We start from the raw sequence: 212644 nt of genomic DNA, 5'->3' as shown, positions 1-212644 counted from the left end.
TGTGTCACATTATAACGGGAGTTAGATCGGAAAGTTGGCAATAGAAAAGCAAAGACAAAAAGTCACAAACTTGAATTATTTATTCAAAAAATGGAACTAAGCGACATATATTACTTAATAAATTAAATTTAGCACCTGTTTATAAAGAGCATATAATTACATTTTGACAATCATGCATAGATTTCTTGTTTGAGAAATATTAAATGATTGAACTGATCCAGGATGCGTTGCTTAACTCATACTCAACCGTTGTTAGTTTTTCGAGCCACATTATCAAGTAGATGCCCTGTGAGTTTATGTGTTTTACTGGGTCACGTCGGTTTCATTATTAACCGGTTCGCAGGCTGTACTGCTCACTCAGCCTGTCCTCTTTTCTTCCGGCTTTGTGCCGTGATGGAGGTGAAGATATCGTCTCTCCGTGCCTCCCCTACGGCTCTTGTGTTTTTGCAGAAATTATTGATAATAGTTGTTATTTCACATGCGGCGGCTGGTGAGAGGACTCGGGTGTTTGTCACCGTGGTAAGCCCATCTTATATCCGCGGTTTCGCTTCTTGTGTCACCGCATTTTGGATGAACCCGGACGACAGCTGAGCTCCTGGTTACTATGCGTCGCTAACAGGCTAAATTAAACGGAGCTGTGTGCTTACTGTGTGTTCCCTGTACTGGTAATACATCTCCCCCTACCTAAATTACACAAATATTTGTTTGGTATCTTACTGAATTTGGTGGGGAAACATCGCCGTGTTGCAATGTATCTCTGTTTATTCCGGCTTGCTGCAGACCGGTCTGCTAAGTTTGTTACTCATGCCGCGTAGTTGACTAGTTAAACGTTCAGTAACGCTGTGTGGGTTGTTTTCTAGCCGTTTGCCGATGGTAGCTAAGCTAATGATTCGGAACCCGCGCTGAGCATTAGCTAGCTTGGGTATGTTTGCGTTAGCCAGTCGCCGAGGTACAGTAATGCAGGTCCGCTAAATGTAGCTATAGCTCGTTATCCTCGCTAGTTACTCTTGCCATTCCTCCGGTTCTGTCCATAAGAGGCGGCGGAAACTCTCCAGTTTATCCAATTTTAGCTGACTCGCCAGCTAATAAGGTTTCAGTTCTCTAAAACTTCTGTCTTGCGAATGTTGTAATTTCTAAAGTGCAGTTTGTTTGCGTTTGTTTTTCTATATAGTTTGTAGTGTAAATTGCCAATGAACATATAGTGCAGAGTTAACATTACGGTATCAAATCCCGTTTAGGAAAATCGCGCATATGAAAACAGTTTAATATTTACTGTCATAGCCTATATGAAGTACAGGATGTGCTAAAATTAAATGAAATTCTTACTCCCATAATGCAAAAAGTCATATACCGTTTGAAAGGCCAAATCCAACGCAACTTACAGGCAAAATTTGGTCAACTCTCTATTGTACCATTTTCAAATGCACTTTGAAATCCGTAATTGCTTGAGTCAAGTTAGACAGGCCATTTTTCTGAATTTTTCAGTAATGTATAAACAAGTCTTATGCCTTATGAATGGCAAGATATTTCCAGATAAAATTTAACTTTTACCATTTTGAAGTAAATGCACTTTGAAATCCATGTTTTTTAAGCCAAGTTTGATAGTTCTTAACTCGATTTTCCCATAATGCATCAACAAACATTATCGTGATAACATGATTTTTTTTTGTGTAGAAATCAATAATAATCAAGACATAGGTGAAATATATCTTTAATCCTGAGCAAATATAAATGAGACAAGGTTTCCAGAGCTATTGATGTTTATTGTTTTGAAATAAACAAATTGAAATGGCAACATTTATGTACAGTGTAATATTGAAATGATATTATGACCCCGGTTGAACAGAAATTCAAAGCATATACACACCACAAGAAGCGCCACGTTCCACTGAATGTGCCTTGCAAATGTGTTCTCTCTGGATTTGAGGTCTTATCAATTCTGTGCCCAGTTTTTGGAGAAAGTAATCTCTGAAGCTTTCCTCTGTTACAATTTGGATTCAGTGCCATCCAGATGACAAATGGAGATGTCCAAGATATTGAACAATATTACCAGTAACCGGTGTAGGATTATTTTTAAAACCATGGATAAAAAAGTGGATAAAACCATACAATTCAAAGTGCATTTTATTGTACAGGTTGACCAAATTTTGTGTGGAAGTGTCCTAGGACTTTGCCTTTCAGACCCCGACTTGCTTTTTGCATTATGGGAAAGTAATTTTATTTTAGTAAATTCTGTACTTTATACATAAGACAATATATCTTGAACCATTTTCTTAACTGAGTGTCATTCTACTAAACGCGATCTGATACCGTAATGTTATGTTTATGCGTGCACCACACATTTTAAGCGCCGATGCTTTGACGGGGCAAAGGGTGGATAGGTTGACCGCTGTCGGTCTACAGGGGGTTAGTGCTTCTGCTGCTAACGTGGTACTTTACAGACCTGGTGACTATGCCTGATCTGTAGTTTTATAAGTTGTTCTTGACGTTTGTCCATTTTGTCAGGTAAGGGAGAGTAATCACTTAAAGTGTAAAACCACAGCTCTTGATGTTGCACTCATATATATGACTGAAAGTCTCTCTTGGAATGACAGCATCATTTTTTTAAATGCGGGGTTGGAGGGGATTTTGGTGTCACAGGGCTGTGTTTGAAAGGGACAATAAAGTGTCATTTAAATGACCTGCCCATGGGATCTGTGTTTTCTCTAGTTGTATCGGCATGGCGATCGCTCACCAGTCAGAGCCTTCCCCACTGACCCCCACCAGGAGAGCGCCTGGCCTCAAGGCTTCGGACAACTAACGCAGGTATTTTAGGTTGCTGTAAAGTAGCTGTGAATTGGTTTAAGATTTATATTTTTGGCATTATAAAAGTGTCATCTTTTGGTAACATTTCTTGTGCCCGCAGGAAGGAATGAGGCAGCACTATCAGTTGGGACAGAGGCTCAGACGGCGCTACGATGGTTTTCTAAATGCTACATACAATCGGCATGAGGTCATACTTTTTCTTTTTACTTTAATTAAACAAAACTGTGAATAGGTAATTCTATAAGGATGAAGTCAAGCAAGCATGAACTGCTCCTTAAATTAGCAATGACATTCATTTTAATGAAAGGATACTTGAAACTTCAAACAATGAAACAAATTAAGCTATTTTAGATCTATGCTGTACCGCCTCAGTTGACTGACAAAAAGGCCCAGAGGAGACAAACTGGTTTTGCATGAGCAATGTTGCATTGATTGGGAAGCCTTAGAAGTTGTTCTCATTTAACAAACAATAACATATTGGCCATCTTCGAACTTTTTAGTTAAGTGCATTTGAAAGCTATTAGTGTCACTTTGGTAATTCATTTGAAACAAAAAAGTGATTTGGTCATCATAAACCACTGCCCATGCAAATTAGTGCTTGTCGTCCCATGTAATAATCAGCTACAGCATGGTAATTTGAAAATCACCAGTTTACGTCTTCAGCTGACTGAATAAGCACTTTCCAAATCATCAGAGAAACTACCAGAACAGGCACTGAGACTAACACACAGAAGAGCTTCTCCAGTGCTTTTTAATAATGAATTGTAGGTAATCTTGTATTTTCAGTTACAACAAGGATTAATTATGACCCTTATCTGCTTACCTGGACCAGGTACTTATTTTTCTCTGCGTTTGTGCTGTAGATCATGGTGCGGAGTACAGATTATGACCGGACTCTGATGAGTGCAGAGGCACACCTGGCCGGCCTGTACCCACCTAAGGGGGCTCAAATCTTCAACGCCAGTCTTGCCTGGCAGCCCATCCCTGTCCATACAGTACCACAAGGAGAAGAGAGGGTTTGTATGTCTCTCAGGGGTTCGGACGGCTTATTAGGTATGTAGCAATTTCCCTCAGGAGGGATTTTGCTTCATGCCGTGCTGTTGTATCTGTTGACAAGAGCTTTGACAGTTTGTGGGTAAACTGAATACTGTATATTGCCCTGGATGACAGCAGGAGGTGAAAATCGTAGTCTGCTGCTTTTGTGTCCACAAACAATGTTGACTTCATGAGCTTCAGAAGATGTTTCTGCATTAATGAGAGGAATTCTGGTGGAAAGTTTAGTTGATGCTGAGCAACAATGATAAAGGGTCTGTTCAATAACGTTTAGCCTTGTAATGCGTAATGGTTGCCTCTCAACTTCCTATAATAGGTTATGTTGTCTAGCGCTCTGTGGGAAGGCTGGTTAGACTGAGGCGCAGATTATGGTGACACAGGCAACAGTGTCCCTTCTCGGCAAAAAAAGGAGAACGGGGGGAAGTGGAAACGAGCAACACAAACACAAAGCGAAATTATTCTCATAAGGCACATGTTGCCAATTTGGATGGAGACTGGTGAGGAATTTGTGAAAGTGCAGGTGGTCAGTAGTGTTAAAATCCACATGGATGTGAGCCTATGGAGGACGGGGAGGCAGACATTTATAAATAACTCTTGTGAGAGAACTCGCGGTCACTTGATTCATGACACATGCACACTCTGTCAGGAACCGACATGCAAGCAGGAAACATTTTATGGGGTAAATTCAAACAGTATTTTAGATCAAAATGCAGTGATCTGTTGTACAATAAACTATGTTTGATGTTGAGCTTAGAGTAGTTTGCAGTTTCTTAGCACTTTGTATAACTTTTACCATCATGAGAGAAATCTTATTAACCAGATAGGCTGGTCATAAGTACTGTGGTGAGAATTCTGCTTTAATGTAAAAAAAAAATCAACTATAGAGCAATTCGGGTTTGCTGTTCTTGTCATCCTGTTGATGTCCTATTGACAGAAGCCTCCCGTGACAATGGTCTTTATATACAGAATAATCAGCATTGCAACTACACACCTGATGGTGTTTGCGCTCTGAAATGTTCTTCATGTTTTCTCACAGCTGCTCTCATTCCCCCTGCATGACTGCCAGAAGTATGAGCGCTTAATGAATGAAACCAAGAAAACGGATGTCTTTATCAATATGACCAATACCTATAGAGTAGGTGCCCCATCTCATTGTACTGCAGTTCATCATGAACACATGTTACCTGGAATCCTGTCATGAACTACATGGGTCTTACACCTTGAACTCTGTCTGGGTCAGGATTTTTTGGCAATGGTGCGGAACAAGACTGGCTTGGAGCAGGCCACCATAGAATCTGTGTGGGGTGTCCATGACACATTGTTCTGTGAGGTGAGTAATGAGGCCTTTAAAGGCTTTCTATCATATGGCCTTCATAACATTTAATTTCCTTTTCTGTCTGAGCTCCATCTGTAATTTTTTTTTTCGTCCCAGAGGTACATTGCATGGGTTACTTGTTTTTATTTTCAGGCTAAACACAACCTCACACTTCCTCCATGGGTAACACCAGAGGTCATGGACAAACTTGGTGAACTCAAAGACTTTGGCTTCAGGATCCTGTTTGAACTCTATAAGAGGGAGGAGAAGTGTCGGCTTCAAGGAGGTAATCACGTGAGAGGAAGTCTACACTGTAGCTGCTAAGAGAAATGCAATAGATGTTTAACTTTTCTAAAAATGCTGTTTTGTGCAATGGATGATGTTCCTCAAGAACTTGACCACAAACCACACTATCATATTAGCAACATAAAAAAATCTGAGTATTTGTGCTGATTGAGGAGGGAATGAATAAACAGGAATGTTTAAACATTGGACTTGGAATCCTGAAACAAGAACAATCAGGCTCCCACAAAGATTTAGTAGTCAAACAGGCCATCTTACTAGCTCTTGAACAGCCCAATCCTATCAAGTCCTATCTTGTTTTAATAGGCATGGTCAGTAAAATTAGATTTTTCTGTAAATTGGAATAAAATTAGATTTTCCTACTAATTTGGCAATTTACTAATGACTAATTAGTCCATCAAAAAAGTTACTGCTTCACATGGCATTATGCTGATTCCAGTAATCCTTCAGTTTGTTTCTACATAAAAATGTCGAATTGCCTTGATGTGCAAATGTGGATTCTTGCCCTCTTTGTCACTTGTTGCTTCCTAGGTGTCCTGCTTGATCAAATTTTGAAGAATATTTCAGCAGTTGCAGCCAATGCGTCCCATCAGCCACTAAAGATGATAATGTACTCAGCGGTAAGGCAGCTCATTCGGTGGAAACCTTCATCACATCTTTTTTTTTGTTTTTTAAAAGAACAGTAAAATGGCCCAGTCCATCTTATTACTTCCAGATCTTTTCCTCAGTCCCCTACACCCCCGCCTGAGGTTTATTAAAGAGGTTCATGCGAGGAGGTCTGTTAGTCTTCTGAATTTATTACAACTTCCTGTATCAAGCCCAAGAACCTCTGACGGAAGTGTAATCAAACATCATTTACCACCATAACACATTGGAAATGACACATAGCACGAAGAAAGCATATGTCACACAAATGACACACACTGCTTACCTCAGAAACCTATCTTGGTTTGTTAGTGGTACCAAGAATCAACTCAACTGGACTTGAGACAAAGCAAATGATGTGAGCACATAGATTTTTTTTAATGGGTTCAGTCCCATTTTACCTGTCTGCTTTATACACTTAAAACTGAGCTCCCTCCTTGTTTGTTAATAGGATTGTGCAGGTACAGTCTTGGGTGAATTAACTATATTTTTCCACTTATTGTGCCAGTAAAGGTCTAGAAGGTTGAGTCAAGGCAAGTCTGGTAGTTCAGAACCGGGCTGGAAAACCTGTTGCGTTCAACTGTCCAAGATCATGAATAATTATTAGCATTTGTATCAGTACTGGACTGGACTGGGATTAAAAATTGGCCCTGTACTTCTGGGTCCCTCATGAATTTTTTTGAGGGGCTTCCTCCCCCATGGAAAAATTTGCCGATTCACGAACTGATGGTATCTCCTAGAAGAATGTCTAGTACGTCAGACAGCTAGTCCAGCTCTGCTTGGTATACAGAGCAGTTGCATATAGCAGTGGACGCTTCTCCCCTCTCCCTCTGTCTTTAAATCTGAATCAGAAAACTTATTACCCCAAAAGGGGTAAGTGGACTGTATATTTACACTGGAAATACATGCTTGTTTCCTGTACACATTTTTTTCTGCAACTAATTTTCCCATGATATACTGTCTGGAATGCAAGAGTTACACTGTTCACTGTCATCTAGTTAATTTGTCACATAACAGCATCGCAGATTCATAAAAAAAGTGACCTGAAGATGACCTTGTCTTTTAAAGTGGAATTAAAATGACAAAAGTGGAATTAGCTATGTTGTATGTGTATCACAGCATTTGAAAACATTAAAATGTGGAAGAACATAATTCCTCACAGATTTCTCTTTGCAAAAACAAACCTTATTTCTGTTAAATTCCCATTCCCATGAGCAAAAGTTATTCGACCTCTGTGTTTATTCATAGAGTAGTTAAGTGTTAACTGTGACACTTGTACAAACTAATACAGGTGTTTCTTTATTGTGTTTTTTTCAGCACGATACAACCATTGTAGCACTACAGTCGGCCTTAAACGTCTTCAGTGGAAAACAGCCACCCTACGCTTCCTGCCACATTTTTGAGTTGTTTCAAGAAGACAATGGGTGGGTAGGACAGTCCCATTATTCCCAATAGAATTTTCTTAAATTCAAGTAGTTCCATGAAGCTTTAGTTATATGAGCCAGAAATTGGTTCTTTAATGTTTTCTCTTATTTCAAATGTCTGTTACAGTAAACCTTGCATAAATATTCTGGTGAATTCAAATACCCTTCAAATACTGAGAGCGTATTGTACATACCTAGCATTGCGGGAGTAACGAGTAAAGGAGTAATGAAACAAATAGCAAAGTAATATGACATTCTGTGTTAGTCTTATTAGTCTGTTTAGCCTTAGAAATGTCATAAAATCTAGGGTTTCATTAGAATTAATGACTGTCACCAAGTGTAGCTATTCTGAAATGTCCATCATTGAGAAGTTCATTTAGGTGTCTTCTGTGACTATTGAAACCAGCTGTGTATTTTTGTGCCTTCAGGTCTTTCTCCATTGCCATGTTCTTCTGGAATGACACCAACAAAGAGCCTTACCCTCTGGTCCTGCCGGGATGTGACCAGTACTGCCCCCTGGAGGACTTTGTCCGCCTCACTAAACCTGTCATCCCTGTGAATTGGAAGGTGGAGTGCCAGGTGCCCTTTGACCTGAAGGACACAGGTACATTTGAATACTTATTTTTTTTATCCTAAACTCTACATTATCCAAGAACACATTGTCTTAGTTTGTTTTCTATTCTCTTCATGCTGCTTTTGTCCCAAAATGCCCCACACTTAAACTACAACTACTGCAAATGTAATTACCAACTGTAATCTTACAGAAAACTAGCAGTTAATAATAGTAAAACATTGGGTATCAATTTATTACTACTTGAAATGAAATTATAGCTCTAAAGAGGTGTTTTGAGTTAAGTTCATTGACAAGCAGTCTCATTGAGTGTTTTTTTTTAATTAGTAACACCTTTGCAATTAATAGCAAAATGGCCAGAATATAACTGAAAGAGCTTTATAAAATGTCAATATTAAAGAAAATGTCTGTGCAGATGACGTGTGCAGATATGTTAAGAATTGCTCGTCAACGTACTTTTGTTACGAATCCAATAAATTTGCAACATGTATAGTGAATTGAGCAAGCATCTGAAGACTTTGTGTTTCACTGTATATTGCGATTTTATCGTTATGGTGTTGTATGGGAATGGGAGCTAGACCGTACGGTCTAGCCGTTAATTTGTCCCCTGGCGGCCTGGTAACGTTAGTGGTGTCTGCCTGACACAGCTTCAGTGTGAATGCGAAATTGTAACACATTACCACGTTTGATAAGGGGGGGGACTTTATTTACTACACTGATATCAGTTGTGAGTACACAACACCCGTTACTTTACTTATGGAAGACTGTGTAGGAATGAAAATGTATCTATCCCATGTTGTTTTCCCCTGATACTTTAACGAGCATCGTATGTGAAACGGGATTACACATCGGGAGAGACTCGCTTCCTACAACAAACACGCTAAGTTCGACTGAGTCAGACACACAGTTGGGCTGTGCAGTTAGACTGTGTACGTGACTCAGCCTAACTGCACTGCACACAGCCTGTTATGCTGTTCAGTGAAGCACTGGGGATGAGGAAACTGTCTGACTTAAATTAACAACCAATAAATGTAGTTATATCTGTCACTCAAATTCTGTATTGGCCTATATTAATTTATACAATTATCTGCTTTTTTTCTCAGTAGTAACCCCCCCCCCCCCACACACACACACACACACACGCACACACACACACACACACTGCCTCCATGTCAGACCTCTATTTCTTGATCCACAGGAAACACTGTGAGTGTTTCCATAAACACATTTAAAAAGATAATGGTGATATTTTCTTAATCTCCACTGCTTCTCTTGGCCCAGAGATGATCATCGGGCTGACTGTGTGTGGATGCCTGCTCCTCCTTCTCTTCGCCCTGCTCCTCACTGTCCTGTGCCGGCAGAAGGGCCAGTCCAGTGGCTACAGCAGCGTCACCAATGAGGGGGACGACCACTCCTGACAGTCAATTGAGCTGCTAGGGAAGTTGGACCCTTGGGACAGTGATGCAGATTTCTGAACTTCCTTGACTTTCACGGTTGGTTTCTGGGATCAAAAACATAAAAACCATGCTAGTTTACTCACTTTTTTTTTCTTTTATTATTTTGTTTTATTAACAGGGATTTTTACTTCCATGTTCCTAAGCATGCAGATGATGGTCTAGACCAGGGGTCTCCAACTCCGGTCCTGGAGAGCTACCGTCCAGTAGGTTTTCTCTCATACCCAGCTTCTGATGAGCCACACCTGTTCTCAGGTAAATACCAGGAACAGGTGTGTCTCATCAGAAGCCAAGTAGGATAGAAAACCTACTGGATAGTAGCTCTCCAGGACCGGAGTTGGAGACCCCTGGTCTAGAGTCTGCTCTCTGTTGTTAGCCAAGTTTACTGGGACAATGAATTAATTGCACATGTCCTTAATGTTTTACAGTTTTAATACTTATTTTAAGGCAATATGTACCTGTGCGGTTTTCCCATTAAGAGTTTACAAGTATCCCTTGGTGTGTAAATGTTTCTCTTACGGATGTTGGCTTTAATGAACTGTACCAACCATTTTGACGGTCAAAAGATCAGTTGGAGCAGTTTGAGACTGCATGTAAAGTAGAGGTGGCATCACAGAATGCAAAGGCAACAGCCTTAAAACAATGAGCAGCTTCTGTTGTTTGTTTTAGGTTACATGCACTATATTGATACCAGAAGGAAATTCTTGAATTTGACCGTAGCAGATTGTCATGTCCCTAAGGCATGCGATTAGTAACTGTAAAATAACCCAACAAGCCTCAATTCAAGATGACAATGAATACCTCTGAATTGTTTGTGTTTCATGAATTACTGGGCAGTCAGACGTGACCGCAAAATCCATCATATTTTCAAAGTTTCTCATCTGTACCCATGTAGACCAATTATTATATGTTTTCCCTGCCCCCATTATTGCTGGACGTACATTAATTACAAGGAGGGTAATATTAAAATACTTCTATGTTTAAGAATAGTATGGCATCATTTTATGGTTTGTTGGTAGTAATTTTAAATTTATGATTTGACATGTATGAAGCTCAGGAATAAGTCACTTATTTTTTTTGATTTGACCTTCCTTTATGAAGTTTTTGAGAAATTAATTTTATATTCTATACCAAGGGGGGTGTCTACTTTAAATCAGAATTGGCGGTATTGTAAAGGGATACTTCCATCAGATTCTCATAATTAATATTAAGGGACTGACTGTAGGATGAGGTTGGTGTAAAATTGCATCAAAAACATTGGTAACGCTTCACATTAATTGCACCTTCATAATGCATTCATAGAACATTCATAAGCAGCATCTAAATATACCTTAACATCTAAACGTACCCTAAAAGCTTTAATATACATAAACAATCTTATAACTGTTATTAATCATACGTTTATTGATGTATATTAAAGCTGTTAAAGTACATTAGGATGTTATGAATGTTCTATGAATGCATTATGAAGGTGCACTGAATGTTCTGTGAATGCATTTTAAGGGCATTATGAAGGTGCAGTTAATGTAAAGTGTTACCAGCCTGGAACAACCAGTGTTTTAATGTACAGTGGTACCTCAGTTCTCGAACTTAATTCATTCTGGGCTCTGGATCGAATCCTAAGAAGTTCGAGTTCTGATCGAATTTTTCCCATAAGAAATAATAATCCTACCTCGATAGTCCGCTCCTTCCGTGTGCCACGCCCCCTCGTTAACCTCGTGTGGGATCCCAATGTGATCAGCTGTTTCTGGTTGTTGTCATTAGTCCTCTGTATTAAGTCCGCGTTTCAGTTTGTTTCCCTAGTCCGTCCATTGGGTGCGTTCGACTTGCTTATAGCGCTGGCTTAAAGCAATGCATTCTGATCCTGACACAATGCATTACGGTTAGATGCATTGCGACCTCTCACCCGGCTGCACAAACTGGAACTGCCTCCGTGACGACACACCTTTGCCCTTATTGGCTGAAGAGTTTAGTTACACGCATGACGTTTGTATCCCAGGCAGTTCCGATGCGTAATCTGCTATTTCTCCCGAATATCACGTAAAGCAGTGAGAAATGGTTTTCAGTTAATTTACCTGGTAAAATAAAATGTAAAGAAATGACATAAATGCTCTAATAGTACACGTAAGTTAGTGGTTTATTTATTGTTAGTTACTGTAATGTTGCGCTGCTTTATTTGGTTAATCGTCCAGTCTGTGAAGAAGGCATTCAAGTAAGAATTGCATCGTAGTATGACTCATTTCCTGGCGCGTACAATTTATATTAGGTCAGCGTTCACAGTTCGACTTCTGATATTAAGATTGAGTTCTAGGTCAAACTGGTTTGTTCGACTTTCAAGAAATTCGAGTTCTAGTGAGTTTTGAGAATCGAGGTACCACTGTATTTGAAGCAATATTTTTACATTTTCATTCAGGCAATTTGCAGGTATGTCTGGCATATTCAAACTTTTACTTGAACTAGATTTTAAGCAAGGAAGTTGCCTATGGTTCCGTCCTTTTAAATCAGAGCAGGTTCCATTGACTGGATTATCTCTGGATTTTCTTCCCTTTGCTTCTTAGAACTGGTTTGTTCTGCATACTAGTTGCTAACTGCAAGCCACAGGAAAATGGTCAGATAAGATGGTTTTCATTCATAACGTCCTGTTCACTACAAATTGACAACTCTATTACTTGGTGGATTAAATGTATTGTGCACTGATGTGATTGTATGTTGCCATTGTAAAGCAGCCAGTTGGGATTACTAAATGCAGTTGTCTATTGCTGATCTCAATAATGCCTTATCACTCATACGTAAATGTGATAGCTAATGGTCATACTTGTTATAAACTTGTTTACCACTTTGATTCATTCTTGCGCAGGTGCACAGGACTATATTGACCAGGGTCCACCAGGTTTTAGCAACAATTAGAAGACTGCTGTTTTTTTCCACTCAACGTTTACTAATTATACTTTTTAAGGGTGGGGAAAATTGTATTCTTCAGTAGAGTGGGGGAGGGGTTGTGAATTGAAATACCTGTAATGGTAACCATGAGAACTGCAATAATACCTTAGCAGTATATTGAAATACTCCTCTCTTAAAAAAATCCTTAAAATGCCTTATTTGGTATGGGAAAACGTAATTCCAAGCATACAGCTAAAGACTTTTTGACCTAGCTACATCTTCCTTTGAGTTGTAAGACTGAATACTGTATAAAACAATTTTGTGAATCTAAAGGGAAATGTTTAGCCCACCGGCAGGCCAAGCGGCTGATTGGCTGCACTCTTTCGGCATTGCTTTTTGTTTAAAGGCCCTTGTGAAATAAAGTCTCAGATAGTAGTTTCTCAAAGCCAAGTATTTACCCATAGAATGCTACGGTCCAAAATATGTGGGGAAAGTTATTTTCAATGTTAAATGTTTAAGTGATTTTTTAAATTATAAGGCTGTTCTGTAAGGGAAAGTAAAAGTTGCAATAAAATGTCTGTTCTGAAACCGTAGTAGTTTCTTCTGCAAGGCTCCACCTGACCAAGTTACAGTATATTCCAACTCAGGTGGGAATATAACTTGTGTGCTATGCATCTGAGTGTGTGCCTGTGGTGGTAACTAAAGGTGACCTGAGGTCATGCTAGAGATTTTCCTTAGTCACTCTGCAGCTTTCCCTCTGCAAAATCTCCAGGTAGCCTTTCTAATAAGCATCCTATAGAGCAGTCTTTCCCCAGACAGTCCATGTTTTTGCTTCCTCTGTTGGGAGCTGGGAGGGAACAAAAATGGGGACTATCGGGGGGTCCCTGCAGACAGGGGGGGCATACAGTATCATCAAATAACCTCATACCTTACTCAAGCATATTGTGGTCCTCTTCTGAGATTGAGGACTTTTTTGTGCCAAAAATTGCAGTCGAGTCAGACAATACTCTCAAACATTCAATTTCTTGGGAAAAAAATTTATATACAAAACTTGCTGTTCAATTTGTCAAACAAAATATTCTTAACATTTAGGTAATACAAAATGTGGAAAAATGTAAACTTAACATACTTGAAACATTGCATGCTGCCCACATTAATGGTCTGCAGATAGCGTTTGAGTAGCCTAAAGCTCCGTGGCTGTATGAAACAGAAGTATTAAACAGGCACCGTTAATCTCATTTCTTCCTTGCTTTCTGATGGCATCTATCTTTAGCTGTGGTTTTACTCTTGGACCCCTGTGACTCCAGTTTTTTCTCCATCTTAGCTTTGTCTGCCTTTCCAAATGAATCCCTACTATGCCGCTGCCGATTCCCAGACCGGGTCCTTGAATGGCTGTCACCTGGGCTGGGGTCATCACCTGGGCCGGGGTCGTCACCTGTGTTCGCGCATCTGTTTTCCTCACAGCTCATCTCCTCCTCCCAGATAAGGATATGAAAGCCTAGGATTCAGCAAGGACATGCAACCAGTTCAGGAACAAATCAAATATGATTTAAATACTGAAACTTTCAACTTTTAACTAATAATTTGGCAGTATATGCATGAGCACACGTTACCCATTCCTGATCCCAGCACGTTGCCCATGGAGTTGAATTTGTTAATCTGTTAAAAAAAAAAATAAAAATTTTTATAAAACACTACACCAATTTCAAACAAAGAAACAGGGATGTAAATCCCAACCATTTCACTCTCCTCTTCTGATGATTCCATGTAGGGAAATCTATTGATTTTACGCTTCAAAAGTGCTACTTTAGTCTACCAAATTATTATTCCATCCATTCATTCATTCCCTGAAACCACTTGTCTTACTCAGGGTCACAGGCGGTCGGGAGCCTATCCTGGAGGCTACAGGCACAACCCAGAATGGGGTCCCAACCCATCACAGGACATGCTCACAGGACATGCTCACAAGCCATTCCAACCTATGGATCATTTGGTAATTCCAATTCACCTTAGCATATTTTTGGATTCTACGGGGAAACCGGAGTACCATATATGTCCATATTGCTTAAGGCTTGTTTTAACTGATAGTTATTGAACATCAGTGTTCTGGAAAAGCAGATTAGGTTAGATAATCCTTTATTAGTCCCACAAGTGGGAAATTTGCATTGTCATGGCACAAAAGTGGACAGTACAAGATAAGAGCAGCAAAATTAAAAAACAACAGAATAAAAACTGTACCAACAGTACAGATAATATTCACTTTATCCCAACCTACTGTGTATTACATCTATAGGCTAGGATTTTTACTGACATACAGTAAACCACATTCAAATTGCGACCATCTAAGAATTAATGCCGTTTGATCTGTACTGGTGCACACAAACTGAAGAAGAACTGCACTCACAGATATGATACCAGGTGCACTGGGGTCGTTCAGTTGGCAGACCAGCGTCCCTGAGCTGGGAGTGAAGATATCAATGGTCCTCAGCTCGCCAGGACAGACGCGCTTGTCCGGGTATCGCCCAGCCACGATAAGATCATAGAGGGGGTGCCAGGTGGCCTAAAGGAAAGTGTGAATGGAGCGTTGACAAAGCTTGAAAATGTGGGGTGTGAGGATCTAACTCATTTCTTTTTTGAGTTGTAGCAGGAGCCCTTGAGATAAGTAATTAACCTGATATTCTCCAGTGAAATAATCTAGTCTCACTGTTTTAGTCTCAAGACCCGCATTTCAAGGTGGAAAATGACTGGAAAAGTTGTCGACCCACTTTATGATCCAACAGTTGAGACTGATCTGGATGTATAAATGTGCAAAATACTTTGGATGATAGTGCCTACTAAGTAACAATATCATAATTCAAAGACAACATGACAGACAAGCAGACAAAATCTAGACTTACAAATGTCCTCCATTTTGGTTCACACCCCCTTTTCCAGGAAGTCATGGTAAAGCCGGTATATTGACCCAGTGTGCTCCCCTCCCATATGTCCTCTGTTAAAGGCCTTCTAGAGTGCCACTGACCTTGATGGGCGTGAGGTGCTGAAACTGTCTGTGTGGGTGGGTGATGACAGTCTGCGGTTCGGACCAGTTACATGAGTCGTAGACCCGAATCTGGTCGTACTGATCGGTGGTGAGCAGCTTGGAGCCATCAGAGGGGTTGAAACAGGCTGTTTCAGATGGAATGTGCAAAAAGGTAGGGCAGATAGTAAAGACTGTAAGAGACTGTGAGGCTGATTAAACTGACAAAATTCCAGAGGTGGAAATTTCAGGTTCAGAAAATACAAATCCAGACCAGGATTTTGTTTCAACTAACCAGTTGAGCATAAAGAGTCACACTCAAAGTACTCAAAAATCTTGGTCTGGATTTTTTACTTTCTGGATCTGAAATTTCCTCCTCTGCTTGCATCTAGCATTTTATTTGCCATTATCACACCCAGTTTTTTTTTTTTTTTATATATTATTTGTATATTTTACTTGAAACCTACAGCATTACCAGTGATTCTACAGTGTTGTCCATGACAATAGTAACGGCTTGTTTTTGCTTTTTCCAACTAAATAATGGTTTGTGTGTGGAGCTTAATGAATGTCAGTAATGGGGGGGAAAGAAGCAAAAACCTGTAAGGTGGCTCTAATTTTAACCCAAACCTTTTGTTTACCAGCATGTTTTGACTTTTGCAGAAGCAACTCTTAGTAAATCCATTGTGAAGCAAGGAAGCATAATAAGCATTTTGACAGGACACGACTTAATTAAAAACTTCTGTTATAAAAAGTAGAGCAGTACCTAAAAGCACTCAATGCATAAACTGAACTTGTGCATGCCATTAACAGACAGCTGAAACTTTCCAGCTTACCGGAATTGACAGCCTTGTTATGGGGCATGTTATACAGGAAGCTGCTCTTGTCCTTGATGTTCCTTAGATCCCAGAGTTTAACTGTGTGGTCCACAGATGCTGTGGCCAACAGCCAGTCACAGCATGGGCTGAATTCCACATGAGTTACTTTGGCTTTATGAAGCTTCTGGTTCCACAGCTACAAAAAGCAGTGTAAGAACCAGTGAGTGAAGTCTGTATGTGCTGCCTGAGTAAAGACAGGATTTGACTGGGCCATACAGTTATTACCATCATTGCTAGGCAGACCGCAGTGCTGCACTGCAATTCCAATTACCTCTTGGCCATTGATATCGAGAAGTAAAATTCGTCCTACGTTGTCGCCAGTTGCTACCACCTGTCGGCTGTGGGACACATCCACACTACAGTACCAGCAGCTGTAGAGGACACCAGATAGAAAGCCATTCATAAATAATATGGAAACAAAAGTTCACAAAATGTCAGGTTGTGTTTTGATAGCTTAGTCTTTGAGTCGTTCAAAGACTATTTCTCCGTTTAATCACACTTCAGTGTCACATGACTGAAGTAACATTTTTTTTCATTTATACAGATTTAAGCTTTTGTGAAATCAGTGCAGATTTTTTATATTGCAACTACATTTCAAAGTGTCTTCTCAGGGATTAAACTGAATATTTTTGCTAACTAACCATACTAATTCATGCATTATTTTATGGTGCTTGTTAATGCCCGTAATTTACTTAGGAGAATCATCAGTTCTACAATCGCCCAGTTTGTGATTCAATCATCAATGTTGCTCACTCCCAGTATACTGATAAATTAAGTGAAAACCTAACCTATTTTATATACATAGCTGAGAACAAGTAAAATACTTTTCCTTAATAAAATAATTATGCCTAAATAGCACCTTCGATCAAGTGATTCCTACAATGCCTAATGGTTGTAATAATTGTTTTCCTGAACAGTTTGGCTAATAATCGTATGACATGAATTGTGTGAGCGACACACTGCAGCTTCCTCTTACTCCCATGTTTCAGTGCTGGTATATACTCTGATGGTACTCCCACTTAGATCCTGAAGGGAGGTGGTTCCCGCAACAGTTGAAGTAAACAGTTGGTTGGGATTAAAAGGGTTGAACTTCATGTCTGTAATGGAACCCCCAGCTCCCATCTAAACAAAGACCAAGCAGGATAGGTCTTCAGTTTCACATCTGGATGAACAACATAAAACATTGCCAGATAGTAAACCATTTTCAAACATTTTTTTAAAGCAATTCTTGTTGTTAATGAGGCGCCTATGATATCAGATCTGTGGTGCATTTATTCTGTTCAGTGCACCACATAAAATTATAGGAGTAGACATGCAGCTTGTGAACGGGAAACAGGATTATTGAAAAGATCTGAGGTCCAAACAATTATATGTTGACCAAATCTAACTCATTACATTAGACTTTATTTTTAAATTATTCAGTTATCATCAACCATAATTCATATCAATGACTTAGGGCGTTTTTCCACCGCACTAGGTACCGTACTTTCGGTACTTTCATAAAGTGCCGAAAGTTTGGTACTTCTTTCATGTTGGTTTTCCACTGGCGTAAAAAATGGTACCGGGGCCAAATTACGTCATCAGTGACCGCCCCTGACTGACAGCCCAAAATTAAAACTAACAGTTGAGGCTGGAAAATGCGGTTTATTGTTATGTCAGCTTCTATCACAGTATAAGATTCCGTAAAATCCAAATCATGCTGCCATCAATTACATTTACATAGGTACACTTATTCTGGCTAAGCCGATCAAAGCAGTAAGAATTAGCTTAATCACTACCAATTCAGTCATTTGAAAGTAAACAAATTATTTATGTTTTTTGATTTTCAAGCGGCATTGTTCGGTGTTTCGCGTGTGCCACATTTCTTAGATGCGGCTTGGTACTACGGTGTTCCGGGCAATTCAGGTTCCCTATGTTTCTCCTGTCTATCAGGAAATAATGTTTCCCCTAATATTAAAGCAAAGAGGTATGTGAAATGTCTGAAAATAACTCAGGTACATTATTACACGTGAATACAGTACATCGTCACGCATAATATAGTCTTATAAGCAATACTATACCATTTTCATCAAGAAATATCTCTATCCAGCGAATTAAGTAATTTCATTTATTATCTGTAACAACAAAAAACATAGAAAAGGCATGGCTTGTTTACCTCAAGAGCTTCGTAAAAAGACATGAAAACAACAGCGAATCCGTGTACAAATTAGCTCGCGACAGGGGAAACTGAATTGCCCGGAACGGGAAAAACTTTATTTTGAGTCGTGCCATCCAAATCCCACTGGATATGTTCATCCGACCATATAGCGATTAAAGCCCGTGTTTCCTCGTTTGTCCATCCTTCCATTTTACTTGTTTATATTTTGTTTCTCGCTGTAATCGCTCTGTTCGCTGTGTGTTTCAAAAGATGGCGGTATTTTGTGTTTCAGCGGCAGGCTATTTGCATAACCAATCGACAGCAAATACGTTTGCAAGTCCCACCCCAAAGTACCGAAGTAGTACCCCAAAGTACCCTGGTTTGGCACTTTCGGTACTCGAGATTTCGGTACTGGTACTCGGCCGGAAGTCAATGGAAAAGCGAAAGTACCGTACCGAAAGTACCGTACTTTGTGCGGTGGAAAAGCGCCCTAATTGATTTCAAATCAAAATCGCAATTAGAAACAACGCGATTAGCAAATGGTAAAGGGCTCGATTTAGGATATGCATTATACAGCACGTCTGACCCAGGGCATAAAACTGTTGTGAGAATAGTTTTATAGTTTAATGCCAACCTCCCTGTGTGACAGAGGTGCCATGCTCCTCATATGCCATTCTCACAAAAATGTTAAAATATTGATTCTGTTGCTATATTTTTTTTTTTATTATATCATGTCAAATTGCAATATGTCAGAAAAATTATATATTTTCCCTAAATCGTTCAGCCCTACTAATGACTCTATCATGTTTTTCCCTACAAATCTGCTGCTCTTCTTCACACTGCATTATGCTAGAGGGCATAATGCAAGCAGCAGGAGTGGTGCAACTCCTACCACTGACTATGAGCAGCTAGTAGTCACTAGTAGGAAGACTATCACTTGTTGGGTAGCAAAGATGTCAAATTTGAACCCACGCTAAGACTGAAGCCAAGTGGTGAATGATGCAGCGCAGGAGAAGGTTTAATCTTAACTACCATCTGGATTATGTGTCTCTAGAATAAGTCGCCAACCCACTAAAATAGTATCAAATTTAAATGTTTGCACACTTTATTTTGCACACTGCAATCTAGTATTATTGTATTGTGTCTTTTGTATTGTGCTTTGTCTCTTTTGCATATGAACACTGATGTCACTTTTTGTGTGTGCTGCAGTAACTTTCTGAATTTCCTTCGGGATCAATAAAGTACTACTACTACTACTCTAAACCAAAACAGAAATCAGCCTGAAGTCAGACATTTTAATATTGTCTTCACAAGAGAAGTGCACACTATAGGTTACTTGCCCCTTCAATAATGCAAGACATCTTCTGAAATCTATAATCCCCCAAGATGATGTCTCCTCCCTTGGAGGCCACAACTAAGGTGCTGGGTTGCTTGGGGTGCCATTCCAGACAGGTGATTCTTCGGTCGAAGGGGCTTGCTGTTTGGACGATGTGATAAGAGCTTAGAGAGTGTAAGAAAGGTTCCTGGAGACACTTGGAGAGAAAGGGGGAAAATATTACCTAAATACTGTCCGATGCAAATATATATGCATATAAGTATATAAAATACTAAATACTGCTCTCCAGTTCAATCCAAAGGTTTGAAAAACTAAGTCCCCCCCCCCCGTAAAGAATCTACAGTTCATCATCACCCTTGAGTAAACTTGCCTTAACTCAAAATAAAATAGACTGAAGTTTAACACTTATATAAGGACTTTACCAATTTTGTAATCTATTGAAGATCGGAATTCCTAGCATCTTACAATCATTCTTGCATGTGAAGTCAAATTTACGCACTTTAGGCTGGGTGGGCATACAAGCATTGCGTCTTACAATTACCTGTCGCATTTGTGGGTAGATATTCTGTCCCAGAGTACTCCTGTATATATAATGCACAATACTGGAATGCTTGTATTTTTTAATCCCCGAGCTGTTCTCTTCTTGTAGGTTGCGTTCTGAAACCGATTACAAAACATGCAACGTTGATGGTTTTCTTTATTTCGTTACTATAGAGCCCATTTGCCTTGCAAAATGTTTACCTGCCCTCGTGACCCAAAAGGCATTTGTGGAGAAACGTGAATGTTTTGTCAGGGAATGGAAAGACGGAAGGAACGCGAAACCATTTAAAAATATCTCCCAAACCTTTATGGGCTGCGTATGTTTCAGCTTCGTACAAATTGGTTTTTACTTGGACTGCAGAGATATATCATGGCGACTCCTCTCCACTGTTAAACTACTTCGACTACATATACAAAACAGATATTAGTTCTCACCTGTTTTCCCTGAGGCAGTCCCCTCTTTCTTCCTTCTCGACTTTTTAGAAAGTGTTACCTCCGTTGCTTCTTCTTTTCGTTTTCTACCATTATGAACGACTGAACGATTTCCATCACGTAAAGTGGCACCATTCATACAATTCTTCGCCATTTTCACACTGCTTACATTCACTTTGCTTTACTAAATGACAACATAATACATAAATTACAAAAAAATAAAAACATACTGCGCAATACCTTTTTAATTTCAAATGTTCACCCGTAACGTGTATAATTCACAGCGCACGTAACTATGATGCATGAGACTATACGAAAGTCAAACTTAAAATACATAAAACAAAAATCTTGCTTCTGATGAGTGAAACTCTGATTTTACTTAAAGTGGTGTTTCAGGCCACTTTCTGTCTCAACCTGTAATGCACGCTCACTATTTTTAAGCAACAAAAACGTCATACATTACCTAAACATCTGTAGCCCATAACAAAATGTTGCATAAATACCTCTTACCCGTACTTGACCGTACTTGTGTTCTTCTGTTTTTACGTCATCTTCTATTGCCGAAAATCAGTTCCAATACTCAAGAACAGATGTACAGAGGACGGTAAAAATCCCCGGATGTCGTTCTTTCCCCGCCCGAAATGTCAAGGATGCACCGGTTTCAATCCCATAATTCATTGCGCCCCAAGTACGATGTTTGCTTTCTTGGTATTGAGAAAACACTCACTCGCGTGTCATTTTGGGCAATTTCTAATGACGTCACATTACGGAAGTTTCGTTCTGCCCCATCTTTTCATTACACGTAAGAGAATATCATATTTATGCTGTGTCATTGCAATGTGACTGCAAAATATCAGAATGTTAAAATTACGAACTACTCATCTCGAAGCTCCATGCGTACTTATTAATTGAACATGCGCAGTAGTAGAACGGATAGTATCGCTTTGTAGGCTTTAGCAAGATACACTGGTAAGATTTTCAGAAAGTCAATAGAGCGTACTTAATTCTGATATAAAAAATATGTGACAGTTTTGTTTATTTTATTCCCGTATATTTTTCGAGCCTCTGCACCACGATTTGCAGGGTTAATTCTGTGTTTTACTTTAACTGATATTACTGTCGTATCATCTCGCATATTGTAGGAATGAACTATGTCTTTGTAAAATTATGCCATCGTATACTTTCCCCGTGATGAAAAAGCTTTCTAATCATTGAATGCAGACTTGCAGACCCAACAACTGGGTTTTTAGGCCTGACATTTGTCTACACTATAATTAGATGTCTAGGGTGTTTTCTAAAATGCAAATTTAAGCACAGTAAATTGCAGATTTTCCGGCATTAAAGTACTACTTTTGAAAAGATCAGCAGAACGTTCACCCCCATCCAATTCACTTTTTTAGAAGCTCAATTATGTATTCACTTTAAATTAACTTAATTCCCGAACTTTATAGCTTTATCCACAGCCTTATACCAAAATGTTTTGAATCATGGATGCATTCGCTAAAAATAAAATTACCTGCAGGCATATTTTCACTCTATCCGGTACGAATTTACGGTTTGTGAAGCTAACCACTTAGGTCAAGTTTACTATAACTTCTGAAGGCGCACATTAACTCATTAATGCAGTGATGATATTATTAAACTTAACTCGTTTGTATGAAAGGTGCTGTATATGTAAGGATGGTTATATACGTTTTTATTAACTTTTGTTTGATATTTCACATCTAACCGCCATTTTCACATTGCACGAATGTGTATGTACACAGCTTGTACATGTTTCAGTCAACACAAATGTTTAACATAACATATGTTACATCTATCACATTAATTTTACTGTTACGAAAGATATCAGTAACCTTATTCATTCTTATACACAATCTCAGTCACGTTATCTTCTTAGAGTTTTGCTCTTTTAGTATTACAATAAGGGGGGGGGGTAACTTCTCTGGGGCCCTATGTTGACATGGGTATAGGGCCCCAGCGGACAGATCAGGGTTGGGCCGGGAATGCTGTCCATAAATTTGTGTGGAAGGGAGTACCGAGCCGGCAAAAATTGACATATTACATTATAATAGATTATAATAATTTAACCAAAATTATTATATAAGTGGTTTGTACTGAACATTTGATCAATGTGTTTTGTTGCAAAAATGTCGGAGTGCGGTGCCCGGAGTGGTTAACCCCCTCTCTTCCAAATTCCATCCCGGATTACAATAATATTATAGTATAGCCTGTCTGCATGGTCATGCATGCGCCTAATAACTTTTTTCCCCGTTTTCTTTACTAGTGCCTTTTAAGTACAGGATTTTAGATTACACTATGATTGAAGTGAGGGAAAGTATAAACGCTGGGGAAATCGGTTGCAAAAGGATCATTAGAAGTCTGCAGATTTCTTTGGGGTCCATTTGGGACAGGTTCATTAGAGCTAACAACGTACAAAAATTCATATTTCAGTGTTGTTCATGGGCGGGGGGGTATTGCATTAATGGTGTACAAAGCCTTTGAGTTTTCCTGTTTGGGAAGCGGTTGAGTGTACGACTGACCGACGTATGAATAATCTGTCAGTTTTACTGCAACCACGCACATTCAAAATTGTCTGAATTTAGTTAATTGATGGTGTGTATGATCTCTTTGTGGACATCCAATCGCCTAAAGACGAAAGAGGCATCAGCACGACTATATCTACATATCATTGGCATCTCTACGTTTTCAAAGTTTTGAAAACTGGAAGGCTTTCTCATATCATTCATACTGCATAAAAATAGTTATTAAGCATACAGAGGAGGTAAATTATGCATGCAGAATATTGCACATAACGGTTCAGGGGTAAAAAAAATTGTATTTATGTGAAATAAATTTTGTTTAAGTTTTATATCAAATTCTTGCATTCTCAATCACGTTGTGTGCAAAGAACAATAGAATACAAAAAAAGAAACAAAAAACAAGAATTCATTAGCTGCTCCTCAGATATTACGAAACAGGACTCAGCAAAACAAAGTATCTTGAGTTGCAAAGGTACTATTTTAAGTCCTCGAAGGGTTAATTTTACTAATTGGATCAATGTATAGTGTGCAGAACCACAGCATCAGCTTACAACGTTAAAGACCTGTCCAGGAGCAACAAGGGTTGCCTGTTAAAGTGCCTGCGGGAAAATATATTTTTTTGATAGTTTAATTTGATTTATTATTTATTATTATTTGACGTTCAAGAAAGTTGTATTCCAACCAGTTTTGAAAACCAGGAAACAGTTACGTTTCTTAGTAATGTCTAGGAAGTGTTTGTTCGCACAAACGACAACGGCATACTAAACAGTGGTGATTGCACCGTTTTCCCTGTGGAATACGGCTGTTTAGAACTCGGAATGAAATAAGATTAAATATACAAATATTTTTTAAAAAACGTGGCATATATTGACTGGTGGGATAAAAGAGACGTTCCGGACACTTTCTTTCTGCTGCTATCGTGTGAAAAAGTAATTTCTGGCGAATTCGGGAACTTCAGCAGGTAAGTGAGCAGACGCAGGCAAGCGCCGCTACAACTTAGTGCAAGCGCTACATTTGTAATCGATTAAAACGTGTTTGTTATAAATGGATAATTGGGTATTAAGTGTCACAACCCATAAAACAACATGCACGTTGTTAAGTAATGTGAGTATACAATATCCTTCACACTGGCGCAGGACTGTCGCTTTTCTTTGTTTCACCGTCTCTATGCTGTCTATTAATGCTTTATACTCTCTATATACATGTCAGCTATGTTCCCTATCGACGCTTGAAACAAAGGTGTCACTTTGAATTAAAGGATTTTATTTTTTTATCTTCTGTTACTCTACCGCAGGAGTTTTGGTAAACAAGCAGGCGGCGTATATAAATTGAATTTAAAATATTTGTTCCCGAATTTTAATTACTCTTGTATGATAGGATGTAATTAGTTTAATTAGTTAACCTGCATCAGCGTTATCCTTACATTTTTTTCGGATAGGGTACGGACATCAGTAATAATTTAAATGAGCATTTATTTATTTATTCCACACAGTCTTAAGGGTTGGATATAGGTTTATGGAAGGGACGCGTAACTTTATAGGGCACGTTTTTTCGGCATCGAGAACGGTCTAAAATTAAAATTGGCAAGTTACCTTTCGAGTGTTTAAGAGACAAGCTGACATCTGTCCGACTTTCGTCAGCAAGGTAGCGCAAATGTCCTGTATGAACAAAATGAACGAGCCTGGAAATTCCCTTTAAATATCATCGGTAGTTTTTTAATATCGTGTAATCTGCTTGTTGGGATATTCGTTTTATTACTCGTTGATAAACTAGGAAAAGTAATCCTGCTGAGATTTAGCGGAGTATTAATGTGCGATAAGTAAACACACAGGTCTATGGATGTAACGTTTGTAGCAGTTGAACATTAACCTGAATAGTCACGTGGACCCGAACGGTAACGCCGTAGGCCTACAAACGGCACAGAATTACGCGGATGACAGCAGTTTTAAACTCTAATAATATTAATTCTAAATTAGAGGCAACTGGAAAAAAAAAACTTTTGATGGTTAAAGGAGGGAAATAGATCTACTGTCAGTCACCATCAGATTTGACCCACTTGTTGATTTGTGTCTTTGGGTCAAACTAGATATGAATTGGCAGCCCACAATAATCTCACCCACTGTGGGTTTAAGGACTCTTTTTTTTTTTAAAATCTGTCTACCTAGCTAGCTGAGAACAAGTGTACGCTTTCGCAACAAAGTGGCATAAAATGCTTAATATAGTGCGCTTAAATTACCGAAGGTATTTCCTTTTTAATACTTATGTGAGTGAAGGACGTTCGGTGCATAGAACGGAGGCCTCGTGCTTAGTTTATGCTTTGGCGCATGCGCTGCGCTGCTGCTCCCGGCATTGCATCAGTGTTCTATTTGACTTCACCTGCTTATGTCAGTAACCTGAACGCGGTGCATTTCATTTCGTGGAAGTAAGGAGACAGACTAAATTACAATATCCGGTAAACTAAGCAAAGAAAAAGCTGTTAAAAAAGCAGAAAACAGCAGAAAAACTACCATGACACCTATAGAAGGAAAAGGAGACTTTAGGGGTCTGAGGATAACTGGCTGTCTGGTGTTGTCTGGCATCCTGTCCCATTAAAAGGTGGAAATTGATTGTAGTTGTAACAGTTAAACGAAACAATGGGCTTCTGTTTGGCCCTATATTATGGCAACAAGTGATGCTCAACAGATGAGCCTGTTGCTCGTTTATGGTGTGAGTCAAGGTCTGCTCTTCCTCTTGCAGGTCATGCCTGGATGACCTTTGCCCCAAGTATAAAGGTCAACCAGGGTAATGGGAGAGAAGACAAAAAAAATATGCACTAAGTTGTAAATGATGTATGGGAATGCATGAGTATGACGATATATTCATTAGATGAAGTTGCTTCATTTTCATGCTCTGTGTCTGTTGCCAAATTTCCACTGACCTTCATGATTTGGGGAGTAAAAAGATCAAATCACCTGGCAAATGAATAAAAATTAAATGTACAATAAAATTAACAAAAGTTAAAATAAAACAAGCACAATAGTCTTCCTCTGGCGGGAGCTTCTGTAGTGTGAGAGCTCTATAGCTGAAAGCTTTACTACCCAAGCGTCTTGTATTCTAGGAATTACTTGCATCCTAGCATCTGAGAATGCGTACCTCATTGCACACATTAATCAGTTAGATTATAAGCAGGGATCTGACCTTTCCATACCTTAAATGAGGTAATGTTTAGTTAAGTTAATTAAAAATCTCTCCTGAACTTAATGTGAATCCACTGAGGAAGCAATGGCACTGGTATAATGTGTCCTCAGGTAGGACAAGGTTCCTGTGAAGAAATGCATTTGTAATGGATCCCTTCGTAATCCAGTTCTCTTGTTCTTGCATTAGAACATTAAAAATGTTACAGTATCACAAGGCCACGGAATCATTTTCAAAATGCAGGTATTGCTATGTCCGCTTCCTGCTTAAGTGCTGTGCCTGTTTTAACAGTCTCATCTACCTTTTGTGTAAAGAGAGATTTTCTTTTATATATTTCTGTTGAAGAGGGTTTTATTTATCCTGGGGGAAATTCTTTTGTATATTGCAGCAAGGTATACAAAGTGCAGACAAACAAACATATAGTGCAAAATAAAACAAAGTGCAAAGACAGTAAACATAGTACTGACAAGTAAACAATGCAAACTAAACAAATACACAGTACAGAAACAGAACATCCTGAAAAAGAATATTAAGGAAATTATTTTTTTATTCGTATTTAACAGAAGGTATGTGTGGAATTCAAATATGCTGATCTAATCTTGTGCTTAGCTACACTATTAGAAAAAAAGTTCAAATTTGTACCTTTTGAGGGTACAATTACTTGTCACTGGGACTGTACCCTCAAGGGTCTGCCATTTGAACTCTTAGCTGTAGGTAAATGTACCTTTGAAGGTACAGAAATGGACTATGAGGAACGTTTTTGTCCCATTGGGGGTACAGTAATGTTGCTTGTACCTTGCGGTACAAAACTGTACCAGGGATATACCCTTTTTCCAGACAGTATACTTTCTACCTGTACATAAACAAATGTAACCAATTCATTAAATTTAAGCTGTTATATTTTTAACATACTTTAGAGAGAGTACTGGTCTTCACAGAAAGCTTATTGTCCTCGCCCAATTGGAACACATTTTGTTTCCTGTTTCACAAGCAGCTTTTGTATTGATGCAATACATCTTAAGTTTGTTTGCTTTGTAATTTGATCCCTTTGTAAAGTCTCCTTAAATAAAATCATAAGGTTTGCCATCAGCCTTTGTCACACACTCAAAGCAATGTAATCTGCCTTTCTCAAATCATAATGACTATCCCGAATGTTTTCTTTTAAAGTCACATTCTAATTTGAAATGAAGAACAGCCTACTATTTAACTATTTGCAGTTAAAAGTAAAGCTAATTAGTGTAAAATCATCTGGGGAATGTAGCTATGTCCCTAAGATGTGGTTAAATCTCTGTTTATTATTTTGAGATTAAATATGTGTTTAGTATTTTTGACAGTTCTTGTATATTCTCTTCTAAGTGCCTCAGAAATAATGATGATGATGATACAGTAAGTAACCCAAGTGGCAAATAGCACTGTAATGCAACACTTACAACTTCATGAGGATCAGCCCCATTGTCACCCCACATCAAAATAATACAAAACGAAATATGGATTATTTTCTAAGCAGAACCATAGAAGAGACACGGTGCAGTGCAGCCACCCCCATAAATATAACTGGCCCTTGATGGCCAACCCAGTCAGATTTTATTGCAGGCACCACTGTAACAGAGGAATGATTCAGGTGCCTCTGTGCATTGTAAAGACCATTGTATGCAATGTTTATGCTTGTTGATATGTTCAGCAGTGTGCAAACGGCGCTAAAATATAATGCTGGTGATTTATGTTCACTTTTAAGGTATATTTACTGAAATTTAGTCTCCTGGTGTCCTGTCAAGGGTGTTCTCTGCCTTGTGTTTTATGGAGAAAGTTTCAAGATCACCATAGCTATGCTGGATAAGGGGTTATGGGAAGTGGATGAGTGAATTGGGAGAAATAACTCTTTGAATTTTCAGCAGTTTAGCATGTACTTTGTTAATTCCTCAGTGAAGAGCGCATATTGAAGACGGTCCCTTGTCTGTCACTTGTAACTCCAGAGAGTCCCACTTACTATATATTCAAGGGCTGGGGTTTGAGATGAACATCTGCCTCTAGGTCTGTGGTTCCCAGCAGGTCTTTGATATTAAAGCAGGATTTTCCGTTCTACTCTCTGTCATCCAAGTTCTCTGGCTACATTTGGCTGCATTCATGTTTGGACTATGGTTTATCTAAATTAAACCTCAGAACTTCCTTAATGGAACTTATTCAGCAGAAAATTATATGTGTTTCTTTGTTATTGCACAAAAAATATTGCTATGTAGATATTCAACTTGATTTTGGAATGAGTTAATGAGCTGGAAGATGAGACTGAAGAAACATTGTGTACTTTTTTGCTACACTTTTGGAAGAAAGACTGAGTTGAACAAAGCATCCCTTTGTATCGCCAATGACCCAGAGATTTCAGATACGCAGGACAGAACAGTAGCTCTATTTACACACTGAGGTGGCAGCATCATGGACACTTCACTACAAAACCGGTGTGGGGGCGACATAGGTCCTTGGTGTCCCACTACAGACCATGAATGTGGTCCATATTTTTCAGTTTACATTTGTGTTGTGACTCTAACTTGTATATGAGAACTATAGAGGGAGATTACTTTCTTTTGTATAAATTGGAGTTTTTGCTTCTTTTCCGGCCCTAGATATCTTAATCACAATACCATGATATACACCTACCGTCAGAAATTCTCCTAAACTGCATGTCTCTGATCAATGGGATGAGAGAGTTTGAAGATATTGCATCTGGAACAAGGAAAACATGCAACCTCCACATGAACAACACTTGTGATATATAACATAAGATACAGCCTGTAGTCTTTCTGGCTGTTACAGTGTTTTATTAGTTATATCAGTATATGTAAATGTAGTACCGAATGAATTTATACTATACTATACTATACTATACTGTATGATTCATCAGGTATTCTGTTATTTTACCTTCATTTTCTGTTCAGTACTTTTAAAATGTAAAATTTTTATTATTATTATTATTTTTTTTACCTTTTTTGGAAAATTTTCTGCTCAATATATGTGCAAGATAAATGGCATAGATTGCTTTGTAATTTATGAAAACATATTTGGTGTCATTAATATCCTGTTCTGTAGCCAGCAGTGAGTATGATACATGAATGACATGGTAAGGTATATAAAAAAAAAAAACCCTGTTTCACATATGGTGAACATAGAGAGGTTATTGATGTCAGAGCAACTGCCATTATCACCTATCTGAGATTGTCAGTCCCCTTAAGGACAGATTTAACTTCCAGGGGGTATTGGGGGGCTCCCTTGGGACTCCCTTCCTGTTTGGGAGAGAACAGTGTTGATCTCCTCTAATATTAAATGCAGATTTGTAATTTTTCTAATAGAAATGATTTAGAATAAAAGAACAATCGGTCTATTCAAAATCTGCTATTGTATCTTCCTTTTGTCCTGTATATTTTTGAAGGATCCTGGCTGCTCACATTTTGAATCTGTTATGCCCTATTATGTTTCATCTTTTTTTTGCTATGGTGACTTATGCTTTATGAGTTGAGGCACCAGTGAGGTTTTCGTCCCATTCTTCCTGTGCCTCGGTTTTAGCGCACTTTTATTTCTGAGGAGCAGTCACTCTCACCTAAGCAGGACTGCTCTCAGGAGGCTCTGGCATAGTTTCACCAGCAGCCTTCTGATGGGCTTCCCAACGCTTCTGCATGTGGTATTTCAGCTTTCAGCTCAAAATCTCCCACCTCTTAGCTGTTGTGGGTACATTAACCTGGAGTCTGTGCCATGCTCTGATCTCAAGGGGGAACTGGACTGCTGGTCTGTTTCTTCTGTTTATTGTGTTCCTGCTTTCTCCATCTGAACCAGGGAAACACAGCAACAATCCCAGGAGTCTCAGGAGGAAGCTTAACAATTTCTTTACTTTGGCTTGGGTAAGTTTTATTTTTTTAACCCTAAGTTGCCTGAATTATGAAATTAAGCTAAATAACTTGTTCTGTTCTCAGTGCTGCTACAGCCAACCATCCAGTTGTTTGCACGTTTGGCTGAGAAAATTGATGTCTAAGTGTTTTTGGGTCTATTTTTGATTTTCATCTTGTATAAGTATCTGCTGGCTTCCTTACTGGAAATATTTGGTTTTATGTCCTTTGCCAAAGGTTATAGTAACTGCAAAAAAAATCACATGGTATAAGTAGCTGTCATTAGTTTTGCTGTCAACTATTATATTGTCTTCTGTATTCTGGACACTTAAACATCATTTTGTTCAAAATTAAGTAGCTGTTACATAAATTTCATTTTTCAGCATCAGAGAACATGGATGCCATTTCTGTCAGTGTCCCCTTTAAGCATTACTGGAGCTTTATTCTAGCCAAAGTGAAACTTAAAAGTTAAATCATAGGTTTAATTTTTAATCGCTTGTTTTAAGGGAAATAATTTTTTCAAGGACATTGCAAAAATAAGGAGATATGAAAGCTATGTACCACATCCATTCTCGGATTAAAATGAATTTGCATACCACTGCATTCTCAGGGGGGGGGGGGGTCTGCAGTGCCCATTAGAAGATACAGCAAGTGGTTGTCAGCCACTTAAGGTTAATAGCAGCTTCGCATATGGACAACAGCAATTTACTGTTATGTGTCAGGTGAAGGAAAACTGCTGAGGCAGTGATGGGAAGGACGGGAGGCAGCATTATGTCAGACAGCTAAATGCTTCGCAGTGATGCAGATTTGGTCCTTATTATAGTCATGAGAAGGGGCACCACTAGAAATGTTGAGCCATATGTAAACATATTATATTAGGTCTGCAACCCAGACAAATCCCCTGCCCCCCCCCCTCCTTTATGGCACTACTCATGCGTCTATGAGGCTTGTTTAGAGTAGAAATACTGAGTTCCTTGGGATTCTGTGGTGTTTGTCATGTATCCTATAGCAAATATAGACTGGTTCCCCCTCTTAAAGCATAGTCTGTCCAATATGCTAATTAAACCGGGAATTAAGATTTTATTTTGCCCATTGCATAACAATTGCACAATATATATACTTTCTGTCAGTGTTTGGGGCACATAATCAGAATGAACTCCTAAGTTTCACATTAAAAATCCCATTCCCTGTTTGGCTGTGCTGCACCTAGGTTCATTATGCTGTTGGCCATCTGCTCTGTCAAACATAAGGACAGATCACAGTAGTGTGGACTGAAAGCAGGGACCTATTTTTACCTTTGACACTGAATTTTCCTGTTGGGGAAACATAAAATGTCGTTTGCTCATTCCCTGCTCCAAACCTGTCCATTCCACTGTATGGTTAACTGAAAATGTTCACTCCTTAATTAGCAATACCTTCTCAAGTGAACCTCTTTTAAATCCACCCCTTTCACCACGACTGTGGGAAATGCCTCTCTCACCACCACACTTTCCAGCCATCCAGCTGCAACCTCCTGTTTGTTTCTGGAAAGAACTCTCTGCTTGAGGCCTGCAGTGTGGCTCATACAATGGAGAAGGTTGTTTATAGGATAGTATCAAGGGATTTTAATGTGCTAATGTCACACAAGGATACATCATGAGGGAGACGGAATTAAAGCTCTCACAGTAATATCCTGCAGACACACTGGATTTTGATAAGTAATGTCTTAAAGTGCTTACTTAGTATTCTTGGTTCTAAAAACAATCCAGGTGTTGCTGAATGGTCCCATTTCATTTATTTATTTATGGGGGGAGGAGGGGGGAATAGTTTTTATTAAATTAAACAATTGAGTGATACTGAAACAAAGGTTGATGAAAAATGCATTAGCATCAGCCATAACAGCAGCAGAAATTACCCTCAAATATTCACAACTTTGTAGTGCGTTTTGTATTTAATCAGTAAAGACAGAATCAAGAAGTCCTTCCTTGTACTGTTTTGTAGTGTAAAATAAATAAAATGACTAACAGCCACTAAGCTTTTAAGGTTCTAAATGTAAACGGCAAAACACATCTGGTTTTTCAGTGCATATTTCTCAAGTCACAAACCAATAGCACAAAGAAAGTATTTATCCAACAGCGTTTATGAATAACAGACACGACTACATTCTAAACCTGTGTGAAGTTGTTACATGGAGAATTTTTAGAAGAAGAAAACAGAAAAAGGTAGCTGAGGCCAGAACTAACCATCTTAGTGGTGGAGTACTGACATTAATACTGTCAGTAGTTTTATAAATTTGAGATTCCTGGTAGAGGCCTGTCTTGATGATTCTTCCTGCCCCTGCTGGTGTTAGGTAAACTATATGCTAAGGGTGTGCGATTTGATGACGTTAGATCATGAGTGATTAAAATGTTTCCATGTTCTGCCTTTACAGAAAGGTCGTTAGAATGTGCACCGTTGCAGGCTACTATCAGTGGTAGTTCTATGGCTCATACACACATCTAAAGCTGTTTTGTCAGCCAGATCCGTTTCAACACACCAATAAACCAGTAATAGCAAGCAGTAGGCAGTGCCTTGGATTTCTTCCTCTATCCATTTCATGCCCTCATCCCAACATGCAATGCGCAACATGCAGCACAATTCCCTATTTGGTAATGTAATGGCATGGACGATATCGAGGAGCTGGTCCCTAAAAAGAATTTGATATCAGTAATATGGAACTTGTCTAGATTTTCCGAAACCGACACGGCACAAACAAGTTATTTGCCAAATTTGCTACATAAAGTTTGCACATCTGATGGCAACACAATGAACCGTTTCAACCACCTCAAAACAGTATGCTGGTATGTTTTTATTTTTGGTTTTATTATCATATAGCGCTGTATGTTTTAAAGTAAGAGAACTATTTTCATTTACAGTAACTTGCAAAATACAAATGCTCCCTGGGTTACGATGGTCCGTATTATGGTATTCCAATTCCACTCTTTTTAATTTTCAGTATATTATTCAATTAATTTCTTGGGATATTCAACACTTTTTTATAAAATAGGCTTTGTGATAATGATTTTGCCCAACTGTAGGCTAATGTAAGTAAGTGTTCTAAGCATGTTTAAGGTAGGCTAGGCTAGGCTGTGATGTTTGTTAGGTTAGGTGTACTGTATTAACATTTTTGCCTTATGGTATTTTCGTCTTATGATAGGTTTATCGGAACGTGACCCCCATCGTAACCCGTGGAGGGTCTGTAGTCTCATAAACCGACATGAAAAGGAATCGATCCTGTCTGAAGACAAAACCGCGATATGTTATGTCTATCCCATATCGCCCAAGCCTGCTATACGCATTACGTTTGACTGTGTCATTGACCATGTCGACGTCTGCTTGGGTTTAACAGAAATCCACCAAAATTCCGTGCTGCAAGGGCAGGCCCGCCATGTCTTCCAGCGAAGACCTGAGAGACATGGGGAGCTATGACAGTTTCTGGGAGGTAAGGAGCCACATGCTTGTCTGTGCAGGTTCGATGGCCAGCGTGGCAGTGTACTTGCATGGTCCAGCGTGGCAGTGTACTCGCATGGTCCAGCGTGGCAGTGTACTCGCATGGTGGCTGCCTTGGCCAGAATAATAATTTGCAAAGCAAGAGCGGCTGTAGTTCCCAGATGCAGGCCAGCCATTGGGTACTTTTCTTGTAGCTTTTAGCCTCCCCTATCCAGCAACCAGAATCCAGTAGCCGGGGATGCTAATCAATGCTTCCTTGTAATGGTTTGAGCACAAGGTGGCCGTCTCCCCTTCCTTGCACTTTCAAGAATGCTTTTGACAGGACTGTTTTGTTTTTTTAACTTGCAGAGCTGGAATGCCTTTGGTGTACTGTGACATTACTGACATCCTTTATATTAATCAACATTACTGACCTATTTTGTTGCCTCAAATAGACAGTATATAGAATTTCAGTGTAGACTGGGGCTTGGTGCAAAGGCAATTTCAGAAAGACAATATCTAATATACAGATAGATAGAGATGCACCTAACTGGTATGCAAGTATGCATTCACCTTTAAAAGCGATATGTGTGGCAGTCGATTGTTGGAACAGCGCAAATGCATATGTGCTATGACACAGCTATGACAAGAAATCACCATGCATTTTAACCTTTATACTGCAAATGGAAGTATGAATTAGCATATAAAGGTTAAAATGCACAATAATTTCTTGTCATAGCACAAATGCACATAAAACAAGTACACATTTGTGCTGTTACAACAATCGATTGCCGCATGTATCACTTTTAAAGGTGAATGCGTACTGGCATACCAGTTGTGCATCCCTGTATATAGACACATAATGCTGTGCAAAATTCTGAGGTAACGCTTCTTAAACAATCAACATGTTGTTGTAAAACTATTATATTATGACTTTCAGTGTGTCAGCTAAGTCATTTCAAAACTTCAATAAAGTTGCCGTAGTATTTGCAGCAATCATCCAATATACCCATGTAATTTTTGAATATTTGGAAAATCAATATGTCGTCAAATTAATTAATTGATTGGTTGATGAAATACTTAATAAATCAAATAATTAATTAATTTAGCTGGCCTTGAAATTTAACACACGGAATGGCTGCGGTCCCACTAAGCAGAGGTTTGGAAACAAAAACGGAGTTTATCTAGCTGTCCAACAAGATGTCAGTAACTTACTGGGAAACCGAAGAAATGTTCAGGAAAATGTTTTTCTTTTCACTGCTCATTTGCATATGTTCTAATGTTAAATTGTGTTTCTTTTTCTGAGGTAATATACACTTACTACCCAGATAAATAGCCTTAAACATTTTCTTTGACCGCATAAGATTTGCACAGTGTTGAATATTTATTTGCTATGTAAATCAATGTTAATATTGTCATATTCATCACATCATATGTTCTGTTCCTCACTAAACCAATTCCACCACAGCCAGGGAACTATAAGCGTACAGTGAAACGAATAGACGACGGCCACAAGCTGTGCAATGAGCTGGTCAGCTGCTTCCAGGAACGGGCCAGGATTGAGAAGAGTTATGCCCAGCAGCTGACGGACTGGGCTAAGAAATGGAGGAGCGTAGTTGAGAAAGGTGAGGAATGACTGGTTTCCAGAAGCAGTAATTCCAGGTCTGAGATTATTTACACTCTAATGAATCTGCAAATAGTGGTAGAAACTTCTCAGGAGATAAAACAAGAAACAACGTTTTTTTTTTCTTTTACATTTTACCAATGATAACATCATCTTATCTGCATACCATACAACAAGATTAATAGAGTTCCACTGCAATGGTATTATTTAAAAATGCATGTATATCTTTTTGAAACACATTCTAAATGAAGAATCAGTGTGATACTGTTAATAATATAAAGCTAGAAACAATAGTGGTCACTGCATTTCATTTTCCATACCCTCCAATAGTGGTCACTGCATTTCATTTTCCATACCCTCCAATAGTGGTCACTGCATTTCATTTTCCATACCCTCCAATCCAATACAGGTTAGCAGTGAAATTGCAGCCTTTAAACACAAGTTGACCCATTTTTAGTTGAAACTTGAATGGGTGTAATGTTCTGACAAGTTACTGTTCCACAGCTGCCCTTCATGTGCATGCCAAGATCTTAGATCTGATACGGACCAGTAGGCAGAGGAACGAGACCAGGCGGCCAGAAACATTAACATTTTTGGCAGGTTAAACATTTGAGAATGTTATGGATGATTTTGAGTAGCCCGATGGTGCAAGCAGGCCGGCCAGCTAAGAGGGAGTTAATATGCATGTGTCTGGTGTAGCTGTGGTGTAGCTGTGGTGTAGCTGTTTTAGACACTAGCCATTCATCTACGTGGAGGCATCGATAGCAAGGAATCAATGCAGGAGGAAACCTTTAAGTGTATAATTTGAGTAATTTTGACATGAGTTTAAGTGAATGTTATAGTAAAATAATAGAAGAACCCAGCACTGGTTACTGTCGGATGCCTGGAGAGACTTTCTAAGCTCATGTTGGGTTATTTGTTCTGCTTGAAAAGGAATGATTTACCGAACATGACAACAAGGATGTTTGAGAGAAATGAAAAGTTCTCTATCTTTTATATATTGTTACAATGTAGACCTTGAGTAAAGGTTTGAAAAGGTTTGGCATATTGACATCTGCTTGTTGTAGGCATTTGGATGGTCTGATGTGTGAAGTGACATTGGTGTGCTCTTTGAAGGTCCCCAGTATGGCACTCTAGAGAAGGCCTGGCACGCCTTCATGAATGCGGCTGACCAGCTGAGCGAGATGCACCTTGAGCTCAAGGAGCATCTAATGGTGGAAGACAGCGAGAAGGTGAGGAACTGGCAGAAGGACGCATTCCACAAGCAGATGATTGGCGGCTTCAAGGAGACGAAGGAGGCTGAAGAGGGCTTCCGGAAGGCGCAGAAACCATGGGTCAGGAAATTCAAGGAGGTGAGACCTCTGGACAACTATGAAATATTATATTATACTATATTTTGGTGCTTTGATTCTGTTGGGGCTGATCCATGATCGTATCATTTGAAACTCCTTCATGTTGTCTCCCTTACTAATGTGTCCTCTGCGCAAGGTGGAGGCATCCAAGAAGGGCTATCACCAAACACGGAAGGAGGAACGTACCGCTGTGAGTCGGGAGACCCACGCCAAGGCCGACCCCTCCAAGTCTCAAGAAGAAGTCCGCAAGCTGCAGGACCGGGTGGAGAAATGCAACCAGGAAGCTGAGAAAGTGAGTTGGACATCAGCAGCTCCAAGCCATGGAGCAGTGATTTCAGCTTAAGAAGATAATGTAAATCCTTCAAGTCTGAAATAATTTTTAAAAATCACTCTCCACAAGCTTTAAAAACATAATCCTCAAACCCCTTCAGTTTCTAACACTGACTCATGAACCAATATGGCATATATTTTAGTAAAAAAAAAAAAAAAGAAAGTTAAAGGGTTTTATTTTATCTCGCTATTCTAAAAATAGTTTTGTACTGAATATTCTGATTCATGCACACTGCTGGGTGGTGCTCAGTCAACAATGTTTAATCCTTTACTTGGTTCACTTATCAGCCTAGTTATCTTTGAGCACTGGCATTCCTGCAAATAATTCTAATAAGATAAGGAGACGTGCGCAGTCATACTTCACTACGTATCACCCTCATTTCAGCTTTTCAAGGTCCATTAGGAACTCATTTAAGCACCGTGAAAATAAAGCCCCAAGTAGTTTGCTTGTTGCTGTGACTGCATGGGGAAGTCAGGCCCAATATATCTGGCTTCTACATCTCTGCCACCAGTTGCGGTTCGTATCCTGCCAGTGAGGCGGCTCATGTTACCAGTGTGGACGCCATGTTTGGGATTTTAGGCTTGATTCCCAGCTGTGTCCTGGAGGCCCTACCAGAAATACTATACCAATGTCAAATAAAATAAACGGCAAGTCTCCCTAAGGGGGTTTTGGCATTTAAAAATTGAATACACGTTACTGAAAACATTTTAGTTATAAAGAAGCTCGTCCAGTAGTCCTGCTGCATTATTTTTATTCTGCAAACATTTTCTTTTATTCTGAACAAAAATCAATGCTATAAAATAAATGTTCATCCAGTATAAATGTACAAATTCAGTCATGTTTGAATTCCTGTCATTCTTTACAGCTAACCACTAATACATACCTAATAAGTAATGCATAATTAAGTGCAATAATTCATAGATAATGCTGGGACGGAATAGTGAAACAGCTTCTCAGCCTACCTGAGTACAGCCTCAGTGAACTTCCTGGAGTGTTCAGTGTTGGACCAGGTCGCTGTGCTCCACAGGCCAAAGACCGCTACGAGAAGGCCTTGGATGAGCTGAGCCGCTACAACCCTCGCTACATGGAGGACATGGAGCAGGTGTTCGAAACCACACAGGAGGCCGAGCAGAAGAGGCTGTGCTTCTTTAAGGACGTCCTGCTGGACATCCACAAGCACCTGGACCTCTCCAGCGTTGATAGGTACAGGATTCTGACTCCTTTGTGGGGAAAATGATAAAAACGTACGTGTGTATATTTCCTGCATGCTGATGTGACCCTGTACTCCAGCTAGTTTTTCCACCTGCTTTTGAAGCGGATCTGTACTTCTGTCATTTTTTGGTTAAGTTAGATAATATTGTACATGCCACTCTTACTGGGTAAGACCTTATTAACACTTTCTAAAGCCTTAACGCACATCTTGGATTTTACAGGAGCTCCTTTAAAAATATTTATACGTCGGCCACATATTGCCTGTAGTGCACATTCCATCATCCCAGATATTATCAAGCATCTTGTATTTTATCTAGCATCTGTCCTAATTTTACCTTCATCAACATCGAACAAAATCCTCTCTTACTGAGTATGGTCACATATCTGTAGCGATAAATACCTCTATAGCCATAATTATTGTTAAAGCCCTGCCTGAATTTTCTGGCAAAAGCGCCTTAGAAAAGGCAAATACACTAATTGGGGATTCGGAGCATCCTGTCCTTAGCTGTGTTTGTTTAAAGTGGCTGTACTGAAGCTGACCTGAAATGTGCACAAGCATGAGAACAGGCAACATGTGATCCTGGAATGGGCCCCTCTTCTAGCTTCCGGTCCCTTCACCGAGACCTGGGCCAGGCAATAGTCGCAGCCAATGACACGGAGGACCTGAGATGGTGGAGGAATACACACGGACCGGGAATGAGCATGAACTGGCCGCAGTTCGAGGTGAATAGCGTGTAACGTTCTTTGCATAAATAAGGCTGTGTGCAACGTACGGAGAAAGGTTAAGCAGAATTGCAGTACACTTTTCAGTCAGTTATTATTATACGTGTTATGTACCGTATTAATGTATGTAAATATATATTTTTATTATATACAGTGTTACGTGCCGTAAGTTTTGGTTACGTGCCGTAAGGGATATGTGCCGTAAGTTTCGGGTACGTGCCGTAAGTGTTACGTGCCGTAAGTTTAGGAGGATGCCTGCAGGTCCTCCGGACGTCCTGCCCACTCGCCGATTGGTCGCCCGCCCCCTCGACACCGCCCTCAGGACCTGACCCCGCCTCCCTTGCCCTCGGAGCCGTTTCCGGTTCACCGGCTGAAGAGTTCGCCGCTTCGTCCCTTCGTTGCCCGCTACTTGCTTCTCGCCTGCTAGCTCGCTCTCTGTTCGCTTTTGCTTTGTTTGATTGATCGTGTATGACTGTTTTGCCCTTGACTTCCGATTCTCGCCTCGCCCTTATTTGTACTTTCGCCTTTGTTTCTGATTGCTTGATTGGTTTTGGACTTTCGCCTGTGTTTCGACTTCGCCTCTCGGTTTTCCCTTTTGATACCTTTGCCTCGGCTTGGTGTTTCGTGTTTCACTAGGTGTGTAGGGAGTGTCTGCCTTTTTTGGTTTATTCGTTAACGTGGGGATTATTGTTTGTTTGGTCAGGGAGATAGATTTAGGCATTGTTGTTTCGTTTCACCATTTTCTTTGTGTTCACTTAGGTAGCTCAGCTTGGGTTACTCGGTAGATGTGTTTTTGTTTGTTTCTTTGGCCTTTGTCACTCCTGACGTTCGTTACACCTAGTGTTTGTATTGTGTTTGTGAAAAACTATAAAAAAAACTATAAAAAAAGACTCCCTCTGTGTCCCGTGTTCCCTTCTCCTAGCCCTAGTTGTCCTGTCCTCCCCAATCCCTCCTTCCCTTTCACTTTGTTGCGGTCCAACCCTAGACTGGATCGTAACAAAATTGGGGGCTCGTCCTTTCCTTCTTTCCCTTTCGTGCTTGTCTGGCGGATTTTTTTTGTGTGGGGGGTGTTGTGGTGATTGCAGTAATCGTGATGGCCCAATTCGACCTTGTTGCGTTCACCCTTTACCCCACACTCGAACAATTTGATGTGTGCCGCAAGGATGATCTGCTACAGATAGCAGACTTCTTTAACATTTTGGTTCCCGCTGAGGCTTCCAAGCGGGTTGTTAAGCAAATTCTGCTCGATGAATTGGTTCAGCAAGGTATACTGCCTGAGTTGGGTGGATCCCCTAGTGTTGCTGCCACCCCGGTTCGGATGTCTGCTGTAGCGGAGGCCAGCAGCGACGATCCAGGGAGTGGACACCGCATGGATCTTGGGGATCCCCGCTCAACCAGGGAGGACCTACTGCTGACGATTAAGTTACGGGAGCTCGAGCTTGAGATTAAGAGACAGGAGTACCAGGCTCAGCTACTCCGTGTCCGGGCTATGGAGATGGAGGCTGAGAAGGAGCTGGAGTTACGTCGGATGAGCATGGGCGACCAAAAACCAATGCCTCTTCCGCGTAAGGTACCCACACCAGGTACACCTCCACCCGCAGCTCGCTCCGCCCGAGACCAGGCTGACGCCCAAGACGCTCCTAGACCCCGTCCCCGGTCTCCCTTGAGCTCGCCTGTCTCCCCGGAAATTGGTAGATCGAGCTTTGATGTGAGCCGACACATCGGTCTTGTTCCTGTGTTTCGGGAAAATGAGGTAGACGCCTACTTTTCCATTTTTGAGCGCATTGCTATGACATTGAACTGGCCCAAACACCTTTGGTCACTGTTACTGCAATGTAAGCTTGTGGGTAAGGCACAGGAAGTTTGTTCGGCTCTTGCGTTAGAGCAGAGCCTGGATTACGACATTGTGAAGGCTACTGTGCTTCGCGCTTATGAGTTAGTGCCGGAAGCTTATCGGCAGAACTTTCGAAATCTTCCCAAATCCGCCAGCCAAACATACGTGGAGTTCGCACGCGAGAAAGCCGTCTTGTTTGATAAGTGGTGCGGCGCTAGTGGTGTGTTTACCTTCGACCAGCTTAAGGAACTGGTCCTGTTAGAAGAATTTAAGAACTGTGTTCCTGATCGAGTGGTAGTGTACCTGAATGAGCAAAAGGTCACTTCGCTAACTGAAGCTGCCACCCTCGCTGACGAGTTCGTTTTGACCCACAAAACTGTGTTTACTCCGATTCCTTTGCCACGTAAAACTCGTCCAGTCGTATCCTCCCCCTCGTCAGCATCGTCTCCACCACCCGTGGAGAAACGCGAGTGTTTCTATTGCCACGAAGTGGGCCATATTATATCTGTTTGTCCTGTGTTAAAGCGCAAGGAAGCTCGTTCAGCAGCTAGGAAAGTAAATGTTGCTGCCTGCCCCGACAGTTCTTCGTCCTCCTCCTCTCGCGTTGATGCTGCTTTCGAACCATTTGTATTTACTGGTTCGGTTTCGCTCAGTGAGATGGATGCTCGGCACCCTGTGACCATCCTGCGGGATACGGGAGCCGCTCAGTCCTTCTTGGTGGAAGGGGTTATTCCCCTGTCTGTCAATACGTACTGTGGTACGGATGTGTTAGTGCAGGGAATTGATTTGTGTGTGGCTGGAGTTCCCCTGCACACCGTTTATTTGTGTACTCCCAATTTCTCGGGATACGTGCGAGTAGCTGTCCAGCCCCAGTTACCTGTCCCAGGCATTACGTTTATTCTTGGGAATGACATAGCGGGGAAGAGAATCGTTCCTCTACCCGAAGTCGTTCTGGACCCTGTGCTGTGTGAAAATGATGTAGCGGTGGAACACCCGACGGTGTTTCCTGCGTGTGTGCTTACTCGTGCACAGCGGCGCCAGCTTGCCGACATTGACCTCGAGGACACGTTCATGTCTGTGCCGTTGCTGGATAAACCTTCGAAGGTTGAGTCTGTGACCCCGGATCCTCATAACTCTGTTACCTCCCCTGAAGTTCCGTTCTGTTTGTTTTCTTATGTTTATTTTGTGGTTTTTGTTGTTTTTTGTTTGGGATCTGTGTATTTTGGTGACCCGTGTGGGTTCACTCTTGTGTGGGGGGGTGTTACGTGCCGTAAGTTTTGGTTACGTGCCGTAAGGGATATGTGCCGTAAGTTTCGGGTACGTGCCGTAAGTGTTACGTGCCGTAAGTTTAGGAGGATGCCTGCAGGTCCTCCGGACGTCCTGCCCACTCGCCGATTGGTCGCCCGCCCCCTCGACACCGCCCTCAGGACCTGACCCCGCCTCCCTTGCCCTCGGAGCCGTTTCCGGTTCACCGGCTGAAGAGTTCGCCGCTTCGTCCCTTCGTTGCCCGCTACTTGCTTCTCGCCTGCTAGCTCGCTCTCTGTTCGCTTTTGCTTTGTTTGATTGATCGTGTATGACTGTTTTGCCCTTGACTTCCGATTCTCGCCTCGCCCTTATTTGTACTTTCGCCTTTGTTTCTGATTGCTTGATTGGTTTTGGACTTTCGCCTGTGTTTCGACTTCGCCTCTCGGTTTTCCCTTTTGATACCTTTGCCTCGGCTTGGTGTTTCGTGTTTCACTAGGTGTGTAGGGAGTGTCTGCCTTTTTTGGTTTATTCGTTAACGTGGGGATTATTGTTTGTTTGGTCAGGGAGATAGATTTAGGCATTGTTGTTTCGTTTCACCATTTTCTTTGTGTTCACTTAGGTAGCTCAGCTTGGGTTACTCGGTAGATGTGTTTTTGTTTGTTTCTTTGGCCTTTGTCACTCCTGACGTTCGTTACACCTAGTGTTTGTATTGTGTTTGTGAAAAACTATAAAAAAAACTATAAAAAAAGACTCCCTCTGTGTCCCGTGTTCCCTTCTCCTAGCCCTAGTTGTCCTGTCCTCCCCAATCCCTCCTTCCCTTTCACTTTGTTGCGGTCCAACCCTAGACTGGATCGTAACAACAGAACATTTTTATGTACAGAAAATTTAAATTCTATAGAATTATCAACAAATTTGGAGGTTTTCCTTATTGGACTGTATACAGTTGGCCTTGTCTGTGTAACTGAAGACCACCTTATTTTCACTGCTGGCGGCTGGCTTTCGGAATCCAAGCATCGCCCAGAGTCTGCCTCCCAAAGTGGAACCAGAAACCGGCCTGTGGGCTAAGACTGCCTGTAGACCACAAGCAGCCAAGGAAGGCCGTCCACATGCCACTGCCTGTTTGTCATTCAGCTTTCTTTGGCCATCTCTGTAGTCACAGTGCTGTAGTGTCTATATTTGTGTCAAATATTACTTACAATATCCCGGTTATTTTGAGAGCACCGTAGCAAGTTTTAAGTGAATCATTTATATGGCTCATTTTAGACAGCTAAAATCATAATGCAACAAACTCTTCAGGATAATTTTTGATTATATATTCGGGGTACAGTTGCACCATCTACTCTTCACTGGTTTAACATTGTCGAACAGTCCCAGCTCATGAAGAAGATAACGTCAAGTCATCGGCCTGTGTGATTTAACTGGATGTACCCCCCAGGAATGGTCACCGGAGACCAGCCAGGCAATCAGCAGAAAGGAGAGGAACAGCCAAGCTGCAGACACGGTCACCCTGACCAATGTGGTTTCAGCAGAGGAGGAGACGCTCCACACCCCCCCGCAGAGCACCAGGTAACTGCACACCACACCCTCATTCTGTAAACACGCGGTCATTCCTCACTCAGGTTTCTTTGGGGAAAATTCTGATAGGTGATCTCCACCATTGGGCCTCCAGTAAGCTGGCCTGTTGATCAGAGGGGGATGAATTATGACCTTTTCTGTTTTAATCAGGGCTGGTAAAGACTACTCCTCTGACTGGTCTGATGAGGAGAGCCCCCAGAAGTGCGTTGCGGCAAACGGGGTGAAGGATGAGGCTGAGAAGGTAGCAGGAGTGCAAGTGAAAGCATTGTACGATTACATGGGGCAGGAGGCTGATGAGCTGAGCTTTAAAGCAGGTATTAATGCCTACTAATGCTGATTAATGGCACCCAGACACAACACGCATGACGGCCACCTGTTCACCTGGTGTATTTCGACCGCAGATGACGTGCTGGCGACCAGAAGCAAAATCAAGGTTCATTGATTATAAATGCAGAAATGCTTCCGTCTGCATGCATTTATATAGTTATTAGAAGAGAATGACTAATTTTGCAATATTTTGGGATGAAATTATGCATCCAAATAAATTCCATTGTGTTCTTTAGTAACCCTTTACTTACATAATTGCTCATAACATTGACCTGCCAGTATGTTATAACAGGGCATGAAAGCTTATATCAGCTGCCATAGCCTGTCACAACATACAAATGACTATTCACTATGTCATGCATTAATATGAATGACATGACAGTGTGTATAATGTCTTTTATGCTTGTTAAGTGGTTCAAGAATATTTCTTGCTTGCTGTGAAGTACTTGGTTTCTGTTCTATTTGTCTTAATCCAAGATCAGTGATTAAGTGTGTATGCTTTAATCCATTTTAAATGTGGCGCGAAGTGTAACATTTTAAAATTCTTTTTCTTTGTCTCAGTGGATTTCTGTTATTAATCCAGAGGCCGACTGTTTTAATTTTGGTGTAGTATGTTTATGTATGATTTTTATCATAAAAAAGGAGGTAAGTTATGGAGATACCGTAGTTTATTCGTTTCAAAATTGTGAGTTTTGTGTTCTGTTGCAATGTTTAGATTGGATACCCCACGGATGTAATGGATTCATACCTAAGGTCTCACAACATTCTTTGCACTCCTCAGGAGATGAGCTTCTGAAGCTGGGGGAGGAGGACGAGCAGGGCTGGTGTAAAGGGCAGCTACAAAATGGACAAGTCGGCCTTTACCCTGCTAATTATGTCCAGGTCCTCGGGTCCTGACAAGACTCCTACAGCTTAAAATGTTGAGGTCATGTGACTCTGCCTAGCCAGCTGTGAGGCTGAGATACATCAGCTGGTGGTTGGAATATCCTTTAATGCAAAGTAGATGCAAAATTCTGGCTGGACGGTAATTTCTTCTTTATTCAAAGTAGAAAAAATATCAGCAAGGGTGGTATAAGTCTTCCAAAGGATTTAAGCCGTTCGGGTGATACCATAACTGTGGAGCGTGACACTGGCTTGTGTACGCGCATGGAGCACCCGGTGGATGTGACAGGGAAATTCTAAACTAGCAGTCAGGCGTGATATTGGCTTGATATTCTGCTATGACCTGGACACTAGCTTAGTCAATAGAACACTTATATAAAACTACGATTTGAAAAAGATTCTTTTGCTGTCTTATCTTTTGATTGCGTAACATTAGATATGCGTGCGCTTTATTTTTAATTGCTTGCTTCACCTCCTGTTTAACAGCGGTGATATGATTCATTTCAAGCAGAACCGGGCTGAAGTTTTGTTTACATGCTTATTAGAAGTATAAGTAGATTTTGGATGAAGAATTTGTAGTTTTTTTTTTCTTCCCAGTAATTCTGTTGCCAGTGGGCTAAGAGAGTTGATCAGTCAAAGTGAAACTAAGCTACGTGAGAATGATTTTAAGGCCGAGTGTGTCTTAGGCGATCTCTTTTACACATATCTTGTATGTGGCGCTGGGTGTGTCTCTCTCCAGCTGAGTTTTTTTTTTTTTTTTTTTGAAAACCGATTCATTTACAGAGTGATTAAAATAAATGACAGGAGGAAAAAAAACTTGGGGCTTGTTCAATAATTCTGCTGTGTTAGCGCTGCTGGATTGTGGGTAAAAAAAAGGTCTAGAGTAAAAATGCCTGGAATAAAGTCAGAGGAATGAGAAAACACAGCACTCGTGTAATCATTAGCCCAGTCTTGGTGTTAACTCTTCTGACTCTTTCTGTATATTTTAGATTGAGAATCACTACATACACCCAACAATACATCACCAGCCAATCCTTGGGTGTAGCAACTCCTTTCAAACAACAGTGCTGCTACAGTAACACACAGTATCACTATTTTCTTAGGAGATGTGGAGTTTTCCTGGTGTAAATACCAAAGCTAAAGGCCTAGAATATTTTCCTCAACATGCCACGATCACATTCAGCACCGAATAATACTCATATCTGCCTGCAGCATGTTGCTAAATACAACTAAACAAACCAATATTGGTGGGAAGCATCACTCCAAATTGCATATGTAGACAACTGCTTGCCCTTAAGAGTATAGGTCATTTAAAAAATTATATATGTGGCTTTTGCTATGTTTAAATTTAGTTGTGGGGGGGAGACTGAATTAGTTTGGTTATTTACTATACTTTCAGATCATTTAAGTTAATTTATTCTTTAAAAGACCGCACAATGTCACCCTGATCCCTCGTCTCTATATCACACTTTAAAGTACACTGCACACTAAGGTTTGTAAATATCTATGTATATATGCTTAAAGTTTCTTATTTTGAATATACAGGGTGGGCCAAAAGTAGATATACAGTTTTTATTTTACAGCACCGATTGGATCACTTTTAGTCTCTTAGGTGTTCAAAATGTCCTCCATCAACATTGTCCCCGTTAGCCTCAATGTCCTTCCTCTCTAAAACCTTCTCCTTTACAATGTCACATGGGTGTCATGCTGCCACATTGCGCAATCAAACACTGTGGATAGATGTTACCAGTACTGTAAAATAAGTGTATACCTACTTTTAAAAATAACTCTGTAAAATAAACTTTACTTTATAAAACAGAACCTTTACTTTGTAAAATAAAAACTATACTTACTTTTAGCCCACCCAGTATTTAATCTAATACTGCCTCCGATATAAAGTAGCTCAAACTATCTAGGAGTTGCTACTGTTTCTTTTTCTTGTAAAAATATTGTATACAGTACACAATGTATTGAAAGATTAACTAAAACTATGGCACTGGTTAAATGTGGATTTAATTATTATTAATTTAAGTAATACAGTGGTGCCTGCGGGTCAGGAATGCTGTGGTCTGCGAACAATTTGGTTCACGACCAAAAATTTAGTGACAAAAATGCATTGGTTCGCATGCAAAATTTGGTTGACAAACAGATTCCTTGACCAGATTCTTTTTTTTTTGTTTGTTTTTACTAGTGTAGCACCGGCGGAGCCCATGTCCCAGCATGCCCCAGCATGTCCCAGCATGCCCCACATGCAATTGTAAATAGAAGGACCACAACAGGCACCCAACGAGCACCGAACCCACATACACAGACGGGAAACAAGGTTGTAAGACACTGAACAGCAAGACGCACACAAGGTGGAAGATTTACACACGCTAAATACACGCAAGGATCGGACTGAGTACACACAAGACACGGGCAAACACACGTGTGACAATAGGGAAACGCAACTATTAACATTAACAACAATACAAAGGCTTTAATGACTTTAAAGAGCGTGATTTCCCCGGCATGCAAGTCTCCATGTCTCTCTCTGCTCCCGCGATGCCTCGGTCCGCCCGTCGCCACACTATATTGTGTTTTTCTTTAAAGCTTTTACTTTAAAAACCAAAAAAAATCATTATTTGACAGATTTGTGAACGAATTAATCGAATTTCAATGCTTTCTTATGGGAAAAATTGCTTCGGTGTGCGTACAAATAGGTTCACGACCACTTTCCTGGAACGGATTGTGTTCCCGATCCACAGGCACCACTGTATTATCAAATCAAGCACCATCCATACTGAGCAAGTGGATCAGACACGGGAATAAGACCTGCTGTAGCAAATAGCCAGCATGACGAGAACCGCCGGCTACTTGATGTAAACGTATCAGGGGTAAGAACAAGAATCCTGTGTTCTGTTGATTAAGCACAAGTACGCTGCATGGAAGGGATAATGAGGCCGCCTTTACTCAATGTTTTTCGTACAGGTGTTTCATGAAATGGAATACTTACTCACATTGTAGATATTTTGCCACCTTCTCACAATCACTTTCTTCAACCCATGGGCTCATAATTTACAAAAAAAACATGGCATTGTTAGTGAGAATCTGGTATGGAAGGTAGATCAGCATGATTTTGGGAATGAACGTTCACAAACCCCACATAACACTTTCTACTATTCCCATCATGTCTCTGGTCTGGTAATGGAAAGATGGTTCCCTGCCTATCAAATGGTACAACCTTGACAATACTATCTGGCAATTTAAACAAAACCACATTACCACGGGTCACAACGAGTTACAAACCCTCAAATTTGCTCTGTGCATCACTTACACAGAAACATGTCAATTAGAAACTCAGTGTTTGCCACACCAGAGCCAACGGAAGTCCTTTCATGCAGAGCATACTTGAGTGTTAACTTGAAACATTCTGAGCTTTAAAATCCTTTAATGCACTTATACAGGTATCCCCACTTCATGTACGTTTGCTTTACCCCGTTTATCTTTGTCAAAAGACCTGTATTAGCCCTACATCTGTTTTCCCTATAGCTGAAAGAAACTCAAAGCGAGCCAATCAGTGAGCCGATTACTGACACACAGGCCTGTGCAGCATAAGAACGTTTCGGTCGATGACGGACCACATATACGACGGTAGTCCCATAAGATTATAATGGAGCTGAGAAATTCCTTTCGCCTAGCGACATCGTAGCACAACACAGTACTCGTGTTTGTGGTGATGCTGGTGTAAACAAACCTATTGCGTTACCAGTCATATAAAAGTATAACAAATACAATTATGTACAATACATATTACTTGATAATGATATTGATAATGGTTCAACTATGTTGCTCATTTATATATTTACTATACTGGACATTTTAAATCATTATTTAGGCTATACCATATAGCCTAAGTGTGTAGTAGGTGATACCATCTAGGTTTTACCATTATCATTCCTGCTTTTACTATATGTTAATGTTATTAGGTATGATTTGATAGGTTATTTTTTGGGTCTGGAAATTCTTTAAAAATTTTACTATATAAATTACAGCGGTACCTCAGAACTCGAACTTAATCCGTTCAGAATTCCAGATCGAATCCTAAAAAGTGATAGAATAATGGAAAACTAATTAATTGGTTCCCAGCCCCCAAAAAACACACCTAAATGTTTTTTTTTTTGCATTTAAACACAAAATGAACTGGATAAAACAAGAGGGGCATATACTGTACTAAACACATCTAAGCGCATTTATCAAAAGAGTAATTCGTAAAGTAAGAAAATAAATCTATCCAAACAATGTGTAAAGTAAAAAAAAATGTGTCCTGCCCCGATCTTCCGCTCCTTCCATGTGCCACGCCCCCTCGTTAACCCCGTGTGGAATCCTCGTTTGATCAGCTGTTTCTGGTTGTTGTCATTAGTCCTCTGTATTTCGTCCGCGTTTCAGTTGGTTTCCCCAGTCCGGTCATTGTATTGTCCATCTGCGTTTTGCCTGCCTTACCTGTAATTAAACCCCGTATTCCCCAATACCTTGACGTCTGCGCCTTTGTCTCCGTTCTATTTATTATAATTAAATGTATTAATGGTTTATTATTAATATTAAAATAATGAATAAGAAATCTTTATTTTTAAATGTATTTTATTATATAATTACTGTTACTGTCTATCATTGTCTAAATGAATTTTTACTGTCTAAATATATGTATTCAGCTAGCGTAAACATGCAAGAAGTGTTACCCTTTGTTTCCGCTGAGAGACGTGCCACGTGACTCATTTCCCCGCGCGTACAAATAGTTCACGGTTTGAGTTCTGAGATTCAGATCGAGCTCTAGGTAATTTTTTTTCGAACTGGTTGGTTCTACTTTTAAGAAATTCAAGTTCTAATGAGTTTGAGAACTGAGGTACCACTGTAATGGTCATTGCTTCTTCGCTTTACACCATTTTAGCTTATGAAAGGTTTCATAGGAATGCTCCACTTTTGTGAGATACCGGTCTTAGCATTATGATTTTAGTCCAGTACAGCAAACATTTTGTTTCTTAAAACTTATGTAGTCAGTTGGTAAGCATTAAAGGATTAAATTAATCTAAACATATGTAACAGTCTATGCTATGTCCTACAATGTTACGTTTCTATGCCTTGTAGTTTTTCAAGTGACAAAACTCCACAAAACATATTCCCCTAAAGTACTTTATGCATAAACTGTGCCAATTAGCTGAAATAACGGATGGTTTTGAAAAATACTGGGTGATACAAATGAAAAATATCGAGATATGTAATATACACATGAACGTTTGAAAAAACACGGCAGATCAGCAACAGAACTGTTTTCCATAACGATAAGAGTGGATGTATTTTTAACTAAGCAAAAAAAAATTATAATTAAAAACATGTTGGAAACACGATTCTGCACATTGGACCCCGGAGTCTGATCTGAGGCCTTTAATTTGTGGTTAGTGGCTATGTGTGGATGTCCTGCAGCCTTTCGGGGAATGTGTCCTTGATTATCTAACACCAGAAGCAACCTCTTCCATCTGAGAGGGACGGTAATATAATTCATTCTGCTTTTTTTTCTGGTGAAAGAGCCCTCACAATGACAAAACACATATCTCCGGACATAAGCTGAGGTGGAAAATAAACTGAACAGATAGATAATAAATGAATATTCTGATAAAATGAACTACTATGACTCATGCTGCAAAAAGACCAAACGGAGCAAAAAGCCACTTATATACATGAGAAATGTGCCATCTGCTGAGATAGGCTAATTTGGGTGGATATGTGGGTGGGTGGAAAGCCCTGCGCGGAGACCCCCGCAATGTCTGGAGAGCAAATACCAAGTTGGCAAAAAAGACAGAAAAAGAGAGGGAAAAAAACAGGAAAGATAGAGGCATTAAGCCAAGACAAACTGCCAGTTCGTGAGCAAGATCTTGATCCCCTTGATGACGGACACCACGGAGGTGGCTGGGTTCAGCTTCAGCGTGTTGGCATCGCCCTTCTTGCACTTGTCCCGGAAGACGTAAATGCAGCCGTTGCAGCTGGCCACCTTCCAGAGCGACGGCACGCAGCTCCAGGCGTCGGGGAAGCGGAGACGCGTGAAGCTCTCCAGCAGCGGGTTGTAGCACACCAGGGAGTCGCCCTCGGCCACCACGAAGATCAGGTCCTTGTGCGCGGTGGCGTGCATGCACCCGGCGAACGGCAACACGTACGGCTTGATGTGGCACTTCTGTGCCGCCGTGTCAAAGCACTGGATGAGCCGTGAGGGCTTGGTGAAGAAGTCCATGTCGTTCTCCTCGCCCCCGAGCAAGTAGATGGTGCCACCCAGGTTGACCCCGGCCGCCCCCGACACGGCCGTGTCCAGCTGGCTCGTCTCGGTCCACATGTTGTCCTGCACCGTGTAGTAAATGACAGCATTGGAAAGCGTGTCCTGCAGGGTCTTGCCACCCAAAGAGTAGATGGCGTCCTCACTGGGCACCGACACCAGCGTGTGCTGCAGACGGTCGCGTGGTAGCGGGGCACAGCGCTCCCAGTCCATGGTGTGCATGTTGCACTTCCACATGCGACGGGGGATGGACCCTCCCACCACATAGAGGTCACCCCCGTGCTTGCAGGCGGCCGTGATCTGGTGGCACAGACTGTTCTGGCCGCTGACGCTGATGGCATCATCTTCGTCACAGTGCAGGGACACAGCCAGTGAGTGCGTGCGCGTTTCTTCTTTGCCGATCAGGTAGATGTGCACGTTCTCGCCAATCTCCTGGGGGGGAAGGGGCAGGATAAATAGGTACAGAACATTCTGGAAGCGTTTTAAGGCTGACATCCCACAGGATCCCAAGCCCTAAGTAAACATCAAGTTGACATTTTGTTTTTATATATTCCAGAAGCTTGCATAATGAAATGTCCTGATTTAATGATTTAATGGATTTGGGCAGATTGAACTGAAGGACTCGCAATTCTAGTGATCCAGAAGCACAGAAGCTTCTACTCAGCTTCCAAGCAACGCTTACAGGTGTGAGTAAGCTGCCTGCTGTTTCAGGTCATTTTTTCCACAGTATTATCCAACACACAAAAACCAAATCCAAGTTCTCTGTGAAACAGCAATGATCACATGATCTTCCATTATTCTCATGCACTGAATCGAAAGCTATGAAGCAAACAGTTTATGAGAGAGGACTAACCTGAACAAATTACTGGGCAAAAAAAAAAAAAAAACCCTGGAAAGTTTTAGTTTTGAGATGAAACATCCCAAATTCAGCTACAAAAATGTAAACAATTATGTCATACACACTTAAATCATGTAGGTGTTTTGCCTTCCTCATGATTTAGGTCATTTCATGCAAAAGCACCTTAAAGGTGGCCGTATACTTCAAACAATGTCCGGACAGAACAAAACCTAGAACGTCTGTGAGAACAATCTGTCTCGTATTTAATGCAATGCTGCCACCTTGTTTGTTCTATGTCATGCCACAATCCTAGAGAACGCAGAACGTTTTCGATGCAGCAGATAATAATATTGTGGTGAGTGCGTGAGTAATTTTAATAAAGATGATGACAGCTCTTTTAAAATAGAAGTTGCTCTTTAGTTACAGCCACTACTGTTTGAATACTAGAAGCGGTAGAGACAGGGAAGCTAAAAATATACATTATGTTGCATGCTAACAAAGACGTGCATTACACGGCAAACAGTACACAGTTATGACATTTACTATTAACCGAAATACACATTAATTTACACTTTTTAAATTGTGGCGTGGCGTAAAGCATGCTGGGAGATGCATAATTTGTCCTGCTTACCAACACTGCAGCCAATCATGGACAGGGGGTGGGAACAGAACAAACGAAAAAGTTGGCCTCGGGACCCTGCATAGGCAGAGCGCCGAAACGATGATCACCGCAGCGTTTAAGTCTCCCACACTGTCATATTGGTAAAAAGACGTCAATTTCGCAAATTCCGTCTGAAGTATATGGCCACCCTAACAGTAACAGTGCTTCATGAGTCCGGGCCCACAAAATAGCAGACGGCAAAAGGCAGTGATTCAATGCTTCCCAGGGGATTTCCCTAACTAAAAGCACACTAAGAACATACGCCCAATCACCTGTCAAGAAGCAGGGGTGATGCCAGTCTCTTCACTACAGGATTAGCAACGGGGATGTTCTGAACAAAAGGACCTCTGACGACTGAGGGGTACGCGTTAAGCAGAGAAGCGGGTTATTGTGGAGATTTACATTTTGTGACAGAGCTATACTTAAAGCTGTCAGGGGCCACTATGGTATTCCATATTCTCTATGGGAAGCCATCACAGATTTATACAGTATAAGGCTGGACACCAATAGAAATAGAGTAAAATGCTGGAATCAAAGGCATAAAACATCTATCCGCAGAACCAAAGTTACTGAAAACATGCAGATTGAAAGCTTAATCGAAACATTGACAGTTCTACTGTCCCCTTTCATAATTCCCAAATTCACATTAAGTAGTACATTTTCAACAAAAGGAAGATGCATGAACCACTTCCAGATACCACGTCACCAACGTGTAACGTTTCCAAGGCTACAGCAAGACACTTGTGTGTGTGTGTGTGTGATGCTACTCACTTGTGATCAAATCACAATAAAGTGGAACTAGACCACTTCTGTTTTGTTTTTCCAGAAGAGCATACCTTCAAGCTGTCCAGCAACATGTTGGAGAACTCCTGTCTTTCCACCCTGTTATGGTTTATCCAGGAATCAATAGCTCCAGTAGGATTCTGGGAAGTTGGTACCCCATCTACATCATTAACATAGTAGAGAAGTAGCACAATTACACGGACAGGATAATTCCTTTCGCTGCTAAACCATGAAGCTTCTACAATTCCATACGCCCTCATATTAATGACACACAAGACAATCTTTGCAGTTTAAAATATTAGTTGAAGAAAGCTTGATTATAAAAACCCCCAGTAATGTCTACAAAATTTTCGATACTGGAAGTTAAGCTGTCTTGCACTCATAATGTGAGCAGCCATATTGGTAAAGATGGTCGTAGCGCAAGACTGACCTTTGATGATGTCCATGAGGAGACGCAGGGGCAGATTGAGAAACTCCTCTGTTTGGTGGAGCTGAACCAGGTGGATCTTGGCACAGTGCTTAGCAGCCGTGTAGAGCTCCAGGTCGCTGTGCCTATCAGCCAACCACATCACCTGCAGGAAGAAAACTGGACCGAATATAAAAGCTAGTATGGCATTCTCAGACCAATCAAGTTTTAACCCAAAACCCGTTGTGTTTCTTATGTTAGATGAAGATTTAATGTCTGCTCTTATTATAAATGTCATCAGTAGGGATGTCCGGATCCACTTTTGTGGACCCTAACCCTAACCCTTCAATATTTATATCTGCCAGTTCCAAGTCCAGATCTGATCCTTAAATTAACATTTAAATATGCATAAACATACAGAAGGAGTTGGTGCATTCTTTGTCTGACTACGCCTAGCAGTTTCACAGTATTCTTCTGCAAGTGCCTAATTAGATTTGTTGTATTAAGCGATGCTCTTTTGCTGCTTCCACTCGAAAGGATGAATTTGCAAACACTGCAGGTAGCTGTTGGGCTACTTTGGGTTTCCGATTTAAAGAATTTCCACACGGCTGACGATCGCAGTTTCAAGCCACGTGCTTCAGGCTTACTGCTGTGTGACAGAATCTTACAATTTGCGCAAATGACATGAATTAGATGGCAGTGGGAATTTAAATAGCTTGGGCTTTGAATCAGGCTGTGGTTCGGATACCGATTAATTAAAAAATGCCTGCATCGGCCCCCAGTCAGATCGTCAATATTGCCTCGGGACATCACTGGTCATCTGTAAATACTACAAGAAACCAGGGCACTCGAAGAGGCAGATTGCTCCACTAGTGAAAATCTCAACGAATCACCTGCAGGCAATTCTTGACCTCCGTGGTGCGTGACAGGAAACGGGAGCACTCCTCAAAAAGTGCCATCAGCTGGTACATGTCGGCCATCTCGTAGGTGTCCTGGAGGTCCTCCACCCGCAGCTTTATGGTGCCGTGGTAGATGTAGTCGACCAGAAGCTGAAAGACGGGGGCGCTGACCCCCTTCAGCTCGATGCTGCGGTTCTGCGCCTCCTTCAGGTTCGACGTGAACATTGAGCGGAAGAAGAGGCTCTGGGCCGACAGCACTAGGCGGTGCAGGAGGAACTCCCGGCCGTCCACCATGACGGTGACGTCGGCAAAGAGGCCGTCTTCCAAGCAGAGATCCATGATGCTCTTCACCACGCGGCTGGAGTGTGACCGGTCAGTGAATGTGTAGCCCAGGAAGTAATTCTCCTCACTAGAGGAGCCTCCAACACTGAGTGGACATTCATCTTCACTGGATTCCATATGACCTGCTAAGTATTGATACATCATATCACAATTATATTACACCACATCTTACAAACTGTGATAGCAAAAAAAAGAGCTAATGCCATAAAAACCAACCAAGAGCTTTAAGGTACTTTTAAAAATTAACATGTTTCCTTAAATATATTTCTCTATCATAATGTTAATGCCATTATTCCATTTATTTGACTGCATATCAAATATCATAAGCCGACACGTCATTGTTGGATGTTTTTTTGCCTGCATTTAAGGAGTCTAAGGTTAATATTTCAATACTATATTTCAGTTACACTGACTTTATAAAACATACAATAACAGCGTATGCGATTATAAGTTACTGAATATTTATATATTCAGAGACTCGGGTGTTCAGAAATAGCCAGACACCGAACTGAGAAGCGGTCATTAACTGCCTATCCACGCAGGGTTTTAAGGACGGGGTAACACCCACGACAGGACGCCATTTCCACCGTGATTCACTGCCTGCACACTTATTAGACACCCAACAGGAGCCGGTTTGGGAGGGCAAAGAGCTCAAAGTAGCGGAGGAGCCGGGAAAACAGGGGGTTAATGACACATTCAGACAGGAGGTACCAGGCAAAGTGCAGCTGGGAAGCTAACAGCCCATACCCAGCTAAAGCAAGAGCTCCTAATATCGCACAAAGCAGTTTTTGTACTAAATCAGCGACGTTATCAGAAGCACAAAAACATCACAAACACAACATGAACAGCTGGAAACTAACTGATACAGAACTAACCAGCTAATGGTTTCAGCTAGCACGTTTGCCCAAGTCGGACGGCAAAACCCATGCTTGATGCTTAAAAATGAAATTATTTAGTTAAATGACAAGAGAGTGTCCGAAACCGAGCATCAAACCCGGTGTGAAAATGCCGATGACACACAAAAGGTGTGTTAATCTGTTAGCTAGCACGCTCGGCTCGCAGGCTACTCTGCCGTCCCGGGTAATTAAAATAACTTTTATGCTGTTTACCAGTGTTTCCAGACTTAAGGGCTTCCGTCTGAGAGTTCCCCCGGAGGATTATCTTTAGTATGCAGAGAGAAAGCAGCGGAGGATGGGAGGCGAACGGCCAGCAGTGCGAAACCCAGGCAGAGTTTGTGTGCAGCGCTGAAAAGGGTCCGGCTAGAAACGCAGCCGAGCATCTCATTCAAAAGTCATATTTCATATTTAATTAAGTTACACTTTATATAAAGCCAAATCGCCCTATTGCTGATCATACATAACACGCAATACACTCTGTTGAGCTAAATCCATGCACTGAGCTCATGGATGTGTTTAGATCCACAAATACACGTCAGCCAGCTCAATCGCTTTCAAGCCTCCGATTTGCGTTTTTGCAGTGTGATCCAGTGCAGGGTCACGGAGAAACGGAAACTTATCCCAAGAATAGCAAGGCGCAAGCCATGGGAACTCCGGGACCTGATGCCAGTTCATCTGATTTACTCATCTCGTCATCCGATTTCCGGAGGTACAAAATATGGACAATTTATGGAGAAAAAAAACTTTGCAATCATTTCTAAACTAGCGCAGTTTGTAATCTTAAAGCAAAACTACTATTCACGTAACGTTTAGCTGTATCGTACATATTGTTTGACTATAAAATATTGTCTTGCTATAAGCTACATATTCTACAATTTGTGTACAATCGCATCACTCGCATGTCAATCGCATGTCAAGCCCATCGCATCACTCACCCGTGCGGGATGTTTCCGAAATTCCGCCCTTGCACAGCTGGGGGCGTGAAGCTGTACTGGTACCGATCGAGCGAGACACTTTACCTTAAAATGATAAATTGACATTGCATTGACCAACGGGCATTGAAATAGATCAATTATAACCTAGTATACTGGTTAGGGTCAAGGGGTGTATAAAAACGATTAATGAAAATCACTCACGTTACTTTACCTCGATTCCTTTAAGTTCCTTATCGATCTCCAATCTTGGTGAAAAAATGCGAAATTCTCCAGAAATCTTCCTATTTGGAGATGAACGTAGTTTGTTTATTGGGTATAAATGCACAGCTTTGCCTTTTGTAGAAATAAAATACCTTTTGAGCAGTAGAACGCTGTTATTGTTCCTGGTTGGTTCCGCTGATCTGGCTCGCGTCGTCTGCACTGGCGTCCCCAGGACCTGAACACTGCACCTACATCTGCTCCGGCCAGCTTATGACAGTGCCGAAGTAGAGGGATTCCCTCACGCTGTTTGTGGCGCTCTTGCCGCCGGCTTGTCCTCCGTACGGAGGCCGGAGAACCAGCATTGATAGTGGACGGTGTCTCTCTTACCAATAGCTAATAGGTTCATAATGCTGCTGGAGTGCATAATATACACAATGCCTTTCCACAACACAAGTCATGAAGGGAAAAATAACATGAAATTAATACATAACAGTTGCTTTATATACATTTACTTTTTTTGCAGAAGGCAAGTCTCTGGAGCAACTTGAGTCAAGGGCCTAATGATGAAATCACTCTGCTAGCAGTGGGATTTAAGCCAGTGACCTACCCATCATCCTAACATGCAGAATCACACACAGCCTTAATGTATTGTACATTTTAAAACGACTATATCCCAGCACAAAATAGAGGTTCAATTTCAGGGATAGGTCAATGTTTCGTAACTTGTGCATTGTCTTTAGTGTACGGATTCCATCGGTATCCTATTGTGAAGGATAAGGTTAGGCTTCATTTAGGATTGCTCCAGGGTTTTGACGATTGCATATCAGATATTCAAAGCTTAAGTGACCTTTTTAACTTAATGAAACCACTCAAAAATGGTTCTAGCATTAGCCTGCAGTTGTGAATCAGGTAGAAAAGCAAATTCACTGACAACCTAAACAGGGCAGGACTGGGACTGAGTTTCAGTGGTTTCTCCTGATTAGTCACTCTGGCACTGAACCAAAACCACCTGTCCACAAACCACAAAGGCTACATAAAAGGATGCATATGACGTCTCAGAGAAGATGCAGTACAGTACTATTTCTATTTCCTGAGGGTCCTGAAATGGAACAGGCTGCAGACCAATCTGCTGGTGTCCTTCTATCGAGCCACAATCGAGAGTGTGCTGGCTCATGCCATCCCCGTGTGGTACGCTGGCTGTACAGCTGCCGATAAGAAGAGACTCCAGGGGGTCACTAGAACAGCAGAGAAGGTGATCGGCTGTCCACTCCCCTCCCTGGACTCCATTGCCACCTCTAGGTGTCTCTCCAGAGCCAGGGCGATCATAAAAGACCACCTCTGTCCTAACCACCACCTATTCAACATACTGCCCTCTGGTAAAAGGTTCAGATCCATCAGGTGCAAAACCAACAGAGTAAAGAATAGCTTCTACCCGTGGGCAGTCAGAACTCTTAATGCACCAGAACACTAACATCACTCCTTCAATCCTCCCCTCACTGCTATCTTTTTAAGCTTATGGTGACCATAAGTATGTATGTGTGTGTGTGTGTGTATGTGTGTGTGTGTGTGTGTGTGTGTGTGTGTGTGTATGTGTGTGCCGATTTCTTCCATACAGCCATCTCACTGCTGCTACTGACTATGGCTCTGTGCAATATCTTGGCAAATGTGCAATTACCAACCTACCCAATAGTGTCACTTATCTATCACTAAAGCCCCCCCCCCTTATTTATTATATTTATGACACCCTTGCATAAACCCCCCAATGTCTCTTGTACCTATACATTGTGTTTACTGTGTTTATTATTCTTATATCTTGTACTGACACTTTCTTGCATCTTTGTGGTCTTGCTAGCTAATTTCGTTGTCCAGGCAACTGTACAATGAAAATAAAAAGTCTGAAGTCTTGAAGAAGTCTTGAAGTCTATACTTTGAATGAATTCTCAAACTTGTAATTCCTATCTTGAACCACAAGATGGCAATACACATGGTTTTAATCACCCGCCAAACCCAGGGAAATCATTTTATGCATAAAAATATATAAAAATTGTACTTTCATTGCCACAATGTGATCTTTTCTTTTGTTACCTGGCCGAATTCCCGTCCCACATGTGCATTGGTATGCTCTGGGTAAAAAGTCTTTGATTCAAATCAAGATGTTTGGTAAATGTATGTTTAGGACATTCACATTTTTAACTTTTTTTGCTCAGTTGTAAAAGATATTTAAAGTTCTAATAAAGTCCTTATGTCATAAAAGTACCCATGATATTTAAAATAAGGTGAATCTGGTGTTATTCAAAAATTCTCCAGACACACTTATCCCATTGTTAACCCATATTTTTTCTATAGTTCTCTCTCCTCACATCCAACGTTAGCACCATTAAATGTCATGTCAATGTCAAATGTCATGGGTTCCTTTAAATCAGAGCTAGATAAGATTTTAACAACTCTGAGCTATTAGTTAAGTTCTCCCCAAACGAGCTTGATGGGCCGAATGGCCTCCTCTTGTTTGTAAATTTCTTATGTTCTTAATGTCTATGGTATTAAAATTTGTTAAACAGTTTTGGGGGAATTATATTATTTAAAGAGAAGTAAATATATAAATTCCCGTATGTATGTGTGTGTTTTGAGTAAAGCATTTGTGTGTGTCCCACACAGACACACTATGTTTGTTCATTCGTCTGTCCATTTATTTGGTTCCTTGTATGGTTACTTTGCAATGGATTTGGTGTCCAGTCCAGGACATTCCATAGCTTAGCCGTCCTGGGTACTTGGTAAACAATAACCATTTGATGGATAAACATTTTTTCTTTTTACAGGAAATAGACTGAGATACCCAAGATATGCTTCTCAGATTTATGATGGTGTAACATCATCTGTGCTCTCGGCCAGCAGGAAAGCTAAGCCTGGAATGAAGGTGTAGTGTGGTTTCCATTGCTGAGTATCACAACCCCCCAGGAACCTGACAGGTCCATAAAGGTAAGTGCTGCAGCTGTTAAAGGATCCCTGTCTGATTAAGCCATACTCTCCTCTGTGGGATTATGCCAGTTTTCACCAAGAGTTATGTTCCAATATGACTCCAGTTCAAAATGACTCAATGTATCCGGTGTGCACTATTCATAAATTTAAGCCTTTATCGCATGATAGAGAAATCATTTAATTAAAACCAACCCTTTAATAAAAGAGAACAAAAAAGTGAGATACATTTGGAATTTTTTATTTTATCAAATTTTTCATTTTCCAGTTACCAATGCATTCACAACAAAACATGTTGCAGTCAAATTATATCACTTCACTTTGTAGTACAATTTCCTTTTTAGTTTATGGGAAAGTGGTTTTGTATATTAAAATGATCAAAATCTCACAGAATCTCAGATTATCATCACTTCATCTTTTGCAGTGGGGGGCTGGTAATAATATATGTGACAAATAGGATTTTAGGGGATGCATTACAGCATTTTTTTTCCAAATATAGTAACAGTTGATTCTTGGGATTTTTAAGACTTTCCACTGAACGCCTTAAAAATATTCAAGCAAAAAGCTCAGAAAGTGGCAACACCGTCAAAAATAAACCAGATAAACTAATAAACTAAATGTAGTTTAATTCTAGAAATGGTAATGTATTATTTTAACTACAGGACATTAATTTAGTGATAGTTGACCTTAGCTTATTTCACAAGTTGATTAATAAAAAACAATAATGCGTCAACAACAGTGTGCTACTCTGAAGAGGCTTATGAATCAGAAAGTTTACATGGTTGAAGTTCACACTGTAGAAATGCTTAATAAACCTGACCATCAATAATTTACAAGCAACTACAGAGAGCATGATCAAATCTCAGAATATTCCAGTTATTGTTTTCTATGACCAAGACTGAAGTATTTTCCTAAACAATTGTTCTGCAGTGTGTATACTGCAACTGGCCCAAAATGAATTGCTCAGTTCATTTAACCAGATATTAAAAGTAAATGAATGTGTAAAAAAACATAGAACCAGAGATATTTTTAAGTCACAGTGATTATATATGGGCAACTCAAACAGTTTCCACATTTACCCTTCATTTTCCTATCAATCACAAACATGGTAAAATGCTGGTTATGTGGACATGTTTGTGAAGAATAAGATCCAAACTGACCAATCCCTCTCACATCTTAACAGGCACCTGTGCTCTTTAGACAGCATGTCTCTGTCTTGCCAGAAAAGAAACAGGAAAGTATCAATTGTGATTCATGAACTTTCTGTTTTACTTTTGTTTTGTTTGTTTTTCTTTAAGGAATACATAGAGACCAAAATGGTTTTTAGTAACCATAAAAGAGAGGGAATGTTGGCTGCAGCCCTCCCATCCGTAACTGTGCTTCCAGCAGGGAAGCTCTTACCAGTGGGCTTTAATTGGGGCTTGAGTTGCAAAACTCGGAAACATCTTCCTTCTCTGCCGCCACTGTATGACAACTGCATCCATTGAGCCCAAACAGGAGTTTGTGAAAGGTAGTCAATGCCCTGGAGGCACTGCTGAGTTTCTACGGTGCCGTGCGCCGTACAGCTGCCAGTCGGCTGGGTTCCTCACACAAAACCGGGCTTCATGGAAGATCTGCGGCATTTCGGACAGCCCTTAGTCCCATTTGACTGGAGGCACCTGTCAGGATTAAGACCATAAAGTCTTGTTGAACTCTGGTGGGGATCCAGGTAATTTTCCAGAAGACAGAGATAAGGTTGCGTCTAAAATGTCATCTAGAGAGAGCGATGCATTAAAATCAGCTTGCAATCAACAGACACAGCAGGACCATTAACTTGTTTAAATGTCATGTTATAACCAAGAGCAGGGCTCTGTTTTACGACTCATGTAAGAATACATGAAAGTCTTTCAAAGCTTTATTAATAAAGTGTGGCTTATTAAGACATATCCACTTGTCCCTTGTTTAATTGGTCATTCACTTACAGTATTTCCTTTTAAATTTATTTCCAAGTTGTCTGCTTGGTTTGTCATCAAATTCCATGCTACCTCTATTTTGAGAGAAACAGTTGGGGGAACAGTAAGAACAAAACACTGATCTAGCACAGGGTGACACATTTGACCAGAACAGTTGCTATCACAATCTTCTGTCTGTCTGTCTGTCTGTCTGTCTGTCTGTCTGTCTATCTATCTATCTATCTATCTATCTATCTATAAGCACGTCCAGCATCCGTGTGACTCTACACTTTGGTCTTATTTGTAGAGGTAAATGTTGAATATGAGCTACTGCAAAGTGCTTCACAATGAACAATACAGCACCAGCAGGATTTCGTGTTTTTTCCAATGAGGAATCAAATTAGATGGTGGCTGTTACATGCCTCCGTAAGGAATTCCACCTGTCGTTTTTGGTGTTTAGTTTAAGCAGCTGTCCTGATCCCTTTCGTTTGGTTGTCCCAGTAACCAGACCAAGGCGAATGCCAGGGAACTGAATGAAGCAGGTTCTGGCTGTTTATTTAAAACAATGTTACCGTTTTGTTTGACCTCTTCGTTATTTTTAAACCAAACTCCTCTGTCGCCAAACCCTCAGCCACTTGTGTTCATTCACCTGTGTAACACAAGGTAAACATGCAGATTCCACACTCACACAGAGCGCGGGGTCGGGGGGAGGGGGGGGGGAGATTCAAACCCAGGAGGTTTGAGGCAACAGCGCCACCCACTGGGCACTGTTCTTAATCTCTCTGTCTAGAAGATTTTGCATTATATTTTACTGAGAATCTACCAGTAGGTATTTACGAATTTTACTTTGATATGTTCATGAGGTGCTATAACTTACGCACAACTTATGAACAACTGTTAAAGATTGTAGTCAATATTATTGTCTTTAAATTTGTTGAAAATGTTAGACTTTTTCCGGCATTTAAAGCCTTGCCTTCAGCGTTTCATGCCTCGCTGGGGTATATGGGGGGGGGGGGCACCAGGGGAGAGTGCTTACTTGAGATGGAAGATATGGGAACATGGTAGGGCCTGGAGCTGCTGGTTCTTCTCCCCGATGGACTCGCCACACATGCCGCAGTAGAGCTCCAGCTCCTCCACACACTGCAGGAACTTCACCACCTGCTCTCGCAGCTCCTCCTGCTGCTCCTTCTTGCGGAAAATCCTCTCATTCAGGCAGTGCACCTTCAGAGAGCAGAGCTGCCATACAAAGGAGAGGACGGGGGGGGGAGATCACTCGGCATGTTTTGGCAGACGTGCCGGTAACGGAGATTAAAACCACTGATAATCAGGTTTCTGGAGGTCATTAATAAAAATCTGTCAGGGGAAAAAGCCCAGAAGACTTTTAACAAATGGAGTATCGGGGAAAAAAGTTTAGAAAAACTACAATTAAGGCAGGATTCATTTGCCATTAACCATAATAGAGGGATTATATGTGCATGTAGAACAATGCTGTGTTTTAACTAGAAATTAAGATCTTATTGGCATTGAAAATTCACAAGCCTGGCATTATTTTTAATAATGTTAATTACCATATTTATATATTTTTTTTTCACTGAATGTCTTTAATTAAAAAAAAATGTTTCTTAAAACATGCTTTAGAGCAATATTTTTGAATATTTGTGGACTATGATGTCTATCTTCCAAATACTTTTCATGGTCAGGGTTGAGTTGGACTGTGGCATTTTATTTCAAATATGCTACACAACATTACGTAAAAACAGGTGAAGAAGAGTCATACAATCATCTAAAACTCAAAATAACTCAAAAACACCCCTGTCGCACGGACCACGTTGCCACACATTCTATTAGATGTTCATTCCAGACTAAATAATCATTCCAGAACTGCACATCACATTTTGTAGACCCTTCATCCATCAAAGTACGTTCTGCCATTTTAAAAGCACACTCCACAGCACACATGCACAGTTTATAATTAAACTAGAACATCTGAACAGAGAAACAAACCATGAACTGACAAGACCAAACCTTCAGATCCATGCAGTTGCATGCATACATTGGAAATAACAGACATAAACTTTAAATCAACCTACAGAGATCAAATACCACATAAATCAACTCCATACCTGCAGAAGAACTGATCCACATGACAATGTTACACTGACTAACCACAAATGCATAGTCAATGCTATTAGACCCTCAAAACCAGTTATGACCCATAACATGAACTGGAATTACAGACAGACATTTAACAGACAGTGCTTATAAAACATACAATGTCATTATCAGCTGCAAAGCCATATTCTAAAATAAGACAGCCCATAATTACCCATCCAAATTTATAAACTTCAAAGCTATGGAATTTCATTCCAAAACGCCCCCAGAATTCCCAGTTACAGACCTGCACTCTGTAATTACACACCCAAAGTCCATAATCACAGATTCATAATCTTAAATTACCTTTGAGCCCATTGAATGAAAATGCAAGTTTTCAAATATATTACAAGCAATAATTTGGTCATAGGATGTATGTTTCTGTAGCTGGTGGTGAGTCAGTACAATGTTGCAAACAGAGAGACAAGTTACCTTATTTCCAACCCCCTCTGCCAGCTCTTCTGCCCTCTGCAGGGATTCTAGAGCCTACAAAATAGGAGAAAGTATTGTATCATCTATTTAAGTTTAGATTCAATTACCACATTAAACTCACGTACCTCCTGATAACATATAATAATAATCTGCGATTTACGTCATGCATAAATTTTCTGAAAAATTATACATTCAAAGACGTATTTTATATAATATGCATGAGTATGAAATAAGCTCAACTTGTTTAATTACAGAACAAAGAACAGACAGATATGCTTGCAACTTCACCATCACCGTGATGTCAGTAAACAGTCACTGACACTGTATCAAAGGGATTTCTAAAGGACAGCAGTCATTCGCAATAAATTTAAGATGCGAATATCTCAGACCTTGTCCAGCTCATTCCGCTGGAACCAACATTTTCCCACGCCCAGGAACACGGAGGCCTGTCCCAGGCGGTTGCCAATTTCAGTCATGATGCACATAGCCGACTCGTAGCGCGGGAATGCTTTCTGCACACCGGGACAAGATTAAATAAATAAATAAATACAACATCTTTTTCAGCTGATTCAGGAAAACCAAAGGAATAAACACAGCCTCTAAAGCAGGGGTCTCCAACTCCGTTCCTGGAGAGCTACTATCCAGTAGGTTTTCTATCCTACCTGGCTTCTGATGAGCCACACCTGTTCCTGGTATTTACCTGAGAACTAATGTGGCTCATCAGAAGCCGGGTATGATAGAAAACCTACTGGATAGTAGCTCTCCAGGACCGGAATTGGAGACCCCTGCTCTAAAGCAACATGTTACATTTGTTACAATAAAGCAACAAGCAGGATGCTCCATATTTAATAAATGAACAATGAAAAATGAGATACTATACATGCCTATAAATTCAGCAATTGTTTTACATGAAAGTATATCCATAATATTTATGGAGGAGCAACTTTTCATAAAAATGAGAGGAATTCGACACCTCACCTCAACGTCCTGACGGCAGCGATGGATGTCTGCGAAATTGAGCAGGCATAGCGCCTGCAGAGGGCGATCTTTATGTTGCATCGCGATCTTCATTGATTCCTGGGAAAGAGAAACAATACTGAACTTCATTTAAGACAATGATTTGCAGTGTTTTAATTTGCATCATTCAACAAACATTCTCATACTGTGGCCTTATGGATACATTTTGCATTTCCTTTTAATTGGTTATTATTTCACATAAGATTGTAGTTATGTTCTTTAATAATTTAATGGAAAATTTAAAGGTCACAACAAAACTATATTTTCTGCCTTCCAGCTTAACCTTCTATGTTACTCCAGTTATTTATTACAGTATAACTATGACTATACTCCCTTTCTAAAACCATAAAAACCTAGTTAGCCTTAGTAGACAGGTCTCCTGTTATTTCATGTCCTATCTTCAGAGCACTATCAGATTGTGAGAGTAAAATAATACCTTCAGTTACTCAGTGGTCACAAACAGAGTGCTGTGCTCTCCTCTCTACCTTCTGTTCTTCCCTCTATAATATAGGTTTTACTATGAGAACCGCTGTGCTACCAAATTTCAGTCTAGGTGCCACATCTGTATAAAAAATACGACCTGGAGCCTCATACAAGGGGTATTAGGGTATGTATGACATAGAAATCCCATTGAAGTCAGAGGTGATGTCATTAGTCCAGTAAGCCGCTCAGACATACTGTACATTTTCACACCACACGATACATCTAGACTACCCGTATCTAACCACTGAAATAGACAGATAGATAGATAAATAGATAGATACATAGATAGATAGATAGATAGATAGATAGATAGATATAGATAGATAGATGATAGATAGATAGATACATAGATAGATAGATAGATATAGATAGATAGATACATAGATAGATAGATAAATAGATAGATAGATACATAGATAGATAGATATAGATAGATAGATACATAGATAGATAGATAGATAGATAGATAGATAGATACTGTAGATAGCATTGCATTGCATTTGGCCGTCATACAGCATTTGACTAAGATTAGAAACATGTCTAGCACATTTCTGTCATTTTAAGAATACAGCCAAGAAGACGTGCCCCACATTCTACTGCATGTACTAATGACACTCGCTTTGAAACTTTCTTTGAAGTGCTTCCAGCTGCTAAAGTTGCAGGAACAAATTAGCCCTGTATGTGACTGTGTATCTTTCACAGTTTGAGCAATTTAAATGCTGGTTTTGGTTCCATCGGCCCAGCAGTACTGGAGGTCATTTTTCTGCCGTCAAACAGGACATCTTGAAATGTACCACAGAACAAACGGTTTCCTATATTGTGATGCAGTAAATGATGTAAGGTAATGGCGTGACACATGCTACCTTCCCCATTCACATTCTGGGTGACATCACTGTGTAAATCGGGATAGAGAGCCGTGCGACATTAATTTCACTAGATTTACACAGATATTTTGAATTCATAATCTCAGTATCACTAAATATAAGAAGCTACACCAATCATTTTAAAGCAATCGATTCTATCAGTATTAAATACACAAAATACATACATTTTTAAATATGTAGAGGAAAGCACATGGTTCTCTATCAGTATTTGCAATATCTTTGATACAGTCCAACTTTAATACTGTGGACTGCATTAAAATGTCTTTTACTGTCTTTATCTGATTGTAATGCCTTTGATTAACACGTTATAAGTTTCTAAATGAGCTGTACAGAGGGTTTTTATTTTGCTCTCTAATGCCCTTCCCAGGGCGGCCCGCTAAGCTCCCTGACGCCACGACTCTGCCCACCCTAGTTTAAAAATTCCTCAGCTATTCCAGGCATTCGCATCTCCCAGTCACTGGTGCCCCTCCGGTTCAGATATAACCCATCTGGCTTAAACAGGTCCCATCTGTTCCACACGGTCTTCAAGTCTCACAAACCTAAAACCCCTGTCCCCCAAAATTTAATTCACGCATATATTCTCGTTACATCTCAAAGGTTTCGTAGACTTGCATGTCTTTCTGGCTGAATTACGACCACCGTAGAAATTCTGTTTTTAAGCTTGTAGACTAGTTCCTTCTTATGCAAGATGACAAACACCCTACCCTTACCTATGTAAGCAGTATCAACGCTGGCCATTACATTTAGATCCCCTCTAGACTTGGCTAATAGATAGCCCACTTGCATAAAGAAGTCTCTGAAATGATCATCCAGATGGCAACATGCCATTAGAGAATACCTTTGGTAATAACAATATAACTGTCTACCCTATAGATGATGAGTTCTGTAAGAAAGATAAGGCATTTGAGAGATTCTGTCCCTATGCAGTGTGCAACTTTGGTGGCAACTTTGGCCAACAGCCATCTTATCCTCTGATCCAAGACACCCCCCCACCCCATCTGCTGCAGCATACACACAATCTGTTAAGAAACGTATTGTTTTGCTTCCTCCCAACTACCTGCCAGACAGTCTACATTTTTGCTCCCTCCCAGGAAGCAAAATCATGGAATATCTGGGGGTCCCTTATGACTGGTTTGGAAACATTGTGCTAAACGACAGATGCTCTTTAAGGTAAAGAATTCCTAGTTGCAGGTGGTCGGGATCAAATCTTATTAAATGAGAATTATAATTGAGAATTAATCTAGCACATATTGCTATTGCTGGAAAAAAATACTAATTGGCAGAAAAAAGAATGAATAAATAGTTAGATATGCTTCTATGAACAAAGGTCGTAAATGTCTTTTATTCATAGATGTCAGCATCTACTTTTTCAGACCACCTACCTAGTGCTAGTCTGTCAAATGAAGGAATATACTGATATGTGTATATATAACGTGTTATTACAAGACTGCTATTTTACAATCATGCAGACTGTTGCCAAGACCTGTACATCTCTCAGCTGCAGCTTTGTATCAAGTTATGCAAACTATATACATGCATAAATATTGCATGATGGATGTATTAATGATTAATAATTGCATTAATGATTAATGAATTATGTCAACAGTTACTATTCCTAACAGACTTGTTAATCAATTAGTTATGTGCATCGTATAATCAAACATCTATCAGAATAAGATTGCTAAATCAAAATACGCAATTAAAAGCTATCAGATCATAAACATGACAAATTCTTTACCCTTTCCTGGGGGTCTTTATTTTGAGATTCTTACAACTTGTCAGGTCGTCAAATAATCCATGTGCAGCATAAATTACCGATTAAGTGCAAAAAACCTAGAACTTTTTTTCCTGATCGGAGGACAACCTTCTAACATCTGTTAAGTTCATTAAGTCAAATCGATGCCTTTGGGGCAGATTCCCAGCTGGCAGGCAGACCAAGGATACTTCACATGAATATCATTCTGCGAGTTCATAAGTGATGCGTAAGAAAAGAAATAATAAGACATTTTTATTTTAACTTTATTTGATGCCCACAGGGGTAAAGCTTTTGTTATCTGGCAGCTTGTCAAAAATAACCAACTCCCAGCGCATTAATTCCATGCCAAATAAACAAACAGCAGGAAAGTGTATACTGTCGTGCAAGTGGTGCACATGAGGTAGAAACATGGCTGTAAACATGGAAGATGGATAAATTATTGTGGGTGAAACACTGCAGAGGAGTCAAAGTGAGTTTGCTTAAAAAAAAATCACATTTTTGTAAGAGCAATTTATTGTGAAACAAATACGGTTGTTAATAAAAATGTGGTTTCACAGTTGTTTTAAAACAAACTTTTTAAAATAGATCCAAGACCAGTCTGCCCCCATAGTAGAGAATTATGACACTGTCAACACCCCCTTCGTCCCACCATGGTCGACAACTTTTAACATTGCGATCCCCATGAGGAGGACACGTTCTGACACAGCTCGGATTAACCTGGATCATTATTAGATAAACCTTTCAAAATGTAAGCATATAATATGCAAAAAAGCAAGTTACTGTTATACGACATCTGTTTCTTGTTCATTTACACTTGCTAAAGAGCACAAGATTACCAACTGGATTCAGCCCAAATTGCTGCATAAAATTCGAAATAATTATGCACTTTGCAAAATGAATGTTTTAGCAACATCTTGAAATTCAAATATATAGTTTCCTATTAATTTAATTTGCTAAAGGACTCCAGAAAGATTTCACTAAAACCTTTTCACCTCTCATCACCTTATGAGTGCTATTTCTCCCTGAATATTCATAAGCACACACTGTGATTGACGTCAACGTGCCACGGACGTCCTTCAACAGAGCAGCTTCCGTGATGCTCCAGACACAAAATGTAACGTCTGGCCAGAATCTTTCATGATATACGTGCAATAACCACAAGAGCTACAGTAAGATGGTGAGCAATGTCAAATAGCTTTGGTCAAATGACCTGGTACATAACATGACTATGATGTGGTACATGTCTACGACACTTTTATACAAGCATCATGCCTGTCTGAGAAAACAGTGGGTTAAGGGGCCAAAGGTGAAATCACTCTGAACTCATATATTTATATCAAGGCACTGCCCATTTTCACGAAGACTCACACCCCTAAGCATTTCACTGCTTTATCCATCCAGCTACCATAAACAGTAAGTACTTTTTAAAAGATGAACCAGCTAATAAACACACTGCAATGACTGTCGATCCACTGACTAACTTCTGATTCTAGGCAGGGTTAAAAGCGGCCTGCATGGGGTGTTACAGTAAAGCAGGGTATATATAACACTCATAATCATTATTAATATACACACTATGGACAATGCAAATTGGTAACACTTTACTTGAGGGGGCACAAATAACCTTGTTACTCAGTTACTACTCAAGAACTAATCATGAACTAACAGTTCCTGCATGAAATACATGAGCCGTCATGATTGATTAACAAACATAGGATCAGTGTGTAACTAACACTTAGTTACTGGTTAATTAATACATTCAGTAAGAGTGTACTACTACATTATTCATGTCCCCTCAAATAAAGTGGTGCCTGTAAATCTAGCTGCATGTCTTTGGACAGCAGGGAGGAAACCATCATAGGAGGCCTGTATGACATAGGGGAACATGCTAAACTTACACACACATCGGAGGATGGATTTCTAGAAGAAAGCAGGGAGTTTGCAGAAGCATAACAAATTTCAACACTGGCAATACCAAGGCAAGATTGGTAGAAATGAAAAGGGAGTAAAGCAATGTTTGTGTTTGTGTGAGCAATCACATCAAGCAACTGCAAAAGAGATAAATGCAACGTAGAATGGGATCCCTGTATCCATGCTTTCAGTAACCGCAGTTTCAGTACTGCGGTCCCAAAAAAAACTGGAAAATTCCAGAAATTAACGATTCATAAGTTTCAAACCACATGCCAAATGAGTACAGGCTGTAACATGGTGATCTGCCAGCCCAGTCACGCCCAGTACGTGACACATCTCCCTTTGTCCCCAAACCCACGCTTCCCTGCAGAACTGTCATCCAGTCTGCCTCTACCATTCCCACCGATCGCATTCATTGCCACGCTACCGCAGTGTCTGTGTTACAAAAATGTATAACAAGCATGATGAGGCTGAAACATCAGAATCCTTTTCATCAGAATCCGCAGTTTCTAATATCTGCGGTATGAACGCAACTGGGGCTGGGGCTTGAATCCTTCCACTGTGAGTTTCCTCCACAATCCAATGACGTGCAGTTAGGCTAAGTGGCATCTATAAATTGCCCACAGTATAGGATCGTGTGTGAGGGTAGGACATCCCAGCCAGCGTGTGGCCCTGGCTTGTGTCCTTCACTGCCAGTGAAAGGTTCCAGTGGATGGATGACTGATAGCTGATACGACTTAAATAAGACAATAAGAAGCAATTTCTCCACGTTTTGATACACTTCCGAAGCTCTCGGCTCCTGCCTAGGACCATGCACCTCACCTCACAGCACTCCATCGAGTCCGGCAGGCGGTCCAGCTTCCTGTAGGCTACTGCCATGTGGTACTGACTCATAGCTCGGTACTTGAGACTCCAGCCCTTGCCGTAGTCATTGACCAGCTCCGCCGCCTTGCAGGGGAAGAACAAGGCCTTCTCATAATCCTGCCAAAGCCCAGATGAACAGGGTGTAAGGGTCACACGGCAACCAAGAAAGACCCAGAAAGTTCTACGGTGCAAAACATCATAAATTACAAACTTCTGAATGACTCATATCCTTTAAAATATTAAGCCACATACTGACTAAATAATGTTAATTTTAATAAGCTAAGGAAACTATAAAGTATTACAGTTAAATGACTTAAAAGCGTTAAAAGAACATTGGTTTAAATGTCTTAAGGTGATCACTGACATAGTGTGTCTGTCTGTAATGACAGACACACTATTTACTACTTTTCACTAGAGTGCACTGGAGTGTGTGTTGAGTTGTGGCTGCTTTCCAACACCAACAGAGCCCTAGAACTTTAAGGATACAAAGTGACACCCTACACTGTAATTCACTATAATGCTGTTTAACTTAACATTTCAAACTTGCCCCCACAACCTGTGCTCTGTCATCAAGGTGAATCAGTTAAAGATGCTCAAACATATCTGAAGGAACATATTTCAGGTCATCCTCACTTAAGGTTATTACAGTGAAATTACAGTGTCACAGTGAGGGAAGAACAACCAGAATGATGTTCTAAAAATCTGCTTAGAAAAAGTATTTTCTGGAGGCTACAACCGGTTATCTAGGTATATGATAAAGGTACCAATTGGGAGGAAAAAGACAAAATCTACTTTGTAATATTTCTTACAATCAAAAGTTGTTTTGTGCATTCAGCAGCCCCAATTCCCATACATCTATTTCACTGGAGCAGAAAGGACACCTTTGTAAGTAGCATAATACTGCTTCTGGGATTTGAACTAGCAACCCAGCCACTGGAAACACCCTAAAGCTGAATGCTTCAAACATCCTACTACATATGTCAAAAGCACAAGCAAAACTGACACTTAATCGCATATTATCGCCTTATACCGGATAAAATGTTTTCACAGCAAGCAAAATCTTTGTATGTTTTAACAAAAAAAAGCACATTTAGATACATTAGCCTATATAAATACACATTGGCCTACATACACTGCATAGCCCACAGGTATATTGAGTGTTTGTGAATAGCAAGTGATGCTATGTACCACAGCAGTGCAAATGTAACAGCAGGCCTCTAACTTACTCCAAACCTCTCACAATTTTCCTGCAGCCTTCGTGTTTTTGTACTTAGCATTAGTGTTAAAACATGTCATTTCATTTTCTATCCCCCGTAACACATATTCTTAGTTTCTGCGTAATACATGATTTTGCCTAATGCCGCCATAGCTGCCATTTTGTGCTGCCTTTTCTCAGTACTTCATAAGATCTTCCAGTTGGTATTGGGGGGCGGGGGGGGGGGGGGGCATTAGGCAAAATTGGAAGTCCGCCAGTGATTTCACTGCTGGGCCCCTGAATAAGGCCTTTAACCCCCAGTTGCTGCAAGCATTAGCTAACCATTTTTTTATTTGCCAGAAAAGATCATTACTTACTCACCAGGAACTACCCACAATTCATTTATAGAAATCAAGCTGCTCAGCAGACAGTGAAAGGTTTTAGGATTTTAATTTTTTTATATTAATATGTTGCTAATAGTAATGCGCAACACTGAGGTGTTTGATAGCTACTTCCACATCAAGAATGGTGAATGATCTAGTAAACATTTCTGTGTAGTTCCTGGTGCTGTCGGTACTCTCCGCTAAGGGGACAGTACTGTACCTTGAGCTGAACGTAGAAGTGGCCCAGGCTACAGCAGACGCGGCACTCCAGCATCTTGTCGTCATTGTTGTGGGCATAGCGGAGAGCCTTTTCGTAGCTCTCCAAGGCCTTCTGGAACACGCTGAGGCCGCAGAAGGCGTTGCCCATACTCAGGCACACCTGACCGTTCAGCTGCAGGCCGATGGTGGTCCCCTGCATGTTCAGGCAGGTTTTGCAGTAGGAGATGGTTTTCTGGAAGTCGCACAGCTTCTCGTTACTTCGTGCAAGGTTCAAGTAGCCTTCTGTCAGGTAGTCTGGATCCTCCATCTCCCGGGCTGTGTCGATCTGAGCTAGGGCGTACTGCCGAGGATGTAAGAAGCTCATGTGAAAACCTCAGAAGTTTAATGTTTCGGACACTTGCATTGGCCTTCTAGTCCAAAAAGGCTGTAGGAAGGTTGAGTCTGTCGTCACTGTGTTACGAAATTGCACTGAAATGCATTTTGGATGATATTTGCACGAGACAAATAAAGGAATGGGCCTCCGGTACTCAAGCCGGCCACTTTCAAGCACTTTCAAACATTTTTTGGAAACATGGTTTATCTGACATGTTAGAGATGAATAACATCTGGACTTTTGTCTGTTGGCTGCTTCTCCAGTACAGGGCTGCGGGACACATGGATTTTACTTTATTTTACTCAGTATTGTTCTAGCAGACTGGATGGGGATTCAATAAATCTGGTCAGTAGAAAATTTTGACTTTTTCAAGTGGCCATTTGACTTGAGTGCTGACAAACTGAAGTTTGACTTCAGTGCTGACAGAATACTCGCATGCACCCTTTGGCAAGTGATACAAGTAATACAAGATTTAATCGGCTGAAATTTATATAACTCATGGTATATAAGGATTTTGTGTATTTCAAAAAAATGACATGAAGTGAACGGCAGTGTGATTGAAAGACCACTGCTTTGTCTACTGGGGACAGGAAGAGCATGATAGGCAGCAGATGTATCTGTAGAGACAGGTATGGTGGTTATGTCACATGTCAGGTGTCTTTTTATGTTTTTCCTTCTGCCTCCCATATTTCCTTTAAACCCATAATGGCCAAAGCATGTTTTGAGACTTAGAGCAACAACTTTCTTCACCGTGACCATTAGTATTGGACGCCAGGGCTGAATTAAGTAGCAGCTGGGCCTGTGTGCCCCTTCGTACAAGTGTGAGGAAGTTCTCAGAAGAAAGAGAAAGACAGAGAAGATCCTCACAAATCACAAAGAAGAACCAAAAGCCTTCCAGAGGAAGATCTCCATTTAAGATAATCCATTGAGATATCACAAAAAAAGATTAAAAATATATTTAATAGTGCAAATTAGCAAAAGTGTAGATATTCATTTGAAAATGAGTCTGGTGCCACTTGGAACACTTAGGTCAAATGCGTATTTAGTCATGAAAGAATACATATGATTAAAAATATGTTGAAAATAAAGTTTCTGTCTCTCTTGCAGCTGGTGTTATTCGCAATGCTAACCTGGAACAGGGAGTGCTAAAAGACAGTCTGGGATCACAGGAGGGGACCTTACCTTCAACATCTCTTTGTACTTCCCCATCTCAGAGTGGGCAGTGATGAGGCACCCCAGTACCCGGAATTTGCCTTCAGGGTCTGACGTTTTCTCCAGCACGTTCATCCAAATGTTCAAGGCCTTTTCTGTCTGATTGGACTGGTAAAGGTGCAGGCCCTTTTCAATCTGCTGCTTGGTTTGGTCCTGGCCCATGTCTGTTATGAGATGCCTCATAAAAATCATCCGCTTTGGTGTCCCGTTCACTGGCGGACGGAGGAAAGGATCTCCTGCTTCCTGCAGGGGAGACCTGAAAAAGAAGCAACCCCAAAAGAAGGCACGCTGTCTAAAGCTTAGCCTGGAGAAGAACCAGTGGTCCAGTTTGTTAGATCCAAGAGCTAAGGGATGGGTGGCCGGAAATTCTGGTGGGCTGAAGAAAATTGGTTTGCTACATGGAAGAACCTAGAAGCTAGCAGTATATTGTCCTACATGCCTGAGAGAGTCAGAGAAGAATGCAAAAACTCCATCAATTAAGGTACCTGCTGGGGGCTATAGGAAGTCCCAGGCATAAGCTGGAATCCTTAGAAACGTTTACGGGACATGGCGGACCGCTGAAAGAAAAGGCACCCGTGCAGGACACATCTCCGAATGGCTGCGGTGCCCACAGCCGGCCCCCGTGCGTGTCATGCCACAGGCAGCTGGCGCTGTCACTCCACAACACGTGCCTCTGCAGGAATTTAGCGCAGCCCTGCCGGGTCTCAAGGTCGGGGCAAGATGTCCACCGATATCCTCGAGATATAAAACGCAACCACTCTCATAAAATGGTTTGCACTAAAAACCACTGAACGAGGCCCGCCGCCGGACGCGGGGATTTATGGGGTATCAGTCATGGCTAAGAGACAGACAGTCGGAGCTGAGCCGTTTTCACAACATCCAAGGAGCACATGTGAGGCAGTGGGATTTCAGCAGTGCATCGTGTCTCCCCTTAGTGTCAGCAGACAACTCTCAGAATAGTTCACAAAGATCACTACGCCGGTCTTGAGTTACAGCACCGGAGCTACGCTAATGAGACCAGAAGCTTTTTCTCCTGCTCCATCGTTCCACTGAGATACGAGTTTTTGTTTTTACCACTTACAATTCACACAAATGGCTACATCTGCCAAGATTAATCCGGAAGGTTTTGTAACGTGTTGTCGATGCTCAATATAGGTAAGTCGTACTCGAAAGGCTACATTTTCTGCTCTTTATTATTTAGAATTATTTATATGACAAATTGCTAATTAATTTTTTTTAATGAAAAATAGGCTTTCCGTAGAACACTTCTGAATGTAAAATTACTGAAGTGCAAGATTCCTGAAGCAAAACCCTGAGGAAGTAGGATGCAGGTGAATGACCAATCCCTAGTTCAAATGTACCAATGTAACTATCAACTTAAATACCTCTTAATCTACAAAAATGAAAACTATGCCTAGTATTTTGTCATAATTATGCATGCAGGTCTCTCAAACTTCAGAACTGGACACTAATTGCAAACAGAACGTCTCACAACGACTTCAGGAAGCAGCAGCTCCAATATAAGTGTTTAACACCTTTACTCTGTGGGTCCATCAGATATTAATGGTAGAGGACACTGCAATTTGTCTCCTTGATGAGCTGCAACAGGTTTTCGAAGAATGTCCCGCTGCCTTTAACAGGGATAGAGGGTGACCTTGTAGACTGCCGTTGGTCCGGTATATCATAAAAATGGCTGAATTTCCTCTTTTCAAAGTACTAGCTGACTATTAGAACGTAGAAGTCTGCAGTACACATCAGTTTTGTTTAATCGTTGTCCTGATACGTCTGTTAGAAGAACCACTAAAATCCCATCTACGACGAAGTCACATTATTCAAGCAACTATATTAAGTTACCAAAATATACACAGTAGGCATGTGACTGCATTAGCAGGGCTCAAGACTGCAACTAAAATAACCGCAGTGCTAAGAAATATTTCAGCCAACAGAATGTTTTCATTATGATTGCCAGCAGGATAGCAATTAAAATAGCTTGTATCTACAAAAACCTAAAGAAAGGGATGTGCAATCCAGATCCAGAGATAAAGTAAGTGAACTGATGTGGGACCCATTATTTGAAGTATTTTGGGCACAGAGAAGAGCTCTTATGATATTAATGTTTTAAGCTGGTGTGAATGAACAAGGTGGAAATACTGTATGCCAGAGGAACTTGCAGCTAACATGCTGAAGATCAACACTGTGTTTCAGTGATAAATGTGCTTCAGAATTTGAATGATGTATATAGTTAATTTTGTTCTCAGTTTGTGAATTGTACAGACTGATTTTGAAGTTGAACAATAATTAATATTAAGCAACAGTTAATGCTCAATTAATAGCTAAGTGAAAATTATATGCCAAAACAGTTTTTGGGGGTAGGTATCAAAATATTCATATTATTTTGCTACTTGGTTCATGAAATACCCCATCTTCGACTGAAAAAGCAGTAATTCTTCAAGGATTTCGGGTAAATGATATTAAATGGGTATTTGTCAATGTACTGTGCAATACCGACTTTTGTCACTAGAGGCCGCCACATCACAATCTTCTTCAACCACGTGCTGCAATCGAACCTACTTCTACGAGAGACTGAAGTGTACATCTCGGTACATAGCAACAGCTGGCACTGTGTAAAATAGTTGGGCTACGAAGAGGCAGCTTTTCCCCTTTCCCCTTTTGTGATACTGGCTCCCAAGAAACCCCTGTAAGTTTATAAAACAATGGCAGCACAGTATTAACAGGTAGTGGTGGCTTAATGGTTTGGGAAGCGCACTCGTGGTTGCAGGTTTGAATCCCTGATCAGCAGGGCGCCACTGAGGTACCCTGAGCAAGGTACTGCCCCCAAGCACTGCTCCCCAAGCACTGCTCCCTGAATTAGCAGCCCCCTGCTATGTCACATATGGGTTAAATACAGAGGACACACACACACACACACACACATATATATATATATATATATATATATATATATATATATAATGTTCTCTAGAAGGGGATCCATCTCCAAATTAACCCATTGTAAAGAGATTTAAAAGACAGAAGAAAAGATAATTGCTGTCATCTCTCACCTTTCCATCCACCCTTTCAATCACTCCCAGCTGATGGAAAGCTCAGGACACTAAAAACCAAACACTATCTGGCCTGTTTCTTCCTGCCTGGATCTGGTGTAAACAAGACAGACTGACTCAGTGTTGAATAATTATTGTTTCACACCTTGCATTCTACCTGCCTTCCGTCTCACACTCAAACACCTCTCTGTACATTGCTTACCTAACACATCCCTAATGATGTTATATTTGTTTTTAAATATGTCTCAGCAAGAGGATGTTACACCTCAAGTTACACTGATGATTCGGCAAGCTTGCAATCAGTCCCTCAATCATCAGTCACTGATGGTCCTTCTCACTCCATCAGAATCCAAAAGGACTCACAACAGGCAAAGGAGACAATTTGGATGCTGGCATCAGACGTGGATAGTTCAGGTCATGATTTTTATTTTTTTAGTTTGCATATTGTACTGGTGCAAAATATATGGGCCTATTGACTTGGGGACCCCTGGAAGAATGAGTTACAGTCAGAGGCCATGGAAAAGGAGAATCACAGAAGTAAAAATCCAGACCAAGATTTTGTTTCATCCAATCAGTTGAGTGACTGTGACACTTTATACTCAGTTGGCTGGTTGAAACAAAGTCTTAGTCTGGATTTATAGTTTTTGGACCTGAACTATCCACCTCTCATTTAATCAAAAGCAAGTATCACATAGTTACGGGCTAAATGCGGTCAGGTCCCCGAAACTGTTTCAAAAAGTGTTGTTTGGTGTCCATATTGAAACCATTTTGTGGTATTTAGTCATGAAAGACGATGTGGCCCTAACATACACCCTCGGACAGAAATTGTGCCTGTGTTGTTTTCGGACTGATCTCGTGGTCTTCTCAGCTTTTCCTGGTGAGGATTATGGTGAGAACATTCCAAACAGGTCAGATCAGGTCTCCTTTTCCACGGCCGCTGACTGTAACTCATTCTTCTAGGCGTCCCCAAGTCCCCCTGTAAAAGATATATCCATTGTGTGTTAACTTTAAATAAAACTGCTTCAGTTGTACATGTCTGCAGTTAGTATGTCTTGATGCATGTCTGTCCCAGCAGTAAGCTATTAAGGTTCTTTCATTCATGCTTGACTGTTGCGATGCAAGCTGCACATCCTGCAGCCATGTGCGGCACGCCACTCTCACCCCCTAAGTATTACAGACTGCCCTAGCAGTGGACTGAAGAGCAGGGGGATGGCTAACTCAGGGCAGGTCTATACCAGTCACCCTCTGGGAATGCTAGCTGAGTTATAACTTGAATGATTTATTCGTTTGTGCTCTCCTCCATCAGCTTCCAGCTTTTCCCCACAATCCCTCTTACCGTACGACACCAAATGAGTGAATGAGTGAATTTGTTAACTATTAACTGTTCTGTCAATCTATGCTGCCACTTGTAAATTCATGAAAAACGAATCAAGGCAAGATACAACAAATAAACAGTCAATAGGCAGACATAATCCATTAGTCACATGAACACATATTATTTCAAAGACAAGTACCCCCTCATTAAGGAAGGACACCTTTCTAAAGAGCATGGTAAAAAAAATCCTAATAAATGATGTCCCACAGCTATATTCATTAATTCTTAGACATTAAGGTAGGAGGTCATCATTCTGTAGAACATGGCATAAAATCCTTATAAATGGTGCCCAGTGGCCATATTCAAGAGCTCTTAAAGATATCAACAGGAGTACAATCACGGACATGCATCTGACTATGTGATATTTTAAAGGGCCAGTACTGAACTTAAAGTGAGCTTTGTTCAAGGTTGAACAGCTGGAGAAATTAAGACTTTAAATGTCTAGCCCCATCCTGGGCTATTCCCTGAGTTGCGCCCTCGGCTTCCGGGATAAGCCCCGCCCCCTCGCAGGACAAGGGAGAACAGAAAACGAATAAGTGAATGGAGGAAACACTATAATCACATGATGGCTGTCTTGCATGCACAGAAGCTGTAACCTGTGGGGATTCTGAAGTACAGTAACTCAGCCCATTCAACTTCCTGTTCTGCAGATAGATTTTATACAGATAGATATATTTTTCACACCACACAGTATATAAATAAAAAAAAACAGGAATACCTATTTGCTATGTAAATCCATGACTATTTTGAAACTGAGGAGTGTGTACTTTGCTTAGAGGATCACAGTGTTACATACCTTACTTGATGGATGGTATTATGATAGACTGCGAAGCAGTTCTTTAATCCACCTGCTGCTTTGCGTACGTAAAGCCAAGTTGCTCTATCTGAAACCAGCTTTATTTGTAGTGTTATTTATAGTGTTATATACCTAAGTATGCAGTGGGTTGAAGAAAATAATGTGGAAAGCAAGCAACATATTAATTTCAAGTGCATGATAAGTAGTAGGGGCTCTCTATTCCTTCAGAACAGCTTAAATCCTTTTTGGAATGCTGTCTCACACATTGTAAACTGTGTATAGAAGGCGATTGGGTGATTAATTAAGAGGAAAAGACTCCACTTCTCTGGGGGATGAAGGAGACACACACAGGACCTTGGTGTATTTGCACATGTGATGATGTTCACTGGCATGGAGATAATAGGAAAGGATCTGCCAAAGAGAATTTATCAGACTGAGGACAGGGAGAATTCAATTGACTTTTAAAGGCAGATTGAAAACTGTCACTCAGTAAACAGGTAATACATCTGATGTGAATTATGCCAATAACGTGGAAGATTTTTAAATACATTTATTTTAAGACTATAGTTGACCTTGCAGTAAACATTACAATCCTAGCACACATGTGCAGATTTAATAAAATTTAAAATAAAGATTCATGCTGTTAAAAAAAGTGCTCCTTCATATTAATAAAACCTTTGAGTTAATAGGATCAGTGCGGTGAGCTACAAACAAAATATCACAAACGAGGTGAATCAACAGCTAGAAAAATATTGCACTTTTGGTACTACAGTGGGCCAAACATTCAAATGAGCACCCAGTTTAAACACACAACCTCAACAAAACACCAAAACACATTTTCTTAAATATTTCAGTAAGCCTCTAAGTTTGGCTTCCCTGTTTAGAACCTGAGAGGAAAAGTTCTATATATTTACTACATACTGTACATACAGCTAATCGTAATAAAATAATAATAATTGATACCGTGGGGAAATTGTCATCACACCTCCCTCAGCTTGCTCTTTGTAGAGTAAGCCGTCTGCGAAGGGCAGCCACCTGTTGGGGCGCCCAGGGAGCTGGGGGTTAAGGGCCTTGCTCAAGGACCCACAGATGTGCTGAGGCTGGGTTTGAACCAGCAACCTTGTGATTACAGACACTCAGGCTTAGCCCACTGAGCAACACACAGCCCCAAGAGGAAAAGACTCCACTTCTCTGGGGGATGAAGGAGACACACGCAGGCCCTTGGTGTATTTGCACATGTGATGATCTCCAATGAGATCACAGGAAAGGATCATCTCCAATGAGATCACAGGAAAGGATCATCTCCAGTGAGATCACAGGAAAGGATCATCTCCAATGAGATCACAGGAAAGGATCATCTCCAATGAGATCACAGGAAAGGATCATCTCCAATGAGATCACAGGAAAGGATCATCTCCAATGAGATCACAGGAAAGGATCATCTCCAGTGAGATCACAGGAAAGGATCCGCCAAGGAGACATCAGACAGAAGTTGCAGGATGATAAGGTCACAGGGTATTACTTTACTCTAAAATATTTGGTCCCTTAATTTCAATGTTTTTTTTTTATTAATAACCTGGGTTCCTTGCAGAAATATACAAAAAATAGACATCTTCTAAACATTTGATATTCAAACCTAATAAGCAAAACAGTGTCTCAATTATCTTTGGACAGTGCCGAGTTTTCTCTTTTCCTTCAGTAAATGAAATAAATAGAATCCTGTTGTTCTCAAAGTGGGTTCTTCAGCAGAACTCCTACATTCCACTCAAAGAATTTTGTCCTGGGCTGACAGTCTTTCCTGTGGTTGGGTTCCCTACTTCGTTGTATCTGTTGCTGAAATATGTAAATATATTGACCATGAAGAACACGATCCCAAACAGGACCAGAAAAATCCAGATCTTTCGGTTCCTCTTAGAAATCTTCGGAAACAACCAATCAAGGATTTCCAAAGCCTCTTCATATTTGCTGCTAAATCAAAATCAAGGGAATAATAATTGAAATTATGCTGGCTAAATACAATGAAAAACTTTCATTGATACATCAGTGGAAAAGCTTAGTGGTTTAAGCTTGACCTTGCTTTACATCAGGTTTGACATTATGATGTAGCAAGCAAGAAGATCACCTTTTAAATTTTTTCTCCTGAGATACTTCCTGTTCCTTCTCCTCTTTCTGTTCCTGGATCTCATCTTTGACCACCTTCTCTTCAAGCTCCCTCATCTCCTGAAGCTCCTTACTTCGCTTCAGTCCTTCTTGATATCTGAGTCGTTGTAGTCATAAAATACATACTGTTTGCATTTACAAGAGTAAATAATAATTATATGAAAATGTAAAACATTCCAAGCCTAGTACTGTTTACCCTTTGTTGTAAGCATCTTCCTCAATCTTGGCTTTGATCTCTGAACTGATTTCATCAGTGCTGCTAGGAACAGCTGGCTTCACCAGAGCAGTTAGGTCACTTTCCTGTTCTGTCTTTCCACTTTGGAAAAATGGGGAAGAATGGGTTTTTTGGCCACTGCACAGTCATGACAAAAGCATTCCTCAAAGTATATTTGAAATTAGTGTTCCATTCCAGAGAAATATTAAGTGCTGCTTACCTATCATAACAAATAAACTTTCCAGCACTTTCTGTTTGGGTGTTTTAAGATGTGCACATTCAAAGAGATGTATTTTACTCAGCAAAATTTTACATAAATATGTAAGATGAACAACAGCCTGAATGTCTGTGTCTTTTCTTGTCAGTGAAGTCTTACGATTTAGACGTGTTGATCAAGTAAGTTCTGAAACTACATTGTCGCTCTTGCGTTACTGAAATATCGTGAAACTACACGCCATGTCTGGACTCTGTCAGACCCTGGATGTTGGATATTTATTGTATTTACATTATCTCCAAGTAGCACAAATCATCTGCAGCTGGGGTTTTATGGAGCGGCAGTAAAGTTATTTTTAAGCGCACTGATAATCTCACAGTTACATAAGTGAAGCCTGATGCAGCTTCATCCATCCTGTTCCCGCTGTGCAGCCAATTAGCCTAAATGAACCCGAGGCTCACTTCCTGGAGGTCACATGACCCGGCCTCATGCAAACGATTTCTCCTGATAAGGGCTATTGTTTTAAATAACAGGGCCCTTTTGCAGCACCATAAAAGGAGCAAGAAGTAATGCACTGCATTCACCTCTCAGTCTCAGCGTGCTGTGTGGAATCAGTAGGGCTGCTGCCTTTCCCACTGCTTGCCTCGCACTGCAAAAAACAATAAAACATAGTGTTGGGGTTAGAAAGGATCTTTGAGTCAAGAGACGAGGCTTCAGCACCCCATATTCAATTTATGACTATAGCGCTACAGTGGAGAAACTCATGGAGTGGAAATGTACCAGTGCAGGAAGCCCAGAGGTGGGAGGGTTCTGACCCGGAATGTTCAGTAGGTTGAATTTGGGAACCACAGCAACACTGACTCTCCTTCTTGGCAGGGACTGGAGCAGGGAATTTAAGGAGAAACATCTAGTCAGAAACCTGCAATGTTTGCTCTTCCGCTACCTCACTGCCATCCACTGTTATCCGGTACCTTCTGCATAATCTACAGCTGAGTGACATGGCATACCTTTCCAAGGGTCAGAGACAGGGATCTAGACGTCCGTGGAACTCCATCATCTTTATGAAACAAACAACACAACGTGAGGAACCACAGCCTCTACACACTGCGCTAGATTCCTCCCTCAAAGAGAACGCTAACACAGTACAATCGCTGCTACCTCCAGTGTCCACCGAGCCACTGTAGCAGCGGTTGGAGTTCTGGTTGGCCAGCTTCTTAAACTCCATCAGTTCAGCGTGATCCTTCTCATAGGTCCTCTTCAAGTTCTCCACATACTGCATCATCACCTCTGTGGCCTTGTTCATGCGCTTCTCCTGTCACGCCAGGTTCAAGCACACCATTACCGCCACGTAAAGCAGGAAATATAGCCATCGTACACCTGCGCTTTCTGGCTATTTGCATAGGCAATAACTTCTCATTCCGGATATGAATAAGTGCCTTTCTGTGTTATTCATTTTAGTTTTATTTATACATAAATAATAATACAGGTATAATGTTATGCTTAATAATGAAACCAAAATCTACTTTTGCACATGCCTTTTCATGCAATTCCATTGCCCATTTGTACATTTTTCTGTCTCATGTCCATGACTCAGTAATTCATGTTTAAATGTGTTATATATCTATATTCTATTTATTGGCCAATGAGAAATTATATCTTCTGTAAGACCCATGCATGATATATTCTAACTGAAGATGACTATAAATATACATTGACTTCAGAATTCCAACAAAATCCATTCAACATTTTGTATTAAATTTATACGTTTAATCTGTTTTTATATTTATACCATTTTGCCACCTTGTATCCAGAGTTATTATTCTTCATGAAAACTAAAGCTATAATAAAACATTTTTGTAAACTGAAATAACATATGAATTTAAATGGGGGGGAAAATGTAATTAAAATTATAAATATTGCTTCCGAAATACCTGAAATAAAATAAGAACAGACATAAAATAATTTCCATTACCATACAATTTAGCTAAAGTACTAACTTATCCTTAATTACCATTAATAATGCCTGGAACATTTTTTTGTGGAGATTAGCCCATAATGTGGACTGTGCATTCATGTAAGATCATCTAAAGAAAGGGCGGACAACTGTCCCCTAGAAATAAAATTTAGCTAAAATAAATAAAAACTAAACAGAACTATATCTTTAAAATAAAATAATATCACAACATTGAAAACTAACTAAACCTAACTGGATTTCAAATGAAAATTGAAAATAATCTAAAAATAAAAACTAAATTAAAAAAAACCAAAGCTACAATAACGCAGTTTGTAGCATTATTAGCTTGACGGTTAGTGGTGTCCTCTTACCTGCCGAACAGCCCCCACCATCTCTGCCCGACTGGAGAGCCGTGTGGCCAGGCTTTGTAATACTATCAGTGTCTCTAGGAGGCGCTGGAAGGCCTCCCGTTGCTCAGAGTTCTGCCACAGCGTTACGGAACCCTGCACCAAAAAAACCAGTATGATGCTGCAGGGACCCGTTTGGGAGGAGAGATTAGATTTTTCTCATTTTTTTTTTCTTTACTCAGCGCCAGGAAGCAGCTGGTCTGTAACTGCCGACCTTCAAGCAGCATTTAAATTCTTCCAGTTCTTTGTCTGTATTGTCCTCCGTCAGGTTCCGCTCTTTTTCCGCATGCTTCAGCCGCATCTCGAGGGTGTAGCTGTCGTTGCGGAACGCCAAGGACAGCTGCACAAATGCATTCTGTTGCGGGGAGAGAGCCACCGAATTAGGCTGTTTTTAAGAACATGCATAAAGCAAACCACTAACTAGACAAGACATCAGCTATACCCACATCAATATTCAGCTACAACTACAGACCCACAATGAACATCCGATATAATAAAATGGGAGGTAAAACAACATTCACTGATATATCCTTTCTGATACATAGCAGAAATGTCCCGGTGGAATTCAGAAATGCGGCATGCAGTGTTTAGGGCCTGAGGGGGAGCAGTACACCCCAGTCTCAGAACGGCAGGCTTTATCACGACCCCCCCATTCACTGTTTGCATTTCACAGGAAACCAGCTGCCAGAATATTGTCGGTTCCTAAGACCAGCTTAACTGGAATGAGGAGAGACTTCAATGCAAATTGCAAGGGACCTCTGACACATTCAGTTTTGGTTAACAGAGACTCCATTTACATACGCATCACATTTATTAACTGATTCACAGTTTCATGTGCCTATACACATGTGCCATTATGTTAATGATTTAAACTGTATTTAAGGAGAATATCGAACTAGCTTGTGACCTTGTACCCATGCGTTACACCCTGAGTTTCCTGGGATAGCCTCCAGGGTCCCTTACCACCCTGTGCTGTATAAGTTGTTAGAAGATGTATGGATGGATGGATGGATGGATGGATGGAATACTAAACTTCTGCTGTCTTTCTAAACTTCTATCTTTTAAATATGAGAAAACCTTCATTAGATACCAACCTCAACTTCTTTTTCCGTGAGTGACGGTGAGCTGCAAAGAAGATTAACATATATTTTACTAAAACATCAACTTACGGTACAGGCACAGCAGTATCTGAATATTTCACATTCTGGCAAGTTCTGGTAATGATGATAATCCCATTTCCAAAGTCCCAAGCACCCTAAGGCAGAGTGTCACTCTGGGATCCTACTCACCCTGAGGCAGAGTGTCACTCTGGGGCCCTACTCACCCTGAGGCAGAGTGTCACTCTGGGGCCCTACTCACCCTGAGGCAGAGTGTCACTCTGGGGCCCCATGCTCCCTGAGGCAGAGTGTCACTCTGGGCCCCTACACACCCTGAGGCAGAGTGTCACTCTGGGGCCCCATGTTCCCTGAGGCAGAGCGTCACTCTGGGCCCCTACACACCCTGAGGCAGAGTGTCACTCTGGGGTCCCAAGCACCCTGAGGCAGAGTGTCACTCTGGGATCCTAATCACCCTGAGGCAGAGTGTCACTCTGGGATCCTACGTACCCTGAGGCAGAGTGTCACTCTGGGCCCCTACACACCCTGAGGCAGAGTGTCACTCTGGGATCCTAATCACCCTGAAGCAGAGTGTCACTCTGGGATCCTACGTACCCTGAGGCAGAGTGTCACTCTGGGGCCCCATGCTCCCTGAGGCAGAGCGTCACTCTGGGCCCCTACACACCCTGAGGCAGAGTGTCACTCTGGGGTCCCAAGCACCCTGAGGCAGAGTGTCACTCTGGGATCCTAATCACCCTGAGGCAGAGTGTCACTCTGGGGCCCCAAGCACCCTGAAGCAGAGTGTCACTCTGGGATCCTACGTACCCTGAGGCAGAGTGTCACTCTGGGATCCTAATCACCCTGAGGCAGAGTGTCACTCTGGGATTCTACTCACCCACTTGGCAGAGTCCTGTGCAGTTTCAGCTTTCTCAACATCATGTCCGAAATGTTTGGCATCACATCAGACTTCTCTTTGGGTTCCTCCTCTGTTGAGGATGCTGAAAGGGAAAAAAGAGACACTGCCTAACTACAGAGTAAAAACAATATTATTCTGCTTCTCAGAAGATAAAAAAGCATAACGTATCGTAACAGATGTACATTGGCTCACCTCTGTCCTGTTCAGCAGTTTCATTTAAATCTGGTAGCTTACATCCCCCGATGGTCTGGGTTCGCATCAACATCTGCTCCTAAACAAGGATGCACCAATGAGAAGTCAAATGGAGAAAGCACGTTTTTCCATCCATCCATCCATTTTATATACCTACTTGTCCTATTCTGAATCTCGGGGGTATTAGCATTACTGAGAGGCCTAAAATGATAGATGATTGAGTGAAACAAGCCTTCCTCCAGCTGAGAGGTGCGGACTGACTCACCTCCCGCATTTTGGAGAACTTCTGGACCTTGCCGGGCTGCATGGGGAAGTCTTTGTATCTAGACGACTTGAGCAGGGAGTCTGCAGGCTGCTCGGAGACAAAGTGAGCCTCTTCGCCTTTAGGCGCTAAGCCAGGAAAGTCAGTCCTGGCGGAAATGGAGCCCACGGCATCCCAGGACATGGCCCTCATGAGGGGGGGGAAGATCCCCATGGTCTTGATCTCGGCCGTGCAGGGGGTCTGCAACGTCGCCGGCCGGAGGAGGGGCTTGGCTGCTGACAGGGAAGCCTTCCTTCCCGCCTCCGCCCCCAGGTCACAGTCCTCTTTAGGCAGCGCTGTGGTGTACCGGGGGCAGAGTGTACCCGAGGAAACCTTCCGCTTCTCAATGGGCTTCCAGTCCAAAAACTTCCTGGAATTCTGCAACAAAAATTAAAGATTAATTTGCCATTTTACTTAGTAAGGGCAGCATAAGGCTTAATTTAAAGATACGATAGGCCCAGCTTAAGAATAATGACACTGAAAAGCATGAAATCTATAGATTTGTGTTTATTGCACCAAGTATTTGTACCAAGATTTTTTTAAATGATAGCAGAACAGGAAGTAAAACCTCAAATAAGGGTTGTGGTGTGAGAGAATACGGACCTCTATATCTTGTCTGATGGAATCTCCATGTTCTCGGACACCTGGGACCTCCATGTTCTGCCAGACGTTCGGAAATTGTTAAGCACGACACATGGCTAGTTTTAATAGAGCCAATTTTTTATCAACGCAGTGTGACAAAAGACCGTACCTGAGTAGCCTGGCAGATGGTATAAGACATCTCACTTGTCTCTGTACCAATGAAAGTTACGATACTTTTCTCAGTTTTGATGTGTGTAATACTTTAAGACGGCAAATCACTTTGAAATACGGACCCTAGGTCATACATTGGGTTTGGAGACATACCAATCTGAGGGGGAGCAGAGAGAGAACTGCTTCTGGAAGGGACCGGAGAGGAGCGCGGTGTTGGACAGGGAGACAGTCCTACAACAGGAAAAAAGAATCACTAGATCGGCTATGTTCATTTTACTAAGCTATCGTGTGATCTTACTTGGGAAGTCCACCAAATCAGAGCATCATTCACTGAACATTAACATCTAAAGGGAGTTTAGACTAATATTAGCACAACCCATTTCAGTTCATGTTAGCTTAATGCTGTTAGCGATGTTATACAGACTGTAGGCGTGATGCTTTTCTCTTAAATATTTGTTAAGGGCCTTGGCACTTCAGTGTTGAGTAAGGTGTACTATAAACATAAAAGGAATGGAAGGTTCTGTCAGATTGATGGGAATTAAGATAGGGAAGCCAGGCAGCCCTTTGGAGTAAACAAAAACATTCTGGAATGTAAATGGCGACTTTGTGATGTACACTGTAGTTGCATTTGCACTATGAGGCCCTTCGAAGAGGAATTCTTCGTAAAAGCTATTGTGTCGTTTACATTATTTAACTGAAATTGAATTAAATTCAGCTGAACTGAATTGAGGAGTTTTGAATAGAATTTTATTTTATCTTCTAAATAATAAACCATGACAATGTGCGGTAAGAAATATATAATTCACATGTAATGCTGTTACAATTGCTATGTCAATGACACACAAACCTAGCTATCTCTCAAGGTGAAATGTCAATCAATGATTCAGAAAACTGCCTTAAATACAATTAGTGTTGCTGGTACACAACACAGCAGTATTAATCTTAGCTGAATATTCATAAACATATTAAAACTGTACGTTTCTCAACACTGGCTTCCTGGCAAATTGAGTGCTAAATGCAAAATATGACCACATGCCTGCAAAACCTTATAAATGCTGATTCACACAGATGGATCGTAGGTTTACTATGCACTTCTTTGGGTTACATCATTCACACGATGCTGGTCATCTGAGCAGCATAAGCTTCAGTGGTACAGTAACTCACATACGACTCATCTACCTTTTCATGTTTGGGGTTAAAACACTTTAAGTACTGAGAAATTAAGCTAAAAAAGTGACAGGTCCACGTCTTGGTGTGTCCAGACAATGAGTTCTGATCCTTAGATGCTGATATCAGTGATCAAGACTTTTTCATTTCATTTACAATATAAACTTTCTATTTATATTTTATACACACATTAGGTGACATTGATCACCCTGTTTGAAAGGGTCAGTCAGCCATTTTCAATTTTTGATTCTGCTGTTGGCATTCTTTCCATTTTAGATTCATTATGGAAAATTCACAGTGAATTACTTGAATGCACTTTGTGCATTACATAAAAATGTCACATACTACATATAATTTGATTAAAATCATATAAACTATCTGCGACCTTGTACCAGATAAATGGTTGGAAGACCAATGGAGGGGTGATAAAATGACAGAGTGCCTGACTCATCCGTGGTGTTATTATTATGTTGTTTTTTTTATACCCCTTCAGAAAAATTACTCATTGACTTGTAAATATGCTCCCTGAAACGTTATCATGGCAACCAGCTTATGCTTGCGTGCTCTGTCTGCCAGACGCCGTCGCTAGCTGGCTGTTAGCCGTTTCCAGCTCTGCTGCTATTTCAATCGATTTTGATGTCCAGCAAAAACATGCCTGTTATTTTTCTGACACCGACTCTGCAGTCAGAGAGAGAAGCTCCATTTACAGCTGGAGAACATGGGCCCCTGCAGTGAACGGTAATACTACTGACAGGCTAATGGAACAGAATGGCAGAACAGCTGCATTGTGACTCTATGCAGAACAGGAAGTCATAGCTGCAGTCCCAGATGTGCTAATAAAAAATCTGACAGTCACACAGACTTTAACACATCACACAGCAACACAATCCCCCGATTTCCCCTTTATATGAAAAGAGAGATTTGAAGGTTCATGCTTTACTTGAGGGGACAACAAATATATATTATTATGCTATTACTTATGTATCAATTAACCGCAAACTAAGTCTTAGTTACATACTGATCTCATGTTTGTTCATCATTAATGAATTGTCACACATCTTATTATCTAAAGCAAGTACTATGTTTGTTACTATATCGGTTAATTATGTAAACCTTTGTGAACTACTGAAGGAACAACAGAAGGAAGTACAGCAGGAACAAATAATGAATAACACATGTAACATAACTGATCTCATGCAAATTCATTATTAATGAATCGTGACACATCTTTAATCTTCACTATATTTGTTCATGATTTGTACTTTAGTGGTAGCTGAGTTAGTTATGTTCCCTCAAGTAAAGTGTTACCACTGGAGGTGTAGCGTGTGTGATATGGCTGGAAAGATGCAGACGAGGGAGGTCTTGCTACCTGTGGGTGGGTCTGAGAGGCTGCAGGTCGACCGTCTCCCTCTTCGCATGAGGAAGCGGTCACTGACCTTCTTGGCCTCCTCCAGAAGCTCGAAGTTCTTTCGTATCTCCTCCTCCGAGAGCTGCACGTTAGGCAGCTGGTCCTTCACCAGATCTATCAAGTGGCCCCTGCTGTCTGGGGACCACGAAGACACACACAGAGTCACACACACACAGAGTCACACACACACACACACAGAGTCACACACACACAGAGTCACACACACACACAGAGTCACACACACACAGAGTCACACACACACACAGAGTCACACACACACAGAGTCACACACACACACACACACACAGAGTCACACACACACACACACACACACAGAGTCACACACACACACAGAGTCACACACACACACACAGAGTCACACACACACAGAGTCACACACACACACACACAGAGTCACACACACACAGAGTCACACACACACACACACACAGTCACACACACACAGAGTCACACACACACACAGAGTCACACACACACACACAGAGTCACACACACACACAGAGTCACACACACACAGAGTCACACACACACACAGAGTCACACACACACACACAGAGTCACACACACACACAGAGTCACACACACGCTAAAATGTCTTATAGGAAAGATGGTGCCACCCTTCACTGTCTAGCATAAAACAATCTCATCCACTGCCAATGTCTCAGGGAGAGATCAAAGAAAATAAGTGAAAAGAAACAGCATTCATATTCGCTGCTGATCAGCATCGTACACTGTACAATAATAAAAAGCCTATTTGGAAAGCAAGTATGAATACTGTTATGGTAAGACATTTTTGTGTTATGAGACAGTCATGTGCTGAGTGGAGACCGTCAATGCAGTGGAGCTTTGAACTCACCGACTGTGGTTATGGGGTTTCCCAGCGAGGAGACATTCCGGGGCAGCCGCGGTCTGGGACTCTGCAGTCTGCAGCAAAACGTGTTTCAACACCGTCAGAAGAAGATCATGTAAATCTTAGTTATGCTATCATCGTACAAAAGCTCTACAAAAGCACAGTGAACTGATTATCAACAGAAATGTCTTGTGATTTCACAATTCTATGCATTTTAAAGCTTTAGGTACTTAAAAATAAGCTTTCATACTTTATTTAAGTGTTTAATTGAAAATATCCCATGGTTCATTAGTGAAGCTTTAAAAATACACAACTAACAAAATTTGGAGGTGCAGCAAAGCCACCTCAATGTCATGAAATAAAAAAAGGAATCCCCTTTTCATGTTTGATGCTGCTGTGTTTACCTATCCAGTTCAAGTGGTCTGGGATCTTGGCTGCCTGCATTAGCTTGTGCTGGGAAGATGATGGATGGGGGCTGTAAAACCATGGTAACCTCTCTGCTTTCCAGGGGTGGGCACTAAACACGAAAACAAACACGAGGTCACCGACACTGAAAACAATAAACACAGCACAACACGATCCTGTGGTATAACTGTTATCGCTCTTTACTGAAGCAGGAAAAAGACAGATTCTAGGTCACATACTTCATCTTGTAGTTGACACTATATTAAAGTGCAATTGATCCTGGTGTAACAGTAACAGTATTAATGCATACATGCTACACAGAAGGTGAAGTTCTGTAGATATAGATGTAGCTGTATCAACAACATACCAGGATCCACAAATGCTGAAATATCTGTAATATGTGGTGATCATAATTTAAAATGGGGGGGAGAACTTAACTAATAGAGTTGTTAAAATCTTATCTAGCTCTGATTTAAAGGAACCCAGGGTTTTAGCTTGCGCTACACTAACAGGAAGACTATTCCATGCTCTGAAACTACTTCTAATGACATGTATTGAAATTAAATATTGAAATAAAAAAATACTTATGGAGTTCATTAACTTGTAAGATATGTAAACGGGGAAAAAAAATAAAGAGTACATATTTCATGCAGTTCTTTTCCTTTTCTGATTAGTAGGTGGTCTTGAAACAGCCAAACACAATATTTGGCCAGGCCCTTTTGATGAGCATAATCCCCTGAGACAAAACAAGGCCCCCATTATCACATGTACTGAGTCACCCTGGCGTGAGTCAGAGCTATACCTCGTGTATTTTGCAAGCATAGCTGACATGCAATGCCTGCATTATTTCTAAACTGCTAGGTTTTCAGCACATTGTCCAATTAACTTCTCAATGAGAGCACAAACACAGGGGAAATTCTATGGTCAATGCTGACAGTTTTATAGACTTGTACAGTTTGTTTTCAAATTAGATCATGACCCCTTTATCCGTACCATGATTAATGACTGACAGTGGAAGATCGTGTGGTCACCTACCTAAGTTTCAGAATAGAGTATATACCTGCTCTCAGACTGTTAAAACTCCATTATCTGTGCCCAGGAAGACAAACAAGACCGAATGGGTGTAGACGTCTTAAAGAAATCCCATACATGTGGATCACAATGTACAAAGTCTTCTGCAAACATTTCAAGTGAAGTTTTCTCAGATAACAAACAGGAATTCAAGGTCTACACTGAAAAGCTTGTGCTCTTTGACTCTGTCTTTACAAATGAGACAGAGCTACCACCCATAAATGCTTAAAGTAAAAAAAAAAAAACACACAATAATCGAAGGCTTGACCAGCAATGGAAAAAAGGAAAACATCTGAGAACATTAATAAAGACTTATTGTAGGATATGCAAAGAGAAATCGCTGATGGTTCAGGTGCCATCAACAGGACAAACAGCCAAAGCCAAAGGTTCACACAAACAGTCACAATGTCACCCATACCTACAGGTTAATGTACCATCTAACCATTGATTTAGAAGGAGAGTGGAGTTTGAATAAGAAGAGGCACTTACTGAGGTTGGGGAGCTGGACGAGCTGTCGAGCTCCTCTGGTGAGTCCTCTTCTTCCTCTGGCAGAGTGGGCATGGCGGGGGGCAAGGGGACCCGGGTTCGAGGGCGAAGACGAGGAGTCGAGGACGTGCCAGAAGCTCCTTTGGCGTAATGATTTGGGAGGCCGTGGGGCTCCGGCAGAGGAGGGCAGTGTAAACTCCCGAGTGCTTCACCCTGTAAGCACAGCACACACAGTGTCTATGGACACCGCTTCAGTGAAGCACACAGAGAGCATCTTCACCACCAGCCGCTTCATTTGTTTTCCATTTGCATGTATCCAGCAGTCGTGATCTGCTTTGTCCTTTGAAAGGGGTGACTTTTAACCCATAACTTTATGATGCAGTGTTGCTGTAAATTGAACAACAATTCTTGCACTTAACCAGCACAAACAAAACACTGCTAATATCTTATTAAAATACAGAGCTTCACTGTTTGATGTATATAATTTAGATTATATAGTTTAACCATATTGGTAACACTTTTCTTAAAGTAGTCACATATAATGCCTTATAATGCATTCATAAAGTATTATAAACACAGCTATAACTACGTATAAGAAGGCATAACACATTACAGCCATGTTTATTATGCATTATCAAGCCGTCATCTATAATGCATATAAATATCTTCAAAATGAAGTACAAAGCATCCTTAATTCTTATACTGATCATTATAACGCATTAAGAAGGTATCTGTAGTCATAATCAACATGGCTGATATGCGTTATGCCTTTTAATAAACAGTTATAGCCGCATTTATAATACTTTGTGAATGCATTATCATGCATTATGAAGCAATCTATAATGATGGCTGTTACCAAAACATTATTTCATTGAAAACCTGATTGTTAAATATTTAAATGATAAATTATAGCCAGTAATTATATACCAGCAAAATGTATGTGCCCTGCCATGCCACCTGGAATACCCCCTGGCTTTGTGCCGTTTCCAGCCTTGCACTGGCTCTAGGATTAGCACTTTGAAGATGGATGGAATATACATCTTGATGTAGCCACTATAGCCACCTTTATTATATTTTTTATTACATTCAGTTCCAGTGCTGGGTTGGGTGAGTAATATGTTGCACTTGTCATGCATCAAACATAAACAGGCATTTACAGCAAAAAACGTGTTTCCTCTCTGACAGTCTGAATAAATTTGGTGGGATTTTTTTTTTTGCAGACGTCATATGGGCTGTCAGATAACTTCTTGTTAGTAAAGGCTTTGCTCTTTATATATTGCCCCCCCACCATGAACAAATCTGACAAATCTGTGAAGAAACTGTTTTTTTTTTCTTTTTTTATGGTAGTATATCATAATAAAGAAATAAACAGACTCACTTATAAGTAACTTCTATGAAAGAAAATTGAGACTCATATATTGCTATGCTATCAGCTTTGTGTTGCGTTGTACCTGTATCCAATACAGCAATGAAAAGACTTTTCCTGTGTCGCAAACCCACCTTGTCTGAAACCACCAAAGCTGGAAAACGTACCACCAAAGTCTTCCTTATCTCAACATCTGCTGCCTCTGACTGGAAGCTGTAACTGTTTTCTGTTGTCTCCTGTCTGCAAAAGGCACATTAAACATTTATACAAAAACAAATAAGCTTTTCTTGGTTTCATTGTTTTACAGGTATGTCGCATTTCAGCCAATTTCAGGTTCAGTAAAACTGGGGAACTGGGTGAAACTATGAACTTACACTGAAAGGAAGATTTTGTCTTGCCACATTCTTACAATAGCTCAGTAATGCTTTACTTGAGGGGACATGAACAGTGTAGTAGTACATGCTTACATAATGCATTAATTAACCAGTAACTAAGTGTTAATTATGTACTAATCCCATGCTTGTTCGTCATTAATCAATCCTGACAATTCATGTATTTCATGGGGTAAAAATCATGATCTGTTCATGAGTAGTAAATGAGTTAAGTAACTTTTGTCCCCTTAAGTGGTCGTACCATTATTAATTAATTAGTTAACTGTTAACGAATATAGTGCCTGAATGGAATAGATGAACTGTCATGATTGATTAATGATGAACAAGCATGGGATCAGTATATAACTGACACTTAGTTACTGCTTAATTACCATGTACTACTACATTATTCATGTCCCCTCAAGTAAAATGTGACCAATAACTCTCCCTAAATATCAGATTTGCTTTCAAGAAAAGGTGATTAGCTGTATAACTTTTCATTAACTTAATATTTACCCTTTAAAAATAGACTGAGGCAAAATGTAAAAATAAACACAGCACAAATTAACACAATAGTACATGAGAAGAATTACGTCATATTGTGCTCCAAGGTATGCTAATGTGTACAAATAATCACCTTCCTACATGCTCTTTGGTATCGCATTTGGGGACAGGCTGGGGGCATGTTTCTGGGTCAGGCCCTTGTGATTGTGGGGTGAACTGGGGGTGGCCACTCTCAGACAGAGGGGGTACAGAGTCTGAAGGGGTCTCCTCAGGTTCTGCGGAAGAAGTTTTAGCTGGAGGGAGGAACCAGATCAAACCAGGAAACTTGAACATTGACCACATATATATGTATAAGTACATATTTGACCATACTGTGAAAAAGTTACCTAAAGAGGAAGATCCAGCGCAATCATTGTCGTGCCAAGCATCCACGGGAAAGCAGGGATACCGAAGTTGTGAGCTTTTGTCTGCAGAGCAGGCAATCCCAGAATCCTCACTATTCTGCCAGACACAGAAAATTACACAGAGACAGTTCCAGGGGACTTCAAGCATACGGCCCAAAAATCACAGCGTTTCAACTCCAGGTTAAATAAATGTTTTATATCAATGCCTGTTAAATCAGGTAACAGGGAGAAGAGAAATTATATCATTCTTTTTTCACAATTTTACAATTGTCTTTAAAAAAAACACAGTGAGTGTTGGACTTGATCTAAGCCTTGAAAACGTGTATCTGGAATATTTTAAAGTTCAGAGTCTGCATACTATTCTGCTTCACCTGCTGTCAAAGCAATTAAAATTCAGGATTCCCAGATGTTTTACAGCTATATAAAAAGACTGAGCATCGGGGGGGGATCCAGTATATAAGACATTTTATTCTTGGAAAAAAAATGCCTTATGGTAAGCATATCAGAGTGACGTGTTTCTCAGTATGGAGGCGGGGCTAAGACACAATGTGAACATGTGATCATTAATTACGTCTAAATATGGCAGCAATTGGGCAACTGTGACATTCTAATACTTAGAATACTCAGGCATGGTAGGAGCCATTCAGAGACAAAAAAAATGACCCTTTATGTCACATTTATTATCGTGAGCTATTTTTAAAACAGCTTCCCTGTGATGCCAGATACACTGTTTGGGACAGAAAATAGCATGGCAACCATTAGGAGGCCCAAATATTTTGAGCACTCCAGGGAAATCTAGGCACTGGTCTCCCAGCAGACAGATAAGACTGGTGAGAATGAAAACGTATTATGAGAATGGATACGCTGCATGAAATTGGTCCGCAGCCAAAACAAGAACCCCTTCCTAGTCTAGCTATACATTGCAGTTGATCTGGAGTTTGGATCTTCATGACAACCATGTAAAGGACCATCCCACTGTGCACTGCTGCCTGCTGGCTCAGGATGTTTTGGTTTCGCAGCCCACAGACACTTATCAGTGCTGCGACTTCAGGACATTCCCAGCCCACTCATCCGTACTCCAGTTAAATACAAAATCAAATGTAAACCTCCACTGTTCATTTTTCCTGGTCTTTGTTCCTTGTCACAATCCACAGTAGCTGTCTGTCATCAAAGGTCAGGCCTAAATAAAGTTTGAGTTCTTGAGATCATCTATTCCTCTACCAAAATGGTATCAAGTGCCTTTTCTAATACTAACAGTGCAACACATGCAAATATCAAAAAGAACATAAAAACATTACAAAATATTTCCATGTTGTAACTGTCTATACAAATGAGTCCTCCTCTCCATCAGCATCAGAGGATTTTACTACATGTAATTCATTATATACTGTATACATATTTAAATACATAACATTTAATTACATTTTATTACACCATGAACCTTGTCCAGGATAATGATATATGAATGGGTCGATTGATATTTTATTAGTGTTGTTTCGAAAGATATAACATATTCATGGACCAATTGGACATTATTCAAATTTTCTATGAATTTATTGCTTTGTGGGAAACTCTTTTGCATGTTGGGCCCATCTGGAACACTCATCCTTGCTTTCCCTAAGGAGGTTTCTCTGTCCTTGTCCACATAGGTCACAGCTGTAAAGAAAACAAACTCGAAAAGAACACATAACATTTGTGCTCGCTTGGTCCCTAGGGCAAAGACCAGTCCACTGCATTGAGAAATAATCTAATATACGAAAAAGACAAGCCTAACAGGTCAGCTTAACTGGTATGGGGATGCATGCAGGAGAAAGATATTGGTTGTTGACTGTTGGTTGTAGGAATGTGTACAATGACAGATGTAGGTGCGAGAACTAAGAACATGGAGAGACAGGAATAGTAATATAGAAGTCTTATGCCAGAAATTGTATGAATTAGGAAATAAGTTTGTTTTCTAGAATTAAAGATCTAACAGACAATATCAACCACAACATGGAACATAAGAACATAAGAACATAAGAACATAAGAAATTTACAAACGAGAGGAGGCCATTCGGCCCATCAAGCTCGTTTGGGGAGAACTTAGCTAATATCTCAGAGTTGTTAAAATCTTATCTAGCTCTGATTTAAAGGAACCCATGGTTTTAGCTTCCACTACAATAGCAGGAAGACTATTCCATACTCTGACTACACGCTGTGTAAAGAAGTGCTTCCTCAAATTTGTTTTAAAATGTTCTCCCGCTAATTTCCACTTATGGCCACGAGTTCTAGTATTTAGACTAATATTGAAATAGTCATTTGGCTGAACAGCATCCAGACCCGTTAGAATCTTATAGACCTGAATCATATCCCCCCTTAGTCTCCTTTGCTCAAGGCTGAACAGATTCAGTTCCGCTAACCTCTCCTCGTAAGACATTCCTCTAAGACCAGGAATCATTCTCGTAGCTCTTCGTTGCACCTTTTCTAAGGCAGCAATGTCCTTCTTGAGGTATGGTGACCAAACCTGCACACAGTATTCTAGGTGGGGTCTTACCAAGGAATTATATAAGTGTAACATCACCTCCCTTGACTTAAACTCCACACATCTAGAGATATAACCCAACATTCTGTTCGCCTTTTTTATTGCTTCCCCACATTGGCGAGAGTGGGACATGGAAGCATCAACATACATACCGAGATCTTTCTCGTAATCAGCTACCTTTATTTCAGTGGAACCCATAAAATATCTGTACTGTATATTTCTGCTCCCTGCATGGATTACCTTACATTTATCTGTGTTAAATTTCATCTGCCAAGTATCAGCCCATTCGCTAATTAAATCCAGATCCCGTTGAAGCCTCTCTGCTGCTTGATTAGTATCTGCTACCCCGCCCACCTTAGTGTCGTCTGCAAATTTAACCAGTTTACTGTATGTATTCGTGTCAATATCATTAATGTAAATTAGGAACAATAGTGGTCCTAAAATTGAACCCTGCGGTACCCCACTATAAACGGAGGCCCACTGTGACATAGTGCCTCTAATAACTACTCGCTGCTTCCTATCAGTTAGCCAGTTTTTGATCCAAGCTGCCACAGTTCCTAAAATTCCTGCAGCTTTAAGCTTTAACAAGAGCCGTTTGTGGGGGACAACATCAAAGGCTTTCTGGAAATCTAAGTAAATCACATCATAGGCCTTTTTGTGATCAATTTCACTTGTAGCTTCCTCAAAGAACTCAAGCAGATTCGTTAAGCAGGATCTACCTCTCCTAAATCCATGTTGGCTATCCTTTATAATGTTATTTGCATCTAGGTAATCTACCATTTTCACTTGAATTATAGCTTCCATTATTTTTCCAGTAATGCTAGTTAAACTGATTGGCCTATAGTTTGCTGGATTACTTCTATCCCCTTTTTTGAATATGGGTGTTATATTAGCATGCTTCCAATCTGATGGTACCACACCCGCAGATAACGATTTCTGGAATATTAAAGTCAAAGGTTGGCTAATAATATCCCTCATCTCTTTCAAGACTAAAGGTAAGATGCCATCAGGCCCCTGCGATTTATTTATTTTGAGTTTAGCTAGGCTTAGTATCACATCAACCTCAGTTATACATATATTGGTCATAGACGATGCTGTATTCGTATTAATTGGTGGTAAATTACTTGTGTTCTCTATTGTGAACACCCTTGAAAAATAATCATTAAACTCGTTTACCATATCAATTTCGTTATCAATTATAAGGCCCTTACTATCCTGCAAATTAGTGATTTCAGCTTTTAGTGCTCTCTTAGAGTTAAAATATTGGAAGAAACCTTTACTGTCATGCTTAGCCTCCAATGCAATTTTTCTTTCTACATCCCTCTTTGATAGCCTAATGTCATTTTTTAACTCTGCCTGTAGACTTAGATACTCCTGCTTGATTTTGAAATCATTAGTTATTTTCCAGTTGTGGAACAGAGCCCTTTTCCTCCTGACTTTATTCTTAATTTCCTTAGTAAACCACCTTGGTTGTCGTTTCCTAGATTTAGTTTTGCTGGAAACAGGTATGAAGTCCTCTTGCACTTGCAACAATGTGCTTTTGAAAAATTCCCATGCCTCTTCAACTGTTTTGCTATTTAACTCTGTCCAGTTTACAGTTTCTAATTTCCGTCTCATACCATTAAAGTTAGCCTTCCTAACATTGTATACTTTTAATTTAGACTTTGCTCTTCGGACACTAAAATTAACCTCGAATTTAACCATGTTATGATCACTACCGTACAATGGGTCTAAAACCTCTAATTTTCCAATCCTATCCTGGTTATTACAAAAAACGAGATCAAGAAGGGCTTCTCCCCTGGTAGGAGTATTAACAAACTGAGTAAAAAAACAATCCTGTACTAATTCCACCATCTCAAGTTCATTTACAGAAGAGCCAGAGACTGTGTCCCACTGTATCCCAGGTAAATTAAAATCACCCATAACCACCACATCATTTTTATTACTCATAATCCTGATATCATCATATAATATTCTGCTTTCCTCTACAGCTACATTAGGTGCCCTATAACAAACCCCGACAATTAGGCCATTTGAATCTTTAGCATCAAGTTTGATCCATACAGCTTCTGAATTTTTATTTTTATCAGTGAGTTCCCTTGCCTGCAAGTTTTCTTTTACGTATACTGCAACACCACCTCCCTTCTTGCCTATCCGGTCTCTACGGAACAACGTATAACCATCCATATTATATTCATCACCATCATTGTCACTCATCCATGTTTCAGTTATTCCTATAATGTCGTAATTGTCTGAAGAAATTAAAGCCTCTAAGTCATTAATTTTGTTTCTAATACTCCTAGCATTCAAATACAGACCACTAATGGTAGGCCTTTTACATTGTCTACTTTTAATATTTATTTGGGCTTTCCGTCTCTCCCCACATAAATTCATAACTGACCTCCCTGCCCCCCCAGTCCCTAGTTTAAACATTCCTCAACTATTCTGCACATACGCCTCCCCAATACACTGGTTCCCCTATGGTTCAGATGCAACCCGTCCGGCTTGAACAGGTCCCACCTGTTCCAGAAGGTCTTCCAGTGCCCCATAAACCTGAACCCCTCTTTCCTACACCACCATTTTAGCCACGCATTTAATCCCCTTATCTCAGCTAATTTTGCCTGACTTGCACGTGGCACGGGAAGTATTCCAGAGAATACCACCGTGGATGTTCTGCTTCTAAGCTTATCCGCGACTTCTATAAATTTATCTTGCAGAACAGCCCTTCTGCCCTTTCCTATGTCATTGGTGCCAACATGCACCACGACCACTGGATCCACCCCGGCTGGGGCCAAAAGCCTGTCCACTCGATCTGGAAGGTCCCCTACCTGGGCACCAGGCAGGCAAGACACCGTACGGGACCCTCTATCACGGGTGCACACATAACTATCTACACCTCTTATAATTGAATCCCCAATGGACTTTGTATTCAGTCAGAAAATACAGCCAAAGCCATCATAATCAAATCTCACAATAGCTGTTAGCATGGTATAAGTATGGTACAGTGAAAGTACGGGCAAATATACTCATTATCCCAATAGTAACAGCACCATTTATCAACAATAAATCGCTGACTTAATCCAATTTGCAGCTGAAAACAGAAGCCTTAGACAGAATGACTTGTAGCCAAACATGCATCTGTCTAGGATATGATCAGCAGGTGAAAGGCACATTAATTCCCCACCTCTGCTGGTACCTGGGTCACTCCTGAAGGTCCAGTATCCACGTTTTCCAGCACAGCTTAGGGCCCTGTCACCAGTCTTCCTTTATTCCTCTGAACTGGAGATTTTTACCCCAAAGCCCAACAATCCTGAGCTCCTTTTTTCTCCTCCCCTTCTTTTTTTTTTTTTGCTCCAGCAGCCTCTCTTTCAGTTATGGAAGCTTTTACCATTTAAGGGCAATGTTTCATCTGCCTCCTTTGGAGGAGCTTGTGAATGGCAAGCGTAACGCAGTCCCTCCAAAATCTCCTCCTCAAAATTCACGCATCTTTTTTCTGAGCCTGCTCGCTTGTAGGGATAAGCCATTGGAGCTGAAGTCCTTCGACATGAGGGAGATATGAAGTAGGCACTAGAAGAGCAGTGTTCACTTCAGCTGCTCAGATGCCAGCTAATTACTCAACAAAGGGGCAGTGCGGAGAGACTTGGTAGATTAAGCAGATAGGTATATGTTAGTGGCCCCTAAGGATGGGATTCACTTAAAACAAAATGCAGACCCAGGATTTGAACCCATGCCTTCAAAGGGATAGAAACCTAAACCCACCACTTTAGGCCACTTAACCAAGCAACCATCAGAACTAACAACATTCCCTGAATTTTGTTGTTGGAAGGATTCATTTCAAGAGTGGTGACCCACAATGCATTGCTTCCCGACCAGGGTATGCACTCCACCCCCCTCTTAGGCTTCAACAAAAATTGAAAAGAGCTGTTCAAAAGCTCATCATTCTTTTTTCTTAGAGGGCAAAGGTTACTAGGTTTATCTGCGAAATAAATACTACAATAATGATAGAGTAAGATTTGGATCAGATTCAGACTTAGACATGCTATCAATACAATTTTATTTTGCATGTAGTAACTGACTAAGTTTAACAGCACTAAATTATTAGTATTACCAGAACTAATTTCCATAATCTACTGAAAACATTATAGATGGTGATGCCATATCCCTCTGATTTGTCAATGAATTTAGGCTACTATTTGTAATTTACCCTCTGTATAAATGTGTTACATAAATAAAGTTGCCTTGTATTGAATGCAATTCATGCAACACTTAATATTAGAAAACTTTCTATTGGCACAGCAAAGAACAAGTATAATGAACTTCTGAGGATAGATATCTGCTTATAAAAGGCAACTGACAAATCCTGCTCATTCTGCCTTTATGGAACCTAATGTAACCACGTCTACCTCTTATGACTGGCTGGTTCTCACTGTTCAGGTAAAAGGGAGAGGAGTGAATTAAGGGCAGGCAGTGAAATTTGGGCACAACAATAAAAAAAGAATGGCTCTCAATTAGGCTCTGTTCCCTTCATTCGTACCAAAAAGCTGCTCAAAAAGAACTGGATCGTTTGCAAACATCACATTAGTGTTTATTGAGTTCTGACACTCTGAATGTTAATGAAGGATTTGAGATATCAATAAATTCGACAATAAAGCAATTTGGCGAATCAGGCACAAACACCAGTTGATAAGCAGATTCACGTCTCTAATTTAGTCCTACTCTAATTTCAGGAACAGCTATCAAATAAATGAATACCAGCTGTTCTTCTACATTGTATCTGCAAAGAAACAACAGTAAAATTCTTAAAGCTACAAGTTGCCAGAATTTCCAGATGTGCCTCTTCTGAAATCAAACAACCAGTCAAAGAACATAATACTACCCTATTTAACAGCCATTTGATGTGTAATTATGCTTTAGCACATCTAATGGCCCAGACTTAGCTCAGCAGTTCCTTTAAACATAGCATGCATATGAAGCTTCAGAAGAAATATTTACACAAACTTTTATACAATAATTTCAAAAGAGCAGCTATCGAACTTTATGAACTTTATGTATTACAGCTAATCTTAATTTTTAAAGTCAATGTTAAAGTCATTTACCTGTGTACTGCTTCTTCTTCCTTCTGTAAACAAAGATTTCTTCTCTGTCAGAATGGAAAAAAAATGCAAAAAAGGTCAATTCTCTTGAACACCACTGCTCAACCCAAATAATGATTTGCGACTGAATTTTTCTAAAGATGAGTTCTTCACAAGATGTCTTTCAGATGCTTTCTGGGGACTGACAACCAATCAGCTCTGTGCATATATTTCAGGAGATCATCTCTTCCACCTCCTTTTCATATCTATGGGCAACGATAACCTGGCAACCATTTGCATCTGCCAATAACCAATCAGATGGTCTACACCAGACCCTTTGTATCATTCGCCTATGAGCTTCTTAAACAAGGCTACGTGCCAATAGGATTTGCAAGCGAGAGACATAATAATAGGGTCACAAAACATGAATAGTCCAAACAGAGGAAATCAATAGGCTGATATTTTTGAGACTCTTTGTTTTTTTTGGGCCAAATGCAGCTTATAACAGCAACGAGGGCAAACAACATCCTTATGACCAGTATCATAACAGCAATTGAGTAACTGGCCATTATTCATTAGTAATCCAGAAAACGGGTATCTGTTTGTTAATGCACTAGCTCCTTCACCTTTTAAATAAGGCTCTTACCCGATTGAAACACATAATCAAAAATTAATCATGTAAACTATTCAACATTGGAAAACACCTCAGTAGAAAATTTATTCTATTTCAGATTCTCTGATAAACTAAGCATGTTAGGTTAATTCTTCTTTAGCGTAATTTGTCAAATAATTTGTTCGCTTCCAGCAGAGCTATGATTGAAATATCATAGAAAACTTCCTCTAAACAACCCGAAAGTTAATAACTATTATCTACATTTTTTCAAACTTTTAAACATAGTAAAAACTTTCCAAATGATTCCACAGAAAAAATGTAGAAATGCAGAAGCATTTAAATAATCCAAAAGAAGTCCTACATCTGTAGGCTAGTGCACACTTCGGCTACGCTGTAAAGTTAACAATGAGCAGACATTTTTAAGCATTAGGATGACTGATCAAACTCAAGTCAGTTTCTAAATAAGAAATAAGAGACATTTCCCATGTGTGCAAGATGTAAATTTGTCTTAATTTAATTCTATTTTTAATTCCCAGGATTCTGGGAACTGAATTAGGCTTCCCTCTGTCCTTTTATGGAAACAACTTTGTTCAGATCTATCACTGTTCAGGTCGCGTGATGCAGTATTGAGGGTAAATGTGGCCAGTGGATCACTAAACTCGACTAAACTCAGCCAGCTTGCAAGCGTTACTCCCGCTGCCTAATTTTAGGCTGTATGTTTACACATGTATTTATAATCCACTCATACATCTTCTTCTTTCACCAGACTATTCTAGGAGGTATAATATGCACCTTATACCGACTCAATTAGGCACAACATGCTGTCTTTTAAACAGCAAGTGATCAGTTATTAAATGTTATTCTTGGCATTAAAGTCACCACTCTGTAACTGTGAATAAGAACTTAAACAAGAAATAAAAAGAAAATAATAATAGTAAAAGTAATGACAACAGGGAATTGTGTTCTTTAGCATTTTATTACCATGATGTCATGATGATTATCTTTGTGAACGTTCTTGACTTGCAGTACATTGTGCAGAGAAACAAGAAAAATGGCAACTGAATCAGATTGTGGCTCTGAAATAGCACTATCACGTTATTTTAATGTTTTGAGTGTTTGGAGATGCAGTGCTGAGTTTTTGTTATTGTTCCTGAGGCGAGAGTTTTTAAAAAAGGAAGGACGACTTAAGGGCTGATATTAATTTTTTACAGCAACTAAATGAACCCATGAATGAGTTAGCTGTGTTATTCCTAAAGAATGCAGAGAGACAGGCTAGAAGTACCTGCCGCAGACAAACAACAGACCTCGCATCTAGACACACATACTGCAGCGCAAGAACAGAAAGGATCTAAGCTCTATATCAACCGCAGGACATGTACCTGAAAAAGGAAAGGCGCACTAATTTTCATACTGCACATTCCGGAATGTCAGGAAATCTGAGTTGTAACTGGGCTACATGGCAATTGTACAATACCGTTCATAGGCTGACACGGAGCGGTCTTCCTGTCCAGACTGATGGCTTGCACTGTGTCGGCCTGTGTCATATCTGAGGTACAGCTGGGACCCACGGACTAGAGACGGCCATTAGAGAAATCTTAGCTCATAAGCAAAGATCAAACACCGGAGTCACTAACTAACATATAACATGACTGTTCTTAAAGTTGGATATATATGTTTTTTTTCATTAACTTAACCGTCAAAATAGATATTTATATAAGCAGTGTCTGTTAAAGTTCATATAAACTGTACAGAGAAATTAGCATTTAAGGAGTTTCAATGAGAAACATATTTTATGACATACCTGCTCTTTTCTGATTGAAGTACATGCTTCTATCCAGTTCCTGTGGATTTTTGCTTCTGTTGCCACAAGCAATTCCTCCTCAGTCCTCTGGGTGGCAGTGTCCATCCTCATCTTTGCCTGGGAAAAACTCTTCTCCCTTGTATGGTCCAATTCAGTTGCCTCAAAGGCCTGGCTCACTATTGTTTCTGTTCCCTTCAGGGAAACATGAATTTCTGTGGCTGGATCAAAAGTGTTGTCTGGTTTTGTGACAAGGGCAATAGTTTCTTCCACAGGATCTGTGGCTATCACCACATCCTTCTGCTGTCTATTTTCATCCTGTTTGTGGCAAGCCTCTTTTATAGGATCTTCAGAATTTGCTTCACAAACAGAAGGCTTCCAACCCTTGCTGTTTCTAAACTTGCTTACTTGCTGTTGGGTAATCCTTTGACCGACCACTAGGCGGCACACCTGGTCTTGAAGCTCCAGAACAGTGCCCTCAATTTGTCGCAGCCGTTCCACCACCTCTGTATGGGCCTGGTCAACCTGAATGACCTCTTCCATTACCCTGGCTTTGTCATCCTCCAGCTTCGATGCTCTCCAACAGTTGACAGCGACCATCTCCTTGACCTCCAGGGCTAGTTTCTGGGTCTCTCTTAGCTGTTGCTCTTGCTCAGTCAGTTTCCTCTCTGTCTCCTCTTTTAGTTCCTTCTGCTGCTTCAGCTCCTGTTCACTGAAATCAACCTTCACCACTATGCAAGAAAAACTTTCACCTGGACGTTCAAGAGACTTTAAATCTAAATGGAGCATATTTTCAAAACGCTGACGTTTCAAACTGAATGCATCATTACGATGAAAAATGGAAAGTTTGGAATGAGTATTACAAAAGCTCACAATAGAGATGAATGTTTCGGTAAACACTCACACATTAGCTAGGTGTTTCCTGATGGCCGTCTGTTGCCGGTGGCATTCGATGTACGCTCTTTCTAAGATCTCAAATGCACTGCTGAGAGCAGCATCCTGGAAAATGGATCGCAATCACAACTACTAATATCACAAATCAGAAAAGTCAGGAGACAGTGGCAGATTACTGATTTATGAAAGAACACTGACATAAATTGATTTTACAGTTAAAAGGAAATATGACAGACATTATTACAGTAAATTAATTCACTACTTATGTATCAGATTAGAACTACAGTTTCCTAGGTCTTCATAATTAGCATCAGAATATAACTTTGGCCATATCCCTGTGTGCTTCAAAATAAATAAAACCATTATCCCGATTATTTTTGAGACATTAAAATTTCCTCTCTGAAAATTCTGAACTGCTGGTATGTGGGACCAGACTCAGTGCATCAGCCTGTAATTGTCTATTTTAGTCAAGAACTTCTAAGCCATACAACTGTCACCTATAGAAGAACCTGGGCAGATGTTTTCCAGAGATTCCATTTGTCATTGTTACACCCATCTGAGTTCGAAAGTTCATAGTCTGCGGTGTTTCCTCTGCTCCGTTCTCCACAAGTTTACACATCTTACCGAGCCAGATGGCTTTGCTGCCAGAAACTCGACAAATTCCTCTGACGACATCTCCTGCAGGATCTGAACTCTGTCCCTCTGGTTGTATGGGGACACGATTCCACAGACGGAGCCGCAAACCCCCATGTTTGCTCGCTGTTCAACACCAAGGGAAGAGTATTTTCCAGGAGAATATGAGCCGACAACCCTGACTGAATTGCAGAAAATGTATTTATGTTCAAAAATTGCAACATCTTACTATTCTATAATAGGTGTCTCAGACTAATTTGGTATCCATGCACCCAATTCAAATGAATTAGATGTGACCCTTTCTTATTTATGCTGAAACATATTATTTATAAAAAATTTAAAGTTTCTCCTTTGGCATTTTCAGTCAAAGTGAATTTTCACCCTAATTTAAAATGCAGTAGTGTGTAGTCTCACAATAATAGGGTCAGAGGTCATCACTGTGGCGAACTATGACAAACAAAACGTAATGTAAACAGCGTTTTTTTTCCTCAATCAAAACATTTTGCCACGGACACAGACAAGCCTTGCCACAAACATATCTGTCCGTGTACGGAGAGGTTGACGATCCCTGGTTAAGGTTTGGAGTCTAGAACATTTTAAAGAAAAAATGGGAACTGAAAGAGCTTTCTGTACCTTATACACATCCTTATTACCTTTTGTGTCTCCTCAATCTCAGACTGCAGTGAGCGTTGGTGTTGGGCAGGCCCACCTCTTCCCAGGGTATTTTGAAGACTGCCTGAGGACCTATCAAATCTGTCAGTGACATAAACCACATTATCCTGCACAGGCAAGACCCCATCAGCAGCATCTTTGCGGGGATCTGACTACAAACGTTTGAAAGATGTTTCCAGAGTGTGACGATAGCAAAAAAAAGCAGAGCTTATCCACACAACAATAAATTACCACCCTATTTCCTTTGTTTTTCAATTATTTCTATTACAAATGCAATCTCAGAACAAATGACTTATACAAATATATTCCTAAGCATGGTTGTTGCATGGCTGTTGATTGTAAAAAATATTTCTCATCTACCTCAGGAGTTCCAATTGTGTGTTCTCTTGTAATTGTAGCAATTCCAGTTGCATGCCCTTCAAGAAAAAACACATAATGAAATTTATGCTGATAGAAATATTGCATTACCTATAAAACTAAATGGAAATTAACTATATGAACCATACTGAATCTTACTGACTGTAACACCACGTGTGCTTACATATGTATATGAAATTGTTTACTTCTGGGTATCATTTTTCTGCCGTAACTCCTTGTGCTTATGCATCTCTCTTTTTTTTTATCATCGGCAAAAATACCTCAATTATTTTGCAGTTCCGCTGATAGGAGATCTTCAGGTCATCTATGAAAACTGATTTCTTCAAAATAAAAAACACATTTCAAATTTCGCTGAAAACAACATATTAAATGGGTCACCTAAGTTCAGCTTAAAGATTATTTTTACCTTTGTAATTTCCTTGTCTTTTTCAGCCAATGTAACTAATATTTCGTCCAGTTCCTCCTGCAAACCAGTACAGTATAATTTTCATTAATTGTATCAGATATAGAAATGTTATATAGTCCATCCGTCTGTCGTTTTGTCCATTCTCTATATCCGCTTGTCCTATGCAGGGTTGAGGAGGTTTGGAGTCTATGCTGCAGGCAATGGGCTTGAGGCAGGGAATAACCCAGGATGAGGCGTCAACTCATCACAGGAAAAGTTTATAATATTTGAGTTAAATGTTGTATTTCATCCAAATGGTCCTACCCTGATTTCAGCATTTATTTTCACCAGTTTGCGGATTCGGCCTTCAGAGCTGGTCTTTTCATGGATGAGCTTTTCATTCTGCAATCACAGCACTCACATGTAGCTTAGTTAGTTAGTATAGTTGTATGACTCCATATCTTTGGACTATGGGACAAAAGCAGAATATCTGAAAGAAACATGGTTAATACAGAAAGAACAAGCAAAGCCCACAAACAGAGAGCAGGGGTGGAGTTTGCACTCCGGAGATAGGAGGTGATAGTGTTGATACCCGCAGAGCCACTGTGCCGTCTCACAATAAAACACGTAAAAGCAAAGTAAATACTTCAAATACAAAGGTGCAACAAAGCACTTTTAATCTCTTCTGGTATTTTGGAAGGGTGAAGGCTCCTGGGACAGCCTCTGGACTGCCACATATAATCACAAAATAACAGGCAAATTGTGATTTTCAGTGTAAAGCATTTAACAGCAAAACATCACTGCTATATAGTTCAAGCAGTATTTGCGGGCCAAAAAAGACCAACCATTAAAAAAATGAATATTTTACCAGAATGAAAAGACTTACCAATTCCTCAATAATCTTCATGTGTGCTTTTAAATATTCATTTTCTTTAATCTGAAATGGAAAAAATTACTGCATTCCAACTGGTGCTGGAAGCCCCAAAATATAAACATTAACAGCATTTAGTAAAGTCACTGAGGATATAAATTCTCTAACTAAAACATTCCCTCATTAATATGGTATACTATAAAAATACTCATTCACTCCCAGAAATACCAGCCTAGTATGATTTCTTTTGGTCACCCAGTTTTGGTCACCTGCCTATGTCACACAGTTGAGTGTCTCCGTACCAATTTGCAGTTGCTCGCCTGGGTCTTGGCAGCTTTATCCTGACTCTCTCTCATGATTCGTCTGGCTTCTTCTAGCTCATCACAGAGGGATTTGCTTCTCAGAGCAGAGCGCTGGGCACTATCAACAGAATAGAGATATACATGGCAGGTGGCACATCTAGCGAACACGACAACACAGTGACCAGTGAAAGGACGCCGACTCAATGAAATGACATTCATGTAGGACCTCAAAATGAAAGCAATTGGGGTAACACTTTACTTAAAGCTGTCTTCATAATGCATTATAATGCAGTACTATAAACACAGCTATAACTATTCATAAAAAGGCATAACATTATAGTAATGTTTATTATGCGTTATGAATGCTCAATGAAGCTGTCATCTATAATGCAATATAAATACCTTCAGAATGCAGTACAAAGCATCCTTAATTCTTATACTGACCATTATAATGCATTAGGAAGGTATGTATAGTCATATCTATATTCATAATTAACAAAACCGATATATGTTATGCCATTTATATATATATATATTATAATGCATTGTTAGGGTATATATAATGCATTATGATTACTGCTTTAAGTAAACTGTTACCGAGCAATAAAAAAAAAAAAACACTTCAAGCAATTTGATTAACAGCGGTTGTAACAAAGATTTCTACTCAGGTGAGGTAGTTAAAAGACACTTTACTCAAAATATACATTTATGTATACATAATTTTCCAAAGCAATTGATGCAAAAATATTATAGAATATTATAGCTAGATCTTGTGAGATTCTCATTAACAGTACTAATACCTGGCCAGTTTGGTCCTGAGCTCTGTGACCTCGACAATCAGTTGCAAGTTTGTATCCTCACACTGGGACACCGTCCTCGAGAGGCTGCTGTTCTGCTCATTCAGCTTTTGCTGTGTGTGCTTCAGCTCCTCAAGGACACTCGCTAAGTCCCTCGATTCACTGAACCCCAGCAGGAATTTAACAGACATTAATTCCACTTGTTCATGTTCCCAACAGTCATGGTTCATACTACTGGTAACAATTTATTTGAGGGAACGCAAATAATGTATTATGCTATTACTTGTGTATTAATGTCTTAGCTACATATTGATGTCATTTTAATTCATCATTTATGAATGCCACTTTTTATCTTAAGCACTTACTATATTTGTTACTACATCAGTTAATTCTGTACACCTTTGTGTTTCATAAATCACAAATTACTGAAGTAAGTACAGAAAGTAACATGTGAAATACTGATCTCATGTTTGTATCATTGATGAATGGTGTTAATGAATTAACGAATCTTTTATCCTAAGCAGTTACTTTGTTACTTCTGTAACTCTTTGTGAACTACTGAATCCAGAACTACTAACTACTGAATCCAGAACTACTAACTACTGAAGGAACAAGTAATGACTAACACAAGTGAAATACTGATGCATCCTTAATCTCAAGTAGCAACTATATATGTTTATGATTTGTGCTTCATGATTTGTATATATTTGTTTATGATGTGTGCTACAAATAGTAGTACAAGTAGTAACTAAGAAACTATTAAGTATTTGTGCCTCCTGAAATAAAGTTCTACCCTTATTAGAATGAATCAGTCATTATGGCCTGTGGACTATATTGTAGAGTTTATACCAAACTGTACTACAATTCAATATCTGCACACTAACCACAACAAGGAAACTGTAAAACTGTAAATCACGTACCAATGACAGCCATCTCCTCCTCCTGGATACTGTTTCTCAGTCTCGAAAGGCGAGAACTCAATCCCTATCGACAAAATGAAATCATATATGTGATTCTTTTGGAACTGGGAATTTTTGTTTTGTGTGTTTCTCTTTTAAAGATTAAAGCATTACCATCTATTGGTACTCGGCAATGATCAGCACCCACTGCCTGATAGTCATCCTCCTGAAAGCTGAAGCAAATGTTTCATTATTAAACCCAAACAAGCATTTAAAATGACACAACTGTCTGACTAAATGAAATGCTTCATATATCCATGGTCAACAAAGCAATACTGTACTATTTTCCTTAGGTACTTCAGAAGGGTTTTGAGATAAATTCAAGACTTGGTGACCATAGACAGGATATACAACGTGGAAAACGGATGGATTTTGGAAGCACACCTAAATTGACTTTTCCCTTGGTATGCCTCGGATATTTGTGGTAAATGTTATTTAACACATTCTGCCTACAGGCAGAATATTACTGAATACCCATAAACCAAGAGGATATATTGGGGCAATGTGCAGATAAGTAGGTGAAGATGCCGTGTCCATGATCAGAGTTATTTCACTGCTGGCCCCTTGATCAAGGCCCTAACCCTAACCCTAACCCTAACCCTAAGCCTAACCCTAATTTCTCCAGGCACTGACTGACTAATTTCTCAATTGTATGCCACCTTAGATAAAAGCATCTCCTTCTTACCCGCCCTGACAGCACCGGGAGATCCACATCCTCATGACAGAGTGGAAGGTGTCCTTCCTCACCGAGAGGTCCTTGCGCTCAGGGTCCAACATGTCATGCAGCGTAGCTAACCTGTCCTGGCCGGAGCTCTGTGCTGTCATTTCTTGCAGATACCGCATAAGTGTTGTGGCCAGCACTTCCCCTTTCAGAGTGGAGAAGATAGGCTGACATTGCCGTACACTCCATCTCTTTATTTACATACAAGGAGAGAGAGAAGTACCTTTGCCCATAGTGTCACAAGCTTCAAATGTAATGTTCAGCAAGTGCTCCTCTGAAAATCCACTCGTGCAGTATCCATCCTCACCAGCGTTATCCAAGTCATAGCTTGCAGACCTGCACACTTACATGAACAGGTAAAGTCAAAAATACGGGAATTTTGAGGCAAATATCATGTAGGTGCAAAACAAGTAAGTAGAATTGCTGGAATGTTTCAAGTTTAACATGTCCTTGTATTTTGGGGTGACAGAAGACGTTCATAGCTAATTTCCCAAGGTAGTTATACTCGTGTGTATATATGCTGTTTTTTTCTTGTTTTGATTTTGCAAAGCATCCTTTGTAATAAAGATGCTATATAAATAAAACACGTCATTATTGTTACTGCAACTTAGAGGACACAATTGCTGTCAATGAGAAAACACTGCATATTTCAGAACTCTTTTTGCTTACTTTCACTGCTGCCTGGAACATGGTTGGGCTCAGAGAAGTTGACCCCAGAATCCTGTGACAGCCCTGTCAGGTGGCATTGAGACAAGGCAGGAGCTCTGTGTCTGTTCTGTTCCACATGTGACAGTGTGCAGTGAGCCATCTCAGGCACTGCGCAGGACCACTTTCCACTTTTTGCAGTCTGACCTCTCTGCATGCTGAGCTTTGACTGCTCCACATGGAAACGTCAAGCTCCATTCATGCCGTTAGGCTGTAACAATCTTGAATCTAAATTAAATACATTTCGTGACAGTTCACTGCAACAATGACTCACTGTAGGTTTATTCTTGCATTTTGTCCATCCATCCTTTTTCTGAAACTGCTTGCCCTATTCAGGATCTTGGGCAGTCCAGAGCCTATGGGCACAAGGCATGAAACAGCCGAGGATGGAGCACCAACCCATCTCAGGGCACACTCACACACCATTCACTTACACTCACACCCATTCACTCACACTCACACACCATTCACTCGCAAACACACACCTAGGGGCAATTTGGCAACTGCAATTAACCTCCGCTTGTTTTTGGAGTGTGTGTGTGTGGGGGGGGAACAAAAATACCCAGAAGAAATCCCACAACAACACAGGAAGAACATGTAAACTCCATATACATGGAACCCTGGCAGAGACTTGAACCTTCATCCCAGAGATGGGAGACAATAGTACCAACCAGCGCAGCACTGCTCTGAGAACAGCCATCAGGTACTATTTTAGGCACAAGAAAAACCGTAAAATTGTCTCCATGAACGCAACAGAATAATAGTAGTTCTTACCTTGTAGACAATTCAATTCCTCCATTCTTTGAAGACCTGCTTTATTAAGATTACTGTTGCATTTCAGTCTACTTCCACAATGTCACAGAAGCCCTATTTTTAGAGCACACAGGAGTTCAGTACCGGTGTCCCGTGATGTTTACAGGGGAAGCTGTTGATCTTGACAGAACCCGGCCTTAGCTTGTTTTGTGCATTTACTGGCACACATCAAAACCAGCTGACACGGACAGCCCCCCCCCCCCAGTCCCCAGTCCCCAGCCACAGGCGGCTGTGAATTAAACCATTCACCTCCAGACTAATCAGCATGCTATTTTATGCACAAGCCAAGCGCACAATATTCCTGCGATAGGCCATTTTAATTAAGATCATGCAGTTTAGCACATCAAATGTTTTGGCCAGTATCTTATGGCCTTCCCCCTCGCTTTTCAAGTGTAAACAGCTCATCTACTGAGAGGCATGCTCCAGTCAGACTTAACATGATTCTATACATAAGCCCTTTCTCTCCTGCTCTTCCTTCTCTCTCTCCTCCATATTATTTATACAGTATATATATACATGTATGTATATATGTACAGATATATATATGTATGTAAATATGTGTATGTGCGAATATATACACTTCAAAATATTTTCTACAAAGACTAAGCATGACCACTGCTTGCCATTTCATTTCATGAAACTCAGCTGCAGCAGCCACTGCTAAGTAACCAGCAGTGCACTGCGAAATATTCACGAGAACAACAGTACAGCACAGATGATGCATCATCTTACCCAAATGTAAACATCCATTACAACGGTCTGCTGTCTTCTTTAAGGGACAAGGGATCCCTCAGATCATTTATATAAAAATAGCATCACAGTCTCCGCAAGACATTTTCATGAGACAGTGACATGCCCTGAACTGTACTGTGTTTTTTGTATTCTTTTTAAAAAGTAGGCACAACGTAGATGTCATTCTTATTGCACAGAATATTGAATATGTGCAATACAACATTGAAATGAAATGCAAGTGGAACGAAAGGAAACGAAAGAAAGAAAGAAAACAGCTTTATTTGAGTTAGTTTTTGCTGAGTTTGGAGCTGACCTGTCCCCTGCCTGATGTTGACTATTAACATCCTGGCAAAGGGCTTAATGCGATGGAGTTTAATAACTCTAAGCCTAATTTAAAAATCTTATGTCACTTACTGGAAGTGTTTTATGATAATATTTTATTATATTGCGATTCCAACAAGAAAAAAATGTGAGAATGATCAGCATATTTAGCCCAGAGCTGTGCTGACATAATCCTATATTAAGGTTTTACAACTTTAATGGTTGGTGTTTAGATAAGCTGGAGGTATCAGATCTCACAGCAACATGGAGTCACTATTGTGGAGATAACTGAAAACGAGGAGCGAGTGGGCAGGACCTGAGTCATACTGGAGATTTTGCCGATGGGGACTCTTGAATACATCAAAGTTTTTAGGCTAGTTCTGTGAGAAAACTAATTTGGATTGTTCACAGAAGATGGAGCCCCAGTCTATGTTTCTCAGAAATTTACTCATCTCATGATGAACCAACACATGTTTAGCATGTTTAGTGTCCAAGGTTTTGGGGCAGTGTATGGCTTACTGGTTAAAGATGTGGTACCTGTGATCAGAAGGGTGCTGGTTCAATTCCCAGACATGGCTCAATTCCACCCCTGGGCCCCTGAGCAGGGCCCTCAATCCTAATTTGTTCCAGGGGCCGTGTGATTCTGATTTCTCTCAAAAAACAAACATCGCTTTGGATAAAAAAAACATCTGCTAAATAAACAAAATGTAAACAGTCCATTACTTAAGATGTAGGAGTTATGGGTCTGGAGAGTTGCAAATTTGCTAGTGCTGTGCCTGATTTTCCAGTACAGCAAAAATTGTAAGTTATTGTATTGTAAATGTGTTGTTTACATAAGACAAATAATAGGGATTCTGAAAAGAAAGAATCTTCACTTTGGTCAGTCATGTTCCAAACAGGGCGTGGATTCCTGTTTGAGTGCAGCGTGAGTCCTGCACCTCCTGTTTGAGTGCAGTGTGAGTCCTGCACCTCCTGTTTGAGTGCAGTGTGAGTCCTACACCTCTCACCAGACATGGCTCCTCTCAGGCTGTGATATTTAAATCAATATAAATGCACCATATTTTCACGTTCCCTACTCACACTGAGCGGCTGATTGCTCCAGGACTCTCCCTCAGACGATTCCATCTGTTTGACAATTACAAATACTGTTATTAATCTGACAATCCTTCACTGCCTGGAACTTCTGACCAGACAAGGTATGATTATGGTATGTGTAACAATATCCTTAAAATGGGACTAATGTTTGGCCAAAATACCTGAACGGCCAAGGACATGCTCCAGAAACACAACACGGGCCTAAGAGCTGCAGCAGCGCCCAACTGTACACAGTTTATCATTAAGTAGAAGGCAGCCCATAGGGACATAAAACATGCTTTGTATACACTTTGCTGAGAGGTGAATTGTGCAGAAAAACCATTACTGTCAGGCTAGAGGTGTGTGGCTTGGAGTCCCATAGAGGATAGCTTACTTTAAAATAGCCTTCCAGTTCATTAGCACAAGCCAAAATCACTATTCACTTACCTTACACAAAATGGTACCCAAATTGAAAGCTGGATTGATTTTAACGTCTCCCCGTGCGAAAACAATAAGCATATTGCGAAATGACACCGCATATGCATTTAGGAAGTTAACACATTATTTACTTCTGAAAACTCACTAAGGGTAGGTGGGTGGGAAGGGTTTCAGGACACGAAGAAATGGGACCCTGACCTTCGACAGCAGCAGCAGAGAGGAAGAAGTACACGGCTGTTGCTTTGACACGAGAAAACGGGCATAGAAGCTGAAAGGAAGATCTGGTTATGCTAGCGAGTCAAGCATCCGGGTGTGAGAGCATTTAATGGCAAATGAGAGCACAGACTCATATTCATACAGTTTGGCGCAACCAGGATCAGACAGGAGAAAAGGCACTGGGACAGACGAACCCAAACCCAGTCCATACAATCTCCTCACAACGTTGGCGTCCGAAAATCAATGTGACTTTACGATTTTAAAACTAAACATCTATCACAGGGAAAAAATGTGTAAGCATTTTATGAAAGAGGGAACTCACAACTATCTTGTCATACTTCCATATTCTAGCAGTATTTTAATAATTTCCATGTGAATACATTTGTTAGTGTGGAATTTATACAGAATGGGGGGAGGTTGTATCTATGAGCAGCCTGTTTAAGTGCCATAGATCACAGATCTCAGAATCTCATACTTCAATCCAGTTTCACTCAACTGGTGTTTTTCCTCTAACCAGCCCTAAGAAATAGTTTAAGATTAAATATTGATCCAAAGGGGAAATTCGGGTCGGTCACCACATGCAGCAACACGCTAAAGACAGGTATGCTGGAGAACCACAGAGCCTGTGAAGACACATTTTCATATGATTGATTATATTCTTTTTAATTACATCACATTCCCTTTAGGAAAACAGAATTTTGCAAAAAAATAAATAAATGAACAATGGGATTTAATAGACTATGAAATTTGTTGTGGGAAACGTCCAACTGTGTGTCACAAGATCAGGTTTGGTCAACCCTCTTAACTAAATGCAGTGAGGAAGGGCAAAATAATGAAATACGAGGAAAATACTTCTTTTTTTTTACGTTTCTATTGAATGTAGATTCTTCAGTCTTACACACTGGTTAAATGCAGGCCTGCACACCACAAGCCACTCATTCTGGAATATTAAAAAGTTTCCACTAAACCTTCTAAATGACACCTCAGGTTCATCAGATTTAGTTAGTTTTTTTTTTTTTTTTGAGGACTTAATCCATAAGGGGGAAAAAAAAAAAAGTTACCTTTGAAATTAGCAGAAAAACTGCATAAAGACAAGCAGTTACAATAACTTAATCAGAAGTATGACATTAGCTTTTGGCTCAGTATAATTAACATTGTTACTTTCAGAGTAACCTAAAGTCTCTGTGCCGGACACGACCAGATTACCTTTAAAAGTAAGCGAGGACTTAATTCATGATGAAGATGTCAATGTGGGAGATGTCTACTGAACTCTTAATACCTGAATGCAGGAGACTTGACTCCATTTAACAGATTAACTCTGACTGCAAGAGTTTACATTTGTACATTTTATTAGTTCCACAGCAGCCAAAAGTAACACATTCATCTGCAAGGCTATTATGCACAAGGCATCAACTCCATGAGGCCAATTTAGCTGAAGGTAACCGTACAATCAGGATTAACATGGCCTAATACAAGTCTGACCTGTACACAAAGCAAACAGCTGAAGTGTCCATAAACATGTATGTATGACGGACGGCAGGGAGAATGTATTAACTCATCATAAAGTCATATTGCACACATGTATTTCATGGGCACTTAGGTGAAACATCTGCAGAGAAACTGTATCCCACTGATATCCAAATATCTTAATACATAATGCGTTTGTCTATGGGAACTCAATGCCAATTCAGACTAATATTTTATTCACCAATTAAAAAGACGTTAAAATGCAACTTCACAACAGTTCAATTGAGGGAGAAAGCCGATTCTGCACAGGCCAAAAATGTCACCATCCCTTATCATGCTGCAAAGAAACTTCAAGTATTACGACATTTGACAGGCAAGGAGGGAGGGGCTGTCTAAAATTTAAAAAAAAAGAAAAGAAAAAAAAAAAAAAAAAGTGGCTTAACTTCCATTCAAGTGTTCCACAAACACCACTTACAGGTATCGATCTTAAAACTGGTGTGTGGGGAGAGAGGGGGGGGTAAGGAAACCATTGTGCAAGTAAACCATTTAGCACTTGTGTTTGACCCCCAGGCGACTGGACTTGCTATACATACATTAAGGGGGGGGGGATCTCAAATCCAGCACATTAAGTCCCTTACTTGGAGGTAGAAACACATAGCTACAATGTTATGGTAACCAATGATTACAGTTGTAGGTTCTTGGTATCGATCAAGGGATGAACAGGTATGACAACTCAAGTACTACACTGAGCAAAGTGCATTTAACTTTGTCACTATTTCGGTTAAAATGTCCACGTGGAAGGTAGCAGTACATCAGAGCAACCGGAAGCGAAACAAGCTTTACGTTCATTCTTACTGTGGATCTTAAAGGAAAAAGCTTTAAGAGGGTCACATGCCATCATCCTAAGACAAATTTTATATATATATAAAAACCCTACAAACTGCAGTTCCTAGGTACGCCCATTACAAGCAAAAGGTGATGGAACAGTATTGAGATTTCTATACGGTAAGGCTTTGGCTGCTTCAGTCCACTTCCTCTTCAGACTCCTCTTCCTCAGCTGTTTCCAACCAGGTGAGCCACTGATTCACCTGAAGAGTAACAAGAAATAAGATAACAGGATGTTACAGCTAGAGAAGGCTTGTCCTTAATTGTAGAGGGACAAGTATCGATCTAGCAGACCAACTGCTGAACTTCCAGGCATCCCGACATGAAGTAATGACTATACACGCATAACAGGACTTGTGGTACCTGGAATAATGCTTTCCCCTTTCCTGGGAATTCTTGTGTAATATCTTCTTTCCATGCAAGGAAGGCCTCTTCTTCGATAATCTCCATATCATAAAAATTCACAAAGTACCGTAGTAACATGCCTAAGAATTAAACACAGACACACACATCAATGTTAACCATCTCTTCCTGCTCACACTGAAGAATGAGGAAACCTGCCCCCCCCCCCTTACCTTTTGGGAAAGCATGAGCGTTGCAGTGGACCTGCAGTGCATACAGGGCACTGACCTGCAGACTCACATGATCATGCAGAAATTTCTGCATCACAGGTTTGAACGCGAGCAGCAGCTGTTTCTCCTGGTCGGTTTGCTCTTTTGACAGAGCTGATAACTGGTCATCTCCGACAATGCACATCTCATGGGCAATATACTGCAAAAAGCTTTTTGGTGAGGGTGGGGGGGAGAGAATTCACAAATTAAAACCAAGTATGGCTAAATATATTTCGCAACTTGTCTGTTTCAACTCCAGGAGGGACATTGAGCAATATCAGGTAGGGAACCAATGAACCTCTTTACACTGGTCTGCAAATAAGGTATATTTCAGTAGTAATTATACATTGGTTCCCTCACCTAGTCATCAGTATGTTGATAAAGCCCTTGTCAGTGTGGAGTTTGGGTGAGATGTTATCTTTGATCCACTTGTAGATGACTTGTGGGGAGGGGTCAGCCTTTATCTGTTTCAGCAGCTCCTTCTCCAACTTCAGCAGTGGGAACAGAAAACTAAGCCCTTTTCCCTCTAGGATCTCCAACATTCGGTCCTTGTTCTGGTCAATTTCTATAGCCGCAAGAATTGTTTTACAGCTTGGTACATCACTTCACACACAAATTCCAGAATCACACTCGATAACAAAGCATTACTCTCCAAAGTTTACTGTAGATAAATGTTAAATAACAGTCCCATCAGTTAACTGAAGTAGCTAAGAGAATTGACGGTAAACCTTTACACTAAGCTCTGCCAAATGGACAAGGAGTATCAACTAAACTAAGGGAGAAGCGATTAATTCAATGTATAAAAACGTACCAGGCAGCATCTTCTGCATGTTGACCTTGCTTTGCTGGAAGAGATCAGCTAGCCACTCGCGATCCCTCAGCTTAGCCGTCTGCTGAAGGCAGAGCAGGAACAGGGGAAAATGGGTGCCATTTTCCAGGGGGTGAGCCAACTCCGCGACAGTCACGAGCTCCACGATGATCGCTCTGGCAGTAAACTGAGCCAAGTATGACTTCACAAGGGGAATGTCCACCTCCATCTTTGGACACTGATCCAACACATTCAGAAAAGCCTGGGTGGGGAGAAGTAATCAAGGCACTCAAGTTACAATCCCACACCATGAGCATTTTGAGATTAGTTACAAAAACAAAAGCACAGCGTGACTCCTTACTTGCATGAAGCCCTCCCCGGTAATGAGGTTCTCCATGCGAAGGGCATTAATCAGAATGCTTGCATGCTCTCTGTCGTTGTCTGACCGCTCCAGAGAACACAGCAGAATCTTGCTCAACATCTCAGGTAAGAAGTGTTTGGGAGCTTTCATCTCCCTTATTCCCATCACAGCTTCGTTGATGTTTTTACTGTTGAGGTACTCAGTCACGATATTCTCCTAAAAGGAGGGTGAGATTAAAAGTAAACCACTGATCACTCAAAAATCACCCAAAGACACCGAATAATAGCGTGAGAAAAAAAAAAAAAAAAGAAGACCCACAGTCATCTTCAGAAGCTCTTCCTTCGCAGGTGGTGGTTTCTTGCTCGTCTTTGGAGGCTTCTCTTGTATAGGAGGAGGACTGGTTTTCAGACCAAGCTGTGGAGGCTGATGCAGAGAAGCAGTAGTAAAAATGAGCCTCTGTTCTACTACCCCAAAAACACAGAAGGGCGTGGCGAGTCCCTACCTGCCCCAAGGGTGGGGTTTGAGTGCGAGGAGGCTGTGCGCTTGGAGGAATCATGGTTGGTATCTGTGGCTGCAGCTTTGGCACTTGATTTTTATTTAGTAGGAATGACTGAGCAGGTCGCAGACTGATCTGGAAGCACAAGCAGGCTGTTAGTCTCAAAGGAGAACAGGCAGCAGTTAGGTCTTCAATCATATTACTAGAAGAGTAGTATGAGGGGAAGAACTGGGACTCAGATACAACGGCCGGCTCTTACCTCATCAGCATTGAGCTGTCCTTTCTTGATGAATCGAGGCGGCATGTCCTTGGACTGAGATTGCTGCTGGGACGAATGGCTCTGGCTCTGAAAATGCTGACTCTGCCCCTTCACAGAGAAAAACCCCCATCAGAAACGCAGTAAACGCCACAACTATTACCTAACTTAAACACTAAATGCAAAGCTCTCTCTAAACCAATGCCGCCCTTCCAATTACGCCGGGCTGCGCTAACGGGTCACCCTAAACAAATCTCTGAAATATCCCTTACTTGGTTTGATTTGATGAAAGGCTTGCTTCCCATTTCAAACTGAGATTGAGAGACGGGGACGACATGGGCAACATGGCCGTTGAACAGCGGATTTGTGCGATGACGTCCCATGGTGGGTGAGAACCTGTCCTGTATGACTCCCGGACCAGTACCAATCCCACTACCTGAGAGTAAAATCATGAAAGCTTCAGAATTGGATTTAACAATAGTTGCAGTTGAAAATACAGAGAGAAGGATGTAAAAAGTCAATTCCCTTACATACCTGGCATCTGCCCAAACATATCAGCTAATCCCCCAATAGCCTCCCTATCAAATTTCATCCTGCCTCCCACAAAGGGGCCTTCGAGAAAGAAGTCACTCCTGAGTCCCTGGGACATATTCTGTGGAATAAACACCCCCAGATCCTGGAAAAATAAAGACAGGTTCAATGTATTGTGGTTAACTGGCAACTGGAAGTAAAACTACTGTTAAAAAGGAACTTAATTTTAGACTGGGCAATGACTACCTCGAAGTCTTTAACTGGACTAAAATTATACAGACCTTTACAGCCTCCTGACGAATCTGGTTAATCGTCTTTGGTCCATTATCAAGGAAAGCTTTGCGAGGAACCCAGCCGTTCTCACGCAGCTCCACGGTATCTTGCAGCAGGAAACGAATCCTTGCTGCCAGATCTTTATTGCTCATTAGGGATCGCATACGGCCAAAGTACTGATCCATCAAAGACTGAAGGGGGGGGAGATTAAAATGTTAAAGTATATATACACACACATCTTTAAAATGACTGTTACATAAACCTACTCTAGGCAGCTTACCTTGGCTTTTTCATGATCAAGTCTAGGCCCCACTGTCCTCATTATCTGACAGAGGCATTCCAAATCTTCACCCATATCCTTAAGCTGGACTCTCTTCTTCTTTTCCAAAAGCTGAGAAACAAAGACATCTCTAAGTCACCCCCTAAAAAAAATCAATTCTTTGCACACATATAGCATGAGCATAAAGGGAAGACAACACTTACTGTTTTGATGCACTTATGAAGGATAGATTCATGGATGAGATCAAGCTTGCCAAGTTCCCCAATGAATTTGATATTGCCCAGCATCTTGATCTTGGCAATGGCGCGCTGCTCCTCTTCCTCAGAAGAGAGAGGGCCGTCGCGTTTGTCATAGACTTAGGGGGGAGATGGAGAATTAGAAAACTACTCAAAAGCATGCAGACCGAATATTCTTGAAAATGCACAATGACTCACTTTCAACATTTCTGGTGCGGTTCTCAAATTCATCTTGAAGCTTAGATATCAAGAGTCTCCTGAATGTCTGGAGGGGAAATAAAGCAGGTCAGTGCTGCAACAATATTTATATATGATTAAAATCCAATACAAGCATCATTTAGGAATTTAAAATGTACCAATTTCGATTGAAAGCACAATACTCACTCTTAAATCAGTAGAAATAAGCATTCTTCAGTATTGAAAACCGTTTGCAATTGTAACCAAAAAAACACTTACTGTGCTCTGTTTCTGTGATGTTTGAATCTCTGACGAAGGACCGTCAAAGTTTGGCGCATCTTCAGCCAAACGCAGACATAGCTGAGCATATAGTGAGCTATACTTCGGCTCTTCGAGGGCTTTGTCCACGATCTGGAAGGAAGGGGAAAAAAAAACAAAATTTGTTGATATTTACCTTTGCTTCTTTCAAATTAGTGCGACTGCCAGCTCTCGCAGAAGACAGCAAGTGTATTCCATGTCAAACATGTACGATAGACATCAGATCCTTACCAGCAAGATAATTCCTTTTAGGACGAGCTTTGAATCTACACCCACATTCAGGAGCTCAAGGCATAGCTTGTCAAATTTTTCTGGGGTCAACTTATTGAGTATGCTGGAGATGAAATACATGATCAATGGTCACAACAACCAGAAATAAGCATCAAAAACAAAATATAATATTAACTGCGGGGATACTGGGGAAAAATAAGAGAAACAAAAGTATTGGAAGCCAAACAACACAGATGAACAAACTGTTGGCTTCTACAAAACCCAAACCTGCTGAATTTCAAAAACCTCAATCTCTGACAAAATTCCCAAACTCTGTGCGAGTTGAGCAGATACATACCCTCTTACTTTCCTGAAGATCCCATCATGTCGTTCTTTTTCGTTGGAGTTGACATCTCGTCTAGTGCTTCGTGAAGGAACCCATTTCTGAACGCTGGGGCCCGGGGACTTCCCCAGGTACTCGCTGGACATAAACCGTAAGTAAGCAATCACACATACTACTGCAAAGTACAGGTGAAAGGCAGGCAGCCCCTGGGCAACATTCTACAAGAGATTACTATGAGCTTTGCTTTACAAGTTTTCAAATAATGTTATGGATGGATGGAATTTCTTCTTTTTCTTACCTGTTTCCGACAGTCTTGGGACAGTGCTGAGAAGCACCCCTACCCCCTCCTCCACCCGAAGAAGCACTAGAAAAGCAAAATACGATTAATAAACCTGTGCCGGGAAGCTACACAGTAAGGCAGGAATTAAGCAAACCCACTCCATCTAAGGCAGACAATATAAAGCCACAATTAAGAGTTATATTGGGATCAGAAAGCAACATGCACGATTTCAGTGAAACATCCACTATAAGCATATCCAGCACAGGAAGCCCCATTAAGATCGAGGGTTTTTTTTTTTTTGGTTTTAAATCACACCTGAAACGAGAAGCACCCCCTTCTGCAATCACACTCTCCACTTTGGCGGCTTGACAACGAAGAATTTTCAAAAGAATAATATTCAGAGGTTGGAGTGAGGGGGTGGGAAGAAACGTACTGAGGGGGGGAAACAGAAAAGCAATTTGATTAGGTAGACCAAGAATTAACACTGCATTGTTGTTCAGGATGTGGTAAGAATAATCAGTTTATCGGAATAAATGAGACCGGCAAAAAAATAATGCATTTCAACGCCTTTGGGCGCTTTGTGCTTGACTCAGTCGTGTTGTGGCGAAAAGAAATCGGAAGATGAGCTGAAGAGCCGCCTGAATTTCGCCCATGTCAGCAGTCATACTGGAGAGTTACTACTATCGGTGCATGCAAAGGGAGTCGTGGGGATGAAGGCAGCGGATCCCCAGCTACCGGACGGGCGCGATGCCCGCTTACAATGTGCGCCTAGTGTGCTGCAGGGACACATGTATGCGGCACGTTACCGGGCATTTTAACCTGCAATAATACAGACACCCATCCAAGAGCCCAATTAAGGGGATACATTTTTAAATGATGAGCAGCCTGTAGTAGCCCAGGACAACAATTTTAAAATCCTCTTTAAAAACAGGTTTTCCCCATGGTCCCTCCATACTTTTTATTTATCTTACAAAGTACCTTCCTATTTAGCGATGGAAATATGATTTTCCAAGATTGATCTACACTGATTCAAGATTGATCTACACAATAAAGCATGTCTGCAAATACTCCCAATATTGTGCCAATGCAGCACACAATATACCCCAACCAATGCATCTAATTGCATGTTTCGCAGAGGAAAATATAACGACGTTCTTTTTAAAACGGACAGCAACGTATTAGGTAAGGAGAACGCCGGTCGTGATGGACAAAAGCCATGTTGACCCTCTGCGACGCCATTTTCTACGGCGGTACCTAGCTAACAAGCTTGCTTAACAGCGCCACATAAAGAAAAAGCCATAGCAGCCATTTTATAAGATCTAGCAAGCTACTGGCTAAAGAACCGGCAAAAAAATGATTGACCATACCTCCGTTAACACGACTTCAGTCTTCCGAGTTCGGTTTGACACCAAGAAAGAAAAATGTCGAAAATAAACGATTAAATCTGCAGCAGATCCTTAACTAACGCCAGTCGGGTAGGGATTTCTCATAACCACTGACTAAAATGTACTTGCTGTCGGTCTACGTCATGCACGAATCCAAATTTTTATTAGTTGGTCAGGACAGAAACTTGTTAGTTGTCTACGTCATGTTAAATCGCACTTGGCCAATCAGAAACCGCTTACACGTCTTTGGGGCGTTTCCAGGCGACGTACAGCCTTAAAGGAAAGGAGTTGGCCCTGCCTCCCTTGGGGTTGGTTGATTCGTACTACAACCGACTTCCATGAGTTTGTTTCTGCAAATGTTAATTAAATAAATTCAAAAAAGTTTACCAAATTAAAAAATAGCGTTTGTCTTTCATTCAAGACGCTATTGGGCCATAAATATTACAAATCCAAGACGGAAATATATATATATATGTATGCTTGCACACAACGTAATACAATTTTGTCATCTATTACTCATCCATGTATCTATCTTCTAGCCGCGTATGTGTCTAATATAAGACATAGTTAGTTAATTCTCGGGTCTAAACCAGGGCTTTACCGGTGCTCCACAAATCTATCGTGAGTCCTGCTTATGTCTCTTTAAACAGAAAATGCTGAGAACCTATGGCTCCTGTTTTATAACTTACCACAACTATCCTGGAATTGTAAATGTTGCTAGAGAGATGTTAGTGATCGACTGTATGTGTGTGTGTGTGTGTGCGCGTGCGTGTGTTTTTTTTTGTGTATGAACACATTTGTCACGTGCTTTTGTGAAGCAGAACAGCCAATATATTTTGCATAAACTCTTGTATACTTACTCTTTAATGTAAAATTATATGGTTATTAGTTGCAGATTTGTCATAAATTACGTTTATTGTAAGCTTTTATACGAGTCTGAGTTACTGGTCTTGTTACTGGTGAGACAACTGCAAAAAGATTTAATTCATGAGGGATTCTTATTCTTTCATAGACGCCACTCAGTTATCCTGCAATTTTAAGCCAATTCAGCTAATTGTTTCTTTTCTGTTCTTTATTTTAATCATGTTCTTGTAGAGGGTGAGACAGTGCTTCTTAAATGTTTATCAGTTAACAAAGAAGCTTCTCAGAATGGTCCATACAGCTCTCCCCATGCTGCGTGGCTTTCCGCTGGCTACCCCCGTTTCTAACCACAGTACAAAAACTTTCGGTTAAGAACTGACGGATGTAAATTGTACGTGGCAGGAGAACACTATGGACGGCATGGCAGTGCGTCACAGACCGCACACACTCACTCATCCACTCATTCCCACAATTAGAAATGAAACATATTCAGACTGAAGTACTTTAGCAGCATTAAAGACAGAATGCTTCTGAAACAAACCCAGTAGAAAAGTGGAAAATGCTTCACAGGAGAACTGCGTGTCATTAAATTAGCTAAACAGAGATTTAAGTGATCTTTATCTATTATTAATAGGCATGGTCAAGCATGCATTTTGTCAGGGGCCCCAGAATTCCTTGCTACGCCTTGCTTTTAGTGCAAGTAGTTTTCTTATAATATGCCCAACATAAGAAAGCTTCACTCTGGCCATTTTTGCTCCAGGTAAAAATGCAGGTTTCATATAATTTGTTTTTCTTTGCAGTCCATGGTATCTCTAAATGTCTTTGCCAAAGGCAATGATATTCTTCCTGTCCTGCATCGTCGTTCTCCAGCCTTCACCTCCTGTCAGAGCAAATACTATATTCTGAAAAATTCTGATATTTGTTCTCAGAGATATGTCAGTACTTTTGAAGAATTTTACATCCTTCTATGTCTTTCATCGCAGCTAGACTGCATGCTTTTGTTGACTGCTGGATCCTTTGTTCTTGTTGAGATCTTCAATTATATAAACAGATACTCAAGCTGGATGTTATACATGCTCACTGTGGTATGACAGAGGAATTACTGCAGAAAGCAGATGGCAGCTTACCTGCTCTGTTAGCTTAGGCTTTGTTTGTTTGTTAGTTCTTTGTAGCTATAATATTACTTAGTATTGTTTTCTCAATGGTAGTCACAGAGTGACAAATAAAGGCCCACATGTCTACCTGGAGCTGAAAATGTCAATCGCTATCAAACAATGAGACCATCTGAGCTCCCTCTCCAAGACTAAGAGGGCTTCACAGTCAGCAGATAACCATGACAATTGTGCGTTTTGTGAGAAAAGCACTGAATTTGCCACACTTATAGCAAAAATCTATACAAAAAAATTGGTCATTGAGCCATCACAAATTTGGATACTGGGCCCTTAATGACACTGGATAGGGGGTTGTATCCCCCCCAATAATCACATCTCCCCCTATATGCGTGGAGACCTCAACCTCCCCAATGTTCAAACAAAAGTTATGCCCTTGATTTCACAGCAGTGTTGTTGCCAGTGTGCCTCTCCATTAGATTGTCATTTGGTAGAACAAGAACTTAAATAACAATTGACAAAGAATAATATCAATAAATGACAACTTGCAATTTTTAAGGCAGCCACGGTTGCTTTCTTGGGGAATGGTGGCCATTTTGAATTTCAGGTGACCAACATGGGTTATCTGAAAGGCAATCCCATGAAGTATGTATCCTAAATGAATTTAGTTACAAATATGCTTCATTCATTTTATTCTTCATTAATCTGAAAAGTGTTTAGAAAAAATGTTGTGGCAGGCAGCCATTTTAGAAAATAACTACTATTGCTGCCATGTTGAAAATTTGTGATGGCCCTATATCCAGATTTTTTCATATGGTCTTTGGCTATAAATGTACCAAATTTGGTGCTTTTATCACAACATGCACAAATGTTATGTTTGTTTCTTTTTTTTTTAAGCTAAGTTACCCATTTCAGTGGCTCCTCCCACTTTTGGGAGCCTGTACACCAACCTGAACAAACATCCCAGAAATGGGAAATAATAATCTCTTTTTAAAGGAAAACATTGTGTCATAATAGATACAGCCTTTTCGATAACTAAATTCATGATGATAATTTATTATGTTTGTCCATAATCAGCGTGTGTTCACATACGAATTACAGTGTAGAAAAGCAAAATTAAATGTATTTGCACAGATATAAAAATGTTACAACTCTCGAATGCAAGAATTGAGAAAAAAAAATACATTTGTATATGTGTATCTTCTTTGGACCATGTCAACAGATGCAATGCAGTTGATAGGCAGCCAGTGGAAAGCCATAACACTGATGAAATTATGGCAGTGAAAACACCCCAGAGGTGTCAGCAGAGACAGTTTCAGCTAGATTTCAATTAGATATAACATCCCAGGTTAATAGTAGATGTTCTCAGTTTACTTGCAAGTTTGATATGCAACAGTAGTATCATAAATCTGGGGAAATAAAAGCACTAATTAAACCACTGTCACAAGCAAGTATGCCTGCAGGAAATAATCTCTTATTGGACGTGTAACATTTATCTATTAGTCTTGATGAAAAAAAATAAAGTAAACAAGGATGCATAATATAGAAGCTGGAATTATTAACACTACAATTTATGGTCCATTATTAATTTCTGAACATGATTTTCTTATGCATATCTGTACATAAATGCATGTAAGTAAACAGTTAAGTAATTTATATATATTTTGTTATTAATAAAAGAATAATTCTTAAGGGACTTTTAAAGGAACATACATTGCATAACCAGGCCCTCTTTAAACAATAACTATCAAGGTGTTGGGAAGAGAGACTGAATTAGTTTAAATAGAGTAATAATAACTGAAGTAAGTACACACGTTTGCATTAATCCTGACCGGTGATTGGAAGCATCTGTTTGAAGTCAAAACATTAAACCAAAGTATTTTTGTATGAAAATTGTATTTTCTTCCAGAAGAGGGCACTGTTGCACAAAATAAAGGAAGTTGCGGTTCATTTTAATTGAGCGTTTAGGGAAATAGCTGACTTACTCATTAAAATTAGTCACGGTGGTAGGTCTTTTTCCTATATAGAGCTTTGTAAATGTTGATAATTGTGATTTACAGCAGCTAATGATTTCCCATAACAAGATTGTTTACAGTCATTTTTTTTTAATAGAACACAGTCAATTGTGGGGGGGGGGGGATTCAATATAGGGGCGCAAGGCAGGAGGGGGCAGGATGTCAGTCCATTGCACAGCACATAGACACAGTCACAGGTTACAGAACTGCCTGTTAGCCTGAGTCCGTATGTGTGGACTGTGGCAGCACCTCTGGGGTGCTCCACACACACGGGGACCAAGTGGCATTTGAGCAGTGATTAAGTGTCATGTGTCCCTCACTTCTTTACATACAGATCATTGCGGATATTGACTAAGCACTTAAACTCACTAGCAGAAGAATAACACAAACAGATTGTGGATGATGCTAAAGCGTGATGTCCTGCGATAATTTCCTTTTCATCATGAATACTTACAATGCAAAAGTAATATTTCAAGAGCAGTCGTCTGGTAAAATGCTACTGAAGAGTTTATTGTAGAATTTAGTGTCAACTACACAGTATATGAATAAAGACATGTGATATTGTAGCTCTATGTAATGCAGATATATTAACACATTAATTACAAATATATTAACATATAGAACATAAAGTGTCTGCTAAATGAAAACAAATATTACAGCCTCATATATCAAAATAATGGGAAAAGCAGTGCTGTCATGGCAATGTATCAAACTGCAATTTGATTAATACAAATTATGGTTAGTCTAATGTATTTCTGACACAGGTATTAGCAGTCTTGATTAATCGGTGAGTGGTCTGCATCAGTGGGAGGGGACTATGGTCATCATTAGCTTGTCTTGTTGAAAAGTCACCAGTTAAATAGCAGCATGTTTTTGTTTCTTACAGAAGGAGCTTTGCTGTATAAACATGTCAATTTTATACAAAAATACATTCTTATGAAACCAAAGCCATTTTGCATATATTACTGTGGAGGGTTTTCCAGTGGAATCTCTAATGCAGAAAATTTAAGGTCAGTTTATAATCAGGCCTCTGCAATGATAATATTTCAATAAAAAGATGGATGAAAAAACGGATGAAAAAAGATCACAAGATTTTTACAATATACAATTGTCCAAGTAGTCTTTCATTACAGTCATTTATGTATAGCTGTTCCTGATTATAAATAATATTAGTATGTTTTTTTTTCACCAATAATGTACCATATATGAAACTTTTTAGCTTGACAGGGGCAAACGGACTACCTTCTTGACTTGAGTATACCCCCCACCCTCCAAAGAAAAAAAAAATCAGGTTTTTCACGGAACAAATTAAAGACCATTCCAATACATTTCTCAGCATTTTAGTAAAGACAAACTCAGAAGATCATGTTCATACTAATGACCGTGCACCTCAAACGCTAAAACATGTTTACTTAGTAGCCAAGTATACAGTATGTGGTTCTTACAAAGGCGAATTTTCTAGGCCAGGATAAACTTATCCTTAACCTTAGCACTTCAATGTACAGAAAGAAAAAAAAACCTGAAAGGAGCTTTGATATTCTGCATGGCCCCAGTGAGTATATTCACCAAGAGTAAAAAGCCCTCTTTCACAGGCTTGCTCTTTAACCCTGTATGGGTTATTCGTACTGCATTAATTCCATGTGCAAAATTCCAGACCCAGTTTATAATTCTGTTTTCTCTGTTCTTCCTATATCCCCTGTCTACCCCCTATAATGTGATGTTTGTGTATGTATGGTCGGGTTGATGGCCAGTTTTTCGCTGGTACTTGTGACTAGTGACATGGTGTATTGCAACAGCAATACAGGGTTTCATCATCATCATCATCAAAATCAGCTTTAAAATGGTACTTCACTCTTCACATGTTATGGTAGGGAGGTTCCTTCTACGTATTTAGACCTTATTGCATTAAAGGTAGGTGTTGTAAAGCCTTAATAGGAAGCTACACACAATGGTGTATCTGCCAATTCCCAGGCCCTTGAAAAGCTTGTTTCATCCCCTAGAATCCAAATCAGAATCAGGTTAATTGGCCAAGTACACTATATGGTATGTGGACACCAGTTTGTCCAACATCTCCCTTCAGAAACAAGAGTACAGCATTAATGTGAAGTTGGTTCACCCAGAGTTGTTATAATAATTTCCACTCTTCTGGGAAGGTTTTTCAATTGATATTGAAACATTGCTGCCATTCAGGTTGGGTATTGATGCTGGGTGATCAGGTGCCTTTTATGTGTCCTGTCACTTTGCAGCTGATCTCGCCCCCAGATCTTGCCACTTGACAGTCACTTCACGCATTGCAGTCCAGGACAGTTCTAGCAGGGCAGAAATCTGACAAACTGACTTGCTGGAAAGATGGCTTGCCATGACCTTGCCAAATGGAAAGTCACTAACGTCTTCTGTAGCCCCACCCATTTTGCTGCCAGTGTTTGTGGCTGGAGATTGCAAGCAATGGGTGTAGGTCACATGGGCCATTCCTGTAATTACTAGGGGTGTACACATACTTTAGGCCATATAGTGTATGTTCACACTCATCAGGAATTTGTCAATGGCTCTCACCCATGCCGTAGATACATAAACAATTAAAATACCCTGCATGGTGACACTCAGTTTGGATCCTTTCAGGAATTAGACTGAGATGCATGATAGATCGCAGAGAGCAGCTGGGCCACTTATACTTAAAGTTGTTTCATATCCAGGAATATGGCTCCATTTAGCTGGGAACATGTGGACATTTCCCTGTGATTTAGTGAATCAATACTCCAGTCAGACACAAGTACGTGGACATTTCCATTAGCCCCGATGTCCACCCATCTGTAAGACCCCAGGTATTTTCCCCACAGTTAACTGATATTTTTCTCCAGCAAAGGCTTTGATGTTGTCGAGTCCTAATTAGCAGATTTCTTCAACTATGCATTCTAGACCTTTTATTAAAGGAAACAAGGCTGGCTGTCAGCTTTCTTCATTTGGAGGACTTGTGTGCAGGTACGCGTGTAGACATTTACGAGTCTTGGAGAGATCACATGTGTATTCCAGGATTTTCGGAGCCATGGCAACCACAAACATGGATAGTTAGTATTCTGTTTTTTATTCAGCTGATGCTTTTATGGAAGGAGGGCTAGACAATCCCTGGAGCATTTGGGGGATTTGAACCAGCAACCTTCTCAATAACCATTATAGCATCCTAACTTGCAGAGCCACAGGCTGCTCAATTGGCATTGTGTGTTTGTGACTTTGGCTTTACAAAGCGATTGGAACAGCCAATCAGTGGGTAACACTTCTAAACTCCTGGGCTGCGGGTTTGAATGCTTTCTCTGCTCTCTGCATACTCTCTTGCATACTCTCCCTGTTGTGAGGGTTTGATCTTGGTACTCCGGTTTCCTCCCTCTGTCCAAAGATGTGCAGCTATTCAAAATGCCATCTCTAAATTGTCCATGATGTGTAATAATGTATGTGCCCTGTGGTCGACAGGCACTCCATCCAGTATGGACTCTCCTCTTGTGCGCTGCAAAAGAGAGCAGTTGGAAAATGGAAGCTTCTCCAATTCCAGGCTTTAAAAATAAATCTATAAACTATAAACTGGGAAAAAAAAAAACAACAGGAAATGGAAGTAAAAACCACCATATTGCTCGAGTCACAAATAAACTAATTTCCCCTCTGGGGACATATAGAAAAAGGGAGGGGTGGTTATATTAATCACTTCATTTACAGTGATAATTTAAGACGAAAACGTAAGCTGCAAGTTGCCGTGTATTACTAATTTTCCGAAATCCTTCCCACTTAACCTAAAGTCTACCAAACAGCATTACTGTTGACAAAAATAAATACATCTCTACCTACGCCATTACATATATAGTCCTTGTTGGATTCTCCACCAAGCCAAAGGCAGCTGAATTTACTGTGAAATCACTGTGTAGGTGCCTTTGCATTGATGCTGCAGAATATGTGCGTCGGGGTGCAGTCAAGGACAATGTTAAACATGGTGAAGTGCAAATATTCAGGCATGATGTGAGAATCTGTGGTATTTTTCTCACCGGGCTGGGATGGTGGCCAGCAGGTACGAGGCAGCAGTACCTCCCTGCTGCCCTGGGGAGGGAATATCGACTGTCTTTAGCATCTGCCTAGAGGTGCTATCAGCCAGTCTTATCATTTTCATTAGGCATTGGGAATTCTGGGTGTACTAATTCCTTTACATTGTAGGGTGTAGCTGAGACCAGCTCTGGCCGCCCTATCACCCTGACCTGGGTCCTGCTTCTTCTGCTCCAAAGTAAATTTAGAATTTATAGAAAAGCTATGTTCACCGTGGGTGGTGTAACGGTTAGCACTCTTCTGTAGCCCTCGCACCTCTGCATCCAGGGTTCGAGTCTCCCACCCTGCTCTGTGTGGGTGGAGTCTGCATGTTCTTCCTGTGGGGTTTTTGTTGTAGGTGTGAATGGGTGTCAGAGTAAGCACCCAATCCTGGGTTATTCTCTGGCTTACGCCTGTAGCTTCTGGGATAAGCTTCAGACCCATGTGATCCTGCATAGGACAAACACATATGGCAGATGGATGGATGGATGGATGGATGAACCTGGCTCATAAATATATTCACGTTGTGATGTTACCAATAAATCACTTATTTAAGTCTGGAAGTCTAGTCTATGACCTAATGAGCTTTCCTGTAGCTCTGTGTTCCCCTGCTGTTAACTATGATTTTCTTGCTACCACTCCTGAAAGGGATTGTAATTGGTCATTGTGGCTTAGTTACTTCGTTCAGAAAAGTAATTATGTTTTTTTTTCTTCTTCAAACTTTTCCCCCTTTTTGGCAATTACTTTCCACCAGGAGTTCAGTAAAGTTCAGTGGAGTAAATCAATAAAAATCACGCCGCTGAAAATAACTTTGTTTATTATGCGTCACCTATGATACTTTCCCCCTTTGTTGTGCAGAGTGAGAATCAGGCTGGGTTTTGACAGAAAAAATCCTGGGTCTTGGTGACTTTCCATGACACGACCACCTGAGCTCATTTACCTTGAACGTTGCGAGTCCTCCAGGTCTAAGACGGCACAGTGATAAATGAGCCATCTCTCTGTCCATTTGAACCTACATCCAAGCTGTCAAGTGGCATTTGATCAATACTGTCAAGAGACTACATTTTCTATCTGGCCCTTAAACCCTGATATTGATTCAGAGGGACCAGTGGCTGAAAGGAGAATATACAGTCACTGCAACAATTCTTTATTTTAGTTTTTGTTTAAACTTTTAACTTTATGTAATGTGTTTTTTGAGGGGTCTGCGCCTGACTCCAATCTGTCAGGGCTACGGTCGCTGAAAGTCTAGGAAGAGAAAAGACACTGCATTCTGCAGATGAGAGTACATGAAAAGAATGACGTTGATTCTTGCTCAGCACTGGCCAATAAGACTCCATAGCACTATTTAAAGGGTAATCACTGCACTCTTGTAGGGATCACTGAGGGCCCCCATGTTATTTAACACACATCTGCTAATGGTCATAAGAACAGGCTATTTCGTATGAAGGCTATTGGATTATGGTTTGAGTTCCTGCCCTGGCTCCATATGCATTCATCCTGCATTTGTACAGATTTCCTCCAAGCATTCAAGTTTTCTTCCATTATTAAAAAAGAAACAGGTGAATCAGTGTCTCCATATTGTTCATACTTTGCATGTACTGTGAGGGACTGGCATCCCACCCAGTGCGACCCTGGTTTTATCCTCTGTGTTTCCTTAGATCAGGGCTATTCAATTCAGGCCCTCAATTCCAAATCCAGGCCTTGTTTTCAGTTCTCCCAGGTAGCTGGTTTAAAAATGACTGATTTTGATTGGTCAGAGGCTTCACACCTGGCTCACAAGTGAAGGAAGGCTGGAAAATCAGCAGGGCTCAGCCCTTGAGGACCGTGAGTTGAATAGCCCTGCCTTAGTCTCCAGCATCACTGCACCATCACTGCACAAGATAAGCTTGTATGGAGGACAGATGCATGGATAAATGGATGGATGTAGATTTTTTCAGCATAAGTATACACTGGTATATTATTCCAGTGTACCAGGTATATTATTCCTATAACACAAATAATGTTCCTTTAAATTTGCAACTAATGATTCATAGGTCTCATATAAAGGACTTTATACTTTGTAGAATTTAGAACATAACGTTGTTGATCCCACTTTGAGGTTTCTAGATCTGTATTGAAGTGTAATTTTTTGGTAGTTTATCACAAGGTGTGTCATGTGCTTAACATAATAATACATGTAGTGACAGAGGTATGACTGTATGCCAGGTGCCTTTTCGAAAATCATCACGTCCTGACTTAAATGATAGCATGGTTCTACGATACGATTCATGACCCCTGTCACTCAGGCATGCCCATAGAAATTCTGGTTTCAGTATCGTTTAATTTGAGCAAACGGAAACTAAAGGCAGCATATATTTTCTACTTGCTGAGGCTGTCTAGGTATTTGGAAAGCTAATTTATTTTCAGGATGAACCCAGTATTGTTGTGTGACTCTAAGCTTTTGAGCCAAGGGGAAAAAAATAAAAAGCAAACAGTACTTGGCTTTCTGAGCTGCTCGACTGTCCTGAAGCGAAAGGTCTCAAAATGCCATTGATGGGATGTGTCAGACAGGCTCCTGTGCTGTGCGTAACTGCTGTTAGAAGTTCGGTTTTGGAGTGATGCTATGTATGTGATGGTGTTATTTTAGCTATAGAGAAGTCTGTGCCAGGCTTTCCATATCACACAGCATACAAAAATACAATGACAAAAAAGATGTGTGACAGCTTCTAGGTGTTGATTCACAGCCCCCAAGTGTGGGATTGAATCCGCTTTCGGCTCTCTTTGTGCAGTTTACGTGGTTTGCCCCTTGTGTTCACGCCAATTTCTTCAATTCGCTGTACTTGTCCGAAAAAGATGTGGTTCAGGTGATTTAGTGACTCCAGATTGTCCTTTTGAGTGCTTGAATATGTGTGTGTGTGAAATCCCTGTAACGGACCAGAATCTCACTCAGCATAATATTCCTTGGACCGTATACTTCCTTTGAAAACCGTGGATTGACTTAATCCCAACTGTGCCACAGGTTAATTAAAATCAGGGGCAGACGGGCAACAAAAGGCAGCCTGGCCTGGGAATTTGCTGTCAAGCAGCCGTCAATTCATGAGGGAGGGGCCGTCTTCGATAAAATTTGATGACAATCCATGGGGAAGGAGCAGTGCCTTGCAGCCGATTGGGGCAACTCCCACAATCACTACATTTGGGCTGGAGGGATTTGTGTAGGTAGTCATAAAAGAACTTAGGCTCTTTAATTGTGCAAACACAATTAAAATCCATCCTGTGTGGTACTGGTGAATTAACCATATGGCTTATCTCATCCACACTATATTATAAAATCCCAGTGAAACAATGTTCTTTATAAAGTAGATATAGAAGTGTATATTACTGAATGTGGCCATTCATTGTCTGGTCAGCTTCTTTCCATTATGCTGTGGTCTGAAATGAAAGGTGGACATTACTTAGAGGAAATAAAAGGAAATGTCATATTGGGATGTGTGGGCGATAAATTGACTGAAATTTTGTACCGATGGGGAATGGTATTTCCCACATCCTTGTAGTGTATATAGCTGGGAAAAAAATAGCAATTAAATTACATATCTGAATGATGTGGAATGGTATCCTAATTTTTTAATAATGCTTTTTGCGTATTGATAACAGCACAAATGTCATAGTCGAGTTCTTGTTTGGTGGAGATTTATCAGAAACGTACTGTGTATGACTACACAGCTGCTATAGACATTAATAATATAAAGACGTCATGTCTAGTCTTAGTGCAATATGGTAGAACAGGCACACAGTGTCCCTATTGTTTCTATGAAAATGAGAATTATTGAACAATATCTCTTTTGAATATTTTGCCTACCCTAAAAATGCAAATTTGATTACCTTTGGCTTGGAACCTCACTAACCTAAAAGTGAAGGGGAAACAAAAATGATTTTTCATTTGGGTTTGTTAATGGCCACCATAGATTTTTAAATTATGAATTTTTAATAATGCAATCGCTTAACCCCTTAACACCCTTAACTCCTACACAACCCTAACCTTATCCAAGAGTAACCAAACAAAATTCAAGACTTGTGGCATTTTTATTTTTTTTATTGCATTCACTGATTTTTATTACACTGAGGTTATCCAAATGGGAACCTGAAAAATGTCCATAAAGGTAAGGAAGTTTCAGGTGGGGACAATTTGGTCCCCAAATGTCATCTATGCAAACCTATACACACACAGACACACACACACAATTGGAAAATTGACAAAACATGACAATGGATTTGACAGGGTAATTATACTACTGTGGATAGCAGGACGTTTATTGACAGGGCTATTTTCTTGATTCCCCCCCCCCCACTGCTGCAGCACAGGCAAATGTGTTGCTTTTCATTGACAATGCAGGTCTCAACTGCGCGGCGCAGCGTGAAGCAAAAATGCTGACCTTTCTCCTTTCCCAGACCTCTGAAGGGAGCATGTTTGCATGCATGCATTTTTAACGAGGCAATCTAAATTAAGAGAACTGGCCAGCTCAAATAAACACAATCACTTTCCCCTTCCAACAGTTTCACAAATGCACAACAAGAGCAGCATCAGAAATGGACTTGGTGGTGAAACAGTGTTAAACTCCAAAAAAAAAGCCAAAAGAAAATAAGAAATCTGGCATGTGGCAGGTTGTGTAGAAGCAGGACAGCCACCATACGCCAGGGTCTAAATGTCAAATGTCGTTAGCAGCTCCTTAAATTTAATTTGTGTTACTAAAGTCTAATCAGACAGTACATGCATTTCTATGAAACCAGTGCTCACATTAATTATTAACTTCCCCAGAGAGAACAAGGAATCTTCCAAGACCTAACAAGAGGAATACAATCTTGATGTCTTCAAACACATATTAAAACACATCTTAATCAAGTCTTCCCGTAAGTCCATTGTAAATACGAGAATCCTGCCACCTAGCCGCCATGATCAAGATGGATGGATGGATGGATGGATGGATGGAAGGAAGGAACTGTACAATAACTGACCAACATGGGAATTCTGAATAAGAAATCAAGGGAGCCCTACTGTAAATTACTGCTTATATTTAGATAGATAGATAGATAGATAGATAGATAGATAGATAGATACTAATGCAGTCACACTAAAACCCATTAGCTCCCCCACATTCAAACACTATTAAGTTCATTATGCCAGCCAAGGGGCCACTGGCGTCTGTTACCTTGAAGCCAATAAGTGGTCATTGTGCTGTGACTGTGTCCCCCTGGCTCAGGGTCTGTCTGGGTCTCTGTCAAGGCTGCCAGTTTGACACAGACTCCTTCCAGGTCATCCTGGTCATGGACAGTAAGAATTTGTCCTAAATATAGACATGGACAAAAAGACGGGAATAAATGGGGAGTCGATGCTGTTAGTGACAACTGAAAAATTGGTTATTATCAAATATGTTTGATATACGAGCCTCTCTTTGTGGCCGAGTTGCCATTTTTATTATAACTGCTATTTTAAATGTGATTTATATCATTGTCAGATAATCAGGAGAGTACTGGCTTCAGGGTGAAACCGAAATATCCCAAAATGTCTACAGAGAATGCTTTGTCCCACTGCTACTGAGGGTAAAACTATGAGGTGTTTTCATTTTGCCTATTTCCACATTCTAAAACATTCTAGTACATTCTAATATCAATTGAAGTGAGTTCCTTAAGTAAAATCTGGTCTCGGAGCATCACTTGCCCCCAAAACCAAGCATTTAACAGTAAAGCGAACGATACGGGCACAATTTTGTGACAGATCAGTTAAATTTAATTTGTCCAGTGTGTCACTGTCAGCACTGAAGTTTGACAGCTTCTAAATTGTCCCGTTGAAGAGATATCCAAAAAAAAAATATTCAGGAAACAATAAGTAATTTTATTGAACTGTGCTGTATGTAGGCCTCATTGTTAATTAATTATAGCTAAGGCTTATTGTCTTATTATGATCGGAAAAGACCAATAACATTGATATATGTATTCAAAGAAAGAAGCCTTACATTAAGAGGTGGCTTTGTGTTTATGAAACTGATGTAATGGGTATGGAAAGGAGGTAGTAATATAAAATAAAAGCAGGAGAAACATTTCAAAATGGGCAAATGATGAAGGTATTTCACAAAGCTTCCACGTCATAAAAAATAGAATATATAACATTGAAACTGAGCTCTTGTGAGACACATACACAAGAAATATAGAATTTCAACATGTCATCTGTTGGATCATGATGGTTTTTGAATTGATAATGTAAATGATTTTAGATTTCAACTAGTACACCTTCTGCCCAAACTCATCTGCCTTGTAGATTATAGTTTTGAATGGAAATCTGAAATCCCCTGTGGGCTTGTTGCCAAAACATCACCAGGACTCAAAAAGTACCAACAGGTCTAATTAGTGTTATTTCAGATAACTTGGTTGCAATTATGGCCCGGCCCTTCCTGCTTTCATGTCGCTGCCTTCATTAGTACTCCTTTTTGGTTTTAATTAATCGTTGAGTTTCCTGTGATTATTGAATGATGTCCGCCTTTCCTGGTCACGATGCCAAAGAAAATGAAATAGTGCACGATTCTCACATTGCCTCCTTTCAAATACACTCAAAGTAATTATTAGAAGCTGGGAGCGAATTGAGTTTTCATTCATATCATTAATTTTTTTTCGTATTTTTTTGTATCCTTTCCTCAAATAACTGGTTATTTTCAAAGAGCAAATTCTTCAGATTCCCCTTTCTTCAGTTGTACTTCCTTTCATATTGTTGCAATGTTGGCGCAGTGAGACGTGCTGAGGGAAACACGCAGAACCGCGGATGATAGATAACACTTTATTGTGTGTAGTAGCTGTGGCATGGACAGGGGAAGCCAGCATTACACACGTGGAACACCATAGGAGGGGGAAAATAAACACATCACTACACTACATTACTTCTTAGTTCAGGAAGTATCCATCCATCCATCCTCCAAATGCTTATCCATTACAGAGTCGGGGGTGGGTCAACCATGCAGCGGAGGACAGAAAGGAACCTAGACAGGATACCAATTATGCCATCCGCCAGTGAAAGAAATTATTTGGTAGGACTCCAGAGTGGTAATTGGGCCCTTTGATTTTAATCTTTTATACAATTTCCTCAGATAAATTATAATGAAATAAAAAAATTGATGTACCATTTTTCCCTTTTATGTTTGTGCATTTCCTTCTTAGATTTAATTATGACAATAGTAAGGAGTAGCCTGGATAGATTTGAATAATAAGCATGCCCAACTTTCAGATGATTGCTGAAAGAAAGGAAATGGCAAGAAATATATGTATTATTCACAATGTGAATTATTTAAAAAGTTCTGTATTTATTCATCTCCAATCCAAGGCAAGAAACTCATTTTGAATCATGGCAAATACTGCTCTTTTCCTTTAATTTTGGAGACTTTTACGTTTTTCTGTGTCAGTGGACGGTCAGTCCGTAAATTTATGACATTGGTTTATTATTCTGTCTCCTGATCTCTGATAGGATGACTGACAAGTCAGTAATAGAAGCTGGACACCAGGCACTTCCTTTATTTATCTCATTAAATAAACAATTTCTCTCCCCACTCCTCGCCACTCAACCGTCAAACACTGTTACTGTATAGGAAGCTAGGTCAATATGCTGCTTTAATTAAATAAATCAAAATGAGGACTGGAGCACTTTTTTCATTTGAGGGGTGTCAGTGCTAGGAGGAAAACTCATAACTGGCAACATCTTTGAAGGTTTTAATTAGGCTTTAGGTCCTGCCTTAACGATAAATTCCTTTGCCCAAATGCCCTTATGACTTCGTTGATAAGTATGTTGATGCTTTTTTTTAGACATAAATTGGTTCAAATTTTATGTATTAGCCAGTTATGGATGGATAGACATATGACCCATGTTAGATTTTCATTGTTAAAAAATTGCACATTGCCTGAATAGGTGGTAGAAATCAGGCCTGTCACCTAACTAATGTAGAGAATGATCCAAACACTGTAGGGTTATATAAACTATTTGTTTACACTGTGATACCTGAAAAACATCATTATCGCTGTGCGTATATATAAATATATATTTAAAAAAAAAATTCAGAAAGCTATTTTAGACTAAATTCTGTACTATAGTAACCTAATTTCAGTCAGCAGTAAATGACGCTGTATAGAACATATTCAGAGGTGCGATCACATTTATGAATTTTCAAGATGTAATTAATACCTAATTGGATATGTATGACCAAGGGGTTTGGTTTGTTTCTTATAAAAAGTGTTTATAATCTTTGATAAAGGGAATTATTTGTTCAGAGTTCCCCTCCTAACCTTAATTCCCAATAACCAAAATTTTCCCTGCAGCTCCCTGTTGTGCTGAAGGCAGCAGACTTTAAGACACGGTGAAAGACTCATTTAACCTATACTTGGAAAAAGTTGCACTCTGCGAAAGAACAGAACCACTCAGCAAGCCTGTTTACCTCCCATCCGCTCCGGTGTTTCTCTCCATCAGCATTCCCACATTCAGTGTTATGAAAACCGCTGATTGAAAATCGACTTGATGTACCGGAAAGTCCTAGAAACACAGTGGGCAGCTGACGCAGACACACTTGTGTTTAGGGGAAGCCGAGAAAGTGATCAGAAGGATCCTGCATTATTCATGGACGCCCTGGGCCCGCATCCCTTACACGGGGTGCCACGATGAAATTAAAGCCATTTCAATGGGCCACTTAAGCCAACAGAAGGCAAAACGTGAGGGTATGTTGGGGGCAACCAGTAACATCCTTTCATTACCACTTTGGCTGGCTACTGTTTGTCATTGTCATTTTAGCATTATATCTTAATTATATGCAAGGACATGAACTGAATGAACCACTGCTCCTTTCAGGCACATTAAGCAGATGACTTATTAGGTACCTATTAAACAACAGAAGCATCTTCTTCCATTCTTTACTGCTAATCAGTAAATCAGACTGTAGAGCAAAATTCATGCAATAAACTCAATAGATCATCCATGCTGGAATGAAAAAGCACTTTTGTGTTGGAAGAATCAAGGATGACAGTGGATGGTTGTTGCATATAGTTTAAAAATATTCATTTAATGCATGACAAAATCCATTTATATTATGGTAATATTGTCTTTGCTGCCTGAGGTCTGTGGAGTAATTGCTCAAAGAAAGTATTAACAAATGTGATACTTTAGTTCTACCGGACCGTTCAGTATATGTGACTTCCAGTATAAATGACGGGTCTTTTGGTTGAAAATATACTCTTTATTGGTTGAGCAGTTACCCATAAAGAACATGCTGTTTGAAATCTTGCATCTTTCCAAATAAACTGCATTGTATGATATTTCATTTAAATGTATGCTTTTATCTTAAGGAACTCAAATTATCAACATGTTTTTTATTTCTAGAAACTTGAGAATTTTACACTAGATGCCTTTCTCAAGCTACAGCTGAACATCTCCCAAGGCTTGAGGCAGTTATATTCTAGAACTGTCCTTAGTCCAAAGCAAAACATGAAGTACGGGACAAAAATAATTAAAAAAAAAACATACATGGGGGAAGACTTCACAGAACACTGCGCAAAAAATAGGAATGCCATTAGGACTACACCGTTCAACAGGAGATACAGTGCAAGATGCCTTAAGACAATAACTTAAACATTATAATTAGTGCATGAACCATTTTAGTGCGAGCTGAAAAGATATGGCACATATGCTATGAAGGGAAGATATCAGACAAGAGGAGAATTGCACTTGGGCAAGTGGATTGCACCCAGGTGATGGATGACCAGGTCTGGTCTAAGCAGGACTGCAGCAGGGGCTACACAACATCTGCCAAACAAACCAAGAACCTAAAATGAGTACTATTCAAATAAGCAGGAATTGTAACATTCAGAGCATTCAGGGAACATTAGGCTAGCAGGGGAATTCCTACTATAGATGGGTTGAATATGTAGAATGTAAAGAGAGATACTCAGAAGTATCATTTTTAAAAGGATAAGAACTAATATGTCTAAGTTACTTATATATCATTTAACATTTAGTTTAAGCTGAACTGAGTCATATTTAATAAGACATGCTCCAATATCCCTCGTCTGAAAACACCCCATTCAGGGTTGGGGGGGGGGGGGGGGGGTCTAGAGGAACAACCCAGGGTGGGGTGCCAACCCATTGCAGGGTATACTTATACTATACTCATACACACTGATGGGCAGTTTGGTTACTCCGATGGGCCTCAGCATGTTTTTAGCCTGGGGGGGGGGTCAGCCAGAGCACCTGGAGGAAGCGCTAGGACAACATGGGGAAGTCGTGCAAACCCCACACACACGGAACCCTGGCAGAAACTTGAACCCAGGTCCCAGTGGTGTGAGGCGACAGTGTTAACCTCTGTACATCCACACCACCCCTGCTCCAATACCTTACACATATATTTAGATATTTTATCTAAATGAATATTACATTGATTACCAGAAAAGTTATTTCCACAATCTCAGCTTATCCTGTCAATCAGGGAAATCCTGCAGAATTCTCAGCACTGTGATATCATCATTGTGACATATCATATCTTCTTAGTTTTTGCCTTGGCACACATGATACACTCTATGTCTTGAAGGATTAAAGGCTTATTTATATGGAAACAGTGTTATTCTGTGCTGATGATTATGGGTAAACAGTGAGGTTTGGAAATTAGTTTTTCTTCAGGACATAACTGTGTTCTGTGTAGCAACTAGTTCTGTTTGTAAAACAGCACGGCAGGTGAAACATTTTATTTCTATATTTTTTAGAGAAATAGAGTTCAGTTCAACTTTCCTTTTGTTCCAGAATTGCTTTCCATTAGCCACACTCTTGCTGCAAAGTGGAGTTTAGATAATAAAGCTCACAAACCAGGTTTACTTCTTAGTGAAGTCTTGGCTTATTTTATACGCCTTTTCAAAATCTGTCCCATAATCATAAAAATGTAATTTGCAAAACTTTATATGACTTCTAACAAGTATTCTATTCCAATGTTATGCCTTCTATTATCAGGTTCAGTGAGCATGGGCAATTTATACTGTAGATTGGGGCGTCATGCCTGAGTTTTTGAGGGATTTTAAAGAAAAAAAAGCATTTAAAAACTTACCTCTGAAATCCAGTGAGCAGATTTCCTGTCTTGGTTTTGCATTTCAACAATATATTTGGCAATATAGCTATACCCATACAGCATTTCATCTAAAATGCAGTTGGGGTATAATTTAAATTATTCTGTGGTTATTCCATTCAGATTATTAATTAGAATAGAATAAAGTAATAAAAAGTGGCATTACCTCCAGTAGGAAAACAATTTACCTTTTGGGGCTACAGTGAACACAGGAGATCAGTCAAAAGCTGGACATTGAAAACATGAAGAAAGAGAAGGGAATTAATCACCTGGCTCAGGCTGTCTGGGAAAGCAATTCTTTTGTGTGTGGTGGAAATTGACCATTACTGATGAAAGAAGCCTTCTCAAGGTGACTGAACTGAATCCCACGCATCCAAAAATGTGAATACATTCACTGAGCAAACCAGAAACTATTTAGCCACACAGATTTGGATTATTAGTATGTAAGTGAAAAGAGGGGACTGTGGAAGGCGTAGTTACCAATTAATGGCTAATCAACTGAACTTTATAGGCTCTGCTGTGGGACACCTGGGCCAGTGTGTGGCTCAGTGGGCTGACTCTCCAGGCGTGTGATTAGGAAGCTGTCAGCTCAAGCCCAACTGCAGCAAAACAGCCACATGTTTGTGGGCCCTTGAGCGAGGCCCTTAACCCCCAGCTCCCTGGGTACTGTGAGGTGACTATTCCCCAAAAGCAAAACCTCTAAGCTTCTTCTCACCTACATGGAGAGCAAGTGAGCCAAAGCAAAAATAGGAATTTCCTTACATGGGTTAATAAGTTGTAACTATTCAATTCTCTTTCGTGGTGAATGGGCACAGAGCAGGGACGGAGGAACAGGGGACCGGGGACATGAGGGATTTATTATGCAAACAGCAAGGCACATGGGGCAAAATGGGTAGCAACATCAGTGACAGGACTGGGGGAAGATGAACAGACCAGACTACATTGAACAAGACTGGACACAGCTGCTAACACTGGGATTCCACACGAGGTAGCAAGGGGGGCGTGGCACACAGGACGATCGGACGAGCGGGGCATGACAAATTCATTAAATATGCCTTTCATTTATTTCCATAAAGTGTAAGGTTATAATTAAAACTTCATAAATAAAACTGGAAGTAACACTGGCTATATAGGAGCATCCTTTTGGGCCATGCAGTACCACTACAGGCGAACTATATCAATGAAGGATCTGTTTCATTTCTTTAGAAATCTAACCTGTACTAAGGGGTTAAAGAATTTGGTCTTCTCTTCAACTTCCTTATACTAGACATTGGAATTCTTTAGTTTTCACATATCTTTGAGACATACACACATATATATAGTGGTGAAAGCAAAGCTTGGGGTTTGAGCCATTTATCCAGCACTCGTGGAGTGTTTCAGAAGATTAACGGCCTTGAATAAGGGCCCAATAGAGATGCCGCTATTGACAACGGGATTTCAACTGGCAATGTTCCAATCAGAGGCACAGAGGCCTAACCCACTGTGAAATATACACCCTATGGACAAAAGTATTGGGACACCTGGCCTTTACACCTACAGGAACTTCTATGAAATCTTGTTCTAAAGTCATAGGTATCAAAATGGAATTGGTATGCCCTTTGCAGCTATGATAACTGCCACTCTTCTGGGAAGGCTTTCCACGAGATTTTGGAGTGTGTCTGTGGGAATTTTTGCCCAATCATCCAGAAGAGCATTTGTGAGGTCAGACACTAATGTTGGACGTGGAGGTCTGGCTCGCAATCTCTGTTCTAGTTCATCCCAAAGGTGTTTGATAGGGTTGTGGTCAGGGCTCTGTGTAGGCCAGTCGAGTTCTTCCACACCAAACTCACCCAACCATGTCTTTATGGACCTTGCTTTGTGCACTGGGGCACAATCATGCTGGAACAGAAAAAGGTCCGCCCCAAACTGTTCCAACACAGTTGGAAGCATAGAATTGTCCAAAATGTTATGCTGAAGCATTAAGAACGTTCACTGGAACTGAGGGGCCTCTTCCACCAAATTTTACAGCCAACACAATACAGACACAGGTGGTGTTCTCCTGGCATCTACCAAACCTAGACTCATTCATCAGTTTGCCAGACAGAGAAGTATGATTCATCATTCTGCAGAACATGTTTCCACTGCCCCAGAGCCCAGTGGTGGTGTGCTTTACACCACTATCCAACATTTGGCATTGCACTTGGTGATGAGGCCTGCATGCAGCTGCTCGGCCAAGGAACCCCATTCCACGAAGCTCCCAGCACACAGTTTTTTTGTGCTGGGGTTGATGCCAGGGGAAGTTTGGAATTCTACAGTTATTGAGTCAACAGAACGCTGGTGACTTTTAAGCACTATTCACCTCAGCACTCTGTGACAAAGTAACTGCCCTGATACTCCGTGGCTGAGGTTCTTCCACTTTGCGGTAATACCACTTACAGTTGACCAAGGGATTTCTAGCAGGGAAGAAATTTCGCAAACTTACTTACTGCAAAGGTAGCATCCTATGACAGCACCACACTTGAAGTTTTTCAGAATGACCCATCCTTTCACAAATGCTTGTACACCTGACTGCATGGCCAGGTGCTTGATTTTATACACCTGTGGCAATGGGTCTGAATGAAACACCTGAATTCAGTGATTAAGAGGTGAATCCCAATACTTCTGGACATGTAATGAATCTCCTCCAAAAGCACTGGGCTGTATTGAGTAGGACTCAAACTCCCATGTGGCATACAGGAATTCTACCACTGGAACACCAATACAAACCGACATTTGTATATCCATGATTAATCTCTTGTACCTGCAGGATGAGAATAACGAAACGCTATTCACTGCCTTCAGTGTGTTAGAGCAGTGCCGGTCAAACCATAAGTGACGTAGGTGGCCGCCTAGGGCATCATGCATCTTCTGAGGACACATGGAGGTTTGTGGAGGCCTGCTGTGAAGCCTGCCTATGGCTCCACATGGGCTTCGATCTAAGACAATGAGCCTGGAATATGACCCTTTTGTTCATTTGTCTTGTTATGCAGTGTAGCCCTGGAACACCACAGAGATCTAATAGCATAATAGATGGTAACAGCTTCTGTGAGGTTTGGTACCAGTTGCTCATGATCATACTGATTTACCACAAATTTGAATTAGCTGTGGGTCAACAGCCAAGCGATTAAATTACTGTATATTCTATGACTAAAGGTGACCATTAAACAGCTAAATATTATGAACATGCAGCTACATTTGGTATTTTTTTATGGCACGGATTTCACAAGTTTTTAGACCGGGCACTAAGTGCTTTTGTGCACACTTAGTGAGCAGCACACTGGATTAAAAAGATCCACTGGAGAAAAAGCACCTGTCAGACGAAGCAGATTGTCGATCCTCCTCCTGGACATCATCATCGAGGATGTGGAGACGGACTGAGGTGGAATCCCTTTACAAGCTCACATGGGGCTGTTCAAGTGATTCAAAACACTTTATCAATATAAAATTGATTTAACCAGGTTCTGTTCTGTAATATTAAACTAACAATTATTAAATACAGCTTACTAGTTAGTTATTAAAATTATAGATATGATGATGTTGGCAAATGTGGTTTTGTAGGATTTACATGGGTGATGTTTGATAGCGCTTGATAGCGGCATGGCGGCTTGTTTGGTAACACAGTTGCCTGGTACCTTGGGGGCTGGGATTTTAATCTCTATGCTCTCTGTGCTCCCTGTGCTGCATGAGATTTCTCTCAGTACTCCACAGGGACAGATTAACTTCTCTGGGGGTCATTGGCTGACATGGCCCCCGCGAAAGGGCCACACGGACCCAAAAGAGAAATGAGACACAGCTTCAATAATCCCTTCATCAGCACGAGATGAAACTTACCGAGCAGGTGGAGGGGGGTGCAAGCGGTAAAACTTCATCATAGGAGGACAGGCTGCTGGCTAAAATTCGCTAGTCAGGGTGAGGGTGGTGCTGGTGGTGAATCTTTCAGATTGGGGGTGGGGCCGGGCAAGGGGGAGGGGGGGGTGGTTGCTCGTACAATTACTTTACAGTTGGCAGTAAATCGAGTAGCCAGTGGGGTACAAGCAGATCGATCAGCCAGATTTAATAAGTCTAACTGATCCATTTTACCCAAGGCGGCATCCCTGATTTTGCCAAGGACCTAGACTATACATGAACCCGCCCCAGTTCTCCAGATTACAGCTACAGTCCAACAAGATGTAGATCAGTAAATGGGCACATTGTGTGTCGATCGTGTAAATATTACACCGTGAGGAAAAAATGTCCCCACGATGTGATAAAAACCTGTTATTTTGATGTTGTGGGGACCACACAACGGGAAACGTAATTTGATTAAAAATCTGTGACTGCAGTGAAAAAATGAAAAGTGCCAAAAGTCTTGAATGGTTCATACACAGTAATGGTTAGGGTTATGGTTATGGTTGAGTAGGGGTTAAGCCTGTCATAAATGGGATTAGGGTTTATTCCAAAGAAATGAATGGACAGTGCCTAAAAGATATGAATACAAGCGTGTGTGTGTGTGAGTGGATTATGTTTATATTACATTGTGGGGACCAATGTGATTAAAAATTTTTGACTTTGTGCAGACCATGTCACAGGTCCCCACAAAGATCTGTGAATGTAATCAGAAAAGTAAAAATGTAAAAATTTTGCTTGGTTACTTATAGTTATGGTTAGGGCTGGGTGGGGGTTAAGGTTGTCATGGTTAGCATTAGCATTTTTCCCATAGAAATGAATGAGCGGTCCCCAAAAAGATATGATTACACGACTGTGTGTGTGTGTGTGTGTGTGTGTCTGTGTATGTGTGTACTCTGTGATGTACCGCCATCACACCCAGGGTGTCCCCAGAATTCAGTTTCCTGTGACCTTTGACCTTGTACAGGATAAATGGCTGGAAGATGAATGGATGCCCACATTTTACAATTAAAACATTTTTATTGCACAGTGCCATTGATTAGTACCACTAATTAATGTTGATGCTTTTTTTACTCTTATTTTTGTCTTTTACTTACAGTTTTTAATTTTTCATGTAATGATTGCTATTACTTTATCTGTTTTAATGTAAAGCACTTTAAATGACCTGTGCATTTGAAAATGTGCTATATAATTTAACTTGCCTTGCCTATAAACAATTACAGTCCATGACAATTAATATTTTGATCTTTAGACCCTTTTATCCTATGTTGCAAATAAAGTTTATAAGAGGAGTTAAACCTCTTTTGGAACCCACTTGGTTGCACAGATAAACAATGCAAAACATGAGCCGATTTAGCAAGACCCATCTGCAAAACATTGCAAAGAGCTGGCAAAAACCTGGAAGCATCAATCAGCCAGATTAAGATGGATTAGCATGATTACCAGTGTGCTTGTCCCATTGTGCTTAGCGTAAAGTGCTATTAGAAACATTAAGCATTTTGAAAAAAATTAAGGTCTCTAGACAAAATTCTCTCTAAACTCACCTTCTGCAGCAAGAGAAAACCTTTTCCAAAAGGTTTAAAGATGCATATTGCCAAATAACTATTGAATTCAACTAAAATAAGACAGTTGTTACAGATGAAACATTAATGTCAAAAAAGTGAAAATGATCGGTAAATCACAATTTATTTTAAATACATCCCATAGGGGCCATTTTTTGCTCATTTTAGGTTCAGATTCAGAAGCATTTGAACATGTAGACTCTTTCGCCCAGGCTGGGAGCTCATCAGGCAGCATAGGAGCCTCACATCTCCAGGTCTCCCTGCATGCATGCATGTTCTCCACATGCTGTGTGGGTGTCGTCCGGATTCTCAGGCATTGAAAAGCTTTATTGTCATTTGTACAAGTACAATGAAATACTTCCCTCCCTACAAATTGAAACAACATAAGAACTATACAAACGAGAGGAGGCCATTCGGCCCATTGAGGATATAAGGATATAACAATGAAGAATGAAGAACCATAAATAGCAATAGAATAATAGTGAATGATAACATGCAATATACACAATATGCAAGCAATATACAATACACATTCAACATGCAATAAAATACAAGCAGGTATTCGCCCCCAGGCCTAAGATATTCTATTAGGCTAACTGGCATCTCTAAAATGCCCAGCATGTATGTATGCATGTGTGCATGTGTGTGTCCTGTGATGGACTGGCCTCCTGTCCAGGGTGTATCCAACACACTACATTCCAGATGTGGTCCCTCCCATGGACTGCAACTATGATGTTATTCCAGAGCAGTTGTACTGAAAAGCACAGCAGAAATATAGTGCAGTGTTAATGTGTGTGTTTGATGATTAATTTCTAATTATGCCTGACAGAGAAGGTTATGTATTTAAAATCATACCTGCCTGCCTTTTAAACAATAGTAAAATCCACTCTGTTTATTCTGCCCTAGCTAATCCATGTTTTATTTGTATGCACCTCACTGATTGGGAAATTACATTTAATTATTCGATGCATTATGTTCTCCATAATAATGCTCTGATAAGCATTATTTCCATATAGCTATTAGCCATATAAATGCATTCATAATTTCACACTATAGCCTTATATTATTCCTTGCATCTACCTTCCAGTCAAATCTTGGGGGGGGGGGGGGGGGGCACTGGAAACAAGGTAGTTTATATTAAAAATCCCTGGGGGAAACTAATGCAACACAGGGGAACCATGGAAAACCCACACACAGAGGGCAAGATGTGGGATTCAAACCCACACACACAGAGGGCAAGATGTGGGATTCAAACCCACACACACAGAGGGCAAGATGTGGTGTGCAGTGACATTGCTACCCACTGCATGAGCATGGTATTCACTGCACTGTACATTTTTAATAATGATCAATAGGCTATAGATATATAAACAAAGCAAATAGCCAATATAAAAATCTAAACATACCAACAATAACACTGTTAAATAAAAACACATCATATTTTTAATGGTAAGTTTCATTTTTGATGCACAAAAATTGCATAAAGTAACAAAAAAAAAGATTTTTTTATTAAAAAAAAAAGATAAATAGATAGATAGATAGATAGATAGATGTGTGTGTACTGTATGTGTGTGTATACATATAGAATCAATCTTTTACTCTAGAATAGGTAACAATACAGAATAAATTTGTACCACATTTCTTTGCACAGCTATAAAGATGTCTTCACTAGTGCTACTCAAATGAATGAAAACAGGTTGGATTAATGAAAGCACTACACCCTTAAAGAGGAACGCAGTTGCATGTCCTGTGACATTTGTAAATCCAGTATGGGCTCAGTGAGCAGCATCCTGAAGTGTTGTGTTGTTCTCAGCGTCCCTGTGGAATTGATTAAGAGGAGCGTTCACTGAAGGTTTACTGATGGAAACAGCCAGCCATGGACTTATAAATCAGTCAGCCATGAGCTGGCTTTCAGCAGCGCTGTCAAATGACACATTCAGGCTCTCTGTTTACTGCATTGACACCACAGTGCTGCCGCTAACACAATTACTTAACAAATGATGTGTCAGGTACACGACCTTCATTTGAAATTCACAGTTACTTTGGCTGACATGTTAAAGATGATTGTTTTGACCCTGTGGTGTGCGTCAGAAAAACATTAGCTGACAAATCACTTACCATTATTTCGTCTATCAGACATATTTTTAACAAATGCCGTCATGTATATTTAGCTCTGTGAGCTCTGACCTGTTTCGCTTAGTCAATATGTTCATGCAGCTAGAGTGTTATGCTCTTTAATCAAAAAAGTTTCTTCAGTCTGTGTCATACCTTGCATTATTATTGGAGTTTCTGTATATTTTGAACATTTTCTTGACATCCATTGTTATTATGGTGATGACATGCTGGTATTTGGGCTCTTACTGTGTAGGAACTGGACTTTTTTAAGGTTCATGAGGCAAGACATTTAAGGATAATGCAAACCCTGCTGGCTTTCCAATAACTTTCCTGTGTAGCACAGCCCCTCGCTTGCCATGGTGATACATGATTATGAGGCCTGACAGCCAGGATATGTCTCCTTCTCACTTCCTGTTGTGGGACACAGAGTGAAAATTAAGGCATGCAGCTTCTGCATCACATTTTCTAAAAGGCTTGTATATCAACAGTAACAAAATCTAAGATTTCAAATAGGAATCACCAAGTGGAAAATGCAAGACCTCGTTGCATAACAGAAAGTAACTGAATTTGAAATTACTTTTGATATACATGTCTATTAATAAAGTAATAGTTAATGCAAGAGAACATTATTCTCCACAAATCTGAATAGAAGTAGGGAAAATTGGTTTGAAGTGTTTCAGATCAGTGCCAGGCTTTGAGGATATTGAAATGCATGTATTAAACGCACAAAAGAAAGAGCGCATGCAATTGGCAATTTCTGCAAGTACAGAGAGGGAGATTCATGCTTAATAACTTCTTGTATTTATCAGAAGCAAAAAGCCTGTCTTCTTTCCGCACCACTCTGATTATGGGGTTAAAAAAATACTTCTGATTATGGGTATATATTTTAGACTCATTCTCAAAACTTAATCATCACATAAGAGATAGAGTGTTGGGCCTCAGTCGAATGCTGCTGTATACGCTTGGTTTCTCCAATCTAAATGAACAATTATAATAATGGATGGGGTAGGACATAAAATAACAGAGTACACCACTCCCCCCTCTAACTTGTTTCAATGTAATTTCCCACAGCTTGTTTTTGAAGGCTGTATAAAGCAACTTAAATGATTGAGTGGTCTCAGTGTAATTTAACCTGACTTTAATGGTGCTGTATTTTTTTTGTGATGGTGATTAACAGCAGTTACTATGCTACACAGTATCTCTCCTTATTGTCATTGGCACTTAGGAAAAAGATGTTTTCAACTGTTATTGTTCATTACTTGTAATTCTTTTACCTGCATAAAAATGGGAAAATATTTTCATCAGTTTTAAATCGTGATAGAATGATGTTAGAGGATGGGATGGTGGTGCCTCACATCTTTAGGACCAGGGTGGAGTCTCTGCCTGGGCTCTACCTGTGTGGACTTTGGATGTTCTCTCCTTCGGGTGGAGTTTGGATGTTCTCTCCTTCGGGTGGAGTTTGGATGTTCTCTCCTTGGGGTGGAGTTTGGATGTTCTCTCCTTGGGGTCTCCTCTGGATTCTCCAGTCCCCTCCCCCACCACAGACCAAAAACATGCAAAGGTGTTGTCTGTCCTGTGATGGTGTGGACCCCAGCCCTATTTCCAACCTTATGATCGTAGCTTCTGGGACTGGCTCCGGACTGAGCAGACACTTTCACTCAAAGCAGACTGGGTCTTCCAGTTTCTGGGGCAACTGGGAGTTAGGGTCATCGCTCAGGGGCCCAACAGTGAAATCACTCCGCTGACTACAGCCAAACAACGCTGCCCAGTACAGGCTATGACACAGGGTACCGCCGTAGATGGGGTGCCAGTCCATCACATGGCAAACACACTTTGGATTCCTGGAAGAACTCAGAGTCCCCTAAGGAAACTCATGCAACATCGAGAGGACATGCAAGCTCTCCAACCCCCAACCCTGGGGGAGTGAGTGTGCAGTGGTATCCATTGAGCCACCTTCACCCATAGACACAGAAAAGCAAATGTGTCTGAGAATCCCTTGGTCAAGGTATTTCTACTTCACCTCAAACTGCTGACATTTACCTAAATGTGAAGACTGGGAGTGATTGTAACCACAGTATTATAATGATTTCCTATCAACACAGCTAGAGAGCCCCCCTTTGATGAACTACTTCAGCCACAACCTGAATAATATTTGTGAAATTATTATGCTAATGAATTGCCAAGCTTGTAAAATCAACATGGTTTGATCACTGCCCCATACACAGATTACAACACAGTGTTTGACAAGGGTGCTAAACGGAAAAAGTAAAAAAAAAAACAAAAAACCCAGACTCGAAGCTACGATTGTACAAACCGTACTTCTGTTACCCAGAAAGCACTCACCATAGCATCACATCACTGTGATTGGAAACGTCTTACAGATATGTTATTTTTTATTATTTTGTCGAAAGATGAGTGAACCTATCCAGCCTGTGGGCCCACAGTGCAAATGATTGCAAATCAAACTGAATTAAAAATACGACCTAACATATGTTACAGAAGTCGTATCCTGGCACTAACTCGATTTGCCTGCCAGTGAATGCTAAGAATTCAATTACATGAGATGGAAATGTGCGTCTAGCTGCAGGCCCTAAAAGATGGCGGCTTTCCCACATTCAACACGCCACACATTTTTAGGGGGAATTTACTAAATGCAGCTCATTAATTGAGCAAATGTTGTGTTTTTCATGCAATTAATTCTTAATAAAACAGAATAAAATGCACCCATTTAAACAGAAATTTTTATACACTATATGGACAAAAGTATTGGGACACCTGACCATTACAACTACAGGAACTTTTATGACATCCAATTCTAAATCCGTAAGCATCAATGGGCACTTTTCCATTGCACCGAGTATGGTACTTTTGGTATGATACTTTCACTTTTCCATTAACTTCCAGTCGAGTACCAGTACTAGAAGTTCCAGTACCGAAAGTGCCAAACCAGCTGGGGTACTTCTTTGGTACTTTGGTACTTGAAACTTCTTTGGTGCTTGGGGTGGGACTTGAAATGCTTCCTTTGTCGATTGGTTATGCAAATAGCCTGCTGCTGCTGCCTTGAAAACAATTGTGAACTCAGAAAATAATGATAAACGAATTAAAATGTGATTTGGTCATAAGAACATATACAACAAAAAGATTCAGATGACTTGACAAGAAATTAAAAAGTATTTTGTTGAATGTACAGATACAGCACGCATATAGTGTGCTGTCCTTGCGATGTGATTTTGTTATTAATGTAGCGATGTGATTTGGCTGTAATAAATATTGGGGTATTTATGAAACGAAAAAGGAGTTCATAAATTTCTCACAAACCCGCCTTCCAGTAATTAAAACGGCAAGGATGAAAATTATTATGATTGTGTCTGAGAACATATGCAAAAGCAGCAGGGATAAACTTGAAACTGATTTTTAAACATTTTTTGCCCATTCATCCAAAAGAACATTTGTGAGGTCAGGCACTGATGTTGAACATGATGGCCTGGCTCACAATCTCCATTCTAGTTCATCCCAAAGGTGTTCGATGGGGTTGAGGTCAGGGCTCAGCGGAGGCCAGTCGAGTTCTTCCGTACCAAACTCACCCAACCATGTCTTTATGAACCTTGCATTGTGCACTGGGGCACAGTCATGCTAGAACAGAAAAGGGCCTTCCCCAAACTGTTCCCACAAAGTTGGAAGCACAGAATTGTGCAAAATGTTTCGGCATGCTGAAGCATTAAGAGTTCCCTTCATTGGAACTAAGGGGCCCAGCCTCTGAAAAACAACCCCATACCATTATCCCCCCACCACCAAACTTCCCAGTTGGCACAATGCAGTCAGGCAGGTAATGTTCTCCTGGAATCGACCCAACCCAGACTCGTCCATCAGACTGCCAGACAGAGAACCGTGATTTGTCACTCCACAGAACATATTTCCCCTACTCCAGAGTCCAGTGACTGAATGCTTTAAACCGCTCCATCCGACGCTTGGCATTGCGCTTGGAGATGTGAGGCTTGCGTGCAGCTGCCCTGCCATGGAAGCTGAATCCACGGAGCTCCCGGCACAGTTTTTGGGCTGACGTTATTACCAGAGGAAGTTCGAACTCTGCTCTTATTGAGTCAACAGAGCTTTGGCAACTTTTACACACTCTGCACCTCAGCAGTCGGCGACCCGCTCTGTTACTGTGACCTGCCGCTAAATGACCGAGGTTCTTTTGTTCCTAAACGCTTCCACTTTGCATTAATACCACTTACAGTTGACCGTGGAATAGGTAGCAGGGAAGAAATGTCGGAAACTGACTTATTGCAAAGGTATCATGCTTGAATTCACTGAGCTCTTCAGAACGACCCATTCTTTCACGAATGTGGCTAGGTGTTTGATTTTATTCACCTGTAGCAATGGATATGAACGAAACACCTGAATTCAATGATTGAGAGGTGTGTCCCAATAGTTTTGTCCATATCCTCCTGAGACCCAAGGAAAAAAGTGTCCTTCAATTATAGGTTAGTCTTTGGAGGAAATAAGACATCTTACAATTTAGAGTTTTTCAAATTTATTTTTGTTTTTAATTTCACAGCATGTCATCTTTAGTGCACAACAGGAATAAATATGTTTCCTTGCATCAGTGAAAAGATAGATACAAAAACAACAAGTCCACTACAATGGACATAAATGAATGGGTGGGGTCTCAGGAGGATATAGTGTATACAATATATATATTTAATTTGATTATTTATTACCAACAATGTATAAACACATATGACCAGTTAGTGAAAAATAAGATGCAGGAAGAGGGCAAGAACTGGGCAGCCACTGATTCTACATACTGTATGAAACCTCATATAGGCATGAAAAAGAAGCCGTAAATTTAAACCATGCATTTTCTTGCTAAGATATACTTCTGTCAATTTTTCACTTTTACCTGCCACACCATGAAAACCACTGGCCAAAGTCTTAAGTTAATGCACAGATTTATGTAGAAGGGTGATATAATGGTAATTAAAGCTTCAAATACAGAGTAGGGATGCAGGGAAGAAATGTCAAGGGTGCATATTGCTAAGAGAGAGTAATTTGGTACTTTAAGTGGTAAAAACGCTATGAATTTTGCAGTAATTGACATGAACTTTGGGAATATATAATTATTATTAACTGCCAGGACTTGCGGTCAGAATGTCATTCGACAACTTCGCTATTCACGCTGCGCTTTGGAATGTGCTTTTTAAACTTATAAACATGCTCATCATATGTGTCCATTTTTTGACTTCCTCAACAAGGCTGTCAATTTGAATCACTTTATTAAATGTCAAGCAGAAAAAGCAGATAATCTTCTTCACACTTCACATAATTAATAAACAAGATGCACCTGCTGTCTTACCGCTGATTTTAAAATGTAGCACCTAAATGTGTAATATTCATCATACAGCAACCAAATACAGAATTTGTGGAAAATAAATCTGTGTACAATTTATAGCAATTTTCACAAAAATATGGCATTAGGTAGCTAATCAGTGTAAATCGACTTCTTTCAGAGTTCTGGAGTACATGCTTGAAATAAGTTGCTAGGGGGCTTATTTATTTATTTAGTTATTTATTTTTCATTTATAATTTCCAAATGAAATCAGTATTAATATTAGCACTTGAATTTACAGCTCATGTAAACATTTGCCAGGAGGGATGTTTGAGAAGGAGAGCTTGCTGGTTGTATTAGCATGCAGACTAGGCGCAGACAGGATTAGAGATATTTGTTCATTTTCTGATGCTGTTGAAGAATTTATTGAAAGTTTGCTTTGTTTGTTCATCTTAAAGTTCTTTTCAGAAGATATTGTAAACGTAGGCAGAAAAGTAAGAATAAGCCTGAAAGGATTTTTGTTTGTACAGCTTAAGTCCAAGTTCAATCCAGATTAAATCTTTGAATGTGAACTAATTTTTTATTTTCAGCTTTGTCCCAAAATGAATACAGGCAGTCTCCAGGTTATGAATGAGATACATTCCATAAGTTTGTCATTAAGTTTGTACATAATAATAACATTAATACAGAAATAAAAATAACTACATATGGTACTGTACCTTGCTGAAGCCATGCAATGTTTTCATGAGCGTCACAAAGTGGTGCGTGCATGCATTATTACCAACCATTATATTTCACCCACATATTTCATATAATAGGCTTTACAGCCACCTGTATGTAAATACGAGTTGTCCGTAAGTCAGACGCTTTTAACCTGGGGACCACCTCTAGTATAGAATACAATATTATGATTGATTACCATCTGTAAATACTAGACAAAATAAGACACTGAAAACAAGTCATCCATCAGGCTTTTAAAAATAGTTTTAAGGCAACCAAAATACTGCAACGCTTGGCAGACCCAGGCATTGCACACACAAAACAGGGAAATGCAGGGAGGCCTGACACCAGACGGTAAGGCACACACATGGTGGGTAGTTTACACAATGTCTAGAGACGCACAATGATCAGACAGGATTCACACAGGGCACAGGCAAGGGCACACATGACAATCTGGAACATGACAGGTATTTACTTGTGAGCATGGCAGGAAATGCTAATAGGCTGCACCCTGCGGAGCCACATCAGCAGCGTTACACTGCCCCTTCCCTTAAAAGTCAGCCATCCTGGCGACCACCAATCCCAGTCCACACCTTAACTCTGAAAGAAGTTCCAGAGATCTGGTGGCAGCTGCCAGTGCACCATCTCTGACGATGAGGGGAGATGTCTGCTCATGAGCGCTGGCAAGGCTGAGGAGACCGGGAGGCTTGAGGACGCTGGGCTGCAGGTGGGTGCTGGCATTGCAGGTCGCCCTGCATGCCAACCCTTCCCCTTACGTGACTTAGAAGGAACCTGCTGCCCCTCTTGCTCCATGGATCTGGTGGCTTCGCACAGCCGCTCCAGGTCCTGATGGTACTGCCCCCACTGCTCCTCCAGCTCACGGTGCTCCCTAGCCAGTTGGGCCTCCAGAGCATGGCACGCCCCCTTGCACTCAAGCAGCTCAGCCTTCCCACAGTCACCCCTCATCCTCATCCGGCTTGCGATGCTCCTGGGCCAGCTGGGCCTCTAAGGCATGACAGGCCTCCTCACAAGCAAGCAGGGCTGCTTCCACAGACTTGGCCTGCCGCCTCTGGCCTTCGTGCTCTTGCTCCCAGCTGCTTTGAGGACTCACACAGCCACTTCTGGTCCAGCTGGTCCTGCTCCTGTCATCCAGCTCGTGACGCTCCTGAGCCAGTCAGGCCTCCTCGTGGCCGAAGGGCAGCCTCCGCATGCTGCCTCTGATGGTTGTGGTCACAGCTAGGGCTGTGCTCCTCGCGATCAGTGAGGCCGGTGAGCAGTCGGAGGTGTGCCAGGCTGGCAGGGGTGGACAGAGGGCGCACTGCACAGTTCCGGGGCACTTTGGAAGGTCCCTCACTGCGACCATGGAGCTTGATGTCCTGAGCCATCTTCGCCGCGAAACTGCTGTCGCTGCTTCTTCCGACTCACCGCTGCACAGCCGCCTGCAGGTCTGCCAGGCTGCAGCGGACTTGCCGAATGACGTTACGAAAAGCCCACTCTAGCAGCACCAGCGGGACCCACTTCCAACATCGTCAACCTCTGACAACAGTGCAGCGGCTGGCAGACCCAGGCATCGCAGCAGCAGGAATAAGATGAGGCCAGACGGTTTCGAACAAGTGCTTTAATTGGAGCCTTTAAAAGGACCACACAATAAGCGACAACTACACCGACACACAAAGCAGTGAAACAGAGGGAGGTCTGACGCTATACAGTAAGGAACGCACATGATGGGCAGGTCTACAGACACAGAAGGATTGGACAGGATTCACACAGGACATAGGTAAGGGCAGACATGATAATCGGTAATAATAATCGGGAACATCAGAAGTATTTGCAAATGCACACAACACAGGAGCTATTTACACGGCTCATGAGCATGCTGGGAGATTCAAATAGGCTCCTCTACGCAGAACTATCTCACTATAATACTACAATATCTGCTACAGAAACTGTAAATTGCCTGACTGGCCCTCCAGGGTGGCCCTACCTTGTGCTTTGGGTTTTCAGGCTCAAAAGGATGCGGCCAGGATATGCAGTTATGGCTGATGGACCATGGATGGATGTTACTGATGCCAAGTGTTTATGAAATAATGGACACAATATGGACACAGAACAACAGATTTCAATTATGCTTAAACCGCTGTGAGGTTAGAGATATTGCATTTTAATTAAAAAATTGCATCTGCCCGTCTGTTCGGCTGTTTGCACCCAGCATCCTCAGTCTCTGCCCCCTGGCTCAACAAAATACACTGGGTTGCATGGTTGTGCATCATTTTAACGGCTGAAAGCGGCAAAGTGGGATACAAATATAATAATAATAATAATAATAACAATAAAGCATTGCTGGCCACTGACACCAGGGTTCAAATAGTATCTGCCTAAAAAAAAAGAAGGGAAAAAATAAATATATATATATGTATGTATAGATGTGACCTAATATAGATGTGGGTACGTATACCCCCCAACACTGAATTTGGCTTCATTCCTCCCTATAAACAGACTGTTGGCTTTAGATTATTATGTTGTGCTCCCCCAATTGCAAACTCTCTCCTATGCCATTACTCATAATAGAAACTTTCTCTTTTTACTTAGCACAAGAAAGAAAGGGAAAGTATTAAGCTAAAATTTATTGCCAACTTGTTTAAACAAAATGTTTATTGAATAAATGTACGCTGCAGTCCTCTCAGTTGGTAGCATTGTTACTTCACGCCCCGGGGATCGACTTCTGGCCCTCTCTGTGAGTGTTCTCGTTTTGTTTACAAGTGCCCTTCAAGAACTCCTGTTTTCTCTCTCAGCTGAAAAACATGCAGTTTACACAGATTGGATGGATTCCCTGTAGAATGTTTGTGTGTGAAGGGGTGACTGAGCGTGACCCCATGATCAGTGCCCGCTGCCTTCCACCCTGTGTTCCTGTGCTGTCTGGTATATCCTCCAAACTCGTGATAATTCATTTGCATAGGCAATTATGGAAAATGTATAGAATGATGAGTCATTTTGAGGTTTTGCTGGACAGAAGATATTGGTATTATTTTGTTGGAGTTATGAATGATTTATTTAAATGGAAATGCAAGAAAGCAGTTTTCCATAGAGCATAATTTTCTTTAAGGTTCTTTGAAAATAAATGCAATTCATTTATTAATGATAATGACCTCTTTACTGACCATTTGTACAAGTAAAGGTGAATAGAAATTCATTGAATTTTGCGTAACCTTTCTTGGTCCCCATGAGGGACACAGACACAACCATCTACGAATTATTTTCAGCCTCTGTTTCTGGTATTAAAGTCAGATAGGTGGATGGTTATGAAAAATAGTTGACTTCTGTTTTAGGGCAGCCAGTAGATTATCATCAAGGCCATCCCTATTTTTAAAAGAGTAGCTCAACCTAGTATTAGCTATTTGCTTTAAGATTTTATATTTTACAAAAAGGCAAACTAGCAATAATTGGCAACCTTTGTAAACAAGATTTTTACCTTTCTGAATATCACTCTTTCGTCTTGCTCAAATATTTTTTGAAATCCATTGTTACTGTCACAACAAGGCAGGAGAAGGATGACCCAAATGCAGGCCGAGAGCTAGTGCAACCCCTCGCGGGGGAGTTTTGTTGGGGGAAGCAGGCAGGACAGCTCAGGCGGACAGAGAACAATGAACGAACAGGGAGTACAAGAGTAGGAGACACTTCTATACATGATTAACAGAGGAGTGAACACGAGGCAGCTGTGGCTGGTTAACAGGAGGGCAGGAACAAGAGGTAGACTAACAAGCTTCAGGCTGATTAGGAGTCACGCCCAGAGGAAACGCTGGGGACAGACAAGCAGGGCGGGGCTGAACGGAACAGCTACAGGTTACAATATTGCAAGCTCTTCATAAACGTGGGACCTGCAGGAGAGCTGCTGAGAAATAATTATTCATGTTGAAGCTAAATGAACCAGGGCTGCCAGGGGGTTAGGGACACCCTGGCAAATTCAGGGGGCTCAGCACTTCATTGGGGCCCCAGAATGTACCACCCCCCACTCAGCAGCCCAAGTGTGGGGGGGGGGGGGGGGGGGGCTCAAGGTGACATTTTCTCAGGGGGCCAAGAATTTGTAGTTACGCCTCTGGCAGAAGTACTGAGGATTCTGCAGTCAGGTGGGGAAAAAAAAAGTTTTGTGGTCCGATGAAACCAAGGTACCAACTTTTTTGTTGCTAACGTCTGGTGAGAAGCAAAAACATACCACACAATGACCACAATCATTACTAAAATGATAAATTATTGAAGGCCTGTTACCTTCTACTAGAAAGCCAAAATGGTGTAATGTTTTCCTTTTAATGCAAACACACTGGGAAAGCAAAAATAACAGCTGAAGAAGAAGAATGGAAGAATGTAACATTACCAGGCCCAGAACACCCCTCATCTCAATCCAGATGAAATTCTGTGGAGTGACTTGAGGAGATATAGGTCCACCCACAGTCTCTCTGAACATTGACTGTTATTTTTAAGGAATTGGCAAATATTCTTAAATTGAGATGTGATACACTGATGGATACTGACTGAAAAATAATAATAAACAAATGATTGGCAGTAATTCAAGCAATAGGCGATTCTACCAAGTATTAACTCAGGGTTTGTGTACACGCACAACCTATATTTTATAGTTTTCTACTCTTACTACTTATTTTCAGAAAGTTGAGTAAGTTGTGTGATACAATATATGAAAAAAAAATGAAGAAAATCTTTTTTTGTTTGTTTGTTTTTAGGTTGTTGGTTGAGTAGACTTTCAATATGCACCGCATGCTGTAAACTTGGTTTATATATAATGCCACTGAAGTATTATGGTATAAATAATTCATATCAGATTGCTTTAAAAGATTTGTTTGTACCTTTTTCAGTAGGAAACTTTAAGGCTACCAAATTATGCAGTGACTATTTTTACAGGACCATAGAGCTAGAAAGTCACTTCACAGGAGAATGACTCTCAGCGATAGCCCAGCATACCAAAAGAAAGCATCATTGCCTGTTTTTTTTCTTCTAGCTAAACCAGCCATGGTTTAGGTAATGGGAAGGCAGTTGGTGTTTGACAGGAATTTGGGTAGCCAGACTTCATAGTCTGTGTCACGTCTCGGCGGGCAGGTGAGCAGGGAAGCAGACGAGAGCAGCCAGGAAGTCCGGTAAAGGGGTTTTATTACACGAACGACGAACAGGCACGGACATCCACGGACAATACAATGACGGATCTGGGGTAACGTACTCAGACGCGGACTAAATACAGAAGACAAGCTAGACATAACAGGACTCAGGTGATCACAATCAGGGCTGAACACGAGGTAACGAGGTGGCGTGGCACACATCAGGAGCGGACGGAGCGGATCATGACAGTCTGGAATGTGTTACGGTAAATCAATAACTGTCCATCTCTGGCTTGTGGGAGGAGGAGCATAATGTTTGTCTGGCATGAGGTCTAAGTTGCACTGGCAGTTTAATTCACTGGGAAAACACTGTCCATTCAGGTTGAACCACATCAGCCTTTGCAGTGATACAGCTTGTTTGACAGGTTGTACTTTTTCTTTATTTGAGGTCATGCTTAGCTGGGTACCAGAGTCTTGGTAAAACTGCAACAGTAATCTCACAATTTGCATTTTGATAACAACAGACGTGGGAGATCGTTTGGCTGGGAGAGCAAAATCCTGCTTTGGCTAATTTGTAGTCTGGGTGGTAGTTTAAATAACATTTACAAATATCTATTATCTAAATATTTATTAATGTATAACATTAATAGATACTTAGCCCTTATAGTTATTCTATGTGAATTGCTCTATCTGAAAAACCTTTTCTGAGGTACCAAATATCAGATATAACATAATCAACCCAATTTCGCTGTACCTTAAGCAGTGAACTGCTGTAGAAGCCAACATGTAAACTTCAAGGACAATTTGGTTAAAAATAATATTAGCAACAACTGATATGGAAGCTTTGGTGTGCAGCTTACCATCCCATAAGCCTTTTGCCTTTAAAAATGTACCTTACTTGCTTTTCTTTGATTGATAGCCAGCAGAGCATAATTTTCCTGGTGCTAAATATAATATAATATAATATAATATAATATAATATAATATAATAGCAGACCATTTAGGGTGTAAGCCCCCCCGCCCCCAATGGACTCTGGCTGGGTACTCTTAGCAGTGTAATATATCACACACATTCATTTTTAAAAAGACAAGCATATTGGGTTTTGGCCAAGTTATGTAAGTCTTTAGTTCTGTCTTAAAATTTCCTCAGAGGTATAAAATGAGTCTGAAACTTTTAAGTGGTGCCATGCGGACACTAGAATTCCTGAGGATGATAAATAAATAAAAAGTGAAGATGGTCCCCATTAGACTGACAGAGAATCTGTGCACTTTCATGAAAAGTACCATCATCGGGGTCACTTTCATTCTGCGCTAACACACAAAAAAAAACATGTTTGTGGCTGGATAATTAATAAAGGATTTGAACTGAATACAGGAAGTAAATTGGCTGCTTATTTCCATGGCATTCCATCTGAGTGTCACGCCCGACTCGTACGATCCTCGTGTGCACCACGCCCCCTCATTTACCTCATGGGAATTCCCGATTGTGATCACCTGTGTCCTGTTATTACTTCCTCTGTTTCCCAAATCGGTCATTGATGTTGTCTGCTGTGTTTGCTCATCTGTCCTCAATAAACCCCATTTGCCCGTATTACCGGCTCCACGCATCTGTTTGCCTGTACGTCTGCGCGGCGGACGTCACACTGAGGTATTCTCATGAAAACATTCACCAAACACAAAACTTTGTTTCATAATTGGCTGTACAGGGGATCTGTGTTGGACACAAAAACTACTAAATTGTCCATCCTTTTCTGTCACTGACTAATGCCTTTGCAAGTTACACTGTAAGTACAAATTGGGTTTCCTGCCTTTTGATACCAACAATCCATCTTATTTCCAACCTATTCCTCGTGCTACAGAAAAACCAAGTCGCATAATTCACTGCCTCCTATATAAAACCACTATGTATGTATGTAAGGTCATTACACTGGAATCTTATTGCATTTCTTTACTCACATGCTAAATGGTTATTACTCTCTTTTCCATCAACATTAAAGCATAAAATTTGTCCTCCCTTTAAACACAGTTTAAAAATTAAATTTGTAAATATGTAACTCAATTCGTCTAGTAAACGAGGATTCTGTATTGTCAACGGTCAATCAAATTCCCTCAGATTATTTATTCTTTATTTCCATTTAGTATATTTGTCTGAAATAGTGAATGACAACTGATGTGATGTGACTACTGAAATTGCTTTGTAATATGGTCAAGTAAACCTTGACATGCAGTCATTATTAGCAAATCAATATGGAGCTAACAGGGGAGTTGGGCAGCAGGAAGAAAAAAAACTGACCTTGGTAGTTCTTGATGGACAACCTGCACAGGAGGGGACCATCAGAACACTATGGAGACATAGGGAAAGCAGATCCTTGTTTATTCTAGTTGGAATTAAAGCAATCTTCTTCATGAACCACACAAGCTGTATGTACAAATTGAAATGTACGCTATATGGAAAAATTACAGGGACGCCCTCTTAATCATTCAGACCCATTGCCACTGGTGTATAAAATCAAGCACCTAGCGATGCAGTCAGGGTTACAAACATTTGTGAAAAAATGGGTGGTTCTGAAGAGCTCGGTGAATTCAAGCGTGATACTGTCATAAGATGCCACCTTTGCAGTAAGTCAGTTTGTGAAATTTCTTCCCTGCTAGATATTCCATGGTCAGCAGTAAATGGTAATATGGCAAAGTGGAAGCAACAGAAACTCAGCCACGAGGTGACTGACCATGTAAGGTAACAGAGCCAGGTCATCGAGTGCTGAGGTGCATAGTGCGTAAAAGTCACCAACACTCTGGTGCCTCAGTAACTGCAGAGTTCCAAACTTCCTCTGGCATTAATCCCAGCACAAAAACTGTGTGCTGGTAGCTTCATGGAATGGGCTTCCATGGCTGAGCAGCTGCATGCAAGCCTCACATCACCAAGCACAATTGCCAAACATCCACATGAAGTAGTTTAAAGAACACTGTCACTCGACTCTGAAGCAGTGGGAACATGTTCTGTGGAATGACACATCACACTTTTCTGGCAGCCAGATACACTCCAAAATCTTGTGGAGAGCCTTCCCAGAAGAGTGGCTGCTGTTATAGCTGCAAAGGGGGGACCAACTCCACATTAATGCCTATGGATTTAGAATGGGATGTCATTAAAGTTCCTGTAGGTGCGATGGCCAGGTGTCCCAATACTTTTGTCCATATAATGTATGTAACCACTGTCTTGTTTGTGTATTTACTCACTGCATGCAAGTCAAGCCATCGTGTAAATACACTGGAGAGCTGACAACCAGGGTCAAATTTCCTCTGAGTGTGAGCGCACATGGCCAATAGACCTACTTCTTTTTCAGATTCCTTTTTTTTTAACCTTATATAACCTAATATATACGTTTCATACAAAAGGATGGCATTAACATTTGCAACCCCTAATCCCGCCTGAGGCACAGATACCTGACATGCCACTCCGGGACTTGCAGATGAACTTCAGTGTGAAGAATCCAGTATATTACCAAGTTTTTCAACCAACAATTCGGAAAAGGACATTTTAACCCACGTTTTATTATCTTTTATCCTGCAGTCCATGGACTGTGGATGGCAGCAGAAAAGGGTTACATAATATCTATGCATCTCTAACACTGTGGCCCCACAACAGCTGACATTGGAGCATATTAAAGTGGAGCAGAGGTGATTTTGTTGTGGCATAGATGAGATCTGCATTCCTCTCACTAAGGCCGTCTCTGCAACACTAAGCTCCCTGTGTATGAACTACTAATGTCAGAATGTCAGCTAGAACACAGTTCTTAAGTGCAGAGCCAGTTTGAACGCGTGTGCAGAAATATTATTTACGGTAATATCTTCACCCACATCCTCAAGAATAAAAAAAGAAATGCTAAAGGGAAATTTGGATCGAGCATGAGAGATAGGTGCAATTATAAAGCACCAATTATAAACTTGCCTTGGTTGTTTCCTATATATCACTATAACTGAGGTGTAAGGACATCTAGCATTACCTCCTGAGGACAGATGTTTGGGATGACGGTGGAAACAGACATCTCCGGAGAGAGAAAATCAGTTTTCAGACAATGGCTGTTTTTTCCATGTATAGCGTTCAGCGCTTTTGCATTTGTTTGTACTTAACTTAAGTGGATTTGGCTTTGTTATCTGGGAAACATTTCTATTGTGTTTAATCACAGAGAATGTGCCGACTTGAGTGCAGTACAAACAGCTGTCAATCCTGCAATAATAACAGGATGCGCTACAAACAAATCCATAATAACAAATTAAGGCAACCAATAAACTAGTGAGAACTGATGGATAGCTGTAAGTAGTATAATGAACATGAAATGTTTACCTAGCTAATAAGTAAAGAACAATTCCAGGACCATTGTAAAAATATGAATAAAGTAGAAATACTATGATAAAATCTTATTTATTCATTTTTCTTCTAACCAATATGCAAAATGATTGGCATACCATCTTCCATTTTTATATCTTATTCATACATAGCTGAAACTTATTGTGTACAAATGTATTTCCTTAACTGCCTACTGAGGACTAAGCCTGACATTGTTCTGGCACATCAGGGACTGAGGACTGGGAGGAATTCTCGCTTTCATTCCCCAGTTTTGCTCTGTACACAACGTGCCACGCTCTTGTAGACAAGTGTTTGTGAAGCATAAGTGCCTCACATGTGCCTCTCCTTGAAATGATACTTTGCGGATATGCAATGTTTTTGCATAATAAATGATGACAGGTCTTTTGTTTGGTTTTCATTTCATTTGGTTTTCATTTTTTATTTGACATTCACATTCCGTGAGAAACATTTCTAGCATGAGATGAATGTGCAAACCACAAGCTTATTGTTTTACGCTCATTGCTTGAAAAGCATCTGATGATAAAGTAGGCATCAACCTAGACTGCTCAACAAAATTCTCCTCTTCTACCCCTGAGGATGCTGACAACAAACCCATCATTTAAAGTCTAGATGCTTTAAACTGGATTAATTTATCACTCAATCCACACAATTATTTAGTTCTTCCCAGCTGCAATGCAGTCGTTGGCTATTCTGTGCTCAGATGCCGGGAAGCTTCGCAGTTTGTTTTGAAATTCCTTCCATCTTTGTCAGCCTCTCAGCAGACACAGAGCTAGATCCCAGAGGAATGGATGCATGCTCTAAACTTTGAAATTTGTTATTAGTAGCAGTAAAGAAAAGCTGGCGGAGACTTCAGTTTTCTCTGGCTTATTTCTCCCGTAACCTGATCTTCCCTTCTTTCGTCTTTAATGTTGTCTGCTCACACTCTAGTGTTCGCATCACTAGGCCACAAAGCCTGCTTCCATAGTTAAGGTGCCTCTTGGATCCCAGGTGTCTCTCTGAGAGCCAGCAGATACTGATGAGCGCACTGAGTCCAGGCACTGAGAGAAGGGCTGTGTTCCACCAGCCAATGTACTCCGCATCACTCAGCAGAATGTTAACATCGCCTGGTCTATTTATCTTCCAAAATATAGTGTTTAATTGGCTTGATGTCTTTTACAAATTGACCAAAATCTACTGTACATCTATACAATCAAATAACATATGCTGCCATTTTTTAATTTCTTAGGATGTATTACTTCCATGCTTTTTCCACATTCTTTACACAAGCAGAGAAGAACAGATGTTCCTCAGAAATGTAGTGCTACATCCTCACAATCACTACTTCTATTAATATTATGCAATAAAAATTTCAACTCAAACTTCCCAGATTCCTAAAGGTACAGCAGTTTAGCATTTAAAACACCAGCTTTCAGATTTTCCAGCTTACATTAATTCGCGATATAGATTCTGGGCAGAGGGGAGTTCAATACAAGCAGTAATTACTTAAGGGGACATTTAACTGTGCAAAACAAGGGGAAGCACATAAAGAATAGGTCTGTCTAGGGATGAAGAAAACTAGAACATGACAGTTCCAGCTTGGGACTGGTGTCTAGACCACAGTCTAGGTTTCTGGGGCAAAAAACAAACACTGATTTATGTGTAATGTGGGGATTGAAGGACAGGCAATGTTAATCAGCAGGCAAACTCTAGGCACTTAATTTTCTCTCCAAATATTGCTGGAGGCCACACTCCCACTGCCCCGACAGCTACACACTGGTATTATGATGTCATAACCAGAGGGGACGCCCATAGTGCATATGCCCTGTGATGGACTGGAATCCCAGTACGCGTCCCCAATTTACTCATAACAGGCTTCCTTGTCACCCAGTACGGGAAAGAAGGATGGATTTCAATTTATTCTTCCATTCATCCATCCATCCATGATCCATCCATTTTCTGTACCCATATACATCATAGAATTTATGCTTATATGTAGGAAAAATTCTATATAATGCATGCAAGAAAGCCATGGACTGATTAAAAATGGTTAGCACTAAGATTTCTCATTATTTCATATATTTCTGGTCAATGCTTCTAGCAATCTCTTTCATGTTCTTTTATGATGAAACTGAAGGCTTTAGGGGAAGAAAAATAATAGAACCCCACTAAATTAGAGTATGGTAACACACACATTCTCTCACGGAAACACATAACTAAATTATGGGCATATAAAGTAGTAGAATTATTAATTGAAATATTAAATGATTTATGCTCTCATTGGTTTACATTTATTAACCAGCAACTTTCAGTATTTATCTATGCTTTACAGTTGTAACTAGTGTAATTCAAAGGCTGCAGGAGAAAAATATATATATATTCTCACCATGAAGACAATTAATTAAGCAGTGCTGTATTTGATCAGAAGTTGAGCCTGGTGTTCTTGATAATTACTCTTTGATCTGACTCAATGTCTACTGAACGTATTAGACAGGGGGGCAGTGTAACTGTCAATTAGGAACTTACACTGATGGTGGCAGGGAGGGGAGTGGCCTTGATATCAGGGGGGGCACTAGAGATCTTGGGCCTCTTGAAAACATATCATACTAGGCCCCCAACCCAGACCAATTCAATTATGTGCCCCTGGAATTGTCTTAACTTAATTGTGGCACCTCCGTTTGAGATATATAATGAATGGCAAAGTAGGTGTAATGCAATTGATTATAAATATTTTTACATTGATTACGTGCTAAATATGTTTCAATGTATCACAATAGGGGGGTTTCTTAAATGAATTTCAGCTTCACTGCTTCACAGCTTCCCTGATGTAACTTGCACAACGTCTGTCTCTGTCTGGGCTGGTATCTCATCCACATTAAATTTTATACCCAACCACCACCCCCTCCCTACAGAGGACAACATTATTTTTAATTAGCTGAACAACAGATCAATACATTAAGTGAAGCCACTGCAAACCAAACCAGCCCACCCCTGCCCACCCCCCCCCCCCCCCATTATGATATAACGGTACACAGATGGACAAATAAGACATGGCAGGTAACACAGACAAGGCATGACATTGTAAGACATCAGATTGCAGATTGACATAGACAGACAAGACAGGACAAGACAAAGCAAAGCCATAAACTGACTGGGATAGTTAGGGATTGTCTGTGAGGTTGTGAGAGCTTATGAGATGCAGCAGTTGAGGTTTGATTGCATTGAAGAGTTGTAGTGTGTGTGTGTGTGTGTGTGTGTGTGTGCGTGTGTATGAGTGTATTTATAAATTTATTTATACATTCCACATTTTACCTGTTTATCACAACAGTACCTGCATTTATGAAGTTATACATATTTTTGTAAGATATTAGTGATGCTGTGAGCAGATTATAAAATACTTCCTGAGATGTGTGTGAAGGCGAAATTATTTCTGATTTAGAATCTTGTTATTTTCTCTTTCTAAGGAGGTCACCTATGTCAGCACAATTGAATATAGTGTGAAGGATGATGTCACTTTGAAAATAACATGTAGAACCCCAATAACCGTATACTTCAGATGACTTACACATTCATGAGTATAAAAAAGTCTTTGTTGGCTGGTGTGTAATTATTATATATGCATTATGTACACCTTTTGTATCCAGGATGAGAAAAAATGTCCTACTGACTATCATTGCCTCTGGAAATTAATATGGACTCCTTAATATTATCTGACAGTTCTAATTGATGCCTCACACTATTTGACATCGCAGACGGAGGCACATGATTCTTGGTGTCCCTGTGGCGCCTGATTGCCCTCCAACAGCAGCTGTGGTTCAGCAACACGGTCATTGTCTCCCCCTGCAGAAGTGGCAGGCAGATGGTGTGACATTAGGGCTGGGAGGGACAAGTCCCAGATATTGTTGTGTGTTATTATCAGAGCATGGAAGCACAGATAGCACTGCACAGCGCAAGGAACTGCCAAAAAAACCCAGTGTGACAGTTTTTTGTGTGCAAATATCTCCACAGGACTTACTGAATTGTTTGTTCGGGTTCGTGTGAAAGTGCAGAAATGTTAACACTGCAAACTTACCAAATCTTTGCCATCACCTAGAGTCACACCAACCATACCTAAACATCACATCAACAGTCGTTTTCTGCTTGCTGCGTGGCTGTGAATTAAAAAGAAACACATGACACTATTAACTGTACTCACTGCTGGCTGAACATGTGCAGCATATAAACACACAGATGTTGCCAATAGTTCCTTTTACTTGTTGGCATTTCAAAATCACTATTAGTCACAAAGCTCCTGAATGATAACATGGAAAGTGTAGGAAAAAATGTCAACCAGCACAGTAGGTTTCACAGTGAAGTCTTCCAGGAATATTGTGTAGTCAGTGGTTGCCATAAATCTCATGGCAAATCACCTTTATGATTAGTTACATATAATAAGTAATAAGCATAGTTTGTCATGGCGGTTCGGGCAGAATTTTCTTTTCTGATAGGCTACACATATTTATAACAAAAAAATAAGAGCTTGTTGGTGAAGTATATGCGAAAAAATATATTGTAGAATAAAATAAGGGCTGCAGAATAAAATATCAATAATTTAAATGCTGGGGTATTTGCCAGAAGTACAGGATATACACACATCATAGTCATTGATAACTATAAAGATACACTATAAGAATGACACAACTGAGAATGGGAAGAAGGACATATCATACATTATAGAGGAGTTTAATGAAGTGTATACATGAGGTAGGTAGAGTAATGGCCCAGGGTTGAGTTTAGGTGATTTTTTTTTACTTTACCATTGCAATTGATCATCAACCTTATATATACAGATTAGAAAGACAGATTAGACTGTAATGCTTTAAACAGCATTAGATGGGTGGATTGGGGAAGATGAAAACATTTCAAGTGTGCTCTCAAGAGAGTGATGATAAAGATTGACAGATTTATTTTAGTGACGCTGATTTTGAGGTTGTTATTTAAAGGGGCCTCAACCCAAAATATCGGTTGCTTTTTCTGAAGTGCCTGGGTTAGATTAAACCCATTTTTCCACGATTTCCTCCATCTTTTGCTGTCATAGCCAATTAGACTTAAAAATGTAACGTTCCCCAGAAAACTGTGCATAAGGAGTGCCATGTCAACACCATGACATACCACCGTATGTCAAGTACAGGCAGTGCCCAGGTTACGAACGAGATCCGATTCCTAAGTCTGTCTTTAGGTCAAATTTGTAGGTAAGTCGGAAAAGATTTTTAATGTGGTAGGCTTTATGGCAGTCCAGCCGTAAGTACGGGTTGTCTGTAAGTCGGTTACTCTTGATCAAGGGACTGCCTGTACAGTACGTGTGCAGTAGCCTGACTAATGTGTACTACAGTAATTTTGATTACATTTATATTATGCGCCTTTTTCAATTCAATGTGAAAACATAGGAGTATCTGCACCTTATGCTACTTAATTTCCTGAGGCTGCTCTGCTTCAACACTATGAAGACTTACTGGCATCATAAAATATTGCTTATTTTCTTCACTAAAAGATTAAGAAAAGGAACATAAAGCCGCCACAGAGATGCTGGAGCACTGATATCTAAAAATAATTACCTTCAGGCTTGAATTGCATTATAGACTTTCCATGATAAGGTGCAAAGTATTTTGGTAAAGCATTTTATGTAAATGAGTGCATTTATTTATTAAGCATACTTGACATTGCACCTCATATCATATATAATGTCCAATTTTAAAGTATTTATCTGTAGACAATAAAAAAAAATTATTTATGACAGCAACAAAACTATGTTGCAAAAAAAAAGCATTAATCTGCTCTTGAGAGCAATATAACCATAAAATGACACAAAGTGTGCCAGTGATTTAACCAGTGGCTTTTGGTCAGAGAAAGTGATCTACAGCTTGTTCCTTAAGAAGCACCATCTTAAACCAGGATGAACTCTGTTCACCTTTTCCATCACCAGCCAAAAGCATTTTCTTCTGCTGTAGTTCTCAAGAAACCTTTGAGGGGAGGGTAGATATAAAACCGGGCCCCTTCGGTTTCTCCACTTTGATTTCCATTACCAAGGTGGTGCTGCAAAAGTGTGTCACAGAGGTATTTTATATACCATTGGCACAAAGTATTACTTCACTGTATCGAAATCCTGTCAGGCTCGGACCACGCTGACCGACCGAATGAAAGTACAAAGGCATCCTATTTAGGCTTTACTGACATTATTAGGTTTCACGGTCATTTGAGCTTCTGCATTTTGATATTGCTGAGAAAGGTCACAATTTAGAGGAACTTTCTGACCTTGACTGAGGTTCTGTGAAGTTTCGCAGTCTCAGCATCCATACAGTGTTACCTTGTTGTAACATATTGAGATATTCACATTCCTAATTACACTATCTTGACATTCATGATACCACGAAATGCGTAAAAATCGATACACAAAACAAGGAGTGACATTGAAAAAGGAACTGTCTTTAAATTTTAGTCATTCATAACCAAAAGTAGTTTTCACCTACTTCAAATTATTACTCCTTTTTGTTGCATTTTAAAACAAAGAAATCCATTGTTTACATAAGACAGTGTTTTGTCATCCTGCTGGTTCTGTAAAGTATCTGCGGTAAAACTTTACTGAAAGTAGTCATCTATAATGCATTCAAAATGAATTATAATGGTCATTGTAAGAATAAAGCATTACAGCATCTTCTATTGACATTCAAAAAGCATTACAGTGTTGATTATAATACTTCATAAGCTCCAATGAAGCTCTCATCTATAATGCACTACAGAATCCTTCATAATGCATTATAATGGTCTTAGAATGGTACAAGAATTAAGGATGCTTTGTACTGCATTATCAAGGTATTTAGCTTCTTGGTATACTGTATAGCTTTATAAAGCATTCATAATGCATAATAAACATGGCTATAATGTGTTATGCCTTTTTATAAATAGCCATGATTATAATGCTTTATCAAAGCAGTATTGTCATGCCCTGCTTGTCCGACCCTCCTGTGTGCCATGCCCCCTCGTTAACCTCATGTGGAATCCCTGCATTTACCAGCTGTTCCTTGTTTCTGCCATTAGTCCTATGTATTTCAGTCCACGTTCGAGTATGTTTCCCCAGTCCTATCACTGAAGTCATTACCGTTTTTGTGCCTCACCTAGTTGTTTTCCTTAATAAACCCCTCATTCCTGATTCTCCAGCTTCCCGCTCCTGATTTCCTGGTCCCTGCTCCCCATTGGTCACAACAATTACAATGTGTTATGAATGTGTTCATAGATCCTTAAAGACATGGCATTCATAGAAAGTTTTACTGTATCTGCCCCCATATTGGTTATATGTCAGTACTATTCGAAGGTGAAAAAATACAATGCGAAAGATTTTAATATATAATTAGGCTAACAATACTGTTATTAGCATGGTAATACACTAACAGCATGATAATGATTTTCAAGAAATATTTCAGTCACATCACCATAGAAAATAGCTATATTAACTTCCTGTTAGTAAAATGTCTACAAACTTCCAAACACAGGTTTTAACCACAGACATATTATTGTAGTAACATTCTTCAATGTTGCAGTATGTATAGTAATGATAGTAATGATAAAAACATAAATGATATATGTAGTATTGATAAAAGTTCACATTAAATTTAAGCATGGCATTTAAATTACATATTTTGTCAAATGTGTTATTATTATTGCTGTTTACAAGACATCTTTTTCAATGGCTGCATGTCCATAAAAATGAACAAACCCCTGCGATTCTTTGTTTCATGGTAGCAGCGTGGTATGTAACCTCAGATTCATTTGCATTCTTTACACTGGAACTGTTATAGGTATTGATTTTTTCCATTGAAATCAGTGCTTTGTTTTCCCCTCTCTCACTCTGAAAACAAGAACAGAAAGCTAATATTGCCTCAGGGAAAGCTATAATATTATGTTCTAACAAAAGAAAAACAGGGAATACAGTACAAAAGTGTATACATAACAGGAAATAATTGTTCTTTTTGTAAAGGATGTCATCATATACAATTGAGAGAAAAAAGAATAAATCCAAATGCTTCAAAATGATGCAAAAACAGATATTAAACACTCGCAGGAATAAAAGTTTTAACAGGCAAACCACACAAGCCTTCTCCCAATAACGTACAAACAATAACATGACACCAATTAGCAGAAGAATACAGCACAAAGAAAAAGTTCCACAAATAAAGCCAAAAACTGAAAACATGCAGAAATCCAAATACACATTTACATCTATCACTATCTGGAGTAGGACAGATGATCAGATAACATTTCACGCTTACTTTCTGTGTGCCAGATCAAGCGGCAAGCTAAATGGATGAATAATTGCATTTAATGAGAATGCGTCGTGTTTTCTAATACTTCCACCCACAATGACAGGAGCCAAATGTCTTGCTTAGTAAATATTTCTCACAAGCTGCGGCGACATTCGGATAAGGGACTGTTTTTGCAGCAAAGTTCTTGCAACTTTCTGTTTTTTTTTTCTGTGACCACACTTTCATGGTAGAGTGTTACCACTGAAGAGCTTGTGTGTGGTGTCCAGATGTGCAAGACTGTGGTCTGACTGGCCAACTGTACACATCCTTCACAAATCCAAAGCCCTGTCTTCCCTGTTTTCGCACATCATATACCATATGAAGTTCTTTACTGTATTGTATAGCACTGTATGACCGTACATGCACTATTTGTGTCGGCCATTCAGTGGAATGTAAACAACAATAGGAAGTACCCACAAGGCCCCACGCCTCCGGTAGTATGGCCTCAAACTCAGAGCCTTGACTCCAAAGTACAGGGAGTTGAAGTAACACAATACCTGAGGGGGCACAAGTAACTTAGTAACTCAGTTACTGCTCAAGTACAAATCATGAACAATTATACTAACTGCATGAAATACAGATGTTCCTCTACTTACAAACTTTCAACTTACGAACTTTCAGACATACGAACGAAGAGGACTGTAAGTCCAAATTGTGTTCATTGGCTCCCGTTTCCTGTCCTCAACATCAACTTTTTTTTCTACGTGCCAATTCCACCTAGCACGACTTTTGGCCATTACTCCCGCCGCTCAGCAGCGTAGCGTGCGTACTCCCAGCATCCTCGTTCTTTGTACTTGCGTATACCCTTAAAATGATGTTGAATAGCAACTTACGAACATTTCAAGTTACGAACGGCCGTTCAGAACGTATCTCATTCGTAAGTAGAGCATCTGTACATGAACCGTTATGATTGATTAATGATGAACGAGCATGAGATCAATACATAACTAACACTTAGCTACTCGTTAATTAATACATTAAGTAATATGAAGTGTACTGCTACATTATATATGCCACCTTACACCGTAAAGTGTTACCAGAGTTGATTTGTCCAGGCTACTATCGCAGTTGTAGCAAAGGTACCAGTCAGAAATATGAAAACCACCACCTTAAAAATAATGTGTAGAGTTGAAATTGTTCTTCAGACATATTAAAAGCAGATGAAAGTACAGACACTGGTGGAAAGTCAGTGAGAGTGAATTATGAAGGTCTTCTTGTGTATAGAACGCAAGATTATGCATTTATTAAAAAAATCAGCCCTTGATGAGAATTGTGGTAATAAAAATAGCCAAAATCTCATCCAAACTCTAGTTGCTAGCACTTGCTTTGTGAATGCCAGTGTACAATAAATAAAAAATAGTTTCCTTTGTTATGAAATGCAACAGCAATAACAGGTTTTTATAGGGTATGCAGTAGGCTGAAGTGCCATTTGGAAGGAGTGTAAAAAAAACAAAAGTGTGTGTCTCAGTGGGTTTGGACTGTGCCTGTGATTGGAAGGGTGTCGGTTCGAATCCTCTGCTTGGCAGAGTTGTGTCTCCATTGGGCCCTTGAGCAAGGCCCTTAACCCCAATAGCACTGTCTGTCCTTGCATTCTCAGTTGTTTTTCACTTTGGATAACAGCATCTGCTAAAATTAAAGAAGAAAACTGTTGTTTTTTTGTCTTATTTGTATGATCAGTTAAAACTGAATTAGTAAATTATGACAGGACATGTGCAAAGCAGTGTACGCAAATGGGGTAAAAACATAAAAATCCTAGGCAACAAGGAATACTTTTTACTATCTAGTAATAGCTGTTCAGTAGAGTCCAAGAGTCAATCCCAAGGACCAGCAAAGTGTTCTATTATTATACATTTTTAATGAAATTTTGTAAAAAGTGAGAGGGACAACAATTCCTGATATGATAAGCAACATGCACACTAAGTCTCTTAGTAATCCCCTTTTCAGATTACTGTGTACATATAAACACATATTTGTGTCATTTTGTACCTTGTTATATTAAATTGTTTTAAAAAAGCAATCCCTGATATGGATTATGGGAGGCTAATGCTTATTAAAGGGAACTCACCCACATTGGCGTTGGTATTGCGCAAAACAAACCAATGAAGTTTTACTTTTGAATAGACTCCCTTTTCCCCTGAAATACTGTTAAAACCAAGTGCCATAAGACCGTTCTGTATTCACTTTGCTCTCATGTCCTGTCACTGTGATGGATAACATCACTTGCTGTAACTGGTAAGTGTGGTCTAGTTTCTCTCATTGGCATTTTTTTGTGAATTGCATTCTATCTGGTTGTCCCATGAGAGTGCACTGGCTCCCCACTTTAGTATAAAAGCATACATATTGAAAAGAAAACTATGGTGGCCGAAAGGTACAGAAGGAAATCACATTTGCAAATAAAGAAGTAACAAGCTTACAAAGGGGATAACATTCACAGGAATGGTTGCCATTATTTGACACAATGGAGCACTTTAACATAAAGAGAAATGCTCTAACATTAATAGAATATCTGAGAAAATACATCCATTTTTCACTCCCTTATCCAGTACAGGGTTGCAGGCTATATAAGAATATTTACTACAAAAAAACAGTAAAGAAAAAATGACAATAGGTTGTAATCATTGTTTGGGTGAGTCAGATCAGTCATTGTTCTGTGAAAAAAGCAAGAGGAAAAGGCAGAAGAATAAGACAGAATTAAAAAATATTCTACAGTGCTTAAAGGAAAATGTAAAAACAGGATTATTTGTGGCAAAAAGTTAAGGTGATTTAATTTCTTTGCGTCTTTTATTCCTGATCCTTTAAAATTCTCTCAGCGTGGAAAAATGAATAAATGGTGAAGCTTCTGAAAAATGCACAAATAGAAATGGCATATACTATATACTATATACAGTACAATAACGGTCTGAAAGGACACAGCTCTGTTTGCTTTATTTGCTTCATTTTGTCCTTTTTCTACAATGTGACCTTGTCTGCGCCTGCAGCCGAAACACATGATGAACTTTTGTGCTTAGTAAGTTACATATTGTAGGCTGCCATTCTGTCTAGTGTATACCCCACCTTAGCTTCTCTGCCGAGGTAGGATTTGGATCTCAACAACACCCTTTATTTTAACAGAAAATCCATTCTTTCAGCAATAGCTTATTAAAATGTAGACCGGAACATTCTTGCGCCCTTGAGCAGCTAAAAGACCCATTTTTCTCATTAGAACACATCAGGGACTGCTATACACGTTCTGGTGCACCTCTCCCCAGAGACAAGGGAGAGCTGACTGTTGATGTAGCCAATGAGTCTTTGAGGATTTCTTTTTTATCATTGTGTCAAATGTGGGGGAAAAAATCAAGTAAATGCCTTCCGCTTATCCTTTACTAAATGAACCTGTTCAAAATATCATCATTTATTCTTCATGAAATGTTCTGTGGTTACATTTTTCAAATGTTATCTTTCATAAGGTTGAACCTGAATTTGAGGGTGAACAAGACGCTTTGAGCATTCTGAGGAACACTGCTTTTCACCAAACTATCAAAAACGCAAGATAAAGAGTTACTAGAAGCTTTTAATTGATCGTTTTCTTCTTTCCTCTGTATGTTATCAAACTATGCCACCACAGAGGCCTCTGTGCTTTTGTTCTGTTGATGAATATTTGGCAGGTTATTTATAATAGGAGCAGTTGGTGTGTTTTCAGATGAAAGAAAGAGTAGCTGTCAATTTACCGCAGTTGGTCCCTTATGATGCTGTGTCTGCCTCACCAGTCCTTATAGACCAGACTGATGGGCATTTATGCTGGGGCAGTATGCATAAGTGATCCACAAGGCAGATCATCTTCCACAGGATTTTCTCATGGATTAGAAGGACTGTTTGTGAATGTCATCATATTGCTAAATGGAGCTTTCCACCAGTTTGGGAACTTAATCAAATCTTTCTCTGGCTGAATGGCAGTAGGCACAAATGATCTCTAGTGCCCAGTTGTGCATCTCAGAGAGTTGCTGCTCCAGCTCTCTGTTTTGGACCAAATTCTCCCATCCACCAACACTGCCAAGAAGTTCAGACCCAGTCCCATGACTGAGCTAACTTTCCTCAAAGTTTGATTCAGACTACCATTCTGAAATCGCCTCCTATAGCAAACAGGCTACGATGGAGTGGCAAAAAAATTCACTGTGTACACGGCAGGACATCAGGCTCCTCTGGAAACCACCAAAAAATGAGCCTACCATGCACTTCCTCAGAGCCTCCATCTGCGTCAGTCACGTTTGTCCAGCCTGTCACTTCTGCCCTAAGTGGTTTGTTTACTTCTGCAGAAGATGATGGAAGCAGGGTGTAATGCTTTCTCCCAGCAGGGCAGCGAACAGAACCGCATGACATCAACTCGGACATAGGCAGAAGGAGCAAGGGCTTTATCTGGGAGTAGAAGCAAAGTGGTTTAGCAAAAGCAGCAGGGAGAAGGAAAGACAAAGCATAGCCAAAACATCGAGGGAAAGGAGTCAAAAGTGCTTCAGTCTGGGAACTTTTCCCTCTCATGGTCTTCAGTAATGGCCAAGAGGAATGCTACTCTGGAACTGAGTGAGAGTGGTTTTTAAATATATCTGAGGCACAAGAGGTCACTCTCTTCTTGTGCTATTGGGCAGATTTTGAAAGGATGAAGTCTCTTAAAATGATGTATGCTGTCATTCTTTCTTTATATCAATGCTGAAAATACAAAGCTGGAACAGGGAGCTGTACAGGCCAGAATGCGGGATACGGTGGGACACGTCGTTCATGTCGGCTATACCTCTCATCCATTAGAAATCAGCGTGAGCTACTGTTTGCTGTAAACTGGAGATTTTGACATTTGAGTGTCTGAAAAGTTGATGATACAGTATTTGCTGGGATTGTGCTTGACAGTGGGTACTGGTGCCGCCATTCCTCATTGCAGATAGCTAATGGCGCAGCTGAAGAGCAGATCTCCATTAGCCTCAGGAAGCAGGAAGGGCTGGTGTAGCAGATGGGATCCAGGACAGTGAAGGGACTAATCTGTCCAATACCTCAGAGCTGGGAGTGTTTTGCCAGAGCACATAAGTGACAAATCTGTTGAACATGTTGTCTGAGTTACCCTTCATTGCTTTATTTCTGGTCAGTTAACAGGCAATAAAATTCTGCTCTACACTTCCTTTGAGATGTTCTTCTGGAGATTGTGTTTCAGCTTATCTCTGTACTGGTGTCTTCCCTCACTAGGCTTCTGTTTCAGCCCTTTCTGTACAGTCCTAATCTCCCCCGTTCATACGTGCCTGGTTTTATGAAGAAGAAAATACAGTCATGTTTGTCATGACAAATCAGGGAAGTTTGGTTGGAAAGTGGTTTGCAGGTCTAGCTATGTACTATAAAACTGTCATGTTTCCATATAGTGTCCTATGTCTGTTACCAGTGCCACTGTAATCCCCATTGTTAATGGTTCCAAATGTACTTTTAAAAGATAAACCACTCTAGTCCCAGCTGACAGTATGTGTTTGTGGTTCCTAACCACTTTGATTGGACTGCATCAATACAGTACATGACAGTTACTGCTACAGCACAAGTCTACTAAAAACAAGAGATGCAGCCTTTCGAAAGTGTGCACTGGCTTCTTTCAAACTCAGGAGCCTTAGCAAGAAAGACAATGCAACAAAATTGCAATTACACCCCTTGGATATTATTCATCTTATGAATTTCTGATGTGGCACAAATATTTAGTAATAACTCAGTTATTTCTGAAGTACAAATCATGAATAAATATAGTAGCTACTTCAGATAAAAAATGTGTCTTTATTAATGATGTACATGCATGAGATCAGTATTTCACTTGTGTTATTATTGTGTTAAACTGTAGTAAGGTTCCGTCCATCTATTACTCTTCTTCTCAGCTGTTTATTATGCTGCACACTTGCTACTGTATCTTTGCACATTACACACATATACCCACTATCACTATCAAGAGCAATTAGCAGTACTGTATGGTCTGTTTGCATTGTGTGTTTCTCTGTATTTGTTTTCATTTTTGTTTTATATATATATATACACACACACACACACACGTTGGTGTACCTATGTAAATGGGGACCGTCCATTCATTCCTATGTGAAAAACCCTAATCCCAATCACGACACCCTTAACCTCTACCCATCCCTAACCTTAACCACAAGTAACCAACCCAAATACACTTTTACATTTTTACTTTTTTGATTGCATTCACAGATTTTTTTTATAAAACTGAGGTTATCCAAATGGGAACCTCAAAATATGTCCCCAAAAGTAGGGAAATTTCAGGTTTCACTTCACTTTGGGGACAATTTGGTCCTCAAATGTGATCTATGCGCACACACACACACACAGTGTTGTCCTTCATTCCTGTTTGCACTGTGTCCTGTTATCTGTAGTCCTGTTAACTCTGTGTTAACTGTTTGTACCGAACCACAACCAATTCTGCTATGTTCCCATACTGGCAATAGAGTGTTCTGAGTTCCGAGGCTGACTTCATTATTTGTTCCTTCAGTTGATCACACCGCTTTACAGAATTAGTAGATATAGTAACAAATATAGTAACTGCTTGTGATTAAATATGTCAAGTGTCATTAATGATGAATTAACATGAGCTCAGTATATAACTAAGATTTAGTTTGAAGTTAATTAATATATAAGTAATAGCATAATTTTGCATTGTTTGTGCCCCCTCAAGAAAAGTGTAATGGAATTTCTTAACCTTATTGTGGTAGGAATAGTTGGAATCATTATATTTGTTTGCAACAAACCCAGCAATGTTATGCTGAAGTACCAAAAAAATTAAAAATTAAAATCCACTAACAATGTTCGCCTGTGCATTCCTGTTTCTTTCCTAACAAGGTTTTTTATAAAACGTTCTTAGCGCTAATTTGATCTTGATGACAGTTGTTGATTTTAGGTCTAGCTTATAGATCGAAGAACAGTCATGGACGACAAAGCACTGGTTGTAAGTCGCTCTGGAGAAGAGTGTCTGCTAAATGCTGTAAATGTAAATGTAAATTATCACAATACTGTGAATATTTACGCTCAATACTGATGCTCAATAACTTATCACTAAAGATAAAGTTGATGGGTAAGGTATGGTTCAGGTCTTATATTGGGGGGGGGGGGGGGTGGATACATTGGCTGGTAACATAAAGAAATAATAGGACACAAGTTTGCACATATGATGAACTGTGCTCATGATTGCTGCCAGAACCATAGATTCCCGATCACTACTGATGAAAAGCACTATGTATGGGAGGGAAAACCTGTTTTATAAAATTCTGTGAAATATATTTGTTCTTTTATATATATACTAGCATGTAATTTCCTGTCCTCTGCATATGCTTCTCCACAATGACACACACTACGCCAAATAAAAACATCGCTATCTCCGTCTATCTTCCTTTCTTGTTTGTGATGGAATACTGTCGGACAGATAACTTCCCCGGGGCAAAGGAATTGCAGTCTCAAGCAACGATTATAGGAGTCTTTTATTCTTAAAGGCAAATGTCATCCATCATAAGTGTTGGGGAAAACGATTTCCCTAGATAGGCTTTAGTCTAAACAAATGAGTCTACTGTTCAGATACTACCATAAAAAGGGGAATATTGTTCTTCCAGTAGCATGAAGGCATTTTCTCTTGGTCAAGCAGAGGAGGACCCTGCAGACTGGTGTTCTGCAAAAGAAACAAACCTACATAGTTATGCCACGAGACATAACCATTGACGCCCTTTTGCCTCAGCTGCAGGGTCACAGTTCTAAAGAGTCAGTGTGAAAATGTTGCGTAAATATTTTTCTGTACAAAACATCAGCCAGAATTATCTTTGAACTGACATTCAAAGGGCTAAATATAATCATTTGCTTTCATTAATGCTACTGAATGAGATATTTGATCTCAGTCTGCTGCTGCCAGTGCATCGACCAGCAGACTGCTATACAGAACATTCGCTCAAATCATCTTTGAACTGTGCGCTGGTTTTTTTTTTTTTTTTTTTGTATGTATTTGGTTTTCAAAGCTTGCACGCGTTCGATTTACCCCATATAAATCATAATAATAAACAGTAACTAAACTGTGAAACTTTTGGTTACAGGACATAGAGTTGGCAGACTATATACTGAAAACTTCTTTTATGTGTGGAGAACAGGCACAGAATGTGTGAAAAGAGCACCTAAGCTTAACAGTGGGACGGAATGATACAAGCATCTCTGAAGTGAGAATTAAACCCATTTGCATGTGAGCTTTATTTGAGGAAGATGCAAACTTGCTGGTACATCTGGCACTTTTCATTTATAGAGGCGGCTGGAAGGTAAAACAGAGGGCCTTACAGCTTTCAATATGGCGCGGAGTAGAGGAAAAACTGAAACACACATTCCAGCAAATTTTCTAGGCCATGGTATGGGATTAAAATTTTATTTTGACTGTGGTTGTCATCTCATTTTTAGAAACCAACACAACACAACACAACAGTATTCTGGAAAATCTAGTATTGTGGCCTATTTACCCAAAAACTTGATTGTCTTGACTTGCTCATCTTGAATTATCTTTGCAGGGTGAGTTATAGGTATAATCTTGACCGGTTGAAATTTTGCCCTAAACTGTTGAAGTAGCCTATCAGTGTGCAGCACAGCAGTCATTAATATTAGTAAGGGATTCACCGTGGTGGCTTGGGGCTGAACATAACTGTGTGAGCGGATGGTGCTCCTTGCGTGTCTTCTGGGTGTTCGGGTGTAGCTGTGGGTTGTGACAAATGTTAGTCCAGTTGCCTGCTTATTTGTGGCACCCAAAGTGAATAAAACATGAACTTAATCCCTAAAAGATCAGCCATTAAGCAGTGTCCTCGTTTCCCAGCATGCATTGCACTATTAGCAGCTGACAGGACAAACAAAATGCATTCTTCAGTTTAACCACTGCCCACGTTTTATTGAAATGTTCCTCTAAAAATCTGAAGAACTAAAGAAATTGTTAATTATGTGGCAGCAGGTACTATGACAGTTCTGGGCCTGGCCTTACAGCCTGAAGGTTTCTGGTTCATCTGATTTTATGTAAAGCTGAAGTTCCCAGACATTCTTCAGCAGGTGCCACTGTCACATCTTGTGACATCTGTGTCAGCAGTAAATGCAGGAATTTTACACATATTTTGATTTCCTTGTTTCGATTGGCAGATTCATCCCAAAAGCGGCTGTCTTGTGCTCCATTCGGCTGTAAAATCATTGCCAAGGCTCTGCCTCTGACTTTCACCTGCCTACTCCACGTAGACTCAGATCCTAGTTAGGCAAGTGTCCGACTCCTGTCATAAGAGCCAGCCATTAAACTGATAGCTGCTGTATGTTCTGCACTCGCAAGCCGTTCAAAATTGACCACAGGCTACAGTAAATTGACCATAAAAAGGCTTTGGCTTATAGGGGAAGCAATGAATAATTCAAATATGAGGCAGCGCTCTTGAAAATCTGATTGGGCTGTAGACAGTCCAGCGTTTTAGAGCGACCAGTACTTTGGGACAGAATGCAGCTAATGCTATAGATACCATGTGTGTGACAGTAATGGCAAAACAATATAGTATCTCTATATGGGAGGGAGTGGAAATCAGTTATTTAAGTTAATAGGGTGTTGGGTATTGATAATTTTGAACTATGACTTGCTTTTCTTAACCCTGTCATACAGAAAGTCATCTTCACAAATTGTTCTACTGAAGAGGCAGGGCTCAAAGCATAGACATTTAGAAATAGAATAGATGTCTTAGAATTAATAGGATTAATATAAATAGAATGGCAACTTTAATACCCACCAACAGCCAGGATTCCAACATTGTACTGATCGAGTCCAGCAGTTTTAACTGGTTATTTTGAAATATTAAAAGTATTAAAATATTAAGAACAATGCTGAAACTAAAAAGCGAATATGAATATAACAAAGAAAAAGATTTTATCTACTATTCTATTATTAAAGGAAATGCCGTTTTTCATGATAGATTCCTGAGAAGTTCAGATGTGTTACTCAATCCATCGCTTATTTTACTGGATAACTTACAGAGACTTATTAGTAGGAGTAATTTTTTGCTAATCCTTACCATATTGTTGGTACTATGGTGTTCAAGGCACAATTAAGGTAATAAGCAAGAAAGACGATTCATTCAGTTCTTCTTGCAGCACCTTGCATTCACCATTTAAAATAGAGATTACCCAAGCCATTTTAGCTTATTACGGGCCAGGTTTATTAAGGCATATGTATCTTCAAAGGAAACTGCCAGAAAGCTTTAGATTAGATTTCGTCCCGTGGCCTGTTCTATGAAGTGGGGTTACTGGCTTATCGGGGTAACTTGTCGGATTTAAGGTAGTCTGGGCAAAATGTAAGTGAACGAATATTAAGTCCATTTAAACTGTGGTACCTTAAATCCGACAAGTTACCCTGATAAGCCAGTAACCCGCTTCGTAGTGCAGCCCCTGGAGTCACAGTGAAGGTGTTCGCACTAATGCCTGCATTTCTGCCTCCTTCTCTTTCTGCAGCCTTGCAGTTTTGCACATTTTTTTGTCTTCTTTTCCAGGGTTCCAAATTCTACTGCTAAACTTTTAGGTTTAGGTTCTTTTTTTGAGAAATGTCATCCCAGAATGTTATTTCCTGTCCTGCTGGGTTGGGGGTCAATGGAATTGCTGTAAATAAAACTCTGAGGGTATTTGACACTTCAAACAGGCCATTCATCTGTCAATCTTCCCACCACTTACTGAATCCTGGTCAGATTCTTAGGGGGCAAAGGCCTGTACAGCATCAGACACAAGGCAGGGGTTCAGCCTGGCCAGGGTACCAATTTGCCACAGGGCAGAAACACACACACACTCATTCACACATCTACACTAGGCAGCTTTGAGATGCCGGTTAGCCTAGCTGCATGCTTTGCTGCTGTCACAAATGCTCACATTAGATTTTTGCATCTCTTTAGTACTGTATGTGAATGTGACCCCTGCAATGATAGTGTGCTTCCTACAGATGACCTCCCCCAACTTCTCCCTGCCATTTGTTACCTAGCAGCTGAGGAGTGGTCCATGGTATAAAATAAAACTATAATTGAGTGGAATAGAGCAAAGGTGTTTACTGTTATGCAGGTTCTCTATTGGATTATCAGGTGCCAGCCTTTTGATTAAATGCTACAATTCCTTTTTTTCTGTGATGGTAAAATCCTTTAAGATGGGCTCAGAGTCATCTGTCCTATTAAACCAACTAGGATTTGTGATTTTTGTGTTCTCTTCAGCTGCAACTGCAGATATTGTAGGTGTATGCTGAGCTGAAATAGTACCTCTCTAGCTGCTGGTTAATGGTATTGAAAAGGTGTATAGCCCTGAAAATGGGACTTTTCTTTAAATACACAATTATAGCAAATGGGAAACTGGAGATGCATATGCCCTGTAAGCTATTTGCTTAGGTTTAAAATTTGCTTAGGTGTGAAATATGTTTCTAGTCTCTAGGCGAAGAAATAAGGTGAGTTTGTGATGTTTGCTATGCTTATATCTGAATACCTTTAATATAAAAATATCCTGTCTATGATGCTATATCATGTACTGACCATTATGTCATTTTGCCCAGAAAATAATAAAAGTTCCCAGCATTCTTTATGCATCAAGTTTGGTAGTGTGCTTTACCGTAGGTCAAATTCGCATGAATGTGTAAAATTCACGGGACAGCCGTGATATTCTGACTCAGGCTCCTTTGAACAATTTTGATTGCCATGAAAAACCATGTCGAGTCTTGTGAAAGGACAGCAGGTTTAGCTTCTGCGGCGTTATACCTTGTTGTGACTGGAAGACAAAGCACAGCATCAAAAAGGAACTTTAATATCTGCCCGACAAAAGCTCCCACTCTGGGGCTCTGCAAGCAGGAAGCCATCTGCACTAAAGTGCATTTAAGCAACGAACTGCAGTAAACCTAGTGCACGCTTCCAGTGAGGAATCCACACAACTCTTGTCTCCCCTGACTTTACTCAAACATCACAGTGATATTGGTAAATTATTTCATTAAACAGAGCTGCACATAAAAAAAAAAATACGATCTTGGATTGTGAATAATTAGGAGCATTATAAATGATAAATTCTACCCATCCATCATCTTCTGTCTTCGATTATGAAATGCAGGGTTGCGGTGAACCTGGAGCTCAGGAAGTACAAGAAAGATACAAGGCCAGGTAAACCCTAGGCAGGATGTCAGTGCATCTTCCGGCACACGCTCACACAATATGGGTCCGTATCTCCTAACGAGGATCTCGGACTGCAGGAGAACCCAGAGAGCGGAAAACTACTCGTAAAACATGCAAGCTCCACAGATAGAGCTGGGTGTGCGATCTGCACCCGGGTGTGGGGGCTCAGACCCTCCCGCTGTACCACCGTCCGGCCCTCTAAGTAACCGATGATCTGGTTTAAAAATAACACGCGCTATGTATGAATTCTTTGTGCTTGGTGAGCCCTGGAAATGTCACATACTCTACATCATGTGGAGTCATATATGTGTCTTTTTTCGTTCAGCAAGCCTTAGCATAAGCTCGTCCCTGTCACCTGTGCTGTGTCACAGGTCCTCTGGTACAACCCGCTAATGATGGATGGTGTTGCCTTTTGGAATAAAGCATTTTTAAAAATAAAACTGCAACCTTTTTTTGCGTATACATCCACCCTATTTCCTTGTTTCTGGAGTTTTTCCTGTTTTAATATTACTTCAAAGACGACTGTTTTTTACATAGTAACAGAGTCATGAATATAAATATGCCAAACCTCCCAAATGGGAATGGGTATTCGAGCGAAATCCCAGATCTGACACAGTAATTCATTTGAAAAGAAATATCCCATGCAGATTTCAGGTGCTAATTTAGCACACTCACTGAATTACAAGTGATGCTCATTCCATTTTAATAAACAAACATGCTAATCCATTTGGTTTGTCGAATCATTTGCTGAACCACATTCCTTTCTGGCAAAGTTTTTGCTTCAGATATTATTACAAATACAGCAAACAGGTGTGTCTTATATACTTTAGTAATTTACCCCAGCCACTGCACAGTATTTCTTTTGTGTCTTTTGGGATTGTGGGTAATGGTACTGTAATATACCTAATACACCTATTCTGGATTCCCACATTTGCATTCAAAAGACATACTTGACTTTTCTGATGCTGATACTTGGGGGCAGAGAGGGGGAGCGAAGGTGGAGATGTGAGCTGAGCGCTCGAGGCACAAAATCTATAGTCACAATAACGGTGGGCCCTCAGTTGACTGGAGTGGGCGGGGCTGCCTTCAGTCTGAAGGCTTCAGCAAAGAACCCCTTGGATCTCAACCAAAAAAAATAAATAAAAAATTACATCAGCTGGGGCTCCGAGGCATTTTTAGCAGGGTATGACAGAGATAAAAACTCGCAGAGAGGTGCTTAGGAGGGAGGTGTGGTGTAGCCAGATGGGAGATTGGGAAGCCCCAACTCTACCCATAGCACATTATTAATACTGCAACACGGGAAAGGGGAGCTAGCAGTAAAGCCTTTTTGACTTGCATAGGCACACAAATAGGAGAATCTGAGTGTTTCTAGCTGTTCTGCTATACTGCATAATTGACCACACCTGAGCACCTGACTTGGAACTGTCATGTCCCCCTCGTTTTTCTCCGAGAGGGGGTACAGAGTACTGTAATTATTTCCACACAGCGAGGAATAAATGTTACGGCTGCAAATCTGTCATTGGATGCTTTACAGGGCCCCAGAGCCCGCTGTGCAAAGAGCAGCATGACGACGCCTGTTACGTAAGTGCCTGGTGACACGTGGCCTAACCCAACCAAGGTCACGGCGGCACAAAAGGCGTCCCTGCCGTCTGAATCTGCCATGTCCACTACAGAAGACAACTGAGAAGGCTGTACAGAAAAAAGAGTCTAAAGTAAGGTCTGCAGCGGGCATCCTGGAAAATCCTCAGATTGCTGTGAGAATGATGGTCAATATCTGGTTCTGTACACAACAGTTGTGATGATGTGGGCTGTGTATTTTGTTGCTCTGGTAATACACAAATAACAAAGACCAATTGTACATGGAATCTTGCCTTATTTGTGATGGAGGTCGGATAAGCGGATGTTAATGCATGGATGGGTGGTATTCCTTTATCGGGAAAAGAGGTCTAGTTTAAGAACTTGTATCTTGAGGACATTCAGAATCATTCACTTCCTAGAGACTATGGATACAATATATACTTGCACACACACACAAAATACTGTAGCATTATGATAGGTTCAGATTACATTATAGCTAATTGAAATTGATCTGGCTTCTACATCAGGCACTTTCTGCATGTGGGAGAGATCTGTCACAGTGGATGGCTGTATAAAGTGCATTTACATTGACAGAGCAAAGTCTCTAACTGGAAGCTGTCTCTTGACTGCACCCACTTACAGTACTTCTGTCTGCAGATAAGAACTGTCCACATAATTTATCATTGAGTGTCCTTTTTACGTAAATGAAAAATTCTAATTTTATTTGATTGTCTTTGTAATTAATTTACTTGTCTACTGAATGGAATCAGCACGTAAAAGTAATTATAAGTAATCACTTCCTTTTCTCAAATTTAGTTCAGCTATCATGCATATTATAATTTACATTCAATGGGTCCCTGAAAGAATATAAAGTCACTATAAAATCAGTTTTATTCGGTTCCACTAAGCACTGAAGTGCATTTTTTCTGTGCATGAAATTTTAATTTAGGCAGTGGGACATAGACTTGCGCTCTGAGGTTAGAATAATTGCAATTAACAGCATCCCATCAACTGATCAGTGGTGGAAGTGTCTCTCAACCAGTCCTTTTCAACAGCCAGTGCCGAGGACAGACCCATGAGGCACCTTTTTTGCTGAGACCCATGGAAATGGGAGTACTTTCCAGTCTCCATGTGCCTTTTCCACAGAATTTTGTAACGGGCTTTCAAAATATTAAAATGAAGTGTTCTCATAAGGGGGGAGATTGCACTGAGGCATAATATTATTGTGCATTCTGGATTTTATGCTATTTTACACTGATGTCCAAAAGCTGCAATGTCAGTATTTATAAATCGTTCGCGTGTACAGTATCTTAATAGAACACTCAGGGAATTCTGCTGGAAATGTTTGTGCTGTTAAAAAACACATTTTTAAGTGCTTTAGTAATTAATTGGCTTATTTTTCTGGGACCAGCATAATATTTGACTCGCGACCATCTACAGTATTGTGAAGGGGTTATCTTTGTCTGAAGTGCTTGTTTAGGAACAAATAGTCTGTTAAGAATGTTATTTTAAAAAGTGCTGAGGGAATGCAGTGCCATTTGCTCTGTGCTGTAATATGCTGTTTAAAAATTGTCATAAACAATGAGGAAACAATGTTTAAAGTTTGCAACATACAACATCATCGTGAGAGTTTAAGTTATGGGCAGGACTGGAGAGGTAATGAAATGAAATAGTGAGAGAGTGCAGGAATTTTTTCCTGGACTTTATTTGGAGCCAAACTAAAGGAAGGCCACTCTTTTCCAAAGGATTTCCAAGGAAAATGCTGGGTTTGAAGATTCTGCTGAAACCTATGGTGTAGAGCAGCGGCCTCCGATCTTATTTAGAGTGAGAGCTACTTTTACATTTGTGGATTTCGCTCGAATACCCATTTCCATTTGGGAGGTTTGGCATATTTATTAAGATTTTGTTACAACTAACCAGTTGAGTACTTTGTGATTGTGAAAAAAAAATCTTGGTCTGGATTTTTACTGTCTAACAAACTACCTCAGCCAGGTTGCGATGGTAAGAGTGGACGATGGGGCACCCCATTTTGCTGAACGAGGTGGTTTCTCCTCGGTACATTTTACCAACTGAGGCAGGGCGGTCTGTTTGTGCCGATTGACTATGATGGTCTGATAAGCTGACCTGTCAATCGTGATCTGGTTGGTGATCACTGGTTTAGAGTTATAATGAATAGATCTATAGTGCACTGGCTGCTCACTTCCTTTCTGTTGTGGTGGCGCAGACCAACATCAGCTGTAGTCGATTTGGACATTTCCTGGTGCCCAACAGATCTTTACTCAACTGGTATTGTGTGCTCAGTATTCATTCATTAGGTTGACAGTACACATAAGCAGACTGAATTGCACATGGATACTCATTTCTTACACCAGCCTGACTACTGGGAGAAGACAAACAGAGTGACTCACTCCTTTCGTATCTGTAATCACTGCCAGGCAAACCGACAGCTCACAATGGTAATTACTCCTGTGGGTCATTATTGGATCCAGAAGTTCCAGTTTTCAACAATAAGGATGTGATATGCAGCTACCTTGACCCACAATGCCATATAAAATCTACGGAAATTTTAATCAAGGCATGAACATGAAGTTTTCAAAAACTTTTCTTTTTTGAATTTTTCATTTCAGTGACCTAGAAATATTTGAGACTATTACCTTCAGGTTAGAGTTTATGAAAGCATTTTTTTCACTCCTTAATATATAAAGGCTTGCAGGTCTCCAATCAGTCAATGTATCTGCATCCACAATGTATACAACTGGCTTTCTATGTAATTTTGAGTCTAGGCCGGCATTTGAGATTATAGTGCTCACTGTAGTAATTTTAAAAAAGCAATTTGTTGCTTTTTATAAGAAAGGCAATTTTAGATCAGGAAATAGGACCTTATCTTCAGGACATTCAGGAAATGCTGCTGGAAAATGGAGCATGATATCGGCTGTCTGCAGGAATCAAAGTATGAATAGAAACTGGAGGGAATAGAGACATAAAGGGTGTTACACTGGCAGCTGTCAATCAAAGACCTTAGATTTCTTTCAATGCCTTACATGGCCAACTATGTGTTGCCATGGTAATTTGGAATACGCTGTTTGCATAAGTATGCAAAGAAATGGCTAATGACCTTCAGGTATCATATGAAGTGGTTCTGGGCACTGCAAGTCTTTGTGCCACAAATTTATTAATTTCCCCAAGGAAAAGTAATTAAACGAGACAAGCTGATAACTAAATACACGTAAACATGTGAGCACAGATAATTTGTCAGTTTGCTGGTGTATCACAGAACACCAGGTCGATGTCATTCTCTGCTGTTTATACATCACATAAAAAAGCCTCCCTTCCCTTAATTAGAGTCATTAGTACATATGCACTGATTTAATTACAATAGCATGGCAGAATGTGGAAAATTTGTAAATAATATTCATCAAGAATTACAATGCTTAATGAAGATAAGCCAAGCTGGACCAGATGATTTAGGATATTGTCCTTTCTGTGTACAATATCTTATTGTACATTTGTTTAACAGACCCCAGACCAAAGTAATTGATCCCCAAAACATCATAAGTATGCACATCTGCACAGCTGGATGCATCAATGATATCTTTATTCTTTGAATGTAAATTAGGAGCAGCAGAATAATCAGGTTCTGAACTCGAATCACAGCAGCAACTACTGTTATCAAACAAAACTGTTATCAGATGGGGAACCTACTTAGTCCCTCCCCCCAGCCTCAATTGGAAAGATCTACGAGGGGACCCACCCCCTCTGGCAAAATCTATTATGGGTTCCTCCTCTGCATAACATCACAGTAAAATGTTTGAACCTTTAGACCCACCTAAAGGTTCAAATTCAGCCAAGTGGTGAAGAGGTAAAAATGAAGGCATCAAGACAGGTATTATATTGTGGAAAAGATTAAGAAGAATGGTGTCCTGCAGCCATATGATAGGCTCACAAGTGTGGGTGACTGAGCAGAGACTGGAGTTATGAGCAGTGGGGATGCAGTGGTAGAGGGTAACCCCTCATCAATATCCTCACAGATGTGAGTGTAGATCCAAGTGTTCACCAACCATGAAGCTGGCATGGGTCACTGATTTCTCAATTAATTATTCAGATTAGAGTAGGAGGAAGGAGTCTGTTCGCAGCATATGTTGATGCATCTATGCGCGTCGTGATTCCACAGTTTTATATCACTGGGGGTGAGTGTCGTGCTGTGAAATACAAGCAAAGAGGACAGCAGCTTCAGAGCAAGTCACCACAGCAAAGAAGGGCAACATCCTCGTAAGGTAAACCCAAACAGAATCCCTATTAAACACACTGCACAAGAAAGAGGGAGAAAATACAGACAGGGTAAATAATAAATAACAATAAAGCTTTTAGCTATCCAGATATTTAGATATATCTGTCTAATCCTGGTCATTTGCAACCTCCCAGAAACTGCTTCCACTTTCAGTTATATAAAAACCCCAGGATTGTCTCTGTGTGATTCATGTCATCTATCAAAACACTAGGTAAATAGCCAAGGCCATCGCAGGAGAAGGAAATAAATATTGAAAAATGAAAATCTTTTTATGATACACTTGAAATGGTATAGTGGTTGACATTCCGTTTTTGTTCTCGGAATATTTATAGGGCGATGTCTAAGGATTTGTACCTGGCCACCTGAAACACGTTCAGTCATGTATCTGATTCCTACCTACTGTAGCCTCACTGCTAAACTCAGTGTTGCATCTTGGAGACTTTCACATGAATGTCTTTGTAAGACCTGCCCTGAAAGTGACTGGAAACGCAAGAAGGTGACATAGAGATGGAAGGAAGGAATAGGAACTATGGGTTTAATGGAATGGTGGGGGGGGGGGGGGGGTGATAACAAAAGGAAATAGAAGATATGACCATAGGGCAGAGGAGATTTCAGGTCCAGAGTGTACAAATCCAGGCCAAGATTTTGTTCCAACCACCTAGTTGAGTATAAAAACTCACAGTCACAGAGTACTGAACTGGTTGGTTGAAACAAAATCTTGGTCTGTATTTGTACTCTCTGGACCTGAAATCTCCACCTCTGCCATAGGGGCATTGGGTCTTAGGACAATGGGGTACAGGCTGGAGTGATGGAAAAAAACACTACATTAACGCTAATGTATATGACCATTAGTAAGATATAGAGCAAGGTTCCCCAATTCTAGTCCTGGATGGCCAGTCTGCAACACAGGTTTAGTAGGTGTGTTTGAGCAAGGAAATCTGCAGACTGTGCTGCAGACTGGCCCTCCAGGACCAGATTTGGGGAACCAATGAATGAATGAACATCCACGTCACCTGGCATAAAGTATATGAATGAACATCCACGTCACCTGGCATATGGTATACATATGAACATCCACGTCACCGGGCATAAAGTATACGTATGAAGATCCACGTCACCTGACATATAGTATATGAATGAATATCCATGTCACCTGGCATATAGTATACGAATGAACATCCACATCACCTGGCGTAAAGTACTGTATATGAATGGACATCCACTTCACCTGGCATAAAGTATATGAACATCCACGTCACCTGGCATATAGTATATGAATGAACATCCACGTCACCTGGCATAAAGTATATGAATGAACATCCACATCACCTAGCATATAGTATATGAATGAACATCCACGTCACCTGGCATATGGTACATGAATGAACATCCACATCACCTGTCTTCCATTTCCCTTTTCAACTTTGACATATACAGTACACTAGTGGGCAAAATTGTGGGAACACGTCCAATTGTCAGAGATTGCAGAACTTTAATCAACTGTTGCTCCAGTTACTTATTTAATTATCCAATGTATGATATTGGTGGAATTGTTTGATTGTTTATAAACATCCATCATCGTCAATATTTGTGTGTCATTTTAAAACGGAATGCCAAAAATGCCAGGTGTTTCCACAATTTTGGCCACTAGTGTACAATATGAACCTGAGTCATCATCATCAACTTCTTTATAACATTTCTTCTGGCGAGAGCGACAGCGGCTCCTTCCAAGGCGTCACATTCAAACATTCCCAAGCCAAGTTGGAGGTGTAAATCCACCCACAAGTCGTGTGTCTTCCATTGACAGTGTGAATCTGAGTGGTAAATAACCAATAATAGCAGCAAATATCTGTGATTATCTGTGACTAATTTTTTTTACTCGGTGATAATGAATTCAATCTTTTGAAATGGAGAACATGTGACTCTTAGACATCAGAAGCCCAATAATGTTTCACACCTGAGAATATCGCAAGTGATTAATCTAAGTGAAAAATTCTAGGAAAGCTTTTAAGGCACTAAACAGTAGCTACCAAATCGTTTTTCAGGTGATTTTGGAATCTTTTCCAAAATGTGACTGAAAATAAAAGGGGATCCAGCTTAGCTCAGTAAATGCGATGACAGAGAATTCAAAAGACACAACAATCCATTTGCACCTCATGCCAGCTGTTTAGTTTAAACAGGGGAAAACCTCAATTAAATGGCCCACGCTTATCGCCGAAAGTGTGATGGAAAAACTGTGCCTTGCAACTGCCTGCCTTTTAAGTGTGAGCATTAACACACGGTAAGAGAGCAGCCGCGGGTTGGAGCAGAGGGTAGCTGGCTGCAGGAGAGCCACAAAAACCGTGTGCAGATGCAAGGCAGGCAGAAGCCTTCCGAAGAGGTCTACTGCTGAAGTGCTCATTTCTGCGTGATCCATGCCAGGCCGTTACATCTGACAGCTCTATACCTTCAACTGCACATGCATGCTGAACACAGCCAGAAAGACAGTGAGCTTTTAAACTATAACTAACATCCTTTCGTCATTTGAAAAAATGTTTCTTGGGCTGATTAATCAAAAGAAATTCAAAATAAACACTTGTTTCTCACTCTGTGATTAATAAGTTAAATAATTTTCCTGACTAATCACGATAATGAAATCTGTTCATGTAACATTAAACAATGTCCCTAATGCTGTAGAAAAGTAATGACATATTCTGAGCTTAATAAAATGACAGTCTTGCTTACAGTGCCACAGTTGCAGTTCAATTTAAGGGGAGGTGTCCTCCAGCCCCAGAAATGCTTAAGGGAAGACAGCGTGAGACTCTGTGTGACTATTCCACTAGTAATTACGCTAATATGTTCCTTAACATGAAACATAAGCAGCACTTAGTGTTTTGAAAAACGAAAAGTCAGAGCTCACTTACACAAATAAATGTTAACAAACCCAATTAATGGTACAGGCACCTTAAGTAATCTTAAGAAGAAGCCAGTGGAAAGCAAAGGACGATCTTCGGCCTTGCAGCACCTTCTAATGCAGACTGAGCTAACCGGCTATAGGGCTGCAAAAATGCACTTTCAGGGAGTCAGTTAGGAGCCTGTGGTGCAGCCAAAAGCTGCCGCTTCACATTACGAACCGCTGATGTGAGCCCCACCCCAGAGAAAAGCAGCTACTGTTGACTGAGGGGGCATGGGGAAGTTTTACAGAGAGGCTGCAACAAATGTATACAGCACAGAGTCACGGTGAGCGCCGGTGCACCCAGAAGACTGCAGGTAGCGTCCAGAGAGATCCGCGGTTTGCTCAACGACATATTCAGGCCAATATCTCACCTACCATTGCAGGCAATCGGTAGGATAAAGGGTTCTCTGGTAGAGAAGGGATATCATAGCAGAGAGCGGGGCTACTGACAGACACCTTCTGGTAAACATGAATTAAATACCCGCTTAATATTCTTCATACCCTCTCGAGCCTGAGGACTCCACAGTGTTATTATGTGAAGTATGATGTTTCCACATCTTTCTCCAGCTCTCTCAACTGCTGTTTGATGAAAGTAAATGACCCCTGACAAGCTTCCGCATTAATGACTGCCCAGCTCTTTAAAATGATCTAAAACAACGCAAAAGTACATTCCCAATCTGTGCTACATCTGTTATGACTCAGTGCTTACAGGCTGGCTAATCCTGTTCAGTGGGGCAATGTGGAGCTACTTGGAATTAACAGAAATGCATTAGATTAATGATCTTAGCTAAGCAGTGTATAAAATATTAAACGCTGAGCACTGTTTGTTGGAGAATAAGGAAAATATGGGACAGAAAAGACATCTGCTATGGAAGGCTCAGAATAAATTAACAACATAATTACCTTCACATTGTTTTCTTATTCGTAATTAGTGCATGCCATTGGGTATTATAGTAGTTTTCAGGGATTTAGAATGGAAGAACACCAAGATGAATAGAACCGGGTTTTTCTAAAAATTTCATTCCCTTCTTTACAATAAAATGTGATAAAGCTACTGTTTCAGTCGGTTGGATTTTACTGTGCTGTATCTTAAAAACCAGCACTGCAGCAACAACCTTTATTTTTCTCAAACTTTAATTGCTATTAAACTCTTCTAAGATTATAGAGTATTTGCAGTTCAAAAGTTGAATTTAATTTATTAGGGGAAAAAAATTAATTATCCTAACCAAATTCTCAAGTTATTCCATAATAAGCAGCCCATTATTGAAATTAATATAAATGAAACGGAAGTTGTGCTCAGTAGACTGAAGAATACGTAGAACTAAGCACAACATCTTACAGCTGCTGTGATCAGTGAACTTCGATTTCACTGTTTTCTTGAATGCTATACGGTGAAGTTCAGAATTGTTTACTGGTAGCCTAAGGTTGCCCTCACTACTTCCGAAAAAATAAAAGCAGACTAAAAATAATGATGACCAAAGGAAACAGGCTGAACAATTTTTAGATCTGTCCTAAAACACTTATTGGGCCAAATAAAACATTATCCCATTGCTATCCTTTTGTACTGCACTGCCCTTGAAAAAGCTTATCTTTAACCTAACTGAAAATGGACACACTCATTAGAGATTGCCAGAAAAAAAAAAGTAATCTTGAATCAGACACTTCCTTAAGAACATACTCTTCCTAATGTGTTCCCACTGGAGCAGTTTATGAGAAATGGATTCTGGGAAATGCGATGTTTTTTTTTTTTTTTTTCTTTTCTCTTCAGATGCAGCATCACCAGTGGCTGTGATCAGGTGGATGTGGCTTCCTGGGATGTGGCTTCCTGGGATGTGGGCTTCCTTGGTACGTTAGCATGCCAGTCATAGGCAGCTCCGTCGGGGGATACAGCCACTAGCGTTTGTTGTTATAAGCAGCCCTTATATGTGTTACATTTCCATCTATAAGAATATCTCATCTTTTCGAACAAATAAAAAGTGCTCAGTGCACCTTTCTTTTAAGAACCAAGATATATATTATTTAATGAAAGTTATGAATCTGCCATTAGCAAGACATTCTTATCCATTAAAGGGCTGAAAGGATGGACTGGTGTGGACACACACAAACACATACCCAGGGAAACATAGTGACGTCGGTTAATCTAGACCAGTGTTATTCAATGGATTTTGCTCCCGGCAGGGAGCAAAAATGTGCACTGTGTGCAGGTCTCCGAGGACCGGTTTTGAGAAACAGTGATCCAGATGGCTTGTCTTTTATCTTTTGAAGGCTAAGGTGAACATGCAAACCTCACACACAGACACATTGTAAGGTCACCATGCTACTTGCTGGGGAAGACCCTTAAACATAACATTTACCACACTGGTATTGCTTAAAATCAGCTATGGAAGTCATTCAAATTCTTCACATTTTGATCATAATTCACACTTTAATTTTTTCAGTATATACAAGTTTACAGGGTGTATGCGGTTACAGCTGATTAGCATTCAATGTTTATTTCTTTCAGTTTCAGTTTATTATCCAATGCATGTCACTGTAGGGGGCTAATGAGCCTTAGGAGTCACTGTCATGCACTCTGCCGCAGTTACTATTACATCAATGTACTTACAGGCAAAATGCAAACGAGCAAATCAGTCTTTTCGCAGTCTTCCGTTATTGACCATCTTTGTTTCCCCCAATGCCATATGAGAGTGAAGTTAGCTGAGCCCTAAAAATAGTTCTCTCATTTTTTTGGAGTCACATGATTAATGGGCTCTGCAGCCGAGGGAATTTTTGTCCTCTTCATCCGATCTATTATATAGGATCACAGAGGATCTAAATGGAAATCTATACTGTATGTACTGGAATATCACAATTAAATATGTTATAACTGTATAGTTGGGGCTCTTGTTGAGTTCAGCCCTGAATTGATGGCCCACTGGCACAGAATATCAATTTTACCAACAGGAAGGACCAGAGAAGTGTGATAACTATGCACTTAAAATCAATGGCAATTAGTAACCTTACATTACTGCAGTGCCCCCAAAAGGGCAGCACTATGATCTACTGATCACATGATCAGTGCCAAAGATAAGGCTAAAAAGGGAATCATAAAGCTATTGGTGAAAAACAGCCCAGTTAAGGCTTCTTTTATGACACCGGACCGTGAACATAATCCCTGCAATGAAAGTCCCCACTTAGCTTTTAATGAATCCTTTGGAAGCCATCCCTGCCCCCGGGAACTTTCTTATGTGAAGACTTTAGAGGTCAGTCATAAAATATTGAAAAATCCTATATATAAAAAATATATAATGCATGAGCAAAGGCACAAAGACGGTCTTTACTGAGTTAGTGCACCCCTTCCCTTTTCTCAAAATAAAATTTGATTAAATAATGTGATATTGTGAAAGTTCGTTGAGTAATATGGGGAAGTCAAATCGCAAACATGCCACAGGCATTGAAATATATGATGGTACCCATAAGGTAATAACATCTTCTTATTGAAAGATTCACTGATGTAATATTCCACTGGCATTTCCGTCTAAAACTATTTGTATGTAGGTTCACCTTATCAGCAAACAAATATTTCTGAAGGACTTTTTTTAAAGCTGCAATAATTCTCGTATTACACAAAGCAGGAATATGCAGGATGTCTTGGGAGTTACAGGAATAAACACCTGTGATATGGACGTGATATTTTTTTTCTCATTGCATTTTGTTCATTTGATGTTCTCGTTCCGAAACAACGTCCATGATCACTATGGTGAAATAAAATAAAACACGATGAGCGATTCACTCAGACCAAAGAACAATGACAGAATGTTGCATTTTTGTGTGCATATGGTTTCTGTCATTTCTGGGGGAGGGGTCACCACTACCCTCCATATGGCAGTATTCCATATGTTCCACCTGACACCTGCTAGATTTAAACCTGCGTCTTAATTACAAAAGGTGCATTTTACTGAGAGGTTTACAGCCACGTGTCTGAAGTAGATTCACAGGAGCTGATTGTAGTGACAGAGTGGTGCATTCAGTAGACAGAGATACTTCAATCTGGATAGCATTATTAATAATGAACACATCACATACCACCCTTGATATTTCAACAGGGAGGGAAAATGTAGATTGTTGTGTATTTAACTTACTGTAACAACAATTTCATTATTTCTGAACTTTCATTTAAGCAGATAGCAGCAATTGAGACAAAAGCTATTGGAATTTGATGATAATTTTAAAATAGAAATACATTAATCTAAGAAATTTATTTTCATAACTATGGCACAGGACTGCATCTGTTATGATACAGTATATACACTTTTTAAGTAGGATGAAGTGATAAAGTGTGAAGAAGTGGAGCGACACAGAGAAGGTGGCCCTGTCTTATAGCAAAAGCAGTAGCTAGTAGTGATATATCATACAGCTCCGCTCATCTGACTTATGCGCTCACAGACAGTGATTCCCAAGCGAGCTCGATGGCCCGAATGGCCTCCTCTCGTTTGTATAGTTCTTATGTTCTTAAGGTAACACCAAAAAATGTAACAGGAAACAATTCTGGCACCATCGAGAACCCAGGACGGTGGTCAGAGACTGTACCTGCAATTAAGTTAAATGAGCTACACAGTTATCGTTTATGATTTATGCATTTTCTGTATATCTTTACAGTGTGGCGGGTAAAGAAGCATGGGGGGGGGGGGGGGGGCTGCAGGATAAACCTCTGAGGGTGGTGTTTATTTAGGGATAAGTGGGGAAATAGGGCGTAGGTTGAGGACAAAGTGAGATTTATTGTTGGCCGAGTTGGGGCTGGTTCTTCCCCCAGAGCGGTCAGACATGGGTCCCATGTAACCGGCTGGATTGTCCGAAGGTGACAGTCCCCTCTGGATGGACACCCCCAGGCTGGCTATCAACAAGAAGGAGAAAACACGGGTGAGTCGCTCACAGTTCACTCTCTCCCCGTCCTGCTCGCCACGCTGGCTTTAAGCCGTGCCAAGGGAGGCGATCTCTCCTTGCACTGGTCATTAGCGGAGGCCGAGTCGCCCTGTTTGTGCTCCTCACGGACGGCTCCGTGGCCGTGCACAGGGATACCGCAGTTGCTGTCCAGGCAGCGAGGTGCTGAATGCCTGGCTCACTTCCGATGCTGATGACCTGAGACTCTAATGACCTTAATAACAAGGCCCCTATTCACATCCTATGTGTGTTATACAAGACAGTACTTGCTTAAATATAATCTACAGCTTTTGTGTATATTATAATATCCACTCTTCCAACTTCTAAGACTGTTTATCCAGTATCACGGTAAGTCTGAAACTTATCCCAGGATGCACACTGCTCCAGGCAGTCTATCGCTGGACACAACTTATAACATCTGAAGTATGAAATAGAACATAAAATGATAACTATGTATGAATACATACACAAAAAAGCAAATCGTAAGGTCCATTAACGTAAGCAAAGAGGTTAATATCATTTGGTGTATACAGAACTGGGAAATTTATCAAGTGACTTTTAAAAGATTTAATAAATACTAAATCCCTTTAACGTGTGATATTGGAGACCTTCAGAGATGTTTGCTTGAATGGATTTGCCGCTTGTGCTACAATAGCTGCTTGCGGCTGACAAAATTTTACATTTAACCTTAGTCTTAAGCTGACATTCCTCATATTTTAGCAATATTTATATTGCCTATGATATTGGCCTGCGTCAAATGCCACAGTTTGATCAAATAGCACATTTACAGTCTTTTAGTATGTTTTGTGAAGGATGAGTGTTGTTATTCCTTTTCTGGATGTAAAATATATGTATTCCTTTTCATGCTCGTTTTACTGATGTTAACCCGGTGTTCCAGATTTTCAGTGAACATTCCTGAATCAATGATATCTAACTGCTGTGCATCATACTGGTTTTCACAGAAAGTTTGATGGAGTATATTATAGAAACTTCTCTGCATAATATACTCCTCACTGGTTACTGGAAAATTCATTTGAGTATGATCTTCACTTTTCAATCTTACCCATGCTAATTAGTGTGCTGCACTCTACCATGATTTAACAAGATCTCAGGAGGACCTCAGGAAGACTGTAGAAGTATTCTTCATGCTGATAAGACCGTAATAAAACTATTAAGAAAAAGTTGGGCTGGGTTTTAGTCCACTAAAAGACAAATATGCACATTTCCCTTAAGACCATGGTAAGTGTACCTTCAAAATGATCTGATGGAATAATAATAAAATCCATGGAGGACATTCAAAAGAAACATGCTATCACAATCAAAGATCTGCTGGTCTTCTGAGAAGGTGCTTTATCCATCTTCATACCTCATCAAAACAAGGCAGGTTGTAACAATACAAGGTAAGTTAAACAAACGTCTCTGCGAAAGAACATTCTGGCTCATCTTGAGTTTAAAATTTTGTTGATCCCATATGGCATGATTCTGTTACAGTAAAATCCCATTATAACGGACTTCAAGGGACCTGGCAAAACAATCCGTTATATCGAGAGTTGCTGTATGCCCAGAACACAACTACAGGACACCATTTACTCATGCCACACCTCAGCAGACACACTTGTGGTATAGATTATTATATTGTACACGTAGTAATCCAACTTTACCTGACCAGATGCGTGACTATTATTAATCCTGACTCCGTATCTGCGCTGGATATCACCGGCACGTCATGCGCCTTATAGGCTCCTAAAAGTGGCCATGGGGACCAAATTGTTTGTCCGAATTATAAGAAATTCCGTTATATGTGAGTCCGCTATGTCCGATGCTCTTTCTGCATGTTCTTAAAGGCGCACAGCCGGGACAAGCAGACCTCGTCCATTATAGACGATATTCCATTATAAGCGAGTCCACTATAATGGGATATTTTACTGCATTTTTAAAAATGTCAATGGAATTGACTGATTTATATAAAAAAAACATCTCTTTTCTTTTAATGCTTTGTTGATGTGCTGCAGGACACTTTTCCAAAATGTTCAGTGAGGGCTCCTCTGGGTTGAGACCTGGAGACTGGCACAGTGACAGCATGTCACATGCCGTACATTATTCCCAAGCCCATAAAACCATACAGCGGCCACTAGTGGCTTGTGGAGAGACTCTCATCAAAATAAAAATGCCCCTGATTTTTATTTATGGTTTACTGGCTTCTTCTTTGCCCTCTGAGGCCAAGTGAACTATACCAGGAGCAGCAATACGGCTTTCCTGAAGTGGACTAAAGGCAGCCTATATAATTATATTGCCTTTTGAATGATGAGTATTCTAGACCTCTATTGACGGTTCTATCAGCATGGCGCATTATTTTGACACAAAGTCTTCTGGATAGCGACTGAAAGTGGCACAGTGACCCATTTGCTTTAAAGGACGTTCAGCTTCAGCTCTGGGTGACCATTTATCCATTAACTGCCTAATTATTTTTTCCTCGGGGCTCTGACACCATTCATTTTGAGGAGAAGCGAGTAAATGGACTGCAAAATTCTGTTGCGAAGGGGCTATTTCAAGGGAGTTTGCAAAATTTCCTACGGCAGACTATGACCTGGAAAATATTCCAGCCAATATAACAGGTGTTTCTTGGAGAGTGAAGCAGACTTTCAGAATGGCCCTAGGATTTAGACATAAGTACACCAGAATTCTGTCAATCTGTCAACAGTGCGATACGCATGCCAAATATTTCAGGCCTGGTGATTAGGGCATATTACACGTACAGAACAAAATGTGCTGGATTCGCTAGATTTTTTTAAAAAGAAGAATTTAAGCAAATAGCATCATTTTATTGCACAGTTAATGCAGTTATAAAAATCAAGTAAGAATTTTTAACTTGGAACATTTCAGGTAAAGTACTTTTCTCAGAAGTCAGAGAGCTGTGGGGACCCTTCTGGGATTGCAATTTTCTGCATGCAATTATGTATTGCGACTCAAGGGGCCACCTGCAGTTCTTTTGAACTATTTAATAAATTTTGCATTGCAGCAAAACAGGAAAAAATGACTCACTTTATATCTTATATGTGTCTTGATCGATATTGGTGATTTATATACCTGTAGTTGAACTACGCTGTGCCAAGTACTGTAGTCTCCTTTTCCTGGGTTGGTTCTTAAAATTCTGGCTTTATGCTTTGCACCCATTCACTGTTTCATTGGTGAGTTATAATAAAAGTATTCTTATTTCTTAATTAATTTATTAATTAAAAAAATAAAAATATGTATAATTATTACATTGGAACTGCACATACCACATATGTAAATGCTGTCAGCTTTCAGAATTTAGCTGTGCAGTTATGTAGCTGGAAACAACCAAACTGTGAATCATTTTCCTGACTTGTTTCATGTTGAGGGTCAATTGCCCTGCCACCTTATCCTAGTTTCATCAGCACCGCAATTCATTTTAAGTAGATTTAGCTGCCACTCAGCACGGGCCACAGAAAAGGGGTCAGCACAGATGAGTGCTCACCAGGCTCTGAGAAGAGCCCAGACAGGACCCACGAGTGTTTGTTTGCCAGTGCCTAACGGCCAATGAATAAACTGAATGTCATTCTTCCTGAATGCATGAATGGTCTCATATTCATGGAAGCCTGAATTCTGGAACTTTGCGAATCACACCACAATGGAATCCAACAGAAAAGTGGGCTGAGTGCACATTGGACTTTTGGGGTGACATTAAAGTACAGGACAGGTTCAGATCATTGACAATAGTCCCTACATCAATATATAAAGGAAGTACGTGTCGAACAAGTACATTGTTCAGTTGGTATGAACGAACCGAGAGCAATGCCTGTTCTTTTTCAGATTCAAAGTACAGCACAATGAATCAATTAACTGATTACAAAGCACCTGTTTCCTGAGTTCCTGGGCAATGTGCCTCACATGCTGTACCCCTTGTGCCAAAATTACTATTGAAATAAACTTGAAACAACGATTAAGATTTCCTCAGTCTTCAAAAGGCCATTTTGATATAGAAAGGCAGAAATCAAGAGAAGTGGCTCCCTTTGAAACCAGAAACAAGAAAGTATAAGAAACAAACCCCCTATGGCGATGTAGCACTTCTGGGCCTGGTAACCAGGAAACCAGCAAAACTTTACAGCGATATGATAGGCTTCCTATTGGGTCATCCAGGGATGTTCAGCCTGAGGTGGCTGCACATCGATGATGTGGATCATACTCACTGTTGGGATTTTGCAGCTCTTATGCAGGTGATGCTTTTAAAGGCTAAGGATACTGTGTTTCAGCATGAGAGAGATGCTGAAGTAAAGGCAGGGAGGTTGCATTGCATGCAATAAAATTAGCTGTTTTAACCTGATTAAGCTAAAATGAAATCAGCCAGGACAGAGTAAAATACCAGACCCTCTGTCTATATTTAAATTCTGTTGCTAAGGAGATTTACCACCAGCAGTTCTCTTAAATTTTACAAGATCTGCATCATAGATCAGAAGGTGTATCCCAGCTTGTCCACATTAATCAGTCCAGTTAGATTAGTAGAAGCAATCATTTTAAATGCCTTTAAGTAAGAAGAAAGGGGTCTGTCCTTAATGGGAAGTCAGCAGAAAAATGCAAAGCTGGTACAATGTGATCATATTTTCCCTTTCTGATCACAGTCATTTGTGGAACCATTTTTCTGTGTCTCGACTATTTCTAAAATATAGAAAATACATCTCGGATTGGAGGTAAAATTAAAGGCGAGATCAAAGGAAAAAAAATGAAAGCATGACTAACACATAAGTGTTGACAGCGTACCCATTTATCTGAATCTGTGGTATTCCATAATAATTTTTTTCCAGGGTATAAAGACTGTTCTGTACATCCGTCTTTCAAAAAACTATCCTAGCCAGGATCATAGGGCAAGGCCTGGGGTGCACAAGCCACAGAGCACAAGGCTGGGATGCCAATCAGTCACAGGCCTCACAAGCTCACACACCAGGAGCAACTGAGAAATGCCCAATATCCTAACTACGTATTTTAAATTTAGCTAGAAACTAAGACAACACAGGGAGAACATGAAGACTTCACACACAGAGCAGCGATTTGAACCCCCAACTCTGGAAGTCTGGGGCAGCAGGGCAACCTTATAAAGCTCTTTGGAGTTAACCAGAACTAGAGGTATTGCAAAATAAAAATCCAGGCCAAGATATTGTTTCAACCAACCAGTTGAGTACTCTGTGATTGTGACTCTTTACAAAAACAAAATCTTGGTCTGTAATTTTATTTTATGTACCTGAAATTTTCCTCTAAACTGGATTAAGGTACCACTGATCGTGACCAAAGCAATATGCCGTATTAGTGGAAATCTACAGAATCAATTTGGATAAAAAGTTTCTGTCTTCGTTCTTAGCATCAATGTGTCATTTAATAACACAATGGACAATGGCTTTATTAAACCCACATTTAAGTCATAACAACAGTAGATTTATGAGTGTGGGCCATGCAAATATTGCATTCAACATTTTGAGATTTGAATGTTTTATTAAGGTGATTTGCCAAGCCCTCCCCAGGCTCTGAGCTGTAGCCTTTCTCCAAGAAAGTCATTAGGCTGGACTTTGACTAAAGGTACCATATCTGTGACTCTGCAGAAGGGTCCATATCCATTTACAAAAGGAAACAAAAGAAGTAACATAAAACTGCCAGTGGTGATGCCCTCAACAGAAAACTAAGCTCTACAAGTCAGTAATACCTGCCTTTGGCGAGTTTTGACACTAGATGTTATGATGGTGGTCACAGAGTGTGAAGCAGCACATGTAATGAGGGGAAACATGTTTCCATAGCTAGTCCACCACAAATCACATGACACTGACCACAAGCATACTCAAACTTTTAAAGTCCAATTAATCTTAACTTGAAAGATTAACCTTAAGATTAACTGAGTTTTACCCGTGTCGTACCATGAACTGATGGGTTTCCATTGTGAATTATGCGAGCCGTACCCATGTCGTACCATGAACTGATGGGTTTCCATTGTGAATTATGCGAGCCGTACCCGTGTCGTACCCGCGCTGACATGGCCCTGCGCACTAACAGGTCGAAAGCCTGAAAGAACCAAGTTGGTTCTATCACCACCATCTGATTGGTTGAAATGCATAGAGAAACCGGTGTTCTGCATTAAAATGCATAGATTATCTGAAAGCAAGAAGGGCACATCCATCCATCTATCCATCCATTATCCATACCACTTAATCCATCTGGGTCGCGGGGGGCACATCCTATATATTATTCATTATTAGTAGTATCTCACGTCACGATGTATTGATGCATTCCCGATAACTCGGAACTTGAAAAGTACTATGGAACAGCTGATTGGAATGGTTTCGTAATGCAAATTTATGCACACAAATGCTAATTCTGCTAGCGTTTGATGCTAAGATAAGATGGTGATTCTCATAGAAGTGCTAGCAGAATTTCCCACATAGTAAATCATGATGTACACTGTGTACACAGTAAATACCTGTAAGCGTCTCTTCGGTTTTACGTCACTGTCACTCTTCAAAACCAGCTACGCCTTTACTGAGCCAAACCTACTGCGGTGCAAAACCGAAGCAAGCTGGAACCGCGCTGTAACTAGCATCTCTTTGGATATGGGTCAGGTATGGCTTGGTTCCGGTACGCCAGTGGAAAAGCACCTTAATTGGATTGGTCTGGGTTAGGGGCCTAATATAATATGTTTTCAAGGGGCCCAAAATCTCTGGCGGCACTCCTGAGTAATACTATAACAAGTCAACAACTACAATAACTTGTGACATAATATCCAAATTCAATATTAATAACATACTTCACCATGGAGCTGTAGTACTAAAAAATCACATAATTTCTGCCACAGTCTTGAGCTTCGATTTTCTGTTTGGAAAGATGCATAGGCACGTTTGAAATTGTAACTGCATTATATCACCTTTTGGGATGCATGCAGCTTTCTAACAGGAACTGTGATAACTTTAATGCAGACACACACCCTTTTAATGACTGGCACCTCTTACCACTTTGGGAATTTCACATATTGAGCTGTCATATTCAATATGTGCATTGCTATGCATGGCGTAGGTAATCTGCATGAATCCGCTTGCGCAAAACACCCCAGCTGCACATAATTAAACAATACACCTCTTTCAGGTGTTTTTACAGTGACTTCACAAACAAATGTTTTCACTTTCAGTAAGACCAAATTAAATTATCCAAGTCTGACGTAACTGGATGGTTTTAAATTCACTTTTTAAGTGTCTGTTTTATCCTCTATATTTTCAGTTTAAACAGCAGAATGATGAACACCTGAAACACATGGTAAGGAGTAGCTGCTCGCTGCGTCTTTGGCTAACAATTTAGCTTCTCAGCTCCAAATTTCTGCATTCGCTTCCTGCCCTGGCTGTGTGCGTGTTTCTGTGTGTAAAGGTCTGCATGATCCCTGTGTTTCTGTGTGTAAAGGTCTGCATGATCCCTGTGTTTAAGTGTGTAAAGGTCTGCATGATGCCTGTGTTTCTGTGTGTAAAGGTCTGCATGATCCCTGTGTTACTGCGTGTAAAGGTCTGCATGATCCCTGTGTTACTGCGTGTAAAGGTCTGCATGATCCCTGTGTTTCTGCGTGTAAAGGTCTGCATGATCCCTGTGTTTCTGTGTGTAAAGGTCTGCATGATCCCTGTGTTTATTTGTGTAAAAGTCTGCATGATCCCTGTGTTTATGTGTGTTTTCTCTCTGTAGTCTGGCTTCCTCTGATCATATTGATGGTTTAGGTGAGCGAGCTGTTTGGAATTCCCCTTTAGTCTTCAAGTGCATGTGTTCAATGTCAGAAAGCCTTGTGTCCTGGAATAAGCACCAGGTTTACTGCCACCCTGCATTGCATAAGCGGAAGAGAATGAATGATCTAAGTAAGTGGTCAATTTTAAAGTCCAACATACAACCACCTGCTTACTAAACCAAGATTGCCTACTCCAAAATATCCTTTTTTCTTCATTTTCATCCTCATTAGTATGGCTGGACCTGGCATTCTCTCTGCCCACTGATTCATCTTTTGAGTAAGCAGGCAACCTTACCAGTAAGCATTTCCTGCAGTGTCGAGAGGCACTGCCACAATATACCAGTGCCATGCTATGTTCTGTTTGCCCAGGGAGAGTCTGCATGACAAATTGTGCTTTGGCGTAGGAAGGAAGGAACTTGTTTTTGGGGGTACTAAACATGAACAGCCAACAAGCTCAGGACAGCAGTCACTGCTATGTGTGAAAATATTTTGTTCTTAATCTAAGATTCAGACAATATAGTGGACATTTAGCTATTCCCGACAGAATATTAATTTAGATTCTTTCAGTCTAGCGTCACTTCATAATTTCACAGTTATCTCTCAGTGGAACAATTTTTACATACTAAAAGTGCTTCGTGTAAAAATACTACAGTTGTATATTGCAAATAAAGGTTAAAATCTTCTTTTTTCAAACAACTCTTGTGTATTATTATAATAGTTGATAGTGATATTCCCCTGATATAAATTCAGCCACATACAATGTTAGACATGAAAAACTCCTGTTTTTTTACTGAATGTGTGCCGTTAGTGCTACAGTTTTTAATGTGAATTGGAAAATGGTCATTTGCCAGACGAATAAGAAATTAAATCATTCTTTCTATCTGTTCATGCATGTTGGAAAATTCCAGTTCCAAAAGTGATTTCTAGCTATCTATAGTAGTGCTGATGCTCCAGAAGCATTGACTTGGCCTTATATCACTCTTACCAGGGTTACTGGACACTGTCCTTATATCACTCTTACCAGGGTTACTGGACACTGTCCTTATATCACTCTTACCGGGGTTACTGGACACTGTCCTTATATCACTCTTACCGGGGTTACTGGACACTGTCCTTATATCACTCTTACCAGGGTTACTGGACACTGTCCTTATATCACTCTTACCGGGGTTACTGGACACTGTCCTTATATCACTCTTACCGGGGTTACTGGACACTGTCCTTATATCACTCTTACCGGGGTTACTGGACACTGTCCTTATATCACTCTTACCGGGGTTACTGGACACTGTCCTTATATCACTCTTACCGGGGTTACTGGACACTGTCCTTATATCACTCTTACCGGGGTTACTGGACACTGTCCTTATATCACTCTTACCGGGGTTACTGGACACTGTCCTTATATCACTCTTACCAGGGTTACTGGACACTGTCCTTATATCACTCTTACCAGGGTTACTGGACACTGTCCTTATATCACTCTTACCGGGGTTACTGGACACTGCAGACAGACTCATCTAATGACGATCATCTACTAAGCAGCAAGAGTAAGCAAAAGACCAAATCTGGAATTTTCAGTTTTTTTCCCCAAGAGCAGATATAGACTGTTTACTTACAGTAACAGATGGAGAACCCAAAATAGCATAAAGATGCACTGATATGAATATTTTTCAGTCTACTAAAATTATTTTTTTGTGAAAAATGATCAGTCTCTGTATTGAATAATCATTTCACATTTGCTGTGGAGATCCACAAATCAATGAGATGTTGCCCTTTATAATTAGTAACAGCCTCTTATACCCTCCTTCGGTGATCTGATGAAGTACTTTACTTCCTATTATGGGCCCATTGCCCTGTGGTTCAAATTTTCCCACCTGCAATATTAAAGACCCATGAATATTTTACAGTGGGGCGTCATTGATCAGTCGTCGCAGAGTGAGGGGAGATGGATCAAGGGCACCTCCACACCGACAGCCATCCGTCTCCCACTGGGCACCTACAGGGCATCCATGATAGTAGCCCATGGTAACAGTCCCAGTGCTGTTAACTACATGCTGTGAGAAAAAAAAAGAAGAAAAAACTCTCACAATGATCTTATCCCCCGAGATCTGGAGTAGAAGAAACGTGC

At 40.3% G+C, this 212644-nt stretch overlaps 6 protein-coding genes, 1 long non-coding RNA gene and 1 pseudogene across 16 annotated transcripts; 3 read left to right on the top strand and 5 right to left on the bottom strand.

The window, feature by feature from the left end:
- The first annotated feature begins 286 nt into the window (after nt 1-286).
- Nucleotides 287-13038, top strand: LOC111858236 (lysosomal acid phosphatase). 4 transcript variants are annotated; one of them, XR_002841542.2, is made up of 12 exons: nt 287-519; nt 2710-2805; nt 2906-2992; nt 3669-3821; nt 4895-4993; nt 5099-5188; nt 5327-5459; nt 6008-6096; nt 7439-7545; nt 7974-8149; nt 9398-9609; nt 12428-13038. XR_002841542.2 is itself a non-coding variant. In XM_023839826.2 (11 exons), the coding sequence occupies exons 1-11, from the start codon at nt 394-396 to the stop codon at nt 9532-9534; spliced, it is 1293 nt and encodes a 430-aa protein (XP_023695594.1). In that variant the 5' UTR covers nt 287-393; the 3' UTR covers nt 9535-9801. The 4 variants fall into 4 exon arrangements, 3 of the variants coding, with proteins under 3 accessions (XP_023695594.1, XP_023695598.1, XP_072574381.1); XM_023839826.2 differs by lacking the exon at nt 12428-13038 and having other exon boundaries at nt 9398-9801; XM_023839830.2 differs by lacking the exons at nt 287-519; nt 12428-13038 and adding an exon at nt 570-665 and having other exon boundaries at nt 9398-9803.
- A 433-nt stretch (nt 13039-13471) lies between these two features.
- ddb2 (damage-specific DNA binding protein 2) lies at nt 13472-21588 on the bottom strand. 3 transcript variants are annotated; one of them, XM_023839821.2, is made up of 11 exons: nt 21250-21588; nt 20790-20970; nt 20356-20471; nt 19819-20010; nt 17318-17463; nt 16613-16712; nt 16300-16477; nt 15470-15615; nt 14855-15010; nt 14064-14109; nt 13472-13948 (listed from the first exon to the last, which is right to left on the bottom strand). In XM_023839821.2, the coding sequence occupies exons 2-11, from the start codon at nt 20938-20940 to the stop codon at nt 13686-13688; spliced, it is 1494 nt and encodes a 497-aa protein (XP_023695589.1). In that variant the 5' UTR covers nt 20941-20970; nt 21250-21588; the 3' UTR covers nt 13472-13685. The 3 variants fall into 3 exon arrangements, with proteins under 3 accessions (XP_023695589.1, XP_023695590.1, XP_023695591.1); XM_023839822.2 differs by having other exon boundaries at nt 21290-21588; XM_023839823.2 differs by having other exon boundaries at nt 21297-21588.
- Nucleotides 21589-21646: 58 nt separating this feature from the next.
- LOC111858224 (protein kinase C and casein kinase II substrate protein 3) lies at nt 21647-45848 on the top strand. 5 transcript variants are annotated; one of them, XM_023839796.2, is made up of 11 exons: nt 21647-21755; nt 30326-30390; nt 33743-33835; nt 35291-35447; nt 36563-36798; nt 36935-37090; nt 38157-38332; nt 38944-39064; nt 43579-43709; nt 43869-44032; nt 44827-45848. In XM_023839796.2, exons 3-11 carry the CDS (start codon nt 33782-33784, stop codon nt 44940-44942), a joined length of 1311 nt encoding a protein of 436 aa, XP_023695564.1. In that variant the 5' UTR covers nt 21647-21755; nt 30326-30390; nt 33743-33781; the 3' UTR covers nt 44943-45848. The 5 variants fall into 5 exon arrangements, 4 of the variants coding, with proteins under 4 accessions (XP_023695564.1, XP_023695563.1, XP_023695562.1 ...); XM_023839795.2 differs by lacking the exon at nt 21647-21755 and adding an exon at nt 23869-24290; XR_002841537.2 differs by lacking the exons at nt 21647-21755; nt 30326-30390 and adding an exon at nt 33023-33194 and having other exon boundaries at nt 43869-44151; nt 44827-44954.
- A 2006-nt stretch (nt 45849-47854) lies between these two features.
- Nucleotides 47855-56669, bottom strand: kbtbd4 (kelch repeat and BTB (POZ) domain containing 4). Its single transcript, XM_023839814.2, has 5 exons — nt 56267-56669; nt 54810-55282; nt 53941-54082; nt 53564-53670; nt 47855-51660 (listed from the first exon to the last, which is right to left on the bottom strand). The coding sequence occupies exons 1-5, from the start codon at nt 56439-56441 to the stop codon at nt 50800-50802; spliced, it is 1758 nt and encodes a 585-aa protein (XP_023695582.1). The 5' UTR covers nt 56442-56669; the 3' UTR covers nt 47855-50799.
- A 3718-nt stretch (nt 56670-60387) lies between these two features.
- Nucleotides 60388-75586, bottom strand: rapsn (receptor-associated protein of the synapse, 43kD). The gene is made up of 8 exons (XM_072718278.1): nt 74944-75586; nt 73390-73728; nt 71550-71708; nt 65655-65753; nt 65066-65188; nt 64677-64730; nt 63130-63329; nt 60388-61820 (listed from the first exon to the last, which is right to left on the bottom strand). Exons 1-8 carry the CDS (start codon nt 75163-75165, stop codon nt 61748-61750), a joined length of 1269 nt encoding a protein of 422 aa, XP_072574379.1. The 5' UTR covers nt 75166-75586; the 3' UTR covers nt 60388-61747.
- A 402-nt stretch (nt 75587-75988) lies between these two features.
- LOC111832972 (uncharacterized) lies at nt 75989-79066 on the top strand. Its single transcript, XR_011993857.1, has 2 exons — nt 75989-76128; nt 76224-79066. It is a non-coding gene; the product is annotated as an uncharacterized lncRNA (long non-coding RNA).
- A 1675-nt stretch (nt 79067-80741) lies between these two features.
- On the bottom strand, nt 80742-114744 carry LOC111832971 (uncharacterized; annotated as a pseudogene).
- A 3966-nt stretch (nt 114745-118710) lies between these two features.
- Nucleotides 118711-134392, bottom strand: LOC111832978 (eukaryotic translation initiation factor 4 gamma 2-like). Its single transcript, XM_023790819.2, has 21 exons — nt 134310-134392; nt 125227-125343; nt 124930-124995; nt 124647-124769; nt 124310-124412; nt 124040-124171; nt 123782-123848; nt 123551-123702; nt 123348-123458; nt 123076-123258; nt 122798-122939; nt 122536-122699; nt 122267-122374; nt 122014-122142; nt 121830-121934; nt 121512-121727; nt 121154-121412; nt 120703-120907; nt 120307-120512; nt 120095-120216; nt 118711-119934 (listed from the first exon to the last, which is right to left on the bottom strand). Exons 1-21 carry the CDS (start codon nt 134390-134392, stop codon nt 119869-119871), a joined length of 2859 nt encoding a protein of 952 aa, XP_023646587.2. The 3' UTR covers nt 118711-119868.
- Nucleotides 134393-212644: the final 78252 nt, after the last annotated feature.

This window comes from Paramormyrops kingsleyae, chromosome 11 (assembly GCF_048594095.1).
Source record: "Paramormyrops kingsleyae isolate MSU_618 chromosome 11, PKINGS_0.4, whole genome shotgun sequence".
Taxonomy (NCBI): Eukaryota; Metazoa; Chordata; class Actinopteri; order Osteoglossiformes; family Mormyridae; genus Paramormyrops; species Paramormyrops kingsleyae.
This window is presented reverse-complemented; position numbering and strand designations above follow the sequence as displayed.

Bases quoted from the DNA above. Each gene is read 5' to 3' on its own strand.
- LOC111858236 (XM_023839826.2), top strand. From the start codon at position 394: ATGGAGGTGAAGATATCGTCTCTCCGTGCCTCCCCTACGGCTCTTGTG. The intron at 2,993-3,668 runs GTCATACTTTTT...TTTGTGCTGTAG, and splicing joins CTACATACAATCGGCATGAG to ATCATGGTGCGGAGTACAGA. The intron at 6,097-7,438 runs GTAAGGCAGCTC...TGTTTTTTTCAG, and splicing joins AGATGATAATGTACTCAGCG to CACGATACAACCATTGTAGC.
- ddb2 (XM_023839821.2), bottom strand. From the start codon at position 20,940: ATGGCGAAGAATTGTATGAATGGTGCCACTTTACGTGATGGAAATCGT. The intron at 16,713-17,317 runs GTAAGAGGAAGC...TGTCCTCTACAG, and splicing joins ACCAGCACTGAAACATGGGA to CTGCTGGTACTGTAGTGTGG. The intron at 16,478-16,612 runs GTAATTGGAATT...TGCTTTTTGTAG, and splicing joins TCGATATCAATGGCCAAGAG to CTGTGGAACCAGAAGCTTCA.
- LOC111858224 (XM_023839794.2), top strand. The intron at 35,448-36,562 runs GTGAGGAATGAC...TGCTCTTTGAAG, and splicing joins GAGGAGCGTAGTTGAGAAAG to GTCCCCAGTATGGCACTCTA. The intron at 37,091-38,156 runs GTGAGTTGGACA...TGTGCTCCACAG, and splicing joins GCAACCAGGAAGCTGAGAAA to GCCAAAGACCGCTACGAGAA.
- kbtbd4 (XM_023839814.2), bottom strand. From the start codon at position 56,441: ATGAGATGCTCGGCTGCGTTTCTAGCCGGACCCTTTTCAGCGCTGCAC. The intron at 54,083-54,809 runs GTGATTCGTTGA...TTCTTCCTGCAG, and splicing joins AGGTCAAGAATTGCCTGCAG to GTGATGTGGTTGGCTGATAG. The intron at 51,661-53,563 runs GTATGCTCTTCT...CTTCCCCCCCAG, and splicing joins TGTTGCTGGACAGCTTGAAG to GAGATTGGCGAGAACGTGCA.
- rapsn (XM_072718278.1), bottom strand. From the start codon at position 75,165: ATGATTTTTATGAGGCATCTCATAACAGACATGGGCCAGGACCAAACC. The intron at 65,189-65,654 runs GTGAGGTGTCGA...CCCGGTGTGCAG, and splicing joins GCTGCCGTCAGGACGTTGAG to AAAGCATTCCCGCGCTACGA. The intron at 61,821-63,129 runs GTAAGCACTCTC...TAATCCTGACAG, and splicing joins TCCCATATCTTCCATCTCAA to GTGCCTCCAGTCAAATGGGA.
- LOC111832978 (XM_023790819.2), bottom strand. From the start codon at position 134,392: ATGCTAAAGACAGTCGATATTCCCTCCCCAGGGCAGCAGGGAGGTACT. The intron at 124,413-124,646 runs GTATGTATCTGC...TTTCATCTCCAG, and splicing joins ATCTTCAGGAAAGTAAGAGG to CATACTCAATAAGTTGACCC. The intron at 119,935-120,094 runs GTACCACAAGTC...GTTACTCTTCAG, and splicing joins AGGGGAAAGCATTATTCCAG to GTGAATCAGTGGCTCACCTG.